Raw genomic sequence first — 204,627 nt, forward strand, 5'->3', positions numbered from 1 at the left:
AAAATAACATTTTTAGGTCCTACATTGGTAAGTTTCTACCAGTAGGTGCCATTTATAGAATCACAGCCTAAATGTCTTTCTATATGTTACAGGAGTCCAAGGTTCTCAAAAGTGTACACAGCAGGATCAAGAAAATGGTAAGAGACTAGACAGACAAAGAAGGCACCTATTTCATGGAGGAGTAAAAAAAAAAAAGCATATTCTGATATATCTAGCCTTCTTTAATGAGTTAAATAGTTACATCACATGAGGTGAAACTTTTACCCTGCTGAATGGCTAAAATCTAGCTATCTACATAGGGGTGTATTTGCTACAGTAGAAATCATAATTCTGTAACCACAAAGATAATTTATTCAATGCGGGGGGAACTCGGGAAAGATAACTATCCAAAGGCCCCAAATTCCCCATATATTATGTTTTATCATCAGAGAAAACCAATAATGCCTTATTTAGAAATATAAAAACATATGCTTATTTGTAAGATTTCATTTATCCTTCAACTGTTGGAAAGAGAGAAACAAACCCCCACCCACCTCCAAAAGCTGGACAAGCCCATCCCCCCAGTCACGAAAACAAGTCTACCAATACCTGGTAGAAAACAGTCTACCAATACCTGGTAGAAAATCTATATTGCCTACTGTCACTGACGGTCTCAGGGCAATGGGTCCAGGACCGCCGGGACAAGGAATGACTCTTGTGTGCCGCTGCGGGCGACACAAGGAAAAAGAAAATAAGATTTAGCGAAAAGAACCACAAACAAACCAGGTAAGTAAAAATCAAAACCAGGACTGGATTTATTCCTCAGAACAAAATAAACAGGTTGCTTCACTCGTTTGTTCTTATACCAGTCCTCAAATAAGCAAAAATAAACTTTGTCAGGATTCTGGATTAAACAATAAAGTCCCAAAAACATTAGGGTTACTCCAGCCCATCTACACCCTCCCAGCCAATCCTCCACCAAACGGCCATATACAGACACAGACCGTGCAAGTCTGCCCAGTACTGGCCTTAGTTCAATATTTAATATTATTTTCTGATTCTAAATCCTCTGTGTTCATCCCATGCTTCTTTGAACTCAGTCACAGTTTTACTCTCCACCACCTCTCTCGGGAGCGCATTCCAGGCATCCACTACCCTCTCCGTAAAGTAGAATTTCCTAACATTGCCTTTGAATCTACCACCCCTCAACCTCAAATTATGTCCTCTGGTTTTACCATTTTCCTTTCTCTGAAAAAGATTTTGTTCTACGTTAATACCCTTCAAGTATTTGAACGTCTGAATCATATCTCCCCTGTCTCTCCTTTCCTCTAGGGTATACATATTCAGGGCTTCCAGTCTCTCCTCATACGTCTTCTGGTGCAAGCCTCCTATCATTTTCGTCGCCCTCCTCTGGACCGCCTCAAGTCTTCTTACGTCCTTCACCAGATACGGTCTCTAAAATTGAACACAATACTCCAAGTGGGGCCTTACCAATGACCTGTACAGGAGCATCAACACCTTCTTCCTTCTACTGACTATGCCTCTCTTTATACAGCCCAGCATCCTTCTGGCAGCAGCCACTGCCTTATCACACTGTTTTTTCACCTTTAGATCTTCGGACACTATCACCCCAAGGTCCCTCTCCCCGTCCGTGCATATCAGCTTATCTCCTCACAACATATATGGTTCCTTCCTATTATTAATCCCCAAATGCATTACTCTGCATTTCTTTGCATTGAATTTTAGTTACCAGGCATTAGACAATTCCTCTAACTTTTGCAGACCCTTTTTCATATTTTCCACTCCCTCTTCGGTGTCTACTCTGTTACAAATCTTGGTATCATCTGCTAAAAGGCACACTTTTCCTTCTAACCCTTCAGCAATGTCACTCACAAACATATTGAACAGGATTGGCCCCAGCACCGATCCCTGAGGGACTCCACTACTCACCTTTCCTTCCTTCGAGTGACTTCCATTAACCACCACCCTCTGGTGTCTGTCCGACAGCCAATTTCTGACCCAGTTCACCACTTTGGGTCCTAACTTCATCCCTTCAAGTTTGTTCAACAGTCTCCTATGAGGAACTGTATCAAAGGCTTTGCTGAAATCCAAGTAAATTACATCTAGCATATGTCCTCGATCCAGCTCTCTGGTCACCCAATCAAAAAATTCAATCAGGTTCGTTTGGCACGATTTACCTTTTGTAAAGCCATGTTGCCTCGGATCCTGTAACCCATTAGATTCAAGGAAGTACACTATCCTTTCTTTCAGCAAAACTTCCATTATTTTTCCATCAACTGAAGTGAGACCAGACGGGATCCATCCCAGGATACTAAGGGAGCTCAGAGAGGTTCTGGCGAGTCCTATTAAAGACTTGTTCAACAAATCTCTGGAGACGGGAGTGATTCCTGGGGATTGGAGGAGAGCGGATGTGGTCCCTATTCATAAAAGTGGTCACAGGGATGAAGCAGGAAACTACAGGCCGGTGAGCCTCACTTCAGTTGTTGGAAAAATAATGGAAGTGTTGCTGAAAGAAAGGATAGTGTACTTCCTTGAATCTAATCAAAAGGTAAATCGTACCAAACGAACCTGATTGAATTTTTTGATTGGGTGACCAGAGAGCTGGATCGAGGACATATGCTAGATGTAATTTACTTGGATTTCAACAAAGCCTTTGATACAGTTCCTCATAGGAGGCTGTTGAACAAACTTGAAGGGCTGAAGTTAGGATCCAAAGTGGTGAACTGGGTCAGAAACTGGCTGTCGGACAGACGCCAGAGGGTGGTGGTTAATGGAAGTCGCTCGAAGGAAGGAAAGGTGACTAGTGGAGTCCCTCAGGGTTCGGTGCTGGGGCCAATCCTGTTCAATATGTATGTAAGTGACATTGCTGAAGGGTTAGAAGGAAAAGTGTGCCTTTTTGCAGATGATACCAAGATTTGTAACAGAGTAGACACCGAAGAGAGAGTGGAAAATATGAAAAAGGATCTGCAAAAGTTAGAGGAATGGTCTAATGCCTGGCAACTAAAATTCAATGCAAAGAAATGCAGAGTAATGCATTTGGGGATTAATAATAGGAAGGAACCGTATATGCTGGGAGGAGAGAAGCTGATATGCACGGACGGGGAGAGGGACCTTGGGGTGATAGTGTCCGAAGATCTAAAGGCGAAAAAACAGTGTGACAAGGCAGTGGCTGCTGCCAGAAGGGTTCTGGGCTGTATAAATAGAGGCGTAGTCAGTAGAAGAAAGAAGGTGTTGATGCCCCTGTACAGGTCATTGGTGAGGCCCCACTTGGAATATTGTGTTCAGTTTTGGAGACCGTATCTGGCGAAAGACGTAAGAAGACTTGAGGCAGTCCAGAGGAGGGCGACGAAAATGATAGGAGGCTTGCGCCAGAAGACGTATGAGGAGAGACTGGAAGCCCTGAATATGTATACCCTAGAGGAAAGGAGAGACAGGGGAGATATGATTCAGACGTTCAAATACTTAAAGGGTATTAACGTAGAACAAAATCTTTTCCAGAGAAAGGAAAATGGTAAAACCAGAGGACATAATTTGAGGTTGAGGGGTGGTAGATTCAGGGGCAATGTTAGGAAATTATACTTTACGGAGAGGGTGATGGATGCCTGGAATGCGCTCCCAAGAGAGGTGGTGGAGAGTAAAACTGTGACTGAGTTCAAAGAAGCGTGGGATGAACACAGAAGATTTAGAATCAGAAAATAATATTAAAGATTGAACTAGGCCAGTTACTGGGCAGACTTGTACAGTCTGCGTCTATGTATGGCCGTTTGGAGGAGGATGGGCAGGGGAGGGCTTCAATGGCTGGGAGGGTGTAGATGGGCTGGAGTAAGTCTTAACAGAGATTTCGGCAGTTGGAACCCAAGCACAGTACCGGGTAAAGCTTTGGATTCTCGCCCAGAAATAGCTAAGAAGAAAAAAAAAAAAAAAATTTAAATTGAATCAGGTTGGGCAGACTGGATGGACCATTCGGGTCTTTATCTGCCGTCATCTACTATGTTACTATGTTACTAGTGGAGCGAAGGAATTCTGTAGAGGTAATATTTGTGAAGGTGGATGTTTCTGTGTTACATGTCACAGTCTTCCTGAGCCTTCTGTGACCCATTTATTCCTGGGCTGTTTTATTCTTTGAGGTAGAGGTCGTAAGTTGGTATGATTTTGTGGAGTGATGGAAGCTGCTTTAATTGTATTCAATTCCTGTTTAAGTTTGCAGAGCTCCTCCTTAATACTAGCAAGTTGAAGACAGATGGGGAAAGCCTTAAGCCTCCAAATAGTATATCTTGGAATTAAAGCACCACAGTGATTGCATAGAATAAAGGTCATCTTGATTGGTTGTGAAGTGACTTGATTTGAGTAGTCCTGATTATTTGGGTCTCTATATATGAAAAGTTGTCCCTGGGGTTGGTGGGACTTATAAGTCTTACCCTTATTCCTATGAAGGGAAAGGGAAAGAGGAAATATGATTTAACAAAGACAAGGATTTATTTTTTTTGTGCTTTTTTTTTTAAAGTAAGAAACAGGGAGGGAAGAGAAATTGAGCAGATATAATGCTGAAAACCAGTGAAAAGAGCAGAATATGAAATGTTGAGCAACTTATCTTATTGAAGTTCACAGGGCAGCCTTGTTCACAGCACTGTCCCAAAGATAATGCAGTTAACCTTAGAAGTAAAACAGAGCCCCTCCCTTCTCCACCTAATCAGCAGACACAATGGCTAAAAACTAGTAAGTCAGAAATCCAGTCTCTATACCACCTAAAACACAGTATTTTAAACAAAAATGCAGGTTCTATAACAAATCAGTGGCTACCCTCAAACACAGGATTTATAACAGGATTTTCCCTACTTTAGTCATCCTGTGCCACAGGCACCAGGATTTAATTAGGGTTAATAAAGTCTTACCATTATTCCTAGTAGATAAAGACAGGTTGTTCACTCTCTCAAAGGTAGAGAGAATGAGAGGGCACTCTCTAAAGCAGTGGTTCCCAAACCCTGTCCTGGGGGACCCCCAGTCAGTCAGGTTTTCAAGATATCCCTAATGAATATGCATGAGAGAGATTTGCATACCTGTCGCTTCCATTATATGCAAATCTCTCTCATGCATATTCATTAGGGATATCTTGAAAACTCGACTTGCTGGGGGTCCCCCAGGACAGGGTTTGGGAACCTCTGCTCTAAAGTTTAAAGGGGATAGATTCTGTACAAGCATAAGGAAGTTCTTCACTCAGAGAATGGTGGAAAGCTGGAATGCTCTTCCTGAGGCTGTTATAGGAGAAAATGCCTTCAAGGGATTCAAAACAAAGTTAGACAAGTTCCTGCTAAACCTGAATGTACGCAGGTAGGGCTAGTCTTAGGGCACTGGTCTTTGACCTAGGGCCGCATGAGTGGACTGCAGGGCATGATGGACCACTGGTCTGACCCAGCAGCGGCAATTCTTATGTTCTTATCAAATAAATCTAAACTCTCAGCCAGAAAATTAACCCCTTTGGAATTATGCCCCGAAGGTACTACTCTCAGAGGACTATAGTCCATAACAGGGTCAGAAGTGATGTTGAAACCTCCCCCAATAAGAAATTTATATTTAGAATATGGCACTAGCTTCACCACTATATAAGAGTAAAATTGCTGAGTATAGATATTGGGCTCATAAACAATTCTTTGTTATAATTTTGTGCGTGTGGAAAGGCAACCGTTTGTGGATAAAAATTACCACCCCTCTTTGATGACTATTGTAAGAAGAGAATCCTAAGTCCCCCACCCAATCTCTTTTTAACCTCAGATGTTCCTGTGCATTAAGGTGAGTTTCCTGGAGACAAATTATATCTGCTCTCTCTTTCCTACACCAGTATAGTATTTTTCTTTTGATAGAATGGACAAACACCACATTAAGGGTTAAAAATGTGAGTTTAACCATCAGCCCAGAACTTTAAAATAATAGAATAGAAAGTATATCTGTCTATAATATAAAACTGACAGGCCTTCCAGCTAAATCTGCCAGTTTCAGGATCTCTGTGCCATCTTAATATTGTGACTTCCTCTCTCTAATACAACCACTCACTCCAGCGCATCATTACATACCCCTGCTTAGATCATTCATCCACCCACTCACAACTCCCCTGCTGCTCTCCCCCACCTTGAATCTCAACCCAGAAACCCATAATCCTTCTATACATCTTCCCCTCCTCTGCAAATCCCAGTTCCCCCACTCCCCCCAACATAGAAATGAAACAGCAATAGTCACAAAAACATAGAAACTCTGTCAAAGAGTGTCGAATGTGAACCTTTTAATTAGAGCATGTCCAGCCCTGAAAAAGAATAACATATGAACTAGAACTCAGATCTGATGCTGCCGCCTCATGGCCAAACCATCATATCATTAAAAGGATGCAACACACAACTCCAATCAGAAATTCTCTAGTTACATTCACCTTGCCTCACAAATTTGCTTGACTTCTTTGAAGGTGTGAATGAACATGTGGATAAAGGTGACCCGGTTGATATAGTATATTTAGATTTTCAGAAAGCTTTTGATAAAGTTCCTCATGAGAGGCTCCTAAAAAAATTAAAGTGTCATGGGATAGGTGGCAAAGTTCAGTTGTGGCTTAGGAATTGGTTATCGGATAGAAAACAGAGGGTAGGGTTAAATGGCCATTTTTCTCAATGGAGGAGAGTAAATAGTGGAGTGCCAGCAGGGATCTGTACTGGTAACGGTGCTATTTAACTTATTTATAAATGATATGGAAATTGGAACAATGAGTGAGGTGATTAAATTTGCAGATGACACTAAACTGTTCAAAGTTGTTAAAACACATGTGGATTGCGAAAAATTGTAGGCGGACCTTAGGAAATTGGAAGACGGGGCATCCAAATGGCAGATGAAATTTAATGTGGAAAAATGCAAAGTGATGCACATTGGGAAGAATAACCTGAATCACAGTTACCGGATGCCAGGGTCCACCTTGGGGATTATCGCCCAAGAAAAGGATCTGGGTGTCATCGTAGACAATACGATTAAATTTTCCACCCAATGTGCAGCGGCAACCAAAAAAGCAAATAGGATGTTAGGAATTATTAAAAAAGGGATGGTTAACAAGACTAAGAATATTATAATGCCCTTGTATGGTGTGACCTCATCTGGAGTATTATGTTCAATTCTGGTCTCCTTATCTCAAGAAAGATATAGTGGTTCTAGAAAAGGTTCAAAGAAAAGCAACCAAGGTGGTAAAGGGGAAGGAACTCCTCTCGTATGAGGAAAGAATAAAACGGTTAGGGCTCTTCAACTTGGAAAAGATTGGAAAAGAGACGGCTGAGGAGAGAGATGATTGAAGTCTATAAAATCCTGAGTGCAGTGGATCGATTTATCACTCTGTCAAAAATTACAAAGACTAGGGGGTCAAGTTTCAAGTTTATTTTAATCTTGGAATACCGCTTTTATAGTCAAAGCAGTTTCCACTTAATACAAAGTTTTAAAAAGATTAAAAATAAAATAAAGGGAACAAATTCACAATTACCATACAGACACAACACGATACAGTTACAGGGAAATACTTTTAAAAGCAATTGGAGGAAATTTTTTTTCACTCAGAGTATAGTTAAGCTCTGGAACGCGTTGCCAGAGGATGTGGTAAGAGCGGATAGCGTAGCTGGTTTTAAGAAAGGTTTGGACAATTTCCTTGAGGAAAAGTCCATAGTCTGTTATTGAGAAAGACATGGGGGAAACCACTGCTTGCCCTGTATCAGTAGCTTGGAATATTGCTACACCTTGGGTTTTGGCCAGGTACTGGTGACCTGGACGGGGTACCGAGCTTGATGGACCATTGGTCTGACCCAATGATGCTATTATATTCTTATAGGTGTTCTTCACCATCCAGCAGAGTCCAACAGAAGGTGAAAATGATGAGCAACTCGCTGGGGCGGTAATGTCCACCATTCCTCTCAGTACAAACAAACAGTCTACTATCCACAGTCCACTATCATTCATAAAACCTGCAGCCTGCTAGTTGGAAAGACTAGCCCCTACCAAAGCTGGAGGAATACTGCATCCTGAAGCAATATGTGGTGATATATGAGACAAGTTCATAAATGCAGCAAACACTTAGCAACCATTCAGCAAAACTTGGGATTACCATATATACTCAAATTTAAGACAATCCAAATATAAGTCGAGGTACCCTTTTCCCTCCAAAAAGGTTGACTTGAATATAAACTTGGGGAGGGGGTAATATGTGCTCTGCCTGGATCTGCACCCAGCTCCCCTCACTCCCTGCCAGACTCTGCACCCTGTCCTGCCTCCATGCCCTGTACCCTTTCTCCCTATGACCAGCAGTCCTCTACCGAGCCTGCCGTATGACTTGGTAGTCCAGTGGTAGGCTGGGACAGGAGGGATCCCTTCCGACTCTTGTTTAGGCCAACTTTGACAATTTTTATTTTTTTTTACCTCCCTCCCCATTCTATTAATTATTCTCAGCTAAAGATGCTGAAAATCCTTCCATATAAATGCATCGGGTTATTTTATGAGTAGGCTTATATCTCTGGAATCCTTAGTTCAGTCTAACCCATTTTTGAATCTTATGTGTATTTTTATTTTCTCATTCTAAATTTTGTCCAATTTTGTTACAGTTTTGGTGAGTTATGTTGCACCCTCCCTTGCACAGACAGACAGGTAGATAGACAGAAAGACAGATATTCTCATTCTCTTTTGTATACTTCTTTCTAACTTCCATTTGAGTTTAAAAAAATAAAAATTCTGGACTGGAGTCACAATTTAAACAAAGTTTTGATGGGGTAGGACTTACATTATGCCCTGTATCAGGTAGAAGAGACAAAACAAGAGAAAGTTACTAGAACCAGCCTCTTTGAACACATTGATCCACTCTCTAGTAATTTCTTGCATAGACTACTGTAATGCCCTATAAAAAGGCATAACAAAAAAGGAAATTAGACGGCTTCAAATTGTACAAAACACAGCTATTAAGATCATTCATGGCGCAAAGAAATACGATCATGTTTCACCTCTTCTAATCAGTGCACATTGGTTACCAGTCGAACATAGAATTAGTTACAAAATCTTACTTTTAACATTTACAACAAAATTAAACAATCAACCAGAGTTCATTAACAGACTTTTAATTCCTTATAATACTTTAAAATCTCTTTGTTGAGAGGTCACGTGATGCCATGAGCGTGTGAGGACGTCTCCTTGCTCGCTCCGGGGCTGCCCTACTTACTCACTTACACCGCGGGACGATTTCTCCCCCAAACGCTGGTGCGGCGATTTTAGGGGCGCTATTACTGTATGGACAGATATATAACGAGGTCGCAGGACTCCATGCAGGCTAAATCTGCAAGAAAAGATCGCGAATGAGTGCGGCCTGATGAGGCCAAGATGGCGGCGAGCCCTACGGCAGCGGTTTCTCACCTTACAGAAGCCGCGCTGGGCGATATTAAAGAGGCAGTCGCGCAGGTCCTGGGCCCAAAAATGGAATCGCTCTCTGCCCAAATCTCAAATATCGAAACTTTATTGGCTGCTGCAGCGGCCCGCACTACGGAATTGGAACAGCGGGTCTCGAACTTAGAAGATTCTTCTGAAACCCGAAACACAGATTTGAGCACGCTGCAGGCCCAGGTGCGCTTACAAGCGGAAAAACTTGACGACTTAGAGAATCGCTCGCGCCGATCCAACCTGCGCTTGATGGGCATTCCAGAAACGATCGCTGATCGGCTGCTGCTGGACGTCCTGGAACGCTGGCTGTGGGATGAATTGCCTCTTCCACCCTCGGTGGGGCCCCTGCACCTGGAGCGGGCGCATCGTTTGGGCCCTCGTCCTGGACTAGAGACACGCCCGCGGGTGGTAATCCTGAAGCTCCTGAATTTCAGACATAAAGTGGAGCTGTTACAGCAATACCGGGCCAAGCGGGACGAGTTAAAATACAATGGAACCCCGGTCCGTATTAGTCAAGATTTTTCATTGGCCTTGCAGGAACGGAGGAAGCCCTATTACCCTCTCTGTGCTCAGCTATCGAAGCTTAAGCAACGGTTTCAATTCAACTATCCGGCCTTGCTGCGGATCCAGCGTAATGGAGTCTGGAAGTCTTTCCAATCCCCCGAGGCAGCAGCAGACTTCATCAAGCTCCTGGGTAACCCCACTTCTGGGGCGGATTGACTGTTTGGACTTATACACTATTTTGTGGGTATTTTAATTGCAGTTTGCTGTTCTGACCCATATTGTAGCGGGGACTTTGTTCCACTAGCCCCTTGAGGGCCTGTTTACTTGGCTAGTTGGGGCAGTGACCTGTACTTATCCCTCATGGTAGGGATTTCTGGGATTGTTGGGGGGAACTGGGGGGGGTTGGGAATTTTGGGTGGTAGCAGCGGCATTGCTATGGTATTTTGTGATATGTTTTTCATTTTATTTGGGGTTTTCTTCTGTGGCATGGTTTGAATGGTTTGAGTGGAGTATGTTTGTGGGGTCTTGGGGTGAGGCTGGGCGCCCTGGGACACTCTCTATTTGGTGGTCTATTAGCTTTGGCCTTATTGGTGGGGTTCCTTATGGGTGAACGTTCATTGCGTATACTTTCCTGGAATGTGTCTGGCATTACATCGCCAGCTAAACGCTCAAAAATCTTGTCCCAATTGAAACATCATCGTGCTGACATTGCCTGTATCCAGGAGACTAGGCTTACTGATTTAGAACATAAAAAACTTCAATGGGGTTGGGTTGAAGAATTACACTATGCTTCCTCCCCGGGGAGAAGGGCTGGGGTTGCTATCCTTTTCCGGAAGGGCTTATCCTGCACTGTTCGGGTCTTGCGGCGTGATCCGCAGGGCCGTTACATCTTGGTGCGGGTGGTTGGACCTGGAGGGCCTTTTCGGCTGTTAGTAGGTTACGGCCCTAACGGTTATCAACATTCTTTTTTTTCAGAATTTGGTTAATATGTGTTTACAAGATGCTGATTGCCCCCTGGTTCTGGTTGGTGATTTGAACCAAGTGCATGATCCGAGTGTGGACCGTTCTGGGACATCGGGAGTAGCTTCTTTGAGACAAACCAAAGGGGTCCCTTATCTTTGTCGCGCCTTGGGGTTGGTTGACCCCTGGCGCTTGCTTCACCCTACCGAACGGGACTATACCCACCAGTCTAGGGCACATGGGACCTTTTCTAGAATCGATTATACCTTGCTCTCGGAATCCCTGTTTTCCCGTGTTATGGCGGCGACGATAGGTCCCCTGGAAGTGTCGGACCATAATATGATTTGGATTGATGTAGAGCTGGGCGGCCCAGCTGGTCCTGGGGTGGGATGGCGATTTCCCTCTTACTTACATCATGATGCTCACTTCCAAAAGTTTTTGATTGAAAAGTGGGAGGCCTACTGTTCTTTTAATGCACAGCATGTTGACCAGCCTGTGTTATTTTGGGATGCGGCCAAGGCGGTCTTACGCGGGGACATTATTGCTTATGTTTCTACCCGAGCACGCCGCATAGCCTCTTGGATAGTACAACTTGAACAACAATTGGTACAATTGAAACGGGATTTATTGGATACTCCAACAGCGGCCACTCGGGAGGCCTATAACACCGTCTTGGTAGCGTTAAATTCCCTAATACATGAGCGTACGATGAAATTATTGTTTTTTCGTAAATATCGCTTTTACAAATATGGTAACAAGGCCGGGAAGCTTTTGGCGTCTATAACCAAGAGTTGGAAGGGGTCACGTTATATCTCTATGCTACGTGAGAGCTCGGGGAAGATATTGACATCTTCTGTGGATATCTCGGCCAGTTTCCAACGTTACTTTGAGAACTTCTACGCGTCCCCGGGTCCTTACACGGGTCCGGATGTGAGTGATTACCTGGAAGACGCGGGAATGCCTCGTTTGTCGGCGGCCCAGGTATCCTTACTTGACAGACCCTTCCAGCTTCAGGAAGTGTTGCTGGCAATACAGAAATTGAGACCCTGCACCGCGCCGGGACCAGATGGTTATTCTCCTGAGTTTTTTAAGATCTTATCTTTTTCCATAGGGGGCTCTCTTTTGGATTATTATCGGTCCATTCAGACACAGCGCACGTTTCCACGTTATTCTAATGAAGCCCTGATTACTTTGATCCCAAAGCCGTCTAAACCGCCCACTGATATCGAATCATACCGACCTATATCGTTGCTGAATGTTGATATAAAAATTTTTGCTCGTGTTTTGGCCGATAGGTTGGCTCCCTTGTTGCCTTCTGTTATTGTCCCTGAACAGGTGGGTTTTGTCCGGTCTCGTCATTCGGTACTAAATGTTCAACGGGTTCTTCTTGCGTTTTCGCGTGCGCAGCAAGAGAGGTTGCCTGGCCTGTTAGTCGGGCTGGATGCAGCAAAAGCCTTTGATAAGGTTCATTGGCATTACTTGTTCAGGGTATTACAATATATGGGGGTGCCTGACAGTTATTTAGCGTCCCTATAAGCGCTCTATTCCGGATCTACCGCCTCCGTGTTAGTTAATGGTGTGCGCTCTCCCTCTTTTTCTATAGGTAGGGGGACGCGGCAAGATTGCCCGTTGTCCCCTCTTCTTTTTCTTTTATATTTGGATCTTCTGCTGCGCACGCTACAGAAGGATGATGAGATTACGGGATTGCCTGAAGGCTCCTCTCAGCTACGGGTATTGGCCTTTGCTGACGATCTTTTGCTTACTTTGGGAGAACCCCAACGCTCGTTGTTTCGGGCGTTAGAACTTTTAGATGAATTTCATCTTTATTCGGGTTTGGTCCTTAATAAGCAAAAATCTCTAGCACTTCCTACATTCATTGAGGTCCAACGCACTTGGGGTGGAGGGTTTCCTTTGACTTGGGCTCCCTCTTCTTTAGTCTATTTAGGGGTGGTTATTCCACAGGACCTGAAGGGACTTTATGATGCTAACGTTTTGCCCCTACTCCGTCGCACTGCATCCACGTTACATAACTGGCGAACATTACTTTCTGGACGCATAGCTCTTTACAACATGATGATACTCCCACAATGGCTCTACATCTTGCAAATGCTCCCCATTATGTTGACTACACAACACTTATCTCAACACAGGTCTCATCTTTCAGCTTATTTGTGGCAGGGTGAAAGGGCTAGAATATCGCTAGCTAAGCTAATGCTTCCAACCACTCAAGGGGGGCTAGGTTTATTGTGTGTATCTAGGTTTAATTTGGCTTGTCAATTGCGACATATCCATGACTGGTTTTGTAATTCAACCTATTTTTCCTTGCCTGTTGTTGAATGTTTTCATTTGCAGCCGTACCACTTTAGTTATCTCCTTCACTCTCCTCGTTTGCCTGAGTTGACTTTGTTGCAGTGTCATCCCTTCTTGCCTGCTATGCGCACAGCCTGGAGAAAACTGTGCAGATTATTGAAGATCTCCTCCTCTGCTACTCCTTACCTCCCCATTGTGGGTAATGGCACCTACCTTCAGATAACCTTCCCCCAAATTACCCACCTTAACACCTTCCAATTAAACAAATACCATAAATAGATTGCAACCTACCCTCTCTAACTGCATTCCATATGTATTTTTCATACAGTTCTTCACTATCAGTTTAATTTCCATCCTATAAGTTCACATAGAATTTTTCTTTTTTCAACCATCTTTATTTTCTCTTCTTTATTAATTTCCAGGTACTTTAGTTAGATTGTGAGCCTTCGGGACAGTAAGGGAATTTTTTAAGTACCTTCTTACTTCTCATTTATAATCTTAATGTATACTTTCTTCAAACCGCTTAGAACCTAACGGATGTAGCGGTATATAAGAAATAAATTACATTACATTACATTACATTACATTTGCAAGATGTAGAGCCATTGTGGGAGTATCATCATGTTGTAAAGAGCTATGCGTCCAGAAAGTAATGTTCGCCAGTTATGTAACGTGGATGCAGTGCGACGGAGTAGGGGCAAAACGTTAGCATCATAAAGTCCCTTCAGGTCCTGTGGAATAACCACCCCTAAATAGACTAAAGAAGAGGGAGCCCAAGTCAAAGGAAACCCTCCACCCCAAGTGCGTTGGACCTCAATGAATGTAGGAAGTGCTAGAGATTTTTCCTACCTGGGCTGGATTCTCCATCGTTCCAGCGCTGGTCGGGTGCCGGCCTCCAGTATGTGTCCCAGGTGGTGTCGCGCGCTGGTCTTCCTGTCTCCTTTGCTGAACTTCAACGGACGTTTCGCCTCCTACCTACAGACTGGTTGGCCTATCGTCAATTGCAACATTACTTGCGGACTTTAACCCCGGTGGTGGTGTCGGTGGACATACAAGACCAGTTACAGGAGGCCTTGTCCCTCACGGCTCAGGAACCCGTCCCTTTGAAATATTACCACAAGTTTTTACAAGAACGTGCTGGTGCACTGGATTTTGTTGTGCTGGCTCGGAAGTGGTCGGATGACCTTCAGTTACCCATATCCGAGGACATGCTGCTTAAAGGTATCCGTTTGGGGACAACTGCCACTATGTCCTCTGTTGAAAGGGAGCGAAATTACAAATTCCTGTTGCGTGCCTTTTATACGCCTAAGAGAGCCCATGTGATGGGAATCAGTCTGGGACATTGCTGTGGTAAATGCGCGCACCCAATGGCTTCCTTTGGACATATGTTCTGGACTTGTCCGCTTGTGTCTTCTTTTTGGATCCAGTTGGTGTCCTCTGTGGCGCAGATATGGCATTGCTCCTGGAGACTACATCCAAGTTTTTCTTTTTACCCTACAAATTCGTTTTCATCCGCCTAGACCGGGCTGTGCAGCTTTTCTTCGGAAAACCATACTGCTGGGCCGCAAATGTATCCTGTTACAGTGGCTTTCCTCTCAGCCTCCTACCATTTCTCAATGGAGAGTTTTAATGTTGCATCAAATGTTGCTGGAACGCAGAGATATTGTGGACTTGTCCTCTAAAGCAGGACGCTTGTTCTGTCAATGTTGGCAGTTATTTAGTCTTACCTTCACTCCTTATGTTCAGAAGAAAATTTGGGATTCGTAATATGTTCCTTTTGGTTTTTGTTTATTACAATTTTCATTTTCTTTGGTTGCCGCTACTGCTGCCCGGGGAGGGTGGGGGGTGGGTGGTTGGGGATGGGGAGATTGGCTGTGGTTTATGCCTGTAAAATTGTTTCTGGAACTGCTGTTTCTTGTTACTTGTGCTGTTTAATAAAAATGATTTAAACATAAAATCTCTTTGTTCAATGTCTCAAAATCTTCTCGTCATACCTTCTTTAAAATTAATCAATATGTTGCGCTCCAATAATTTTGCTGTCACTGCCCCTACTCTCTGGAATTCGCTGCCAAACCATTTGCACACTGAATCCGAAATAAAACAATTTAAAGCAAAATTTAAAATATTCTTGTTCCAGGATGCCTTTGGACAACAACTGTCCTCTTAAGGACAAAAAATTAAAATTATTACTTTTTACCCTAACCTATTGTGTTTTCCCTTTTTTGTTTCACTTCTCTTTTACGTTTGTAGTTCTTCCCCTTTTTTCCTATTGTTTGAAGTTGGTCTATATGTCTTAGTGTTTTATTAAGACACCTAGATTTTATCTAGTATCCCCAGTTTTAATATGTTTTTATGTAAAATTTATATTGTACACTGCTTAGAAACCTGATTAAACGGTTTAAAAAATCTTTTAAGAAACTTGAAATAATGTCTCATCTAGCAACCAAGAAGATTAAAAAAAAAAAAAAAAGTGGGGCACTTTAAGTCCAGGATTCACATAAATTTATTCCACCATGAGAAAATCTCAGATACAAAAGGGTATCGCATCAAGCTCGTGACATGGCCATGTTTCGGCTGGTGCACCTTTGTCAGAAAGAGCGATACCTTGTTTGTCAAAATATGTGAAGGAAAGCAATGAAAAGAAAGCACTCAATAAAGCATATGCCATGCAGAAGCAGTGAAAGGGAAACCTCTTCAGGTGAAGGTGCACCAGCTGAAATATGGCTATCGAAAGCTTGATGCGATACACCTTTTGTATCTGCGATTTTCTCATGGTGGAATGAATTTGTGTGAATTCTGGACTTAAGTGTCCCACTTTTTTATCTTCTATATCAGGAAGGCACACATTCTTAATTTCCAGAGCCCTTGCGAATCTGTGCAGAAAGGTACAGGTTAAAAGCACCAGTGTATAGTGCATTAGAGAATTACATGGGGGAAAAAATCTGTCCCCGTCACTGCCCTGTCACCGGACCACCGTCCACTTCACTGCCTTGTCCCCTTCACCGCCCCATCCCATCCCCGCAGCATCCACCCTTCCCTCTTGCCACCTCACTGCCCTTCGGCACCCTTCGTGCGGCCCGTGCATCTCCCTCCCTCCCCCTTACCTTCTTGCCGCGTTTTAAGGTTTCAGACTTGTTAAAAGCCGCTGGAGTGTTCATGCAGTTGTGTGCGTGTGTGGGCGGAAGCTTCTCCTCTGACACCCAAAATTTTTTTTTTTTTTCACGAAAATTGTCTAACTATACGTCCAGCCATCTGATCATCCAAGCTGCTAAATCATCCATCTTTATACCACATTTTCATCCAAATATTCGTCCAAGTCAAAAATGCCTAGAATAAGCCCTGTTGGATGTGGGAGGGGTCAGCAAATTGATGGACCGGACACCCAGACATGGCACCTGAATAGTGGGGTACCTTACAGGGCACTGCTGTGAACTTCACAAAAAGGGTGCCCCATAAACATCTCGCTACAGCTCCCTTATAGGTTATTATGAGCCCCCCCAAACATCCCCAAAATGTACTATACCCACCTGTCTACAACCCCAATAGCCCTTATGGCTGCAGGAGCCACTTATATGGCAGTACAAAAGGATTTGGGGTTTTTTTTTGGGGGGGAGTACACATGTTTCACCATGAATGCAGTGATTACAGTGGCTTATGGACCTGGGTCCTCTTCTCCAAGGGTCCCTAACCTAAGATGACTTAAGCTGCCTCTGTGCAGCTCTACTAGGCTTTCCTATGACAGGCTGCCAGGTGCTGATGTTCTGGAGGCAGATATTTAAAGTTGTGATTATGATTTTTATGGGGGTGGGGAGGTCGGTGATCACTGGAGTAGTATGTGGGGGTCTGTACTATGTGTTTGCAGTGCTTATCTGGTCACTTTATATAGGTTTTTGTGACTTAGACCATGTTTTAAATGGCATAAGTCACAACGTCCAAGTTCCGTCTAGGCTGTGTTGTAAAACCTTAGATTATACATTCAGTACGACTAAGTCTAGCACAGCCCACGGCCCGCCCAAATCCCACCCTTGACACTCCTCCTGAAACGCCCCGTTTAGCTCTGGTTGTTCAGCGGCACTGGGAATGCCTAGGTCGTTTTTAAACATGTCCAAAACCCATTTTGATTATCAGCACTTGGACGTCTTTCGTTTATGATCGTCCAAGTGCCGACTTAGGCTGGTTTTTGGATGTTTTTCTCTTTCGATTATGAGCCCCTAAGGCTACTCTAGCAGTTTTACTCAGCCATTCAATTTTTTATAGAAGGACCCTTGAAAATAAACCGGCAACATACTCATTTGGTAGCAAACTACAGGCAAAATCATTATTTTGATGGTTTGGACTCTTCCCCCACCAAGAAAGATGTAATGGGTTCCAATGCTCACACATTTCTTTGACTTCAGCAATAAAGATTTTTTCATTTACTGTCATTGTGTCTTCCAAAGTTCTTTGAATCATGATACCCAAATATTTTATACCCTCTTCCTTCCAAAGGAATGGGAATGGATCAAATAAGCCTTTTACACAATGCACGTTTAATTGAAGAACCTCTGATTTGCTCCAATTTATTTTGTACACTTCTCCCTTCGTATTCGCTGTGATAGGGGATTAACAGAACCGAAAATACAAAAAACCACGAATAATTTTTTCATATGCTATTTGCTGTTTTTTATTAAAAACCATCGTGAATGTGGTGAAACTGCGAATAACATGGAGGGAGACCTGGCCTGTTCCTGAAGGAGAGTCAAAACACGGTGAAGAAAGTGCTGGGAATCAACGATTTTTCTCTGTAAACGCTTGGAATCAGTGATTTCTCTATGCAAGCTGATATAATTTGAGGGGAGGAAAGCTAAAAATCGTGAATAATTGAAACTGCGAATATGGAGGGAGAAGTGTAACCAGAAAATTTGTCAAATTGATCAATCAATTCCAGTAAATGCAGGATGGTAGATTCATAATTCTTCAAATGAAGCAAAATATCATCTGCATAGGCCGAAACCTTATAATCCTGACCTGTATATGGAATTCCCTGTATCTCCTTTGCCTGCTGAATGGCCAGCAACAAGGATTCCAAAACAATATAAAAAAGCAAAGGATATAAGGGACATCCTTGTCTAACTCTCCTCTCCAGACAAAAACATTCTGAAAATGTATTATCCTCTATAATAAAACCCTAAGCACGCATGCACGCTTAGGAGGTTGTGATCCCTACTGCCGTCATGTCTGCCTCCATGCCAAATTCGATTGAAGGCGTGTGGGACGGCTTGCAACACGTGGGGCAGCTTGAGCGGTGGTGGTGGTTTTGACTCCTGCGCTGCCGCTGCTGGGACGCCTCTTTTCACCCCTGGACCAGCAAACACAGTAGCCATGGGGCATTTGCTAGGTCGGTCCGCTTCAATAATGCGAGGTAGGCCGGCCTAGCAAAAGCCCCAAGGCTGCCCGGGCTAGCGGATGCTGGACAGGGGGAGCAGGGAAAGGAGAAGGCCTACTGCTAGACATGGGGAGCAGGCAAGAGGTGCTGCTGGACAGGGGGGACATAAAAGGAATGGAGAAAGGGGTGCTGCTGGACAGGGGGGGAGGTAATAGGAAGGGAGAAGGCCTACTGCTGGACAAGGGGGAGCAGGAAAGAGCTGCTGCTGGACAGGGGGGAGATAAAAGGAAGGGAGAAGGGGTGCTTCTGGACAGGTGGAGGAGGGAAGGGCTGCTGCTAGACAGGGGGGGAAGTAAAAGGAAGGGAGACGGCCTACTGCTGGACAAGGGGGAGGAAACAGGAAGTGAGAACGCCTACTGCTGGACAGAGGGAGCAGGGCAGAGGTGCTGCTGGACAGGGGAGCAGGGAAGGGTTGCTGCTGGACATGGTGGAGGTAAAAGGAAGGGAGAAGGACAACTGCTGGACAGGGGGAGCAGGCAAGGGGTGGTGGTGGACAGCCAAGGAAAGAGAGAGACAGAAAGAAAGACAGACAGAAAGCGGCCAAGGAGAGAGAAAGAAAGAAAGACAGACACACACATCTATTCTAATACCCGTTAATGTAATGGGCTTAAAGACTAGTTAATATATAATCTAGCAGAAGGGGAACTATACAAGGTTTGAATCATTTGTTTAAATCCAGATCCTATACCAAACCAATCCATTGCTTGATACATGAAAGTCCATTCTACACGATTAAAGGCCTTCTCTGCATCCAAAGAAACAGAGAAGGCCGGATCATGTATTGTTTTTGCTAAATTTAGCATATGTAATGCCAGTCTGGTGTTGTTTGATGAATGTATCAATTTCAGAACTAATGACTGCTTAAATGGTGTCACCAATGGGAATCTGGCTAATGTTTGATATATTAAATACAGGAAAGAATCCAAGATGGCGGATTTAAGGTTTGGCTAAGTGCTTCGGTTCAGCCGGCTTGCCAATACTGCTCATTACTTTATTAAAATTACCTGCACTAATGCTGAAGCGGAGAGGGCGCAGTGCCGCCAGAGCCTCACGGTGCTCAGGTCCGGCCGCTTTCGGCAGCATGGACGAGCTTCTGTGTCGAATGCAAGACATCGCTGTAGTGTCGGGTCGCCCGCTGGAGACACACCAGGGCGAGGCGGAAGTGATCTCCTTGGGCCCGGAAACCACCTTGAGCCCCAGTGCTGGAGTGCCTCTCCCTCCTCCCCAGAATGCCAGCTCCCCGTGGGTGGAGGAACCATCGGGAGTTGATGTGGGACTCTTCCCTGAGGATAGTGGCAACGTGCAGGGGAGCCTGGAGTTGGACTCTCTGCAATTACAGACTGTCCCGTTGGAACCTGGGGGCTTACCAATGCCACGTTTTTTATGTGAGCAGGAGACCAGCAGCCACAAAGGTACCCCACTTGGAGAGGATACTGCTTCTTCCAAAAAATTCTTCTTTACATTGAAGAAACCCCAAGAGGTAACCCTTGAGGCTATTTAGGATCTAGTGGCGGGTTTGGCTAAATCTATTAACCCTCAGCTCTCTCAAAGCACAAAATTAACACTCAAGAAAAAGAAATTAAGAATATTAAAGTCGACTTACAAGATTTAAATAATTCAACTTTGAATTCTACCCAAGAAGCGAAAGTTTCTAAACAAATTACAGAAACACTTGTGAGAGATAACATTAATCTAAGGAGAAAATTGGAATCTTTAGAAAATTTTTCTCATAATAACAATCTTAGACTTATTAATTTTCCTAGAATTGCGGCAGTAACTCCTAGAGATATGTTGAAACGCTATATGATGGAGGTATTGGAAATTTTTGAGGAATTGTTGCCGCCAATTACCCAAGTGTATTATTTACCAATAAAAAGGGAAGAAAAGTTAAAGGAAGAAGATGATCAACGAGTACTTAACATTTGTACAAAGATCACGTGATGCACTGAGCCAAGGCAGAAGCAGGCTGCCTGAGCTCCCGTGCCCCGAGTCCTGAAGCGCCCTGTTACTAGCCTTTGAAGGTGAGCCGGGAGGCAGCGCTTGCTGTGCACAATATATGGACAGATTTCTGTCCTCTCCTGCATCGCCGATGTCCACCCGCACTCAAAAAAAGGCTCGGGACCGCCTGCAGCACAGCGCTGACAAAATGGCGCCGGTCACCTCCACAGCCGCGATTCAGCAAATAGCGCAGGAGGCGCTGATGGCCCTTACTCAAGCAGTAACAGTGGCAATGCAGCCCAGCATAGAAAAACTTTCTGAACAGCTCCAAAAGCTTGAAAATCTACTTATGGAGAATACTAGCCGCACCACAGCGCTGGAGACTCGGATTTCCAGCGTCGAGGATACACAGCAGGCACATGACACCACGTTACAGGAACTGCAGGCTCTGACTCAAAAACAAGCAGAAAGACTGGATGATCTTGAAAATAGATCCAGTAGATCTAACTTAACGTTTTTTGGGGATTTCGGAAACAGTACCCGGTCCTAAGCTCCTGCAGGTGCTGGAGGCCTGGCTGACCAGTTCCTTTCTCTTGAAGGAGGGCCTGGGGCCTATTCGACAGGAGAGAGCACACCGGCTAGGCCGAGCACATGCAAGAGAGGCGAGGCCTTGCATGGTAATAGCCAAACTTTTAAACTATAACCATAAAGTGGAAATCTTGTGCAAATATAAACAACTTCGGGAGACTTTAGCATTTGAGGAGTCTGAGGTGCGCATTTTCCAGGACTACTCTGTGGCCCTAACGGAGCGCAGGAAACAATTCTACCCACTTTGCTCCTCTTTGGCTGAAAAAAAAATACGCTTTCTCTTTTTATATCCAGCCACTTTGAAAATTTACCATCAGGGACGCTGGCAGGTATTTGAGGCCGCGGCTGAGGCGGCCCTTTATTTGAACACTCAGGTGTTGCCCCAGTCGGACCTTACATGAAAGAGCACATGGTGTGCTTCCTTGTTTGTCACATGCTCCTTTGTGCCTGTGGCATTGTGGATGCACCGGGATCTCCTGGTTTGGGGGAAGCCTGGATCTCAGATAATATGGCTGTTACTTGCTATTCTGGTTTAAGTTTGTTTACAATTTTGTGTTTTTTCCTGTTCTAGTTCAGAAATTGATATACTGTATATTTGAGCTCATCCTAACGTTCATTTGCTCTGCAGACTGCTCTTATGACTATTGTATTTACTGTATGGGAACTCGGGGCCCGGAGTGGCATTGTTTTGTTATATTTCACACCTTTGGGACTGCCTAGGGTGAACCTGAGGCTGTGACCACAACCATGAAATTGGGGAGAAGGTTGGGAAGGGAGGGGGAGAGGTTGGGGTTCCAGGGGGGGGAGTCCTTGGCCTACGTGGTTGCTGCTGGTATTCTTTCGATTATTGGGAAGGGTGGGATCAGACCCTGCTGCGAGACTCCTGCACCTGACATTTACCATGGTACTGGTGCTGCTCGGGCAGGTCCTGAGCGTCATGTGGCTGCCCTGGGTATGGCTGGGAACCCGGGGTGGATTTTTTCCGCACTTAGCTTTTTATATGTTTATACTAGCCCCTTTTATACCTGCTGGCTAACACTTTGAGAATAGTATCCTGGAATGTTTCGGGCATTACCTCTCCCATAAAACGAACAAAAATTTTAACACAGCTCAAACGACATAAGGTCGACATAGCCTGTCTGCAAGAAACCCGACTTACAGACTTGGAACATCAGAAATTGAGGAGGTCCTGGGTAGCCGCAGTGCATGCAGCATCTTCAACTCATAAGCGGGCAGGGGTGGCGATACTGATTAGTAAGACATTGCCTTACACTGCGAAAGTAGTAGCCTCGGACCCACAGGGCCGCTACCTCTTGCTGCAGTTGTCAGTAGGCACATATTCCTTTTACTTGATGAATGTATATGCACCTAATACCTATGACCATTCCTTCTTTGAGGGTCTAACTACCATGCTTCTTGGGCGGGTTACTGATCCGGTATACATTGCAGGGGATTTCAATCAGGTGTTTGACCTGACTTGTGATCGTTCTCAGCCGGGACCTGGTGCGAGTATATCTCATACCAGAGGCCTGCCCTATCTTTGCGCCACTTTAGATCTGGTGGACCCGTGGAGAATTCTCCATACCACTGAACGGGATTACACACACCGCTCCAGAGCACATAACACACAATCTAGGATAGATTACATCCTTACCACGCGCAGAGCATTTCTAAATGTGGATGCAGCGGTAATAGGCCCAGGTGCAGGGTCACCGTTATGTTTTGGGATTGAGGGATAGTACGGGCAAATTTCAACACACTACTGAACACATTGCACAAATTTTTCAGTCCCACTTCGGGAAGATATATGGGCGCCGGGACTCGGGAGCTGAACCCCTTATTAAGGACTATTTCACGGATTCCGGTTTACAGCCGCTCTCTGACTCGGATGTTAGGTTTCTTAATGCACCCATCACCCCTAAAGAACTACATAAAGCTATCCACAATCAATAAAATTTTTCTGCTCCAGGGCCGGATGGCTTTACGGCAGAATTTTATAAACTGCTCTCAGGGCAGCTTAGTCCTTTTTTAAGGGACTATTACTCCCAGGTGATCCAGGATGAACATTTCCCTGGAGAAGCGAATGAGGCTTTAATCACGTTGATATTGAAGCCTGGCAAAGACAGTTCTGCTCCCGAGTCCTATCGCCCAATTTCTTTGCTGAATGTAGACATCAAAATTCTGTCCAAAATCTTAGCTGATAGATTAGCGACCCTTCTCCCCGATGTGATTGCATCCACACGTCGGCTTTGTACAGGGTAGACAAGCAGTACACAACGTACGTAAAGCATTGATAGCCTTAGCGCACACGCAATTCCATCACACTCCTATGCTTCTACTCAGTTTGGATGCGGCACAGGCCCTTTTTAATATGGTGCTCTTTCCCAAATGGTTATATCGCTTTCAGGTTTTACCTCTGTTGCTGTCCCATGCCCATAACATTTGTTTAACGAAAGAGCTACAGCGTTTTCTATGGGGTGGTAAGCGACCACGTATGCCCTTGCTACGGATGTGTCTGCCCAGGGATAGGGGGGGCTCTGGTTTATTAAATGTACGTTGGTATGCTATGGCTTGTCAGATGAGACATATTAATGATTGGTTTAGAGGAACATCTGATTTTTCTGCTACACCACTGGAGTTATCTTTGCTGGCTCCGTTCCATGTGAGCTATTTTCTACATGTGGCGGATCCGAGGATGCGTCCTTTGGTGTCTCACTACCCCATTTTTACGCCGGCCAGAAGGACATGGAGATGGGTCTGTAAAACAGCCAAATTGTCTTCTAGGGTGTCTTTATATTTGTCTATACAGGGCAATGGAGCTTTCCAGCCGGGCATGCAAAATGCCACCTTTCTTAGGTGGCAAGCACAAGGTCTACAATATCTTTTTCACCTGTTTTCGGAGGAGGGGAGCCTGGTCACATTTGCCGAGCTGTAATGGACTTCTAACCTGCAGGCTAATGATCTCTTCGCCTATTACCAGATACGTCACTATGTTCAGTCCCTCCCAGTGGCTGCCCTTACTGAAGTCTGCAGGGAGGCGCTTTCGGAACTCTTCAGCCTTTCAGCCCAACAGAGGATTCCTCTACGATTTCATATTGTGGGGATCCGGGATTGCCAACCAAGTACGAATCTGGATATATTAGCGACAGCGTGGGCTGAGGACTTGCATTGCCAGTTGACTGCTCAACTGTTACAACGGGTCCTGAAGAACATTCAGAAGGTATCACCCAATATTACTCACTGGGAAATGCAATTGAAAATTGTTCTTAGACTTTACATTCCACCGGAACGTGCAGCCTGGATGGGGATTAATGCGTCACATTCTTGCCCGAAATGCAATCAGGCTCACGCATCTTTGAGTCACATGTTTTGGGCCTGCCCCGCAATCCAACAGTTTTGGAGACATCTTGGCCTATATACCACATCGCTTTGGGGACGGCGATGGCTTCCGCAACCAAGGGCGTTATTTGGATTTTATAATATAGCCTCGCCCAAACCCAGGGGAATGTCAGCATTTATCTCCAGAGCCCTTTTGATGGGAAAAAAAGCCATCCTCACCAACTGGCTCTCCTGTGATCCCCCGTCATATGCACAATGGAGATCCCTAATGATAGTGCACGCAACACTGGAGAGACGCATGGTGGGAGACTTGACTCTTGGCCCGGGTCGCAAATTTTGTCAGGTGTGGGAGCACTTCTGGCAGGACCTCACACCGCGTGCTCGCAGTAGACTTTTTGAATCTTTAAGATTTTATTCCCACTCTCAGCTGTTGGACTGGCCATGGATTCTTGGGGAGGGGAGGGGAGGGGAACTGATTATATTGTTGAAAATGTTATTTCCTGAATGGTACTACTGTTTGTATTTGCTTCTTACTGCTGGAATAATAAAAATCATTTAAACATATTTCTATAATTTTGGAATTTTCAGACAGCGAACTTGCAAAGCCGGCAACACTTCTTCTTACAGTGGCTTTGACACCAGACAAGAATTGGTTATTAAGACTTTTCTTTAAGAATAAACAGAAAGACTTTCTAGGGCAGGGGTGTCAAAGTCCCTCCTCGAGGGCCGGAATCCAGTCGGGTTTTCTGGATTTCCCCAATGAATATGCATTGAAAGCAGTGCATGCAAACAGATCTCATGCAGATTCATTGGGGAAATCCTGAAAACCCGACTGGATTCTGGCCCTCGAGGACCGACTTTGACACCTGTGTTCTAGGGTATAAAATACAAATGTATCCAGATCTGTCACGAGATACACAAAAACGTCAACGAGAATTTTTGTTGTTAAAGCCGGGAGTTATAGCTCTGGGGGTGTCCTATTTTATTTGTCACCCATATAAATGTGTTTCATTACCCATGTAAATGTGTGATAGTGTATCAATTGCAAAAATATGTTTTCTTTGATCCTAGTCAACTGACAACCTTCTTGTCAGCTGCTCGCCTGAAAAAAGGACTGGATACATGAAGCACTCATAGATTTTGATTTCCTGTTTCAGCCAATAACCGAAAATATTTATCCTTATTTTATCTTTTTGTTATTATCTCGCTCATTCTACATCTTGGTTCTTATTGAGGACTTGAGTTAAAGTTAAGCTATATTAAGTTATATCGAATTAGTGGATTAGTAGGATATAATTTATACTGTTCTTTATTTGTTGCTTAACGTTATCTTTCTGTACAAGTGATAACTTGATTGTAATTGAAAATTGACAAATAAATAAATTAAATACAGGAAAGACAGAGTTCACTAAATAATCTGCTTCTACTTTTACAGGATATCTATAATATGAAATCTGAGGAGGTTGTGAGTAGCTGCTGACACATAATGGAGTATAAGATCCACAGGGAATATGATCCTATTGGGGAGACACATGGTGGCATTTCTTCATCGCTATCCAGCTCTAATATAAAGCAAAAAGAATAATTATGGTCAACTCCCACCTAGCTGAATTACAAGAGTTTCTTCTTCATGGAAAAAGAATTCAAGACTTCCTTCCTCTGCTCACATTTTCTGCGAGACTGTTCAGCAGTCATTTGTTCCTCTTGGTATGCTTCCTGTAGATTAGCACTAAGTCCATTTTATAGTGTATTACACACACTTCTCTTTTCTGAAGGTGAGCTAGCCTTCCAAATGATAAATGCTAACTGGAACTTGCATGCACTTTGGAGACAATGGCAGATAGGAGAAGAAGCAAAGAAAAATATGTAAGGTCACTTTGAGATGGATGGTGAGATATTAAGAAAGGACAATGTTTCCACATGGAGGGAACTGGGACAAATTTCCAACATCTGTATAGTTGGTGAATTATTTTTTTATCTAAGCAAAATAAAGTTAGGACTGTACTCTCTTTATAGTTACATGAAGATGAAGGTTCAGATGAGGGAAGTTGGACTGAATTTTAAGGAATTAGTACTGAAGATGTGATTCAAACAATTGATTCCATTAGTTCATCAAATTGTCTTCTGAATTCATGTGCAACAATAGTACTTAAAGCCCTGAAAGTTGAAATAACGCCTTCATTAGAATGTATTATTACTCAGTCACTGAATTTTTAACTTGTTCCTAATATATTGATGTGAGCTGTGGTTTGTCCTGTATTGAAGGGCAGTTCTTTGGATGTCACTAGAGAATTTTTGTCCGATATCAAATCTGATATTTATGGCTAAGGTGTTAGGACACAGTTCTTCAACCGCCGGTCCGCGGACTGGTGCCGATCCGCAAAAAAATCTTGCCAGTCAATGAAGGATTCAGGACCCCACTGCAGCAAAAGGTGCCGGCGTCAGCTGACATGCAACTTCCTGTTGCCGTCGCTATGCCGGCACTCCTGCCTGCCACCACCGATTCCTTCCACATATGTCTCCGCACCCCCAGAAAAGCAGCGGCAGGTCTGTGTGCTTTTAACTTCGGCACACAGCTGCCCCTAGGCAGTATTTTAGCGCGGTTTCATGAGGCAGCCTCGGGGCCTTTGGTAGGCCGGCCCACATCGCATCATCGAAGCTGCTTCATGAAACCGCGCTAAAATACTGCTTAGGGGCAGCTGTGTGCCGAAGTTAAAAGCACACAGAGCTGCCGCTAGCCTACATAGAGGAAACATTTGCTAGAGAGGGAAGGAGGGAAGGGAGAAGGGGTACTCCTGGACAAGGGAGGGGAAGGGGCTACTGCTGACAGGGGAGAAGGGAAAGGGAAGGGATGAGAATTACTGTTGGATAAGGGGAGGAGGAAAGGGAGAAGGGGTACTCCTGGACAAGGGAGGGGAAGGGGCTTCTGCTGACAGGGGAGAAGGGGAAGTGAAGAGAGTTACTGTTGGATAAGGGGAGGAAGAAAGGGAGAAGGTACTGCTGGACAGGGGAGGAGGAACATTGGAAGGAAACAGCTGGCAGGGAGATTAGAGGAGGGGAAGGAGTCAGGATGGAAAGGAGAGACAGGAATGTCAAGATAGTGAGAGATTGATGCTGGGAAGGGGGATCAGATGAAAAATAAGGAAAGAGGGACAAAGATGCTAGATCTGGTGTAGGAGAGAGGGGCATAGAAAGAAAGCAGATACCATATGGGAGGGGGAGGGGTAGAGGGCAGACAGTGGATGGAAGAGGCAGATGCTGGATTGAAGAGACAGAGGGCAGACGCTGGATGGAAGAGAATGAAAAGACGATGAAAGCAGAAACCAGAGACGACAAAAGGTAGAAAAAAATAATTTTATTTCTATCTTGTGATTAGAATATATCAGATTTAAAATATGTATCCTGCTAGAGCTGATGTTAGACATAACTGGGGCGTGCAAAGCCCAGGCAGTGCGTCTTTAGCTTCCAGCTGGCTTAGGGCTCTCTCTGACCAGGAGACAGTTGACCTAGTTGCACTCCCTCTAACACCATTCCTGCCATGTGTGACTGCGGTATTCTGTTAGCATGATATTTGTGTAGCATTCTGTAATAATTTGGCTTATTCAGTTTTCTTGATAGTAGAGGGGATATATGTGAAGGGGAGGGGAGATGGGGGTTTTGTTGATCCTTGCCCTGTATTATTTATATTTATAAAATGACAATTGTACAGAATATTGTTTCTTTTTATACTTTAATAAAATATGTTCAATATAAAATCATAACTATTTGAGGCTTGTGTGGATGGGATCAGATGGTTAATGGGACCGAGCTCGCAGGAACAGGGCGGCAATGGGGTTTTTAAAAATTTCATTCTTATTAGTTTGCCAGTCCACAAAATAATTATTTTATTTCCACCAGTCCATAGGTGTAAAAAGGTTGAAGAACACTGTGTTAGGATAGTCTTACAACAACTAGACAAGTTTATGGTATCTAAACAGTGTTTAGATGATTTGCAGAATGGATTTTATAAGGATTATAATACAGAGCTGCTTCTAATTATCTCTATGTGATGAGATTCATAAGGGGTTTGAAAAGGGGAAATGCTATTTACTGGGTGTTTCTCAATGTTGCTGTGGCATTCAATACTGTAAATCATGCTTTTGGGATTTCAGGAACAGTACTCTAATGGTTTTCTTGTTTTTGTGTATCTATTGGAGGTGAACACCCAGACTTTTTCAAGGGTCTTCACTTTCAGCAAATTTATTTAATTTATTCATGACAGCAATAGATAAAATACTTTCAGAATTAAGGGTGATGTATCACATCTATGTGGATAATGTACAATTCATTTTTTTTATTTCCTTCTGATAGTGTGTGAAGTTTTCAATTGCTGTCGTTTTATATGGATGCCATCAAGGCATTGAAGACTAAAAATTTTCTTAGCTTAAATGTTTCTAAGACAAAAATATTGTGGCTTTCAGCATCTGGATTCAAGAATGCCCCGTTGAATTTTATTTATGATGGAATACTAATACCAGTTCAGTCGGAAATTAAAAGTTTAGGGGTTTTATTGGACTCCTTTTTACAATTCCGGGGCCATATTTCTTTAGTGGTAAGGACAATGTTTTTTAAGATCTATTTGGTGTTGAAATTACGAGATCTGCTTTCTTCATCTAATTTCCACCAGGTTGTGCAATGTTTTTTTCTACCACATTTAGATTACTGTAATGTTCTTCTGTGTGGACTTCCAAAAAAGTCATTGAAGGCTCAACAGGAAGCACAAAATGCTGCGGCATGAGTTATTGGCAGTATCTCTCGACGTGAGCATGTTTCTCCCTTGCTCGCTGAACTCCATTGGTTACCAGTGTTTTGGATAATGTCATTCACGATTTTGGTTCTTGTGTATAAAGCCATACATCAAATTGTACCAAAGGTAGCCTCTTTGCTGATGTTATAGGAACCTTGTCATACCTTAATATCTCAATCATAGCAATTATTAGTCATTCTATTAATACGATTGATAACCAAGGCAATGAATCGTTCCTGCAATTATGGAATGCTCTCCCAGACACTGTTCAACAGATCTCATCCTTCATATCTTTTTTTTAAAGAATTTGAAGGTCTAATTTTGTCAAAGGGCTTTCTCAGGTTTAATGATGTAGAATTTTTTTACTGTTTCTTATTCTGTATGTTGTAGATTGTATTAGGGAATGTCTTTTTTGTCCTGTTTACGTAACTTTTATGAATGTTTTTATGTAACCCGCATAGTTCTTTGCATATCCTCTATAATAAAACCCTAAGCGTGCATGCACACTTAGGGTTTTGTGATTTCTGCGGCGTGCTGTGTCCTTCCATGGCCATATTCCATTTTGGAACACAGAGGCAGGAAACACGCCGGCGACTCCCCCCTCCCGCCCTCACTTACCAACCACTGCTGCTCCTCTTCAAAGCAGCCTGCTGAGGTTCGCCGGCCAGCTGTAGCGAACCTTGCAGGCCGGTCTCCACCTCGGAACGTCCTACTGAGGTGGAGAGCGGCCTGCGAGGTTTGCTACAGCCAGCTGGCGAACCTCAGAAGGCTGCTTTGAAGAGGAGCGGCAGCGGTGGCAGAGGTTTTAAAGCCTCACAAAAAGTAATTCACAAAAAATGTATTTTGAGAGAAGAAGCTCAAGCAGGTTTTTTTTACCCTCGGATCACTTTCATATAATTCACTGCTTGCAAAACGTAACATAAAAAATGATGACAGATAAAGACCAGCGTGGCACTTGAGACTGAGAGGTCTTGAGACTCAGTGCTTCTTCTCTCTTCTGTCTGTGGGAAGAGGCTTGGCACATCGGTCCCATGACACAGAAAGTGATTAGATAGATTCCTTCCTGTTCTCTGCTGGCAGCTAATCTATAGAGAGCTTGCATTTGAGATTTTCTGATTCTGATACTGATACTGAGATTTTCTGATTCTCAGAAGATCAGTGTATAAGAGAAGCAAGTTTTTCAGCCAGACCACGACTTTAAATGCTTCATTTAGGGAGGAGGGTGCGGGAGTGGATGCAGAGTCGTAGAGAGAGACTGAAGTAAAGATGCAGAAAGCTTTGCTCTAAATGCCTATGAACAGGCAGTGACTGAATTCTCATACCCACCCCAGACAGCTTGCCTATTATGGATATCGTCACATTTTCTTATGTTCTCAATATATAGCAGGGGTAGGGAACTCCGGTCCTCAAGAGCCGTATTCCAGTCGGGTTTTCAGGATTTCCCCAATGAATATGTATTGAAAGCAGTGCATGCAGATAGATCTTATGCATATTCATTGGGGAAATCCTGCAAACCCGACTGGACCGGAGTTCCCTACCCCTGCTATATAGCTTTGTTTCATAAAACAGATCTTCTGATTTATAAGGAGTCTCTAGAGATCACTCACTGATGCCATTAAAATCCTACCCCACCCCATCCCAAAAATGAAAACGACTTCACGCTCAGATAACTTTATTGTCATGAAAATGAATCCTCTATAATAAAACCCTAAGTGCACATGCGCACTTAGGACAGCGTGTTCTCTGACAGCATGATGTGTCCCTCCGTGCCAAATTCTATTTTCGAACACGGAGGAAGGGAACACGCTGGCGACTCCCGCCTTCACTCACCAACCGCTGCCACTCCTCTTCAAAGCAGCCTGCTGAGGTTTGCCGGCAGCTTGCAGGCCGCTCTCCACCTCGGTAGCACGTGCCTTCTGATGCGATTGCGTCAGAAGGAACGTGCTACCGAGGTGGAGAGCGGCCTGCGAGGTTCGTTACAGCCAGCCGGCGAACCTCAGCAGGCTGCTTTGAAGAGGAGCAGCAGCAGCGGTTCGTGCCTGTGGGCCAGAAGACACCAGGAAGCCGGGATGGAGGGAGAGTAAAAACAGGCATGGCACAACAGGGGGCAGGGGTAGAGGGAAAGGGGGCTGCTTTGGGGGAAGGGGTTTGCTAGGGGGTAGACAGCAATCATGCTTTGCTCTGGGAGGCGGGGAACAGAAGGGGGCCACGGAGCAGGCAGGCATGGTGCAACAGAAATACAAGCAGGCAGGGGGCCAGGGAGACAGATAGACAGAAAAACAGACAGATAGCGTCTAAGGAGAGACAAAAAAAACCCAGATAGACATCTACTCTAGCACCCGTTAATGTAACGGGCTTAACCACTAGTCCAAAGATAAAACAAAATCCCTAACTGGGATTTGTGTAGGGCCAGTTCTAGGCTGAAATGGAATTATGAAACTGTGATGACAAAACCTTAGAGTAGGGGTGCCCAAATGGTCGATCGTGATCGACCAGTAGATCGCAAAGGCAATGCGGATCGATTGCATTGCCTTTGTAATCTTGTTCTTCCTGCCTCCCCGATCCAGGCCAGGTGCGTACAAACGCCGGACCCACAAGCCTTCACCTCCGATGTCAATTCTGATGCCGGAGAGGAAGTTCTGGGCCAGCCTAGCTGGCCTGGAACTTCCTCTCCGACGTCAGAATTGAAAGGCTTATGGGCCCGGCGCTTATACGTGCCAGGCCTGGCTCAGGGAAGTAGGAAGAAATCAGCGTGGTGGCTTGTTGGGGCAGGGAGAGAGAAAGAATCAGGGAAGTGGAGAATTGGGCGCAATGGCTGGGGGGGCAGGGGGAGAGAGAAAGAAAGAGACAGAAAGAGTGGGATGAAAGAAATACTGGATTTACAGAAGGAACTCTGCAGGCGTGGGAGCGCACTCCGCCCCTTCCCCCGACGCTCCACCACTGAGCCAGTTGGAAGGCTCAGCGGCAACAAGTTAATTTAATTTATTTTAATTTAAATTTAGTTTTATTTTGTGGACTTGCCGACTCACTGGGGCAGAAGGAACTCTGCAGGTGTGGGAGTGCACTCCGCCCCTTTCCCCGACGCTCCACCACTGAGCCAATAAAAGGCTCAGCGGCTAATGGCGTGCAGCAGTTCGGCACACGTCAAAGGCGCCTTAGCGAGCACCTTTGCGAAGCGACCACAACACAACCTGCTCAAGCTGGTCTAACCAGCCCACACGAAACCAAACTCCAACAATATCCATATACAATATCACAGAACACCAGAAAACAATTCTCAACAAAAAAGACAGGAAATATCACTACCCTCAACTACAACATCCACCAAACTCTAAGCCACAAAAATACCAAGCTATCCTACTGATCAACCTAATCCTAACCAACTGGAAGGTAACAGCAAACAACATCATTTTGGGTGAATCGATTCGATTCAAATCGAATCAATTTAAAAAAATCAGCTTCCCGATTCGTCTGACCCTCCCCCCTCGCCCCCTAAAGCAGGAGTGGCAGCGCTGCTCTTGTTGGCTGGCCGCTGCCGCATCTGCTTTAGAGGATGAGGGGGGAGGGTCAGTTGCAAAGTGCTGCTGTCTGGTTCCCCCCCTGGCATGGCGTCTGGCTTCCCTGCACCATTTACCTTTGAAGAGCAGCCTGCACAGAAGATAGCAGTGTTAACGATGTTTGCAAACAGCTTCGGAGCTGTTTCATCTGCCGCGATCCTACCTCTGACATCAGAGGAGGGGCGGGACTGCAGCAGAGGAAACAGCTCCAAAGCTGTTTGCAAACATCGCTAACACCGCAATCTTCTGTACAGGCTGCTCTTCAAAGGTAAACAGGGCGGGAAGGCCAGGGGGGAAGCCGGACACCAGTGGGAGGCCAGGGGGAACTCGCAGGCCTTCTGGGGGGGTGAGCAATCCTTCAGTGTGGGGGGGTGGGATGGGCCTTCAGGGGGGAACAGGCAGGCAAGCCTTCAAGGGGGGGGAGATAGACCTTCAAGGAGGGGGGAGAGACAGGCCTTCAAGGGGGGCACAGGCTTTCAAGGGGGTGACAGGCCTTCAAGGGGGGAGACAGGCCTTCAGGGGGGACAGGCAGGCCTTCAGGGGTGGGGTGCAAGCCTTCATGGAGGGACAGACCTTCAAGGGAGGGGGCCTGGTGTAGAAGTACACGTAGGGAGGGAGGGAAGGGGGTTCAAAGAGATGTCCATATGCTGGACTTTGGGGGGAAGAAATAATGGGTCTAAAAATAGAGAAGAGAGATGATGGACAATAGGATTTAGGGAGGGAAGGAACGGAAAGGGAGAGAAGTTGGACACAAGGGATGGTGTGGAGAGGGGATAGAGATACTGGATAGGAGGGTAGTTGAGAAAAGAAAGGGAGAGATGGTGGACCCTGGGGTGGTGGGGAAAGAGGAAGAGATGCTGGATGAAAAGGTAGTTAAGAAAAGGTGGATCTGTGGAGGGAGACGAAAAAAAGGAAAGATGCCAGAGGTCAGAGATGGCAGATGGATGATTAGCACGAAGAAAGAAGGAGATTCTGGCAAGAAAGTTATCAGAAGAAAACCAGAGCCTGGGACCAACAAGATTTGAATAATGACCAGACAACAAAAGGTAGGAAAAATAATTTTATTTTCTGTTTTGTGATTACAATTTGTCAGATTTGAAATGTGTATCCTACCAGAGTTGGTGTTAGACCGCAAACGTGAGCTAGGATTTAACAGAGAGAGGAAAAGTCTTTTTTGTTTGTTGATTTTGTTTACACTATAGCGCCAGTGTGGTTTAGGAGAAGGCAAAGGGGGTGAAGAGGCTATAAAATAAACCCACCAGGATGTTTGAAAAAAACACCCAATTGGGAAGGAAAATCGAAAAACCAATTCAATAGGCTGAATCGAATTGAATCAAAAAATTTTTTTCCTGAATCGGGCAGCACTAGGAATCACCCACCCTACCAGATGACTCACAATAGATGGAAACACTAACCTTCAGAACTATACTTACCAACCCACCACACAAACTACAAGAAGAAGACCAACAAACCCTTACAAGACTAAACACAACCTCACCAACGATCACTCATCTACCCGATAATTACTCAAATCACACAAAGAGACTACACCACCCTCACATGTGCATACGTAAACAGCCATAAGCCCCAAGACAGAACACACAAAAAACTGGATAGAAGAAGAAAACATAGATTGCCTCTTCCTCACAGAAACTTGGCTTACCTCAAACTCAGACCCCAGAATAACGGAAGTCTGCCCTAAAAGATACAAAATAATAGCGATCTGCAGAGAGAACAAAAGAGGAGGAATTGCCATCATAGCCAAAACCACCTTAGACCTAAAAATACAAAACAACAACCACCCCATACATGGATCTTCTAGCGTGCCAAATCTCAAGCACATCACTCAAAGGAACACTAACATGCATGCTCTGCTACATAATGCCAGGAAACTGGAACATAGCAAAACCAAAATTCGAAGATTTCATAAACCAAAATTCATTAATGACTACCTATAACTTAATTCTAGGAGACCTAAACCTCTACCTCGAAAACCAAACCAACGAACAAGTTGAAAACCTACTATCATACCTCGAAGCCTTAACATACAAGATATTAGATCCTCAAGCAACACATGAAAAAGGATACCAACTCGACATTGCATCCTACATGTCCCAACAGCCCTATCAACCAGAAATCCACATTTCAGATGGATGCTGGTACCGCTCCCTCTGGTCTGACCACTATACGTACTCCTTCAAAATCAACTGGACCACAAACAAAAACAAACCAATTATACAAAAAATAACCTACAACTCACATCAACCCTACTAAATTCTGGATAAAAACAGACACCATAATCTAAGACTACAACCCCAAAGACTTCATCTCACAATGGAACCAGCTAAGCACAGCAACCCTAGATGAGCTAGCCCCAGAACAACCCAAAACCAGAATCCATAGAAAATCAGACAAATGGTTCGACAACGATTTACTCCAACTCAAAAGGCAATGCAGACAACTAGAAAGAAAATGGAGGAAAAGTAGTCAAGATTCCACGAAAAAAGCTTGGAGGAATACTACACCAAAAATACAAACAAAAGCTGAAAGAAAAAAGAAAAACATACTACACAAAGCATATAGAAGGATCCCAAGACACAAAAAAGCTATTTCAGTTACTAAAAGAACTCACAGACACCACACCATATCTAACCAATAACAACTCCTCCCCCCTCAGCAACCTTATTAGCCACATACTTCAAAAATAATATCACAAATATTAGAGCAATGTTTAATGGAACACCTACTCACCTAGAAGAGATCTCAACTCCCCCTACAGAAAAAGAATCAGTAGCAGCAGACAGAACCTGGTCCCACTTCCCACTTATAGGTTGTTGAGGGTCTGACCTCAACAAACTATACAACAAATACAGTCACGCTGCCTGTAATCTTAACCACTGCTCTCCATACCTATTGAAAACCTCCAGTACACTTTTCCGCACCCTACTCCTACAATGGATACAAACTCGACTCACAGACGGACAGTTCCCACAAGACCTCAGCGAAATCATCATTACTCTGATCCTAAAAGACCCCAAAGGAGCTATGGACCAACCTTCCAACTACAGACCCATAGCCTCAATCCCACTTTACGTTAAGCTGATGGAAGGCCTCGTAGCTATTCCTGACAGTGTCGATAGGAAACTGCTTCTGGAGAAGACACATGAAAATGCGCTGAAGAGGAAAAAAGCAAGGGAAGAAAAAAACCGGCAAGGCCAAGGTCCCGAGATTGCCAAAATAACAGGAGGATATCGGTGAGGACAAGTTCCACCACAAAACAACTGTGTGGAGGAAAAATGGGCAGGAAAAATCAGCCCAGGACAAGAGCCATGCAGAGGGGAGAAAACAAAATGGCGATCCATAAGGCCCCACTAGACCAAACTGACAACAGTAAAAGAAAAAAAGAAAATGTTATTAAAATATTAGTTGGTTTTTTTTTTTTTTTTTAATGAACCTATCAACGAAAGAAAAGAAGAAACTGACAAAAAGTCAGTAAAACCGTGAGAACGGGAAGGCAGCAAAATAAAAAATTTTTTAACAGCCATTGAAACACGACTTCTTAGCTCTGCAGAAACTAAGAAACTGAGGGACTTCACGCCTACGTCGGGTGGGAAGGCACTCAGGCATGTGTGGTGCGGGCGTCAATAACTTTTTTCAAGTTCTTGAACTGTCCGTACTGGGGCTCCGGCAGTGCCGTCATCCATTAGTGAGAATATGCTGCCTGCTTGTCCTGGGATAATATACTATTTAAAGGATGTGCAAAAAGAAAAAGGTTTAGAAGTTGAAACTATGCAATTGGATGTATCTGCTATATTGCAATCTGATATTGGAACACTGGGTCGGGCGACATTGTTAGTCTCTCTTGTTTTAAATTAAAGTACAATCTCAACAGAATTTCTTTATCCTGCAGAAATACAAGTCACCTTTCTAGGTGAAAGGATATATATATTTCCTGATATCTCGAAATGGACGCAATCCAGGAGGAAAGAATTCTTGCAATTTCATTCTAAAGTGATTTCTATGGGGGCAACATTTCAGTTAAGGTTTCCTTGCAAATGTTTTATTTCCTTTCAAGGGAATAAATATATATTTTTTGAACCTGCCCAATTAGGTTTTTTTCTTGGAAAGTAAAGGGACTCTAACACAACCAGAATGAATCAAGTGTTTAGTGCGGAGTTTAGTTAAATAGTAGGTTAACATCTAAATACTGCTCTTTTGCTTTACTTTTTAATTGTACTTATATAGTCCTCTATTCAAGGAGGTAGGCAAGACATGAACAGAAAACCCCCCATGGGGAAGAGGGTATAAGTTACATATTGCTTTGTACATTTTTATTTAGTCAGTGTTGACTAAGTTATATGTATTTCAGTATTTCTTGTACTATTTTTGGTTCTATAGAAATTATATAAAAAAAAAAAAAGTGTGGGCACCCCTGCCTTAGAGCTTCTGATTTAGCAGGGTTAAGAATGAATCTGTAATCCCCTATCCAAGAAGCAATGAGAAAGGGTCTAAATTTGATAGTATAGATCAGGGGTGTCCAACATTTTGGCTTCCTTAGGCCGCATTGGATGAAAACTAACATTAGCTGATGAGCAAAAAAAGGTTGAGCAGGTCCTAAATTTGCAATCACTAATATAGGGACACTGTGGAGAGGAATCCAAAAAAGCAGTAATACTTATCCTGACTGAGTGATCCTCCACGTGCACCACTGACTGGGAGCAGCCATAAGCTTCCGCATCCCCACTGATGAGCATGGTTACGTGCTCTCAATCATTTCTATTACAGCTACGGTGAGCCTCTTCAGGGATGAGCCTCATCAGCTGTCAGCAGCGCATGTGAAGGATCATTCAGTCAGAGTAAATATTACTGCTTTTTAGGCCTCTCACTTTGAGCTTAGGCTGCCTCAAAATGAACATCTCCCCAGCTCTGTAGCTAGTAGGGATCCCCAAACTTCACCAACTGATGGCTACCTCCTCCCCCTCCAACTTCCCAAGTTCTGCAGCTGGCAGCAATATTGCAGAACTGCTGCCTTCTCTCCTCCCTGCCTCCTCCCCCCCTTGGCTTTCATACATGCATGAAAGCAGTGGCAGCTTGAGGATATTGCCATTGGCTGCAAAGCTTGGAGATTTTGAGTTGCCAGACTGGAGGAAGAGGTCTTCAGTTGGCAGGGCTTGGGAATCCCCACTAGCTCAAGTATTTATAAATTGCACTCAGGCAGGGAGAAACTTTGGTGCCCATCTACTAATTATGGGCACCAGTCCCTCCCCCAAATCAACTGTATATGACTACGCCACTGAATACAAAAATAATTGTGATGCACATATCCCAAAGCTAACATATTTCAGTTAATAAATTCAAAATAAAACAATTTTTTCTACCTTGTCTGGATGTTTTGTTTTTCCATCATCTTGGCCCCAGTTTCTCTTTCTGCTTTTTGTCTGTCTTCAACTAATTCTCTTTCCAGTGTGTGCTGTCCATTTTTTTCTCTTCTCTCGTTCCATTCCCTTCTTATGCCTGTCTCCAACGTATTGTTTTTCCCTTTCAGCTTTAAATTTTTCTTTTTTTTTTCCCCTTCCACTCAAATCTTGCCTTCTCACCCTTCTTTTTAAATGTTCAGCTACCTCTTAATTCGCCATCTTCTGTCAGTCCCTAACTCTCCCATTTCCCATCTCACTCCTTTCCCAGCCTCCTATTTCCTGATATCTACTCCCCATTACCACATTTCTACCATTGTACTCACTGCTCTGTCACTCATCTTGTCATCTCCCTTTTGACCTCATCCACATGGCTCACCACTTTAAGAATCCCCCTCCCTCTCTACTCTGGTTAGGCTATAATTCTGTCCCTTTCTTTCCATCTAGCATCTTCTTATCCCAGCTCTCTTCCCTCCTATGGGTCCATCTCTGCTCCTCTATCCCCATGGTCCAACATTTTGCTCCCTCTCTTTTCTGTTTTCTTCCCTCCCCCCTTGATGCTGAACAGTGAAATGGAGGGGAAAAAGAGACTGTATCTCTGCCTTCCATCCACAAGCCAACATTCCTCCCTCCCATCCCCAAATCCAACTTCTCTCCCTCTCTCTTTCCAACTGCCCCCATCCCATCTCTCCCCCTGCCTGCCTGCCTTTCTGCCCCAGGTCCACCATTTCTTCCTTTCTCTTGCCAACAGTTTTTTCTTCAAGTATCTCAAAGAGACATGCATATGCCGGACATTGGGGGAAGAAATAATGGGTCTAAAAATAGAGGAGAGGGAGAGAGATGATGGACAATGGGATTTAGGGAGGGAAGGAACAGAAAGGGAGAGAAGATGGACACAAGGGATGGTTTGGAGGGGGGATAGAGATATTGGATAGGAGGGTAGTTGGGAAAAGAAAAGGAGAGATGGACCTTGGGGTGGTGGGGAAGGAAGGAAAGATGCTGGATGAAAGGGTAGTTAAGAAAAGGTGGATCTGTGGAGGGAGACAAAAAAAGGAAAGATGCCAGACCTCCGGGGGAGGGAAGAGAAACGGAAGGGAAGGACAGAGATGGAAGATGGATGATTAGCAGGGAGAAAGAAGAAAGAAGGAGACCCTGGCAAGCAAGTTATCAGAAGACAACCAGAGCCTGGTACCAACAAGATCTGAATAATGACCAGACAACAAAAGGTAGAAAAACTAATTTTATTTTCCATTTTGTGATTACAATGTCAGATTTGAAATGTGTATCCTGCCAGAGCTGGTGAGACTGCAAACGAGGGCTAGGATTTAAGAGAGAGAGGAAAAATGTTTTTTGTTTCTTTATTTTGTTTACCACATAGCACCAGTGTGGTTAGGAGAAGGCAAAGGGGGTGAAGAGGCTATAAAATAAACCCACCAGGATGTTTTTAAAAAAAACACCCAATTGGGCAGGAAAATCGAATCGAATCGAAAAACCAATTCAGTAGGCTGAATTGAATCAAAAATTTTTTTCCTGAATCAGTCAGCACTAGCGAACACTACAGCAAGACGAAGGAGGGAGCTGGCAAGAATGTAAATACCTTGTGAGGCCGCGGGTTGGACACCCCTGATGTAAACAATAATTGGCCCAGTGCTTCTCTAATATTTCTGAAATTATTTATCAGAATAAATGTAAGAAGGAAGCCTCCACAATTTGCCCTAGCAATAATAGGGTTCAGGTATCTTATCTTCAGATTGAGGCATGATCGGATATCTCTATGGGCCTAATATGAGCTGCTGAAATAGATTGGATGACATACAGAAGTCTCAAGAATGCTCCATGAGCCCTAGAGATGTGTGTATAATCCCTGACACCAGAATATAAGAGATGCCAAGGGTCAATGAGCTTCAGAGCCTGACAGAACATGCAAGATCTTACCCTGAGAAACCGCCTCCCGGGGCTTGGAAGCTAAGGTTAACTTATTCACAGAAGGATACATCACTAAATTGAAGTCGCCAGCTACTGGTAGCTGGAGTTGTATCATATGTGGCAAGCAGACTCACTAACTGATTTAAAAAATAAGAAGCTCCCAAGTTAGGGCCATAAACTGTAGCCAATAGGTACTATCTGCCTTGCAGACTTAAGTGTAATATTAAGTAACATCCTTCTGAGGACTTCAACATTGTAACATTTAAAAAACTTTTAAAAACTTACTTATTCAAAGATGCTTTTAATTCTTGAAATTTTTATCGGTTTTAGGGTTACTCCTTGCATTGTGCTTTGGTATTTTTGCACCCTTCCTTTTGTTTTTCCCTTTTTTAACCACACCCAACATTGTAACTTTTTAATTCCTTTCCTTACCCCTTATGTACGTTTTTATAGTTATTATATTGTTAATTTCTTCGTTTTTCTTTATTTAGACCATGTACATCGCCTAGCAATTTTAATAGGCGATTTATCAAATGCTGAATAAACTTGAACTTGAACTTGTTTTCCGGAACAATATTGCTATCCCTCCATGTTGTCCGGTCAAAGATGTAAAATAAACTTGACCCACCTAACTGCTGAAGATCCAAATATTCTGCATCAATCTAATTTCTTGAAAGCACATAATATGCACTTTGGGGAAAATTGTATGTTATTTTAGCCTTCATCTTTTGATTCTGGGATATCATCTCTACTTCCTCTGAAGTAGAATATTTTTAATCGTCGAAATGAGGCGGGCCCGGCCCATCCCGCCGAAGCCTAAGGCCTGATTGGCCCAGGCTCTAGGCGCCTGGGCCAATCAAGCCTTAGACTTAGTGGGGATGGGCGGACCACTGCCTATATGTCTTTATCATCTGGAGTGCATCAGATCTAAGATATCAAAACTCATTAGATAATCCTGTAACTGATGTGCGGCTATTGCCTCAATCTTTGCTAGAAAAGATATACAAAACTTAAGGATGATTGTGAAAGTGATCTCAGATCTTGAGTTTTTCCTCATTAGTTCTATAACTTTGACTCCAACCTTAAAGATATTTCAAAATCTTCAGATTTATCCAATTTTTAAACAAGGTTGTTGGGCAAGGATCCAGATCATCATAATCCTTGCTAAATTTTCACTGATTTAAATAGGTCGCTAGTGCTTGCTGCACTTTGTAACATCGGGACAGGCAGTCCCGCTGCTGCCCGACCCAGCCAGCTGAGAGGGTCCTTGGAGAAGGAGCCTTAACACGGAGAGCAGAGAGGGAGCCTGTCGCTAGTGCTTGCTGCACTTTGTAACATCGGGACAGGCAGTCCCGCTGCTGCCCGACCCAGCCAGCTGAGAGGGTCCTTGGAGAAGGAGCCTTAACACGGAGAGCAGAGAGGGAGCCTGTCGCTAGTGCTTGCTGCACTTTGTAACATCGGGACAGGCAGTCCCGCTGCTGCCCGACCCAGCCAGCTGAGAGGGTCCTTGGAGAAGGAGCCTTAATCTTCGAACAGCCGCGGTACGCGGCCCGCGGTTGCGAGCCCCGGGTCGCGAGCTGAAGGGGCGTGGCTAAAGGGGCTTGCCCCTTTTGAGCCCCTTCAGAGCCTAAGAGGAGCAGGGAGCAGGACTACCGTTTCTTCAGCATGGGTAAGAGGAAAGCTAAAGCAATACCATCTGCTGCAACAACAGGCCCGATGGATCGCCATCTTGTGGTTCCTATCTTGCCTCCTGTTGAGGAACAGGTAACTTTTAATATTCAAGCTGTCTCCTTATCCTCTGGGGAACCAACACCACCTCCTCAACCATCATATTCCTTACGGTTAGAAGAATCTCCTTCCCCTTTTAAGGAAGGAATAATTTCTTCTTCCCCTCAATCATTGTCAGTATCTGGTCTGGAGGTTTCAGGACAGTCCCTGGGGCAAGCTAAAGAACTAACCCCAGTGCAGATGAGTACTGGGCAAAGCTCGGATGCTCTCCCCAGGGATAAAGTGATCACTCTAAATGATGTTTGGCTTAGTATTAACAGAATAGAGTCATCTTTACAAAAAACCGTTTTGAACTTATGTCAATTTTCATCTGATGTAACTGTGAAAATTAAAGAACAAAATAATAAAATTGGAGAAACAGCTGTAAAGGTTTAATCAGTTTTAAGCAACAATTAATGCATAACCTGACGAAATTATTGAGTTAAATCTGCAAGAACTTCTTTCTGATCATCTTTGGATTAAATTCCTTCCAGTTAAACATGAAGACCTATTTAAATCAGTGAAAATTTAGCAAGGATTATGATGATCTGGATCCTTGCCCAACAACCTTGTTTAAAAATTGGATAAATCTGAAGATTTTGAAATATCTTTAAGGTTGGAGTCAAAGTTATAGAACTAATGAGGAAAAACTCAAGATCTGAGATCACTTTCACAATCATCCTTAAGTTTTGTATATCTTTTCTAGCAAAGATTGAGGCAATAGCCGCACATCAGTTACAGGATTATCTAATGAGTTTTGATATCTTAGATCTGATGCACTCCAGATGATAAAGACATATAGGCAGTGGTCCGCCCATCCCCACTAAGTCTAAGGCTTGATTGGCCCAGGCGCCTAGAGCCTGGGCCAATCAGGCCTTAGGCTTCGGCGGGATGGGCCGGGCCCGCCTCATTTCGACGAGGCGGGCCTGCCGGCTGGACGGGCAAGACCCATCTGGCCAAAAGAAAAGGTTAGTTTGGTGGGGTGGAGGTTTGGGGGCTGTTAGCGCGGGGGGGGGAGGGTGCGTCTTCGGGCAGGAGGGATTGGACACCCTCCTGCCAGCGATTGATATTGTCGGGGGGGGGGGGGGGCATCTTCTGGCAGGAGGGATTGGGCATCCTGCCAGCGATCGGTAGTGTCGGGGGGGGGGGCATATTCTGGCAGGAGGGTTTGGGCACCCTCCTGCCAGATCGGTAGTGTCGGGGTGGGAGGGAGATCGGTAATGTCGGGGAGGGGGGGCGGTCGGTAGTGTCGGGGGGGAGCATCTTACGGCATGAGGTTTTGGGCACCCACCTGCCTGCAATCAGACAGAGGGCCGCGGCCCGCTATACTTATAGCGGCAGAGAGATCCCTTGCCGCGATAAGTGTAGCGGGCCATGTCTAATCTAATCCGATTCTCTAACCAGCATCTGTAACATGGACGCCGGTTACAGAATCGGGGTTTAGTGTAGGCCCGATTCTGAATAGGACACCTCTCCCGGGCGTCCTATACAGAATCAGGGCCTGACTGTCCATTAGCCCTTTTACCTGGTATTCTTTGTGCTCTTTCAATCTCTATTGGTTCTTTTAATTTAATGGAGAGTATCTTTGGTAAATTCTCCTCCAAAAAGGTTATCACATGCTTCCCTTCAGTTCCCTCAGCCAAACCCAAAATTCTTAAATTATTTCTTCTTGACCTGTTTTCCATATCCACCATCCTTTTCTCCAAATCTTGAATAGTTTTATGATCATTTTTATGCTCCATTTCAATTTTCCCAACTCTTGCTTCTAGTTGCCCACACTGCTCTTACCACATCCATCTTTTGTTCTAGGTTTGTCAGCTGTTCAGTATTTGCTGCAATCATTGCTTTAATATTTAGCTCCTCAAGCATCTCAATCATGTCAAGGGCATCTAATGGTAAAATAACCTCAGAAGGTGTGGGTGGATCTGCTTTTTGCCTTTTAGCTTTTCCTCCAGGGTTTGAAGTCACCTTAATTTTGGTTTGCTTGACAGAAGTCATTGTTGAGCAAAATGAGGTATATCAACTTCTGAGGGAAAAATTTTAAATCACTTTAAAAATGCTCCGTAGATGCCTAGGAATGGGAGCTCAGCAGTTAAATGTCCATGCAGCTGCACGTCCAAGTTCCGCAATCCAAATGATTTTATTTTCAATTTAGTGATCAAAATGTGTCAGTTTTGTGAATTTTTATCTGCTGTCTAGATTTTGCACTATATTTGACTATTTTTCTATAGTTGTTACTGAGGTGACATTGCATATTTTAAAGTCATCTGCCTTGACCTCTGAAAACCTCCAAATATAAATGATAAAATTAACATTTTCTCTGTGTCCAGTGTGCTTTGTGTTTTTAAAAAATTTTTAATGTTGGTAGATCATTTTGACTTGGTCATTTTAAAAGCAGCTCACAAGCCAAAAAAGTGTGAGCACCCCTGGTCTAGAGCAATCCTTTGGACAGGAAGGTTTGTAAATTATACAGGGGTTTGTGGGAGAGTTGCCTATCATTCAAGTCTCCTCCTCTCTCCTACCCATGAGTCTGGCCTCTCTCACTTTCTCCAGCTGACCCCCCCCCCCAACCTGTGTGGATTCAGCATCTTCCCTATCCAAGGGCCCTGTCACAGCAATGGTAGCTGGCTGGCAGAGGCAGTGCTGTGAACAGGCTGTTTGTGGCTGATCCCAACAAAGCCTCTCCTCTGCCACATTGTCCATCTACAGAAAGTGACATTACAAGAGGAAAGGCCCTAGCAAGGCTGGCTGCAAACAGCCTGTTCATAGACCTGCCTCTGCCGGCCAGCCAAGGGCCCACCTGTAGGGGAGATCCTGGATCCACCTGGGGGAGGGGAGAGAATGAGGGGAGGTCTGTTGGATAGAGCAAGAGAGGCCATACCTGCATGAGAGAAAGAGGGGGTGTTGGAGCAGGAAGGATAGCAGGCGGCCTTGGCTCCACAGGAGTACAGATGACCCAGGCTACTGGAGACTTGGAAGTCTGTGCTGAATTTTGCATAGTACATGCAGAATCCTATGCTGTGTAATATGCTATCTCCATGCCTCTTTCAATTAATGACACAGTGCTGATAGATTAACAAAATCGAACAATAGGAATAAAACATATGACTCAAAAGCCAGCAATACCCCAGGCAGAATAAAGTAAAAAATTTACTAAATAGAAACATTTTATATTTTCCTACTTTAGACTCGGATTACCAACTTGATTCTGGAGGTGCAGTGTTTCATGGCTATGGTGGTGGGACTGAAACAGCGGACTGAAGAATGATGATAGGTTCCTTTTTTCCATCTTTGCTCTTTTCCCATCTAGATATTCTGCCCCAGTTCTCTTAACTCCTACAATGGCAATCTAATGCTTCTAAGGCTTGGCTTTATATACCAAGTCATCATTCTAAGAAAGCTTGACTAGGTTTACAATAATTAACAAAAAAAAACCATAAAGAATGTTCTTATGACATCTGAATTGTTTATTTGCTCATATTTTATGGATTATAGTTTTTATGTTTGAGAAACACCTGGAAGTGAAAGATACAATTACCACTCTGATTTAAAGTTTAACATTTATTTCAATATACTATCTACATGGTTTACAAATCTGTCAAATAAAACCAAATTTATTCAAAACATAAAGAATGATTCATATTTCTTATTTGCCTATTAGCTTCAGGACACCTTTTACCATGGCTCCAATGCCATCAAAAATGTGATGCAATTCTGTTTCACACATGAAAGCAGGGGTGGTCACAATCTTATTCTTCTGGTCCACATGAAATTCGTGAGCAATAGTCAAGGAAAAAACCCCAGTTACTACACAAATTCTGAAGATCTTGCTGCTATACATCTTTTCCCTATACCTTTCTGTCACTCACTGAGTCCATCTCTTCTCAGGGGTATTTCTTATACCTTCCTGCTCCTGTCCTCTCTTGAAGCATTCAAAATGCCTTCTTATTACAGAATGATCCAGTCTTCTCAGTGGCTCTCTTCATGCTCTCTTGCTACACCTTGTCTCCCATCTTCCACAGCAGGGGTGTCAAACTCAATCACATAAGGGGCCGAAATCTAAAACACAGGCCATCACGGGCCAATTTTTTTATTAAGATACTTAAGGGTCCTTTTATTAAGTTGCACTAAATGCACACCTTAATAAAGGGACCCCCTTTGTCTTAGTAGAAGTATAGGGTTACAATCTCTCCAACCCCACGCCGGCTCTGTGAGTAAACAAAATAAATAAAGACTTTTTCCTCTCTCTTTTAAGTCCTAGTTCACACTTACTGTCTAACACCAGCTCTGGAAGGATACACATTTCAAATCTGACATATTGTAATCACAAAACAGAAAATAAAATTATTTTTTTCTACCTTTTGTTGACTGGTCATTATTCAAATCATGTTGGTCCCAAGCTCTGGTTGTCTTCTGATAACTCGCTTGCCAGGGTCTCCTGCCTATCTGTCGTTTTCTTCTTTCTCCATGCTAATCATCCATCTCTCCTTTTCTCAACTACCATTTCATGCAGCATCTCTCCCTCCTTGGCTATCACCTCTCCCTTTCTCTTCCCAACTATCCTCCTATCCAGTATCTCTATCCCACCCCCACGCCCTCTACACCATCCCATGAGTCTAACTTCTCTCCCTTTCTGTTCCTTCCCTCTCTAAATCCCATTGTCCACCATCTCTCTCCCTCTGTTCCCCCCGGCATATACACATCTCTTTGGACCCCCCTTCCCTCCCTCGCTCCGTGTATTTCTAGACGGGCTTCCCGGTCTCACCTTCAGCTAATTAGGGCAGCCTGCAGAGGATCGCCAGTGCTATAGTGATCCTAACAGTCTGCCGTCGGCCTCTGCAGCATGTTCCCTCTGCTTTGGTTCTGCCCCTCCTCTGACATCAGGAGTGGGATTAGGGCAGAGGGAACGTACTGCGGAGGCTAAGGCAGCGTGTGAGGATCACTACAGCCGACCAGCGATCCTCTGCAGGCTGCTTTAAAGGTGAGACCGGGAAGCCAGGAAGGAGGGAGGGATGAAACAGAGGGCCAAATCCCGGGCCGCGGGCCTAAGTTTGATACCCGTTTTTACAGTGATTCTTACTATGCTTACCATGCAAATACCATGTAATTCTTGTGTTTCCCAGTAGGTATGCCCCACACTCATTCCACCTTATCAGAAAGAGATTATCCAGTGGTACCCTACCACACCTTGATCCCTCCCTCCCTCCTGTGCACATGACCATCAGCTGTACCTTAAAACAGGAGGCAGAAGCAATGTTTACTCACACCTGCCTCTGGCACCACCTTCTTGAAGGACAGCAGCCCCTTGTGCATTTTTCAGGTGTGGCGGGTGGGTTCAGGCAGGCCTGGGGGAAGGGTCAAGGAGTGGGAAGGTGCCATTGGACTCCAGGGCTTTATTTTTTATTTTTAACTCATTTTTATTAACAAATTCAGAAGCAAACAGATATTAGGAAATACAAAATAAAATACCAGCAAACATCAGGTAATTAAGCAAGCATGACTGAACGAATGAGCAATATAACCCAACTAACCAACCAGGAGAGGAGACAGAGGAGAGAAACAGCAGGGGAGAGAAGGCAGGAGAGAGCAAGGGATAAACGGTGAGTTAGCTCTGCCACCCCCGACATCCACTAGAACTCCCCCTTAAAAGGGGAGGGGCCAACAGTGATCGGGTAGAGGCTTGTGAACAAGCCAGGAGAGGAGACAGGGGAGAGAGAAGGCAGGAGAGAGCAAGGGACAAGCAGCAAGAGCTAGCTCTGCCCACTCCATCATCCACTGGAGCTCCCCCTTAAAAGGGGAGGGGCCAACAGCGATTGGGAAGAGGCTTGTGAACAAGCCAGGAGAGGAGACAGAGAAGAGAAACAGCAGGGGAGAGACAGAGAAACAGCAGGGGAGAGAAGGCAGGAGAGAGCAAGGGGCAAGTGGCGAGAGTTAACTCCGTCCACCCCTGACATCATTCACCAGAGCTCCCCCTTAAAAGGGGAGGGGCCAACAGTGCTCGGTGAGCATTAAAGGCACTCACCTTAGCAAGAGCGCCTTTGCGAAGGACCTTGAGAAGGAACAAGTCATTGCAAAGGAGAACAAAGGGCAACTGCAGCAGACACAGGACACACAAACAAGCAAGGAGAGCAGAGGGCAACCACAGCAGACGCAGAGGACACACAAATAAACAAGGAGAGCACAAGGCAACTGCAGCAGACGCAGAGGACACACAAACAAGCAAGGAGAACAGAGGACAGCCACAGCAGACCGGCAAGCGGGCATCAATGGAAGCAACAGACAAGCAGGAAGATTATCTACCAGACCCCCTCAGTCTAGGACCTCCATCCAGCTCATTCATAGCTGTTCCAGCTCCTTGTGAGGCCACCGCCTGGCCCCTTGGGTCCCCATAGATTTTGGGTTCTTCACCAGTCCCACTGCTGGTTGTCAAGCCTGAGTCACTTCCTAGCCTAGACTCCAGGCTCTACCAGACCCTCCAGCTAATTTGTCTTCCAGACTCCTTTCTTCTGGTGTATAGGTCCTCACAGACCCTCCCACCACTGGGCTTCCACTCTCTACTGCACCAGTCCCCCCTGTGAGCCTGGCCACTACTCTGCTGCACTGAAACCCCCCCCCCCCCCTGTCAGCACCGGTCCACAGTGGCCTTCAGGGCTTACCAAGAGTCTAGAGGCCAGCATTCCTCTTCATGAGGGTCACCTAGTTTTCTGCACCGTCTGCCATATGTACGACTACCTTTCCTCCGGGAGGCAGTCTTATGTATACACTCAATGCGGGGAACTGGAGAGCCTAAAGAAACAAAGTCAGACTCCAGGAGGGCAGAATACTGGAACTGGAAGCACTTTGAAAAGTGGAGGACATCAAAACAGAGGAAACCATCGAGGAAGAAGTATGGGAGTTAGAGAAATTCATCGAGGAGGCATACAGGGAGGCTGTGGAAAATCACCAGCAACAGTGGAACTGCCGAGATACACCTACAGAGAGTGAGGACCATCTGGAGGACGACCATAAGGAAGAAACGGGAGCCACAGCAGCGAGATCTGGAAACAGCGGAGGGAACCCACAAGAAGATGAGTCCGGTGCAAGCCAACGCCAAATGAGGGAAGATGGAAGTGCGCAGAGGACACGTACCTACGGCCGGAGAGATGGACATATACCAGGGACACAGACCTGCGGCTAGAGAAGATGGAGAGGACAGCAATTGTCGTAGGGGACTCCATCATTAGACAGCGCTGGAACGAGGAAGTTACACCCACACGAGATGGAAGACAGGAACCAACAGACACCAAGGATGAAAGACCACATGGAAGAATTGAGCAAGCAGAGGAGGCAAAGACTCACCGGTACCCTGAAGGAGAAATACTGAGCCACACCGAGGATACAGACTTGAGACCAGTGAGGAAGCTGAAAAAGGGGAAATCTGCAATCATAGTGAAGAACTCAATCATAAGAGAAGTGGACAGTCACGTAGCAGGAGGGAGAGAAGACCGGCTAGTGACCTGTCTCCCAGGAGCAAGAACGAAAGACATCACCGACAGAATCGAGAGGATCCTGGAAGGAGCTGAGACGGAAGAGATGGCAGTGATAATCCACGTTGGAACAAATGATGTCAACAGGAGAAATTACAGCAGGACTAAGCTAACTGAACAGTTCAAGATCCTGGGAAGGAAACTGAAGCTGAGGACACAGAAGATAGCATTCTCAGAGATCCTGCCAGTACCGAGGGCAGATGTGAAGAGGTACATAGAAACATAGAAGGATGACGGCAGAAAAGGGCTATGGCCCATCAAGTCTGCCCACTCTACTGACCCACCCCATTAAGTCAGAGTGCTGCTCGACCCACGTAGAGATCCCACGTGGATGTCCCATTTATTCTTAAAGTCAAGCACGCTAGTGGCCACCACCCTCTGAAATCTTCCACTCAGCCAATCATTGACCCATGCAGTTAGTTTCTCACCTAACCCCATCGATTTCATCTTGTTTAATAGTCTACGGTGTGGGACACTGTCAAACGCTTTACTGAAATCTAAGTACACTATGTCTAGAGACTCTCCCGAGTCTAGCTTTCCTGTCACCCAGTCAAAGAAGCTGATAAGATTGGATTGGCATGACCTGCCCCTAGTGAATCCATGTTGACAGGGATCCCTCAGATTCCCCTCATCCAATATCGTGTCTAATTTCCCTTTAAGTAGAGTTTCCATGAGTTTACACACTATTGATGTGAGACTTACTGGTCTGTAATTCGCAGCCTTCGCTCTGCCTTTTTGTGCAGAGGAACAACGTTGGCAGTTTTCCAGTCCAGGGGGACTCTCCCCGTACTTAGGGAGAGATTGAAGAGCATGGCTAACGGTTCCGCCAAAACATCACATAGCTCTCTGAGCACTCTTGGGTGCAGATTGTCCGGTCCCATGGCTTTGTTCACCTTGAGTCTTGACAGTTCTCTGTAAACATCAGCTGGTGTGAACTCAAACTTCTGAAATGGGTCATCCATGCTTTGCCCGTGCCCTGGTGCCTCGCAGGTAAAGACTGAACAGAAGTAATCATTCAGTAGTTTGGCTTTATCGGAGTCAGTTTCCACATAATTCCCGTCTGGCATTCTAAGGCGTACTATCCCGTTTGTGTTCTTTTTCCTGTCGCTAATGTACCTGAAGAAGGATTTGTCCCCTTTCTTGATGTTCTTTGCTAGAGTTTCTTCCATACGAAGTTTGGCCTCCCTGACTGCTGTTTTGACCGCTGCAGACTTTGTCCTGTATTCAATGTTTGCTTCTTTTTCCCCCATGCGTTTGTATGAGAGAAATGCTCTTTTCTTCTCCTTGACGAGGTATGATACCTCATCTGTGAACCATTGGGGTTTCCTTTTTCTTTGTTGTTTTATGTAGCGGATAGTTGCCTCATGAAGGATTGATTTCAAGGTTGACCACATAGCTTCCACATTATCAGTTACGTATTGAACCTGCAGCATCTGGTAGACGAAATCTCCCATGCGTGCAAAGTCAGTGCCCCTGAAATTGAGTACCCTTGTTTTTGTTTGTGATCTAGGGAAGCCTTTCTTAAGGTTAAACCATACCATGTTATGGTCACTGGTGGCTAGCGTCTCTCCCACCGAGACGTCCGAGACGCTTTCCCCATTCGTAAGTACCAGGTCCAGGATGGCCTGGGCCCTAGTGGGCTCTAGTACCATTTGTTTGAGCCGTACTCCCTTCATGGACGTTAATATCCTCCTGCTATCATAAGTTGTCGCAGATAGTGTGTTCCAGTCTACATTAGGCATGTTGAAGTCTCCTAATAGAACAGCCTCCCCTCGTAAGGTGATATTCTCAATGTCTTCAATTAATTCTGCGTCCTTTTCCTCTGATTGTCTCGGAGGTCTGTATACCATACCAAGGTACAGGCATTTTTCTCCACCTCTGGCCAAGTTTACCCAGATGGATTCCCCAGTATATTTGACATCTGTGATCCTGGTTGTCTTAATGTTCTCTTTGATATAAAGTGCTACCCCACCACCTAACTTACCCTCTCTGTCTTGTCTAATCAGGTTGTATCCTGGTATGGTAATATCCCACCCATGAGAGTCTGTAACCATGTTTCGGATATTGCTACTACGTCTACAAGCAATAAACGCAGGCTGAGGAGATGGTGCGAAGAAGAAGGTTTCCACTTTGTGAGGAACTGAACAACTTTTGGGGGGAAGAACAAGCTCTTCAGAAGGGATGGACTACACCTGAGCACGGCAGGAACGAGACTGCTAGCGAACAACGTCAAGAGAGGAATAGAGCAGGCTTTACACTAAGAAGAAGGGGAAAGCCGGCAGTTGACCTGACGTCGAAGGTTCAGACGAGAGTATCCAAAGAAGATACTGAGCGGGAAAAATGCTGGGAAGAAACAAAAGATGAACAACAGGAGTCTAAGGAACAAGAGAAACTAGAGAACAAAAGAAGAGCAAACAGCAGGAGTTAGAACAGGTAAAAATGAGGAAACAGGTTGCGGACAAAAAAAGACGCGCCAAAGAAAGAGGAAGAAAGGAACAGAAATCAGGGGCTGGCAGCTCATGAGGGGGACGGCAAGAGGAGCAAATCACAAGGAAAAACAACAGGAAAAAGAAAAAAACAGGACTTAAATTGCTTGTACGCAAATGCGAGGAGCCTAAAGACCAAAATGGGAGAACTGGAAGTCGCAGCCAAAAAAGAGGACCTAGACATCATTGAAATCATGGAAACATGGTGGAATGAGGAAAACAAATGGGACATAGTACTGGCAGGGTACAAACTCTATAGAAGAGATAGGACTCACAAGAAGGGTTGAGGAATAGCACTATATATAAAGAACACCATTCACTCGACCAGAGTGGATATGGCAACAAAGGCGGAAGGATTGGAATCATTATGGGTTAAATTACCAGGAAGAAATGGATTTGACATAAAATTGGGACTGTACTATCGTCCACCTGGACAAACAGAAGCAAACGACAAAGAACTGGAAGCAGAATTGAGGCGTGAATGCAAAAACGGAAACGTGATGGTAATGGGGGACTTTAACTACCTCTTATTCACTCAAAAACAAGCCCCACACGGACAAACGATATACACACCCAGCAACACTACAAGGCCTTACTTACAACCAACAATATTCACACTCCCCAAAGAGAAAGGGAAAAAGGAAAAAGAAAAGTGGAGAAAAAGGCCTCAGTTCAGCTTCATCTGGCCAAAAAAACTCCACTCCTACAAATGCTGTTTATGGTGTAAATGCTGAAAAATAGTCCAAGAAAACAAGGCAACTAAAGTAGCCTGCCAGGTGGTATTAAACAGCACGCCTAATATAGATGAAAGTCAGTGAGTGAATGTAACAAAAGGCAGTATAGTCCAGCTCATAACATCCACAGCAAAAGCAAGAAAAATAACTTAGCTGCTAATGGCCTCCAAATCCAAGCCAGGCAGTCCTTATACCCAACGGGGAACCCTCTGTTTCGCATCAAATCGCTGCGTCAGGGGTGTTCATATCATTGCTTCACATCCAGATATTCCAGACCCACCATACTCCTCAAACATCCTCACCACTTCATCTATCAAAACTGGCGCCTTTAACTACCCCAGGATAGACTGGAGTATTGGAAACTCCAACTGCGCAAGGGAAACAGAATTCCTAGAGGCTGTGAGGGACTGCTTCATGGAACAGCTCGTCAAGGAACCAATGAGAGGGAATGCCACTCTCGACCTAATCCTCAACGGGCTAGGGGGACCTGCAAAGGAAGTGGAACTAGTAGGACCACTAGGAAACAGCGATCATAACATAATCCAGTACAAATTAGAAGTAGGAACATCAAAAGTGAAGAGAACCACAGCGACAATGCTCAACTTCAAGAAAGGGAACTACGATGCTTTGAGAGCAATGGTGAGAAAGAAACTCAGAAACAGCTCAAGAAAAACAGAGACCATGGAGAAAGTCTGGTCCCTATTCAAGGACACGGTGCAAGAAGCACAAAATCTGTACATCCCCAGGTTTAGAAAAGGGTGCAAAAAAAAAATAAAAATAATCTAACAAAAGACCCAGTATGGATAACCAATGAAGTGAAGAAAGCGATAGGAGACAAGAAAAAATTGTTCCAAAAATGGAAAAAGGACCAAACTGGGGAAAACTGGAAGGAACACAGAAAACACCAAAATGAATGTCACCGAGTGGTTAGGAGAGCAAAAAGAGAATATGAAGAGAGACTGGCCGGGGAAGCAAGAAATTTCAAATTGTTCTTCAGATACGTTAAAGGGAAGCAACCGGCGAGGGAGGAAGTAGGATCGTTGGATGATGTACCAGAGCCCAAAGAGATCTTAAATGGAGACCAAGAAGAAAAACTGTCGACAATAGAGGTAAGCCATGAGGATGTCCTCCAACAGATAGATAGATTGAAAAGCGACAAAACCAGGCCCAGACGGAATCCACCCAAGGGTATTAAAAGAACTAAGAAACAAAATAGCAGAAATACTCCAACGAGTTTGCAACCTATCCTTGAAAACTGGGGAGATCCCGGAGGACTGGAAAATAGCAAATGTTACACCTATCTTTAAAAAGGGATCTGAGGTGACCCGGGGAACTAAAGGCCAATAAGCTTGACTTCAGTTCCGGGCAAGATGGTAGAAGCACTGATAAGACAGCATCTGTGAGCACATAGAAAAAAATGGACTAATGAAAGCGAGCCAACATGGCTTCTGCAAAGGAAGATCGTGCCAAACAAACTTACTGCACTTCTTTGAAGGGACAAACAGCCAGATGGACAAAGGGGAACCCATAGACATCATTTATCTCTACTTCCAAAAAGACTTTGACAAGGTATCCCCTGGCGGCTACTTAGGAAGCTGTGGAACCACGGGGTGGAAGGGACGTATACAGATGGGTTAAACACTGGTTAGCAGGCAGAAAGCAAAGGGTTGGAGTGAAGGGCCACTACTCGGACTGGAGGAGGGTCACGAGCGGTGTTCCACAGGTGTCGGTACTCGGACCGCTGCTGTTCAATATATTTATTAATGACGTAGAAACAGGGACAAAGTGTGAAGTTATAAAATTTGCGGATGACACTAAACTCTGTGGCAGGGTTAGAACTGTGGAGAATGTGAAGACCTACAAAGGGACCTGAACAAACTGGAGGAGTGGGCGAATAAATGGCAGATGAACTTCAATGTAGAGAAATGCAAGGTCATGCATATAGGGAAAAAGAACCCGATGTTCAGCTACAAAATGGGGGGATTAGTACTAGGGGAAAGTAACCTTAAAAAAGACTTGGGTGTACTGGTGGATACAACAATGAAGTCAACAGCACAATGCGCAGCAGCCTCAAAGAAAGCAAACAGAATGTTGGGTATTATTAAGAAGGGCATTACATCCAGAACGAAGGAAGTCATCATGCCACTGTATCATGCGATGGTGCGCCCGCATCTGGAGTACGGTGTTCAATATTGGTTACCGTACCTTAAGAAGGACATGGCAATACTTGAGTGGGTTCAGAGAAGAGCGACAAGAATGATAAAAGGTATGGAAAACCTTTCATACGCAGACAGGCTAGAAAGGCTGGGGCTCTTCTCCCTGGAGAAGCGGAGACTCAGAGGAGACATGATAGAGACTTACAAGATCATGAAGGGCATAGAGAAGGTGGATAGGGACAGATTCTTCAGCCTATTGGGAACCACAAGAACAAGGGGGCACTCGGAGAAATTGAAAGGGGACAGGTTTAGAACCAATGCTAGGAAATTATTTTTCACTCAGAGGGTGGTGGGCACCTGGAATGCACTTCCGGAGGTTGTGATAGGACAGAGTACATTACGGGGTTTCAAAGAAGGTTTGGATAAATTCCTAAAGGATACAGGGATTGAGGGATACAGATAGAGGTAGATATAGGATTATGAAAGGGTATAGATAGAAGGATAAAGGGGATTGAAGTGTTTTAGACAAAGGATCACCTTATAGGTGGGAGCGGACTGCTGGGCACGATGGACCTCTGGTCTGACCCAGCGGAGGCAACTTCTTATGTTCTTAAGTCGACAGCCATATAGCGGGATCCAAGATAGAAGACATAGTGAGCAGCATCGACAGTATCATTGACAGCGTGGAAGAGGAAGATACGGTGGTGGTGATCCATGTAGAGACAAACAATGTGAGTAACAGGAACTACAACAGGGAAGTACTGAAGGACCAGTTACGGATGCTAGGAGGGAAGCTGAAGACCAGAACGCAGAGGGTAGCGTTCTCGGAGATCCTGCCGGTACTCAGGGCCGACGAGAAGAAGCAGACGGAGCTGCAAGCAATCAACGCATGGATGCGGTGCTGGTGTGAGGAAGAAGGATTCCACTTCATGCGCAACTGGATGACGTTCTGGGGGAAGAGCAAGCCATTTAGAAAGGATGGACTCCACCTCAGCAGAGATGGAATGAGGCTACTTGCAAGCAGCATCAAGAGAGAAATTGAGAAGTTTTTAAACTAGGAAGAAGGGAGTGGAAAATATGAAGAGGGAGTGGAAAAGGATCTGCAAAAGTTAGAGGAATGGTCTAATGCCTGGCAACTAAAATTCAATGCAAAGAAATGCAGAGTAATGCATTTGGGGATTAATAATCGGAAGGAACCATATATGCTGGGAGGTGAGAAGCTGATATGCACGGACGGAGAGAGGGACCTTGGGACGATAGTGTCCGAAGATCTAAAGGTTAAAAAACAATGTGGCAAGGTGGTGGCTGCTGCCAGAAGGATGCTGGGCTATATAAAGAGAGGCGTAGCCAGTAGAAGGAAGAAGGTGTTGATGCCCCTGTATAGGTCATTGGTAAGGCCCCACTTGGAGTATTGTGCTCAGTTTAGGAGACCGTATCTGGCGAAGGACGTAAGAAGACTTGAAGCGGTCCAGAGGAGGGCGACTAAAATGACAGGAGGCTTGCGCCAGAAGACATATGAGGAGAGACTGGAAGCCCTGAATATGTATACCCTAGAGGAAAGGAGAGACAGGGGAGATATGATTCAGATGTTCAAATGCTTGAAGGGTATTAACGTAGAACAAAATCGTTTCCAGAGAAAGGAAAATGGTAAAACCAAAGGACATAATTTGAGGTTGAGGGGTGGTAGATTCAAGAGCAATGTTAGGAAATTCTACTTTACGGAGAGGGTGGTGGATGCCTGGAATGCGCTCCTGAGAAGGGTGGTGGAGAGGAAAAAGGTGACTGAGTTCAAAGAAACGTTGGATGAACACAGAGGATCTAGAATCAGAAAATAATACTAAATATTGAACTAAGGCCAGTAATGGGCAGACTTGCATGGTCTGTGTCTGTATATGGCCATTTGGGCGAGGATGGGCTGGAGAGGGCTTCAATGGCTGGGAGGGTGTAGATGGGCTGGAGTAGGTTTTGATGGAGATTTCGGCAGTTGGAACCCAAGCACAGTACTGGGTAGAGTTTTGGATTCTTGCCCAGAAATAGCTAAGAAAAAAAATTTTAAAAATTTAAATTGAATCAGGTTGGGCAGACTGGATGGACTATTCGGGTCTTTATCTGCCGTCATCTACAATGTCATAGCAATAAAATAATATCACAAGGACCTGAGAAGAAATAACATGACTGGGAAATAGAACATCTTATGCAAAAATTAAAGAAAAAGAAGTCCTCTACTCCTTATCTCATTAGATAGCTGAATTTCGTTGCATATCCAGTCTTGGGCTGTGAAAGGAGAATCAAAAGAGTGACATTTCCCATTTACATAAACTTTTAAAATGGCAGGATTCAGAAGCAAGAAATATTTTTTTGTCATATAGGGAAAAAAAATCTCAGTCTTCCTTCTTGCAGCGCTAGTGAATAGTCCTAAAAAAGTTTCACAGGTACCTCCTCATATTTAAGTTCTTCTCTCTTCTGTTAAGTTCTAATCCTTCTGTATTTCAACTTTATGTAGGTAATTATGTACCTTAATAATGACCACTCAGGCCTTTACTCGACCCTCTTACAAGCAGCATTATCAGTGTACCCGCTCGATACAGAATGGGCCCTTGGCATCTGAGAAAACACGTTCAGACCGCAGTCAACTCTCTAGTATGGAGGAGAGGTACCACTTCAAAACAGTTTCTAGTATCCCAATTATTCTCAGAATGTCTCTGCAAGAGTGGTTCTCTAGGACATCTATTTTCTCCCCATCTGCCCGCACTTTTTTTTCAATGTTCATCAATATAGAATTTGCACGTGGCGCCACATCCTCCAATGCCACACTCACTGCTCCAAGGTATCAGTCCTCGAGGTTAATATCTGCTAGCAATGTCTCTAAATCAGTGTTCTTCAACCACCGGTCCGCGGATCAGTACCGGTCCGCAGAAAATTCCTGCTGGTCCACGCAGGGCCACCGAGATCGACGCGGTTAAATTTCCTGCCAGGTGTATAGCAGTGGGCGCCCCAACTCCGGTGGTGTTGGCAGGGCCAGATTAAAGGGCAAAAAGAAAGACAGAAGTTGTGGGACTTTTCCTCTTGCCTGCCGATCTTGATCCCGTCCCCCCTCTGAAGAGACTTCCTGTTTTTGAGGGGCAGGATTGAGACCGGCAGAGCTTATAGCGAATAGCAATGCAGGCAAGTGGAAAGGTCCCGCGGCTTCTGTGCTCGTTCTTGCCATCTGATTTAGCGGGACAACAATTAAAGGTAGGGTAGGTTTTGTCTTTGTTTAGCAGGACCAGGGTCGAAGGCAGGGCTGATAGCAATCGAATGCTGGAAGAGTGGATTGGGGCCAGCAGCCAAGGGAAGCAATAAGAGATGCTGGATTATGAGGAGAGGGAAAAATGTGATATAAATGTTGTGGGAAGGGGATGGTAGACCTGGGGGGACGGGACGACTGGTGTGACAGAAGGGAGATGGTGGATCCCGTTGGGGAAGGATAGTTATTGGAACTAGGTGGGAGTTGGAAGAATAGGGACACAGACAGATGCTGGACCTTGCAGGGGGCAGAGAGACATGGAAAATGCTGAACACAAGGGTGGAGTATGAAGACAGAAGTAAGATGTTGGACATGGGTAGAGGGAGTAGGGAGACAGAGGGGCTATGCTGGACATGGTGAAGGGGGAATAGGGAGACAAGGAGAAGATGCTGAATAAGGAATGGAGGGTGTAGGGTGATGGAAGGTATCTGCTGGATTAAGATGGGGAAAAGAGGAGAGTGGTATGGTATGGTATGGCTTGGCTGGCTGGCTCAGCAACGGGAAGAAAAAAAGAACACAGGAAGATGCTGGACATGGAGGTTGTAGGGTGAAGGAAAAAAGCAGACTTGACTGAGTAGGTGGGAGATGCTGGACATGGGGTGGATGCAGTAAGAAGAAAAAGGAGGTTCTGGATACACTGCACAACAATTTTTTGGTTAAGTCTTGATTCCTGAAAAGTTTTTGGTGATTATGACAGGTACCAACTTGGTATGCTCAAATATGGTTTTGGTTTTACTGCATCACGTAAGAACTATGAGAAATAGACATTTTTATGTTTACTGACAATAAAATATATAGTCAAGTTTACGTTTCGCACAAGCGACTAAATGAAACAGAATTAAAAGTGTTTTGCTCCCGAGTTTCTTTTATATTCAGTGTCTGGTGCATCACGTTGTAGCATCCAACAATAGTCGGCAAGCATTGACGGATTCCAATTGCCCTGGTATCGTTTCTCCATCGTAGCTATGTCTTGATGAAACCTTTCACCGTGCTCGTCACTCACAGCACCGAGATTTGCGGGGAAGAAGTCCAAGTGTGAATGGAGGAAATGAATCTTGAGTGACATATTGCACTTCATTCTCTTGTATGCTTTGAGAAGTTTGTCTACCAGCTGAATGTAGTTTGGGGCTCTGTAATTGCCCAGAAAATTGTCAACAACGTCTTTCAAGGCTTTCCAGCCAATTTTTTCCGGCCCAACTAACAGATCTTCAAATCGCTTGTCACTCATAACATGTCTGATCTGGGGGCCAACAAAAATACCCTCTTTGATCTTGGCATCAGTTATTCTTGGGAACATCTGTCTTAAATAACGAAAACCTTCCCCTTCCTTGTTCATTGCTTTCACAAAATTCTTCATGAGTCCCAGTTTAATGTGAAGAGGAGGCAAAAATATCTTTGTCGGGTCAACAAGCGATTCATGTGCTACATTTTTCTGTCCTGGAACTAACTTTTTACGGAGTGGCCAGTTCTTTCTAGAATAGTGCGACTCTCTGTCTCAGCTGTCCCATTCGCAGATGAAACAGCAGTACTTTGTATAGCCAAGCTGCAGTCCTAGTAACAGAGCAACGACTTTGAGGTCTCCACAGATATTCCAGTTATACCTGGTATACTGGACATACTTTAGTAACATTTCCATATTCTCATATGTTTCTTTCATATGTGCTGCATAGCCAACAGGTACTGAAGGATAAACGTTGCCATTGTGCAACAGAACAGCTTTCAGGCTTAACATTGACGAATCAATGAAAAGACGCCACTCTTCCGGGTTGTGATCACAACCAAAGACCGAGAACAATCCTTCAATGTCACAACAGAAACAGAGACTGTCGACTTGTGCAAAAAATTTGGTTATATCATGATGCCGGTCTCGAAACACAGAAATTTTCGTACCTGGTGATAGCAAACACCATTCCTGCAGTCTCGAACCTAGCAGCTCAGCTTTTGCTTTTGACAGACCCAAATCTCTGACCAAATCGTTCAATTCGGACTGTGTTATCAGATGTGGATCGCCTGATGAGGATGGTTCAAAATCCGGGTCAATGTCACTGTTAGAACCCTGCACTGCAGTTTCTTCATCTGGTTCGTCTAAGGTCCAATCCTCTGGTGGTTTCGGAACTGGAAGACTGTCATCATGTGGCATGGGTCTCATTGCTGAAGGCAGATTAGGATATTCAATTGACTTCTTGTTTTTGGCAGAGAAACCAGACACATTAGTCAAACAGAAATAACAGTCCGTCACATGGTCTTTCTGTTCTCGCCATATCATCGGAACAGCAAATGGCATCGTCTTTCGAGTACCTCTGAGCCAGGCTCTCAGACTAACAGCACATGTCGCACAGCAAATGTGAGGCGCCCATTGCTTGTCTTGATCACCTATTTTGCAGCCAAAATACAGATGATAGGCTTTCTTTACAAGGGCAGTCATCGAACGTCTCTGAGGCGTAAGTGTATATTCCCCACAGATATAGCAGAATGTGTCGCGGCTGTTACGACACCGACGAGACATATTGCCCGACACCAAAACGTCTATAGCATCAAGCTTACTTACTGTTATATTGCTACAGCTACTATACTACTATACTTTACTATACTGATACTATATACACACACAGACTATCTATATTAACCAAATGAGCAGGATCGGTGTATGGAAGCCACCATTATAGCATGGTGAGACAGCGCAAGCTCGTTCAGACCTGCCCAGACATGCCCAGGATGTCATCTTCCATAAAACAGCTTCCAACCTGGCTAGATTTTATGCATGGACATACCCAGGCGGCACAAACCGTTGTTGATAAGACACTTATGGGAGAAAAAATTGTTTGCATCCAAATATAAGAAAAAATCACGACAAAATTGAAGATTTCTCTGAAATGGTACGTGATGGGTAATTTTTGATGTAATATTCATGATCAGCACCCAAAATTCTATAAGAAACACCCAGCAGTGTTCAGGAAGCAAAAACTTTGTTGTGCAGTGATATTGGAGTAATAGGTAGAAGACAGGAAGGGACAGAAGTGGCAGATAGACTGAAGACCTTGGAAAGAAAATTAAGAAGAGACATAAGAAAGCAGAAACTGGAATAAACATGAACAAAATGGGCAGACAAAGGTAGAAAAAATAATTTTATTTCCATTTTGTCATTAGAATATCAGATTTGAACTATATATCCTGCTAGAGACATAACTGTGGACTGCAAAGCCCAGGCAGTGCTTCTTTAGCTTCCGGCTGGCTTAGGGTTCTCTCTGACCAGGGGGCACTCCCCCAACACTATTCTTATCTTATGTGACTTGGTATTCTGTTAGCATGATATTTCTGTGTAGCATTCTGTAATAATTTGGCTTGTTCAGTTTTCTTGATAGTAGAGGGGATATATGTGAAGGGGAGAGGAGACAGGGGTTTTGTTGGTCCTTGCTCTGTATATTTGTATTTATAAAATGACAATTGTACAGAATATTATTTCTTTTTATACTTTAATAAAAATAAATTCAATATAAAATCATAACTGAGGTTTGTGTGGATGGGATCAGATGGTTTGCAGGGACTGAGCTCCCTGAGACGGGGCGGAAATGGTTTTTTAAAAATTTCAGTCTTAGTAGTTTGCCGGTCCACAAAATAATTCTTTTATTTCCACCGGTCCATATGTGTAAAAAGGTTGAAGAACACTGGTCTAAATGGGTCTGTCCAGCCAAATGTTCCCATCAAGCTTTGAAAGCTTTTGCCACTGCCACAGCTAATTGCCCGACATTGTACCCTCCTGATTTTGTAAAAAATCTGTCCACGCCTGTCAATGTTATCGATATGGCCAAAAATCCCTTGAAAAAAGGGGGATTGGGTTGGGAAAAGGAGGGGGCACTAGATTACCAGGAAAAATGTTTGGGGGTAGGGTAGTCAATTCAGAGAAGGAGGGGGGTCACTAGACTACCAGGGAAATGTTTTGAACTGTGGGCATGATGTATTAGATTTTCAGGGAGGGGGCCACTTGGCCACAATAGGGGCTGATGCAAGGTATCTTGGCAGCATGGTTTGGTTGAGGGAGTTTGGGACATGCTGGTAGATACCCACTCCTCTCAATTAATCCTTCTACGCTGCCCCAGACCGAGTGAACGTTTTCCCACAGTAGTTGCATATCAAAACCTTTTTATTTTTGTTTTGCATGCTGCAGATTGGCAAATCACATTTGCATTCATTTTGATGTAGTGTGTGGTCAGAATTACCATGCAAGTTAACACCTGTGTTGAAACCATTTCTACATTGCTATCCCATGGTGAAATTGTTAAACCTGCAATACCGTATATACTCGAATATAGGATGAGATTTTTGGGCCCAAAAATGGCCCAAAAATGGAGGTCTCGTCCTATATTCCGGTCATCACCCGACCCCCCTCCCTGACTTGACGCAGGCCTCTGATAGGTCGGGACAGGAGGGATCCCTCCAGTCTCCTGTCTTGGCCGCTATAAATAATTATTTTTACCCCCCTACCCCCTTGCGTACATTTTCTGTTATCCCCCACCCCCCACGTACCTTTTCAGTTATCCCTGGTGGTCCAGCGTTGTATGGGCAGGACTGCGTTCCTGCCCTGCACACCTCTTTCCGGGCTCGCGGCCCTGTGCCTCTCACTGAATGGCTGCCGCCAATTCTTGCAGGACCTAGCTGCAACCATTCAACAAGAGGCGCAGGGCCGCACGGTAGCTCCAGAAGCTTGCTCCTGCGTGCTTGTGTGCTGCGAGCTCCGAAGGAGGTGCGCAGGGCAGGAATGCTGTCCTGCCCATACACCGTTGGACCATCAGGGATAATTGAAAAGGTACGTGGGGGGAAGGGGATAACAGAAAAGGTATGCAGGGGTAAAATTATTTGTAGCGGCCGGGCCAAGAGGGATCTCTCCTGTCCTGGTCTACCACTAAACCACCAGAGGTGGTAGAGGATGTAGGACAGGGTGCAGAGCCTGGCAGGGAGGGGGGACAGGGTGCAGTACAGAGTCTGGCAAGTAGTGAGGGGACTGGCTGCATAGTCTGGCAGGGAGGGGGCTGGCTGCATAGCTTGGTAGGGCAGGGAGGGGAGGGAAGGGGGCTGGCTGCAGAGCCTGGTAGGGAAGGGGGCTGGGTGCAGAGCCTGGCAGGAAAGGAAGTGAGGGAGAGGACATTAGGTGCAGAGCCTGGCAGGGCATGGCACGAATATTAAGCCCCCAACTTATATTCAAGTCAATCATTTTTCCTCCTTTTGGGGGGAAAAATGGGGGTCTTGACTTATATTCGGATCGACATATTCGAGTATATACGGTAATTGTGCAGGAAGTTTTCTGCATCGGCCCGAGTTGGGAAAGAAGAGCAGTACCATTCTCCCATTTGGCACTAAGCACAATTATACAGCCTGAAGACAGAACATCGAATAAAAATATTGCTTGTGAAGCTTTAGAAATTGTGCAAAGGATATGCATACATCTCTTATACAGTGCTTTGCTCCCAGGGCCTTTATAGTGTGTGCTGTTCCTGCATATGGCCATTTTCCATCTTTATCTTCCTCATGGCCGACTGTAACTTCTATTCCAGGCAATACTTTAGCAGCCAATACTGGAGAAATGCAGCACAAACTGAAAGACAGACATTGTCACTTAGAGAAAAGAGAGAATACAGAAAGTCAGGCAAAACGTCACTAAGAGAGACAAAGATAGGGAAGGAATTACCAGGAATAAAAAACAATAAAAAATAAGGGAAGGGGAAGAGAAAACAGATTGTCAAGGGCAAAGACTACTGTATGTTTCCACCTCCCTACCAATGCCAGGATACCTCAGGCCAATGAGATACCTAAAGTCTCAAAGGAAGCCATCCAATTACACATCTGAGAGGGTCCCTCCTAAAAATTTGGGTCTTAGGCATGTGTCTAACTTGCATATGCCTTAATCTTATCCTGATTCCTTTACACATAGAACCATATCAAAAATTTAAAACAGAACTTTTTTGGCAGTAGGGTGCAGACAAGGACAGGATTTCTGGACTATTAAATTATTTTAATTTCCTTTGCTTTATATATGATTATATGGAAATGGAAACTGCCTTGATGGTATTTATTGGTGGTGCAGTACATCCAATAATGAAAAAACTTGGAAAACAAAAAGGTACTTAGCTGTAGCATGTGTTGCCCAAGGTCAAGCAAGATAAATATTCTTACATATGGGTGACATCAACCCTTTTTGCCCAGCTTATGTTCTCAAAGCTTTTGAAAGTGCTGCATTGAACATACACAAATGTACTAGAATGCCGCGTTCACGCAAGACTTTTTCAGTCTATTATAAAGATGATAGAATTCAACTCCTAAGGTAGGTAGACAGATATAGCACAGTTGCTTACCTTAATAGGTGTTATCCAGGGACTTGTGGGTGACATCATCCATGGAGCCCGGATGTGGACAGCCTTGCAAGCAGACTTGCTTGGAGAAAACTCATAAGTTTCAAGTTTGCTGCACCGCTCATGCGCGAGTGCCTTCCCGCCCAGCCCAGGGCGCATCTCCTCAGTTCAGATAGCTAGCAGAGAAGCCAACCAGGGGAGGTGGGTGGGTTGTGAGAATAGCTGCCTGCTGTCCCTGGAAAACACCTGTTACGGTAAGTAACTGTGCTTTATCCCAGGACAAGCAGGCAGGTATTCTCACATAAGAGTGACCTCCAAGCTAACCAGAATGGGATGGTGGGAGTGTTGGCAACTTAGGAGAATAAATTTTGTAATACTGTTTGGCCAAACTGTCCATCTCGTCTGGAGAAAATATCCAGACAATAGTGAGAAGTGAAGGTATGAACCGAAGACCAAGTAGCAGCCTTGCAAATTTCCTCAATAGGTGTAGATCTGAGGAAAGCTACGGAAGCTGCCATTGCTCTGACTTTATGGGCTGTGACTTTACTATGAAGTGGTAATCCAGCCTGGGCATAGCAGAAAGAGATACAAGCCACCATCCAGTTGGAGATGGTGCGTTTAGAAATTGGATGTCCCAACTTATTTGGATCAAAGGAGACAAAAAGTTGAGGAGCAGTTCTGTGTGGTTTGATGCATTCTAAGTAGAAGGCCAAAGCAGTTTACAGTCCAGGGTATGAAGAGCTGATTCTCTAGGATGAGAATGAGGCCTTGAAAAAAACACTGGAAGTACAATGGATTGGAGATGAAATTCTCCACTTTAGGTAAGAATTTAGGATGAGTACGGAGGACCATCTTGTCATAATGGAAAACTGTGAAAGGTGGATCAGCAACTAAAACTTGCAGCTCACTGAATCTTCGAGCAGATGTGAAGGCAATTAGAAACACCATTTTCCAAGTGAGGTATTTCAGATGAGCTGTAGACATTGGTTCAAATGGAGGCTTCATCAATTGAGCAAGAACAACATTAAGATCCCAAACTACTGGGGGCGGTTTGAGAGGAGGTTTGACATTGAAAAGTCCTCTCATAAATTTGGAAACCACCAGATGAGCAGAGAGGGGTTTCCCTTCAATAGGTTGATGGAAAGCAGCAATTGCACTGAGATGGACTCGAATAGATGTAGACTTGAGTCCAGAGGTAGATAAGTGCAAAAGATAATCCAAGACGGAAGACAAGGAGGCATGTCAAGGTTCCTTGTTGTGAGAGATGCACCACGTAGAATATTTAGTCCATTTTTAGTGGTAGCATTGTCGAATGGCAGGCTAACTGGAAGCCTCTAAAATGTCTCGAACAGGTTGAGAAAACTGAAGAGGAGCTATGTTGAGAGGTACCTCTTCCCTCACTGGCATCCCTCCTTCACACACCCCAACCCAACATGCTCTCTCCCCATGCACCATCTCACCCTCCCCTCCAGTGTGTAGCACCTTTCCTCTCCCTCCCTTTCTGCCAGGTCCAACAGTACCTCTTCTCCCTTCCTTTTACTTCCCCCTTGTCCAGCAATACCCAGTCCCCCTTCTCCCCTGTCCAGCAGTACCTCTTCTCCCTTCCCTGTTCCCATTGTCCAGGAGTACCCCTTTTCCCTTCCCCTTGTCCAGCAGTACCCCTTATCCCTTCCTTCTTCCCCTCCTCCCCTTGACCAGCAGTACCTGGTGCACACTGGGCAGGAAGAGAAGGCAGGATTCCCGACATACGATTGAGCTGCAGGAAGTTGCTAGTCAGCTGACGTCGATGCCGGAGCTTCTCTTCCTGCCCAGTGTGCGAAATTGCATCAGCATCAGCTGACTTGCAACTGCCTTCTGCTGTTGCGTATGCCGGGACTCCTGCTTTAGTGCATCTGGCAGATACGCGAAGGCAGGAATCTCAGCATACACATCGGCAACTGCCCAGTTGCAGTTGCCTAGATTACGAGTTCGAGTACTTGGCTACGGGCCGCAAAATAGCAGCCAGGGGGCCGCACTGATCTACACCCTCCCAGTCAATGAAGCCCTCCCCAGCTCATTCTCCCCCAAACGGTCATATACAGACACATTCCATGCAAGTCTGCCCAGTACTGGTATTAGTTCAATATTTTATATTATTTTCTGACTCTAGATCCTCTCTGTTCATCCCACGCTTTTCTGAATTCCATTACCATTTTCCTCTCCACCACCTCTCTCAGGAGTGCATTCCAGGCATCCATCACCCTCTCCGTAAAGAAGAATTTCCTTACATTGCTCTTGAGTCTCCAACCCCTCAACCTCAAATTATGTCCTCTGGTTTTACCATTTTCCTTTCTCTGGAAAAGATTTTGTTCTATGTTAATACCTTTCATGTATTTGAACATCTGAATCATATCTCCCCTGTCCTTCCTTTCCTCTAAGGTATATTTATCCTGCTGTCCTCATAAAATACCTGCTACAGATCAGTAACCGTTGTCTTTGAGGATAAGTAGAATGATAATATTGTTACATGTGGGAATCCCTAGCTACCAGGCCCCCTTAAAAAATAGGTAATATCAAGGTCCACAGCAAACACAGCCCATGGTTCTAAACAGGAACCACATAACTATTTGACTCATTAACATTTTTCTTCATTTTCCTCTTTCTATTTTTGGCAGGAGGGAGGGAGAAGTTGGATAGAAAGACTGTCTGACCAAAGCAACCATTATTAGAACTCCTATTCTACAAGAGCAACATGTAAATTGTAAAATGTACATCTGCAGCTTTGCAAATGTTTTCAGTTGCTTATAGACTGATCTCAAGTGGGCTACTGATATTGAGCTGTGGCATGACCCTAAATAGTTAGCTTGATCTGGGCATAAGTAAAAAAACATGCAGTCCGGATGTGACCAGTTGCGGGGCTTATAGACCTATTTCACCTTGCTCCGCCCCTCCAGGACAGCTGAGTGCTGGGAAGATTTAAAACCCAGCAGCGGGAAACATCCCTGCTTATCGCAACTTCCACCTCACCAGCTGTTCAGAGCCCTGCTCTCGTTGGGCATGCGAGCTTGCTCCGCCCCTCCAGGACAGCTGAGTGCTGGGAAGATTTAAAACCCAGGAGTGCCAACGGTGTGCGGGCATTTGGCACACCGGTTAAGGTGCACGGCAAAGGTGCGTGCCTTAGCATGCGTCTTTGTGAAGTGACCAGGCGAAGCGACCTATTGATTAATTGTGGTAATTGTTGTTTCTTTTCTAATTGTTTGAATGTTTATGTATAGTTTGCGAGTTTTAAGGTTTTATTTATTGCTATGGTTTTCCAATTTGGGGCATTTAAAAAATGGCATCTAGGAATAATTGTTGGCTGGTAGGGATTTTATTTACTTTTTATGTTACAATACTTGGGTCAGCGGGGTAACCCACTTTGAACCTATCCCGGTTCATATTTCTCAATTTCGATCTCAAAGATTTTATCAGTTCCCTGTCACTCATCGATTCTTACATGGCTATGTAGAATTAGGCCCTTGGCAAATTCCAACTTTAATTAATCCTTGAGTGTTTTTTAAATTACATACAAAAAAACAACGCCTATTGAAACAAGTTCGTTGTTCTAATTCCTTATTGGATTCAGATTACCATGGGTCCAATATTAGATTTTGTAATTTAAAAGGGTATTATACGAATATCCGTTCAATTAGAAATAAATCTTTTGTGGTTCATGACTGGTTGCAAGAGGCTAATCCAGATTTTGTTTTTTTAACAGAAACGTGGTTGGTTTCTGATACCGACCCAATCATTAATGAAATTTTGCCCCATGGTTTTAAAATTATACCATTATCTAGGGTCACTAAGAGAGGAGGGGTAGTAGCAATTATTAAGAACATAAGAAGTTGCCTCCGCTGAGGCAGACCAGAGGTCCATCTTGCCCAGCGGTCCGCTCCCGCGGCGGCCCATCAGGCCTAATTGCCTGAACAGTGTCCCTGTCTAATTTTGTAACTGCCTCTAAACCTATCCCTATATCCTACCTCTAATCCTATCCCTATAACCTACCTCTTAAGGATAAGTTTGATTTTGTAAAATTAGATTCTAAATCTACCTCAGATTGTGAAATTCTTTCCTGTAGATTTTCCTCCAAACGACTTGATACTTCTCTGGTGGTCACTTTATTTTATATTCCCCCCCCCCAAAAAAAAATGGCATATTGTGAAGGAAGATTTTTATCATTTTCTCTCATTAAATTCCATTAGAGGTTCTTATAACTTGATTTTTGGGAGACATTAACATTCATTTAGATCAAGTGGATGATACTGAGGCTAAGGACTTGTTTGCTTTTTTATCTTCATTAGGATTTTTTATACCTGTCTTGGAAAAAACACACCAAAAGGGCATCATATTAATTTGGTTACTTTTTCCTCCACAGATAGTTCCCTACCACAAATAGATCTGTTCAAATCTAGGTGGACTGACTCCATTTGGTCTGACCATTGTTTATGTGAACTACAATTTAGATGGCAGGAAAAATCAACCATATATCAAAAAGCTGATAATTCTGACAATAGAATAATAATTTCTAGTAGAGGTACGGTTAATCCAGTAGAGTTCTGGGCACACTATGAATTAAAGGAGGAGTTAAATTGTGATGATAAATTTTTATCTGAATAGAATAGTTTTAGGGAGTTGATTTTGGATTCCATTGCACCATTGAAAACCTATTCAAAAAGATTAAGATCCTTAAATAAATGGTATGATGAGGAACTGTTATTGTTTAAGAAAAAATTATGGAAAATGGAAAAATTGTGGTTAAAATCAGGTAAACAGGAGGTTAAGATTTCCTGGAGACACAATCTGAAAGAATATAAAAATTTAATTAGTGATAAAGGAGCCAAATACTATGCATCTAAAATTGGATTAGCAAACACTAACAGTAAAGAACTATTTAAATTGGTTGATAATTTACTTGACACTTGTTATGCCCATGACCAGGGGGTAATTGAAATTCAACACACTACGTAATATGTCTCCTCAAGTCTGCTTATCTGACCTGAATGTTGTCCAAACAACATCAAAAGGATGGGAAGCTGATTTCTTCAACACCTCCCAGCTTAACTGACATCCTGACTTCCTATACCTACGTGTCGCTCACATAACATCAAAAGGACAGTAAAGCAACACCTCCGTGATAACATCAAAAGGACACATGGGAAACCGATCTCTGCAACACCTCCTTGACCTAGGTGTTGTCAAAACAAAGAACAAAAGAACAGGACCAGCTGTTTTACTAATCGTAATAGCAAGACCAGCTGTTTATGCTTTTTGAACTCAACAGCTTTCACCCTTTTATAAGGACGGGATTCTGCTCCTAACATTAGAATCCAAGACGTCTCCAGGGACAGAATTAAAAGATGTCTAAAGGGTCAGTCTCTCGTGTCAACTCGCCTATCGATTGCAGGGATTCCCAATTGTGAAGGAAGAGTGTTTGCCTGAGATACGGTGATGCTATTTTATTCTTATATTCATCTATATATATATAAGTATAATAAAGTGTTATTGTTTATGCTTTATATTGTCTGTGTGCTTTTCTGAGTGTTACTGATCATCCCATTTGACAGAAATAAGTGGCGGAACATATTGGTACCAGAAGTGGGGTGATCAATGTGGTCAGAAAAGCTACCTAGAAAACAAGGGGTTGAGGAGCAGGCTCCCAATCCCTCCATTCCGAATGGGAATGACAGTATAGGTAAATTAATGGCCACTGAGTGATCTGTTGAAGCAAGATTAAGTGAATCCTGTACTTTTGGAAGTGGGGATCCACATGAATTATGTGCCTCCTTACAAAAGGTGAAAATCTCAAAAGGAGAAGAGCAAGAAGGAATTTCTAGACAAGGATGGATAATTTTGTCAGACTGGAGGAATTTGCATGAAGCTAAACAGGAATTACAATTGAAATTAGGAGAGCTGGGAAAGAAAAGGTGTAATCAACAGCATGACATTAAAATGCTACAATGTCAGAATAAGTTGTTAATGGATAAGGTAGACACCTATCAAAATGTAACAGAAAAGGCAGCGGTGCAATGTGCACAATATAAATATAAGAAACGGAGGCGGAAAGTGAGTTACAGAAAAGTTAAAATCTTAAGTTATCATCTGCCGGATGATTGGAATCCAAACAAACGGGATGGGGATATTTGGGATTCAAATTCTAATAACAGTGAGGAGGATATATGTGTTGAAGGAGAACAGGCAGAAAGTTTAGAAGCAGAGCCTGTGAGGAGACAAAGATTACAGGGAAATCTGCAAACAGGAAAAAATCTAACTAGAAATAATGTTATGGAGGATGTTACTCCACATGAAATCATGGATACGATGGCACGCTTTACACAGCAGCCTGGGGAACCACTAATACAATGGGTAATTCGGGTGCAGGAGCTGGGCGCAGCAGGGATTATGTTGGATGCCGCAGATGCCCCTAAATTTGTTCAAATTAGTCAAGAAGTAGCAGTGCAAAATGCGTTGCGGGAGGATCCTTATCCTGCAAAATATGCCCAATGGTCTTTATTAGAGATAATTAGTAGGGGTGTCACGAGGCGATATTCACTTGAATCTGATTGGCCCTCAAATGATAAAATTTGGTATACATTAAAAGATGCTCAAATGAGAATTAAGGAGCTGGGATCCAAGATGGCCGCGTCGAGTCAGACGCGCTGAGCTGCTCGCATCGGGCTTGCTCATAAATTGAATTTCTTCAAATTGAACTCCGGAGAGGGTTCTCGGTTACTTACAATATGCCCAGGAGAAGAGGACGGAGTGCTGCTGCTGTCTCGCGGCGTCCCGAGGTTCCTTCTCTGGGCAACATTGAGCGGCTTCTGAGGCGAGTTCAGGAAGTTTCGCGAGCGTCGGAAGGCAGCCCGCTGAGGACACAGGGAGGTGAACCCGTAGTTGATCCTCTAGGGCACGGAAGCCCCGATGCAAGGGAGCCGCCCCCACACTTTCAGGTTGCTAGTTCTCCCAGGGGTGGGGAAACCCCGGAGCTGGAGGTTTTCTCTCCCTCAGAGGCAAGTGTTAATCCGGGAGAAGGTTTGGAGGTTGGGGCTCAAGTTCAAGGAGCCCTAACCAATCTACCTGAAGAGAATCCAGCTTTACAAGGGGGTGAAATCCAAGAGACAGGCCCTGAAGATTCTTTACAGAATGGTGAGCACTATACTAATTTACAACGTTCAATTTCTTTGGTAAAACCTGAAGTTGTAACCTTAGACTCACTATGGGATTTAATGGCTGATTTTGTTAAGTTTACTAAGCCTAAATTTCAATACTTGGAAGGGAAAATTACAGAACATACAAAAGAATTTAAAGATCTAAGAAAAGAACTGTCTGACTCAGATAAAACCATTCAGAAAATTGAAAAAGAAATAATTACATCAAAACAGCTTCAAGAGACTTTGATTAAAGACAATACTAACTTGAGAAGGAAAGTTGAAATGCTTGAGAATAATTCTCGTAGTAATAATTTAAGGTTAATTAACTTTCCTAAATTAGAAATGGTAAATCCAAGAGAAATGCTTAAGAGATACTTGATGGAAATTTTGGAAGTATCAGAAGAAATGTTACCACCATTCTCACGTGTCTATTATTTGCCAATGAAAGTTTCTGTAAATCAACAAAAAGAATTGGCCCAACAAACTTTAAATGTTTCAGAATTATTGGAGACATCTGATAAAGACTTGGCATCACCAGCAACTTTGATTCTAACTGTGGCGCTTCCGTTAGATAAAACATGGTTATTAAAACTTTACTTTAAAAATAGACAAAAAATTTTTCTTGGTTGTAAAGTACAGATGTTTCCTGATCTTACAAGGGAGACACAGAAACGTCGCCGTGAATTTCTTCTTTTGAAACCTGGGGTTACTTCTTTGGGGGCAACCTTTTATCTGAGACATCCATGTAAATGTATAGTGTGTTACCGTTCTGTTAAATATGTATTCTTTGAACCATCTCAATTGACAACTTTTGTAGCTACGTCTCGTTTGGATGGAGAATCATCTTAAACCCTAATATAATTAAGAAACTTTATTTCTCAGTGCTTCTGCTTTGAATATCTTGCAAAAATAATTTCTATAATTTTAATGCTTCGCTAATTTAAAATCTTGGTTCCTTTAGGAGGACTTGAGCTTAAATAGTTAAATAATACATGTTTTTCTTATTAGATGTTTAATTTCTTTATGATTATTTTGATATTATGACTATTGCTTTCTGTACAAGTGTTTAGCTTGATTTAAATTGAAAATTAATAAAGAAATAATTTAAAAAAAAAAAAAAGAGAATTAAGGAGGAGGCTATGAAGGCAGCCTTAGTAATAGGTCACGCTGACACATATATGTCATTACCTTTTACTGTGTCCATGAGAAATAAAATTATTAAGTATGCTGCACCGGCATACAAACAGGTAATGATAACTTTGTTGATCAATCAAATAGACAGGACTATTTTGGAAGCCTTAGAAGTGGTCCGACAGTTAGGAGATCGAGGGGACTGGGGACCTCAAAATACTTTTGATAAAAAGAGAAAAGGACAATCCAATTCAAACAGGGCTAATCGGGTGTCTCGGAGGAATATGTTTTTGAAATTAATAAAAGATGGTGTAAAGGGGGAAGAAATAGATGGGAAAAATACAAGGACATTATGGGAAATGTACAAAAGTAGAGGACTGGGAAAGAAATCTATGTCTCAAGCACAAATGAACAAAGGAGAGAGGGAGGATATTTTGGTGCCAACGGCTCCCTCTGAGGAAACTGCTTCCATTCTTTATCCTGATTTAAAAGGGTGGAAGTGTTGGGAGGATCAATAATGTGAATGCCGAGCCTCAGTGTTTGCCTGGACCAAATTAGAACAGCGTCCGCAGGTAGAGATAAATATTTAGTAGAAATCTGGGGAGCAAAAGGTACAAGCTGTAGTGGACACTGGGGTGGAGGAATATAAATATCAGGATTGGGGGGAAAATTATACAAGCGGGAAGAAAAAAAAAATTATTACAAATTTTAAAATTGGACAATTACCAATTTGGGAATATACTGTATTAATCTATGGGATTCCTTAAAATATAATAGGGCTAGATATCCTAAAAGGGTTAACATTACAGCTTTCCGATGGAATCTATAGTTTTGGTAAATTGCCAGACATTCCTATGAGATCAGTAGTGGTGGGGAAATTATCCAAACCAATAGTAGTACCGATCTCCACTAAAATTGTAAACATGAACCAATGCATTTTTTACTATTCCTATAGTGGAGCAATGTCCAGAACAATTTGCATTCACTTGGCAAGGGAGGCAATATACATCTACCAGACTACCACAAAAATACTTACATAGTCCCACTTTCTATCACAAGATTATAGCAGAAAGTGGGCAAAAGGATGCCGAGAGGTGATAGAGAAAGTTAAAATATTGCTAAGTGATAATGTATAAAGTTTTGTTAAATAGTATAAGGAAGTGATTTTGCACTAACATTGTGAACCACTGTACCTGCACGTAAACCTCTCTTGTATGTTTTATAGATGAAAACTTCCCTGCTTGCATTCTCTTATGATTGTGTGACAGAGCTTTGAAATGGAAGAAGAAAGAAAGGAGACCAGCAATTAACTTAAGTTTCTATCTCTCTTTCTTTTAGAAGCTTAGTATCCAGACATGGTCATTAGAACCAATTTCACTGTGCCATATTTAAAATACTTCCAGCACTGTGACCTGATAGTGGGAATCCAAAGGATACCAAATTTGTTTATGACTCTTTTGATTAATAGTGTGCTTATTTACAGATTAAATTCAACCCTGAATCATTGCCGATGGAAGAAAGCATGCCGGAGCTCTGTGTTTGTCTGTTTCTGTTATGTGTTGTCTGTTTTAGCTTATGGGGTACCCCAATAAACATCGCACATTGGCCATTTCCAGAGTTTTTCCATCCCTTCTATTAGTCCAAATGGTACCATATCCCTTTCCAAAAAAGATTCCCCCACCTACAAGAAAGTTTCTTATGAAAACCATGCTCACAATGATTTTATGCTATGGCTCATACAGCCCAATTATAATTTAGTTAGGGGTTATATTATAAGAGGATATCTGAAGAGAAAAAAAAATTAGAAAACTTTATACCTGGTAAAATGGTGCTCATTGGTATTTGATATTTGCTAAATAAAATAAAAAATGGTCTCTCTTTATTTAACTTATCAGGTATAAACAGTGCAGTGCACATCTCTGACATAAGTTATTTTGGTATTACCATCAGTACGTGTTTATGATCTCTTTTAAGTGACATAATAATTATGTCCAGAACATAAAAAGGTGTATTTTCTGAATGTCCTACAGAATACCTTTAAGTGCATTAGTGTTGTTTCTCTTATCTCAAACAAATACTACCTTACACACCAGTATTGTGTCACATGTTATCACATTCTGTACATAAAGTGGTTTTTCTTCTTTTTCTTTTTTTATCTTCTCGTATACCACTAGGGGTGCTTATTGTAACTAAAGCATTGAAGCTAAACAGTCATGATGAAATATTTTCCTTATGATTTGGCTAACATGCTGGGTTAAGAGAAAATTTCACTAGATCAAGAAGATGATGACACGCAACCAGACATACAGTGCCATGCCATGACGCTATTATGTGGCACCGACTTGGGAATAGAAGTGAGCCTATATCCTGCCACTTCACATTAGGGCTGGTCTCTGGGGGTGGTGCACTTGACTCTTACGTGAGTGAAGGCATGTGAGTGGCATAGCAAGCCTATTGAAACTGGAGCATAGCCAGACCCTAACCAAAGCTGCTAAGAAAAACGGGATACCAGATAACTGCAGTGAGCGATGGTGAATATGAAGCTACCCTAAAAGTATGTAAGCCATGGGTAAGAGCACAAATATAATATTAATAAGATTATTAATTTCCATGATTCCCTATACGTGATACTTTCAAGTAAAATGCCTAATTAGCAAAAATATTAGAGAATGCAAGAATACCAGGTTTAGAACATAAGGAAATAATTTATGAAGGGAAAATTAATTTTCCCATTTTACCTTTACCTAAATGTAGAAACTGAGGTATAGTAAATACTATTGTTTCTGAAATACTGGCTGGCAAACAAGCATATTTTGGCTCCAGAGTAGCAGATGTATTTAGATGGGAAGGTGAATGGGTGCCAAATATTGTACATAATTATGAACTAACACTACGATATGATCAGTTAATGTTACATGTCATCAATGATATCACAAAGAATTAACTTTATCTCATTGATTTAAAACCACATCACATTCTGTACCCTTAGATAGAAAATGGTGTAATTTTGAAATGAAACAATGTGTCCTTTTACGGTGATGCCTTTGACATTGGGACCCCAATTAGGGTTTCCCACTTATCATGGGCAACAAATGATGAACAAAATAAAACAAACGTGTCATTCTATGACAATTTGTGCCAATGGACCATTCCACCGCAAGGTTATACCTTTATACAAGAAATATCACATAAAAATGTTTTTGTTGCTAGCAGTACTGTTAAACTTGTGATTCATGCTAGTCAAGCTCCCTTTTCAGTATGTGTATATCAAATATAAATATTAATTTTTCTTTTGCCGATGTATTTTATTGCCATCTATAAAGAAAGCCATGCAAAATATAGCAATCCTAAATAAAGCAAATCAGCAATGTACAGCAATCATTCTGTGACAGATCACATTGAAGCTACCACTGCACACCCTTGGTGGGATGCTTTTACTAGAGAGAGGGCTACAGCACAAAAGGTGTTTCTTCATTCCTTACTCTATATTTTTGTTTAACTATCCTTATGTTAACATTTCTAAATTGTGGGTTTACCTATTGTGTATACAAACGGACACTCTCTCCCTTTATGCGGATGATTTCTTATTGGGAGGTGCAGACTTGAGGATCCAGGGGTGGACTGCTATGCCCATGACCAGGGGGTAATTGAAATTCAACACACTACGTAATATGTCTCCTCAAGTCTGCTTATCTGACCTGAATGTTGTCCAAACAACATCAAAAGGATGGGAAGCTGATTTCTTCAACACCTCCCAGCTTAACTGACATCCTGACTTCCTATACCTACGTTTCGCTCACATAACATCAAAAGGACAGTAAAGCAACACCTCCGTGATAACATCAAAAGGACACATGGGAAACCGATCTCTGCAACACCTCCTTGACCTAGGTGTTGTCAAAACAAAGAACAAAAGAACAGGACCAGCTGTTTTACTAATCGTAATAGCAGGACCAGCTGTTTATGCTTTTTGAACTCAACAGCTTTCACCCTTTTATAAGGACGGGATTCTGCTCCTAACATTAGAATCCAAGACGTCTCCAGGGACAGAATTAAAAGATGTCTAAAGGGTCAGTCTCCCGTGTCTACTCGCCTATCGATTGCAGGGATTCCCAATTGTGAAGGAAGAGTGTTTGCCTGAGATACGGTGATTCTATTTTATTCTTATATTCATCTATATATATATATAAGTATAATAAAGTGTTATTGTTTATGCTTTATATTGTCTGTGTGCTTTTCTGAGTGTTACTGATCATCCCATTTGACAGAAATAAGTGGCGGAACAACACTGAATCTAAAAAACGATCAAGTTTGGATTGTATGCCAACTGTGGACTTTTTGGCTGAATTTTTTAAATGCAAAATTATCCAGTTAAGATCCGATTTTGGATCATTTATTGATTTGGATAGGGTTGAGATGATGCAATTGTTATCGGATGGGTCGAGAACAGACATGAATTGGTCTAATTTTAATTCCCCAGACTGGTTTCTTTTTTGCAAATTATTTAGGAAGTATACTAGATCCTATTGCAGGCTCGATTATTGTCCTCTCAATGTATTGTAAAATGTATCTTTTAAGTTTAAAAGTGAATTATTTAAGTGGATTACTTTCTTATTTAATGATGGACGATTTCCAGAAGATCTTGGCCACATTGTAGTTACTCCCATTGTTAAAAATTCAAAGGAGTCTATTACTAGTAAAACTAATTATAGGCCGGTGGCTAGTATTCCATTGTTCGTGAAACTTATGGAGGGCCTGGTAAATGTTTAGTTGGTTAATTATTTGAAAAAATTTTGCATGACTATTTTGGAAAAAGTATTTTGCATGACTATTAATCAGGTTTCCATGCTAGGTTCAGTACTGAAACAGTTATTGCATCGTTATTGGAGTACCTTCACACGCAATTCAGCTTAGGTACAAGTGTTTTGATTCTGCAACTAGATTTGAGTTGTGCGTTTGACTTGGTCGACCATGATTTGTTATTGATTTGTTTGGAGACCATGGGAATCACTGATAATATTTGGAGATGGTTCGAAGGATTTTTATATAGTAGATCATATCAAGTTTATTCTACTGGGACATACTCATTTATCTGGAGTAATCCATCTGGTGTGCCTCAGGGATCCCCATTGTCACCTACTCTTTTCATAAGAACTGCCATCTCCAGATCAGACCTTCGGTCCATCAAGTCTGGTGATCCGCACACACGGAGGCCAGCCAGGTGTACCCCTGGCGTAATTTTAGTCACCTATATCCCTCTATGCCTCTCGTGAGGAGATGTGCATCTAGTTTGCTTTTAAATCCTAGAACAGTGGATTCCGCAATAACCTCCTCTGGGAGAGCATTCCAGGTGTCCACCACTCGTTGCGTGAAGCAGAACTTCCTGATATTTGTCCTGGATTTGTCCCCCCTTAGCTTCAATCCATGTCTTCTTGTCCGTGTCACATTGGACATTGTAAATAATTTTTTTCCTGCTCTATTTTGTCGATTCTTTTCAGTATTTTGAAAGTCTCGATTATATCCCCTCGCAGTCTCCTTTTCTCAAGGAAGAACAATCCCAATCTCTTAAGTCGTTCCTCGTATTCCAAGTTCTCCATACCTTTTATTAGCTTCGTTGCTCATCTCTGCATCCTCTCCAGCAGTTTTATATCCTTCTTTAGGTTGGGAGATCAATGTTGGACACGGTATTCCAAGTGTTGTCTGACCATTGCCCTATAAAGCGGCATTATAACTTTCTCCGATCTACTCGTGATTCTTTTCTTTATCATGCCTAACATTCTATTTGATTTCTTTGCCGCTGCCGCACATTGTGCCGACGGTTTCAGGGTCCTATCTATCAGTACACCCAGGTCCTTTTCTTGTTCTTACCCAGAGTTGCACCTGACATTCTATACTCGTGTTCCTTGTTCTTTCTGCCTAAATGCATTACTTTGCACTTTTCCACATTAAACTTCATCTGCCATTTCTCCGCCCATTTCTCTAACTGACACAAGTCACTCTGGAGTTCCTCGCTATCCTTCTGTGATCTGATTGCCCGACATAGCTTTGTCTCGTCTGCAAACTTGATGATCTCACTGGATGTTCCTTCTTCTAGGTCATTGATGAAAATATTAAATAAGATGGGCCCAAGTATCGAGCCCTGGGGCACACCGCTAGTCACTTTCTCCCAGTCTGAGAACTTCCCATTTATGCCCACTCTCTGCTTTCTGTTCTCCAGCCATTTGCCTATCCATCTTAGTATATCTCCCTCTAATCCATGGCTTTGTAATTTCCTGAGAAGTCTTTCATGTGGAACCTTGTCGGATGCTTTCTGGAAGTCCAAGTATATTATGTCCACCGGTTCTCCACTATCAATTTGATTGTTCACGGTCTCAAAAAATTGAAGTAAATTCATCAAACACGATTTCCCTTTCCTGAAGCCATGTTGACTGGCTCTCATCAGGTCGTGTGTATCCAAGTGCCGGACTATGCTATCTCTAATCAGTGCTTCAACCATCTTTCCAAGGACAGACGTAAGACTCGCAGGTCTGTAGTTGCCCGGTTCTCCTCTTGCAACAACTCAAAGTCAAATTCTATATCTATGCAGATGACTTTACTGTGTTATTGCCTATATCATCTTTTTCTGAGGACGTAAAAGTCCAGATTGCTGAAATTTTGACAAAGGTGCAACTTTAGATGTTTAGATTTAAGCTTAAACTTAACTCAGATAAAACAAAATTTTTTCTTGCCAGCCCAAATGATATCATTTCAGATAAACAGGTTGAAATTGTTCCTTCTATTAGGATCTTAGGGGTTACACTAGATAGACAATTAACATTTGAAGATCATAATGACCTTAAGATAAAACGATGTTTTATGATCCTTTGGAAACTCAGAACCATCAAAAGATATTTTGATTCGGTTTCTTTTAGAATTTTGGTGTAGTCTTTAATTCTGTCTGTCCTCAACTATTGTAACATTGTCTATCTTGTATCATTCAAGAAAAACTTACAACGTATTCGCCTAGTACAAAATACAGCAGTTTGTTTAATTTTTGGCCTAAAAAAATATAATCATATCAGCCTGTTTTATTAGCAATTACATTGGTTGCCCTTTGAGGCATGTATTCTTTTAAAATTTGTCTGTCTCTGTTTTAAATCTCTTTTTGGTCTGGCGCCAGGATATCTAACCTCTCAATTTCATTTTTATACCTCATTAAAAAACACTCGTAATAAGTTAATGTTTATGTATCCTTCAGTTAAGAATTGTCGTTACAAGAAATTTCTGAATAGGACATTTGCTTTTCAGCTAGGCAAATTGAACTCTTGGTTAAGTCTGCTTATCTGTCAAGTGGATTCTTATAACGCTTTTAGAAAATTTTTAAAAACACATTTGTTTGATAAGTTTATCAAATAATTATGTATCTTTCTTCTATCTTTTTCTTTTATTCTTATCTGATGTATTTTTTTTACTGATTGTATTTTACCTGATGCATTTTACCTAATTGTATTTTACCTGATGTATATTTTCACTGATTGTTCAACTCTTCTTTGTTGTTAACCGCCTGGAACTCTGTGGTTGGGCAGTATACAAGAATAAATGTATTATTATATTATTACTAGTCTTTAAGCCGTTAAATTAATGGGTGCTAGAATAGATGTGTGTGTCTGTCTTTCTTTCTTTCTCTCTCTCCTTGGCCGCTGTCTGTTTTTTTTTTTAGCACACCCCTCCTTCTAAAGCAGCCCCCTTTCCCTGGCCCCCTGTTGTGCCATGCCTGCCTGCTCTGTGGCCCCCTTCTGTTCCCCCCTCCCAGAGCAAAGCATGATTGCTGCCTACCCCCAGCACACCCATCCCCCCAAAGCAGGCCTCTTTCCCTCTCCCCCTGGCCCTCTTTTGTGCCATGCCTACCTGCTCCATGGCCCCCTTCTGTTTCCCCCCTCCCAGAGCAAAGTATGTTTGCTGCCTGGCCCCAGCACACCCCTCCCCCCAAAGCAGCCCCCTTTCCCTCTCCCCCTGGCCCGAGTGAGTGGTTAGAGCTATAGTCTCAGCTCCCTGAGGTTGTGGGTTCAAATCCTACGCTGCCCCTTGTGACCCTGGTAAGTCACTTAATCCCCCCATTGCCCCAGGTACATTCGTTTTTTAAAATTTATTTATTCAATTTTCTATGCCGTCCTCCCAAGGGAGCTCAGAACAGTTTAAATGAATATATTCATAGATTGTAAGCCCACCAGGACAGATAGGGAAAATACCTTCCCCTGCCCATCTCAGGAGGGCTGGTCTTTAACACAGCTATCTGGTCTCAAGGATCCTTGCAAATTAAGCTCTGTACTGATGTCCCTTTGTGGCACTGGGATGCAACTCACGATCACTATCCTCCTTGCACTCTAATTTGTCCCAAGTTTTCTGGGTCCCTTGCCGCCTCCCACTTCCCGCAGTCCCGACAAACCTCTTGCCTCTAGCAGCAGCTGCAACACTCTAAACACGCTGCTTCGCAGCCTTCTACTGCCCTGATTTGCTCTGCCGCGTCTCTGATGATGCAATCAGGGATGCGGCAGAGCAAATCAGGGCAGTAGAAGGATGGGAAGCAGCGTGTGTAGAGTGCTGCGGCCGCTGCTAGAGGCTAGAGGTTTGTCGGGACCGCGGGAAGAGGGGGGGGGCAGCAAGGGACTAAGGGTAGCGACCTGACCGCGTGAAGGAAAGGTCGGAAGAGGGTTCGGGTGCGCGGGGGGGGGGAGGGGGCGACAACGATGATGTGCCTTACACGGAAAGAACCCTATGCGCACAAGCGCGCCTGAAACCAACTCCTCTTGGTAGCCGCCACTCCGCACCGCTGCGCGGGCCTGAAACCGACAGCCAAGGGTGTCCTGGAATCCTTTGTAGTGCATGCGCACTCTTGCCGCCACAGCCCGACAGATCAGGGATAGTTTGAACGTAAAATATAATTATTTTTTTTTGGGGGGGAGAAGTAATGGTGATAGAAAACGTTGATCTGAAGCGTACCTGCACAGCTCACAACTTAGGATCCAGTGTAAACCAGGCCAGTTTAACAGCTGGCTTCCATGGGGTGACAAAGGAGGATGCAATCAAACCAAAACCTGACGCCAAAGATAACAAGTCACACCCATTAAGTTTGTGACACACACAGTTAACTGCCCCCCACACTTACATTAATTGTGGGAATTCCCAGCATTCTTTCCGTGAGCCTTGATCTGATTCTGGTAACGGCGCATAAATGTAAAGTAAATTCAGAGAGAGCGCCTCTCCTTCAATCTTCCACTCTCCCCAGCTATGTTCTCTCCCTCATTCTCAAACCGTCCGTGCCCTACCTTCAAACTTCTCTCTGGGAGTTCGCCAGCGCCCAGCAACAACAATTCATATTTGCTGTCAACCACAGCCTCGCAGTCTTCCCTCGATCACGTTCCCCCCCCCTCCTCGACACAATTTCCTGTTTCCAGTGGAGCCGGACGCGGCAGAGGCGGGTTCAAAGTACGTCACACAATTTTGAAGGTAGTACGGGGGACAGGGTGTGAGAGGTGCATGCCGGCCAGGAGGGGGATGGAGATACCAGGACAGGGGGTGCGGGTCTTGAGAAAGCTGTTTTATTGCTGCAGCCTCCTCCCTCATGCGCCTTAGCGCGCATGCGAACTCTGCCAGCCACATCCCAACAGTTCAGGACTCAGGGAACACGGGATTAGAGTGCCCATGCACACTTAGCATATTATTATTATAGATTATCGTGAAGGTCCTGGCCTTACAGCTGGCTCGCGTCCTCCCGCAGCTTGTCCATGTGGATCAAGCGGGTTTATATCTAGGCGCCAGGTAAGGGATAATGTGCGACATACTTTGAATGTGTTGTGGGAGGCCCAAATATTTAAGGGGGAGATAGCAGTGTTGGCAATTGATGCGGAGAAAGCATTTGATCGGGTTAGTTGGGAATTTCTCTGGGCTGTTATAAATAAAATTTTTTTGTATGTGGGTTCGAGCCCTCTATGCTAGGCCTAGGGCCAGTATTAGGATTAATGGGAGGTACACTGATTTTTTTCAATAGGGATAGGTACTAGGCAGGGGTGTCCGTTGTCCTTTTTGCTATTTGCATTGTCTATCGAGCCCTTACTGGCTGCGATTCGAGCACCCCCAGGACTGCAGGGTGTATGGGTGGGGGTTCAGGAGCATCGCATTGCATTATTTGCTAATGACATTTTATTGTATATTAGGGACCCGGAGGTTACATTACCCACTCTTTTGGATATATTTCATCTTTATGGGGGTTTAGCAGGGTTTGAACCCTTACCAATAAAAATGATTTACAAAAAATAAAAAAACATGGATAAGACGGAGTTGATGGGTGTTAATTTGGAGGACGGGGTGGAGAGGAGGATTCAACATAGATTTCCTTTTCGTTTGGCGGAGGCATCACTTCGGTATTTAGGGATTCATATTACAAGGGATTTTGGCACAACTTTATCAAACTAGTTATGGGCCTTTGTTGGCCTTAGTATAAAGGGACCTCCAGCAGTGGAGTGGGTTGTGGTTGTCTTGGCAGGGCCGCATAGCCATGTTGAAAATGAACATCCTACCCAGGTTGTTATTTTTATTTCAAACGCTTCCTATTCTCCGGAGGATAATGGCGGGATTGCAGATAATGTTTTTTCAGTTCATTTGGGGATATAAGGCCTCTCGGTTGGCAAAATGGGTTATGTGGGCTCCTCGAGAACAAGGTAGAAGGGCTATTCCGAATCGCCTCTGGTATTATCAGGTGGCTCAGCTTCGATTTATTTGGTTGGTTGTTGGAGGGGATTAATCTGGGGGTGCATATGGAGCAACATTGGATTGGGCCGCAGCCTTTGCGAGACTGGATGTGGGGGGCCTTGTCTATAGGGGCTAGGTTGTGGGAGGTAGAGAATTCATTTCTTAAACATCTAGTATTGTGGGGCAAAATGCAGAGGCAGTGGGGATGGGACGAGGAGATATCAACTTTGGCTGCTATACGAAGAGAATCCATCTTTGTAGTGGGTCGTACTTCAGGGGTCTTTGCTAGGTGGGAAGGGCTGGGTATTCGGGTATTTCATAAACTCTACAACATACCACTTCCAACCCACTTCAAATCTCCTGGGAGTGCTAATAGACAGAGGCTGTACAATGCAGCCACAAATCAACAAAACAATTAAAAAAAAATCATTCGTAGTCATGAGAAACCTGAGGTAAGTCAGAAAATTCTTCGATAGAAAACAATTCCAACTCTTGGTACAATCCCTAATCCTAGGTCTAATAGACTACTGCAACATACTATATCTCCCATGCACAGAAACCATGATAAAACAACTACAAACAATACAAAACACAGCCCTAAGACTGATCTACTCACTGAAGAAATTCGACAACATCACAGAGGCACATTACGACTCACATTGGCTCCCAATACAAGCGAGAATACACTTCAAATTTTACTGCCTACTATTTAAAGCAATAAACGGAGACAGCCCAGCCTATTGGAACAATCGACTAGTTCAATCCACCTCAACCAGACATAGGAGAACCTATGCACCAGTCACACATCCTCCAACCAAAAACGTCAAAAGAAAAAAACTGTACGACAACCGCCTAGCCACCCGAGCTGCAACACTTGACCAATAACTCTACAACCTATTGACCATGACCACAGTCTACAAAACCTTCAAGAAAGAAATAAAAACTCTTCTGTTCAAAAAACACATAAAACCGAACTAACACAATCAAGAATGTCCAAGCATCACCTGCAACTACTACATATGTACCTCCAACATCATGACAACTCAGATGTAATCCTTAGCAACTCAAAGAAATGTACAAACTACTCCCTAAATACTTCTAATCTCTGGACTATTCATTTGTAATCCGCATTGAACCGCAAGGTAATGGTAGAATAGAAATCCCTAATGTAATGTAATGTATTTCGTGATGTACTTCAAGGGCATAGGATGATCCCCTTTGCTACCTTGCAGGGGCAATATTCTTTACCACCTGGGGATTTTTTCCAGTATTTGCAGCTTCACCACTATATACAGGCCCAAGGATGGTTGGCGGAATCCCAGGGGAATCGGGAGCATGTGGAGAATTTCTGGCTATTGTTGAGTAGGGTACCTCATCCCATCTCAGTTCTGTATTCCTTTCTTAGGGGATGGACTAGGGGTAAGTAGGAGGTGGATCTAGGGTCTTACCTGACCGAGGGCTAATGGGACATTATTTGTTCTGAAATACGAAAAGCGTCTGTGTGTGCATTGGTTCAGGAAAATGCATACAAGATAGTATCTCAATGATATTATACCCCTGAAAGTCTCCATGCTATGTTTCCTAGTGTACCCAATGTTTGTTGGAGATGTGGGGGAGTAGGGGGTTCCTTTTTGCATATTTGTTGGACTTGTTCTATGGTGGGACCCTATTGGGCTATGATTACTGAGTGCTTGACTAGTTGGTTGGGGGAGATGGTACAACTCACACTTCAGACTTGTTTATTGGGTTTAACGAATTTGAGATTTGTATGGTGGTGCAGAAAATTGCTGCGCTTAGGGTTGTCTGCAGCTAAATATTTGCTAGCTTTTCATTGGAAAACGGGAATTGTACCATCCGAAGGAGAATGGAGGGACCGGGTTGGACATTTACTTCATATGGAATGTGTAACAGCTAAACAGCATGATTACTTTGATGTACATCAGCGGGATTGGGCCTTGTTCTTTAGGAAAATTAAGGGTTGACTGTCAGTGGAACTTTGGGTGGGTTTGGTGATGGAGGGTGATATGGATAGTATTTTCTTGGGAGGGATTTGCTGCATTCTTGGATGTCTATGGGAGAGAGGGGAGGGGAGGGATGGGGGAAGGTTGAGTTCTGCGGTGTTTTCTTTTTTTGTGCAGTATGAGTAGCACTAATCCATATGGGGAGTCTGTAATGGGCTTTGTATAGTGGATTGGACCTTGAATATATGCTTGTTCTGTATGTACTGCTTTGGTGTTGGTTTTTATTTTAATAAAAATTTATTGATATAAAAAAAAAAAAAAGAATATGCAGTCCACTTGCCAATTTGAAAGAGGATGTTTATTGATGCCATTTCCCAATCCTGTTTGGGTCAAAAAGAAAGCTGCACAGAAAGTCTATTGGCTACAGCCCCACTCCAAATAGAAAACCAAGGCTCACTTGCAGACCAGTGTGTGGAGTGCGCTTTCATATTTATGGCCAAGAGGTTTTAGGAAACATGTTGATAGAATGTCTAAATGGTTAAGATGGAAATCTGAAAAGATACAAAATCAATAAAGAATATCGCTTCAGGGGCTTGTTCTCGGAAAATTATGATTTATCACTTTAATAATTTTTAATTGTGCTGTAAATCCTCAGTGAGGTAGTAAGCCAAACAAGAGTACACATCCTAAGTAGGAAAGGACTCCAATGTTTGATGAAGCCCAGTTTTACCCTTAGGAAGGAACTTAGAATGCATGTGCAAGACCACACTATTGTTGAAAAGCTCTGTATAAGCTAGATCAGTTACTAGGGCCTGGTGCTCACTGATCCTGTGGGCTGTAGTAACCACCACCAAAAATAGCACTTTACATAATCTGGTATTTCAGGTGAAAGGTATCTCTATGGCTCGAAAGGAGCTTTCATCAGCTTAGTTAATATGGCTGAGATCCCATGAGACTGCAGGGGGACTTAAGGGGTTTTAATAGAAGCAGACACCATATGAAGCAAACAACTAAGGGCTCAGCAGAGATGGGTTTTCTTTGTACCCACTGATGGTAAGCGCTAATTACATTATGGTGAACCCTAATGGAGCTGGACTTGAGATCTGATTCTTAACAGTATAAGATACTTCCAAAAGATTTTGATTAGAACAAGAAAGGATCTAAGGTCTTGCCCTCAAAACAAAGGGCAAACCTCTTGCATTTAAAACTAAGATCTCCTAATGGAATCTATTCTGGAATACAATAGAACTTGAGACATTCTCCAGCAAATTCAAGGAATCTACTATTACCCTCTCAACAACCAAGCTAGGAGCAGTAGAGACTAGAGATGTAGTAGAGATCTCTTCTCCTGGGTGATGAGATCTAAGAAAAACTCTAATCTCCAAGGATCTGAGGAGATGAGTATCAGAAGTGGGAAACAAGTATGTTTTGGCAAATGGGGCATGATTAGAAAAATGCTTCCTTGGTCCTGCTTGAGTTTCAGTAGAGTTTTTACTATAAGAGGTATATAAAGATGAGTACAGAAGATCCTTCCCCTGTTGGAGAAGGAAGGCAGCTGAAGTTAGTCTGCCATGTGACTGTAGTCTGGAACAAAACTGTGGGACTTTCTTGAAGTGAGTGGAAAAGGGGGGTTTCCCTACTCTTGAAAGATCTTCTGGTCTATACCCATGTCCATAGACCACTTATGTGGTTGCAGGATCCAATTTAGTTTGTCTGCCAGACAGCTGTCTTTTCTCACCAGGTGTTAGTGGCTCCAAGCAACATCCCCTGGAATATGACCCATTTCCATATCCTACCTGCTTCCCGACATGAGTTACAATCCCATGCCTCCCTGCTTGTTGATGCACTTCAACCTGATCGTCTGTTTCAATTAGAATAATCTGATTTGTCAACCAGTCTCCAACAGCCTTTACAGTGCTCCAGTCTGCTACAGATCTTGAGTATGGAATCCATCCATCCATTTCAGGTTAAATGAGTCTGTTGTCAAAATATTTTGAATTAGAGGAATTTGGAAGGGAATCCCTTTGGCCAAAATTGGTTTAAACCATCCACCGGAATAGAGATTCCTTGGGAACCATGACACATCCTACAGGTTCCTTCTGGTCTGATGCCACTGGGAAAATAAGGTCCACTGAGTTGACTTCAAATGAAGGCACTCCATGGGAGTTACATGGATAGTAGAGACCAAATGGTTTGAAATTCTCATTATCTGCTGATACCTGCTGTCATATTTCTATGACCATTGAAACAAGCATGTCCATCTGCTGCTACAGAAGAAATGTGCAAATCTGAGTCATGTCTAGCAGGGCTCCTATAAATTCCAATCATTGTGATGGGTTTTGATGGAATAGTGACAAATTTATAAGGAATCCTGGTAGTTCTGGTGTACTGATTTTTTTTTTCCTTCTTGTGATGTGCTCTTAGCTATTTAATTGTCTCAGTGGGGAAACATGCACTTCCATAGAAGTGTGACAACTGCTAAGCATTTTGTGAAAACTCATGGTGCTGACAAGGCCAAATGGCTGTACATAATACTGGTATAGGTGTTTCACTACCTGGAAATCAGATACTTCCTATGACATGGATGAATCTGAATGTGGATATACACATTCTTCAAGTTCAGAGAGCACAGCCAAACTTCTTTCTGAATCATGGGAATGAAGGTGCCTAAAAAAAACACACTCAACTTTTGTCTGGCCAGATACTTATTCAGGGCCCTCAGATGTGGATTGAAATCCTTCCCTTTTTGTGATCAGGAGATACTTATAATAAAATCCCTGTCCTCTTTCTCTTGGTGGTACAGGCTCAATTGCATTGGCCTTTAAGAGGGGTAGAGAGTTCCTCTGTAAGTAGTTCCTGATCCTGAGATTTTAACTTTGATGCTTTTAGTGGGGAATCTAAAAGGAATCTTTCCAATTGTAGATGGTAACCCATCCAGACTATTTTCAGAACTTACTGGTCTAGTATTAAAATGGGCTTATCTTATATGGAAAAATAAAAAAAAAACAGCCTCTCTCCTACCAAAAAGTCATCCAAGACTTTTACAGGGATTGCAGCTACACTCTCTTGAAGCCAGTCAAAAGCTTATCCTTTGTTTTGACTGGAGAGCTGGCTGGGACTTTTAGGCCTTCCACTTCTGTGGGCAAGAGCGAGGTCCCTGAATTGTCTGGAATGCGCAAGTAGGAGAATACTTCTGCCTGCAAGAGTATAGGATCTCTGTTGTCCTCTGCTAAAATATTTCTGGATGAGGATACCAGGTTGGGAGTGAGCCTAAAGAATTCATGGTATCCAAGTGCTGCTTGATGAAATCAGCCTCCTGCACCTTCTCATCAAAAATGTTATTTATCTCCATGGTAAGGAACATCCACCAGCTTTTCCTGCACTGCTGATTAAAGGTCCGAGAACACCAGTCACCGAGATCCCAATCCCCAATGTGGAGGCCCTGGACACTGTACCATAAATATCATAGGTCACCCTGATCATGTATATTCTACACTCCTGTCCTTTGGCTATTAAATGACAGAGTTAATCAGCCTTCTCCTGAGGAAGTGTGTCTGTGACCTCCTCTATACTGTACATAACATTTGCCAAGTACATGCTCATTAAGAACTGATAAGAAGTTATGTGGAAGATATACCTCTCCTTGACATCTGCAGACAGAGTTTAACATAAGAGTATAAGCAGTGCCTCTGCTGGGTCAGACCAGAGGTCCATGACGCCCAGCAGCCCGCTCACACAGCGGCACATCAGGTCCAGGACCTGTATAGTAAACCTCTATCTATACCCTTCTAGCCCCTTTTTCTTCAGGAAATCATCCAATCCCTTCTTGAACCCCAATATCGTACTTTGTCCTATCACACCCTCTGGAAGCGCATTCCAGATGTCCACCACCCTTTGGGTGAAGAAGAACTTCCTAGCATTGGTTCTGAAACTGTCCCCTCTTAATTTTTCCGAATGCCCTCTCGTTCTTGTTTCTCTATGCCCTTCATGATCTTGTAAGTCTCTATCATGTCTCCTCTAAGTCTCTGCTTTTCCAGGGAAAAGAGCCCCAGTTTTTCTAATCTTTTAGCATATGAAAGGTTTTCCATAGCTTTTACCAATCGTGTCGCTCTTTTCTAGACCCTCTCGAGTATTGCCATATCCTTCCTAAGGTACGGCGACCAATACTGGACGCAGTATTCCAGATGCGGGCGCACCATCACACAATACAACGGCAGGATAACTTATTTCGTTCTGGTTGTAATACCTTTCTTGATAATACTTAACATTCTTTTTTTTTTTTTTGCACTTATCATATTTATCTTTGTTCTCATTACATATCTATCATTCCAAGGATATGTGAGTAGAGCTGGGAATTTCAGAAGGATGAAGGGGAAAGGGGAGAAAAACACACATACAATAAATTTAACCAGTAATATACAGTATATATAACATTTACCATTTCCTTTAACAGACCATTCCATAAACTCTCACTAAGGAAAAAAAAAAATCTTACACACTTAAACACTCCATACATCCAGAAATCCAGTGTATTTTCAGTTTTGCCTCTCCTAAAATAGGCTTGTTTGAATTTTGGTAAACCAGCAGAGCAGAACAGAAATGTTCTTTCCCAAGATGAAGACTCTTTTTTTTCCCCCCCGTAAGGTGACCTTGCAGATAGTGGTGGTCTCTATATTAAACTATTTGGTTCCAGAGATGCCCTTCCATTGCCAGTATAGAAGGCAGGACCTGGGTACCATGTTATGCATTTAGCCTGATTCCGCTCCCTTATCTGAGGCACATATGTCCACGCTGGCCAGCAATCGGTACACTAAAGCTGCAACACTTGAATATTAATGTTGCCTAAAGTCCCCGACTTAATGACTTTTTGTGGTTTTCATCCTACCCCTCCAGCTCCTTTCTTTTAACACTTTTTAAAATAGCTTTAACAATCATGAATGTAATGAGTCAAAGAAGAAATGTAAACAATTTTGAGCCAGTAGAAAGTGGATAGCCCTGATACAGTATCTGCAGGAGGAACTTGTCTAGCTTAGAATGTAAATTTATTGTAGCATGGGAGGAAGGTGAAGTTCTTTATCTGCCTCACTCTGTTCTTCCTTTCTTAAGTATCATCTCGTCTTGACTTAGACCAGTTTGCTCAACTGCTAGACGAGTGAGGCCACTTCTAGTCATAATTCTGTGATCTCCAATGGGCTTTCCATAATGGTCTCCCTCATTTTGTGCATAGGTGTAGACTTAGCCGATTCTGTACGAGCATTTCTGTCAGTAGAGGATCCGCTGTCTGCATTGAGGGTTTCCAGGGACCGGCCTAGACCTTTCTGATCGTCCTCTGGTAGGCTGTTAATGTCTGAGGTCAAGAGGGTACCTGTGCTACCATGAACTATGTGAATACCATCTGGTCCTTTCAGCTCAAAAGGCTGCTTGTGTCGAAAACGAAGGGTGCCTGAGCTGAAGTTTCTTTCTTCTTCATACAAATCATTCTGTATCAACTTGATGGGTCCTTCACGCATGATCTGGCCCAGTTTGGCAATACTGTCATACTCCTGGATGGCTGCTCGCAAGTATCTGTCATCTTCTGGTTACTTAACATTCTATTCGCCTTCTTGGAGGCCGCTGCGCACTGTGCCGACGGCTTCATTGTCTTGTCAACTATTACCCCCAAGTCCTTTTCTAGGGTACTTTCACCCATTACCAGCCCTCCCATCTTATAACTGTACTTTGGGTTTCTGTTTCCTACATGCAAGACTTTACATTTCTGTACATTAAACTTCATCTGCCATCTCGTCGCCCACTCTTCTAGTTTGTCCAGGTCCCTTTGTAAACCCTTACAGTCCTCTTTAGTCCCAACTCCACTAAATAGTTTGGTGTCGTCTGCAAATTTTATTACTTCGCACTTCGTCCTTGTTTCTAGGTCATTTATAAATACATTGAACAGCAGCAGTCCAAGTACCGACCCCTGTGGAACACCACTCGTGACCCTCCTCCAGTCTGAGTAGTGGCCCTTCACTCCTACCTTTTGCTTCCTACCCGCCAGCCAATTTTTGATCCATCTATGTACGTCTCCTTCTACCCCATGGTTCTTCAGTTTCAGTAGTAGGCGTTCATGGGGTACCTTGTCAAAGGCTTTTTGGAAATCTAAGTATACGATGTGTATGGGGACCCCTTTGTCCATTTGTTTGTTAATTCCTTCAAAGAAGTGCAACAAGTTCGTTAGGCACGATCTTCCCTTGCAGAAGCCATGTTGGCTTGTTTTCATCAGTTTATTCCTTTCTAGATGCTCATTGATGCTGCCCTTTATCAGCACTTCCGCCATCTTCCCCGGAACCGAAGTCAGACTTACTGGTCTGTAGTTCCCTGGGTCACCTCTCGATCCCTTTTTGTAGATGGGCGTAACATTAGCTATCTTCCAATCCTCCGGGATCACGCCTGTTTTCAGGGATAGGTTACAAACCTGCTGTAGTAGTTCTGCTATTTCCCCTTTTAGTTCTTTCAGTACCCTAGGGTGGATTTCATCCGGACCCGGAGATTTGTCAGTTTTTAGTCTATCTATCTGCTTATGTACGTCTTCGAGGCTTACCTCCATGGATGTTAATTTTTCTGCTTGATCTCCTTTGAAGATTTTTTCAGGTTCTGGCACGTTGGATGTGTCCTCTTTTTAAATACTGACGAAAAGAACATTTTTAGTCTATCCGCCACTTATTTTTCCTCCTTTCCTATCTCCATCATCCAGCGGTCCCTTGCCGGCTGCTTCCCCTTAACATATCTGAAGAACGGTTTGAAATTTCGTGCTTCCCTGGCTAGCCTCTCTTCACATTCTCTTTTTGCTCTTCTAACCATGCGGTGACATTCTTTTTGATGCTTCCTGTGCTCTTTCCAGTTCTCCCCAGTTTTGTCCTTTTTCCATTTCCAGAATGAGTGTTTCTTGTCTCCTATCGCTTTCTTCACTTCTTTAGTTATCCATGCCGGATCTTTTGTTCGGTTCTTTTTGCATCCTTTTCTAAATCTGGGGATATACAGATTTTGTGCTTCGCTCACCGTGTCCTTGAATAATGACCATGCTTGCTCTACAGTCTGCAATTTCTTTGAGCTGTTCCTAAGTTTCTTTCTTACCATTACTCTCATTGCTTTGTAGTTTCCTTTCTTGAAGTTTAAAATTGTCACTGTGCTTCTTTTCCCCTTCGATATTCTTACTTCAACTTTGAACTTGATCATATTGTGATTGCTGTTTCCCAACGGTCCCACTACTTCCACTTCCTTTGCAGGTCCTCCTAGCCCACTGAGGATTAGGTCCAGAGTGGCAATCCCTCTTGTTGGTTCTCTGACAAGCTGCTCCATAAAGCAGTCCTGTATAGTCTCCAGGAATCTGGTTTCCCTAGCGCATTTTGAGTTTCCAAGACTCGAGTCTATCCCGGGATAGTTGAAGTCTCCCATAATAATCGTGTTACCGCTTTTGCATTCTTGCCTCATCTCGGCTTTCATTTCTTCATCATTTGCTTCGGTTTGCCCCGGTGGATGATAGTACAGGCCCATCTTTATCTCGGGCCCATGCCTTCCCGGTATTTTAACCCATAGTGATTCCAATTTGTCGGTCGTCGCCGCTGTGTCCACTCTGGTTATCCTTTATGTATAGGGCTATTCCTCCTCCTTTCTGACCTGACCTGTCTTCGTGATAGAGTTTGTACCCCGGCAGTGCTGTGTCCCATTTGTTTTCTTCATTCCACCATGTTTCAGAGACCCCAATGATGTCTAGGTTTTCATTTTTAGCCATGATCTCTAATTCTCCCATTTTGCTCCTTAGGCTCCTTGCATTAGTGTACATGCAATTTAAGTCCTGGTATTTTTTTTGGCTTCATTTTCTTTTCCTGTGCTACGTTCTTCTTATCATCCTCTTTTTGAACTGTCAACTCTTGTTTTTTGCCCATTATGTCCTCCCTCTGTGCTACGTTCTTCTTATCATCCTCTTGATCTGTCAACTCTTGTTTTTTGCCAGTTGTGTTTTCCCAGCATTTTTCCCACTCAGTATCTTCTAGGGATACCTTCTTCCGAATCGTCGACACTTGTTCAACTGTCGGCTTTCCCCTTCTTCTTAGTTTAAAGCCTGCTCTATTCCTCTACTGACGTTGTTTGCTAGAAATCTAGTTCCTGCTGCGCTCAGGTGTAGTCCATCTCTCCTGAAGAGCTTATTCTTGCCCCAAAACGTTGTTCAGTTCCTCACGAAGTGGAACCCCTCTTCCTCACACCATCTCCTCATCCATGCATTTATTGATTGTAGTTCCGTCTGCCTCTTCACATCTGTCCTCGGTACTAGTAGGATCTCGGAAAACGCTATCTTCTGAGACCTCATGTTCAACTTCCTTCCCAGAATCTTGAACTGTTTGATCAGTGCATTCCTACTGTAGTCTCTCCTGCTGACATCATTTGTCCCGATGTGGATCATTACTGTAGTCTCTTCCGTCTCTGCTCCTTCTAGGATCCTTTCAATTTTGTTGATGAAGTCTTTTGCTCTTGCTCCTGGAAGGCAGGTCACTAGTCGATCCTCTCTCCCTCCTGCTATGTGGCTATTCCACTTGCCTTAATATTGAGTCTCCCACTAGGATCGCAGACTTTCCTTTTTTCAGTTTTCGCTCCGGTCGCAGGTCTGTGTCCTCAATGTGCTTCGCTGCTTCCTCTTCTAGGCATCGGCAAGACCTTGCCTCCCCTTCCTGCGGGATTCCTCTATGGGTTTCTTCTTCTTTGGAGTCAGATTGTTCTTGTTCTCCATTCCATGTGGGTGTATCTTCGTCTTCCCTAAGGTGTTCATGTTCTTCCACCCTCCTGTAGGCATTCTCAATGAACTCCTCGAGCTCCCTGACTTGTTCATCAATGTGCCTCTCTCTCATAGGGTCTTCAGCTGTCCTAATTGGGTCTTCTACGATGTAAAGTCCCTCAAGTTCCTGAATCCTGTACTTCAGCCGAAGATGAATAATGATCTTGGACGAGAGCAATGGCCCTGATCTGTCTGTGAGGAATGAGAGAGTAGAGGTCACCTATAAGTCACCTATAAGTAGTCTCCACTGCCCTTTGCTAAAATATCTCTTAGAAGAAGCTGCCAAACCAAAAGTGGGACTGGAGAAAATCTTAATCATCTCTGATTACTGCTTCATATTAGCAGCCTCTTGCATTTTCTTGCCAAACAGATTCTCTCCATGGTAAAGCATGGCACAGCATTGTTCTCCAGTTGCTCCTGCACTTCAGGCTTGAGGTCTGAGGTCTAAAGTAGAGAATAACACGATGGCGGTTACCCGCGGCTAGCCGCGTTTAGCCGCGGGTAACCCGCCGGAACGGGGAAAGAAAAATGGCAGTCGCTGCGGGGACAGGGACAAGGCCATTCACCGCCCCATGGAGCGGTGAATGGTCTTGTCTCCGCAGTGAGGCATCAAGGATCGCGCAATCCCCGCAGCCACCGCCCGCCCGCAGCGTTTAGCCAGTTCCCTCCCTCCACCTCACCTTATAATCCGAGTTTGCCTGCTTCCTTTTTCCCGCGCGGCTGCGCGAGTCGATCAATCTTCTCCTCTGACGCAACTGGAAACAGGAAGTTGCAGGAGAGGAGAAGTATGATCGACTCGCGCAGCTGCGCGTGCGCGTCTTTTTGAATGCGTGCAGCTCGGGGAAAAAGAAAGCCGGCAAACTCGGGATATAAGGTGAGGTGGAGGGAGAGTGGGGGCTGCCGCGCGATCGCGTGTGTTCCCGGCTCAAAATAGGAAGGAGGGAGTGAAAGGAAAAAAATTCTGGGCCAAGGGGATGAAGAGGGAAAGAAAGATACCCACAGCAGGAAAGAAAGGGGAAGACAGGCAGGTGAGCCAGATGCTGGAAGCAGGGGGGGGAAAAAAGAGGGAAAGAAGCTAGATGGGGTTGAAAAGAAGAGACACACTGGTATGGCAGAGGAAGATAGGGGAAATCTGGACACAGGAAGGTAACAGAAAGAGGGGAAATTATGTGCATGGGGCATAGGGACAGAGACATAAAGACGGCATGCCATGGGGATGGTATATGGACACAGGGGGGGGGGGGCAATGACAGATACATAGGGGAGATATTAGAAATGGAGAAAAGAGGAACACAGAAACGAGATGGTTTGTGGGGATGGGACAGGGACCGAGCTCGCAGGCTCCAGCGGCTTGCACAAATTACATTGTAACGTGCCACGAAAATAAGAGGGAGGGAGGGAGGTAGATAGATAGGCCACGCCAGAGGAGCTGAAGGGTGGTAGAAAGGAACAGATGGTAAAGGAGGGAAGGGTGGTGAAGGAAAGGAATAGAACAGACATTGAAAGAGAATAGAGAGGAACAGACCCTGAAGGGAAATGTGGAAGACAGAGTGGGGAGAAGATGCTGGAAGGGAAGAAGACAGATGCCAGACTATGGGGGAGCGGAGGGAAGAAGATGGGTGCTAGACCAATCGGGGGAGGGTGAAGGGAGAGGCACAGTAACAGCAAATGGAAGACGCAGAGAGAAGACACACAGTGGATGGAAGGAATTGAATGAGAAGATGTGGAAAGCAGAAACCAGACAACAAAGGTAGAAAAAAAATTCTATATATTTATTTATTTTTTGCTTTAGGATAAAGTAGTATATTAGTTGTGTTGATAAAAATTTATAAATTTATAAATCTCTTTCTCTAGTTCAGCAGCAGGAACTTTGATTTATAAGAACGGAATAAGCTAAATATTAGAGTACTAAGGCTTATATAGATGTTGCGGGGACGGTGACGGGGTGGTGAATGGGATGGCAGTGGCGGTGACGGGGCGGTGAAAGGGATGGCAGTGGCGGGGCGGTGCAGAGGATGGTGGGCCGGAGACGGGGACAGATTTTATCCCCGTGTCATTCTCTAGTCTAAAGCCATATAAATCTGTGAACATCAACCCCTTTTGTGAAGGATCTGCATGCCATATTGAAAATGCAAGTTGCTCTGACCATATACATTCTAAAATCCTGCTCTTTTGTCTCTAGCTTGGGGAGTTTACCAGCTTCTCCTGGAGGAGAGCGTCAACTCCATCACACTGTGCATGATATTCCACAAGTGCATGCTCATATAGTATAGAGCTGGTAAAAAGCTATGGGGGTTGTAAGCATAACATTCTGATAAAACCTTTTCCTAAAAGATTTCAATTACATCTCTCTCCAGGGGCACAAAGGAATGGGTCTTTGTATTTTTATCTCTTTTTGAGAGCTTCTTATGGCTTTAGAAAGTATTCCAGGTGCAACTGGTATGGCTCAGAAGAAGCAAATTGTCAACTAAATCAAAGGCTGCGCTGAGGCAAAAGGAGACAATAATTGTTATTTGATTTAACTCAGTTTTACATCTGAGTTCATTTAGGAGGCCAAAGAGAAAGGTTTCTGTGCAGTAGCCAGATTGAAAGTCAGATTGGGTGGAGCACACTTGTTTATTCCAAAAAAAGTTGTAATTGTACTTCTTTCTCCAGAACTTTAGAAGCAAAAGGAAGATTGGAGATCAGTCGATTGATAAAGGGTAAATGGTGATCCAAAGATGGCTGCTTTAACATTGTCAAAAATGTGCTTGCTTCCATAAAAATGGAAATAATCCTGTAGATAGTCTATTGCTGATGACAAAAGAGAAATGGATGGAGGCCAGAATGGATACTTGATGGAGAATGGAGATAAAAGCATTGGCCTGTGTAAAAGCAGAAAACGAAGCAAGAATTTTAGTCAAGGAAAATTCTGTAACTGGATGGAAGACCAGATATGAGAGGGAGGGATGATAAGGGTGTGCTCTCTTAGTCTTCAGCAGCTGGCGTCATTTGTGACCGCTGGACTCTCCTGCCAAGATTCAAACTCATAACCAACAGACTTTCCTGTCTCAATCACCGCAAGCCCCAGCAAATCAGGTTTATGGACCCACTATATATAAAGGCAAATCGCACACTTTACAGCATACTCTGAAGAAAGACACAGCATGATGGCTGAAACATACGTTCTACCTATCCAGATGTGGCAAGACCTGGAAAAATGCATCAGTCAGGATGATAAGGGTGCTCTGTTATGTTTGGGAGAAAGACAAGATTGAATGGTCAATGATAAGAATGATTTCCTAATACTGAACATTTTTCCTGAAAGAAGGAGCCTAGAGAGAGTAAGGGGTCTTCAATGATTAAAAAAAAACAAAACCCAAAACCCCAAGATGTTCCTAGTAAGTGAAGAGAATAAGTTGAATACATGTTTTTAGATTTAGAATTATAGGAATCAATAAGCCTTTTTTGTATGGGAAATCTTTGTAATAGTGTTGCTTTAATACTTCGTATTTTCAGAAATCTTCAGAAGATTTTGATCTCCATCACAGACTCTCTGCTTGGTATAGTTGCCTCTTTAGGAAATAAAGTGCCAGATGATAGCATCTATTATTACAACTTGTAATTTACAAAGCGTACACGCATACCAGATGAGCACCTGAGATACATGGGAATCTACCACATAAGGTATATGCATGTACCAGATGAACACAAGATAAAAAATGCGATACCAAATGCTTACAAGTAACAGAAAAGTAACAAGGACATATGAAATATACATATATTCAAAAACATGTAACATGCACAGACAAATAAAAAGTTGTGTATACATACCCAATAGGTTTACCAGCTTTGTGGAAATCCTGAAGCACACGCTCAACCTCTTTGTTCATTTTACAGGTTTCTCCATCCACAGCAAAAGTAGACCTGTAATAATAAGAGTCTTCACTGGCAGCTATTATAACACAGCTTTCAGGCTCACTATGTACTTTTCATATCTCAAGGGAAAGTAGGTAAAGCACAGTTACTTACCGTAACAGGTGTTATCCAGGGACAGCAGGCAGATATTCTCTACATGTGGGTGACGTCACCGACGGAGCCCCCTAGTGGACGTTTTCGCAAGCAGACTTGCTTGAAGACCTTCAGGCTTGCGCATGTGCGTGTGCCTCTCCCGCCCTGCCTAGGGAATGTGTCTCCTCAGTGTGTCCTTAGTTCAGATAGCAAGCAAAGAAGCCAACCACGGGGAGGTGGGTGGGTTGCGAGAATATCTAACTGCTGTCCCTGGATAACACCTGTTACGGTAAGTAACTGTGCTTTATCCCAGGACAAGCAGGCTGAATATTCTCTACATGTGGGTGACCTCCAAGCTAACCAGAAAGGGATGGAGGGAGAGTTGGCAATTTAGGAGAATAGATGTTGCAAAACTGACTGGCCAAAGTGGCTGACACACCTGGAGAAAGCATCCAGATGGTATTGAGAGGTGAACGTATTGTGACAAACCTCTATCTACCTTGATGTAATTTGCTCTCCTCTACCTATTTCTTATGTAACCTCTCTCTTCTTGCATCCTGTACTTCGCTGATTGTCTAGCCTTCTTCGAATGTGAACCGCCTAGAAGTCTTTCGACCATGGCGGTATAGAAGAATAAAGTTATTATTATTATTATTAAACCCAAGTCCATTTTGGGTTTTGTCTATGACAAACCCAAGTCTGGTCCGGGTTTTGCCACAGGGATAGGGAAGAAATACACTATACCCCTATGCAAGAGAGCTGACCAAGTAGAATCACACACCACAGAGTTAGCTGACTACTGCTTAGGCACTGAAGGGAAGTCAGAAGAGGCAGGGCAGGAAAAGTTGAAGCAGGAAACCTGTGCACAGTTTAAACCTGTCCCTAAGCCTGCTAGAAGATTACTGCCTTTCCAGCAGCCTATTCATACAAGAGTCAAGGCTGGAAAGGAACCTACACTTAGCCAGATGGAACAAGCCTGTGTGTGGAAGGCCCTTCCCCCACCTAGGCTGAGGGGGAGTGTCTCTCCACAGCTTAAAACGAGGCAGGGCAGAACATCAGGGGGGGCAAGCAGAGTAGAGGCAAATGGGAGAGAGTAAGCCTGGAGGGAGCTAGCCACTCTCTCTTTGCCCGGTGGTCTGAAGGTACAGAGTGGCAGATGGTGGATGCAGAGGAGCTTGCTTCTGCCTTTGATAGTTGGGAAGGAACCCCAGGGGAAGCCATGGATACCCAAGAGAGTCTGGTAGGACCGGAGGTTTTTCCCATGGACATTGAAATGCAATAAGAGATATGTGTAGTGCCTTTGCCCCAATCTCTGAGCCTCCAGAGAAGACAGAGTTTTGTTTTGAAGGGTATTTGTATGTCTCTCCCTTTATAGTGAACTTTAAGTTTGAGCCTGAGAGCTTTATTTTGAGGCTAACAAATGTTTGGAAGTATTTTCCTGTGAGCTGCTAGGCTGAGCTGGGCACTGTCACCTGCCGGGGCCTCAGAAAGCTTGTGGAGGACCACCGACAGGTGGCAGCACGTCCCTGGCGCGGCTCCCAATGGGGGAGACCCCAAAAGGTGATCAGGTACCTTGGCTTCACTACAAACAATAAACAGCCAACACCTGCTCAGACAATTATCAATGGTTTAATTTATCAAAAATCAAAATCAAAAACTACTACACTGGCTTTCCTCCTTTCAAAAGCAGTTATAGTAACCAGTTATAGTTCAGTAAATAAACTAAGGTTTTGTCCCAGGTAAGTAACACAGGCTCAGTCACTATTCTGGCAGCTTCACACAGCTTCAAACCAGAAAGAAAAAAAACCCCACAAACAAAGAAAAACACTTTTCCATGTCTTCCTGCAGACCTGGGCTTTTACCAATATAGTCCTGTTCTTCACCAGGCTCTTTACAAAACAGTTCACACAATCACACTTTAAAAAAAATGAAGTATTGTAAGCTTGGCTTTCTTACATAGCAGCAACTCTCCAGCCTAGTAAGACTGGGCACAGAATTGCTGGGTCCCCTTTTATAATGGCTTTTGCAAGCACCCACAAAGACCCAACCCTAGCTCTTCGGGGATCCTACCCCAATTCTGAAAGTCACTGGGTTTCCCTGTAGCAAAAAGAAAGCACCAACAGAAACTTACACCAGCTTTCTCCTGGCTTGCTCACAGCTGGTGTGGAGCAGCTTAATCAGTGCTGAGCATGGATGCAGCACTGCTCTTCAGCCCAGTCTCCACTGCTGTGCCAAACAAACAAAATAACTTTCTTCAACAAAACAGTTCCTCAACAAAATTGTCCTAACAAAATTCCCAAAAAAGGAAAATTCAGATTATTGGCAAAAAACTATTCAAAATATTAAAAGATCTAACTAACACCATACCCTATTTGACCACTAACAATAACTTCTCCCCTTCAGCCTCCCTCCTAGCTGAACACTTCAAGAATAAAATTACAAACACCAGAGCTACTCTCATTAGTAACCCAACCCACCTACTCGAAGTCACAATACTCCCCACAGAAAATGAATCTTGTGCTGCAGACAGATCTTGGTCCCAATTCCCTAAGATACATTGGACCGAATTCAACAAACTCTACAATAAGTACAGCCACGCATCATGTAAACTCAACCACTGCCCGCCATATCTCCTGTCATCAGCGAGCACTAAGTTCCGTACCTTACTCCTACACTGGATACAAACCATGCTCACAGATGGCATTTTCCCGAATGACCTCAGCGAAATCATCATCACCCCAATCTTAAAAGACCCAAAAGGACCAACAGACCTCTCATCCAACTACAGACCAATAGCCTCAATACCTCTATATATCAAACTAACAGAAGGATTAGTAGCCAAATTCCTCACCAACTATCTCGAGGACCATAACTTACTCCATCCCACGCAATCCGGCTTCAGAACTAACTTCAGCACAGAGACACTACTAGGCTCCCTTATCGACACAGCAAGACAACACCTCAGCACTGGAAAAAAAATGTTTTTTCTTCTGCTGCTCTTACAGTTGGACCTGACGGCGGCATTTGGCCTGGTAGACCATAACATCCTACTGCAAATCTTGGACTCAATAGGCATCTCAGATAAAGTATATTCATGGTTTTAAGGTTTCTTAAAATCCAGAACATACAAAGTAAAATCAGACAAAGAAAAATCCAAACCTTGGTCCAACCCCTGCGGCGTTCCACAAGGGTCCCCACTGTCCCCTACTCTCTTCAACCTATATACAGCCTCTCTTGGCATTTACCTGAACAAACAAGGCCTATCCTCTTATAGCTATGCTGATGACATCATCATCCTCATTCCTTTCGACCAACTAATGCTCTTAATGTCAGACACACTACACAGAACTCTAGCTACAGTTACGATTTGGATGGAAGACCACAAACTGAAACTCAACCCAGACAAAACTAAATTCATTCTCCTAGGAAATAACAAAATCCCAACCATAACCAACTTAGAAATCAACTCTATCAACAACCCTTTGCAAACCACCCTAAAACTTCTAGGTATGACTATTAACAGAGGCTGCACCATGCAACCACAAATTAACAAAACAATACAGAAATCTTTCGCAGTTATGAGAAACCTTAGACAAGTCTGAAAATTCTTCGAAAAAACACAATTTCAGCTCCTAGTATAATCTCTAATCCTAAGTATCCTAGACTATTGCAACATCCTCTATCTTCCCTGCCCTTCAATAATGATTAAACAATTACAGACAATTCAGAATACAGCTCTGAGACTCGTCTATTCATTGAAAAAACATGATCACATTACTGAGGCATTCATCAATTCTCATTGGCTTGCAATCCAGGAAAGAATACAATTTAAATTCTACTGTATACTATTTAAAACTATAAATGGAGACAGCCCAACCTACCTAAACGACCGCCTCATCCAAACCACCTCTACCAGGCATAGAAAAACACACACCCCATTCACTTACCCCCCAATCAAAGAAGTAAAACGGAAAAAACTATACAACGGACTACTGGCCACTCAGGCAGCGAAGATAGACAACCAAGTCTCCAACCTATTGACAACAACCCCAGACTACAAGATGTTCAGAAAGGAAATAAAAACTATACTCTTCAAGAAATCCCTTAATAAAGCTTAATACCATGATAAAGCTTAACCCCCCTCTTACCATCCCCTCCCTAACCCCAGATCCTACTTTTCCCTCTCTTGGAAACCTTCTCTGATCTAACGTTGTAACCCTTCTTCCATAACACTTTTTGTAATCCGCTTTGAACCGAAAGATAATGGCGGAATAGAAATCTGTAATGTAATGTAATAAAACAGTACTGTGTCAGACCAAGAATAAACCATAGATAGATTGGTTGTAAACATACACATCCAGGATGGGAGGGTGGGGGAGGGGGTATGTTTTGGAGTTGGTTTAAAGGGTATGAATTGATTGTTCTTGAAGGTATTTATTTATTGTTGGAAGAGTGGGGGGAAATAATTTTCCTTTTTATAAATTATTTTAAGTTTAATGTGCTTTAATTTTAATATTATATGTAAGAGTATTAATTATTGTGCACATCTGTAGTAGAGAATGACATGGTGACAAAATTCATCACTGTTCCCGTCCCCGCGGATAACCACGGGAAATAATCCCATGTCATTTTCTAGTGTCTATTTCATCCTCGGTCTTTCTACACCAGCATTCTTCAAAGCAAAGCTTGCGGGTCAGTGGTTGTGCCCAATTATACTCTGATTCTTTCCTCTCTCCTTAAAGAATGACATGAAGATGTTTTCCTGCGGTTATCCGCGGGGACGGGAACGGTGATGAATTTTGTCATCGTGTCATTCTCTAATCTGTAGTTTAAAAACTGAATAAAGAATTAAAAATAATAAGAATAAACCATAGATAGATCGGTTGTTAAGAAAAAACCCAAGTGGGTTCCACCTGGTCCTAATTATACCATTTTATAAATGTGTGATAAGAGATATACAAAATCTTGAAAAAATTTTAGGAAGAAAACCTTATCTATCAAGATCTGAGAGATTGGCAGGTACTTCCCTTTCTACGAATGAGCAGAAAGTAATCAAGCCAGCAGACAAAGGTGGAGGAATCATGATTTTAGATAGGAATAACTACATTGGCTTAAGTTATGCAACAATTAGAAGACAGAAATTATTATGAGTTTATTACCTAGTGATCCAACTATTAGGTTGCAAAAGGAAATTAAAGGTGTTGTAGACCAGGGGTGCCCAAATGACGAAGGGGTTTCGTCAGCCGTAAGGCGGAAGTCATTATGCCATTGTATAGATCCATGGTGAGGCCCCACCTGGAATACTGTGTACAATTCTGGAGGCCGCATTATTGCAAGGATGTGCTGAGACTGGAGTCGGTGCAGAGAATGGCCACCCGGATGGTCTCGGGACTCAAGGATCTCCCATACGAAGAACGGCTTGACAAATTACAGCTATACTCTCTTGAGGAGCGCAGAGAGAGGGGGGACATGATCGAGACGTTCAAGTATCTTACGGGCCGCATCGAGGCGGAGGAAGATATCTTCTTTTTCAAGGGTCCCACGACAACAAGAGGGCATCCGTGGAAAATCAGGGGCGGGAAACTACGAGGTGACACCTGGAAATTCTTTTTCACTGGAATAGTCTTCCACTGCAGGTGATTGAGGCCAGCAGCGTGCCTGATTTTAAGGCCAAATGGGATCGGCACATGGGATCTATTCACAGGGCAAAGGTAGAGGAGGGACATTAGGGTGGGCAGACTAGATGGGCCGTGGCCCTTATCTGCCGTCTATTTCTATGTTTCTATGTTTCCTGTCTCCCCGAGCCAGGCCATGCACGTACAAGCGCCGGACCCACAAGCTTTCACCTCTAATGTCAATTCTGACATTGGAGAGGAAGTTCTGGGTCAGCCAGTCGCTGCCTGGCTGGCCTGGAACTTCCTCTCGGACATCAGAATTGATATCGGAGGTAAAGGCTTGTGGATCCGGCGCTTGTACACGCCAGGCCTGGCTCAAGGAAGCAGGGAGAAATCGGCATGGTGGCTTTTGGGGGGCAGGGAGAGAGAAAAAATCGGGGAAGTGGAGAAATCGGCGTGATGCCTTAGGGGGGAGGCAGGGAGAGGAGGAAAGAAAGAAAAATAGGCAGGCAGTGGGAGAGAAAGAAAGACAGAAATAAAGAGGGAAGCAGGGGGAGAAAGATAGACAGAAATAAAGAGGAGGAAGGGGGAGAGAGAAAGAAAGACAGGCAGGCGGGGGAGAGAAAGAAAGAGAAACAGAAAGAAAAGGGGAGGGGCAGAAAGAAAGAAATATTGGATTTACAGTCAGAAAAAGGAAGTGCAACCAGACTCATGAAATTACCAGATAAAAAGGTAAGAAAAATGATTTTATTTTCAATTTAGTGATCAAAATGTGTCTGTTTTGAGAATTTATATTTGCTGTCTATATTTTGCACTATGGCCCCCCTTTTACTAAACTGCGATAGTGTTTTTTAGCGCAAGGAGCCTATGAGCGTCGAGAGCAGCACAGGGCATTCAGCGCAGCTCCCTGCGCTAAAAACCGCTATCGCAATTTAGTAAAAGGGGAGAGCGTATATTTGTCTATTTTTGTATAGTTGTTCCTGAAGTGACATTGCATAAAGTCATCTGCCTTGACCTCTTTGAAAACCCGCAGAATATAAATGATAATTAATATTTTCTCTGCGTATAGTGTGTTTTGTGGTTTTTTTAAATTTTATTGTTGGTAGATCATTTTTACTTGGTCATTTTAAAAGTAGCTCACAAACCCAAAAAGTGTGGGCACCTCTGCTGTACAGCCATTTCTTGTATGACTGGATGAGCTATATTTATCATTTTTTTTAGTTGTTTAAATTCATGTAGAAATAAATGGCTAGACTGAACCTAATGACTTCATTAACGCATTTCCCTTTTTTAAACCTTATACAAAACACAGCAATAAAGATAATTTCAGGCTCAAAAAAATTTGACCATGTTACACCTTTACTGCAAAAAGCTCACTGGTTGCCAATAACATATAGGATTACATATAAAATAGCTCTTCTAGTCTTCAAGACAATACAGACCAACACACCGGCATTTATAGATAGGCTTCTGATTCCACATAACTCATCGAGAGTTCTTAGATCATCTTCACAATTTACCCTTAACATTCCTTCCTTGAAAATTATCGGAACACGCCGTGCTTCTATCTTTTCTGTAACAGCTCCGATGACTTGGAATTCTCTTCCTTTATATATATGACTTGAACAAGATTTGCAGAAATTTAAGAGTAGCTTAAAGTGCCTTCTTTTTAAAGAAGCCTTTAATTGAAAATATAACAATTTCTGCCATCTCCAAAACAAGATTTCCAATAGCTCTCTTATTTGACCCCACTTCTGCCAGCAATCTTCTTCTTCTACCCTCCCTTACTTCCTTTATATGTACTTTTTCTTCAAAAAATTGTATTTCCTTCCCTCTTTCCTATTGTTTCCCGTGGTTTTAAAAAGCAATTACCCATGTAGGTCTGATCAATGTATTATGTATAAGTGATTTCTCTAAAATCATATTTTTATTTTTTGTACAACGCTTTGTAATTTGGAAAAGCGTTCAATCAAATAATATGAATAAACTTGAAACGTTAAGCTGGCGTTAGTTTTACCGCGTAGCACAGGGTTTGCGCGTGCTAAAAATGCTAGTGCACCTTAGTAAAAGAAGGGGTTAATTTTCTGCACCACCAAATTTCCCCATCCCGCCCCACCCGTTTACTTTTTCTTGCCACTTGTCTGGAAAAAATTTCTGGGGAGAACACTGCAGTACTCCCCTGATATTTGCAGGGGTTCCATTCCAGGACCCCCCCCCCCCCCACGAATTTTGAAAATTGTGAATACGGTTTTTAGCAGGGGAGACGCGCGGTATGCTCCGACCACCTCTTCCTGTACTAAAGTCGGGCCTCACCAATCAGGAGCTGCGTGTCAAAGCAGCGCCTGATTGGTGAGGCCCGACTTTAGTAGAAGAAGAGGCAGTCGGAGCATACCGCGAGTGATTTTCTTCACTTGCTGGCATTCCGGCTGCCCTCTCTGGCTGCCCTCTCCTGCCCGGTCATTCGCAGTTGGAAAATACCGCGAATGCCTGGGACCACAAATCACGGACCATGAATTCGCAGGGGAGCACTGTATACCAATATCCTGCAATTGGATGACTTGGTCATTATCAAAAATATTATCAAGAGGAGAATGAAAGATTAGGTTACTCATCTCTGTTAATCTTCCTTCTTGTAAATATCCTCTGGAAGCTTCACCGGTGGGTTGTGCATCTATTCCAGCCTTGGCTGCAGAACTTAGAAATAACCTCTGCATCTGCAAGGTCACCTGTGGGGATACTCCCCTTGAAGCTCAGTAGGTAGCAAAGCCAGGAGTATCTAATACAAACACAACACACAAGAAAAAGAGAGGGGGGTGTTGGGACTCCCCCGCTACAAATCAATACTGCTCATGATAACCAAATACATAATCAACGAACGCCAAAAAAGGCCAAGGTAGCATAATAAGAAATTGTAACATTTCTCACCTGCAAAACTGAGTAACAGATCACTAAAGAATACACAGTCTAAAGAGATGGGGCACCACCCCAGGACCCTTAAAACCCCATAAGCTTACATAAAAGGACACTCATGGAAATTTTAGTGAGGCTAGTCAAAGATAGAAAGCCAACTTACCAGTTACTGGCAGGCAACCTGTGAATCAGACAAAATAGATGGGCGGGTGTGAAGCGTATGTAATTAAGTATGTTTACTATTTACAAAATTTACTTTATATTGTCACTAATATTTAATTTGTATGTATTAAGGTATCAATCTGTATGTATTAAGGCTTTGTACATCGCTTAGTGATTTAAAATAGGCGATTCATTAAGAATAATTAAACTTGAAACTTCCAGAGGATATTTACAAGAAGGAAGATTAACAGAGGGAGTAACCTAATTTTTCATTTTTGTATAACAACCTCTGGAAGCTTCACAATACATCAGGGGGGACCGATGCCTCCGCTGCCAGGACTAAAGCCCCAAAAGCTGCATCATGCTTGGCCGCCCCATCAAGTCTAGAAAACTTGGAACAGTATGACAAGAGGCACAAGTGGCTGCCCCACAAAGCACATCAGGCGAGACTGCATGGGATTCAGCCCACGAGGAAGCTAGTCCTCTGGTAGAGTGAGCCTGCATCCCAAAGGGAGGCTTCTTCCCTGCTGACACATAAGCAGCAGAAATGGCAGCATGGAGCTATCGAGAGATTGTAGCCTCGGAAGCAGGCTGACCCCGACGTGTGGGGCCCGCCAAACAGAGGGTCTGAAAGATGAAAGGCATGCATGACCTCCAGGTATCTCAAAGAAGATGTCGCACATCCAAAGACTTGGAACCCGACAGAACAAAAGTGGGTAGTCGAACTACCTGGTTGGCGTGGACTGCGGAAACCACAGGTAGAAGAAAAGAAGACAGTCCTCAAAACAACTGTAGATTCCATGATGCGGAGAAAAGGATCCCTGCAAGATAGAGCCTGAAGCTCCAACAGTCCCTTTGCAGAAGTGACCGCAACGAGGAAAGCGGTCTTGATGGTAACATCTTTCAGAGAAATCCCATCCAGGGGTTCATAGAGCAGATGAGACAGCGAGTGGAGAACAATATTTAGATCCCACAGCAGTCTCAAGGGAGGCTGGAGCCTCCCTGCACCCCCCCCCCCCCGTAAGAAGTGTACAACATCTGGGGGAAACGCCAGAGAACCCCCGAGAGAAGAGGGACTCAAACACGACAGTCCTGCAATGGGGACACGGATGAAAAAACCGGCAGACTCTTCCTGAGGCCAGCCTACAGGAAGGCCAGAACATGCGCCACCGACGGAGCCAAAGGATCCACGTGAACCCCTGCACACCAAGCCAGAAAGCACCTCTAGGCCTGCGCAAAGGCCTACCTTGGTGAATTCCTCTCGCCGTGAAAAAGCGTGGCGACAACATCAGAAGAGAAGCCTCTAGCCCTCAAGGCTGCACGTACAGCACCAAGCCACAAGACCAAAGCGGTCCAGAAGTTGAAGGGCTATCGGGCCCTGCATGAGCAATCTCTGATGGCAAGGAAGACGCAGAACCCTCACGGAGCTTAACCGCACCAAGTCTGTGTACCAAGGATGGCTGGGCCAGGCCGGGGCCACTAAGAATACCGGACCTGCGTGAGATGCCACCCGGCGCAGAATGTGCCCTATCATAGGCCATGGGGAAAAGCCATACAGAATTTCCCCTTCTGGCCACGGTTGAACCAGAGCATTGAGCCCTGCCCTGCCAACCTCTCATCAGCGGCTGAAGAACCTGTCTGCCTTCCAGTTCCCCGAGGATGCTATCAGATCATAGGCGGGGCGACCCCACTGACGAATTATGGGTTTGAATGCTAGCCCGGACAGGAACCATTCTCCCGCGTCCAGAATCTGATGATTGAGGAAGTCTACCAGCACACTGTCCACTCCTTCCACATGAGTCAAGGACAAGGCCATCAGATGCTTCTCCGCCTAGACAATGAGCATCCGAGCCTCCAGGCTCAGCAGGGGACTCCTTATGCCTCCCTGACAGTTGACATAGGCAACCGCCGGTGCAATGTCTGAGAACACATGAAGATTCCCTTGAAATTACAGCAGAGCCAGAAGGATTGCTCGCATCTCCAGTCGATTGATCAACCATCTGCTTTCCAATGCAGTCCACTAACACTGGACCGGCACAGACTGGCAAATTGCTCCCCAACCGGAGAGACTCGTGTCCATTGCCAGGGTCACCCAGACTCGCAGAGGGAGCCCTCTGTACAGAGTAACAAGGCTCAACCACCACACCATACAGCTGCATGCTGTTGCCAACCATGGCAACTTCACCCCGAGCACATCTCGCTGAGGATTCCACCGAGACAGAAGGGACAACTAAAGAGAACGGAAGCAAGGTCTTGCCCAGGGATCACAACTGTGGTCACCACCATGAGACCCAATACATGCAGATACTGCCAGGTCATTGGGGCTGGAGCCGCTTACATGTCCCAAACTGCACTTCGACACTTGAGCTTCCTGGATTCCATCAGAAACACTTGGTTCCTGCCAGTATGGAACCAGACTTCAGGTCCAGAATAGGTCTGCAATCTTCAGAGTCCTTCATTGGCATGATAAAGCAAATTGAGTATCTCCTGGAGCTCAAATCTCCCTTTGGGACAGGCTCTATAGCCACCAGATCCAGCAACCTGCACACCGTAGCTCGCACCTTGCTGGCCTTGTCCGGAGTGCCCACAGGAGGGGACAGGAAGAATTCCGGCAGAGGCTAGAAAAACTGTAGTCAAAGGCCTTCCCTGAGGACTCACTGGTCCAAGATTACCATTTGCCACTCTGGAAGGAAGGCCGAGAACCGCCCCCCAAACCGAGGGGGGCCCCGCCAGATACCTGGCATCATATTTTTCTCTAGGGAGGAGCAGAAGGCCGGGAGTAGGAAGACTGTTGGTGCGCTGCACCTCCAAAGCGAGGACTGGAGGAATCTCTGAAATGCTGTCCTGCTTCCGGAGGTCCGGTGAACTGGAAGGGCCGAAAATCCAGCTGTCCCACACCCCTGGTCGGATGAGGTCTAGAGCCAGGGAGCACCTCAGGCTTACGGTCCTGAACATTGGCCATAAGGTCATCTAATCCCTGGCCAAACGAGCAAACCTTTAAAAGGGAACCTGCTCAGCGCAGCCTTTAGCTGAAGGAGCACCTGAACCCTGGTGAATCCAAATTATTCGCCATGCAGACACTGAAGAAGCTCCCAGCTTAGTTCAAGATGCCATAGAGTGCGTCTGTAAAAAAAAAAAATTCAGACATGCTTAGGCCACAAGGAAGTGGCCCCTGCAGCTCGCACTCCCGCCGTAGCGGAAACAAAAAGACACTGGAGAACAAAATTCACTCATCTGTCTTGAACATCCTGCAGGACAACTCCTCCATCTGAGGATAAAGAGGTACGCTTACGACCTGAGCCACAGCTGAATCCACCATCAACAGGACCAGGCGCTAGGTGATTGATGCCATGGGATACAACTTTGCCATGGTCCAAGGATAAGGGAACCCTCCAGGGACTCCCAGACCTCTAACAGCACTTCCACCAAAACCGCATTGTCCAGCAAGGAGGCTGACAGTGGAGGCTCAGAACTCAGAACTGTACATTCTACCTGAACCACGTGTTTTGAAACCAGGTTCCATGTTTACAGTGACCCAGAAATAAGGTCGGGCAGGCGGTTAGTCTTGAAGAGCCGGCACACAGCCTGGCGATCCGCAAGGTCTCGGAACTCATTGTTCTGGGTATCACCCAGATCCACTAAATTAGCCACATCTGCTAATTCCACCGAAGAAACAGGCAACAGCAAAGACACAGACATTGAAGCAGAAGCAAGGGCGGGGACGAGCCGCCTGGTTTCTGGTACCCCAGCAAAGGAACAAATCGACATGCTGGCATCCAAAGGTGGAACAGACTGTTGCACTGGAGCCTGAGTGGGAGAAACAGGCAAGGCTCCTTTTTCTTTTTTTATACAGCTAGATAGCTCAGATCCATAAATTCTGGGGGAAAAAAACAGTCACCGCATCTCAGATTTCACAAGATTAGCAGATTGAGACTTTTCCCCAGAACTGTGCTTGCATTTCACAAAGGCTTAGGTGCCCTGGATGCAGCAATTGCAACTCCGGTGGAATTAACGGTCATTAGGGCCTCTCAGGAGGAGGGGAGTACGGGATCCGCACATGTCTCACCCCCCCTTGCGGCCCGCGACGCACATGATATATAGCCGTGAATCCATCCACCATCCACTGCATCTAAGCATGAATCCATGCCATCCTGTCCTGAGGAGGCCACATGCGAAGTTTGGAGCAAAAACGAAGCTTCTAAGTCCAAAAAATACATTTTTTTAAAGTTTAATGAAAATCCAAGATGGTCACCATGGGTGCCGATTATGACTGAAAACGGCCTGTTAAAAATGCAGGGAACCGCGAAAAATGGCAATTTTACTAATTTACAGGTGAGGAGACCAGGGCATGCAGGGAAACCACTAAAAACCCCCGATTTCAGCACCCCCTAAAATCGCCAAACCCAGAGGTACACAGACAGCTCTAATACATGTGCTGCAATGCATTTCAATGGCAGCCAGCAATACACAGTGCAGGGAGGTCAGTACCTCAGGAGCTGATTAAACTGGATTTTTAAGGTCTTCTGACTGCCTCACCTTTCCTGTCACCACAGATCACGACCACCAGGACCCCTCGGGGGAATTAAGGAAGACATGCGGTCCGGTTCCTATCCCAGCATACCTCCACAGAACCGCAGCAGCCTGTGCTCTCCACCCCTTTGTGGACAAACCAATCTACAGGCTGTCTAGAGCAGTGTTTTTCAACCGCTGTTCCGCGGCACACTAGTGTGCCGCGAGATGTTGCCTGGTGTGCCGCAGGGCCGCCGGGCCCGGAGCTGACAGGGGGCCCGAGGCAGGGGCGCCAGTAGCTCGCCAAGGCAAAGTGAGTCGATCACCCAGGACTCACTTTGTCTTGGCGATCTAATCTATCGAGCCGATAAGTCTTCTTCTCCCCGACGTCAATTCTGCAGTCGGAGAGGAAGTTCGGGCCAGCCAATCGCTGCCTGGCTGGGCGGAACTTCCTCTCCGATTGCAGAATTGACGTCGGGGAGAGGAAGACTGATCGGCCCGAAGCAGGGAGAGCATGCGTCGGCTTTGGGGCCTGCTATCAATTGGTGGGTCCTGTTCCCCGATGGCAGCGGCAGTGGCTTGGGGAACGGCAGGGAGAAAGAAAGAAAGGGGGCAGGCAGGGAAACAGAAGGAAAGAAGAGAAACAGAAAAAAAGAAAGAAAGATCAGTGATAGAGGAAGAAAAAGTTGGGGGAGGGAATGAGGTGTGGAGGAGAGAAAGCATACAGGCTGATAGAAGGGAAGAAAGATTGGATGCACAGTCAGAAGAAGAAAGTGCAACCAGAAATCACCAGACAAGGTAGGAAAAATGATTTTATTTTAAATTTAGCAAAGTGGAGGCAGTATTACCACAGTTTTCAAAGGAATTTGCCCAAATAACTTAATAGTTAACTGGGTAAATTCCCAGAGATGAAAACTTCCCTTCACTTACTATGCACAGTTCTGAATTTATATCTGCTGTCTATATTTTACAATATGGTCCCCTTTTACTAAACCGCAATAGTGGTTTTTAGCGCAGGGAGCCTATGAGCGTCAAGAGCAGCGCTGGGCATTCAGCGCAGCTCCCTGCGCTAAAAACTGCTATTGTGGTTTAATAAAAAGGATGGAGGGTATATTTGTCTATTTTTGTATGCTATAAAAACCAAATACAGAGAGAGACTGAGAGCTGTTGACGAAGAGCTACGTGTGTGTCTTTCTTCGATTCCAGCCAGAATATCGGCTTTGTGTTCAGCCAAACAGGCCCAGGTTTCGCACTGAATAAAGTATTTTATAATTTTTATAATTTTTATTTCGTAATAAAGTAATTATAAAATACTTTCTTTGTGTTTATTTGATTCCTATTCAAGAGAATTGTAGGGATATTTCCGTATTCACACCTGAGGTTAGGCCTCCATGATGTCATCAAGCCTGAACCATTGTTTCAAGAATCTCTCTCTGCAAGCAACTTTCAAGCATGAATTTTGCAGAAGTAAGAAGTACACTGCTTTACAGTTTCTGCCTGATGCATTATGGGGATGTACCCGAATGTTGCTATTCAAGGGCATTCATCTGTGCTTTAATAATGGGACAGTGTGAATCTTGAAGAAATTATTCTGTTCTTATCTGTCTAACGGCCCTGGGTCTTCCAGCATATATGATACTTTATACAGAAAGGCTATTCATCAAGTTCTGTTTCTGGATTGGTCCGAGGAAGTTATCTGATGAGATTCAAGAAAAGAAAGGTGCTAATTAATTAATAATTAGTTAGTCTGTGATAAGGTCCGGGGAAGCTCAGATCTGCTCACAGATGTTCTAATTGTAAACTTTTCTTTCAATAATTAGACCTGTAAGTTACCTCGTGTGATTCTCTGCCTAAGAGATAGAAATTCGGACATTTAAAAACTGTTCTGAACTTAGCACAGATAAACGGAACTTATTGCTGATGATTTATAGCCTCATCAAGGATTTTCAACACGTGTAACTTTTACAACGGTATTCCTGACGTCTTCCAGCTGACACGAAGTTTTCTTCCACCTAATTGTGCCGGAGAGGCTAATTAAGGGTGAGCATACGGAAATTACTTTTATTAGCTTGGGAATTAGATAGGAATCTATTGATAAAGGTAAAGGGTTGAAAAGTTACCTGGGTGATAATATAATCATTTGTTAATCAGGGATTATTATTATAAGGAATAGTGTGTGTTTAACAAGAAGTTTTACTTAGTTGTCTAACCATTAGATTGTGACAATCATGTACTGAGTTTCATTTGTGTAATTAGATATTTTGAACAATATTTAGATTCTGCAGCTGGCTTGTGAATTATATTTTTCTATTTTCATAATAAAGATATTTCTCATTAGCCTGGGTTTTGTGTCGTATAATTAGACCATGATATTTGAACTTGAATAAAAGGTTATGGTTTTCTCTAGACCACTTAACAGAGACGTAACGTGTTTATAATACTGCTAAGTGAACCATAAATCCTTCTACAGATTTTGGGGGCTCGTTTGCCGGGATATCTAGGTTTCTAATTTACGACTGTAGCTATGTCTGTGGACACTGAGACTCAGATTTCGTGGCATGCTCTTGAAAAAGATGTTTTTCAGAAATTAGCTGTGCAAGTTTTAAAACAGTCAGATTCTGATGTGTATTTTTCTGACCTTGTTCGTTTATTACATGCAGATATAGAGGACTCTAATCAGGCGTACTGTTCAGTATTGCAGCGTCTCCTACATGCTCGTACTAAGCCTACAGGAGAAAATTATTCAGAGCTCATCTGTGCGTTGTTTGCTTTTAAAACTTCTGTTTCTGCTAGTTTATCTCAACAACGTCAGCTTCAGAGTGATTTATATGAGCAATTAGAGGATTGTAAAAATTCTTTGCAAGCAGAACGGACTCGTAATGATTCCCTTGAACTGTTAGCTTCTAATTGTGAAGATCAACATTCCGACTTTGATCAGGTGATGTCTGAGTTACGACATCAATGTTCTGAGTTGAATGCTGAACTTGAAAGTCAGAAAAAAAGTACAGTGGATATTTCTTGTGTTAAGTGTACATCTTTAGTGACGCAACTTAATACTGTCCGGGCTCAGAAGGCAGATTTACAGCTTTCTTTATCTACTTGTCAGAAAAATCATGCTGAGGTTTTGTCCAGATTGCAGAATGAACTTGCAGACGTAACTTCTGCTTATGTTTGTTTGGGTGAAAAGTTAGACGCTACCGAACGTCTGTCTAATGATAAGGCAGCCCGTGCTGACAGGCAATTATGTGCCTTACAAGCGGACTTTGTTGAGTCTCAGAACCGACTTTCTGAAAGTAAGTTACAGGTCACAAAGTTAACTGACTCGTTATGTCAGGCAGATGCCGATAATTTGGCTCTGCGCCAGAATGTTCAAGATATATCTTTTCAAAGAACTACGTTAGCTTCTGATGTGAAAGTTTTACAAGACAAGGTTGCTACTTTTTGTAGTGAGAGGGATATTAAAACTGTCTCTCCCCCTGTGTCGCCTCTTCATTTTCCTACACCAGCTCCAAGAACAGTCTTTCGTTCTTTTTACAGCTCTAGGGGGGAAGGTGGGAACAGGAATGCGCAGGAGTGTTCTGATTCTACTGCAGATGACTTGTTGCCTAGTAACAAACCCTGCCCTGAGAAATTAGTGACACTAGCTGACCGCCCAGTGCAGCAACCACGCCCTGTAAGGTCTATCTCAAATTCCTGTGACATCACTGAACCTTCTGACTCTAAACCACGCCCGGTAAGGTCAGTTTACAGTGAGCCTAAACAACCACCAGATGGCACCAAAGCACCAGACATTTCACAACATACTCCACAAAGGTCACAGCACAATAATGAAACAGGGAAAGAAACTCAAAAGAAAGGAGGTAGTTATACTATACCACCCTATCACGTACAGATAATGAAGATGTTTAAACAAATGATAGAACCTTTTAGAGAGGGAACTAAGCTAACTATTGAAGCACATTTGGCCTCAATACATGAGTTCTTTGAGACTTATGCAGTGACAGAGGACAGTGATAAGCTTCGTTTACTCCGTTGGTCCTTTGCTTCTGAGTGTTCTGAGACGTTGCGATCCATCATCACTGGTACTTCGGATGTGTTAGAGGTGGAACAACAACTCAAAAGACGTTATGGTACATACGCTGATTCCATTGAATCTCGCAAAGCTGCATTCCATTTGCGTTGTGGACTCCAAGAAAATCACCGTGAATTTGCTTTCCGTCTGAAACGACATTTCTTTCCAGACAGGACTCCTTCTGAGGACGAACTGGAGTATGGAGAATTCCGATCTCTCTTTGCAAAAGCCTTGCCTGAATATATGAGTGTGGTTGTGGCTGGTATGAAAAAGGCCTCTTACTCATCGATCTTAGCCGTAGCCGAGGATTTCTATGATCATAAAGTCAGGGTTCCTGCAAGCCAATCTGAGAAACCGGTGCCCAAAGCACGATTTAAGGAATCTAAGCTGAGTGTATGCGCAGTTCAGAATTCACTTGCTTTGGAACCTAGTAGCTCTGTAGTTTCCACTCCAGGACCTGTTTCATCTCGTCCAGCAGACCAGACTTCCTCTTCTGATGCACCACCCAATAGGGATGGACCCAAGACACAGAAGAAGAGACGGCCCAATAAGCAACAGAAGCAGAGTGACCTCAGTGTGATAATGGAACAATTGGCTCAGGTGGTGGATCGTATTTCTGCCCTGGAATTGACTTCTAAACAATTGGCAGCATCTGTCCCCGCGAGAAAGGAACAGACCTCAAGGAGAATGGATAACAATATCGGTTACAGGCCTTCTGGAACTCGAGTGGTCAAGACTGTAGTAACTGATACCCATGCTTCCTCAGTAGACGACCTGGATGACACACCCGAATTGTTAGAGAATGATACCGCATGACTAGTCCGAGAACCAATTTCTCCACCCACTATTGTATCTTCTGTCCAAACAACATCTCCTGATGCTACACAAGACATAGATCTGGTACAATCCAGTGAATTATCTGAGAACACCGAGTGGCTTCCTTCGTGGGATTCCATTAAGTCACACAAGTATTTCTTGGGTAGGTTAACGCCTATGGGTCAACGGTACACTTTACCTTTGTTTCTCCAACAGGTTTTGTCTTGTCCCGGTTTACTTGATACGGCTTCCGAAGTGACTTTGATCACTCAGGGACTATTCCAACGTTTGCAGACTACCCTGGGTACCCAGAATCCACTGTCGATTATTCCCAGTGATTTGTCTTTGGTTGCATATGGACATCAGAACATTGAGACAGTTGGTCAAACTTGGCTGACCTTACAGTTAGGCAAAATGAATGTTAAACACCCAGTGATTATTACCACTAGTCCAGGAGAGGAGTTTTTGATTGGAAACGATCTTTTGAAGAGATTGCGGCCTATTTTGGATTACGTCCAAGAAGTGGTCTGGGCTCAGGTGACTCGTCCCCTTCCTTTTGGAAAGGTACCAACTACACGCCTTCCCCAGGTTACCAGTACTGTGGAACGAAACGATACTTCAATTCGAATAAATTTCCTGCGTTCAGCGGATCCACACATTTTGGAGCTACGGTATGCCAATGTTCCAGAAGGGGGTCCCACAGACCGCGAGATTGTCAGCGTTCCCAAGGAACAAATATCTGACATTGTTCTCCAGGCTGACCATTTGGAGATTGTTCTGAAGTCTACGTTCCCCGTGCCAGATCCACCTCAAGAGACTGTCCAAGACCCGACCTCATCTGTTTCCAGTTCTTTGACCTCTCATCCTCGTCTACTGGCTGTACTTCACCAGGATGATACTGACTTGTTTGTTGATGTTCACCTGCACGGTTCTGTCCTAGTTCAAGCTCAACTGCTACTCCAGAGTGACATCTCCATGATTAGTGAATCTTTTTACTGTCAACTTCAGCGAACCACATCAGTTCCGTTTGTTCGGCGCCACTCTACTCACCTACCTATACCAGGTCAGGGGGTCAAGCCTCTTGTTGGGGTTTGTAGCCTTTCGCTGACCCTGGGTTCTAAGACTTTCTCTCATCACTTTTCTGTGGTGAAAGGCCTATACACATCCTTGTGTTTAGGATCAGAATGTCTTGTTCGTCTAGGAGTCTATGTTGATTTGGTGAACGGTGTGCTTTGGAGCAGATTGCAAGGCACCCCGGTAGAAAATGTGGACCTGATGGATGGTTTGAAGGCTGGACATCTTCTTCCTCAAGTTTGTGAAGTGGTTTGTGCTGAAGACGTCAAGATTCCTGGCCTTGTGCATGATTTTGCTCTACCTCTTCGTTTGGCACATGGTCAACGCATGCTCGATGATATTGGCTTTTTCAACCCAAATTTCTCTTTTCTCGAGCATGGTCTTTCTCTAGGTGCTTTACCATGTCTTGAAGTACCTACCTCTGCTTTCCATGTATTGATTGTCAATGCTCAACCTACGGAAGTCTTTCTCTCCGCTGGAGAACATTTGGGTTTTCTAGTGGGTGAATCTTTTCCTGATGTTGAGGTAACATTGCCTATCATTGGCAACTTGTCTTCCATTGTCGACCCCTGCCAGGGGGGGGATATACCGGACCGAATTTTTACCTCACCTAAAGGACTTATTTCATTGGACTTCCTTTGGCCATATGATGCATCGACTTCCCATGTAACAGTGGAGAATGATTTTTTGATTTTATCCAGGAAGTTAGCTCTGTCTGATCAATCCAAAGCGGTGAATGCCATTGATTCTTCATCTTTGCAAAAACAGATTGAGGACCAAGTGGAAATCTCTTCCAACCAACCTTTTTCTAAGTTTGATGCTATGGTAAAGGAACAAGTGGACCTAGCTGATGCGTGCTCTTCTGATGAAGAAAAGGCTCAGTTCACACAGTTGTTGTACAAGTATCGAGACCTTTTTGCAGTGGATTCTTATGACACTGGACTGACTGATCTACATGTGACCAAGATTCCTACGGATCTCCACAGTAAGCCCGTCTTCGTACGTCAGTATAAGATTCCTTTGGCCTCGTATGAGTCCATGCAAGAGATACTTGATACCCTGGAAACTAGGGGTATCATTAGGCTTTGCAACAGTACATACAACTCACCCTTGTGGCCAATCCTGAAGAAGAATAACAGTTGGAGAATTGCCTTGGACTACCGACAGCTAAACAAGCGGGTACCCTTGTCTAGGTGGCCTATGGCCCATCTTGACCAGAGCTTGACTACCATCAAAGGAGCTAGTTTGGATTTAGCTTCAGGATTTTGGACAGTTCCTGTACATCCACCGGATCAATACAAACTAGCATTTACCTTTGGGAAGAAACAGTACACGTGGAATAGAACACCTTTTGGTTTTCTGAACTCTCCAGCTGAGTTCAATATATTTCTCCATAAAGCCCTTCCAGATGCGGAAGCTCGAGGAACTCTAGTCTATGTGGATGACATCCTGATCAAGAGTCCCACCTTTCAGAAACACCTGGAAGAGGTAGAACATGTGTTCCAACAATTGCAAAATGCAGGAGCTAAATTGACCCTTGCCAAATGTCAATGGTGCCGAACATCTCTGAATTATTTAGGGTATGACATTTCCTCTGAAGGTCTTCGACCACAGAAGAAAAGGATACAGGCCCTACAACAGTTGAGGAAACCTACCAATTTGACGGAACTTCGTTCATTTTTAGGAATATGCAATTATTCTCGACAGTTCATAGATCAGTATGCAGAGATCTCTAGACCCTTGGTTGCCTTACTAAAGAAGGATGTACCTTGGACGTGGGGTCCTGAACAGGAAGATGCTATGCAAGAGATGAAAGAGCAGCTTAGTCGCTTTCCTTGCTTGTCCTACCCTGAGAGTGGTCGTGAATTCTTCATCGACCTAGGATTCTCCAAACACTCTATGAGTGCTGTCCTGTACCAGAAATACGACTCTGACAAGCGTGTGGTGGCCTATGCAAGCAAAGGCTTCACCGATGTAGAGAAGAAGTATTCTGAATGTGAGAAAGCTCTACTGTCAACTGTTTGGGCTCTTCAACATTTTCGGAGTTATATCCAAGGAGAAAAACTCATTGTAGAGACTTGTCATCAACCCATTAGTTTCTTGGGTAGTGACAAGATCAAGACTGGTCGTGTCTCCAATAGCCGAATAGTCTCATGGACTTTGGCTCTCCAAGGATGGCCTTTACAGGTAAAGTATGCCCTGAAACATCGAAATACAGTAGCCCAAGGGATAGCAGAATTACATGATTGTACAGAACAAGATTCTCTTATAGGTATACCGGAACCTGATGTTCCACCAGAAGAGGAGGAACCCCATCGTCATCATCTTTACGATGAACAGCTATGTGCCAATATACCTCAAGTCTACGTAGATGGCTGTGCCTTTCACCATACCTCGACCCATAATTTGGTCGCAGGAGTAGGTGTAGTGTGGAATGTCGACACACCTATGGAAACTTTGAAGTATAGATTGGGTGCTAAAACCAACCAATATGCAGAGATTGTAGCAGCTCTGGTCGCTGTACAGTCTGCGGTACAGAAGGGGATCCCAGAACTGATTATCTGTACAGATTCTGATTATGTGCGTCAAAACTTTGTGTCTCACTTACCCGTGTGGAAAAAGAAGGACATGTTAAATTCCAAAGGAAAGCCTGTCCATCATGGCGACTTGATTCTAGCCTTAGATCAATTGGTACGAGACAATGACATGACCATCTACTGGAAGAAAGTGAAAGGTCATGCTAAGGTTAATAGTTCTGACAAGATCGGAAATGACCTTGCGGATCAACTGGCCAAAGAAGGTGCTTTGTCAGGTGAACTATGGCAATGCCCTGAAGAGTTGTTTTCGATGGTACATGCTATTACTCGACGCCAAGCGAAACAGGTAGTTGAAACACCTGTGGTGCAGTGGGGTAATGATATCCCTTCCTTTGATCTTGTAACCGCTCAGAAGACCGATCTTATCCTGGGAAAGTTCTATAACTTCATACAGAATCCACAGGATCATCCATTGTCTGAAGACGATCAGAAGGATGAAGAACTTAGGATACTCTACACCTCCAGAGAGAAATTTTCGATTCATCAGAACCTGCTCACTCGGACGAGTAAGCATGGTATTGTGCAGTGGGTTGTACCCCGTGCATATCGAGGAATCATGTTGCAACATGCACATGATGAACCTTGTGCTGGACATAGAGGTGAAGAAGTTACCTATGAGACACTGAAGCAAGTGGCCTATTGGCCTCATATGCGGCAAGATGTGCAGTTATATACGAGAGGTTGCTTGACTTGTTGCCAATTTCAACCCTCTACACCACTTCACCGAGCACCCTTGAGAAAGAAGGGTTTGGTCATGCCCTGGTCCGACATCCAGATTGACTGGATTGGCCCAGTGGTCCGTTCCTCCCGAGGTAATAAGTATATGTTGACTGTCACTTGTTTGTTTACAAAGTGGATTGAGTGCTTGCCTGCACCCAATTGTACGGCAGAGACTACCGCTACCTTGTTACTGAATCATGTGTTCAGTAGGTGGGGTTTGCCCATGAGAGTGGACTCAGACCAAGGATCACATTTCACTGCGGATGTGATGCGACACATGTGGAAGATGCTCGGAGTGAAAAGTAAATTGCACATAGCTTACCACCCTCAATCATCGGGACAAGTGGAAAGAGCGAATCGTACTATCATCACGATCCTGAAGAAGTACGTGTCTACCTCTGGTAAGAATTGGGACATGAAGTTACCTTTGGTACTGATGGCTATTCGTGCCACGCCTCACCGGTCTACGGGGGTGACGCCTTTTGAAATGATGACAGGTAGAGAAATGACATTACCAATTCATTTGTTGTATAGAACTAATGATGTAAATCTTTCTAGTGCTACTACTGCTCATGAATATGTCACCCATTTACGTAACCATTTACAGGGTGCATTTTCTTTTGCCCAGAAAAATCTGGAAATTGCTGCTAAAGGTAGAAAAGCCTATTATGATCATAGGACTACCACAAAGGAATACCAAATTGGCGACAAGGTATTTTATTACAATTTTGGCAAAACCAAGACCAAAGAAAGTAAATTTTTGCCAAGTTGGCATGGTCCATTCCCTATAGTGGAAAAAGCTTCACCTGTGGCCTATCAAATTCGCATCAAATCAAATTCTCCAGGTGCAGATGTCCTTAAATGGGTCCACATTAATCAACTGAGACCATGTCATCCCAGTAAATTTGCCCAGGATGAAACCATTGTTGTGATGAAGACATTAACCTAGCAACAGCCTAGGCTGTTCTCTCTCTTTTCTGTTTTTCAGATGGCGAAACGAGTTCTGCCGATTCTGTTCCTGGTTGTCCTGCTGATTGGCGTTGGTACCAAAGTAATCGATCCTGGTCCGCAGTCCCATGTTGTCCTTCAAGATTCTCCTGGTTTCTTGTTCTTCCCATTCCAGATCCTGCTCCAGAACATCTTCTTTCGATGTTTCTCTTTTCCATTTGGACTCTACTCCTACTGAAACTGAATTGGAAATCCTGGATGTTTTCCGTGGACATCCCATCAACTTTACTCTTGAAGTGGAACAATATTTGATGACAAAGCCTTCCCACACCATTGAACTGAAAGTTGATAATGATAAGCTTCATATTGAGGACTTTCATATTGGCTCCTCCAATGTACATGAAGTTGTTGATACCCGCAGTATTGATCTTTTTATCACTGTTGTTATTCCAATTTTTGCCATCCTGTGGGTTCTCTTATTTGGGTTCTCTGTTTTTGCACTCTATGAGACCATCCGGATTAGACGTCTTATTCGACAGAAACCATCACATACAGACTTAAGAATGCATGATTTCATTGCGGCTATGAAAGAGTAATTTTGCTAGCCGTATTTTTGATTGATCTATCTGTCTTAACTTTTGCTTTGGCATACCTTTTGTGCCTTGCTAAGTAGTTATGATTTTTGATTTTATCATATATTGCCATTATTCAGTGATTTTATTATCATTTATTTGGCTGGGTTCATATATTTTACCCTTGCCTTTATGATTATTATCCATTGATTATTGATATCTTTGATTTATTGCTGATTTATATGGTATTGCTTATGTTTATGCATTTTTATATCACCTTGGGTCTTGTCGATCCTTTCCTACTTAGTTAGGTTGAAGGTGAAATTGACTCCATTGAAGTTATTTCTCCTCCAAAAGGGGGGACTGTAGGGATATTTCCGTATTCACACCTGAGGTTAGGCCTCCATGATGTCATCAAGCCTGAACCATTGTTTCAAGAATCTCTCTCTGCAAGCAACTTTCAAGCATGAATTTTGCAGAAGTAAGAAGTACACTGCTTTACAGTTTCTGCCTGATGCATTATGGGGATGTACCCGAATGTTGCTATTCAAGGGCATTCATCTGTGCTTTAATAATGGGACAGTGTGAATCTTGAAGAAATTATTCTGTTCTTATCTGTCTAACGGCCCTGGGTCTTCCAGCATATATGATACTTTATACAGAAAGGCTATTCATCAAGTTCTGTTTCTGGATTGGTCCGAGGAAGTCATCTGATGAGATTCAAGAAAAGAAAGGTGCTAATTAATTAATAATTAGTTAGTCTGTGATAAGGTCCGGGGAAGCTCAGATCTGCTCACAGATGTTCTAATTGTAAACTTTTCTTTCAATAATTAGACCTGTAAGTTACCTCGTGTGATTCTCTGCCTAAGAGATAGAAATTCGGACATTTAAAAACTGTTCTGAACTTAGCACAGATAAACGGAACTTATTGCTGATGATTTATAGCCTCATCAAGGATTTTCAACACGTGTAACTTTTACAACGGTATTCCTGACGTCTTCCAGCTGACACGAAGTTTTCTTCCACCTAATTGTGCCGGAGAGGCTAATTAAGGGTGAGCATACGGAAATTACTTTTATTAGCTTGGGAATTAGATAGGAATCTATTGATAAAGGTAAAGGGTTGAAAAGTTACCTGGGTGATAATATAATCATTTGTTAATCAGGGATTATTATTATAAGGAATAGTGTGTGTTTAACAAGAAGTTTTACTTAGTTGTCTAACCATTAGATTGTGACAATCATGTACTGAGTTTCATTTGTGTAATTAGATATTTTGAACAATATTTAGATTCTGCAGCTGGCTTGTGAATTATATTTTTCTATTTTCATAATAAAGATATTTCTCATTAGCCTGGGTTTTGTGTCGTATAATTAGACCATGATATTTGAACTTGAATAAAAGGTTATGGTTTTCTCTAGACCACTTAACAGAGACGTAATGTGTTTATAATACTGCTAAGTGAACCATAAATCCTTCTACAGATTTTGGGGGCTCGTTTGCCGGGATATCTAGGTTTCTAATTTACGACTGTAGCTATGTCTGTGGACACTGAGACTCAGATTTCGTGGCATGCTCTTGAAAAAGATGTTTTTCAGAAATTAGCTGTGCAAGTTTTAAAACAGTCAGATTCTGATGTGTATTTTTCTGACCTTGTTCGTTTATTACATGCAGATATAGAGGACTCTAATCAGGCGTACTGTTCAGTATTGCAGCGTCTCCTACATGCTCGTACTAAGCCTACAGGAGAAAATTATTCAGAGCTCATCTGTGCGTTGTTTATATATATTTATATATATTTATTTATATTTATATATAGTCAATATAGGCAGAGAGTTAAATTTTTTAACATTTTCTAATGGTGGTGTGCCTCGTGATTTTTTTCATGAAACAAGTGTGCCTTTGCCCAAAAAAGGTTGAAAAACACTGGTCTAGAGGACTTACTGCAGTTTAAGCTTACAGAGTACCCTCCAGAAATAAACAATATTTAAGGAAAAGTCTGCGATCTCCCGCTGAAGGAACACTTTCAGAATGAATCCGCAGCACTTGGGCAATACCTGCGGCACCGAAGAAAACAAAAGACTACGAATTGAGAAATAAAATCACGAGCAGAAGAAATTAGAAGTTCTCAGCAAGGCTGCAGAAACAAACTGAGCTTCAAGGGGAGTGTCTGCACAGGACCTCACAGAGGGGGTTGGTTTTATTTCTAAGTTCTGCAGCCAAGGCTGGAATAGATACACAACCCACCGGTGAAGCTTCCAGAGGTTATTGTACAAAAACATCTATTTTACATATACCTAATCATTTTATTATAACACTTGTCTAATTATGGCTTTTGCATGACTCTATTAAAAAAACCTGACAGATAGAAATGCTTACTAACAAAAGATAGATAATTTAGATGTTACAAAAAAATTGTTCTAAAATTTTTTTACAAAAAAAAAAATAAAATAAATTTCTACAGTTTAAACCTTTAGGAACAATAGTATTTAATTCATATTTGTATAACCTTTTTTTTTAAACTGTGAAGAGTCGATGGAACTAGTCTCTTTTAAATTCTTATTTCTTGAGAAGGCAATAATCAATTTCTTTTCTTTAAAGTAAGCATTTTCCTCTAAAATAGACCAATGTTTTCTAATAATCTTTTATATCTTGTATGAATGTTCTGAGAATCTCATATATACACACTAAATCAGGTTGGTCTTTATATGTGTGGTGATTTAAAAGAGAGTCACGATCATAGGCTACAGCTTTATTGAAATTATATTGTAAGCATTCTTTTGGATAGCCCCTATCTAAAAATCTCTCAGCACATCTGCTTGTATAATAAAATCTCCAAAATCCAAGCACAATTTATGTGTTCTCAAATATTGGCTAAATGGTAAATTAGTCTTCAAATTCCTGTTATGGAAACTGGAAAAATATAAGTAAGCACTTCTATCTATCAGTTTTTTTTATAGAGAGTCGTATGAAAACCATAATTAGATTTTTGTATAAGAAGATCCAGATAGTGGACCTCTAAATTATCATAATTAATCTTGAATTTTAAACACATACTTCTACTGTTAAGCCAATTGAAAAACACATAGGTCTATCTATATATAGGCATTATGGTCCTGATTCTGCAAAGTGCGTCCCAATTTTAGGCAGCTATAGGTGTCCTACAGCTATCTAATCAGCTAATTGAGATGGACGTTTTTTAAAAAATGCTCCCCAGGCAGGCCACCTATATTGAAGGCGCCTCCGGGAGCCTAAGGAGGCCCACAAGACCGCCTAAGGGCCTTTGGCGAACCTAGGCGGCCCTATGCGTCTCCCTAGTAGAGTAAGAAATGCTTACAATGTAGGCCAGCAAAATGCCACAATAAGTATAGCGGCTGCGGCTGCCTGTCCAACTGCTGGCAGGAGGGTGTCCAACCCCTCCTGCCGGAACACCGCCACCCCCCGACACAACCCATAGCCGGCAGGAGTATGCCCAATCCCTCCTGCCGGAAGATGCCCCCTGACACTACCGACTGCCGGCAGGAAGATGCCCAATCACTCCTGCCGGAGGATGCCTCCCCTCCGGACCCCCCGCGCTAACACCCCTCCCCCACTCTAACACCCACCAATGACCACCCCTAACCTCCCCCCAACTAACCTCCCCCTTAAACTAACCTCTAATTGTTGGCCGGCTGGCTGGGTCTTGCTACCGTCCAGCCGGCCGGCCCACCTCGTTAAAATGAGGCAGGCCCGTAACTTCCCGGCCCATCCCGCGAAGCCTAAGGTCTGATTGGCCCAGGCTCTAGAAGCCTGGACCAATCAGGCCTTAGGCATAGCGGGTCTGCCCATCCCCACTAAGCCTAAGGCCTGATTGGCCCAGGCAACTAAGAGCCTGGGCCAATCAGGCCTTAGGCTTAGTGGGGATGGGCGGACCCACTATGCCTAAGGCCTGATTGGTCCAGGCTTCTAGACCTGGGCCAATCAGACCTTAGGCTTCGTGGGATGGGCCGGGAAGGGGCGGGCCCGCCTCATTTCGACAAGGCGGGCCTGCCGGCTGGAAGGTAGCAAGACCCGGCCGGCCAACAATTAGAGATTAGTTTGGGGGGGAGGTTAGCTGGGGGGGGGTTAGGGGTGGTCATCGGTGGGTGTTAGCGTGGGGGAGGTGTGTTAGTGCGGGGGGTCCAGAGGGGGGGCATCCTCTGGCAGAAGGGATTGAGCACCCTCCTGCCAGCAATCGGTAGTGTCGGGGGGTGTCCTCCGGCAGGAGGGATTGGGCACCCTCTTGCCAGCGATCAGTTGTGTCGGGGGGGGGGGGGGGCGATGTTCCAGCAGGAGGGGTTTGGCACCCTCCTGCCGGCGATTGGTAATGTTGGAGGGGCACCCTCCTGCCGGCAATCGGACAGGCGGCCGCTATACTTATCGCAGCAGGGAGATCCCTTGCCGCGATAAGTATAGCGGCCACGTCTACTTTAACTCGATTCTGTAACCGGCGTCTGCAACATGGACGCCGGTTACAGAATCAGGGCTAGTGTATCTTCTAGAAATAGCTTTTCTTGTATTGTAAATCAGCTGGATGTTCAGCCTTATCTTGCTGTGAATCGCCTAGAACTTTTTACTGGTTTGGTGGTACACAAGAAATAAATTATTATTATATGTATTTTATGGAAGGGTAATATAATATCTATGATAAATTTTAACCTCTTCTATAAATGGAAAGTCTGCGAGATAATTATCTTCAAAATTCACGACAAAAAGATTAGCAATACTTGGGGCCATGGATGCACCCATAGTTATGCTCCTGATTTGCTTAAAAAACTGTTGTTAAAAACAAAAATAATTTTCTGTGAGGGCAATGGTTGCAAGTGTTAAAATAAAATGGTATGCTGCTTAAAGAAGAAAACGTACAGGTTTTTGGCAGCTCCAAATCCCCCAGGGAAGATGACTGCATCATGCTTCTGTGCGTTGAGCTGGGTCATATCCAAGATTTTACCACGAGCAATCCTTGCCGACTCCACCAGGACATTTCTGTATGAAGCAGAAACAACATAGTGAGAAAACAAAATATCTTACACCATTTGTTTTTCCAGGTAATGCTACTGAAAATTCCAGCAGATGGCCTGTGTGCTATCTGGATAGCACTGGAGCAGTTTAAGGAAACAGAATTTTTCTGGGAACCAGTGATATTCTGTGCTAGTATCCAGATAGCTATCTGGGCAACTTAAGTTGCCTGGATAACTTTGGGTATCAACACTGAATACTGCAAGCATCTGGATGATACTGGCAGCTACTGCTACACCTAGATATTCAGCACCAATATCCAGAGATTGATTCTTTCACCCCATTCCCCTCCCATCCACACTGTCACCATACTACATTCTCCAACCAACCCTCGCTTCTTACAACTATTTTCTTTCATTTTATTCCTTCATATATTCTCCCACCCCCATATCTAGCAGCACCCTGACACCTTCTCTGCTCTATCCTTCTGTACACAACAGACCCCTGAAATTATCTTGCTCCCTTTCTTGTCCAACAGTCCTGAGAACCCTTCCTCCACCACTTCCATCCCAGGAAACAATAAAAAAAGGTATCAATTCTTTCTGATTCATTAATTCTTTAATTCTGTGCATTCCAGTAGATTAATATGGCAAACAGATTACTTTTTCACTGAAAACATTCTCCCCCCTCAACTGTTTCATCTGTTTAGTTGCAGATCTTCATATTTCTTGACCTTCTGTTTTTATTTTCTCTCTTTACTTTTCCCTTTATCCTTTAGTTTTTCCTGTTAGTTTTTTTTTATTTAGGTTTCTAATTTTTATTTCTCTAGCCTCTCTTTATATTTGTTCTCACCTTTTGATGACTACATTTCCTTCTTTCATTCGTATACTCTCTACCGTCTGGTTTTTACCCTGTTGCTACTTATCTTCCTATACTTATTTAATTCAGAGTATTATACCTCACAAGTTTAAACAAAAAGCCATACAATGTGGGGTACAATATCAGCAATCAACAAAACAATCAAATTACCTCGCATCACCCCCACCATCCCATCCCTTCAACCTATCTTTTCTATCAAACAACAAATCCTTCCTTTATAATTAACAATCCTGGGCAACTCTCAAATCTCCAGTCAATTTGTTCCACAGGTCTGGAGCCACACCAGAAAAGATGTGCTAGTCTGAAACAAATAAAATTCCTCTGATGCTGATAATTACATTACATTACATTAGTGATTTTTATTCCGCCATTATCTTGCGGTTCAAGGTGGATTACAGAAGAGGATTTCTGGACATGTCCAGAGGTGTCACAAAGTAGAGCTGGTTGCTTCAGAGGATTGAAATGTTTCATACGGTGCTAGTTAGTCTTCAATAGCAGGATTTTTAATTCTTTTCTGAAAGTTTTGTAATCTGGGTCGTGATTAGTAGATTGTAGAGTTGGTGATCTAGTTTTGCTGCCTGTGTGGCTAGAAGGCCATCGTACAATTTTTTCTGTTTGATGTCTATGATTGAAGGGTATGTGAATGGTGTCTGGGTTCTCCTGTGTCTGGTTGTGGTAGTTTGGATTAGGCGGTTGCTCAAGTAGGCTGGGCTGTCACCATTTATGGATTTAAATAATAGACAGGATAGATAGGATTTAAATAGTATTCTTGCTTAAATTAGGAGCTAGTGTGAGTCAAGATCACAACTGATGACCAGGTTCATAGAACTGCAAAAGCCTTCATAAATAATGAGTCCAAGTCTTTCTAAAGTTAAAAAATGAGGTGAAGGAAGTTATTAAGGGTAAAAGAAAATCCTTCAGAAAATGGAAAAAGGATCAGACTAAAAATAATAAGTAACAGCATAAGGAATGGCAAATCACATGCAAGGTGCTTTTCTTTTTTTTTGGATTATGTTGTTATTTTCTTTTGGTCGTGATGTATTAGTTAATAATATTGTAACTATTTTTGCTTGTTTACTCTAAGTGTGTTTTGGATGGTGACTCCCAGAATGTGGACTATATGTTAAGAACATAAGAGTTGCCATACTAGGACAGCCCAAAGGTCCATCAAGCCCAGTATCCTCTTTCCAACAATGGCCAAGTACACAGGTCACAAGTACTTGGCAAAATCCCAAGGAGTAAAACAGTGACTCCTAACATGGAACCCTACATCACATAGCTATAGTTCAGGTTCCTCTTTCCCAAATGCATCACTTTGCACTTGCTCACATTACATGGCATCTGCCATTTTGATGCTCAGTCTCACAAGGCCCTCTTGTAATTTTTCACAATCCTCTTGTGATTTAACAACTTTGTGTCATCAGCAAATTCAATTACTTCACTAGTTATTCCCATTTCTAGATCATTGATAAATATGTTAAAAAGCAGCAGTCCCCCAACAGACTCCTGGGGAACCCCATTATTTACCCTTCTCCATTGAGAATATTGACCATTTAAACCTACTTTACTCTCTGTTTTCTGTCTTTCAACCAGTTCTTAATCCATAATAGGATATTACTTCCTATTCTTTTTTCTTCAGAAGTCTTTCATGAGGTACTTTGTCAAATACTTTTTGAAAATCTAAATACACAATATCGACTGGAAGCCAGCAGAACTTGGGAGACATATCTTTTATGCAGGTGGAAAGTTGATTTCTAACCTCTCAATCTCCAAGCTGCACGGACCAGGATTGAAGGCTGGGGTGCAGGAGACCTCTCGTTCTGGGTGATGAGAGTCAGAAGGCACTCTATATTCATGGGTCTTTGGAGGTTAGGTACAGAAATAAAAGGAGCCATTTTGGTTTTGGCCAGTATAGCACAATGAGTATCATGAACTTCTCATCCTGCTTGATTTTCAGCAAAGTCTTCTCCACAAGAAGTATAGGAAGCTACACAAACAGTAAAGCACAGTTACTTACCGTAACAGGTGTTATCCAGGGACAGCAGGCATATATTCTCACATGTGGGTGACGTCATCTACGGAGCCCCAGCGCGGACAGCTTTTCAAGCAAACTTGATTGAAGTTTCAAGTTTGCTACACTGCACCACGCATGTGCATGCCTTCTTGCCCACTAGAGGGCGCATCCCCACCTCGTGGTCCTCAGTTCCATAACCAGCAAAGAAACCATCCCCGGGGAGGAGGGCGGGTTGTGAGAATATATGCCTGCTGTCCCTGGATAACACCTGTTACGGTAAGTAACTGTGCTTTATCCCAGGACAAGCAGGCATGATATTCTCACATGTAGGTGACCTCCAAGCCAACCAAAAAAGGGCAGGTGGGAGGATGGCAATTTAGGAAAACAGGTTACGTAATACCGACTGGCCAAACCGGCCGTCGCTTCTGGACAAAGTGTCCAGACAGTAGTGGGAGGTGAACTTATGAACCGAAGACCAAGTGGCAGCTTTACAAATGTCCTCCACAGGAGTAGACCGGAGGAAAGCAACAGAAGCTGCCATAGCCCGGACCTTATGCCCCGTGACTCGACCATGGAGCGTGAGACCAGCCTGAGCGTAGCAAAAAGAAATACAAGCAGCCAACCAGTTGGACAAGGTGCGCTTGGAAACAGGATGTCCCAATCGATTAGGATCAAAGGACAAAAACAATTGAGGAACCTTCCGATGAGACTTGGTACGTTGGAGATAAAAGGCCAACGCCCTCTTACAGTCAAGCGTGTGAAGGGCCGCCTCACCAGGATGAGAGTGGGGCTTCGGGAAGAACACCGGAAGAACAATGGACTGATTGAGGTGGAAATCAGACACAACCTTAGGCAAAAATTTAGGATGGGTACGAAGAACCACCTTGTCATGATGAAACACAGTAAAAGGTGGATCCGCAACCAAAGCCTGCAGCTCACTAATCCGACGAGCGGATGTGAGCGCAAGCAAAAAGACCACCTTCCAAGTGAGAAACTTAAGATGAGATTTGTCGATAGGCTCAAAAGGAGGCTTCATCAGTTGAGCTAAGACCACATTAAGATCCCAAACTACAGGAGGAGGTTTCAGAGGAGGGTGAACATTCATGAGACCCCTCATGAAACGAGTTACCAGAGGATGAAGAGAAAGAGACCGACCCTCGAGATGCCGATGGAACGCCGCAATGGCACTGAGATGCACCCGAATGGAAGTCGTCTTCAGCCCAGACTTAGACAGATGCAACAAATATTCCAGCACCAAAGACACTGGAACTGAACTCGGGTCCAGATGGTTCGAGGAACACCAGGATGAAAATCTGGTCCACTTCTGGGAATAACAAAGCCTAGTCGAGACCTTGCGCGAGGCTTCCAAAATCTCCCTCACCGACTGAGAAACAGGAACCGAAGTCAAGGGGAAAGGAACCAAGCGGTCAGATGTAAAGACTGAAGATTGGGATGTAACAGCGAACCCCGACTCTGAGACAGCAGAGAGGGAAAAACAGGCAGAAGCAGAGATTCCCTGACACTGAGTTGAAGGAGCAGGGAGAACCAGTGCTGTCTGGGCCAACGAGGCGCAATGAGAATCATAGTGGCTCTGGTCGATTTGAGATGTACCAACGTTCTCAAGATCAGAGGAAAAGGAGGGAACGCATAAAGGAACCTTCCCCCCCAGTCGAGAAGGAAGGCATCGGCCTCGAGACGGTCCCGGGAGTACATCCGAGAACAATAGAGGGGCAGTTTGTGAGTCTCCGGGGAGGCAAACAGATCCACCTGAGGAGTCCCCCAGCGGTCGAAGACCACTCGTGCGGCTGGAGAAGACGACTGAGTTTGTCTGCCAGACAGTTCCTCTCTCCCTGAATGTAAACCGCATGTAGGAAGATGTTCTGGGAGCCCGCCCATTCCCAAAGGCGCAGGGCTTCCCGGCACAGAGACCAAGAGTCCGTTCCGCCCTGTTTGTTCACATAATACATTGCCACCTGGTTGTCCGTCCGCACGAGGACTACCTGATCGTGTAGCAAGTGGCAGAACGCTCGAGCCGCCAGAAAAATGGCCCGAAGCTCCAACACATTGATGTGACAAAGACGGTCCTCTGCCGACCATAGACCCTGAGTCCGCAGACCGTCGAGATGAGCCCCCCACGCGTACTCCGAGGAGTCCGTGGTCAGGACCTTGCGATGCGGAGGAACGAGAAAGAGCAAACCCCCGGAAAGATTGGAAGAGTTGGTCCACCAACGGAGCGAGCGTCTCAAAGAAGGAGTCACCGTTATTGGACAAGAGACTGGGTCGCGATCCTGACGCCACTGCGAGGCCAAGGTCCACTGAGGAAGCCTCAGATGCAAGCGGGCGAACGGAGTAACGTGGACCGTCGATGCCATGTGGCCCAGAAGAACCATCATGCGCTGAGCCGATACTACAGGCATCAGCGAAACCTGGCGACTCAGTCGAAGCAGGGCCTCCAACCGAGGGGGGGGGAGGAACGAACGGAGGCGAACCGTGTCCAGCACGGCTTCGATAAACTGAAGGGATTGAGTCGGGCACAATTGAGACTTGGGAAAGTTCACTTCGAACCCCAGACGTTGAAGGAAGATGATAGTCTGTTGGGTCACTGAGATAACCCCCTCCCTGGTCGACGCCTTGATCAGCCAATCGTCCAGGTAGGGAAAGACCTGTAGCCTCTGAGATCTCAGGGCTGCAGCGACCACCACCATACACTTCGTGAAGACTCGAGGGGACGAAGCCAGTCCGAAGGGGAGGACCTGATATTGAAGGTGCAACTCCCCCACCTGAAACCGTAAGAATTTGCGGAAGGCGGGATGCACCGGAACATGAGTATATGCTTCCTTTAAGTCTAGGGAGCACATCCAATCCCCTTCCTCCAAAAGAGGATACAACACCGGAAGCGACAACATACGGAACTTCTCCCGGATCAGGAACTTGTTGAGCTTCCGGAGGTCCAAAATGGGGCGTAAGTCCCCGGTCTTCTTTGGGACCAAAAAGTAATGGGAGTAAAACCCCCACCCCCGTTGGTCGGGGGGTACAGGTTCCACCACCCGAAGGCTCAACAAGGCCCTCGCTTCGGCGAGAAGAAGGGGAAGTTGGGCTTGACTGAATGGGTAAGCACCCGGCGGATGTTCCGGCGGCGTGGCTAAGAAATTGAGCGAGTAGCCCTCGGAGATAATCCGGAGCACCCAAGCATCTGATGTGATCCCGGTCCAGGCCGCATAAAAGGCTCGGAGTCGACCCCCTATAGGAAGGGGGTTCGGCGAGAGTGTGGAGGGGGCCCGCCCCCATCCGCACATCCCGTCAAAAAGACGGCGCCGGCTTGGACGTCGCCTGCGCCTGAGGTTTTTGTTGGCCTCCCCTACCCTGTTGCGGCGGGCGCCGGGGCGGAGGTCTAGAGAAGGCCGGCGTGGACTTCTGGGGGTATCGCCTTGGGGGAGGCCGAAACGGCTTCTGCGGCAGGGCCCGAGGTTTAGGATGGACCAAGGAGGCAAGGGAGCGCTCCTGTTCCGACAGACGTTTGGTCGCCGCCTCCAGGGACTCATCAAATAATTCAGAGCCAACACAGGGTAGATTGGCCAGACGTTCCTGCAAATTCGGGTTCATGTCCAGGGTACGCAGCCATGCCAGCCGGCGCATGGCCATTGCAAAGGCGGATACCCTGGAGGCCAGTTCAAATGCGTCGTAGACAGCGTGAAACAGGTACAGACGCAGCTGAGACAAGTTGGACATGAAAGTGGCAAACCCCTCCTTGTGGGAATCCGGCAGGACCCCCTGATAACGAGGCAAGTCTTTGACCATGGCTCGAAGATAAGATGAGAATGTAAAGGCATAATTAAGGACCCTGGTAGCCATCAATGAGTTGGAATAGAGGCGACGACCAAACTTGTCCAGGGTCCGTCCCTCCCATCCGGGCGGGACCGCCGCCGAAACCTTAGCGGGCTGCGACTTTTTCAGCACCGACTCCACCAGCAACGACTGGTGAGACAGTTGTGCTTTCTCGAAGCCCTTACATGGGATGGTCCGGTACTTGGACTCCATCTTAGAAGGCACCGCTGTGACTAAGAGGGGAGTCCAAATTTCTCAGGAAGGTCTGGTGGAGGACCTTATTGAGAGGCAGACGAGGAGTTTCTCTCGGGGGAGTGGGCAGGTCTTGTTCCTCCAAAAACTCCTTCGTATACTGAGACCCAGCAAGCAAGTCCAGGTCCAAGGCCCGTGCCATATCCTGCACAAATTTTGAGAAGGAAGAGGGCCTAGCAGGCGGGGAAGGAGTACGCGAGGTCCGAGCCGCCAAGAAAGAGGGGGAGGCCTCACGGGAATACCGAGGCTCCCTACCAGACCCCGATCCCCAGGAGGCCGTCCCGAGCGACCTCGAAGGGGTCGGGGACCGCCTATGCCCCGATGAGCCCTTGGGGGAAGTCCCCGGGGTATGAGGAACCGAGGCCCGTCCCCTCCGTCTCGGTGAGGAGTCTCGCGAACCCCTTCCCCCGGGGGTCCGGAAGAGCCTCGGATTATCGAGGCGGAGCTCCGAGACACGTAATGTCTCACCTTCGGTCGGCGAGGAGCAACCGCGTCTCCGAGGGGAAGCACGAGAACGCTTGGGTTTCCTCGGCCGACCCGAGGGCGAGGAGCCTCGGGAGGACCTCGAGGAAGAGGACGTGGAAGAGATCCTCCGAACCCGACGCACCTTGTCCCGAGGCCTGACACTCCTCTCAGGCTGGTCAACCGAGGTCGAGGGCAAGGTCGGGGTCGAGGTCGGCCGACCCCCGGGGGCTGAAGCCGAAGGCACCGAGGCCGAGGCCGCCGACGCCGGGGCAGTCGAGGCCGGAGCAGTCGAGGCCGAAGCCTGCTGCAGGTGCGCGAGGGCCCCGGACAGCTCCGAGGCAATGAGCGCTCGGAGCAAGTCCTGGAAGACCGGAACCCCCATCATGGCTGGCAGGTCCAGGGCCGAGGAGTGCTCCCTGGAGGGCGACCTCGGTCTCGAGTATTCCCTCGGGGCACTAGGCTTTGCTACTCGGGGCGGGGCAGAGGACGACCCACCCGCAGTCGAGGAGCCCGAGGATGGCTTCTTCGCCGACCCTGGAGTCGAGGATGGAAGGGAGGACTTACCCGAAGCAGGCTTGGTCGAGGCAGCAGGCTTGGAGGAAGTCGAGGGTCGAGGCGAGGTCGAGGGACCAGAGGCCGAGGTCGAGGCCGACGTCGAGGCCTTCCCTGGCGCGGGGTCCGCAGAGAAGAGCTCCGCCATCCGGGCACGGCATCGGCGGAGAGCTCTAGTCTGAAAAGTTGAGCACTTATCACAGGACTCCGTAGGATGCTCAGGACCCAAACAAACCAAGCACCACCGGTGAGGATCGGTAATTGAGAGCAACCGATCGCACTGGGTGCACTTTTTAAAGCCCGTCAAGGGACGGGACATGGACACAAAAACAGGCCGGGAACGAACGAGGTCCCGCGGCCGCGGCTACTGGGAGCCCCCGGAGCTGAACAAGTCCGTTTTTGTTTTTTTTTCGACGAAAACTGAAACAAAAGAAAGAAAATAAAGCAAATTAAGCACAGCGACCGTGAAATAAACACACAGCCGCGGTGTCAGAAGGCTAAATTCGAAGAGCACAAATTCCACAGGGCTTCTGGCTCCGCGGAAAAAACTGAACTGAGGACCACGAGGTGGGGATGCGCCCTCTAGTGGGCAAGAAGGCATGCACATGCATGGTGCAGTGTAGCAAACTTGAAACTTCAATCAAGTTTGCTTGAAAAGCTGTCCGCGCTGGGGCTCCGTAGATGACGTCACCCACATGTGAGAATATCATGCCTGCTTGTCCTGGGATAAAGCCTTGTCCCCAATCAAAGAGAAAGGTATCCAGCATTAGTCTGCCATATGATCTAAGCCTGGAGCTGAATCAAGGGACTTGTTGAGATGAGAGGCAAAAAGATCCACTGAGGGGGTGACCCACACTTGAAAGATCTCCCAAGCAAAGCAAATTGAAAGACCATTCATGAGGTTGCATCACTTTGCCTGTCAGGTTGCTGTTGTTCCCCATCAAGTATGTGACCCTGAGCACAGTGCCATAGCTGGAGGCTCATTACCATATCCCGACTGCTTCCTAACACATGAAGTATGAGTCCATGCCTCTCTGCTTGTTCACATAGTATATTGCAACCTGGTAGTTTGGATGAGAACAATTTTGTACATCAGCTGATCTCTGAAAGCCTTTAGAGTTTCAAATGGCTCGGCACACAAGGAAGTTGATGTGAGCTGAGCAAAGACCACAGGAAAGGCCATCACTTAGACTTGATCACATTTCTTTCCAATGCCCCAACTTCCTCCAGCATAAGTCTTTATGGTGAAGCCTGGGACAACACTCCCTGGTCTGACCACCTTCTATGTAATTTTAAATTACTCTGGCTCAAAAATCAAACCAAAAGGCATCCAAGGATCAACCACAAAGAAAAGACTTGGACTAGAGGTCAACTAAACCCATTGGAATTTTGGTCACATTATAACTTAACATCTATCCCCGACTTAGACACAAACTTCATCCTAGGATGGAATAATTTCAGCAATCAGATCCTAAATGACATTGCACCACTGAAAGTATGTAAGAAAAGACACCGTCCACCAAACAGCTGGTATGTTGCCGACCTATTAGCAATTAAACAAGAAGTTCGCAAATTAGAAAGAATATGGTGCAAATCAGGAAAAGATGAACGATAGACATACCTGGCAACTAAAAGTCAAAGAGTACAAAAGAATGATTAAAGATAAGCGCTTCAAACACTACTCCCAAATAATCAACTCTCCTTCACTGAACAGCAAAGAACTCTTTAGAATAGTCAATTCCTTATTTGATATCGATCTCCATAAACGTTCCCACTCAGATCTTCCACCCTCTGCTACAAACCTAGCCAACCACTTTGCCACGAAAATTAGTAAGCTGAAAATGTCTCTCACTGCTACAAATGCTGACCCATCAACCAACCACCTGCTCTAGAAAACGAAGGCTCAACAGCAGACATGACCTGGAACCATTTTGAAAACCCAGACTGGAACCAATTCCTCAAGTTCTACTCTAAATACGCTAAATCCAACTGCCTGCTAGATAACTGCCCATCGAGTATCATGAAAACAGCCCCCTTCCCATTCAAAGCCAAACTTTTCCACTGGATCTCCCTTTGCTTGTCCACTGGCTACTTCCCAACAGACCTCGGCCACATTCTTGTGACTCCAATCATCAAAAACCCCAAAGAACCAATCTCTTCGGCCGCCAATACAGACCCATTGCCAACATACCTCTCTTCCTTAAAATAATGTTAATCATGATCTCATGTCATACCTAGAGAAGTTTAACATTTTGCACGACTCCCAATCAGGATTTTGCACCAACTACAGCACAGAAACTGTCTTAGCTGCATTAACTGACCACCTCTTCCATCTGTTTTCTCTGGGAAAAAGTGCACCAGTACTTCAGTTTGACTTAAGCAGTGCCTTCGACCTTGTAGATCATGACATTCTGATCAGTTGCCTCGATTCTATTGGCATTTCGGGACAGGTACTAACTTGGTTCACAGGCTTCCTAAAAAATCGCACCTACCAGGTCCACAGCGACGGAACCTTTTCCCATTCTTGGAGTAACCCCTGCAGAGTTCCACAGGGCTTCCCTCTCTCTCCATCTCTGTTCAATATCTACATGGCATCACTTGGGTATATGTTATCCGCCTTAAAATTGAAATCATTCATATATGCAGACGACATTACAATTATCATCCCCATAACCCCCTTGACACAACAGACTGAACAATTCACCTCATCCGTTCTCAGTATGATAGAACAATGGACTACACAATTCAAACTAAAACTAAACCCAGAAAAAAACAAACTTTTCCTCGCAAGTCCCAACCACAAACTAACGAATACCTCTCTGAAATTAAATGGGCTAACCTACCCAATCAATGCCTCCACTAAAATCCTTGGAGTCATCCTGGATCGATGCTTGACTTTTGAAGACCATACCAACGCTCAGGTTAAAAAATGCTTCTGCACCCTCTGGAAACTCCGCACCATTAAACACTACTTTGACTCCATCTCCTTCAGATTGCTGGTCCAGTCTCTAATCTTAAGTACCTTAGACTACTGCAATATCATATCTCTAGGATCCTTCAAGAAAACCATCAAACGCCTGAGAATCATTCAGAATACTGCCATTCGCCGCATTTACTCTCTCAAAAAGTCAGAATATGTAAGTCCATTCTACAGAAAACTTCACTGGTTGCCAATGGAGGCAAGGATCATCTTCAAGTTCACCTAACTTTACTTCAAAACCTTAACAGGTTCATCCCCGATCTACCTGTCGCACCAGTTTGAGTTTCTAGGCACCACCTGCACAAGTAGGGCCTACCTATTTGCCTTCCCCTCCCTGAAAGGCTGTGTCTATAAGAGATTCCTTGATAGAACACTGTCATTCTAAGCTGGCAAATGGAATAAATGTTTAACCACCCTCATTTCAAGTGCACCCTCCTACCAATCCTTCAGGAAATCTATTAAAACCTAACTCTTTGATAAATTTCTCTGAACCCTCCCTACCTTGCTTATCACTGATATTACATACTGTACCTCTGACATATTTCCGGACTTTTCCTAACCTCCCTTGGGTCACCAATTTAATTTGAAATTTGCTACCAATGTACCTGACAACACTTTCTGTAACATCACTGTATATGTACAGTCTCTTCCTCTGTAAACCGCTCTGAACTGCTTGTGGTATTGCGGTATACAAAAATAAAGTTATTATTATTATTATTATCTACATGAGTTTCCCAGCCCAGATTAGAGGAATCCCATCATCAGTATCTTGTGGGGAGGTGAAATTTAGAATGGAATTTCCAGGATTAAATTGGGCTAAATTGTCTACCACAAGAGTGATGGCGATAATGTCCACTAGGTGCCCTATGGCCTGGTACCACTGAGAATCCAGAGTCCACTAACCCTGCCTGAAATGGAGGCATGCATTGGTGTGATATAAATGGTAGAGGCTATTTGGCCTTGTAACTCAACATCTGATAAGCTGAGACAGGCTCTGCTGAACTCTCAGAGTGAGATCAAAGCATCTGCTCTGGGATCTGGACCATGTCTAGTAAAGCTGAAATGAACTCTAATCTGTGATCTGGAATGAGATGAGACTTTAATTGTTGACAATGAACCCTAGTAACACCAGCACCTGAATGTTCTTCACAATGATTCTTGAGCACTTTCCTGTGACAAACTCATGACTAGTCAATCGTCCAGGTAGGTAAACACAAGCACCCCCAGTCTGCTTAGTGACACTAACTACCAAGAGACACTTTGTGTATACCCTTAGTGTGGATGTGATACCAAAGGACATGGTCTGTTCCAAAAAGAGGTTTCTCCTGCTGCAGCTCAGCAAAACAAGGGCATGCAGGGCTTCTTGTTGAGTTTTTCTGGACAGTAACCTGGTGAGCTGGATTTTTGTAATACATGCACTGCCGGACGTGGGATGGATTATAATCATTGTTTGAACATTTGATTGGCAACAGACAAGACTGGAGGTTTGGCGTCCATCATCTTGAAAGCCAAGTACAACGGTGTTTTTGATCTTTTTTGCTTTGCCTCTGCTGCTGTTTTCTAAATTACGCTAATTTTGATAACTTGACTCTCAGTTACAATACTTTAACCTAATTGGTATATTCTTGTGCCTAGCACCCCTTTATTAGCATTAAATATTTGGCCCGGTTTTTTGATTAGAGATTTTTTCTTCCTCAGTTGGTCTAGGAGGGAGTGTTTTCTCTCTAGCCTGTTTCCAGAGTGGACCTATAATAAGATAGCTCAGACTTTTTTTAATTTATCTTTGGAAAAGAAAGTGATGTAATTGCAGGTAAACAACAAAGCTTTTCCTTGATTTACTCATGAAACAAAAGATATGCACAAAAATGTGTATTCTAACTGAGGAATAAATTAGGACACCCTAATAGCTAGTGTTACCCTCTTTGGTTTGCAGTGAGAAGCTTCTTGTAGCCATTTACCAGTCTCTGACATCGGTCTGAGGAAAATTAGGCCCACTCCTCAATGCAGAATTCTTTCAGCTGTGAGATGTTTGAGGGGTTTCTTGCATGTATAGCCCATTTCAAATCACCCCACAGCATCTCAATGGGATTAAAATCAGGGCTTTGACTCAGCCACCCCAGGACTCTCCATTTTAGTTTTCAGCCAGTCCTTGGTGGATTTACTGGTAGCTCATTGTCATATTGCAGGGTCCAGTTCCACTTCAGCTTTAATTTTCTTACAGATGTTCCTCAAGCACCCTCTGATACACTGCAGAATTCATGGTGGATTCTATGATGGTGAGCTGGCCAGGTCCTGCTGCAGCAAAGCATCCCCAAACTATGACGGTGAGCTGGCCAGGTCCTGCTGCAGCAAAGCATCCCCAAACTATGACACTTCCACCTCCATGCTTCACAGTTAGTATGAGGTTCTTTTCCTGGAATTCTGTATTTGGTGTTCGCCAAACATGTCCTCTTTTCTGGTGTCCTAATAATAATAATTTATTTTCTTATATACCGCCCAACCAGTAGTTCTGGGCGGTTCACAACAGGAAAATACTGAGACATTACAGCACATGGTACAATCTAAAATTATATAATAAAATTGTTAAAAACATTCAAGTACAATATTAAAAATTATTTAAAAAAATTAAAACATACTATGACAATAAGAATAGAAACATAAGGCCTCATTTAAATATATCAAAATTAATATTCTTATTTGTCAAATAAATAGGTCTTTAATGATTTCCTAAATGTGAAATAAGAATTAGATTGAACAATCATCCTACTTAGCCAGGAGTTCATCTTCCCAGCTTGATACTCCAAAGTCCTGTCTAAAAGGTCTTAAAACGACAGGCCTTTGGAGTAGGGAAGATGAACTTTCCAGAATTTCTAGTTCCTTTTGTTGAGTAAGAAAGTTTCAGATAGGGGGACAAATATGAGGGAGATAATCCAAAAAGCACCTTATAACATATGCATCCAAACTTAAAAAGCACTCTGGCCCCAAAAGGCAACCAATGCAACTTGGTATAAAAAGGACTAACATAATCATACTTTTTAAGATTAAAAATCAGGCGAACTGCAGCATTTTGCACCAACCGAAGTCTTAATATAATCTTTTTAGGTAACCCCAAATAAATTATATTACAATAGTCTAAGGTTAATAATACAATAGATTGAACCAGTAACCGAAAATATTCGCTGTCAAAAAACTTTTTAATGGTTCTTAATTTCCATAAAAGCGCATAACTTTTTTAAATTAATAAATCAGTGTGTTTCCTAAAAGTTAATGTGCGATCCAGAGTAACCCCCAGAATTTTCAAATTAGACGCTATCTCGAAATTTTGGCCCTTCATTGGATACTTTTTTCTTGAATTTTCTCATTAGGGCTTGCCAAAAAAATCCTTATTTGTTTGAATCCATAATTCTACCTTTTCTAAGATTATAGAAATTCAAATAATCAATTCATTTGAGATGTTCTTACAAGGTAGCAATATAGAGATGTCATCTGCATAAATGTAAAACATTACTTCTAGACTTTGGAGTAAATGCACCAGGGACACTAGATAGACATTAAACAACATTGGCGATAAAGGAGAGTCTTGCGGTACTCCGCATGAGTTCCTCCAAGAGGGAGAATATTTCTCATCAGAAAACACTTTATATGTTCTTTGTTCTAAGAACCCTCTGAACCAATTTTGTACCTTACCACTGATCCCGATTGAGTCCAAGCAGTTTAACAGTAGATCATGATCCTCTAAATCGAAAGCGTTGCTTAGATCCAATTGCAGGATCAGGGCACTTGTACCAGTACTGAACAGAATGGTGAGTTGATTTAATAGTGATGTTATTACTTATTCTGTACTGTGTCCAGAACGAAACCCAGATTGATTTTCATGTAGGATATTATATTTCTCTAAATAATTCACCAATTCGGCATTCACCAGTTCCTCCATTAGTTTTTCAAATAATGGGATACTTGCAACTGCCTATAGTTTTTTTCGCTAGCAAGTTACTCCTTCTGGTTTTTTACTATAGGGGTTATTATTATTCTTCCTAGATTTTTTCAAATTGTCCGGACTGTAATTGAAAAGTAATCCATTTGTAGAGATGAGCTCTAAAGGTAGGCAAGGCATTCATCAATACGTTCCTTGGACATATATCTAAATGACAATATTTTTTTGCATACTTTGAATATAATTTGCTAAAAAGTTCCCAATCTGGGATAGCAAATTTTTCCCACATCATATCTATCCTAATTCCCTCTTGCTGTCCTATCGTAAAATTGATGACTTGATCATTCTTATTTTGGCTACTAAAAGCAGTTTGTAAGCCATCAATTTTATCTTTAAAAAATGTTGCCAAATAATCAGCAGATGGAATATTTTCCTTATTTGGATGCTTCTTAGAGTCTGTCTCAATTAGCCCATGAACCAGTTTAAAAAGCTCTCTATTTACCTTTACGTCTCCTATCTTTTCCTTATAATATCTACTATGCTTTTCCGTAATCATATTTTTATATTCTCTAAGTTTCATTCTCCAATTAGTTCAATCTTCTACTTTACCTGATTTCAACCAAATCTTCTCCATCTGAGTGCCCTTTTTAGTTCTAATAATTCTGCATCGAACCAATTATTATGTGTTTTGTCTCGCCTTACTATTTTTTGTAAGGTGCTATTTCATCTAAAATTTGATTGCTTAAATTTTCCCAATAAGATAAAAAATTTTCTTTTTGTCCCTCTATATTTCTCAATTCGTAGTGTGACCAAAATTCTACATGGTCTACCTTACCCCTTCCCATAACTTCTATCTTCTTATTGCTAAGCTTTAAATTATTACTTACTTTACCCTGGGTTTTTTTGCCATTTTAAAGAGAAATTACATAAATGGTGATCTGACCAAACTGTATCGCTCCATGTTACCTCTTCTAAATCGAGTTTTTGTAGAAAATGTCACCAAATCTAAATGATGGCCTTTCACATGTGTTTTTTCCTTTTTTGGTAATATAAAATCCATACTCTTTAAAAAAGAAAATAAATTATCTGTATCTGTATTTTCCTGGTCCATATGAATATTTATATCACCGAACAAGAGGTGATATAGTCCTAGAGTTGAGCTTGATAAAACAAATTCATAAAAATCTTCTCTCACTAAATTCCATTTTTAGGGGGAATGTAAAACAAAGTAACTATTAAAAATTCATCCAATGATTCCTGAGACAATATACAAGTTAAAAATTCACAATTGGAAGTTGATATAGAATCCATTACTTTAAAATCAAATTGATCTTTCAACATTATTGCCAGACCCCCACCTATTTTAGTACTTCTAGCAAATAAAAGAATTCAATTTTAGACTCATCTGTCCACAGAACACTATTCCAGAAGTCCTGAGGTTTGTCTATGTTTTCTCTGGCAAACTTCAGTCTGGCCTTGATGTTTCTCTTAGAGAGCAAAGATTTCCTCTTTGCACACCTCCCATGCAAGTTAAATTTGTGCAGTCTCTTTCTGATTGTAGAGGCATGCACTTTCACATCAACAACAGTAAGAGCCTGCTGTAGGTCCCGGGATGACATTTTAGGGATTTTGGAGACTTCTTTTAGCATCTCGCGGTCTGCTCTGGGGGTCAACTTGCTTGGAAGGCCAGACCTGGGCATGTTGGCAGTTGTTTGGAAAGTCCTCCACTTGTACACTATTTTCTGGACCGTGGAATGACTAATGTCAAATTCTTTTGAGATCTTTTTTTAAATCCCTTACCATACTTATAAGCTGCTACAATCTTCTTTCTGAAGGCCTCAGACAGTTCTCTTGATTTCACCATGGTGTTCACTCTCACCGCTGCAGTCATGAGCACACCAAACTAAATGCCTGAGGTTTAAGTAGGGCAACCTCCTTCAAAATGCTGAGTAACGATGTTCTAATCATGTGCACCTGATATGATATACCTGTGGGTGTCAGGTCAAAAGCGCGCCAGGACAAAGGCGTGAGCAGACAACTGAGCGCAGCGTGGAGGTGCGCGCCGAAGAAAAAGACTGTTTTTAGGGGCTACGACGGGAGTGTGTGTGGGGGAACCCCCCCACTTTACTTTATACAGATTGCGCCACGTTGTGGGGGCGTTGGGGGGTTGTAACCCCCCACATTTTACTGAAAACTTAACTTTTTCCTTGTTTTTAGGAAAAAAGTTACATTTTCACTAAAATGTGGGGGGTTACAACCCCCCAAACCCCCCACAACGCCGCCGCGATCTGTATTAAGTAAAGTGGGGGGGCTCCCCAACAAAAACCCCCATCGCAGCCCCTAAAAACAGTCTTTTTCTTTGGCACATGCCTCCATCTTGCACTCAGTTGTCGGCGTGCGCCTTTGTCTTCCGCGTTACTGTCTATGAACCATACCTGTGTGTGATTTGAGCCACTTTAAGTGGGAGGATATGTGGGGGTGTCCTAATTTATTCCTCAGAATACACATTTTTGTGCATATCTTTTGTTTCATGAGTAAATCAAGGAAAATTTTTGTTGTTTGCCTGCAATTACATCACTTTCTTTTCCAGAGATAAATAAAAAAAAGATTTTACATTGATATTTGAACATTTCTTAAGAAAAAACTGAATATTTCATGGAGTGTCCTAATTTTTTCACATGATTGTATGTGACACATGGAGCCCATCATTTTTGACAGCCCCCTCATCTATATGAAAAACAAGATTTTTAGTAACAAACCACACAATGCACAAGAATGTACCTAGGAAAAGGCAGCATTTTATATACTCACCCACTGTAAAACTAAACAAGCCAGAATAGTACAGATTGATCCTGCACAGTCAATGCTAACAGAGAACTATGTCTTTCATACACACAGAATTCAGAAAATACCTTCACCCACTATGGAATACTAATCCCCACCCTCTTTTTTACAAAACAGTAATGCGGTTTTTAGCACTGGCCACGGCGGTAATAGCTTCGACACTTACAAAAATTCTATGAGCATTGGAGCAGTTACTACTGCGATCAGCGCTAAAAACCGTGCTATGGTTTTGTAAAAAAAAAAAAAAAAAGGAGGGGGGAATAGAAATATGTAAACAAAAAGGTAAACTGAACCACCAAGGAGCTGAACTCTGCATACAACACCAGAGAAACAGAAACAGTGATGCATGTCCCCTAATATTGTACAAAATATAAAGATAGCAGATGTAAATTTGAAAAAAAACAGAGAAATAGCAATCATCACTTTACAAATTAACAAATAAACCCACCCCATTTTATTTAGCTGTGTTAGAGTTTTTTATTGCAGGCCATGGCGGTAAAAGCTCCAACACTCATATGAATTCTATGAGCATCGGAGCTTTTATCACCACAGCCAGCGATAAAAAACCACATTAACTATTTTTATCGCCAGCCTTGGCATTAAAAGCTCAGGCGCTCATAGAATGCCTATAAGCATCAGAGCTAATATTGTCATGGCTTCATAAAAGGAGGCCAAAAGGGGGGGGGAATAAACAAAAATGGAAAATATGATACCATTTTATTGGGCTAATACATTTTTCAATTAGCTTTCAGAGGCCAAAAAGCAATGTTACTTACCGTAACAGTTATTATCCAGGGACAGCAGGCAGCTATTCTCACTAGTGGGTGATGTCATCCGACAGAGCCCCGATGCGGACGTCTCACAAGCATACTTGGTTGCAGTGGCGTACCAAGGGGGGGGCGGGAGGGGCGGTCCGCCCCGGGTGCCAGCCCTGAAGGGGTGCTCCCGGCCTTGCCGTTCAGTCCCCCCACACTCCCGAAGGACCGCTCGCCCCACTGACCTTCCTGCACCACCTGTGAAGCAGCAAGCAGCAGGATCGCGAAGTCAGCTATCCCTGAGCTGCTTGGGCGCTGCTTCCTGCGCCGCGGTCCCGCCCCTCCTCTGACGTCAGAGGAGGGGCGGGAACGCGGCGCAGGAAGCAGTGCCTAAGCAGCGCAGGGATAGCTGACGTCGCGATCCTGCTGCGGCTGCTTCATAGGTGGTGCAGGAAGGTCAGTGGGGCGAGCGGTCCTTCGGGGGTGGTGGGGACTGAACGGCAAGGCCGGGAGCATAGGTAGTGCTGCTTCTTAGGTGGTGCGGGGAGGCCAGGGGGGCGAGCGGTCCTTCAGGGTGGGGCGGGTGGGCAGGCAGGCAGGCATTCAAGGGGGGGGGGGGGTGACAGGCAGGCAGGCCTTCAAGGGGGGGGACAGGCCTTCGGGAGGGTGTGCAGACCTTCAAGGGGGAGGGACAGGCCTTCAAGGGGGGGCAGGCAGGCCTTCAAGGGGGGGACAGGTCTACAAGGGGGTGGGCAGGCCTACAAGGGGGTGGGACAGGCCTTCAGGGGGGGTACAGGCCTTCAGGGGGGGTGCAGGACTTCAAGGGGAGTGCAGGCCTTCAAGGGGGGGACAGGCAGGCAGGCCTACAAGGGGGGGGGGACAGGCCTACAAGGGGGTGGGACAGGCCTTCAAGGGGGGGACAGGCCTTCAGGGGGGTGCAGGCCTTTGGGGGGGGTGCAGACCTTCAAGGGGGGAGGACAGGCCTTCAAGGGGGGGACAGGCAGGCAGGTCTTCAAGGTGGGGGGACAGGCCTACAAGGGGGAGGGAAAGGCCTTCAAGGGGGGGTGACAGGCAGGCAGGCCTTCAAGGGGGGGGGACAGGCCTTCGGTGGTGTGTGTGCAGACCTTCAAGGGGGAGGGACAGGCCTTCAAGGGGGGGGCAGGCAGGCCTTCAAGGGGGGACAGGTCTACAAGGGGGGACAGGCCTACAAGGGGGTGGGCAGGCCTACAAGGGGGTGGGACAGGCCTTCAGGGGGGGTGCAGGCCTTCAGGGGGGTGCAGGACTTTGGGGGGGTGCAGGCCTTCAAGGGGGGGACAGGCCTTCAAGGGGGGGGACAGGCAGGCAGGCCTTCAAGGGGGGGACAGGCCTACAAGGGGGGGGACAGGCCTACAAGGGGGTGGGACAGGCCTTCAGGGGGGTGCAGGCCTTCGGGGGGGTGCAGGCCTTCGGGGGGGGTGCAGACCTTTAAGGGGGGGGGACAGGCCTTCAAGGGGGGGACAGGCAGGCAGGTCTTCAAGGTGGGGGGACAGGCCTACAAGGGGGAGGGACAGGCCTTCAAGGGGGGGGACAGGCCTTCAAGGGTGGGGACAGGCCTACAAGGGGGTGGGACAGGCCTTCAAGGGGGGTGCAGGCCTTCAAGGGGGGACAGGCAGACCTTTAAGGGGGGACAGGCCTTTGGGGGGGACCCTGGTTTAGAAGTACACGGAGGGAAGGGGGTGTTCAAAGAGACGTGCATATGCCAAACTTTGGGGGGGGGGATGAAGAAATAATGGGTCTGAAAATAGAGGAGAGGGAGAGAAATGATGGACCATGGGATTTAGGGAGGGAAGGAACTGAAAGGGAGAGAAATTGGACACAAGGGATGGTGTGGAGGAGGGATAGAGATACTGGATAGGAGGGTAATTGGGAAAAGAAAGGGAGAGATGGTGGATTCTGGGGTGGTGGGGAAGGAGGGAGAGATGCCGGATGAAAGGGTAGTTAAGAAAAGGTGGATCTGTGGAGGAAGATGAAAAAAAGGAAAGATACCAGACTTCCTGGGGAGGGAAGAGAAATGGAAAGGGAGGACAGAGTTGGCAGATGGATGGTTAGCACGCAGAAAGAAGAAAGAAGGAGACCCTGGCAAGCAAGTTATCAGAAGAAAACAAGAGCCTTGGACCAACAAGATTTGAAATATAACCAGACAACAAAAGGTAGAAAAATTAATTTTATTTTCTGTTTTGTGATTATAATATGTCAGATTTGAAATGTGTATCCTGCCAGAGCTGGTGTTGGACTGCAAACGTGAGCTAGGATTTAACAGAGAGAGGAAAAGTCCTTTTTGTTTCTTTATTTTATTTACACCACAGCGCCAGTGTGGTTAGGAGAAGCTAAAGGGGGTGAAAAAGCTATAAAACCCACCAGGAGTTTTGAAAAAAATCACCCAACTGGGTAGGAAAATCGAATTGAAAAACCAATTCAATAGGCTGAATCGAATCGAAATTTTTTTTCCTGAATCTGGCAGCATTAGTTTGCGCTACTGTCTTAGACTTTAGGACCTGGGATTGGGGAGAGATGGCATCCTCAGTACTTTATAATGCAAGTGAAACGAGGATTTGGTCAGACTTTTGAAGGGTCTGCAGAAAAAAAATATTGTATAGGCCGGGGACATGAAACAGCAGGAAATGGGAACTTTTCTTCCTTCTATTTTTGTGAATGGAAAGGCTGAGGATGTCAGAGAGTTCAGTTAAAATATGTGCTTTATAAGAAAATATAATAATGTGTTTTATAAAGTTTATAGCATAGCTGGCCTACCCAGTGAGGTGTTTCTAGTGGTGGTGGTGGCAGCGTGTCAATGTGTTGAGAGGAAGAGGTGGTCTGGGAAATTCTGCTGAGCAAACTCCGGGCCCATTTCCACCCCCCAGTTAGTCCACTCCACTCAACTGGTTCACACACTGAGTGTGTCTTTGGGTGTTGTGTAGGGATCTCTTCCAGTGGTTTATCAGTATCTTCTTCTGGTCCAAGGAAGGAAACTTTGTTATCCTTAGCATTGACCTACAGAATATGTTTGTAACAGCGCTGCTTGTGTGGCATTAGGCTATGTAGTGATCGAAAGAAAAAAACAGACCTTTGCACATTTTTGCACTATATGGTGGGTGTATGAGGAGATTCACATTTCCTGCACAGCTAAGTCCATGTGAAGTTACCTTGTGCTGTATTTGACATCTAGCAAGGTCTCTGTTTGAAAGGAAAGATCTAAACTTAAAAATGAAGTGGCCAGAAGTTATGGTAAAAGCAGATAGTGTAGCTGGTTTTAAGAAAGATTTGGACAAATTCCTGGAGGAAAAGTCTATAATCTGTTATTAAGACATGGGGGAAGTGTCTGCTTGCCCTGGATCGGTAGCATGGAATGTTGCTACTCTTTGGGTTTTGACCAGGTATTAGTATCCTGGATTGGCTACCATGAGAATGGGCTACTGGGCATGATGGACCATTGGTCTGACACAGTTAGGTTATTCTTATGTTATGTTCTCATCTGTAGGGGCCTTTGTTTTCACTTCTTATTTTAATGTATTTTTTTTCTGGGAACTTATCAGTGTTTTTTATAATGGGAACAAAAATGGAAGAGAATTAATGTGTGTGGGATGAGGGGGTAACTAATTTCTTCAGCTAAATAATTCAATCCACTTCAAACAGACATAGGAGAACTCACGCACCATTCACACACCCTCCAACCAAAAATGTCAAAAGGAAAAAAACTGTTCGACAACCTCCTAGCCATTCGAGCTGCAACACTCGACCCCCAACCCTACAACCAATTGACATCGACCACATACTGCAAAACCTTTAAAAAGAAATAAAAACCCTTCTATTCAAAAAACACATAAAACCGAACTAACACAATCAGAACTGTCCCAAGCATCACCTGCAACTACTCCATATGTACTTCTGATGTCATGACAATTCAGACATAATTTATGTTATGTTATGTTATGTTTGGAATATAAGAACATTTTCACTGCCTGTTTCTATTCTGACCATTTATTCCGTTTCATGGTCATTACAAAAAATATTTTTTTACATGGGGGGGTGTCAAAAAATGATGGGCCCCGGGTGCCACATACCCTAGGTACGCCACTGCTTGGTTGAAGAAACTTCAGAAGTTTCAAGATGCCCGCACCGCGCATGCGCGAGTGCCTTCCCGCCCGATACTCCGGTTCAGATAGCTAGCAGAGAAGCCAACCCAGGGGAGTAGCATTGTCTAGTAGCAGGCTTCCTGGAAGCCTCCAATACCTCCCTCAACGCTTTGGAAAACTGGCGGGGAGTCACGTTGAGAGGAACCAAGCTGTCAGGTGGAGAGACTGCAGGTTAGAATGGAGCAGAGATCCTTGATGCTGAGTAAGCAGTGAAGGAAACACTGGAAGAAGGAATGGCTCCCTGCTGCTGAGTTGAAGTAGAAGGGAGTACCAAGGCTGCCTGGGCCACCGAGGAGCTATCAGAATCATAGTGGCCTGGTCGGACTTCAGCTTGACCAGAGTCTTTTGAATGAGAGGAAACGGAGGAAACGCATATAGAAAGAGATTCCTCCAGTCCAGAAGAAAGGCATCTGCCTCGAGACGATGAGGAGTGTAGATCCTGGAGCAGAATTGAGGCAGTTTGAAGTTGTGGGGAGCCGCAAAGAGGTCTATCTGAGGCGTCCCCCACTGAGAGAAGATCTGATGAAGGGGCTTGGAATGGAGGGTCCATTCGTGAGGTTGGAGGAGACGACTTAAGTTGTCCGCCAAGGCATTGTCCACCCCCTGAATGTAGACAGCTTTGAGGAAGGTGTTGTGGCAAATCGCCCAATCCCAGACTCTGAGAGCTTCCTGGCAGAGGGAGGCCGAGCCCGTGCCCCCCTGCTTGTTGACATAATACATGGCGACCTGATTGTCCGTGCGAATGAGGACCACCAGGTCGTGAAGCAGATGTTGAAAAGCTTGAAGAGCATTGAAAATTGCCCTGAGTTCCAGAAGATTGATATGGCACAGCCGGTCTGCACTGGTCCAGAAGCCTTGAGTGCGAAGACCGTCCAGATGAGCTCCCCAGGCATAGGTCGAGGAATCGGTCGTGAGAACCTTCTGGTGGGGAGGAGTGTGAAACAGCAAACCTCTGGATAGATTTGAAGAGATCATCCACCAACGTAGAGACTGCTGAAGAGCAGGAGTGACCAGGATGTGACGAGTCAAAGGATCTGACACCTGTGTCCACTGAGAAGCCAGGGTCCACTGAGGAATTCTGAGGTGAAGTCTGGCAAAAGGAGTCACATGAACTGCAGAGGCCATGTGGCCCAGGAGAACCATCATGTGTCTCGCTGAGATGGATTGACGAGACGACACTGACTGGCAGAGATGAAGCAGGGCATCCAGGCGCTGAGGAGGAAGGAATGCTCTGAACTGAACAGTATCGAGAACCGCCCCGATGAAGGGGAAAGACCGGTTGCAGATGAGATTTGGGGAAGTTGATCTCGAACCCCAGACTCTGCAGGAACCAAATAGTCCTTTGTGTCGCCAAGATGACCCCTGGAGTCGAGGCAGCTTTGATGAGCCAGTCGTCGAGGTAGGGAAATACCTGAAGACCATGGTTCCGGAGTGCAGCGGCCACCACCACGAGACACTTTGTGAAGACTCTGGGAAGACGAGGATAGGCCGAAGGGAAGCACTCGATACTGCAGATGCAGATGTCCCACCCGAAATCTGAGTAATTTGCGAGAGGCCGGATGAATGGGAATGTGAGTGTAGGCCTCCTTGAGATCCAGAGAGCATAACCAGTCGTTCTGCTTGAGAGAGAAGCAAGGGTCAGCATGCAAAATCTCTCCTTGACCAGAAACTTGTTGAGCATCCTGAGGTCCAGAATTGGACGCAGGTCGCCCGTCTTCTTCGGAACAAGGAAGTACCGGGAGTAAAGACCCCGGTTGTGTTGGTCCACAGGGACAGGCTCGACAGCTCGGAGCCGGAGCAAAGCCTGAGCTTCCTGAAGAAGAAGGGCGGTCTGGGTCAAGTTGGAAGGATACTCTCTTGGAGGGTGGTCCGGGGGGACCCGATGGAACTGAAGAGAGTATCCTTCCCTGATGATGGTAAGGACCCAAAGGTCAGTGGTTATAGCCATCCATCGATGGTAAAAATGATGGAGGCGACCCCCAATGGGAAAGACAGGGGATAGCAGAACGGTGTTGGTTATGCTCCCGACAAGAGAGTCAAAAAGGCTGAGGAGCCTTGGGAACAGCCGAAGGCTGAAGTTTTTGTTGAGACTTCTGCGGCGGCTGTCTCTTCGCTGGTTGCCTCGCAGGAGGAGCCTGCCTGGGAGTGTAACGCCGCTGATATATCAAGGGCAGTCGAGAAGGTCGAGATTGAGCAGGTTTAGGCTTGGGACGAAGGATGGACTGGAATGACTTTTCATGGTCCGACAGCTTCTTCGTCATGGTCTCAATAGACTCATCAAACAAATCCGCACCAGCACATGGGACGTTGGCAAGCCTGTCCTGGAGGTTTGGGTCCATGTCAATGGTCCGAAGCCATGCCAAGCGACGCATGGCCACGGAACAGGCGGCAGCCCTTGCCGAAAGCTCAAATGCATCATAGGAGGATTGCATCAATTGAAGACGCAGCTGGGACAGCGAGGTGACGACCTCCTCGAATTCAAAACGAGCTTGAGACTCGATGTAAGGTATAAACTTCCGAAGCACTGGAAGGAAGAACTCCAAATAGGTGGCAAAATGGAAGGTGTAATTGAGAACTCGGGAAGCCATCATCAAGTTCTGGTATATGCGCCTCCCGAACTTATCCATGGTCCTCCCCTCTCTGCCCGGTGCCCCTCCCTGTGTCTCGAAGGAGATCTGGAACGGCGACGCCCAGATGGCTCCCCAGAGGCCTCCAATGAATATATGGGGCTGGAGGCCGTAGAGCGAAGAGGAGGATGGGCCGACGCCTCTCGAGCAGCATTCCATGGGTCGAGAGAGGGCCTGGCATGGAAGGGACTTCAGAAGAATTCCTCCTGACGACGCCTAGGGCTTGGTCTACCCGAAGGCACATCCCAATTTTCTTCGCCCGGGACGGGGATGGGTTCCAGAGGCGGCATCTCACTAAACGAAGCGCGCCTCGATGAACTGGTGGCCAAGCGCCGCTCCTCCTCCCCTAGCAGCGAGAGCGAGCGGCGAGGCAGAGGAGGATGGGGTGGCTCCCCCCCCCCCCCCCCCGAGGAGGTACTGCATGCCCATGCTGGATTGTGGCAAGCCACTTGGGCCCCATGGTACTCATTATTTCAATGAATTGGGCCTCCATGATCGACCACAGCGAAGCCGACAAGGGGGGAGCCGCATTCGAAGTGGGACCCCCTGTACGGTCTTCGCGGTCCCGTGTGGTCGAGTGCTTAGCCTTAGAAGCTTTAGGCACCTTAATAACCACTGGGGGAATAGTCTGAGGAGGTACCTGATCTGAGGAGACCGAAGCAGGCACCGGAGCAGGAGGCGGGGTCGAAGCCGGAACGAAGGAAGCCAGCTTCAAAAGACCCGATGCAGCAGGAGTAGATGACGACTTCGCAGGTAGAGGCGAAGCGCTGGTCGAAGTCGAAGGCTCCTTGGAAGCTTCCATCGCGAACATCGACTCCCACAGGAAACAGCGACGCTTGAAAGCACGTGCTGTTAGAGTGGAACAAGGCCGGCACAATTTCGGAAGATGTTCAGGCCCAAGACACTGCAAACAGCGCCGATGCGGGTCCGTCAATGAAATCGCACGCTGGCACTTGACACACTTCTTAAAATCGGTAATAGGCCGGGACATAGGCCGAAAAAGCTCCGCCGCTAGATCGAAGGATGCGGCCGACCCGGTCTATTCTTCTGAAAAAATTTTTTTTTTTTTTACAAAATAATAAAACGACAGAAGAAATCACACGATTAAGAGAAAGTAAACTCAAAACCGCGGCACTAGAAGGCAAGAACACGGGTTCACTCAGCGCAGAGAGTTGAAGCAAACTTAGCTCCGTGGAAAGAAAAGAACTGAGGAGACACGCCCGGAGTATCGGGCGGGAAGGCACTCGCGCATGCGCGGTGCGGGCATCTCGAAACTTCTGAAGTTTCTTCAAGCAAGTATGCTTGTGAGACGTCCGCATCGGGGCTCTGTCGGATGACATCACCCACTAGTGAGAATACCTGTCTGTTTGTCCTGGGATAACCTCTTTTCTCAGGTCAGTAAAGTATACTGCTGTTATGGTATCCTGCCTGACCTGAGGAAGGGAGTTTTAGGGCTCCTTTTACTAAGGTGCGCTATGCGTTTTAGTGCACGCTAACCACACGCTAAATGCTAGTGTGTGAATGTTAGTGGTTGGCGCATGCTAAACCGCATAGCGCTCCTTAGTAAAACAGGGGGTCAGTCTCTGAATTAGTCACAAATGTATTACAATTAGTCCAATAAAAGGACCACCTTATTTCTATTTTCTAATTATAAATATTTATCAACACAGCTACCATACTACTTTATCCTAAAGCAAAAAAATAAATAGAAACTTTTTTCTACCTTTCTCTTCTCTGATTTCTGCTTTCCTCATCTTCTCTTCACTCTCTTCCTTTTATCCACTGTCTAACCTCTCTCTGCCCTTCTATATAGCATATTCTCTTTCTATGTCCTTCCAGAAACATCTCTCCCTCCACCCTCATTGGTCTGGTATCCATCTTCTTCCCTTCCCTCCCTTCCCTAATGGTCTGGCATCTCTCTCCTCTCCTTCCTTCCTTCTGTCACACCCCCATGGTTAGGCATTTCACTCTCTCCTTTTCTTCCCTCGTCTTCCTTCTCAATTTATTTTATGCATCTGTCTAGATTAAATTCTTACTACCTAGTACTCAATTTCCCTTTTCACTATATCTACCTATAGCTTGCCACCTCTTTCCCTCACTCCCTCCAGTATTTCACTAACTTTATCCTCTTCCTCCAATCCAGCATGTGCCCTTTTTTATTTATCCCTCCTTCCATCATGTGCCCTCTTTCTCTACCCCTTCCATCCAGCATCTTCTTCTCTGTCCACTTCCATCCAGTGTCTGCCCCCTCTCTCCACTTCCATTATCTACTCTCCTTTATCTCTCTTCCACACTTGCTTCTTACATCTGCTCCCCTCTTTCTCTCTCCCATCCCCATTTCCATCCAGTATAGGCTCCCCCTCTCCACTAACATCAATGCCTGCCCTTTCTCTTTCTCCATCCAACCTCTTCCATCAGCATCTGCCCCTTCTCTCTCCCTTCACCCCACTTCCATCAGCATCTTTCCCCTTTCTCTCCCTCCAACCCAATTCCATCCAGTATCCTTCCCTCTTCTGTCTTTCTATCCCTCTTCCTGCACACCAATTCCATCAGCTGCTTCTGGTTCAGGAAAGCAGCAGCGGCAGAGTAGGGCAGGAGATTCTGGAGCCGGCTGTGCACCCCCTTAAAGTGTACACCCAGGGAGGACCGCCCCTCCCTTGGTACGCCACTGTATTCCATGTATGTTTAGTTGTAAACAACTTAGAATTGTAGATAGGCAGGATAAGATTTTTTAAAATAGATTCCTGAAATTCCTCCATAAAGAACCTCTGCATAAAAGATTGTGGGTGAATCTTCAAAGCAGCTGGGGGTTGGAGATATAGATATGTCAGAAGATTCTATTTCTAAGGGCTCCTTTGCCTCAAACCATAGGTAGCTATCATTTAAAATAGTAAATGGGCTCTCTGTGTTACATCTGCTTTTACTAAGAATAAATAAATGGAAGAAATGTAACCACAGGGACTTGTTGAAGATACTGTAAAGTGGTGAAGCTTAGGTTTTCAAATATATTGGGGAATTAAGGTGATACAAGAATTTTGGGAAGTAGTAAGAGTTAGAATTCAACATAGACCGCAAAACATGGCTATTTGGTTTGAGCCCCTTTGAGAAGGAAGAAGTGAGCTGAAGCAGGAGAGAATCTGGGTATGGGAGCTAGCTCAGCCCACCCTTTCAACATTGTCTTACTAACAGGACTTTAAAAGTCAAGAGGGAACTGACCAGCCAGTTCCCCTCTATCAATTACAATCAGTGAGCTGAAGCAGGAGAGAATCTGGGTGTGGGCAGGGAAGGATTAATTCTTCGAGGGCCCCTAGGCATACAAGTACACTGGGCCCCCTAGCCCGAAACATAAGTCTATATTAATAACCAAGTTTGCAACTCCTCTCAACTGCCCTCACTCTATGTCGTCCAACTTTAACCCACATGTATATAATCAACCAAATCTGTAACTCCTCTGCTATGTTCCACTCCAACATGAAACAAAAGAAGACAAAAAGGAGATTCAAATCAGGTTTATTCAATGTGCTCCCAGAAACCATGCCTGATGCATTTCACCAAACAAGGCTGGTCAATGCAACAGAAATGTCACAGCTCTGTTTCAAGTTCATCAATTATTTAAAAGTGAAGTGTACCACCTGTTATCCAACAATTCAGGATTCAAACACGCCGAGGTGTAACAGTGGGACCATCAAAAGTCTACCATATTCCTGTCTTACTCCTGCCGTAGTAAATCCAGAGGCAGGAGGATTAAAAGTTTATACCCCCGGCGCCGTTTAAATACTGTGCAAATTAGTGCAAACTTGTGCAAATGGTGCAATAAGGTGCTTAATACATGCTAATTCGATGCCTGGCCCCCCGACTCGAGTTTCGTACTCTTCATCAGGAGGGGACTCTGTTAAAAACCAAAACTTTAATTAAAATCAAAATTTAAAATCATTATTTTATGTTATATTATCTAATACCTGAATCATTGCTTCTATATACTTTCTTTAGTTAACGAATCTATTGACTTTTTCATACCTGCATAGGCGTTCTGAACCGGGGACTGCACCGGACCAAAGACTATCTGGGGAAAGAGTACTGCTCTCCACTTTATATCCCTTGATACCTCACATACCCTAAAATGGCTGAACGGAAATGACGTCACTCTAAGTCACAGGCTATAATTTAAAGATTTAACCACTCGATCTCTGAATTCAATCCATTAGGGGATAAAGTGTTCCAATTATAGATAAAGAGTGGCTCCTTTTGTAATAAAAGTTTTGATATATCACCCTCATATTGTTTGATATGGGTCAAAACTGTATATTTAAATTCTTCCAATGAATGATTCTCCTGCAACCAATGGGTAACCAGGGGGGCGGAGACTCTGTTTCTGCAGATATTACTGAGTATTACTTATGCTCAGGTGCATCTTATGGACCAAAAAATATGGTAGCTTTCAGAGATCAAACCCTCTTTCCTTAGGTCAGTAAAGTATACTGCTGTTATAAGGAGAATTTGGTCTCTGAAAGTTAATAAAAAATGTATTAAAATTAGTCCAATAAAATGATCACCCTATTTCCATTTTCTATTTCTAAACATTTATCAACACAGCTACAATACTACTTTATCCTAAAGCAAAAAAAATATATTTTTTTTCTACCTTTGTCATATGGTGTCTGCTTTCCTCACCTTCTTGTAATTCTCTTTCTTCCATCCACTGTCTGTCTCCCCCTGCCATCATACCTCCTGACCCCCCCTTTGTTCTGGCATTCATCATCTTCCCTCTGTTCCCTCATGGTCTGGCATCTCTCTCTTTCCATCTCTCCTTCCCTCCCCCCTGTGGTTTTTAGCATCTCTCTCTTCTCATTTCCTCCATTCAGATCTAATATCTATGACTCCTTCCCCGTTCTCTGGCATCTCTTTCTCCTCTCTCTTCCCTTTACTTTTCTTCTCTGGTCTTCCTTTATTTTCTACCTCCGTCTAAATTAAATTCTTTCTTACTATTCAAGCCTCAGTTTCCCTCTTTTCATTGTGTCTACCCACAGCATACCACCCCTTTCTTTTACCCCTCCACTATCTCACCCCTTTCTTCCCCTCATATAGCATGTCCTTTTTCTTAATCCCCTCCTTCCATCCAGTATGTGTTCTCTTTCTCCACTTCCATTCAGCATTTGCTCTTCCCCTCAACTGACATCTGTCTGCCCTCTTCTCTCCCCCTTCTCCGCACTTCCATCATCTGCCCCTTCTCTCTTCCCCCCACACACTTCCATCATCTGCCCCTTCTCTCTCTCTCCCTTCTCCCCACTTCCATTATCTGCCCTCTTCTCTCAATCTCTCCCTTCTCCCCACTTCCTTCATCTGCCCCTTCTCCCTCTCTTCCTTCTCCCCACTTCCATCATCATCATCATCATCTGCTCCTTCTCTCAATCTCTCCCTTCTCCCCACTTCCATCATCATCTGCCCCTTCTCTCAATCTCTCCACTTCCATCATCATCTGCCCTTCTCTCAATCTCTCCCTTCTCTCCACTTTCATCATCATCATCTGCCCCCTTATCTCAATCTCTCTCTCCACCCCAGGCCCATCTCCCTCACCTTTCTTTCCGATTTTCTTTTCCAAACGGGCAACAGCCCCCCCCTCCGGCATCAACGGCACTTAAGATTGGCAACAGGCACACCTCCCTGGTGATGGTACATAAGATCGGCAACGGCACTTCAGATCGTCAGCACTGTGCTCAGTACAAAGCTTAACTGTGACGCGAACTACTCGGAAGGAAACAGGAAGCTGCGTCAGAGGGGAAGCTTTGGGCTGAGCACCGTGCTGCTGATCTGAAGTGCCGTTGATGCCTGGGGGGAGGGGGGGCCGTTGTCTATCTTAAGTGCCTTTGCCATTTGAAAAAAAAGTGTGGTGAAGGGAGATGGTAAGGCAGCTGCTCTGTTTGCCCTCCTTCAGTGGGCCCCCCTGATAATTTCGGGACCTAGGCACGTGCCTCCTGGGCCTATCCTTTAATCCGACCCTGGGTGTGAGAGCTAGCTCCGCCCACTAGAGAATGACATGGTGGTTGTTACCCGTGGCTACCCACGAGTAACCTGCCAAAATGGTGACCAAAAAAAAAAAAGGCCACCGTGAGATCGGGGACAAGGCCATTCACCGCCCCGTGGAGCGATGAATGGGTAGCACGAGCAGTGAATGAGCTTGCGGTCCAACAGCCCCCTCTCTCCCACCGGCCGTCTAGCCATGTATCTCCCTCCCTCCCTTTCCCTTACCTTCTCTTATGGTGAAACTGGCGATTTGTATAAGGCTATGCGCTCAATTAAAGCCGGAGCCTTGAAGTCACATCACGTAGCCTGCTGGAAAAGTCTCCTCTGACACAACTTCCTGTTTTCGGTTGCATTGGAGGAGACTTTTCTAGCAGGCAACCCGACGCGACTTCAAGGCTCCGACTGTAATATAGTGCATAGCCTTATACAAATCGCCAGTTTCGCCATAAGAGAACGTAAGGGAAAGGGAGGGAGGGAGGGAAATGCACGGCTGGCCGGCGGGAGGGAGCTGCTGGACCGCGTGAAGGGTGCTGGGGGTGAAAGGTATGGCGGGGATAGCAATGGGGCGGTGAAGGGGATGGCGGAGATGGGGACGGGGCGGTGAAGGGGACAGCGGGGGCGGGACGGTGAAGAGGATAGTGGTCTGGGGATGGGGCAGTGATGGGAACAGAATTTTTCCCCGTGTCATTCTCTACCGTCCACCCTTTCAGCATTGCCTTACTGACAGGTCTTTAAAAGTCTTTTGCAAAGCACCTCCGTAATGGGCCCCCAATGGTGGAACTCATTACCACAATACATTAAAGATGAAAAGGATCTTACCTCTTTTAAAAAATCCTTAAAATCTTATCTTTTTAAAGACACTTTTAACCTTCAAATTTTAGATAAGATCAATGTTCTCAGGTTTTTTATCTTTTACGTTCCCCATTGTTTTTTTCCTTTTTTTGTTTATTTCCTCTAAGAAAAATTGTAACTTTACCCCCCTTCCACCCTAACTCATGTTAGTCTTATTGTCAAGAATTATGTTATTTGGTTTCTTTTTTGTAACTTACTTCTTTTAAAAAATTTTGTACATCACTTAGTAAATCGAATAAGCGATTCATCAAATATTAATAATAAACTTGAAACTTGATAAACCTTAAGAAGCATTGAGAGGACTTCTAACAATTGAACAGTGAGTCTTCAACTCGTGTTAAAAATGGAATTTTATGCAATGATTTTTTATATATTTTTTGTTTTTATCAATTGAGTGGTAATGCCTCTCCTTTTAATTCAATTCCAGTTCATTTTTCTGTTATTAGACAGGATAAAACTAAAGCTTTTAGTCTTTTAAATAGAACATTGAATCATTGTTCAGAGTCAGGGCCTTTTCTGATACCAGTTCAATCAAGTCATAGGAAGTCTTTGAGGGTATTTAAGAAGGGAAACCACAATTTAAAACCCAACTATGGGCTAGATTCACTAAGGACACCAATCGTGTCCCAACCAATTTGCGATCCCGACCCGATTCACTAACCATACTCCCAATCCACGCATGCAAATGAGGGGGAATGACATGCAGGAAGGCAGCAATTCACTAACCAAAATCAGGAATACCGACTGAGCTGGCCGATCAACAAAGAAGCGACTGCTGGGGACCAGTCACTCACGTCCTTTCTGACTGCCCTGTTCTCTGCCACCCTGCTCTCTGCCCCGACTCTCCTGCTTGCCATCCCAACTCTCTAGCTCTTGATGCCCCAATTCAGTGATTTTAACCCACGGGTTTAAAACCACGGAGCTGCACTACGTCATGTTCTGTTAAATTCTAGAACACGCTGCATTGCAGCCCCTCTTTAAACCCATGGGTTAAAAACACGGGCTCACAAAAAAAAGTTAATAAAGTTTACAGCGTGGAGAGCATGTGCAGACCATCTACATGCAAAGAAGATGGTCTGTGCATGCGTCAGGATCGCTTTCCAGCAATCCATGTGGTCGGTTGGGGATGTGACTCCAATCGCCCCCATTTGTACGAGAACATGTCGTGAATCGAGTGCCCGGCAACCTCACGGATCAGATCGGATCCGTGAAGTTAGTGAATCTAGCCCATATGTTCTTCTACTACCCCAATTTCATCTCATCACCTGTCATGTGCCTATTTGAATGGAAGATCAGTGAGAAATAAGATATGATATAAGATATGATGAGAAATTGGATTGTTTGTTTTTGGTTGAAACCTGGTTAATTAACTCTAATGATCCTATTATAGGTGATCTCACTCCCAGTGATTTTAAGATGATAACATTATGTAGGGAGTCAAAGCGGGGAGGGAGATTGGCTATTATTTTGAGAGAGGATTTAGAATTTAAAATTGTAAATTCCAACCAGACACCTCACTTAGAGATTTTGGCTTATCAATTAGGGAGTCCTTTGTTGAAGGACTCACTTATGTGTATTCTTTTCTATATCCCTCCACAAAAATGTGTAGGAGCTAAAGCAGTGTCTCTCAAACTTTCTTGAGCCAGGGCACACTAAAGGTAGTGTCCACGGCTTGAGGCACCCAGAAGTGCGCAGACGTCACCATGATGACATCACGTATATGCAGGACATCATCACATTGACGTCTGCGCATGTGCAGAGGCTCTCCAGATGGGCCTTGAGATGCCAGTACAGGGTGCTAACAGGGAAGAGAGCCGGAGAGAAGGAGAGGCACTGGTGTCAGCTGATTGCCTACAGCAGTGTTTCTCAACTACTTCAAGCTAAGTACTCTCTAAGTCTAACAAATATCAATTGAATACCCAAACCACAGACCACCCAAGCTCTGCCCTAGATCCCATCCCCTTTACTAATTGTAATGCAATTTTTTCCATTCATTTTTCATATATACACACCATATACACAGCAGATATAAATTCTCAAACTGACACATTTCAATCACTATATTGAAAATAAAATCATTTTACCTATCATTTTACCTATCAGCGATCCTCTCCAGGCTGCTGTAATTAGCTATAAAGGTGAAACTAGGAGGCCAGGGGGAAAGCCGTAGGATGCTAAAAAGAAGGGGGAAACATGCAGGCCTTCGGCGAATCAGGCAGAGCTGGCACTGTACCGTGTAGGGAAGTCAGCTGACAGGCACCTCTCTTCCTCCTCAGTGGCACACTTGGAATCTCAGGAGGCACACTAGTGTACCTTAGCACACAGTTTGAGAAACACTGAACTAAAGAATCTTTTTATGACTTTTTACTACATAATTCTTTTTCTCCATACTGCCTCCTCCTAGGGGATATTAATCCACATCTGGAATTGTCTGATTTGGTCCATATTTGAACTCAGTGTGGCTTTGTTGGCTTTTTTTTTCCTACTGTTTTCTCTCACAAGGTAAGTTCCATCCAATTTTATTATTTATTCTCTGCTACAGAAGCTGGAATTCCTACTCTTTCAGAAATGCACTGTCTTTTTGGGGAGAGAGGGGAGCAGGGGAGGTCATCGCTGAAATCCTAAATGCAATTTGGCCCATTTTTGAATTAGTCTTTAGGCTTCATCCTGTTCCATTAAACTCTGATTTATTTTTCCCCCAAATAGATGGATAGACAATCTTGACCCCTTTTGTAAAATTCTCTTTCTTTCTTTCATTCATTGGATTAGAAAGAATTTTTAAAAAGTATTATTAATAAAGATAAATGTTTTTTAAAAAGCTGCAGAATTAATTGCCAGAGAATTTGGTCAAGGCAGGCACCACAGCTGAATCTAAAAGGGGTTTATAAACTTTTTATCCAGAAACTTGTTTAATAAGATATACAGTACTTGTGAAAAGTCACTTCTTATTAGCAAAATGCTATTCTTTAGGACCAAGCATATTAATGACCTGGACTTGTCTCTGTCAGACAGGTTACTGAGCTCAACGGGTCTTTGGTCTGACCCATTAGGGCACATCTTATGTTCTCACCTGGACTCAGCTTCTGCCGCCTGTCCCTTGCTGTGGTCAATCACATGCATCTGAGGAATATCTGGGGCATAGATCTGTACATCTGCTCCTTTTCGACTCAGGTGAACCAGGATACTAGAATGACAAATTGTAAAAACAAAGCTAAGGTGATTATTTTAGAAGACTATTTGAATTTTAGATGTGCATAAATTGGCATTTAGACATTTATACTGCATAAACAGCTAAATCCCATTTTTAAAATCTGAGATATAAATGCCAAACTCTAAAATGTGCATATGACAAGGCGGCATGGTCTGGGCATTTTGGGGTGAAACTACAGCAAGCCTAAAAAAATGTGTGTATTCCCCATTCTGGAAAAGGAACACATATCTATATCCAAAAAAAGTCAAGTTTGAGATTTACACTTTGCACTCAGGGCATCAAGATTTCAGAAAACTGTTCCATTAAAGCAGCACTCCTTTAGAGAAATGAAGGCCCTCTTTTACTAAGCTACTGAGGCCCGGGTACTAAATGCTCTGATTCTCATAGGGATTCTATGAGCATTGGGGCATTTAGCATGGTAGAAACTAGAGAATGACACGGTGACAAAATTCATCACCGTTCCCGTCCCCACAGATAACCGCGGGAAACCATCTTCATGTCATTCTTTAAGAAGAGAGGGAAGAATCAGAGTATGAATGGCCACAACCACTGACCCACAAGCTTTGCTTTGAAGAATCCTGGAGTAGAAGGACCGAGGTTGAAATAGACACTAGAAAATGACATGGGATTATTTCTCGCGGTTATCCGCGAGGACAGGAACGGTGATGAATTTTGTCACTGTGTCATTCTCTAGTAGAAACCTCTACTGTGGTTTAGTAAAAGGGGGAGCGATAAGAAAGATCACCCCCTTAGTTCCTCATTGGTAGATATGACCACCCCCATCCTCTATTCACCAAAATGAAGGGCTACGTTTATGTTTCTAAAATGGCTGACAAACATTTATGTTGCTATTTCATAAATTTATGCACTGGCACATCAACACTTCAAAATTTCATTTATCTGTTGAAATTTTAGATGGTTATGATTCCAGTGTTCCTGTTACACATAAATAGCTGACGATGCCAAACTATGCAATATAGTGAGAGACGGCAATTCGCCCGATAGTATGACACAGGACCTACATTTGTTTGGAACTTTGGTCCTCGACCTGGCAGCTGGGCTTCAACATTAAGAAATGCAAGATCATGCACCTCGGCAGCAGAAATCCTTGAAGAACTTACACCTTGAATAGTGAGACCTTAGCTAGAACTTCAACAGAATGAGACTTGGGAGTGATCATCAGCGCAGACATGAAAACTGCTGATCATGTGGAGAAGGCTTCATCTAAGGCAAGACAGTTGTTAGGTTGCATCCGCAGGAGTTTCGTCAGCCGGAAGTCATAATGCCATTATACAGAACCATGGTGAGACCTCATTTGGAATACTGTGTGCAATTCTGGAGGCCACACTACCGAAAAGATGTGCTGAGAGTAGAGTCGGTGCAACGGATGGCCACCAGGATGGTCTCGGAGCTCAAGGATCTACCGTACGAGGAAAGGCTGAAAAATTTGCGGCTGTACTCACTCGAGGAACGTAGGGAGAGAGGAGACATGATCGAGATGTTTAAGTATATTACCGGCCGTATCGAGATGGAAGAAGAGATTCTCTTTTTCAAAGGACCCTCAGCCACAAGAGGGCATCCGCTCAAACTCAGGGGCGGGAAATTTCATGGCGACACCAGGAAATATTTCTTCACCGAGAGAGTGGTTGATCCTTGGAACGAGCTCCCAGTGCAGGTGATCGAGGGAAACAACGTGCAAGAATTTAAGAGCAAATGGGATCACCATGTGGGATCCCTTAGAGGGTTAAGCCAAGGGAACCTGCCACCAGGAGTGGGATCCCTAGGATAGTAGACTTGGGGGGTGTAAGCATATTTAAAGAAGGTGGTTTTTACTTTTAAGTTGTCTGGTCCCTTGCAGCCGCGTGGCGGCTCCTCCCGCACGGAGAGGGGAGGAGGCCCTCCCTTCCTCAGCCCTGCGCGCCTTCAGCTGGCCACGGCTTCACACGGGCTCCACCGACAGCCATAGCGACCTGAAAGATGTACGAGTGCGGATATGTGGTGCAGTAGCAGTATTTCCCTCCCCCTCGTGCCTTACCGGATTTTTTTTTTTTGTGTGTGTAAAAGTGCCCAGCAGCTTCTCTCAGGATCCCTGCCTGCCTCCCTTAGTCCCTTGCTGCCCCCTTCCCGCGGTCCCAACAAACGTCCTTACTCCAGCAGGGGCCGCAACACTCTAAACACGCTGCTTCGCGGCCTGCTACTGCCCTGATTTGCTCTGCCCGAGTCAGGCAGAGCAAATCAGGGCAGTAGTAGGCTACGAAGCAGTGCGTTTAGTGCTGCAGCCCCTGCTGGAGTAAGGACGTTTGTCGGGAACTGTCACGCCACTGGAGCCGGGAGGCGACGGAGAGGGCAGGGGGTGCTAGCGGCCGGCAGCCGCCACTCCGAGGCCAGACCGTAAGCCGCGCATGCGCACTTCCTAGCTACAGCTCACGGAAAACGGATGCACGCATAGGAAGTGCGCATGCGCGGCTTACCGTTTTATTATATTAGATAAGATGTTCCCTGGAACAGTGTTCTTCAACCGCTGGTCCGCGGACTGGTGCCGGTATGCAGAAATTTCCTGCCAGTCCACAGCTGGAAGATGCCTCGGGCCTTAGGAGATCAGTGCACAAAGCTGCGGGTGGCGGCGGCTACTATGCGCATCCTGAGCCTGAACTGGAAGTCTTCTCTCCGACGTCACAACGTCAGAGAAAAAGCTTTCAGATGATGTGTGGGAGGCGTGAGGAGCTGCCGCACATGGCTTTGTGCACTGATCTACTCATGCCTGAGGCATGTTCTGGCTGCAGACCAGCAGTGAGGAAGTGGAGTACTGCATCCAGCACTGGTCGCTGTACATGAAGAAGGACACGGTACTACTCAAGAGGATCCAGAAAAGAGCGACCAAGATGGTTAAGGGGCTGGAGGAGTTGCCAAACAGTGAAAGATTAGAGAAACTGGGCCTTTTCTCCCTCGAACAGAGGAGATTGAAAAGGAACATGATCGAAACATTCAAGGTGCTGAAGGGAATAGACTTAGTAGATAAGGACAGGTTATTCACCCTCTCCAAGGTAGGGAGAACGAGAGGGCACTCTCTAAAATTGAAAGGGGATAGATTCCGTACGAACGTAAGGAAGTTCTTCTTCACTCAGAGAGTGGTAGAAAACTGGAACACTCTTATGGAGTCTGTCGTAGGGGAAAACACCCTCCAGGGATTCAAGACAAAGTTAGACAAGTTCCTGCTGAACCAGAACGTATGCAGGTAGGGCTAGTCTCAGTCAGGGCGCTGGTCTTTGATCAAGGGCCGCCACATGAGCAGGCATGATGGACCACTGGTCTGATCCAACAGCGGCAATTCTTATGTTCTTAACCACCGGTCCACGGACCAGTGTCGGTCCACAAAATAATTATTTTATTTCCGCCAGTCCATAGGTGTAAAAAGGTTGAAGAACACTGCCCTAGAATATTTCCTCACTGGATAAATATTTAACTAAGCTAGCTCATTGTTTACTTTATAAAGCTAACTTAGACTTTGTTATCATAGATGAAAGGCACAGTTCTGTGTAAAGTGACTGTAAATCAAAAGTTTAATTAACTGTCCCAACATATTTGATGCTATTTGGGGGAGGGGGGTTCTCTCTCTCTCTTTGAATAGAAGTCTCTTACCAGGCCCTTGGGATTCATCTCTCTATGGCACATCTTTCCAATTCCTATACTTCTGGGACTGAGACCTCCTTTCAGTGCCTCTTTTCCCGAAAACTTCTCTTATATAGAATGTGTCCATAGACATTAATGCCTTTTTCAGTCATTAGATATACTGTAGACCAGTGTTTCTCAACTCAGTCCTGGAGTACCCCCTTATCAGTCAGGTTTTCAGGATAACCACAATGAATATGCATGAAAAGAATTTGCATAAATGGAGGCAGTGTATGCAAATCAAGTTTATGCATATTCATTGTGGATATCCTGAAAACCTGACTGGCAAGGGGGTACTCCAGGGCCAAGTTGAGAAACAATGCTGTAGACAGGTTCAAGTGTGTGTAATACTGGCTTGGCATTTCATGATTGGTCCATCTTAATGAAGTAAAAGTCATGGGGGGTTGGTCCTAGGATGCAAAAGTCTTGTTAGCATATAACCCATCACTTTAATAGGTCCATCAAAGGGGAGTCAATAGACTGTGATATTAAGAGATACTCAGGTAATCTTGCACATGTTCCATGACCTGAAATAAACATTCAAACCACTTCAAAACTAACCATATTGGGCTAAATTCAGTAATGGCACCCAAATTTGGGTGCCCAAAAAATGAGTGCTATTCTATATGTGGTGCTTCAAGTTGGCCTCCATTTATAGAATAGCGCTTAGTGCTGGAATCCACACCCAATTTTGGGCATGAGGATTTAAACCAACTGAAACCTGGTGTATCCTTGTGCCGTTGCGTTCTGTTTTTCCTGCTTCCCCGACGCCAGGCCAGACACGTACAAGCGCCGGGTCCATAAGCCTTCTCCCCCACATCAATTCTGACATCGGAGAGGAAGTTCTGGGCCAGCCAATCGCTGCCTGGCTACTGATCCCAGGGAAAGCAGTGACTTCCCCTTCGTCTGTCCCAATAGCAGACTATGGACTTTTCTTCCAACGGTCCCATGGTCCACAGGACATCTGTGAGCCACTGCTAGACCATATGCCACCTATCTTGAGACCCCTGACAGGGAACCCAACGGTCTGCTAGGTTCCAAATGAAGGAAATTGCAGAGGAAACAGACATGATCAAAGGTGAATAAAATCTTAAAAAAAAAAACAAAAAAATCTTTATTATGGTAAATTAAAGTACTTTACCTTATTGTCAGGGAAGGTAAAGCTTAAGCCCCTAAAGCAGTCCATTCACGGCAAAGCACGGCCGTGTCGGGCAGTACTTTAATCTACCATAATAAAGATTTTATCCACCTTTGATAATGTCTGTCTCCACAATTTCCTTACTATGAGAATACCTTTCAAAACTGAGGCTATCACAATAAGGTCAAGAATCGAACCTCTTCTGATCCACATACAGAATCAGTCTGTCATCAAAATGGCTACTGTTCCAATCAAAAACTGACACCATATATCCAAGTTTCCATAGACATGTCCACTTTTCTAGGTGACTTGAGTGTCCAGGCAGTTTTGGGGATTATAACCATTTTTCCAGGTTTCTAGGAGATAGCCTGCACCTGCACGGTACCAATTTCCAAGCTTCCAAGTTTATTTGAAATTTGTTATTTCACTTATTCAAGCTTCTAAGCTGAGTACAAATTAATACACTCATGTTGAGACTAACAACAAATATGATGGACATACATGAACAATGGGAATTGGTGAGGAACTATATCAGTTAAAGTAAAGTAATATGAAAAAGGTAAACACATAGGGGAAGGGGAATCAACCTGAGATTTAAATAGGGCAAAATTAATACTGAGCATCCTTAATAGGATGGTTATAAGTCGAAAGCATGCTTAAATAGAAAGGATTTGTTTTGATTTAAAACGGTCTAAGGATGTTTCTCCCCTTAGATAAAGTGGTGCAGAATTCCAAATTTGAGATGCGATAACAGAAAAGATCATTGAACGTCTCGTGTTAATATGCTGTAAGATGGAATAGATAACAAATGTTGAGCGTTAGTAACAACTACAGTATTTTCACTCATATACCGCGCACCTGTGTAAAACGCGCACATGGGTATACCGCGCGGGGAACACAAATTTATGTAATAAAATGTTAATATAGTGCGCACACGCGTATACCGCGCATGCTAAAACCTCCTTCCGCCTACTCCGAACCGGCATCCTCCCCCCCCCGCTCGTGGCACCCCCCTCCCCCGCGATCCTACATCCCCCCCAGCACCGCAAATACAACTCTTACCCGATTGGGCACCGGCACCAGCACCAATGCACAGCATGTGCCAGTGCCCGAAGATCCTCCCTCGTTGGTTTGGGCTGGGCCGGGCGGTGCGAGAGAGATCCTCCTTCTTCCTCTGCCGGGCTGGACTAGGCTTTGAGCATGAGCGAGACCAGAAGGCTTTGAGCATGCGCAAATGCTCAAAGCCTAGTCCAGCCCGGCAGAGGAAGAAGGAGGATCTCTCTCGCACCGCCCGGCCCAGCCCAGCCCAGCCCAAACCAACGAGGGAGGATCTTCGGGCACTGGCACTGGCACATGCTGTGCATTGGTGCTGGTGCCCAATCGGGTAAGAGTTGTATTTGCGGTGCTGGGGGGGATGTAGGATCACGGGGGAGGGGGAGTGACGCGAGCGGGGGGGGAGGATGCCGGTTCGCAGGGGGAATGCCGGATCAGAATGTTAAACAAAAATTGTAAAACGCGCTCACACGTATAACGCACATAGTTATGCACGGTTTGTAAAATCGTGTATAACGCGCGCATTATATGCGTGAAAATACGGTAATTATGACCGGAATTGCAATACAGATGATAACAAGAAATTGGAAACATTGGGATTGTTTGAATTTTTCATTCTGGTGGGAAACTGTATGTCAGTATTATAGGTTTGAAAGAGAGATGTCAGAAAAATCTGGGGAGTTTAAAAAATTTAAAGAAACATGGGGTCCACTAGATACATATGTTAATTTTCTTTAAACATACCCGCTTAGAAGAGGTCACGTGGTGTCATGAGCGCGTGAGGACGTCTCCTCGCTCGCTCCGGGGCTGCCCTGCCGACTTTTCCCTAATATCTGCTGAATGAACCCCGCTCTTCGCGCGCACGCCACGGATTGTGCTTGCACTAGCCTATGGAAAAATACCTCACCAGATCCAGGGATCTAATGCACGCTAAATCTGCCCGCAAAGATCGAGATCGGGTGCGACCTGGTGACCCCAAAATGGCGGCGAGCCCCGCGGCGGCGGTATCGAGCCTGACAGAAGCCGCATTGAGCGACATCAAGGAAGCTCTGGCCCAGGTCCTGGGACCGAAATTGGAGGTGCTGACCGCGCAGATCACTAATATTGAAACGCTGCTGGAAACAGCGTCGGCGCGCACCACAGAACTTGAGCAGCGGGTTTCTTCCCTGGAGGACACTGGTATCACTCAGAGTGCCGATCTTCTTGCATTACAGGCGCAGGTTCGAGCCCAAGCTGATAAATTAGATGACCTGGAAAACCGGTCTCGTCGCTCGAACCTGCGCCTGATGGGTGTCCCGGAAACGCTCCCGGATCGCTCGCTGCCGGAATTGATGGAGGGGTGGCTGCGAGCGGAGCTGCCGCTTTCTTCTGCTGCGGGGCCTGTGCGAATTGAAAGAGCGCACCGCTTGGGCCCTCGCCCTGGTCTGGAAACCAGACCATGTGTGGTCATCTTAAAGCTCTTAAACTACAGACACAAAGTGGAGATTCTACAGCAGTACAGAATCAAGAAAGATACTTTGAAATATGATGGCTCCCCGATTCGCATCAGTCAAGACTACTCTATGGCCCTGCAGGAGAGGAGGAAGCCTTTCTATTCACTGTGTGCACAGTTGTCGGAGCTCAAGCAGAGGTTCCAATTCAACTACCCAGCTGTATTGCGGATCCAGCGAAATGGGATCTGGAAATCCTTTCACTCGCCAGATGAAGCGGCTGCATTTATCAAACTTCTTGGTGGCCCAGACTCGGGGGCTGTCTGACTGAACTGTTACAAGTCTTGCAGTGTGGTTTATTTGTGCTAATGGCTAGTTCTGGTTCATTAGCGGGGGGATTGTGTCTTTTGATGGGGCGGGGCGGCCCGGGACGGGACGTCTTGGGTGACCTCTTAGCTCCCACATGTGGGGGAAGATTGGGGCTGTTGGGGGGATTTGGGGAGAGGGGGGGTCCTGGGTGGCAGCGACATTGTTACTAGTTTATTTTGCTTTTCCTTTTCAGGGTTGTCCTGGGCTAATTGCTTTCAAAGTGGTGAGGGTGTCTACAAAGTGTGTGTGTGTGTGAGTCTTGGGGTGGGGCTGGGCACCCTGGGACTCTGTTTTCCAGAACTCATTGCTAGCTGTGGTAGGTCTGGTGTTGGCCTCTGATGGGTGACCGGAAGCTGCGTATACTTTCCTGGAATGTATCGGGCATTACTTCCCCCGCTAAACGCACTAAAATTTTGTCTCAACTGAAACATCACTCGGCAGACATAGCCTGTTTACAAGAGACTAGACTTACGGACTTAGAACACCAGAAATTACGCCGGGGTTGGGTGGGGGACTTGCATTATGCCTCCTCCCCTGGAAGAAGGGCGGGGGTGGCGATTCTATTTCGGAAGGGTCTGCAGTGTGCGGTCCAGGTTCTGAGGCGTGACACTCAGGGTCGGTACCTTTTGGTGCGGGTGGTTGGATCTGGGGGGCCCTTTCGGCTTCTGGTGGGATATGGCCCTAACAAATATCAACACTCATTTTTTCAAAACTTGGTTAATATTTGTTTGCGAGATTCAGAATGTCCCCTGATTGTAGTGGGTGATTTGAATCAGGTAATGGACCCGGGTGTGGATCGCTCTGGAGGAACGGGGACATCGTCTGGGAGGCTGACTAAGGGGATCCCTTATCTTTGTCGAGCTCTGGGACTGGTGGATCCTTGGCGGCTCTTACACCCCACGGAGAGAGATTACACTCATCAGTCCAGAGCTCATGGTTCTTTCTCCAGGATTGATTATGCACTTTTATCTGAAACGCTGTTTGCGCAGGTCTCGGAGGCCACCATTGGCCCTCTTGAGGTGTCGGACCATCACATGATTTGGTTAGATGTTGCAGTGGGGGGCCCTGCGAGTTTGGGGGCGGGATGGAGATTCCCTGCGTACTTGCATGAAGACGTTCATTTCCGGGAATTTCTAATGACCAAATGGGAGGCCTATTGTTCCTTTAATGCGCAACACATAGAACAACCTATTTTATTTTGGGACACAGCTAAAGCGGTGTTGCGTGGAGATATTATAGCTTACGTTGCCTCTAGGACCAGACGCATTGCACATCGCATAGTTCACCTTGAGCGTTATTCGCGGCAGTTGAAACGTGAACTGCTGAATTCCCCGTCGGTGGCTACTAATGACATGTATAAAACGGTTTTGGCTGAGTTGAATACTCTTATACATGAACGCACGAAGAAATTGTTATTTTATAGAAAGTTTCGATTCTATAAACATGGAAACAAGACGGGGAAATTGCTAGCATCAGTAACAAAAAGCTGGTCGGGTTCTAGATATATTCCTATGATCCGTGAGACCTCGGGGAACATGTTGACCTCAGCAGTGGCAATTGCAGATTGTTTCAAACATTATTTTGAGGCCTTCTATGCTTCCCCGGGTCCCTATATGGGTCCTGATGTGAGTGATTACTTAGAGGACGCAGGGATGCCTAAATTATCTCCTGCCCAGAAATCTAGACTAGATAGGCCTTTACTCACACAAGAAGTGTTACGAGCAATACAAACATTGAAGACTTGTACGGCTCCGGGGCCGGACGGTTATTCTCCGGAATTCTATAAGATCTTATCCTCGGTCCTGGGGGAGCCCTTGCTAAATTACTATTCAGCAGTTCGCGACTGCGGTACATTTCCCTGCTATGCGAATGACGCTCTCATTACTTTGATTCCAAAGCCATCTAAACCACCCACCGAGATTGACTCCTACAGACCGATTTCGCTCTTGAATGTTGACATAAAAATTTTAGCTCGAGTACTGGCAGATAGGTTAGCACCTTTGTTGCCTTCCATCATAGTGCCAGAGCAGGTGGGTTTTGTTCGGGAGCGGCACTCGGTTTTGAACGTACGGAGAGTGTTGATGGCGTTCTCACGGGCACAGCATACTCAATGTCCGGGTCTGTTAGTTGGACTGGACGCGGCAAAGGCCTTTGACAAGGTTCAGTGGCAGTACCTCTTTCATGTATTACAGCATGTAGGACTCCCGGACAGTTACTTGGCCTTCCTCCGACCGCTTTACTCAAACCCCACCGCCTCGATATTAGTAAATGGAGTGCGCTCTACTGGCTTTGTTGTGGGTAGGGAGACTCGCCAGGGATGTCCATTGTCTCCGCTGCTCTTCTTGTTATACTTGGACCCTTTGTTGCGTACTCTCCAGAGAGATGATGAGATTGTAGGATTGTCCGAGGGTTCTGCCCAGTTGCGGGTGTTGGCATTTGCCGACGACCTTTTACTCACTCTGGGGGACCCACATCGATCCCTGTCTCGAGCGTTGGACATCCTTGACGAGTTTCATCTTTACTCTGGCTTGACTCTTAATAAACAGAAATCCCTGGCTTTGCCAACTTCAGATGCTGTACGTCAGGGTTGGCAGGGGGAATTCCTGTTGCAATGGGCTTCTTCTTCCCTGCGTTACTTGGGGGTGGTCATACCTCGGGATCTGGATGGACTGTACACTGCTAACATTTTACCCCTGCTCCGTCGTACGGAGTCTACTCTTTCTAACTGGAGACGCCTTCCCCTGTCCCTTTCGGGCCGTGTTGCCCTCTACAACATGATGATCTTGCCCCAATGGCTTTATATCCTACAAATGCTCCCCATCATGCTTTCCCCGGCACATGTATCTCAACACAATTCTCACCTTACCACATATTTATGGCGGGGGAAGCGGGCTAGGATTTCTTTATCCAAGTTGATGTTACCTCGTAGGAAAGGGGGGTTGGGTCTCCTGAGTGTTTCTAGATATAACCTTGCCTGCCAGTTACGACATATCCACGATTGGTTTTGTGATACTAAATATTTTTCCTTGCCGGAGATTGAATGCTATTGCTTTAAACCCTACCATTTTAGTTATTTATTACACGCTCTCCACTTGCCAGACCTGCCACAGCTTCGCTTGCATCCACTTCTACCGGCCATGCGCAGCGCTTGGAGATCCCTGTGCAGACTGTTGAAGATCAACTCCAGGGTAACGGCTTGTTTGCCCATTGCGGGCAATGGAGATGTCTCACCTGGTCTAGATTCTGGACCGTTTCATCGCTGGACTTCAATGGGACTTCAGTACGTCACCCAGGCTGTACACCATACGGGACTTCCTATCTCCTTTCCTGATTTGACCACGCAATTCCACTTTACCGCAGCTGACTGGTTTGCCTACAGACAATTACAACATTACTTGCGGAACTTGACGCCAGCGGTGCTGTGTGAGGAGACCTACACTAAATTACACGAAGTCCTTGGACTGACAGCACAGGACCTGATACCCCTGAAAATGTATCATGGGTTACTGCTAGACTGCTTGAGAGATATAGATTTCCTGGCACTGGCCAGGAAATGGACGGAGGACTTGCGGGTGTCCATCACAGCTGAGATGATTCAAAAGGGACTTTGCTTGGGGAGTGCTCTACGCCTCTCTTCCATGGAGTGGGAACGCAATTATAAATTCATCTTGCGAGCCTTTTACCCCCCCAAGAGAGCTCATATAATGAGGATTAGTGCGGAGCACAGTTGTGGTAAATGCGAACAGCCCATGGCATCTTTTGGACATATGTTCTGGACCTGCCCACTGGTGTCTGCCTTTTGATTGCAATTGATATCTGCCGTGGCCCAGTTATGGGGGTGTTCTTGGAGACTGCATCCGAGCTTCCTTATTACTTTACAGATTCGTTTCCATCCACCCAAGCCGGGCTGCTCAGCCTTTCTTAAGAGGACTATCCTGCTGGGGAGGAAGTGTGTTCTGTTGCAGTGGCTTTCTTCTCAGCCCCCGACTGTTCAGCAGTGGAGAGCATTAATGCTACAGCAAATGTTGCTGGAGCGCAAAGACATTGTGGACTTGTCAGCCAAGTCTGGCAGACTTTTTCGTCAATGTTGGTATTCTTTTAGTTTGACCTTTACTCCTTGTATTCGTAGACAACTCTGGGATGCTTGAGATGCTTCTTGTTTATTTCTCACTTTGGTTCTAGTTGCTGCTGCCTGGGTGGGGTGGGCGGGGGGTTTGGGGGGGGATTGGGAATTGAGTTGGTATGGAGAAAAAGTTTTGTTTGCTATATGCTGTCATTTTATTCTCTTGTTCAATAAACATATTTACACATAAACATACCCGCTTAAAATGTACCCTTTTGGACTTGGTTTCAGTTCAAGATCCTTTTAAAAAAAAACCACAAAAAAAACAAACCACCCCACTCTTTATTTAGTTTTTAATGCCATCAAAAAGTGCAATACAATTTACATACAAATAATGATAATCAAATAAGCACTTATAAACAATCAGAATCTATACAAAAAATAAAATTCCCTCCCCCATCCAACATTACCATCAAGAATAATACCAAAACAAAAGAATAATACCAAAACAAAAGATATACCCCCTCTCCCGCTCCCTGGATAAGTGGGTGCAAAACAATGGAAAATAAAGATAAAGGGCAACTATAACAAATCTACAAAAGACGTCAATGGACCCCAAACCAATTTGAATATCTTATTATGCCCCAGAAAGTCAGCATTCATTTTCTCATACTTATAAGTTAAGCATAAGCTTGCCCACCAGAAAGAAAAACTAAGGTGCTCCCAATTTTTCCAATTGTGAGTAATCATTCGCATGGCTATCCCGGTCATAATTAGGAAAAGCTGGCATTTATAGTTCAAGATCCTTTTATACAAATACAGGAGGTGGGTGGGTGGGGGAGCTTATTTGGAGGGGTTGGTCTTAAGTTATTTATGTAACATAGTAAAACACAATAACATAGTAGATGACGGCAGATAAAGACCCGAATGGCCCATCTAGTCTGCCCAACCTGATTCAATCTAAAAGTTTGTTGGGGGGGGAGGGGGGTTCTTCTCATTAGCTATTTCTGGGCAAGAATCCAAAGCTCTGCCCAGTACTGTTCCAACTACTGAAGTCTCCATCAAAGCTCACTCCAGGCCTGTGGTCTCAATCTCAAACCCTTTGCAGGGCCACATTTTGGATTTGTCGGTACTTGGAGGGCCTCAGAAAAAATAGTTAATGTCTTATTAAAGAAATGACAATTTTGCATTAGGTAAAACTCTTTATAGTTTATAAATCTTTCCTTTTGACTAAGTCTTAAAAATAATATTGTAATTTATAGCTAAAGAGACATATGATGATCAAGAAACTCTTTTATTTTACTTTTGTAATTATGATAAACATACCAAGGGCCTCAAAATAGTACCTGGCGGGCCGCAAGTTTGAGACTACTGCTCCAGTCCATCTACATCTTCCCAGCCACTGAAGCCCTCCCCAGCTCATTCTCCCTCAAACAGCCATATACAGACACAGACCGAGCAAGCCTGCCCAATACTGGCTTTAGTTCTTCAATATTTATTATTATTTTCTGATTCTAGATCCTCTGTGTTCATCCCACGCTTTTTTGAACTCCATCAACGTTTTCATCTCCACCACCTCTCTCAGGAGCGCATTCCAGGCATCCACCACCCTCTCCATAAAGAAGAATTTCCTTACATTGCTCTTGAGTCTACCACCCCTCAACCTCAAATTATATCCTCTGGTTTTACCATTTTCCTTTCTCTGGAAAAGATTTTGTTCTACATTAATACCTGAGTCACCGACGGGACCAAAAGGTCCACCTGGAGCCCCGCACACCAAGCCTGAAAACACCTCCAGGTTTTTGCGTAGGCCGAGACTGTCGATTTCTGCTTGCTCTGCAGGAGCGTGGCGATAACCGCAGAGGAATACCACCTGGCTGTCAAGGCTGCTTGCTCAAGTGCCAGGCTGTAAGACCAAAGCAGTCCAGATCTTGAAGAGCAAGCGGACCCTGCGTGAGTAACCGCCGATGGAAAGGAAGATGCAGACCGCTCCAGGAGCTCAGCCTCACAAGGTCTGCGTACCAAGGTTGCCTGGGCCAGTCTAGAGCCACAAGGATCACTGGACCCCGGTGCAAAACGCGCCCTATCATGGGCCACGGAGGAAAGACGTACAGAAGTTCCCCTGTGGGCCAAGGTTGAACTACAGCATTGAGTCCAACACCGCCAACCTCTTGTCGGCGGCTGAAGAATCTGTCCGCCTTCCTGTTCACTGAGGACGCCATCAGATCGAAAGTGGACGCCCCCCCGCGGTGCACTATGGCCCTGAAAGCCAGCTCAAACAGGGACCATTCTCCCTAGTCCAGAGTCTGACAACTGAGGAAGTCTGCCTGAACATTGTCGAAGCCGGCCACATGAGCCGCAGATAAAGCCTAGAGATGATGCTCCACCCATGCAAAGAGCATCTGAGCCTCCAATCCCAGCCGGGGACTCCTTGTGCCCCCCTTGACGGTTGACATAGGCAACAGCTGTCACATTGTCCGAGAACACACTTGGAACCGTAGCAGAGCTAACCGTATCACTCGTAGCTCCAGCCGATTGATCGACCATCGGCTCTCTCTCAGTTTCCAGCAGCCCTGGAAAGGGACGGACATGCAAACTGCTCCCCAAATGGAGAGACTCGCATCCATAGTCAGGGTCACCCAATCCAAGACCTGCAGAGGAAGCCCTGTGGACAGCGAGTGACTGGGTTCAACCACCACAGCATACTGCTGCACGTGCTGCCAACCAACGCAGATTCATCCCCAGCGCATCTCTCTGGGGATTCCACCTCGACAGAAGTGAAAACTGAAGAGGACGCAGGTGAGCTCTTGTCCCCAGAATTATGTCTATGGTTGCCACCATGAGACCCAACACCTGCAGGTACTTCCAGGCCATTGGAATTTGACCCTTAAGGGTATCGTGTAACGTAAGGATGTACAATATTTTTCTCTTGTTTCCATTTGCTGGCAGATGGGCACAATCTATTCATCTGGACTGGTCTACTATGGACAAAAAGGAAGAGGACTTTTTTAATTTAAAACTTTACAGGGGGGGGAACAAAGGGGGGAGGCAATTGGTGAAAAATAGTCAAATTCAAGAATTACACTATAAATTTCTGCACAGAATATACATTCACCCCAGTAGGGATCAGAAAATGGGGTTGCTCATCTCTGGTGTCCATGTAAACTTCTGTATATTTGAAAAACTATAACAGCCTTTAACTGAATCATTGAACACAGAAGTGCTGTACACAGAAGATCATGGAGAAACCACTTGTGGAACTTATGGTTCTTAAACTGCATATTTTTGATGAGCTGCATTTATTATTATTACATAAGATCAAGGTTCATTGGAGAGAAGGATATGTTAATAGACTACTTTTTCAGGAGGAACAAAGATTTATATCTAGCTATAACAGTGACATCAAATGGTCTTAACCTTGAAACAGACCTTTCAGTGGTTTTATAATTTTGTGACCAATAAGGACACTGTAGTATTGAAAGGTAATCATTTACATATCTTGTTAAATGAAAATATTAGATGAATTGATGTTTTTAGTTTTTTACCTGTATTTATTTATGTATTTAATGATGCATATATTTTTAATTTCATTTAACATTTAATTTTAACTCATTTATATGCAATTATGTATGGTCAGCTTTCAGCTTTAGAGTTTATGGGCAAATATATTTATTGAGCTTATCAGAAGAAACCAAACAAATATACAAGATAAGATGCATATAAGCTCAACTTTCAATATTATAAAACCCACCCCCACAATACCCACTGACCCCCCAACACCCCCCCAAGGTCCTCCTTCCAATTACAACAACAGAAGCTAAGACATAATAAATTGATTCAGGCCTACCAACTAGGTCAGGGTGATACAGAAAAACATGAATTCAACAATTAAGCAAACGGCTGCGAGCTAAGAGAGTCATAGTAGTCCAAAAGGGTTCCCAAGTGCGTTGAAAGATGCGCTCTGGTAGAGAGGAAAAGTCCGTCACATCCCTTCGTTCCCACATCAGGAGGGTAATCAGCCAGCATTGCCAGATGGAATAATCCAGTGTCTCACCATTTCAGCAAGATACATTTCAGGGCAGTAAGGATAGATAGTCCACTTAAGGAAAGCAACTTTAGAGTTTATATTTATTTAAAAAATTTATATACTGCCTAAACTCTAAGTGGTTTCCAAGTATAAACATTCATAAAATTACACCTTATTGACAAAATCCTAACCACTATTTCAATCATACTAAACATGATGTCTAGTTATAAAGTGTCTTTCTCTGTGGTCTATATGTAGGCAATTACAGACAGCTTGGTTGTTAATAATTTTTTAAATTTAAAGTTTAAAATATTCACAGCACACTCTACATATAGGCATCAACAAACAATTGTGTTTTTTGTAATTTCTTAAAATTAAGGCAGTCAGTACATAGTCTTAAGTGTCTTGACAAGGCATTCCACATGGACACAACAGCCATCGAAAACATTCTGGATTTTGTAGCCACATAGCATACTCTCCTTTCCATATGCGCTATTAATTTCATAGCTCCTTCTGATCTCAAGGCTCTTTTAGGTCTATATACCTCCTACAACCTGGTACACTAAAGATACTACCTTATAGTGCACCCGTTGTTTCATAGGTAGCCAGTGTAGTTTTAAGATTGGAGTAATTTGTCATTCTTGGAGTACCATGGATCAATCCGGCCACTGAGTTCATCAACTGTAAAGCCCTAAGCTTTGGTTTTGTCAAGCCCAAGTAGAGAGAATAACAATAATCCAATTTTGGTAAAATTAGGCCTTGCACCACCATTCTGAAATCATAAGGTGTTTCCTATTGTTTGCGGTGTTTCCTATTGTTTGCGGTGTTTCCCGATTCTGATCACATTTAGGTCATTGGAACATATAGAAAATGGTTGCTGACATGCATAAGTGGGGGGGGGGGTTGTTTTTACATTTTAGCATTTTTCCCAGTGAGTTTACTGAATTTTTGCACACATTTTAGCAATTATAGGTCAGCAGACAATGCTTTATTGAATTCCACCATTGGATTGAATTTTTAAAAATTTTCAGAAAACAACTCGTTTTTAATTTTAACAGCACATAATCAGGATCTTTTTAACATTTTATGTATTAATAGACTTATTTTACCTTTAGAAAGGTCATTTTACTATTAGTTTTTGCTTTTGATAAATTTTAAAAACTAGTTTTAAGATTGTAACTTTTGGCCTTTTGTGTAATATATAAGCTTGAGAAAACATCATGGTTGATTTCTTAACTGGCATTAGGAGAATTGCTGCTCTGGAAACAGAATGCAGAAACTGAAGATTTGTAGATGGGTGGGAATTTTGGGAGAGTTAAATTTTACCCAAAACCTGTTTTGTATAATTCTTTCCAACTTCCACTGGGTTAGAAAGAGCAAGTAACAAATTATCCTATATATTCAAATACAAGTCCATCCGAGTAAAAACTGAGGCAACATTTTTCCTCCCCAAAAGGGGAAAAAAGGTTGACTCAAATATAAACCGAACTCACGTCAGTTTTGCAAAGTTACTGTGGGAGTGAGTGGCCTAGTGGTTAGAACTACGGTTGTGAGTTCAATCCCAACCTGCTCCTTGTGATTTGGGGCAAGTCAATATGGAACTAGTGAATTACCGAAACAAATTCAACATCCTCAGTGAACACCAATCAGGATTCAGAAAAGGATACAGCACGGAGACAGTGTTAGCTTCAATATCAATCACCTTTACGGTCTCTTTAGCAAAGGTACTACTGTTCTGATCTTACAACTAGATTTCAGCAGTGCTTTTGACCTAGTGGAACATGAAATAAAGCACAGTTACTTACCGTAACAGGTGTTATCCAGGGACAGCAGGCAGATATTCTTGACTGATGGGTGACGGCACCGACGGAGCCCCGGTACGGACAATTTTAGAGTGATTGCACTCTAAGAACTTGGAAAGTTCTAGCAGGCCGCACCGCGCACGCGCGAGTGCCTTCTCGCCCAACGGAGGCGCGCGGTCCCCAGTTAGGATAAGCCAACTAAGAAGTCAACCCGGGGAGGAGGGTGGGACGCAAGAATATCTGCCTGCTTTCCCTGGATAACACCTGTTACGGTAAGTAACTGTGCTTTATCCCAGGACAAGCAGGCAGCATATTCTTGACTGATGGGTGACCTCCAAGCTAACAAAAAGAGGGATGGAGGGAAGGTTGGCCATTAGGAAAACAAATTTTGTAAAACAGATTGGCCGAAATGTCCATCCCGTCTGGAGAAGGCATCCAGACAATAATGAGATGTAAAAGTATGAACTGAGGACCAAGTAGCAGCCTTGCAGATTTCCTCAATAGGAGTCGAACGGAGGAAAGCTACAGATGCTGCCATAGCTCGAACTCTATGGGCCGTGACAGAACCTTCCAGTGTCAGTCCGGACTGAGCATAACAGAATGAAATGCACGCTGCAAGCCAATTGGACAACGTACGTTTAGAAACAGGATGTCCTAATTTATTCAGATCAAAGGACAGAAAGAGTTGGGGAGTTGATCTGTGAGATTTAGTACGCTCCAAATAGTAAGCTAAAGCCCGCTTACAGTCCAAAGTATGTAAAGCCTGTTCTCCAGAATGAGAATGAGGTTTCGGAAAGAATACAGGCAGAACAATCGATTGGTTAAGATGAAATTCAGAGACAACCTTAGGGAGAAACTTTGGATGTTTACGCAGAACCACCTTGTCATGATGAAAGACTGTAAAAGGTGGATCGGCAACTAGTGCATGCAACTCACTGACCCTCCTGGCAGAGGTGAGGGCAATAAGGAAGACCACTTTCCAAGTGAGAAACTTGAAAGGAGTTGTAGCCAAAGGTTCAAATGGAGGCTTCATTAAGGCGGAAAGAACCACATTGAGATCCCAGACTACAGGAGGGGGCTTAAGAGGTGGTTTCACATTGAAAAGACCCCGCATGAATCTAGAAACCAAAGGATGAGCTGAGAGAAGTTTCCCATGAACTGGTTCATGAAAAGCAGAAATAGCACTGAGGTGGACTCTGATGGAAGTAGACTTAAGACCAGCGTCAGACAAAGAAAGAAGATAATCCAACAAGGTCTCCACTGCAAGGGAAGTGGGATCATGATGATGAAGAAGACACCAAGAAGAAAACCGTGTCCACTTCTGATGGTAACATTGTAGGGTGGCCGGTTTCCTGGAAGCATCCAGAATAGAACGAACGGGCTGAGACAAGAGTAGCATGTGAAGTCAGCCCGAGAGATACCAAGCTGTCAGGTGCAGAGACTGGAGGTTGGGATGCAGAAGGGTCTCCTGATGCTGTGTAAGCAGAGAAGGAAACAATGGAAGAAGAACAGGCTCCACTGGAACTGAGTTGAAGTAGAAGGGAGAACCAATGTTGCCTGGGCCACCGTGGAGCAATTAGAATCATGGTGGCTTGTTCCCTCTTGAGCTTGAACAAGGTTCGTAACATGAGAGGGAGAGGAGGAAAAGCATACAGGAACAGATTGGACCAATCCAGAAGAAATGCATCCGCTGCCAGACGGTGAGGAGAGGAGAGTCTGGAGCAGAAGAGGGGCAGCTGATGATTGTGAGGAGCTGCAAAGAGGTCCACCTGAGGAGTGCCCCATTGAGCGAAGATGGACTGGAGAGTCAAAGGATCGAGAGTCCACTCGTGAGGCTGGAGAATTCTGCTGAGATTGTCCACTAAGGAATTCTGCTGTCCCTGAATGTAGACAGCCTTCAGGAATAAGTGGTGATTTGTCGCCCAAGACCAAATCTTCTGGGCCTCCTGACACAAGAGGCGAGAGCCTGTCCCACCCTGCTTGTTGATGTAGTACATTGCAACTTGATTGTCTGTGCACAGTAGTAGCACTTGAGGGAAGAGGAGATGTTGGAAAGCCTTGAGAGCATAAAACATTGCTCGGAGTTCCAGGAAATTGATGTGATGCTTCTTTTCCTGGGCTGTCCAAAGGCCTTGAGTTCAAATGAGCTCCCCAGGCATAAGGGGAGGCGTCGGTGGTGATGACTAGTTGATGAGGAGGTAGATGGAACAGAAGACCTCTGGAGAGATTGGAGGATATCAACCACCATTGTAGAGACTGATGAAGAGATGATGTCACAAATATGTGTCGTGAGCAAGGATCCGTCGCTTGGAACCACTGGGTAGCTAGGGTCCATTGAGAAGTGCGCAGGTGAAGACGTGTGAAGGGTGTGACATGAACTGTCGAAGCCATGTGACCCAAGAGTATCATCATTTGCTTGGCAGGGATGGAATGTTGTGGAAGCACCTGATGACAGAGAGTTTGAAGAGTTTGAAGACGGTTGGACGGTAGGAACGCTCTCATGAGGACTGTGTCCAAGACCGCTCCAATGAATTGAAGTCTCTGAGAGGGGATGAGATGAGATTTGGGTAGACTGATCTCAAACCCTAGAAGTTGGAGAAACAGGATGGTCTGGTTGGTGGCAAGGAGTACTGTCTGAGAGGAAGTGGCCTTGATTAACCAGTCGTCGAGGTAAGGAAAGACCTGAAGGTGGTGAGAGCGTAGAAAAGCAGCGACCATGATCAGACATTTGGTGAACACTCTGGGGGAGGAGGTGAGACCGAAGGGTAAAACCTTGTACTGGTAATGACAGTGATTGATCATGAAACGGAGGTACTATCTGGACGCCAGATTGACTGGAATGTGAGTGTAGGCCTCTTTGAGATCGAGGGAGCATAGCCAGTCGCCTTGAGAGAGAAGAGGGTAAAGAGTGGCCAGAGAAAGCATTCTGAATTTTTCTTTGACCAAGCATTTGTTGAGATCGCGAAGATCTAAAATGGGTCTGAGATCCCCTGTTTTTTTGGGGACAAGAAAGTAACGGGAGTAGAATCCCTGCCCCTTTTGATCTAGAGGAACTTCCTCTATTGCGTTCAGAAGGAGGAGGGATTGAACCTCCTGAAGAAGGAGGGAAGACTGAGGAGTGTTCAAAGCAGACTCTTTTGGCAGACTTTGGGCAGGAAGAGTCTGAAAGTTGAGAGAGTAGCCGTGGCGGATGATGTTGAGGACCCATTGATCCGAGATGATGATCTCCCAACGGCTGATGAAGAAAGCAAGACGTCCTCCTATGGGTTGAGGAAGGTGGGCAGATGGTAGAACACTGGCTATGCCCTGGAGAACGAAGTCAAAAGGGTTGGGTAGACTTCTGTTGAGGAGGGGGCTTCACTTGTTGCTGTTGTGGTGGCCTAGGGGTTTGGCGTTGTTGCTGACGCTGACGTCTAGGCTGTTGAGGAGCTGGTGGCAAAGGGCGAGCCACATAACGGCGTTGATAGGCCGATTGTTGGCGAAAAGGCCGGGTAGGTGGAGTCTTCTTTTTGGTTTTCAGAAGCGTATCCCATCGAGTCTCATGGGCGGATAGTTTTTGGGTGGTAGAGTCCATGGAATCGCCAAAAAGTTCATCCCCCAGGCATGGAGCATTAGCCAGGCGATCTTGATGGTTGACATCAAGCTCCGACACTCTGAGCCAAGCTAGACGACGCATGGCAACAGACATGGCCGTGGCTCTGGTGGTAAGTTCGAACGTGTCATAGATTGAACAGACGAGGAACTTACGAAGCTGGAAAAGAGAGGAAGAGCACTGGCGAAAAGCAGGTCTCTTGCGATCAGGGAGGTATTTCTCAAAGGAAACCAAATTGTGGATGAGATGCTTGAGGTAAAAGGAAAAATGAAAAGCATAATTCCCTGACCTGTTAGCCAACATAGCATTCTGGTATAGTCTTTTGCCAAATTTATCCATGGCCTTTCCTTCTCTGCCAGGAGGGACTGAGGCGTACACACTAGCTCCTGCAGACTTTTTAAGCGTAGATTCCACTAAAAGAGACTCGCGTGGAAGCTGCAGCTTATCAAAGCCAGGAATGGGGATGACCTTATATAAGGAATCCAATTTATGAGGAGCTCCTGGGATAGTCAAAGGAGTCTCAAGATTTTTGTAAAAGGTTTCTCTCAGAATATCATGGAGGGGTAATTTGAGAAATTCCTTTGGAGGCTGGTCAAAGTCCAGTGCATCAAGGAACGCTTTGGATTTCTTGGACTCAGCCTCCAAAGGAATAGAGAGATTCACACATCTCTTTCAAGAAAGAAGTGAAAGAGGCAGAATCTGGCTTAGAGGATGGATCTGGAACAGAAGGATCCTCATCACCTGATGAACACTCACCCTCAGAGAGAAGAGGCTCTTCGGAGTCGCCCCACAGATCAGGGTCCCTAATTTGGGAACTGCGATCCCGAGACTCCGGTGTGGAAGGTTCAAGGTGCCGGGATTTACGTACCGACTTGCCTGACCTCAAGGAAGCGGTACCAGGAGAAGTTAAAGGCTGTATCGGTGCCGAAGTTTGAACAGCCTGATGCAGCGATCTCGGCTCCGGTGCCAGAACTGGCATGGAGACTGAGGAAGCCGAATGAACCGGTACCGATAGGGTGGATGCGGACAAAAGAGGCTGCCCCACCGTCGGTACCGGGGGCTCAGACCGGACCGGGACTGGAAGGTTCGGTGCCAATAGAGCAGGAAGGAGCTGTTGCAACTGCTCTTTAAGCTGCACTTGGAGGACGGCCACAATTCGCTCGTCCAGCGAAGGCACCGGTACCGCTTTTTTCTTCTGCGGTATCTGCGGTACCGCTCGACGCCCCGAGGATGAGGAGCCCGAGGTCGAGGGACTCACCTCAATAGGGGCGGAGCGCTTCCGCGGGCGCCTCGTGGTCGGCAGGACTGGGCTCGCTGCCACAAAGACCGGAGGGCGCTCCAGCGGGGAAGGCTTCTTAGCCGTCTTACCTGAGTGTTGCGACGCCGGTGCAGTGTCGCGCGGTGTCGAAGAGGTGGGTGCCGACTGAGACGGGGGCCAATGTCGATGTCGATGCCGCAGGGTCAGACATATCGGCACCGAAAAGTAACCGTTGTTGAATCTGACGGTTTTTCAAAGTTCGTTTTTTCAATGTGACACAGCGGGTGCAGGTGGAAGCCCGATGATCTGGACCAAGGCACTGTAAGCACCAGTTGTGCGGATCGGTCAGAGAAATGGGCCGTGCACACCGCTGGCACTTCTTAAACCCGGGCTGGGTGGGGCATGAAAGTAAAAACGGCTTCTGCCAAATCGAAGGCTGAGGCCTCGATGGTAGCAACAGGCCCCGCCGGGGCGAAACCGAAAAAAAAGGAAAGTTTTTTTTTTTTTTTAAACAATAAAGAGTAATAGAAAAAAGGAAATAATATTTCCTCACAGGGTTTTCGCGAGCGGGAAGGCGATACAAAAAAATCTTTTCAACAGCCGTTGAAAAGGACGTGTCTTCTTAGCTCCGCAGAAACTAAGAAACTGGGGACCGCTCGCCTCCGTCGGGCGGGAAGGCACTCGCGCGTGCCCGGTGCGGCCTGCTAGAACTTTCCAAGTTCTTAGAGTGCAATCACTCTAAAATTGTCCGTACCGGGGCTCCGTCGGTGCCATCACCCATCAGTCAAGAATATGCTGCCTGCTTGTCCTGGGATAATGCTACTTTGCTTGGACGCATTGGGGCTCTCGGGAAGAGTTTTGAACTGGTTTCAGGTTTTTTGACCAAAAGATCATATCAAGTAATCTGCGATGGGAAATACTCCAGCTCTTGGAAAAATCCTTTGGGGGTGCCCCAAGGCTCTCTACTATCTCCCACCTTATTTAATATCTACATTTCATCTTTAGGTCATCTATTACAAAAGTTAAACCTAAAATACTACATATATGCTGATGATATCTCTATTTTAATTTGCTGAATAACATGATCAATGAAACTTTAGAACACATTACCCATATCATGACCGAAATCGAACAGTGGACAATCAATTTTAAATTGAAATTAAACACAGAAAAGACAAAAATTTTCCTGGCAAAAGCCCAAAGGATAAAATTAACAGAACATCTTTACACCTAAATGGTCACAATTACCCAATAACAAAAACCATAAAAATACTAGGAGTCACATTAGACACCCACCTGACCATGATCGAACATACAAACCTAGTGGCAAAAAAGTGCTTTTATGCACTATGGAAATTGAAGACCATTAAAAAATATTTCGACCCTCTATCTTTTAGACTTCTGGTTCAGTCATTGGTCCTTTCCACATTGGACTACTGCAACATCATTTATGTGGGTTTACCTAAAAAAACTGTAAAAAAATTAAGAATAGTGCAGAACATGGCCGTCCGCTTAATATTCAGACTAAAGAAAAGCGAGCATGTTAGCCCCTACTACAAACTGCTACACTGGTTACCAATGGAGGCGCAAGTAATGTTCAAGTTCTCTTGCCTATGCTTTAAACTGGTGTAGGGAATGGCCCCTACCTATCTCTTACCACATTTCGAGCTACACATTCCCAGTAGGACAACCAGAAACTCCAATCTTTTTGCCTACCCAAGGATCACTGATTGCAAATACAGGTCCTTTTGGACAGAATTTTGAAGTCTCAAGCTAGCAAACAGCAGACCTGGCTAGGCAACTACATCAACAGAGCTAGGCTGACCTACGTCGCATTTCGGAAAGAAATTAAGACAGCACTATTCAACAGATTTATCTCCTAATCAGTTACCAGTTCTAAACGATTAACTTCATGCTGATAACTTGAGAAATACGTGTACTGTACAAACTGTATTGTATTGTATTTTACTAATTGTAATCTGTAATTCACTGACTGTACTGTATCATCCTCGCCATTTGTATTCTGTAATTCGCGACTGTCCAGTTCTCTTCACTGTGAACCGCCTAGAAGTTGTAAGATTATGGTGGTATAGAAGAAATAAAGTTATTATTATTTAATCCCTCCATTGCCCAAGGTACCACAGTTAGATTGTGAGTCTCCAAGGAAAGATAGGGAAAATACTTAAGAGTACCTGATTACTATTTAATGTATTGTAATCACTTTGGGTGAATCTCTTCTTGAAAAGGGGGTAAATAAACATAGCAACCACTGTGGGAACTCACTTCAGTCATTTTGAGTAGAAAGACTGCATGGGGGAGGAGCACTGGCTCACCACTGGACCAGCAGGGCTTAAGGTAGGCCCAGGGCGAGGTCTGCAATAGGTCTGAGAGGGAGAATACTCAAACATAAACCAAGACTCCTACTTTTGGGCCATTTTTTGGCCTAAAAATCTAGGTTTATATTTGAGTATATACAGTAAATCAAATTTTGAGGTCCTAGACTAGTATAGGAGGAGGCATAGATACCAAGGCAAGCATGACTAGATCAGACCATAAAGCCCAGCATCTAAGGGGTCTAGAGCCAGGGACTTTGCAGAAGATAAGGGGACAGAGGACAAGAGATGGAATATATATTGAGACTCCTCAGCAAACAGGAGCTTCAGACCATGAGGCACTGGAGCAAGCACAAAGCTCAGACATCAAGACTTTGAAGGAGGCAGCTATGCAGACTAGTGGCCCAAAGCCCATGAACAGACATTACTTATTACTGTTTATTTGTAAAATGCTACCAGACATACAGCGCACTAGGGTCTGAGGTACTGGAGATGGCAAGAGGTACAGTTCCCATGGCCCTGGAGCAGAACTGAAGCAAGCAAAGTCATAAGGACCCAATAAGGATTATCACAGAGTATAACTAATATGGTACTTCTGCTGATTTTTATACTGTATTTTTATTTTACAAGAAAGAAGTTGCTTACGCTGAAGCTTCATGGATTTCTGTACCATCATACACACCACAGCCAGATAAAACCTGTGGGAAGAAAAGCAAAGTTACATGTTACACAGAGATGCTATGTATTTATGATGGTACACAAGAAACTGGAGAAAATTAGTAGCACATCATTTCTTAAGACCACAGAATTGAGTATTACTATGATGGAGTGAGCAAGGTAAACACAGTTCCTCTTAAGGATATTCCCTGCTGAGCCAGGAGGGCAAGGTCCAGCTAGAGTGAATGAAAAATCCAGAACAAGAGAACTAGATGGAGAAGCCCAGAGCAGGAAGAGAAAGCTTCCACAGTATCTCCAGGACCCATGGACTGCAGACCAGAAAGCTAAGATACTGTAGGGCACATATATGTCTAAATCATTCCTATACCCCCAGACCCAGATCCACTAGTCCTTCCTATATATTGGCAACAGAGATTGTCACACAGTATCTGTAAAAATATAATAGTTTGTGTATCATAGCTAGTAAATACAGGTACAAGATCCTTTATCTGAAATCATTGGGATCAGGCATATACGGTATCAGTTTTTTTAATTTTTCAGTTTTTGGAATGGTAACGTGAAGTTAAAAAAAAAAAAGACAGATCATAAGACTATAAAATTTCTGCCCAACTTTGTTTCTGTGTTGCACATGAGAATACTGGGGCCACTAATCTGCCACAGTTTCTGCTTTTATCTTCTTTTCCTTCCAGCGTCTGCCCTGTCTCTTCAATCCAGCATCTGCCCGTTCCATCCACTGTCTGCCCCTTCCAGAATCTGTCTGTCTCCCCCTGCCATCACTACTCTAGACTCCCCCCCTTTGGTCTGGCAACCCTCATCTTCCCTCTGTTCCCTCATGGTCTGGCATCTTTCTCCTTTCATCTCTCTTTCCCTCCTCCCTGTGGTTTTTAGCATCTCTCTCTTCTCATTTCCTCCGCTCAGATCTGATATCTCTGTCTCCTTCCCCGTTCTCAGGCATCTCTCTCTCTCCTCTCTCTCTTCGCTTTCCTTCTCTGGTCTTCCTTCTTTATTTTCTGCCTCTGTCTAAGTTAAATTCTTTCTTACTATGCAGTCCTCAGTTTCCCTCTTTTCACTATGTCTACCCACAGCATGCCACCCCTTTCCTTCACCCCTCCACTATCTCACTAACTCTATCTTCTTCCCCATCCAGCATATGTCCTTTTTCATTATCCCTCCTTCCATCAAGTATGTGTTCTCTTTCTCCACTTCCATTCAGCATTTGCTCTCCCTTCTCCCCTGTGGCCGGCGATGTCTAAACTGCCTTCTTACAGCAGCCGGAGCGTTGTTGTTGCATATGGCTGCTATAAAGGTCGTCTCTGATGCAACTTCTGGTTGCGTCAGAGATGACCTTTACGGCAGCCACACGCAGCTTCAATGCTCCGGCTGCTGTAAGAAGGCAGTTTAGACATCGCCAGCCACAGGGCAGGGAGGTTTGTCGGACCAGGCCTGTTTGGGGGAGGGGTGAAAGTGCCACAAAGGTAAGGGGGGTGAAAGCGCAACGAAGGTAAGGGGCAGGGAGGGAGAAAGGGAGCTGATTCAACTCGGCGGCGACAGTAAGGAGGGAGGGAGCGCGATAGGGACCGGGCCGGATGTGCACTCCCCCTAAGGCTGCACCCGGGGTGGACCGCCCTCACCTTGGTACGCCACTGCCCTACTGTAAAAGATGTTCAGCTTGCTGCCTTCCTTATGACCAATTACAGACCTGTTTTCTAATGCTTCAGCGGCTGGCGTCATGATTATGGCAGGTTTCTGGGTCTTGCCACATGCGTGTAAAAATAACTTGACATTTCAGCAATCATGCTGTGGCTTTCTTCAAAGTATGCCGAGGTCTGCAGTAGAGAGCTGCACGGGAACGGGGACTACGGGAATCCCGCAGGTTCCCCCTTCGGTCACGGAGATCCCATGGGGATGCCCCTTCGGGTCGCAGGGACCCCGCGGGGTTTGATGCAACTCAAGCCGCGAGGCCCAACTTCTTTCCCTACCTGCCCTGCAGCAGCACACATAGCAGACTGGAAGTCTTCCCCGATGTTAGTGCTGACATCGGAGGGAGGGCTTTGCGTCAGTTACGTGCAGTATGTAGGGCAACAAGCCCTGCATGTGACTGATGCAACGCCTTCCATATAACATCAGCTCTGACCACGGGAGAAGACTTCCGGTTGGCTATGTGTGCTGCTGCAGGGCAGGCAGATAATAGAAGAAGAGCCTCACGGCTCGAGCTACCTTTCAGAGCTCCATTTGGATGAAAAAGTTGCTGATAATGTAATTTGCTGGCAGACGAGGGCTGGACATGAACATGGGAGGCAAATGCAGGACACAGAAGGAGTCGAACGTGGGAGGCAAATGTGGGACAGAAGGAGGTCGGAGAGAGTGCATTTTTGGACACAAGGCATGAACTTGGGAGAGAGGAAAGGAGGGAAAGAGATGCTGAGGTGTGGGAGGGAAAAGAAAGGGAGAATTGGGCGTGGGTGTGTCAGTGAGAAGGAAAGAGATGGTTGTGTACACGGGGAATGGAAGAAAAGAGAATTTTTGGTCATAGGGAGTGAGTGAGGTACAGATGAGAGGGAGAAATGTTGTGGAGGAAAGGGAACAGTGGGACAGATTGAAATGGATGCAAGAGGGAGGAATGTTGGACATAGTGGTGAAGGGAATGGAGGGAGAGATGTGGCATGGTGCTGGAGAGGGGTGATAGAACAGAAGGAGAAATGTTGAGCATGGAGCTGGTGGGTAGGCACAAAAGATGAGAAAGGGATAAATGCTGGCCATGGTAGGAGGAACCAATGGACAGCAACAGAAGAATTTACAGAAGATGGGAAAGCGGAAAAAAGAAACTGGGACCGACTTTATGGAAAAATAAGTCTCCAGACAACAAAAGTAAAAAACAGAATTTATTGACTAAAATATGTTAGTTTTGGGAAATGTATATAACAGATGTCTTTGTATTGTGTTCAAAAGAAAAATAAATGCATTTCTGGTTTTATTTCTACAGTGTTGAAGTACTTGCTGACCCTTGCTGTGACTGGTGGGGATCCCCAAGCACCGCCAGCAGAGGACCTCCTCTAGAGACGACCAGAACTCCCCTCCACCAAGCACAGTAGTTGCTGGCAGCATCCATGAGCCACTGATGTGCCAGCATCTGTGACTCAGCGACACTAATGCTGCCTGCCAAGCTTGGCAAAAGAGACCCCCGGCCAACTGCAAAGGAAGTCCTCAGCTGACAGCTGAGTATTTATATTTTATATTTACATTAGAGGCTCTAGTAACCCGTTTACAAAGTATGTATTCTTCCCAATTAATATTTCCAAATTAATAAAGTGTCTTTGCTTATTTGTAAATGGGTCTCTATCACAGCCTTTAATTCAGTAGCATAATTAAATGAAATAACTATTTCTGAAGTTTATGGGGATGGAGGGGATTCCTCGCGGGGACGGGTGTGGGACGGAGGGATTCCTCACGGGGACGGGTGGGATTTTGGTGGGGATAGATGGGGGCGGGTGGGATTTCTGTCCCCGCGCAACTCTCTAGTCTGCAGTGTGTCTTTATATATAGTGGGTTCACAGTCATAAGAACATAAGCAATGCCTCTGCTGGGTCAGACCTGAGGTCCATCATGCCCAGCAGTCCGCTCACGCGGCGGCCCAACAGGTCCAGGACCTGTGCAGTAATCCTCTATTTATACCCTTCTATCCCCTTTTCCAGCAGGAAACTGTCCAATCCTTTCTTAAACCCCAGTACCTTACTCTGCTCTATTACGTTCTCTGGAAGCGCATTCCAGGTGTCCACCACACATTGGGTAAAGAAGAACTTCCTAATATTTGTTTTGAATCTGTCCCCTTTCAACTTTTCCGGATGACCTCTTGTTCTTTTATTATTTGACAGTTTGAAGAATCTTTCCTTCTCTACTCTCTCTATGCCCTTCATGATCTTATAAGTTTCTATCATATCCCCTCTAAGTCTCCTCTTCTCCAGGGAAAAGAAACCCAGTTTCTCCAATCTCTCAGCATATGGAAGGTTTTCCATCCCTTTTATCAGACGTATCGCTCTCCTCTGAACCCTCTCGAGTATCGCCATATCCTTCTTAAGGTACGGCAACCAATATTGGACGCAGTATTCCAGATGCGGGCGCACCATCGCCCGATACAACGGCAGGATAACTTCTTTCGTCCTGGTTGTAATACCCTTCTTGATTATACCTAGCATTCTATTCGCTTTCTGAATTCTTTATTTATTGGATTATTCATTACAATATCTTATAACAAACATACATGAATGAACACAAAAAATACAAAATGTAAATTCCCAAATGGAAATTAACATAATATATAAGGAAACTAATTCAACCGTATCCTAGTCCACATTAAAGCTGATCGCCAGTACAAATAAAACATCAAAGCAAATCTTTCTATCTACTATCTAGGAACAGGCAAATGGCTATTATATGCATTATACATCATCCTCCAAAAATAAACTAAATATAAGAAATTAAACTTTCAACAAAGGTTTTTCTTTAATAAAATCTTCCACCTGGGCTGGATCGAAAAACACATATTTATCATTTCCATATGATATCAGGCATTTACATGGAAATTTTAAAAAGAAAGTAGCTCCGACTGCCAAAACCTTTGGCTTTAGCTGAAGGAACTGTTTCCTCTTAAACTGGGTTTGTCTAGAGACATCTGGAAAAATAACCACCCGTTGACCACAAAACATCTCTTGTTTTTTCAGGAAATATAATTTCAAAATGTCTTGTTTCTCAAGTTCTGTCTTGAAGGTCACGAGAAGAGTTGCTCGTTTTTCAATTATGTCTTTAGATGACTCCAAAAACTGTGACACATTCAAACTCTCAGGTGATACTATTCTATCCATTCCACCTTCCTCTACCTTTTCTTTGGAATCTCTTGAAATGTAATATAAATTATCGACCTCAAAGGTCTCCACTTTACTATAATGCAATATCTCCCTCAAATACATTTTCAAGAGTTCCATTGAAGAAAGGTAGTGTGTGGTAGGAAAATTTAACAAACGAAGGTTCTTAACTCTAATAGCATTTTCCATTTTTTCTAATTTAGCATGTAACATCATACTATCCTTTATATTAGAAACAGCACTAGCTTGTAAATTACCTACTGCCTGATCTAACTTTTCAACCTTTACAGCTGTTTCTCCAATTTTATCATTTTGTTCTTTAATTTTCACAGTTACATCAGATGAAAATTGACATAAGTTCAAAACGGTTTTTTGTAAAGATGACTCTATTCTGTTAATACTAAGCCAAACATCATTTAGAGTGATCACTTTATCCCTGGGGAGAGCATCCGAGCTTTGCCCAGTACTCATCTGCACTGGGGTTAGTTCTTTAGCCTGTCCCAGGGACTGTCCTGAAACCTCCAGACCAGATAGTGACAATGATTGAGGGGAAGAAGAAATTATTCCTTCCTTAAAAGGGGAAGGAGATTCTTCTAACCGTAAGGAATATGATGGTTGAGGAGGTGGTGTTGGTTCCCCAGAGGATAAGGAGACAGCTTGAATATTAAAAGTTACCTGTTCCTCAACAGGAGGCAAGATAGGAACCACAAGATGGCGATCCATTGGGCCTGTTGTTACAGCAGATGGTATTGCTTTAGCTTTCCTCTTACCCATGTTGAAGAGTCAGTAGTCCTGCTCCCTGCTCCTCTTAGGCTCCGAAGGGGCTCAAAAGGGGCGAGCCCCTTTAGCCACGCCCCTTCGGCTCGCGACCCGGGGCTCGCAACCGCGGGCCGCGTACCGCGGCTGTTCGAAAATTTAAGGCTCCTTCTCCAAGGACCCTCTCAGCTGGCTGGGTCGGGCAGCAGCGGGACTGCCTGTCCCGATGACTCCAAGTGCAGCAAGCACTAGCGACAGGCTCCCTCTCTGCTTTCCTCGTTTAAGGCTCCTTCTCCAAGGACCCTCTCAGCTGGCTGGGTCGGGCAGCAGCGGGACTGCCTGTCCCGATGACTCCAAGTGCAGCAAGCACTAGCGACAGGCTCCCTCTCTGCTTTCCTCGTTTAAGGCTCCTTCTCCAAGGACCCTCTCAGCTGGCTGGGTCGGGCAGCAGCGGGACTGCCTGTCCCGATGACTCCAAGTGCAGCAAGCACTAGCGACAGGCTCCCTCTCTGCTTTCCTCGTTTAAGGCTCCTTCTCCAAGGACCCTCTCAGCTGGCTGGGTCGGGCAGCAGCGGGACTGCCTGTCCCGATGACTCCAAGTGCAGCAAGCACTAGCGACAGGCTCCCTCTCTGCTTTCCTCGTTTAAGGCTCCTTCTCCAAGGACCCTCTCAGCTGGCTGGGTCGGGCAGCAGCGGGACTGCCTGTCCCGATGACTCCAAGTGCAGCAAGCACTAGCGACAGGCTCCCTCTCTGCTTTCCTCGTTTAAGGCTCCTTCTCCAAGGACCCTCTCAGCTGGCTGGGTCGGGCAGCAGCGGGACTGCCTGTCCCGATGACTCCAAGTGCAGCAAGCACTAGCGACAGGCTCCCTCTCTGCTTTCCTCGTTTAAGGCTCCTTCTCCAAGGACCCTCTCAGCTGGCTGGGTCGGGCAGCAGCGGGACTGCCTGTCCCGATGACTCCAAGTGCAGCAAGCACTAGCGACAGGCTCCCTCTCTGCTTTCCTCGTTTAAGGCTCCTTCTCCAAGGACCCTCTCAGCTGGCTGGGTCGGGCAGCAGCGGGACTGCCTGTCCCGATGACTCCAAGTGCAGCAAGCACTAGCGACAGGCTCCCTCTCTGCTTTCCTCGTTTAAGGCTCCTTATCCAAGGACCCTCTCAGCTGGCTGGGTCGGGCAGCAGCGGGACTGCCTGTCCCGATGACTCCAAGTGCAGCAAGCACTAGCGACAGGCTCCCTCTCTGCTTTCCTCGTTTAAGGCTCCTTCTCCAAGGACCCTCTCAGCTGGCTGGGTCGGGCAGCAGCGGGACTGCCTGTCCCGATGACTCCAAGTGCAGCAAGCACTAGCGACCTCTATTCGCTTTCTTAGCGGCCGCTGCGCACTGTGCCGTCGGCTTCATTGTCATGTCCACCATTACCCCCAAGTCCCTTTCCTGAGTACTCTCATTCAATAACATCCCTCCTATCGTATAATTGTACCTCGGGTTTCTGCTTCCCACATGCAGTACTTTACATTTCTCAACGTTGAACTTCATCTGCCATCTCATCGCCCATTCCCCTAGTTTGTTCAGGTCCCTTTGCAATTTTTCGCAGTCCTCTTTAGTCCGAGCTCCACTAAATAGTTTGGTGTCGTCTGCAAATTTTATTATCTCACACGTCGTCCCTATTTCTAGATCATTTATGAATATATTAAATAGTAGCGGCCCGAGCACCAAGCCCTGCGGAACACCACTCGGTTCTTCAGTTTCCGGAGTAGACGTTCATGAGGCACCTTCTTTCTGGAAATCTAGGTATATGATATCTATGGGGTCTCCTCTGTCCATCTGTTTGTTAATTCCCTCGAAGAAGTGCAATAAGTTAGTCAGGCACGATCTCCCCCTGCAGAAACCATGTTGATTGGTTATCAGAAGTTCGTTTTTTTCAAAATGTTCATCGATGTTTTCTTTTATCAGTGCTTCCGCCATTTTCCCCGGAAACAAGGTCAGACTTACCGGTCTGTAGTTTCCCGGGTCACCTCTTAATCCCTTTTTAAAGATAGGCGTAACGTTGGCTATCTTCCAATCCTCCGGGATCACACCTGTTTTCAGGGATAGGTAGCAAATTTGCTGCAGTAGTTCCGCTATTTCCTCCTTTAGTTCCTTCAGAACCCTTGGATGGATTCCGTCCAGACCCGGGGATTTGTCAGTTTTTAGTTTTTCTATCTGCCTGCGTACATCTTCAAGGCTCACTTCCATTGATGTTAACTTTTGTGCTTGATTTCCATTGAAGATTTGCTCAGGTTCCGGTATGTTGGTTGAGTCTTCGCTTGTAAATACAGACGAAAAGAACATGTTAAGTCTTTCCGCGACCTCTTTCTCCTCCTTCACCACTGTTGGTCAAAAATTTGAATTTTGGCGGGAATGAAAGACCGGTTGCCTCTGTGCCAAACCCCTGGTGTATATGAAATCCCATGCAGTTGTGGCCAGTCTTACACTGGTGAGACTGGATGCACTATAGAGGAAATGATGAAAGAGCACAAGAGACACCACAACCTATGCAACGCAGAAAAATCAGCTGTAGCGCTCCATGGAAAGGAAACTGGTCATACAACTAGATTTGAGAACACAAAAGTCCTGGAAAAAGAAGACTGTTGGTGGCCAAGAATCAAAGAGGCAATAGAAATTGCAAGACACCCCAATAACTTCAATGCAGATAAAGGGTTCTCCATAAACAAAGCATAGCAAACTCTCATCCAAAAGAAATTTAGTGCAAAAAGGACTGGGGCAGAGGACAAACGCATTCTTCCTCCATGTCAAAAAGTCCCAGCCTCTTTCTGACAGAATTTAAAAGGGGAACTTCAGACTCTCTCTTCAGACATTAAAAATTGGGTCTCAAACGCTCCCACCAATATCCAACATTCAAACTTTGACCTCCAATGAACTTTCCCGCCAAAATTCAAATACATGACCAACAGACTTCCCTGTTCTTAATCAGGTCCATGAACCCACTATATATAAATACACACTGCAGACTAGTGCTGCCTGATTCAGGAAGAAAAATTTCAATTCGATTCAGCCTTTTGAATTGGTTTTTCGATTCGATTTGATTTTCCTGTCCAATTGGGTGTTTTTTTCAAACATCCTGGTGAGTTTATTTTATAGCCTCTTCACCAGCTCCTAACCACACTGGCGCTGTGGTGTAAACAAACAAAAAAGACTTTTCCTCTCTCTGTTAAATCCTAGCTCACGTTTGCGGTCTAACACCAGCTCTGGCAGGATACACGTTTCAAATCTGATATATTGTAATCACAAAACAGAAAATATAATTAGTTTTTCTACCTTTTGTTGTCTGGTCATTATTCAAATCTTGTTGGTCCCAGTCTCTGGTTGTCTTCTGATAACTTGCTTGCCAGGGCCCCTTCTTTCATAAGAACATAAGAATTGCTGCTGCTAGGTCAGACCAGTGGTCCATCATGCCCAGCAGCCTGCGTGGCGGCCCTCTGGTCAAAGCCCAGCGCCCTGAGACTAGCCCTAACTGCGTGCGCTCTTGTTCACCAGGAACTTGTCTAACTGTGTCTTGAATCCCTGGAGGGTATTTTCCCCTATGACAGACTCCAGAAGAGCATTCCAGTTTTCTACCACTCTCTGGGTGAAGAAGAACTTCCTTACGTTCGTACGGAATCTATCCCCTTTCAACTATAGAGAGTGCCCTCTCATTCTCCCTACCTTGGAGAGGGTGAACAACCTGTCCTTATCTACTAAGTCTATCTTCTTCTGTACCTTAAATGTTTCGATCATGTCCCCTCTAAAATTTAAACAAATCTACTCTAGTCTGGAATGCACTGTAGGAGCTTGTAGGGACGAAGTTCAGACCCATCTTTAGTACATTCAATTCATCATTTGACAGGCTGGTTTGAGACAAATTAAAGATGGGAATTTGATCAACTCCTTCTGTGTTCAGGTCCTGTATCGCTTCCAGCTCTCTCGTGCTAACCAGCTTTCTCCATGCTTACCATCCATCTGCCATCCCCTTCCATTTCCCTTCCCTCCCCCAGAGATCTGGCATCTTTCCTTTTTTTCGTCTCCCTCCACAGATCCACCTTTTCTTAACTACCCTTTCATCCAGCATCTCTCCCTCCTTCCCCAACACCCCAGGGTCCACCATCTTTCCCTTTCTTTTCACAACTACCCTCCTATCCAGTATCTTTATCCCCCCTCCACACCATCCCTTATGTCCAACTTCTCTCCCTTTCTGTTCCTTCACTCCCTAAATCCCATTGTCCATCATCTCTCTCCCTCTCCTCTATTTTTAGACCCATTATTTCTTCCCCCCCAAAGTCCGGCATATATACGTTGCTTTGAACCCCCCCTTTCCTCCCTCCCTCCATGTACTTCTACACCAGGGCCCCCCTCCCCTGAAGGTCTGTCCCCCCTGAAGGCCTGCACCCCACCTCTGAAGGCCTGCCTGTCCCCCTGAAGACCTGTTACGATAGTGGTTTTAGTGTATGCTTAGCGCACGGAGGAATTGCCATGCGCACTAGATGCTAATGCCAGCATTGAGTTGACGCTAGTTTTCCCACGTAGCGCAGGGGTTTGCGCACGCTAAAAATGTTAGCGCACCTTAGTAAAAGAGGGGGTTAATTTTCCCCACCACCAAATTTCCCCATCCCGCCCCACCCGGCTACTTTTTCATGCCACCCGGCTGGAAAAAATTTCTGGGGAGAACACTGGACAGATTGGCTATTAGTTGAAGCAATTCAGCTATAGTCCCTTTCAGTTCCTTGATGACCCACGGATGGATGCCATCCGGTCCCGGGGATTTATCACTCTTTAACCTATCAAACTGCCTGCATACCTCATCTAGACTGACCGTCAACCCTGTCAGTTTCCCTTTTTCGTTTCCAGCATATAGCCTGATGGGTTCCGGTATGCTGTGTATATCCTGTTCGGTAAATAGACGCAAAAAATGTATTCAGTTTGTTAGCGATTTCTTAGTCTTCCTTTAGCACTCCCTTTATTCCACAGTCATCCAACGGTCCCACCGCTTCCTTCGCGGGTCGTTTCCCCTTAATATATCAAAAGAACGGCTTGAAGTTTTTCGCCTCCTTGGCTATTTTTTCCTCATAGTCTCTTTTGACCCCTTTCACCACCTTGTGGTACCTACGTTGATGTTGTTTGTGCTTATTCCAGTTTTCGTCCATATTTGACCTTTTCCATTCCTTAAACGAAGTTTTCTTGTCTCTGATCGCTTCCTTCACCTCTACAGTGAGCCACACCAGTTCTTTGTTCTTTTTCTTCTTGGATCCCTTGTTGATATGCAGTATATATAGATTTTTCACCTCGGTGACTGTGTCCTTAAAAAGGGACCAAGCTTACTCTAGCGTTTTTACAGTGCTTATCCGATTCTTAAATCTTCTTCCCTACCATGAGTCTCATCCCTTCATAATTCCCTTTTCGGAAGTTCAGTGCCATGGCTGTTTCTCCCCTGCGTCCAGATCAAAGCGGATCATATTGTGATCGCTGCTTCCCAGCGTCCCTTCTACTTCTACATCTTGTACCGGTCCTCGCAGGCCATTTAGAATTAAGTCCAGAATTGCATTTCCTCTAGTATTTTCCTTGACAAGTTGTTCCAGGAAGCAATCGCCTACAGCATCCAAGAACTTGGTCTCTCTAATGCAGCTGGAGGTGCCTAGGTTCCAGTCTATTCCAGGATAGTTGAAGTCACCCATGATAACTGTGTTGACTCCCTTGCAGTTGCATTTAATCTCGTCTGTCATTTCAACATCAATTTCTTCGGACTGCCCTGGGGGTCGATTGTAGATGCCGATCTTCGTTTCCAGGCCATTTGTTCCTGGAATTTTGACCCATAGAGACTCTAACTTATCTGTCAATTGTGGCGTATTCTCTCCAGCAGATTCAATTTCCTCTTTGACGTATATGGCAACGCCCCCACCTTTTTGAGCCACTCTTTCTCTGCGATATAGTTTGTATCCCGGTAGCACAGTGTCCCAGACATTTTCCTCAGTCCACCATGTTTCCATGATGCCTATGATGTCAACGTTATCTTTTTGTGCCATGGCTTCTAATTCACCCATCTTATTTCTAAGGCTCCTTGCGTTCGTGTACATACATTTGAGTTTGTGGCCTGTTCCTTTCTTGCATTTCCTTCCCTCTTGTCTCCTTTTCGATCAGACTTGCCTGTAATCCAGTGAGTCTTTCCCTCTATCTTCTTGCACGGTATCCTCTGGTATACCGGTTCCCAAACCGACGACTCTCTCTCTCTCAGTCGACTGTCGGCTTTCCTTCTTCCTAGTTCAAAAACTTGACCACTTATCGATAGCAGCCATTTTTCAGATCTAGGAAACTGGTGCTGGTAGTTGAAGCCAAGCCTGGCTGAAATCCACTGCTGAATCCAGGAGCTGTAAGAATATAAGAATTACTGCTGCTGGGTCAGACCAGTAGTCCATCGTGCCCAGCAGTTCGCTCCCCTGAGACTAGCCTTACCTGCGAATGTTCTGGTTCAGCAGGAAGTTGTCTAACTTTGTCTTGAATCCCTGGAGGATGTTTTCCCCTATAACAGCCTCCAGAAGAGCGTTTCAGTTTTCTACCACTCTCTGGATGAAGAAGAACTTCCTTACGTTTGTACGGAATTTATCACCTTTTAACTTTAGAGCATGCCCTCTCGTTCTCTCTACCTTGGAGAGGGTGAACAACCTATCTTTATCTACTAAGTCTATTCCCTTTATTGTCTTGAATGTTTCGATCATTTCCCCTCTCAGTCTCCTCTTTTCAAGGGAGAAAAGGCCCAGTTTCTCTAATCTCTCACTGTAGGTCAATTCCTCCAGCCCCTTAACCATTTTAGTCACTCTTCTCTGGACCCTTTCGAGTAGTACTGTGTCCTTCATGTACGGCGACAAGTGCTGGATGCTGTATTCCAGGTGGGGGGTACCATGACCCAGTAAAGTGGCATGATAACTTTCTCCAATCTGTTCGTGATTCCCCTTCTTAATCATTCCTAGCATTCTGTTCGCCCTTTTCGCAGCTGCTGCACATTGCGCTGATGGCTTCATTGACTTGTCAACCAGTACTCCCAAGTCTCTTTCCTGGTGGTCTCTCCGAGTACCGCACCAGACATCCTGTATTCGTGTATAAGATTTTTGCTACCGACATGCATCACCTTATACCTATTCACGTTAAACCTCATTTGCCATGTCGCAGCCCATTTCTCGAGCGTGTTTATGTCACATTGCAGGTCTTCGCAATCCTTTTGTGTCTTCACTACTCTGAATAATTTTATATCGCCTGCAAATTTAATCACCTTGCTCGTCGTACTAATTTCCCGGTCCTCAACCTGCTGGAGATAGAGTATACTGATTGTCCAGGAGGATGTGCATCCATGATATATCCGAGGTCAGTTCAGTGCTCTCTATCTCCCCCTGTTGGTTGATGGACGTAATCTCACGAGTCTCTGGATTCATCTTCTGTAGATGACAAGGAAGCTCCATTTTTATACTTTTATCATCTCTTCCCTTAATCCTACTGAAGACAAAAAAAAAAAAAATCACAGTCCATTTATAAATAATATCCCCCAGTTCACTAATTCTATGGAGATAATATAAAAGTTTATACCAAACATCATCAGATCAGTCTTGTAGATTGACGCTAAAGCACTATCCCCCCCTTTTACTAAACCGCACTATCTCCCCTTTTTACTAAACTGCGATAGCGGTTATTAGCGCAAAGAGCTGCGCTTAATGCTCCATGCTGCTCCCGACACTCAAAGAACCTCTACGAGCGTCGGGAGCAGCGCGAAGCTTTCAGTGCGGCTCCCTGTGCTAATAACCGCTATCACGATTTAGTAAAAGGCTAGGCACCTGGGCCAATCAGGCCTTAGGATTAGTGGGGATGGGCGGACCCGCTATGCCCAAGGCCTGATTGGTCCAGGCTTCTAGAGCCTGGGCCAATCAGGCCTTAGATTTAGCGGGGATGGGCCGGGAAGAGGCGGGCCCGTCTCATTTCCACGAGGTGGGCCCATCGGCTGGACAGCAGCAAGACCCGTCCAGCCGACCAACATGTAAAGGTTAATTGGGGGAGGGAGGTTAGTTTTTTTTTGGGGGGGGGGGTCGTCGGGCTTTCCGGCAGGAGGATTGGGCATCCTCCTGCCGGCGATTAACAGTTTGGGGGAGGGGGGTTCCAGGGGGGTTCCGGCAGGAGGATTGGGCATCCTCCTGTCGGCGATGGGACAGGCGGCCGCAACCACGGCCGCTATATATATTGCAGCAGGGAGATCCCTTGCTGCCATAAGTATAGCGGCTGCGTCTAATTTAACCCGATTCTCTAACCGGCATCTGTATCATGGACGCTGGTTACAGAATCGGGGTTTAGTGTAGGACCGATTCTGTATAGGACACCTCTCCTGGGCGTCCTATACAGAATCAGGGCAGTAAGGCATAAGAGAAATTGGGAAACAATTTGGTTAGTGTGGAAGAGATAAGGCTTAAGAGGTCTTAGGTTATACATCGATTAAACAAGTTTGTTTTTACTAATTTTCTGAAACTTACGTAGAATGAGGATTATGGCAGTCTACTAAAACTGAAACCTTTGCTAATTAGACAGATGACACTGGAAGAAGTCTTTAAAAAGACTCACTGTTCCTACATTTTCATCAGATAGACACTTTTGACTGAGAGACTAACATACATCATCTTCATCTGTATTTATCTAAGTGTGATTAAAGATGATACATGTTAAGTTAAAGCTTCATTTATGCATAATTTGGAACATGTTTGTATTTTAAATACTTTAAATGTTTAATGTTTGCCTTATTTTTAAAATAAAAAAAAGTTTGGTGCTAATCTTATGGTGTTTTTCTGACTAAACATTTCGAAAACTGAAAAATTCCAAAACCCAAAATATACCTGGTCCCAAGTATTTCGGATAAAAAATTTTGCATTTGTATTATTAGCTAAATATAACACCATGTCAAGGCTGTAAGGTGATCTTGGAATTTGCTATTGGAATGGAGAAAAATTGAACGGTTTATTTCCAAAACCCACCCTTTTAGAAAAAAAAAATTAACCTAAATTGATATACAGGAAGAATATACAGACCATAGGTGACAATTACAGAAATAGAAATATTCAAACAAATGCACACACTGTAGCATATATATAGAAATATATATACAGTATACTGTTTTATTAATCATCCACATTACTTTACGGCATAGCATTTACACAGTAAAACTATGAGGTTTTTTTTAAATTTTATTTTAAATACATATTTCACCATTCTGTCACTTTGCCTCCTTTACTATCCTGAAGTTTCGTGTTTTAGCGGCCCTAAATATTTTTCCCCACACATGCATTAGAAAATTGGGCGCTAACCCTTAGCATGTCTAGAAGTATTTGTAACTACTGTGTCTGCGCTGTGTCGCAGGCCCTAGGGTAGGTAAGGAAACCAGCAACTCTATTGGACATGTCCCTCCCCCCTAACCTGACCACCCTCCGAATGAGTCACGAGTGTTACTGTCAGGAACAAATGCACAGTTTGAAAAAAATAAAAATAAAAAAAAGTACTTAAGGCTTTCTGACTCAAAATAATCTAGACTAGAACTGCAAATACTGGAGAGAGCCAGGGCAAGGTTAACCCCCTCCCCAAACCAGAATGGAAATGGAGGTGGGGAGAAAGTGGCACGAGACAAAAGGAGCGCGCCTGCCACAAGTGCCGATACGGATTTTTAAAAAGTATCCCCGTTACTCACCACAGCAACCCGGGCTCCAGAATGCCGTGCAGACCCATGCAGAAACCGCGGCCCAAGCAATAACAGCGACCTCCCACACAAACTCAACACCATCCTTGTACTGATTGCTCGCACATAAAGCACAATTCCAAAGAGGCCTTTGCTCAGTGGTACAATGTGACTACGCCAGCTGCTTAAACCTTAGACGGCTGGATCACAAGGAGAGGGAAATGTCTTTACGCAAACAGCGCGCCTAAAACTACGTAACCCATAATGCAACATGGGGTGGTAACCTATGCAAAGAGCGCTGTCAGCAGCTGACCTTCAACATGCACACTTTCCATACTACCATGTATTTAGAGGTAATTTTTTTTTAAATCAAAGTAGCTAAATTCGAAGAGGGAGATTTGAAACTGGTTCTGAAATCTGACAACCCAGTCCTGTAAATTATGGCATCTGCAGTGCACTGTTGATTTAAATTAAAACTCAAAGAAAGGCGTGGGCTACAACTGTCATCCTATATTAGCATGGAAAGCAGTAGTGTGGTTCAGACAGGATGGTTTCCAAGGTTGTGTGGGTTGGTGATGGATAGAGTTATCATATGGTTCCAGAAAAAGGAGGATGGATTGAGACATCCGAGTTTTACTTCCATTGCTTTCAGTGGAAGTAAGGAAGACAGACTGAGGCATCTGGATTTTACTTCGATTGAAAGCAATGGAAATAAAACTTGGATGTTTCAATCCGTCCTCCTTTTTCTGGAGCTATATAGTAACCCTAGTGATGGAAATTGAGGGGGGTATCTGGAATAGACAGTGTTCTTCAAAGCATTTACCGTATTTTTAGCTCCCTAAGACGCACCTGAGATTTAGAGGAGGAAAACAAGAAAAAAAAACCACATTCTGAACCAAATTGTGTACTAATATATACCAGGCTCTGCACCCAGCCCCCCCCCCCCCCTCACTCCCTGCCAGGCTCTTCACCTAATCCCACACTCCTTGCCAGGCTCTGCATCCTGTCCCCCATTCCCTGCCAGGCTCTGTACCCTGCCCCCCCACCTCTGGTGGTCTAGTGGTAGGCTGAGACAGGGGGGGAGATACCCAGTCAAAGGCAAAACAGCAAACCAGTCAGAAACCCCCTTTAAATAAAGGAAAAGAAAAGAAAAGTAGCATGCCTGACTATGTCCAGGTCACAGCTTTTTTATTTTTGCCAAATATCCCCAGCCAAACATTCCCAACAAACACCAGAAGGCCACTACCGCCTCAAAATGAACC

At 44.6% G+C, this 204,627-nt stretch overlaps 3 protein-coding genes across 6 annotated transcripts in view; 1 reads left to right on the forward strand and 2 right to left on the reverse strand.

Moving 5' to 3' along the window:
- ICOSLG (inducible T cell costimulator ligand) overlaps positions 1 to 26,345 on the forward strand; it is a 148,427-nt gene extending 122,082 nt beyond the window's left edge. Inside the window, exons 6-7 of one of the 2 annotated variants that reach the window (XM_033941538.1) lie at positions 93 to 137; positions 25,932 to 26,345. In XM_033941538.1, coding sequence (XP_033797429.1) covers positions 93 to 137; positions 25,932 to 25,942 — 56 coding nt within the window. In that variant the 3' untranslated portion in view covers positions 25,943 to 26,345. The remainder of the gene's footprint in view (positions 1 to 92; positions 138 to 25,931) is intronic. The other variant, XM_033941539.1, reaches the window with a different exon arrangement.
- A 19,147-nt stretch (positions 26,346 to 45,492) lies between these two features.
- GATD3A (glutamine amidotransferase like class 1 domain containing 3A) lies at positions 45,493 to 203,615 on the reverse strand. Of its 3 annotated transcripts, XM_033941460.1 has the most exons (7): positions 203,378 to 203,608; positions 187,995 to 188,047; positions 162,475 to 162,588; positions 127,140 to 127,259; positions 98,084 to 98,176; positions 63,568 to 63,724; positions 45,493 to 45,721 (listed from the first exon to the last, which is right to left on the reverse strand). In XM_033941460.1, exons 1-7 carry the CDS (start codon positions 203,468 to 203,470, stop codon positions 45,593 to 45,595), a joined length of 759 nt encoding a protein of 252 aa, XP_033797351.1. In that variant the 5' UTR covers positions 203,471 to 203,608; the 3' UTR covers positions 45,493 to 45,592. The 3 variants fall into 3 exon arrangements, with proteins under 3 accessions (XP_033797351.1, XP_033797352.1, XP_033797354.1); XM_033941461.1 differs by lacking the exon at positions 127,140 to 127,259 and having other exon boundaries at positions 203,378 to 203,615; XM_033941463.1 differs by lacking the exons at positions 45,493 to 45,721; positions 63,568 to 63,724 and adding an exon at positions 85,988 to 86,015 and having other exon boundaries at positions 203,378 to 203,613.
- On the reverse strand, positions 90,633 to 94,288 carry LOC117359076 (cadherin-23-like). Its single transcript, XM_033941250.1, has 2 exons — positions 94,153 to 94,288; positions 90,633 to 91,039 (listed from the first exon to the last, which is right to left on the reverse strand). The coding sequence occupies exons 1-2, from the start codon at positions 94,286 to 94,288 to the stop codon at positions 90,633 to 90,635; spliced, it is 543 nt and encodes a 180-aa protein (XP_033797141.1).
- Positions 203,616 to 204,627: the final 1,012 nt, after the last annotated feature.

This window comes from Geotrypetes seraphini, chromosome 4 (genome assembly GCF_902459505.1).
Source record: "Geotrypetes seraphini chromosome 4, aGeoSer1.1, whole genome shotgun sequence".
Taxonomy (NCBI): Eukaryota; Metazoa; Chordata; class Amphibia; order Gymnophiona; family Dermophiidae; genus Geotrypetes; species Geotrypetes seraphini.

Coding starts and splice junctions, on each gene's coding strand:
- LOC117359076 (XM_033941250.1), bottom strand. CDS start 94,288: ATGCCTACAGGAGGGTGGAAGAACATGAACACCTTAGGGAAGACGAAG. Junction 91,040..94,152: donor CCGCAGGAAGGGGAGGCAAG/GTCTTGCCGATG, acceptor TTAAGTAACCAG/AAGATGACAGATACTTGCGA.
- GATD3A (XM_033941460.1), bottom strand. CDS start 203,470: ATGGTGTTGAGTTTGTGTGGGAGGTCGCTGTTATTGCTTGGGCCGCGG. Junction 188,048..203,377: donor CTGGAGCCCGGGTTGCTGTG/GTGAGTAACGGG, acceptor TTCTTCCCACAG/GTTTTATCTGGCTGTGGTGT. Junction 98,177..127,139: donor TTTGGAGCTGCCAAAAACCT/GTACGTTTTCTT, acceptor TTATTATTACAG/GTCTACTTTTGCTGTGGATG.